Below are 272546 nucleotides of genomic sequence, written 5' to 3'. Positions count from 1 at the left end.
GTATAGAATTTTTTCAATCTTCTGGCTGGAACTAGCCAGGATATCAGAATAATGTGAGTCTTTTTTTTTTTAAACATTTAATTTTTTTTAGCCTTAAAAACCTTTTGAGGTTAAAGAGAGAAGCAGTAGGTTTAAGAAGCAACAGTAGTAGCTGCTGGTCTGGTACAGGGACATCCTGATTAGCGATAAAGGATCCATCTGATGTTCCTCAAACATCACATCACTTTCATCCTTGATACTAACGGCAAAAATAATGATTGAAACCAAAATTAGGCTGGCAAAAAAATAAATGAACCCTGGATATGAATAGTTTATTTAAAAGGACTTTGTGTCAGTTCAAAAATCCTCCAGACTAAGTCTGTCTGAAGTGTACAATATGATACTGCTTCCAAGCTCTTTTACAGGGTCGCGTTTTCATTGTAGCATTACTTAGCTAATCATCGGACATAATTTACAGCCCGAACAACATTATTATACTCATTTGACACTAGTGTTAGTAGCTACACATAACTCAGTATTAATTGTGGAATATTTTAACCAAAGCATACTTTTTACAATATTTAACTTTATATTAATCTTATATTTTGCAATTCTCGTTGCTATTTCTTGTTTTCCAACGCATTAGACACCATTATAAATCAATCTTCTGACTTTATTAAACAGCAGAGAGTAATAAAGAAGGTCACAACTCATAGTGGAGTTCCTCAGAGGTTTGTAACATCATGATTTAAATCTCAGAAAGATTTAATCAAAAGCTGAATTAATCCCCTGGGGGAAAAGATGCTATATGGATTCTATTGATGGGCATGAAGCAGCCTCTTTCTTTTCATGGGTTTTCTGTTAACATGTTGAAGAAAAGGAACCTAGTTTTTCTGTGAGAAAGACAGCAGGATTTTCTTGATAGGGCAAGGAAAATACACAGTGATCTTTGTGTCATGTTTCTACCCTTTCACTCAAAAGGACCCATTTTATTCTTATTGTGGCATTGTCTGTTTCAGTGCATGGTTGAGTTAAATGTCCTCTACCTTCGTTCTCACCTGAATATATTCCATGTGATTCCAGTAATTCTGCAAGGTCCCAAAAGCTCCACTCCACTTGAGCATGTGGAATGTGTGGGTCACATGAGCTGGCTTCCAGGGCTGCTGTTGCAATCAGGTGACTGCCCCGGGGCAAATTCTCAGGGGCACGGGAAACTTGCAGGGAGAAATGATCATAAAGTACAGGTATTTCTAGGACAAGGTTCTACTGAAAAGCCTAGCATTTTCCATGACGAGGATGTAGGACAAGAGGACATCACCTTCCCATATGCCTCTTCTTTTGTTCTTAAACCGTAAGAATGTCACCGTATTTCTTGTAGCTCAAAAACCATTATGGAACATCAGCTGACTTATGGAAGGGGCAAAGTGGAATTAATTAATTGAAAAAAGTGAGAGAACTTTTAGAGGAGAAAACCAAATGATACTATAATATTTTCATGATTAAATTAAATGAGCATAATTATGCATGCACATATGCACACCAAGGCATTATTATAATCAAGAACCTTACAATATTGTATTGTTTCAAATTTATGCATATAGCACTTACAGAAGGCAAGTATCTAGTGTGATATTTGAATTTGCATATTGACCATTTTCATATATTAATTTCCAGTAGGAAGAGGCTGAATTATTAGGAAAAACCCTGGGGTGATTTAGAAAAAAATATTGTGCTTCTGCTCATTTCGGAACATCAGGGGCACTTAGCAACATTATCTTTTTTTTTTTTTTTTTTTTTTCCACATAGTTTTCTGTGATGGATTTTCAACAAGATGACATCCAAGTGAAAGCCGAAATTAAATGGGAAGGAAAGAATGTTAAGTGGTAAAATCCTAAATAGCTTATTAGACTACTTAATTGGAGGGAATTTATTTTTGCTGCCGTTAGGAACTCTATCGTCAAGCTTCTCTTTTAACAATACTAATGGATGAAGAAGGAAAACGCGGCTTCGATGATAAGGTTCCCACACAATACCCTCGGGCCAGTCATTCAAGGGAACTCACAGGCACTTTCCTTTGTTTGACTTTGGTGTTGTTGGAACGGGGACCAGTCTTCATTCAGATCATTGCCTTTTCACTTTGTTTCCCTCCAGGCCTCGGCTCCTCCGTGGGAGCTTCCCAGTGCGCCCCAAATAGGCTGTGCTTGTTCTGGTTTAACCCTTCAGCAGGTTTCCGTCTTGATGGCTTAGCAGGGGTCGTCAAACTTTTTATAAAAACCGCCGACTTTTGCAGTGCTGGTCAACTTGGTCCCTACCACCCACTAGTGGGTGGTCCAGCTTTCATGGTGGGCCAATCGCAGCGCTGTTTGGTTGCACGGTAGGGACCAGGTTGACCAGCACTGCAAAAGTGGGCGGTTTTTATAAAAAGTTTGAAGACCTGAGCGCCCCCTGTAAGCATTTCGCTGTTAGATGGCAAGAATGTGCATACACGATCAAAGAATAATGATTAATTGCTCTGCTGCTCAGAGAAGGGTAAGCTACGGAACAGGTCACACAGCCTGTCACATGGCCGTGTTACTTTCATGTCAGGTATCTTAATGATCAAGTGCAATGCATGGCTTAATCAAGAACTGCAATCTTCCTCCAATTACCTAGCTACACAAAATAAACATTTTGGTACCTATTCCATGAGCTGCCTTTCCTAGGGTCAACGATCTGAATTGCATTGCAGATGGTCCAACAGGAGAACAATAGGAGGAAAAGCAAAACTTGGAGTTCATCACCCAATGTTTGGAGTCCGTGTCTGAGGGTGGAAAGTCCCTGTGTGTTGGGGCCGACATTTTCCCATCTTTCATGGTGGGTATGGTGGCACACAGTGGCATAGTGGCAGTGCCAGAGTGTGTGCCTGATGAAGGAAACAATTCATAAAGAACTCTGAAGAGCTTCTTTGTCACAGGGTGCCCGGGTCTCGCTGCCACACCTGCCATAGCACGCCATGGCAACAGCTAACTCTAGAAAGGTCAGCTGGAGGAAAGGAAGGAACAAATAGAAGGTTAACCAAACACATTGGAACTGCAGGCACAGAGCAAGGTTTGAACAGAGATTTCCCAAGGGTTCTTCCCTGCCTTGTATGCCCACTCGCTCTACGGGATTTTAAAAACAGAAGAGGTGATTGCACAGCTATGGTAGTAGAGATGTGAAGCAGAGAATGTACCTTACAAAGCAGGTGTGTGTGTGTGTGTGTTTCTGTGTCAGCGAGATAACAATTGGCTTTTACCAACCTGGTATTTGCCCAGAGGATTTGGTTTAAACCCATACATTGGGTCTGTGATCACCTAGTGCTCAATTGCTGCAGTTATCTAAGACCTGACTGTAGAAAGACTGGCGAATACATCTGAGAACTTGGGCACTAGACACTCACAGCCCCCTTTTATGGGTGGCCTTTGGGGTAATGTCCTTGTTGGATCTGGCACCATTAGTAGAAAGAAGAGGGCACTGTTTCTAACAGTGAAATACCTGGGCTCCATTCCCAATCCAGGGGGCAAGCTCAACGAGGTCAGATAAAATTATGAAGTGGCAAAGACGGGTAGTTGGTCATGGAACCTTGGTCTTTGGAATTCTGTGAAGCTTAAAGAAATATCCTGGGGCTTTGGGCCACACATGAGAGAAAAATATCCAAGAAATGACTGTTTTAACAACGGCTGCAAAACGGGTATTGCCATGGACTCGTTTAAACATATTTTAAAATTGTGATTAAAAACATTTGAAACAAACACATAAGTGCATAAAATAATGGACCAGGACCCCATCTATACACTTCCTGGATTTCTGAGGTTGTAGCATCTACCCTGTGTGCCTGAGGTCTCTCCTAGTGTCACACACCCATCTCCTCGCCCTCCTCTCCTCCTCGGTCATGACCTGTCCTCTGTGGTTGGCATGTGTTCTTCCCATCTACTGCTCTTTCCTTTCTCTACGTATCCATACATCCAGAAGGAAGATGCAGTGTTGTTTTAAAAATTTACATAATGTTTTCTTACTGTATGTATCCTTTTTGCAATTTGCCAGTGGTGCCTTTTAATGCAAATGCAATTAGAACAATTCAGACTTGGTGTAAGCCAGAAGGAAACCCTACTTCCCAGGTGTCTGGAGTTGCCTGAGCAGCTGCTTAAACTGTCCCGGGTAATCACTCTTCCCTGTGATTCTGACACTCGTTCTGGCTTCCTATTCATCACTTTGGCTCACGGTTAAGTGCATTTATCCAATATCTTTAAACGTTTTCAACCCTTGATCCACCCTCATCTTGCTTAGAGAGTGGTGATCAAGACATTTGAAGGGAACAGGATGTTATAAAATCACAGCCGAGAATGGAAACCCATACCTAGGTAGTTATTATTATGATTTTTTTCAATAAAAGAGTGAATTCTTGTTTTTCTTTTTTGTTAAATCAGAGATTTTTTTGCCAGTCTTCTAACTCTCTCATTCCCACATGCCTGTGACTGGCCATGCCCTCTCTGGAGAGGACATTGGGGAGCCCCAGCCCCGGAGAAATTATTTCTTCTAATAGTAACCGATTAAACTAGTTGCCAGCTGGGGAGCATGTTTCAGCACTTAAGTTAATTGAACTGTTGCAAACTAAATATGATTCCAAATTGTTTCAGTATTCCAAAGCCCTTCACGCGTGCAGATAAAAATGAAAAAAAAAAAATTACCAAATCGGTTTGAAATGTGCAAATCAGGCATACAGCGCTGACATTTAGATCTATGACCTGATACCTCTGCAGCAGGTAGCTTGCAAAACTTGGTGGGCTTTTTTTTCCCTCCCTGGTGCTGAGCTCTCCTTTGCAAGCCCTGAGCCACTACTTTATGTGCTATTCCGCACGCGGAAGTCAGGCTGCAATCAGGAGGGGAACTGTCTGCATCAGGGTTTTTCTACCAATTTTCCCAGAAAATAATCTCTTTGCGATTCATTTCACGGGCCAACTAAGGAAAGAATTGTTGAAAGGAGGTTGAGCTTAACAGAGGAAATGCAGTGTTTTGCTCTAGGAAAATCTGGCTAGAATTTGGTTTGGGAATCTGTTTGGAGGGCATAACTCTCCTTGAGGTGGTGGGTTTTCTGCCTTTAGGACCACTGTACAGCATCGATGAATGTTTCAGTTCAAGAAGGAGGTGGTCCTGACGGAAATCGGAATGGCGGAAGACACTCCTCCCTCATCTGATAGGCCCCTTCTTCTTCTTCTCCGTATCTTCCGCATCATCCCACAACTACATAGGTGACATTCCATTTCCAGAACTTGCCATTGCTGTGAATTTTCCAGTTCTCTCCATAAATTGGGGCGCAGGCTGGGATGGAATGCGCTGTTTGAGAGGTTCAGATGGACTGTGAACCTCTTGGCAGCTACACGAGTCATCACGAGCAGCAAGTTACACAAGGTGGTAGAAATGCCTGCATTCCTCTGATGCTACCCCACACCCTTCCAAAGGGAACCTGAGAATAAAATAAAGTGAAATACTGTATCTGTTTTCCTCATAAACTTCACTTGAGAAGAAAATAAAACTCAAAGAATTGTAAGACGAATGTCGGGATGAGGTTCTTGAGATCACAAACAAGGATACTCAGTGTCACATGGGAAGGGACCATTTCCTTGCTTCAGGGCACAGGTCGGTAGCGTTTGAGTGAGAATACAGATTATCATTGTTGTTGCAGTTGCACCACAAGTTGTCAGGCACCATACGCAATCAGAACACAATTCAGCAATGCCCTGACAAGGACAGACTCATGTAGAACAAACTGAGCCCATAAGGACAACATGGATAATGACTGACCAGTCAGGGATGGCCCAGAAAGGAGACAGAATCAAATTTATTCCCGATTGGGCAGCTGCATCCATTGTATAAGTTGAGAGGCCCATGGCAAAGTCCTTTCTCCAAAATATGTCTTCCATGGCTTATAACCAATACTGGAAATTCAACATTTGGTGACTCACATATTTTTTAAAATAAACTGAAGAGACCCCTGCGAAAGATCATACACTATAGCTAGCAGCTCAAACCCACTGTTTCTTAGGTAATTTCAAGATGAAAGCTAGTGTATTAAGGCAAAAGTGAGAGAGAGAAATCTGGATACTCCCTCCCTCACTTCCTGGAGGAAGGCAGGAAGGCAGTGACACAGGGTGATCAGAAGAGGGACACAGTGAACGTGTCATTGACTTCCCTATTGTGCTGAAGTTTGAGTGGGCGTGTAGAAGTTGTGATACCTGTATTCTCAATGTCTGAGAACTTTCTTTCTCACTCATTTATGCATTCTTTAAACATTTATGGAACATCAACTTTGAACACTGTGCTAGATCTGGAAGGGATAAATCATGGAGTTTCTACCTTTAAAGAAACTTCTAATCCAATTTGAAGGCATATACAGTATTAGACAAACTTCAGAAAAATATCTGCTGTGTCTCAGGCACTGTTTTAGTCACAAAGTGGCAAAAATGAATTAATGAGAGACCGTGTCCTTAAGCAATCTGCAATCTAGTGGATGCATACAATGTAATGAATGTGTAAGTAAGAAAGATCCCAAGGTCTCTGGGGACAAATCCGCTACTCAGAAGGGACAATGGACAGTGAAGGCTCCATTGACTCTTTGTTGCCTCAACTGATCTTTCCTATTTGGAGCTAGGCCATGGGCGAAGCAGTCAACTCTCTTTATCCACAGATCTCTTCTGGAATTGGGAGCATTCAAGATTTCCCTAATCTGCCTGCATCTTTCACTGACTGAATTCAAGTGTTATTTTGTCGACAAAAACTTTCCTGATTTATCTCTCCCCACTTTCCACCCCCAATTTGTAGAACCAATATCTTCAGTTTTGTGTCTCTTGCACATTTATCTATCACAGAAATGCTATTTCCCGATTCATTAATTTACCTTTGTTTTGCCCTTTGAGTATAGTGACTGGCGGGCTGGATGGATAAAAATTGACAGGATTTTTACCTTGAGCTAAACTCATGCCCATATGCCTTGGCTCTGAATTGTCTCTGGAATGTCATTCTTCTCAAGATTATGTACAAGTAGCAAGTTATGATTCATGAGTTAGGAAAGTGACTCCTGAAGCCTCCTTGAGAAACTGGGTGTAAAAAATACTCATGTGGTGGCGTTTTCCCTCTCATGGGTCATGAAAAAATCCACCCCCTGACATAATAGTTTTGCTGTGACAGAAATGTGATGTCTTCATTTGTGAATAGTTATCACGGGCTCGCTCCACCTGGTCCATGCAAAACCTGGGCTCTTTCCCGGAAGCTTGAAACTTCTATCCCCACACGCTAGGCTGGAGGAAGCTGTCTGCTGCTTCTTACTTCTAAACATCTTTTGCTTTTCTTTTCTATGGCATGGTTCTGATTTTGGACTCCTTAGATTATACATCACCCAGAACAACTGTGTTGGTTATATACCCAATTGGAAACTTGGGTCAGGCAATGGGGCAGCTGAGGACTGGGTCACAGAACCAGCTTACCCAGGAGTTGGCCATTATTTTGAACAATCTGGTATAGTTTTATGGGGGTATCTCTGGAGAAAGAGAATTTCTGCTGATCCTCAGGACTTAGGGAAGCTTGATTCTTAGAGCAACAGCCTTACCTGAGCTCAGATGGATGCAGTCAGGGGAGATTTGCACATGCCTTCCAAATACCTGTCCAAAAAAGTCTCATTGCTGCTATTTCTACGTCTAAATGAATTGTCACATCATGTGCATCCCTTATCCAGCAATCTATTTATCAAGAAAGAGAGGCCTGTTGTCTCCCAATTTCTGCTTTCCAGGTGACTGATATTAATTAGTTTGCAGCCAGAACAATTTATCTCTAGCTGAAACCAAAGCAGATGAAAACGCTGCCAAGCAGTGAGATTTCTTTTCTGGAAACGATGAATGGGATGAAGATACTTATCTGGGAGAACAGGTTTCAGGTGGAGCTTCCATCAGCAGTACTTTGAAATGCATTGTTAGACTTTGGCTGATCGGGGTAAGGAATAAAAATAGCATGTCATATTTTGACTACATTAACTCATTTCCAACACGAGAGGCTGAGTCCCCCGCACAGTGATCGACTTGCTTTGAAAGTGGAAAGCGCTGACTTCGTTAATAACTCTGGAGCCAGTTCTCAATTATCGGCATTTCTTGAAAGATATCGCTGCTTTTCCCAAAGCTGTGGTTCGACTTTAGAATTCATCTGAGTTCCCCAGGACGGAGAACAAAGTGTATTATAGCAACCTACTCCCTCTTTGTTATTGACTGCTCCCTTAACACTGTCCTTTCTTAGTAAGATGCATATGAAGTCTGTCCTGAAACCCAGGTTGACAACCTGAGAAACTATTAGGACCACCTGGCAATGAAATAACTGTCTACCCTACACGTGGGATTCTAGGAAACGTGTTTCTTTCCATCTCTTAGCTTTGTTTTTTTTCAATATAAAAAGAAACAAAATAAAGCCCATTTTATGGAGTGGATGGGACATTACCCGGTCTTATCTATGGAGAAGACCTTGGCAAACAAACAGTACTCCCCTTCTCTTCTTCGTGGCTCTGATGGGCAACCGAAATATCTTTGAACAATGGAAGCTATAGTGGAATCTGAGGTCAAAGGCTACATTTTTATTTATATATACTTTTTATAGTTTTGATACACTCTTATAAGCAGTCAACCTAAAGGAATCAAAAACAAACACAGAAACCCTTGACTTAGCCTGGGACTAGGAGCTGAGTTCTAGTTTTGGATTTCATATCGACCAGCTGTCAGTACTTTTCCATATGTTTACCTCTCTGGCTCTACTTTTCACTTCGTTAAAGTGAAGGGGAAGATCACTTCCAGATCTAACATGTGTTGGAAAAAGAGACCACACCTTCATCTCAGAATGGAAATCATAGTCCCCTGGTGTTCTGCTAAAATAATTATATGGTAATAGCACCTGGATAGAAAGGTTCTTCCATCATTGGAACTTTACATAAGGTTTCCCCTGAGCAAGGTCATGAGATTGACTCACGTGCAGAGACCCCCTGAAGGGAGCAGGTAAGAGTCCACCCTCTGATTCTGCCCAGAGGGGTGCAAGTAAGAGTCTGGGAGGGCTGCAAGTTTCTAAGTGTTCAGGTGAGAATAGCTAGCAATGGTCTGGAAGGAAGAGAAAGACTCCTCTACTGTGTTTTCTGGGCCACGGCCTCCAAACCACCTTGTAGGCACGGCAAAAAGCCCGGCTGACCCCGATATGCATCAAAATGAAAAAGTTTGTTGCAAATCAGGGAAGAATTCTTTCAGCACCTACAGGACCGGTGCCAGGGAGTTAACATTTGGAAACCTCAGCTCGGTGCCAGGTCGTTGTTTGAAAAGCAGATCTTGGAGCAAATGCCAGCGAGGTACAGAGGGGAAAAGGTGAGGACAAGGACTCCAGGAATTAGCTATTCAAGTATGTTCAAGAAACCTGATAGCGCTTTTCCTTGTCAAAAGGAAAAAAGAGAGAAAGAGAAAGAGAGAAAAGGACATTCAAAGGAGCATTCACGGAAACAGGCAGCCCAGGGTTTTCAGGGAACTGGGAGGCGGGTGCCACAAGGTTATTGGAGTTAGTGTCAAATGTGAGAACAAAGTGGCTGTGATGTCTGCTAAGGAATGACTAAGCACCCGGCGCTGGGGGAGCGAAGGGATGGGTCCAAATGCCAGGAGAAAGAGTTGTCTCAGCTCTTTTGAATACTTCTGAAGAGGTGATGAAAAAAGTCACAAGAGACATGGGACCTCTTCTCTTCTGGAATATTCCAAGATGAGAAGATGATGTTGCCTTACTTGGTTAAGCTGTGGTTGGGATTGATCTTCCCTCCTCTGTAGTCAATTCCCCTAGAGTTTTAGATGGAGGTTGTAGAGGAACCACTGCCCACAAAGGTTCCACTGGACATGGGCACCTTCACTCTTAAGAATCGCGTATTGGCCGCATGGGGCTTCCTCGGCCCCGTGAAGCTGCCCAGTTCTCAGTTAAAGGGCATGGTTTGGCCCGCAAGCAATTAAGCTTATGGTGTATAGAGAACTTTCTTCCTCCTCCTCTTTATGTGTCTCCTTTTCCATCCGTGTTCCTATACTTTGGGGAGCCTGAAGAATTAAGGTCTAAGGGGTACGGTAGAGTGAAGGGAGGAAAGTTAGAGAAGTCGCTCCCAGGATGCGTGTGCGCAGGGAGAGTCGGGGCGTGAACGTCTGGCACAGAGCAGATGCTTGGTGACCACCCCAGGCCTGGCTTCTCCCTTCCCCATCTCAGGTCCCTCTCTCTCACTCCTCCTCATTTTTGCTTTAGTGGGAAGGATAAATGTTCCTTTGAAAAGAACTATTGGTAACGCCATGGGCTGCCAGTTAACAATTGTCTCTTCTCCACCAGACTCTACATTGGGCATTTCTGTGACCTCAATTATGCCTCATTGCCACACAGAATGGGAGGGACACCTATACGCACTTTACAGATGAGGAAACTGAGGCATATGCAAAGTGAGCTGCTGACCTTGTCCTTGAAAAGAGATGGAGCTGGAAATGTGCAGGTCGTCTAGACTCTAAACCCATGATTTTTTAAGGTGCTTGCTGTGTTTCTGTCCTGAGCCCCACACATGTGGCTTTCTTGAGCAAACTCATGTTAGTCAGACGGCACGGGGTCTGGGCTAGTCACACTGGTGAGGTAGGTAGGAGTGGCCCTCCCTTTGGCAGGCTCCTTTGCCCTCCCTCTGCTCAGACAGCGTCCAATCATGCCACCCACTTGGTTGAACGCTTTTGCTGATTTCCTCACCCCTCTTTGTTCTCTGGGAGCCCAAGGTCTCAATCAGCCAATGAAAAAGAAACTTATCTGGGCTCATAGCTCTTCATTCCAAATCAGTGACCCTTTTTAGGTACTGAAAGAAGAGTCAAAGATGGGGACTTCAGTTGGGAAAAGGCTGCTGGGGGAAGAAAAATGTTCAAGTAGACAAGACGTCGTTGCCTCTCAAATCTCACTGCGTGCAACCGCTCATTCTCCCTACCTGTTGCCAGTTCCTTGCTCACAAAACCTCCCCTGAAAACACCACCATGTCTTGAGATCTGAGCCTTTAATTTTCTAAATAATAAGTGACAGTTAGGAATAACTTTCCCTGGTTTCTAAAAGTATTTATTGAGCACCTTCTCTGTGCTGAGCTCTGTTCTAGGTCGCAGATTATGTGGGGAATAAATCAAGTCCCAGACAGGCTCTATGGTACAGGGCACTCTCTGTCTTCCTGTCCCGGGGTTTTTATAGCCTGTTGAACACGTAGGAAGACACCCTTGGAAACAGATCACGTATCAAATGGCTAGGTAGGAAAAGAATAAGAAGGGGGAAAAAAAAGGATATTCATTTTAAACTGCTCATTTAGAATTACTAGTTTTAGTCAATGACAATTTTAAGATCTTAAATCCATTCTGGAGTAACTTGTCAAAGAGAAAAAGAAAGAAAAGAAAGGGTGCCATTACTGATATCCTCCAAGGTTTCTCTAATAAGATCAGGGTCAGTGATGGAAATAGGCTGGAAGATGAATAAGTTGTCAGAATGCAATTGAGTTCCAAGGAGTTGCCGCAACTTCCCAGGACACGCAGCATGAGCAACTCTGTTCTGAGACCATGATGAAGGAGGTTTTCCTGAAATTTGCCCAGGACCCAGCGGCTGATTTCTCATCGAATGAAGGAGTGTTCGACCCTCCTGGTCCTTAACCTGCTGAAAAGCGTCTCTTGGCATTCTCCTCCTCTGAGTTCAGGGAAAGAGGCAGCCATGGGAACTGTCTCCGCGTTTCTGACTCTGCATTCATTTCTGTTCTGTCAAAAAGCCTGGATAGAGTCTTCCCATAGCCCACCTGGAGCCCGATCTCGGCTCCCTCAGCTACTGAGTAGCTGTGTGCCTTTCGGCAAGCATGTAACCCCTCAAAGCCTCAGCTTCTTTATCTGTGAAATGGGAATCATATTCGTAGTGGCTAATGAGAACAGCAAAGAGATTGTTTCTCTGTTCGTGCACTGCAGGGCCGGAGTTTCACCCCCTCTTTGATGATCACAGTCCCCACAAGTTAAGCGTGATAGCATCCATCGATAGCTACTGTTATCCAGAATCATGGTGCCAGTTTCACATGCCACTAAGGGTGACATTTTTTTTAATAATTTTATTTTTTTAATGGGGTGACATCAATAAATCAGGATACATATATTCAAAGATAACATGTCCAGGTTATCTTGTCGTTCAATTATGTTGCATACTCATCACCCAAAGTCAGATTGTCCTCTGTCACCTTCTATCTAGTTTTCTTTGTGCCCCTCCCTCACCCCCTTTCCTTCTCCCTCTCCTCCCTCCCCCCATAACCACCACACTCTTATCAATGTCTCTTAGTCTCACTTTTATGTCCCACCTACGTATGGAATAATGCAGTTCCTGTTTTTTTCTGATTTACTTATTTCACTTCGTATAATGTTATCAAGATCCCACCATTTTGCTGTAAATGATCCGATGTCATCATTTCTTATGGCTGAGTAGTATTCCATAGTGTATATGTGCCACATCTTCTTTATCCAGTCATCTATTGACGGGCTTTTTGGTTGTTTCTATGTCCTGGCCACTGTGAACAATGCTGCAATGAACATGGGGCTGCATGTGTCTTTACGTATCAATGTTTCTGAGTTTTGGGGGTATATACCCAGTAGAGGGATTGCTGGGTCATAAGGTAGTTCTATTTTCAGTTTTTTGAGGAACCACCATACTTTCTTCCATAATGGTTGTACTACTTTACATTCCCACCAACAGTGGATGAGGGTTCCTTTTTCTCCACAGCCTCTCCAACATTTGCTATTACCTGTCTTGCTAATAATAGCTAATCGAACAGGTGTGAGGTGGTATCTCATTGCAGTTTTGATTTGCATTTCTTTAATAACTAAAGAAGATGAGCATCTTTTCATATATCTGTTGGCCATTTGTATTTCTTCCTGGGAGAAGTGTCTGTTCATGTCCTCTTCCCATTTTTTTATTGGATCGTTTGTTTGCTTGTTGTTGAGTTTTATGAGTTCTTTGGATATTTTGGATATTAGGCCCTTATCTGAGCTGTTGTTTGAAAATATCATTTCCCATTTAGTTGGCTGTCTGTTTATTTTGTTGTCATTTTCTCTTGCTGAGCAAAAACTTCTTAGTCTGATGTAGTCCCATTCATTAATTTTTGCCTTCACTTCTCTTGCCTTTGGAGTCAAATTCATAAAATGCTCTTTAAAACCAAGGTCCATGAGTTTAGTACCTATGTCTTGTCCCCCTGTACTAAAAGTAACTCAAAATGGATCAAAGATCTAAACATAAGACCTGAAACAATAAAGTACATAGAAGATGACATTTTTTTAAAATCATAGTTATCCTTTTATTTTAATTGCAAATGACTGTGCAACTTCTGTGATAACCGTCTCTGCCAGGTGGAGTATTTTGTTCTTTCATAAATGGCGTGCTTTGGAAGGGCTTCTGCTCTCTGGTAGACAGCCCTACCTCCAACTCCCACCAGTCCTTTTAGGACTGCAGGATAGTGAATCATTTAAAGATATGAAAATGTATACTAGCTGGTAAACAAGTGTGTTGATTTCTTTTGTGGGGCAGTGATTTCTTGCTGAACGCAGAGAGAGAGATGATAGAGATACAAAATGATAGAGAGAGACAGAGGAAAGAGAGATTCCCCATGACTCATTCAGCACCCTTGAAAGTAAAGCAAGAAATCAATGTCTCCAGCCATGATCCTGCTTCTGTGACCTGCTCCGTGATTTAGTCTTTAAATTTCCAAACTTGCAGAACCGAGGGTCTCATTTTCTGTAGACGCTGGTCAGGTCTCCTTATCACAGGGCTCTGCTTTCCAGAGGACACATTTTTCCTGAAGAAGGAAGGGAAAATTCCTTCAGTTCTGCCATCTCTTCTCTCCGTTTCTGCCAGTCTCCCATCCTTTGTCCCGCTCTTGCTATGGGATCTGTGAGGAAAGAAAACCAGTTCCCTAGTTAAGATCAGCCAGCGCAGTGTGTTCATAGGTCCCCTAACCACAACCCAATGAATCCAGTTACGTGTTTCCTGGCTGCAATTCAATAAAGCCTCCTAATGGCGTTCATCACGACTTCTTTTCACCCTGGCCCCTCAAAAGCCACCTTTCATAATCACTTTAATTTTTTCCCCATTGATTTGAGAGAGAGAGAGAGAGGAAGGGAGAGAGAGAGAAGTATCAACTTGTTGTTTCACTTGGTTGTGCCATTTAGTTGTGCATTCACTGATTGCTTCTGCACATGCCCTGAGCGGGGATCAAACACATGACCTCAATGCACTGAGCCAACACTTTATCCACTGCACCACCTGGCCAGGGCCTCATGATCACTTTTAAGCCTCCTTAGAGGGAGATAATTTTATCTTTATTTGTCCGGATCATTTGGGGTAGTGAATTAGACTTGGAGGAGGAGGGGGAGGAGCTCAAAAAACAAAGCCCTAGGTTTCCAGCCACATTTAGCTATTCCATTTAGTGTCCGCAGCAAACGATTAGAGTAAGAAAAAGTAGCTCCAGGCGGCAATGACTGGCAAAGGCTTGAGATAGCTACTTCCTGGGCTTCCCCGGGTCCCTGAATCATCAAGTAGGATCTTTTGAACCATTCATTCATTGCCAGAAGGCCAGGGTAAGAAACATTTTACGAGCCTCCACTACATGTAAGGCAACTGAGACTGAATAGTCCCAGCTTTTTGCTCACAGTCTAAGCGGGGAGACAGACAAACAAGCTAGTGAGGTTTTCAGAGTAAAGGAGGTGAGTCAGGGAGTCCTTAATTGCTTTCAAAGGGCAAGAGAAGCCCCTATTCTAGCCATAGGGGTGGGAGCATCCGTGGAAACCAATCTAGGCCTGGTTTCAACATATTGAGTCTGGAAAGTCACAGATGAGTTAATTAGGGAAAGGGAGTGAGGCAGATAGTGTTCTTGGACATCAAACAGATCACACTGAAATTCCATGTCTACCACATATCGGCAGTGTTATCTTAACGCAAATTATCTAACCTTTCAAAATTCAGGTTCCTCAGCTCTAACAATAGATGTAGCCCACTTTGCAGGGGTTTCGTGAAAATTAGCAAAATATATGCAAGCACAAGACTCATGTTTACATGGAGACTGTTTTTGTTATTTCTCTGTGTGATAATTATTTGTTTTATATTATGAACTTATCAAGAATCAACTCAACGATATTTGGATGTGGAGCATGATCCATTGAAACAAAACTGATAAATATTCACTTTGACCGATATTGGCAATCGATATGGAGGAGAGAGGTAGGAAACCTGGCTAGAGGATACATGGGACTAGCCAGGCAGGAGCCAAGCTGTGTAGCCTGCGCTGAGGAGCAGAGATCGCCTTTCTGAATGGGATGGGAGTCATTGAAGGTTTACCACTTTTTAAGAAAGGTTGTGAGGAAACAACAGACATCCTGACGATGGTAGTGATGTGGCCCTTCCTGCTGTCAGCTGTCTGATCCTGGCTTGCAAAGCTCGGGACCGTTTGCCACCTAGCCAGGGGATATAAAAACTCAGTCACTACTTTGCCTCTGAAGAAGTCTCAGCAATTTTTCTGGAAGTAAAACATTCTCTGTGAAATTTTTGAAGATTTCTCTCTGTCGCTCTGAAATGCTCTGAATTTCAAGCAGCTATAATGTTGCTGACTCACTTCTAGTTTCATAAGGATTGGGGTTGAGTTGTCATACGTTATAAATCTCTAGTTTACAGAATCTCTCTACTGCTCAATGGTGCACCTGGAAGTGTGTTAAAGGAATTCAGGCTGGATGAACTGAACAAAAAAGTTGAGCTTAAAAAGTCTCCTGTAATTTTGTTCATTCTTTTTTCAGTACAAGGAGACCTATAGTGTTTTTATAGAGTCATTATTTAATTTTTATCTGAAGGAAGAATTGTCAAGGAATGGACTTCCAAGATGTATGTCTATGTAAGACTGATTCTATTTAACATATATTTCCCAGGGCTTCTTTTAATTCTTTTTGAAATCTCTCTACATCATTCTTGGAAAAATGTATGTCAGATCTCTGACAGGAGGCAAATTTCTCTTTTGAGGATTTTGGCTTGACTTTGTCTATCACCAACAGAGACATCTAGGAACTTTGAGAAATTAGACACCCACGCCTATGTGTTAAACAGAAAATGCAAAGGTTTGGCAATGCACAGGATGAGAAACAGGCTGGGCTGAAGACATGTATGGCTTATGTCACAGCCTCCCCACCCCCCAAGGAATCAACCTACAGAATAAACTGTGGAATTTGAATGTGCCTTTGCAAGCTAATTTATAGCAGGGTTCCTATTTCCTAGTAAAAATAAATTTGTCTTTGTTTTTCATAAACTGATTGCTCCTACTAGAATACATGGATGGATGGATGGATGGATGGATGGATGGATGGATGGATGGATATATGGATGAATGGATGAATGGATGGATGGATGGATGGATGGATGGATGGATCAGCCATTGCCTGAAAACATCACTCCATAACCCATTGTTCTACTTAGTTTTTTTTTAACCTTAGAAAAAGATGTTTTCTCTGAATGCTTTGGCCTTGATTATTGTTACTAACTACTTTGAAATATTTCTATTGCTATGCCTTGCTTTATTCCCTCTCTGCGGGATTAACCCTCCTTGGCCTAAGGCCAAGGTCAAGAAAAGCAACACGCAATAGCTACTTCAGTTTACGCCTCCTGATTAGGAGACTGAACCCCTACCTTTTACCCAGCCATCGCTTCGCAAAGGGAGGGATGCTGACTCATGAAACCAGCGAGGCTATGTGTATATTCAAATATGCAATTTACCTCTTATACTGATTTCATTAGACAACAGGTCTGCGGTATCTGAGAAGTTGTCAAATACTCAAGCTTAATTTATCATAATTATACAGTATAGAATGACATTATCTCTGTTTCCTTATTGCTCTCCCACCTCTCTTTCCCTCACTATAAATGTAAGCTCCACAAGGGCAAAGGTTTTGAGGTTTCTGTTAACTGGCACACACTCGTCAGCTAGAACAGTACCTAGCACTAGTGGAGACTCACTCACTAAATAGTTGAGTGAATGAATGAATGAATGAATGAATGAATAAATACAAAGTCAAAACTTCCTTCTTTGCTTCTTTCCTGTCTTTGCTTCATGGGCATTTGTGTGTGTTCTCTCCCTTGAGAAAGGCTCACGGTGTCACCCACAATGAGAGAACTTCAGTTCTTTTCCAAGACCATGCCATTCTAGCATGGGGTGCTCGAATTTTCGTGCCCATTCTTTCTCACCGACTGTGTCTCATTTAATGTCATCCTTTTTATATGCTTCGCTCACCTTGTACTGCTGCATTGCTTTTGGCAGATGCCTGTTTTTCTTAGATTGTTTTTTCATGTACATATATATACATATGTCTAAAATTTTACTGAGTTTAATTTTATGTGTTATTTTATTCCCCATAAACTGTATTTTCTTTTCACTTTCTTGTTTGCTTTTTTCATATACACTTCTTTCTTTTCAGGTCACCAAATAGAAATTGTCTGAGTTTCCTGATAATGTCCTTCTTTATTTTGGTGTCTTCTAGTGCTCTTTCAAAATAGCCCAGATCAAATCAGTGCACTCCGTGTGCCTGGCAGGAAAGTGTTAAGCATTAACTCCCAGTAGCCCTCCTCTGTTTCATCTGTCCTTTATGTTAAGATGCCAGATAGGTTTGAGGAAGGAAATAGGAGAACACTCAAGCAAGGCTCTCTGTTCCTGTGTAGGAGAGAGGCAGTCTTCCAAAAGGCATATCTAGCAACAAATTTCTTCTATTGACAGCGGTGGTTTGTTTTGTCCAAAAGGGCAGATTAATAACCCTTTGTAATGGAGTCATGAAGGTATCTTTTTATACATAACAATAAGAATTGTTGACCTGACCTGTGGTGGCGCAGTGGGATAAAGCGTCAACCTGGAACACTGAGGTTGCCAGTTCGAGACCTTGGGCTTGCCAGGTCAAGGCACATATGGGAGTTGATGCTTCCTGCTTCCCCCCCCTTCTCTTTCTCTCTCTCTCTCTCTCTCTATCCCCTCTCTCTAAAATCAATAAATTAAATATCTTAAAAAAAAAAGAATTGTTTTGACCAAGTTTCAAATCTTCAGATGAAAAGATAAAGGGACAACTTATGAATATAAAGGGCATGGGTTGTTTACAAGCTATAGTGGTGAGTACAATGTCATAATAATGTACAAGGACATTTGAGATTCTGTGTGTCTTCTTGACTAGGTGGTCATGAAGATGACAAGATCAATTAGGATTTGAAGGAAATAAGATGATAAAAAAACAAAGTTGAAATACTCAGTTAATATCTTGCACTCCCCCCCACAAAAAGATATTGTCAGTTTCTGGTGAACATGGGTTTGTGTTTGGATAACAAACCATACCTACAACTTGTGTGCATGCAACCGTTAAGGAATACAGATAACTTTCACATTCATGTGTCAGCTCCAGTTGCTCGGTAGGGTTTGCCTAGAACTTTTTCTCATGAAGGATTGTCAGATATTAAATGGTATATAAAATGTACTATAATCATTAGTAATGTCTATCACAGGCATAGTGGTGGGAAGTGCTAGCTTAACTTCTAGAAATGTTTCATTGTTAATTCAAGTCTATTCAATTATCTTTAGTTTCCTTCTAAGAATTTGGGGGGGGGGGTTCTAAATTTGTTATTATAAAATTTTATTCTCAAAAGATTCACATATCATAATATCCTCCTGGCCTTTGTATTGTTTGCCCAATTGGGCTTATTGCAAGATTATACACTGACAGATTCCATAATAGAAAACAGATATCCCACGTGGACTATGAGGAAACAGAGACATTGACCTAAGAAAAGATAAAAATGTAAGGCACAAAATTTACCATTGTTTTCACTAAAGTAATGATGTTAGAGACACAATTACATTACAAAGAGCCTTGTTAGGAAGGACAATTTCAGCTGCGAACAACACCAAAGCTAGTCAACAGTGGTGTAAACTAATATCAGTACCTATTTTTCACTTAAGAATCAGGATGTTGATTATTGCTGACATGTGTTCAATAGCAGAATAGTATCATTGCTTATACCACTTTAACTCTCTTATTATTATTATTTTTTATCAAGTGAGAGGCAGGGTGGTGAACAGACATTCCCACAAGCGCCCCAACCGAGATCCATCCGGCAACCCCTGTCTGAGGCTGTTGTTCTGCCTATCGGGGGCTGCTGCTCATTTGCTCAGCAGCTGTGCTATTTTTACACCTGAGGTGGGACCTTGGAGCCACCCTCAGCACCCGGGGCTAACTTGCTAATTTGAACCAGGGCTGTGGGAAGGGAAGAAAGAGAGAGAGGAAAAGAGAGAGAGAGAGAGAGAGAGAGTGAGAGAGAAAGGGGAGGGGTAGGGGTGGAGAAGCAGATGGTTGCTTTTCCTGTGTGCCCTGACTGGGAATTGAACCCAGGACTTCCACATGTCAAGCTGATGCACTCCTGATGAGCCAATAGGCCCGGGCCTTCTCGTGTTTTGTTTGTTTGTTTGTTTTTCATGGTTATCACAGGGGTGCTACTTCACCAAGTTTCATGTCTACATTAAAGTTAGCAAAAATGAGGTAAAGTGTCAGTGACATCTTCTCATTTTATCAGTAAAGTAAAAGCTTTCTCACATTATCTCTAACCTTCATAGCTTTTTGTTTAGAAATGTGTCATATGGCCAACCCTGGTTTAATGGAAGCCTCTATGGTGGGTAGAGCAAGGGAAAAAAAGGTTGTATTAACCAATCACTGGTCCCTGACACAGTCCCCTTAACTCAGTGAGCATCCTTCTTCTTCCTATATACACATTTCACTCGAGTTTATTCATCCCTCTTCCACAGGAAGTAACCCCAAATATCACTCCTTTCAGAATCTAGCAGAAGCACATCATCTCTGAGTGATGTCTATGCCTCACTATCAGATCCAGATACGGATTTTCTGGTCCAGTGGTTATTTGTGAAAAGATGAGTTATCCATTTGCTTCATCTAGTACACAACGCTGGTGAGGCAACAGGGTCACTACAGTAACATCTCCATCTTGGGAACATGAAGAATGGCTATTAGACACTAATTGCTGGACTATGGCACCCCCCAAATAGCAGGGGCTTTGCCTTGGCAACAGAGTTAACTCTTATGTTACATAATCTTCCCATCCTTTTTTTAGGCTCCCAGATATCTCTCATGGTTGTATCAGAAGTAGACTTTGAGGAAGATGTTTGTCCTGAGGAACACATAGCTATTTTAGTTCATTTTTTATTTGTAAAGTTTCAAGGGCTTATAGGGTTAAACAGTCACAAGTTTAAGGTTTCTTGAGAAAATTTTTTCCTTATACAACATTACAACATGGTAACTTGGCTCTGGTTTCCACGCAGGGCAACTAAAACCAAATACAAGTGTAGGCGTAGTCTTTGTGAGAAATCTTGTGTCTTAGTCCCTAAATTTAAAGATTAGTCTAATGGACAATGCCTTGTAGAGATATGAGAAAAACAAGCTTGTGTTGGAATACAGCATCTTAGATAAAAATCTGTGCTGAGGTAGAAATGTAGCAGTTGTTACAATTTGGAATGTTTTCCTACTGCTGGGTAGGTTGCTGCTTCTCCATGACCACATTCTGCACCCCTCAGACCCACCAAAGAATGGCAGCCTCACATGGACGAGACACAGCAGAATACTCCTCCCGTCCTGTGGCCAGCATTCATTTTGATTCCTCATTGCCTCTGCCTTACCATGAGTTAACTATTTTGTACATTACCTCTGGCTTACACACCCAGTTAGGGCAATACAGAAGTATGATCATTGGTGTGGCAGATCGTGGGACCGAGCCAAACATTTTCCAACGAAATTTCACAATAGGAGAATGCTAATCAGAACCTTCCAGAGAACAACATCAAGTTGAAAGGGCAACTTCTAAAGGAAGTAATAAAAATAAGGAGAAGGTTAAAAAAAATTGGTTGGTTTGAGACAAAGTATGAATTGGTTGAAAGTAGATTCAGGAGATAATTATGCTGATATAGATCAACCACTGTGACATTCTTCTCCTGTATGTCTTGGCACTGTGCACTGCCCAGGGGCACATTCTTAAAGACACTGACTTATCCTGGATACAAGCCAAACCAGGAAGGGTCAAGAGCAGAAGCCCAATTAATCAGGTACCACCAGTGTTGGGTGGGCAAGAGATCAACAGGCAGAAGTTCACCTAAGACAGGGGGTACTAAGAAGATGTCACAGATCTCAGAACACAGGATGGGCCAGAGTATAAGAGGTTAGGAATTTGGCAGAAACAGCTCCAGTAATAGGGGTTGAACTTGAGTCTATGGCAAAAAGGACTCCATTGTTTTTATCACTGCCTGCTGAATCTGAATGAATTGGGGTCACCGATGCTGGGCATTTTCAGGAAGTCTCAAAGGCAGGATAGAGATGCCAACAAGAACTCACCTAGATTTTACTGCCAAATTATCTTTTTTACGTTTCATCCGTTCATTCAATTATCACTTTTTTTTTTTTGGAGAACATATCATTATTGCTATTAATAATGGCTGGCATTTTTAGAGGAGTGCTTATAACATGTCAGACACAATTCTAAATGCTCTCTATATAATAAATACCAAATTAAACCTTCACAGCAATAATATGAGGTTAGTATTTTTATCATCTTCACTTTATAGATGGGATACTATTCCCCATCTATTTTCTCTACCCAGAATTCCACAAAGCTCTTCTGCATTCATTCATCCATCCATCCATCCATATTTTCATTCAATAAATGGATATGCAGGTTTCTGTGCTAGGTACTGGGAATAAAATGGTGACCAAGATTAAAAAAAAAAATCTCACTTCTTTGAAAGTTTATAGCTGCATAAGAATCAGGCAGCTAAAACATCATCTGTGATTGAAGTATAGTAGGTAGAACAATAACATTCAAAATATAACAAACTCATAAAAGGGACTTTTTGTATTGTTTATCATACTGGGTAGAGAAGCTTTGATGAATGATATTTAAAGTGAAAACCAGATGGTCACTAAAAGCTCAAAAAATAGGAGTAAAATTATGCTCAAGAATTAGAAAAGTAAACACTTCCTAATTTGAACATAAAATGGGAAGGACAAGAGGATGACAGATTAGGCAAGACCGGAAGGCAGGATGCCAGGGTATAAGGGCATTCTGAAGGGCTTAGACTTTATCTTAATGGCACCGGGAAGCTGTTGATGAGTGTTAAGTAGGGGAGTGACATGACTCATTCATTTTGCATTCTAGAAGTATCACTCCGGCTGGAGTGTGGAGGATGGATTAGATGAGGCAAGACTGTCAGCGGAGTCATTTGGGATGGATTCAGTCATAGTCTCCAGGTGAGACATAGTAGTGGCCTAAACCATGGCGGTAGCCATTGAAAGAGAGAAAAGTGAACAGGATGGAGAGATATCTAAAAAAAGGTGAGTGAGGCAGAACTTGCCTAAGCCTTTCCCATAGGTAAGAGGATGTATATATTAGTATTCATCTGGAGCAAATATGACCGAAAGTTTCATGCTCTATTTTTCACATCTAATTGAGCGACTAGGAGCTTGTGGGAGACCTGCATCAGCAAAATGCACATTTTTGTATATGGTAATGGAGGGGAGGAGAACCTCTCATTTTCTTGAAATAGGTCCAATATTTACGGCACAGACTGAGTTGCATTAGAGCAGTATAGTGATTAGTGTACACTTGAGTCTTTTCCTGCACTTGTGAAGCCAGATGGACGCTCCACTGGGAGACGTCGAAATATGGGGCTCAGTGGGGAAACTTGGGGGAGTTCTTCCCGAAAGGAGTGGAGTAGCTGTTGGTTTTGAAAGAGGAGTCCAGTCGTAAGCATTCTCTCACCACACTGGAATTCTACTCCCCTGTATAAGTTACTTTTTTCTTTAAACGAAGAAGGACTTCAATCAGATTCTAAGGAAATCCATTGACAGCAGCAAGTTGTAAGAACTCAGCCTGGAAGCCTATGCTATGACATAAAGCAAAGAAGCCTCACTTGTTACTCATTTGATAATTAGGAAGCACATACACAGAGGCCCCTTTGGGTTTTATGTTGCTTCTCTGTTGCATTGCACTTCTGTTGTGTCTTACTGCCACTCATCTCAGGAGTGCTCCACAGCCCATCGACAGCAGTTGTTTTTTTTTGTCTGTGGGACATACGTTGATTGATTTTGTGTTTTGTTTTATTTGTCATGCTGTATTCTGTCATCTACCATTGTTTCTGTGGTGTGGCTGTCCAAGGCCTGATCAGCACTATGTCACCATTCCTGAGCTTTAGCCCCTTATACCGCCTCGTGTCGAGCTCTGCATTGCACATTTCAGTTGGCACTCAGATACCAGGGCTCCTGCCTGCCTTCACACCGTCACTTCCTTGTCATTGCCCAGGGAGGGAAGAAAGGTAGTTAGTTTTCATTCAACTTTCAAAGTGACCCATAATCAAAATTTTAAAATTAAAAGATTGAAGGAGAAATGTAATAGTTGTGAATGAATGAACCTCAAGAGGTGATGAAAGAATGAGGTTTTGGGTTACTTTTATTTTAAAGCAATAATTTAAAAAGTACTAATAGATACAATATGTAAAAAAAACTCTCAACACTCAATATTAAGGAAGCCAACAACCCAATTAAAACAAATACACAAAACATGTGAACTGAGAGTTGACTAGAGAAGATAGATGAGAAATAAAAACACAAAAAAGTGTTCAACAGCATTAGCCACAGAGATATGCAAATTAGAACCACAAAGAAATACTATGCATAGTTATCAGCTCATTTTTAATTTATTGATATTTTTAATTTTTTATTTTAAAGTTTTAGTTAGAAAATTAAATTTAATGGGGTGATATTGATTAATAAGAGTACATAGATTTTAGGTAAACCTTTATATAATATTTGTACTGTTGAATATGTTGTGTACTCATCACCCAAAGTCAAATCATTTTCTGTCACTGTATATTTGTCCCTCTTTACTCCCCTCCCCCTTCCCCTTCAACCCTCTCCCTTGGTAACCACTTCACTTTTATCTCTGTACACGAGTCTCATTTTTACATCCCATCTATGTGTGAAATCATGTAGTTCTTAGCTTTTTCGGATTTACTTATTTCACTCAGTATAATGTACTGGAGGTCCATCCATGATGTTATAAATAGCAATATATCATCATTTCTTATGGCTGAGTAGTATTCCAATAGTTAATTTTTTAAAAATGGCAATAACAAATGTCAACAATGATATGGAGAAACTAGAACTCTAATATATTGCTGGTGCACAGCCCTTTATGAAACAGTTTGGTAGTCTCCTGCGGAGTTAAACACTCACTTTCCATCATTCGATGCAGCAAGCCATTCCTTGTATTTATCAAAGGGAAAAGAAAACACATGTTATACAATAACCTACATGGAAATGTTATAGTGGCTTTAAACATAATTTTCAAGACTTTGAAACAATTAAAATATCCACCAGCTAGTGAATGGATAAACAAATTGTGGGGTGTCATTCAGGAACATAGAACTCATCACTAAGAAAAGAAATGAAGTTCTAAAACATGGAACAGGTTGGATAACTTCCCAAAGCACCATGCTAATTGAAAGTAACCAGACTCCAAAGGCTACATGATTGTGTGACTCCTCTTATATCACATCCTAAAAAAGACAAAGCTAAAAAGGACAGATATCAGAGCAGAGGCTGCCAGGGCCTGAGAACCAGGAAAGGGGCTTTTCAACAAAGAGGCACAAGGAAATGTTTGCGGTGATAGAAATATTCTACTTCTTGGGTTTTTTTTGTGTGTTTTTTTTTTCTGAAGCTGGAAACGGGGAAGACAGTCAGACAGACTCCCGCATGCGCCCGACCGGGATCCACCCGGCACGCCCACGCCCACCAGGGGCAACACTCTGCCCACCAGGGGGCGATGCTCTGCCCCTCCGGGGTGTCGCTCTGCCGCGACCAGAGCCACTCTAGCGCCTGGGGCAGAGGCCAAGGAGCCATCCCCAGCGCCTGGGCCATCCTTGCTCCAATGGAGCCTTGGCTGTGGGAGGGGAAGAGAGAGACAGAGAGGAAGGAGGGGGGGGAGATGGAGAAGCAAATGGGTGCTTCTCCTATGTGCCCTGGCCGGGAATCAAACCCGGGTCCCCCGCACGCCAGGCTGACGCTCTACCGCTGAGCCAACTGGCCAGGGCCTCTACGTCTTGGTTTTTATGGGGTTACATGAGTATATAAGCTTATTAAAATGCATAGAAATATATACCTAAAAAGAATGCATTTTATTATATGCAAATTATACCACAATACATGTAAGAAACAATAGAGCTCCACAAAAAAGTGCTCTTGAAGCAGCATGATGGGTCAGTTGTGTAAATGGATTTGGACTGGTCTCCTCAGTGTCAGCTTTTACATGCAGTTTATCTCTTTGGTGCAGTCGCTTCTTCATTACTGATGCGAAGGACAGAAACCTCCAAGGTTTACTTTTTACTAAGAAGGGCTCCGAATGGAGCGTCTCCGTGTGGTAACAGTGGGAGAAAGGATCCTACAGGCAAAAGGGAAATCAAAGGAAACGTTGGGACCTCTCCCTAACCAGTCTTTTTACCAACTTATTTTCTACTAGAACTTTGAGTTGTATTAATAATGGGCTCCAATGTCTTACAGCATTATACTCAAAGGCAAACTTGTGCCCTAGAGAGAAGTAATCAAGTTAGTTCTTACCATTCCTACTGCACCTTAGAGAACAATAGTGGAGATGAATTTATTTGGTATTTCTACACTAATTAAAGCCTGCCTTTCTTAGAATGCATGCAAAGTAGGAGTGTTTTCTTAGAATTAATGTTAGGAGGGTTTTGTTTTATTTTTTCTTGAGGTCCAAGCATAGATGGGGAGCACTATATGAGGCTTTGCACAGTAAGGTCATAGCATAAAAGAGTTAGACGTGGAAGAGGAACCAATGTAAGTAATGAGAAAGAGGAAGTGAAGTTGAGATTGGAAAAGTGCTAAGAATAAAATGATAGCATGTTTCATCATTGAAACTCTCAAATATTATGCACATATAGTAAGTGTTCTATCTTCTATCTATCTATCATCTATCTATCTATTATCTATCATCTATCTATCTATTATCTATCTATATCTATCATCTATCTATCTATCTATTATTTATCATTTATCTATCATCTATCTATTATCTATCTATCTATCTATCTATCTATCTATCTATCTATCTATCTATCTATCATCTATCTATCTATTATCTATCATCTATCTATTATCTATCTATATCTATCATCTATCTATTATTTATCATTTATCTATCTATCTATCATCTATCTATCTATCTATCTATCTATCTAACTATCTATCTATCTATCTATCTATCACCTATCATTTTCAGTTTGAGCTAAATGAATTAAATTGAGTGGCCTCAATCAAGAGGAAAGAGAAGAGTCTGAGCCACGGCCACTGGAAAAGTAGGTTTCAGCTATTAGCAGCCTAAATGTAGGAGACACACAAAGTTGCTACTGTCTCATTGTAAGGGTGATGTTGATTTCTTTATTCTTCTACCAGAAACATAAAACTCTAGCCAGTGACCATCATAGAAAGAAGAAGAAAGAGAAAGAGTAGGGAAGCAAAACATTTAGCTGCTTCAGTCCTGCTTCGGTAGCTGGGCATGGGGCCTAACCTGGCAATCGGCACTGGTCTCCTACTACACACTTCAGGTTCCTCACAACTTCTAGCAGCACCGTGGCGAGACGGCTGATGGCCTGAACCTTCGTTCCCATAATTTAGCATCCTTAGAGACCTTACCTTTTGGGGAGAATGTGGGGAGGAGGTTGATTCGGTTTTCTATCTATTTGTCCTGTTGGTTCAGGAGGTACTAAGAGGTGACCCAGGGGATGCTCCATGCATGGTCCTCCTTATACCCTTTGAGTCAAACAATCTGGTGACCAAGAATGAATCATTCCTGCAGGTACAGTGACCCTTCCCTGCCTGTTGGTGCAGCTGCATAAGGAACATAAAAAGGCTGAGGGGAAGAACCTGCTATTTCAAGAGAATCAAAATTTGTCGCTTGTTTCAGTTGTTTCTCCTTTGGCATTAGGCTCTCCAAATCCAGTAAGCTTTTGTATGTCAGCCCTGTGAACACCACAGTCAGAAGCCCATCGCTGGATTGCCATTGCTTAGAGAGCATTATCTGGTTGGGCGCTGTGGCCTGAGGGGCCCTGTGCCAGTGTGCCAGGGCTTCCATAACGGAGTGCCAAACACCGAGTAGCTTAAACAACAGGGACGGATTGTCTCGCAGTTTCGGGTGCAGGAGTTAAGATCAAGGTGCCAGCAGGGCCATGCCCCTCTGAAGACTCTCAGGTGGGCTCTATTCCAGGCCTGCCTTCTAGCTTCTGGTCGTCTGTTGGCTCGTGAGAGCATAACTCCAGTCTTCACATGAAATTTTCCTCTGTGTGTATCTGTCGCTATGTTCAAATTTCCCTTTTGTGATTAATAAGGATACGGGTTATATTGCACGAAAGGATCTCTTGACTCCAAGGGGGCCTCATTTAACTTATCTAAGTAAATATGAAACAACCCTATACCTGAGTAAGGTTATATTTTAAGGCATTGAAGGTTGAGACTTCAACATATACATTTGGGTAGGGGGGATACAATTTAATCTGTAACAAGGGCCGTGAGAGTTGATGTGCCTATTTATCCTCACAGACAAGAGAGTGTGCCACAGGAAGCTGTGTCCACGGGAGAACCACTGACTTGCAGGACAGTGGCAGGTATGCCTCGTGACTACTCCACGAGGTTAGGGCATTCACACGATCACTCCCACCATCTTCACAGGGCCTTGAATTAAAGAATTCCACTAGGTTCGCATTATATACAAGCACCACAAATGAGTCAGCCACCAGACCAGGTACGTGGCTCCCCACTGAGCACTGCTTTACGAAGTCCTCTTCCGATGGGTGCTCTGGGCTACACATTTCTAGTGAAAGCAGAAAATTTTGCTGAAAGAGTTTTGCATGGATGAAGATAGAGTAAAAAAATACAATCAAAACTTTTCTTTTGAGTAGATTTGGTCTTTCCACGTTGGCACTGGTCTTATTTTTTTTCTTTTGGAAATAATTGTAGAAATAGTTCTTTAAAACTTTATTTTTGTTCTGTTGGTTTTATAATCATATTTGACTTTAAATATTTTTAATACTTGATATAGGCATATGTACACACAGTGGAAAGAGTCATTTGCATGATATATAATCTGAGTGGCAAAGACCCTTTATTTTTGCCTCAGAGTCAATCTTTCTTTAACCCACTTTGAGTTATAGATATGTCACCATTATGTGCCAGGCAAAAACCCTTCCTGTTCCACTATTATACTTGAATGTCCTTTGTTTTAATATATATACAATATATATTTTTTGATTGAAATAAGATATTCTGGTGCAATGAAAATAAAATAACAGGCTTGGAGATAGAAAAATATAGACAATACTTCAAGTCCTTCTCCTCGTTGTCCATGTAGACATGACAAACTGTATCTATTTGGTCTTCTAACATCTCATATGAAAAATAAAAGTGTTGGCCACAATTGGGAATTTTGAAATTTGATTGATCACGTGGAGTGCTTATTAAATGACAGTTTTTCAGACTCTACTCCAAACTAATCACACTGATCTCTCTGGATAGGGACCAGGGAATTCATTAATGCTCTCTCTAATTGAATGCTCCACCTCTTTCTTACGACTGACACTTCAGGAAATGCCATTTCAGGTTATATCTAAAGTCAACTTCTGCTCCAATGGTCTGTTGAAATCAAATAAAACCAATTAACCCATTAGCTCCTGTTCCTTAGTTTTTCATCAATTAGAATAGGGTCTTGAAGAATAAAGATAACTTCTGATGAAGAGAGAGTTTGGGGCAGCAGGAAGCCCAGATGTCAGGTCTACGTGAGGAAATTGGGATAAATTGAGGATAGAATAAAGGATTTGGGGATAAATTTAGGGGTAAGAAAAATATACTGTGAATATCTTGATCAAGAAGAAACAGACTAAGTGTGCAAATCATGAATACATTTATAGAGACGGCTAAAAATGGTAGTGTAGAGCTATATTTACTGAAATAGAAAGATGTACAAGATGGATTTCTAAGTGAAAAACAAATCTCATAGAGGTCTCATGTTTAAAGCAATATAGTTTTGAATTTGAACACTATCCGTTTGAAGTATGGTGAATTTCTCTGAATAGTGAGTACAGTTAATTTCTATGCTCTCTTACTTCCTTTATACATAAGCTGATTTTTTTTTTTTACAATGAGAATTCAGTTTTTTTGCAGTCACCAACAGCAATCAAGCACTTTCTATTCTGACCAAAGAAGAGAGCACATGGGGAAGGTGAGGATGGCGGTTGTTGCTGGACACATGAAGGACCAAACAGCAGGTATGAGGAGGAGTTGGAGGGAGAGTGAGGAACCAGCCCGGGGCTATAGAGGAAAGGGAAATGCAAGAGGGGAGACAGATATGTCTCAGGCAGCTGAAGTCTGCATTCTCTCCGGTCCTTGTATCCCTACGCCTGGCACAGCGGCCCCGGCTGCATCCTTGCACTGCGTTCCTTCCTGGGGCTAGTGAGGAACCCGTGCAGTGCAGCAGGGATAATTGCTGTGCTCAGGCCATATCGGACTGTTTCAGATTTAACTCCTCTGCTGCTGGCTGCCGGCCTGCAAGCTTGCCTGGGGCCACTCGCTCCAAAGACCAATGTATTTGTCTCTGATATGCGACCCAGGGTGGCAGGGTTGACTAGTAAGCATGGAGGGAAAGCAAGGGAAGGGAGGCTATTTATAGCAGAAGGCAACAAAGGTTTCCTTTCTTTCCTTTACCACGAGTTGTATTTCTCTGAAACTCTGCCCATGTTGTGCAGAAATCAAAAGGGCAGGAGAAGGAGTTCTTCAGCGCTGGTTGAAAAGTTCCAGGGCTCTGTTTTAAGAGCAGATCTGCCAGCTTCAGAGGAGGCTGCAGCCACCCTTGGTTTCTAAATCAGCCTGATGACGGTGCAAATAGATGCAAATGAGGGTCAAATCCATTTCCATAATGAACAGCACAAGCAGAGCAGACTCCTCTCCACCTGACTTAAAATTACTAGAAAATCATGGGGGTGAGGGGGTGGCTGGAATAAAGGAAGGAAATGCAAACATTTTAGTGACTTGAAGATTGTCGCCCTTTGGATCTTGGGAATGAAAACTGTGAGAGTTCCAAGAACGATTCCAGACCTTATTCCGGAAGCTTGTCCAAGAATGACAGGCCAAATAAACTTTTCACAGGATTATGGTTGTGATCAAGACTTTTGCTTTTTTTTTTTTTTTTTGCTGTGGTATAAAAGCTTTATTGAAATACAATTCGCTTGACTAAAAATTCACTCCTTTAAATCATATAATTTGGCAGTTTTAGTATATTTGCAATTTGTAGAGCTGTACAACCATCACCGCTATCTAATTTTGGAACATTTTTATCACTCCAGAGAGAAACCCACCCCCATTAGCAGCCACTGCCCATTCCCCCTCTTTGGGCCCCTGACAGCCACTAATCTAGTTTCTGTCTATGGATTTGCCTATTTTGGAGATTTTACATAAAACAGAATCACGTCATAGGGGGCCCTTTGTGAAGGGCTTCTCTCACTTGACATAACGTTACTAGGTTCATCTGTAGTGTGGTGTGTATGGGTACTTCATTCCTTTTTATGGTCGGTTGGCATTTTCAAGCAGAACCAACATGAGGGTTGTAAACCTCTATGTCTCAGAGGACTGCAGTGAGCTCCACTTATTTCATGGAAAACCGCATGAATTTAGAGATAATAGTAACATGACCTAACCTTATTACTTTTCCATTAAGTCTTTGCCCACTGCATTTAGCTTCTCGCTCTCCCTGAATTTCAGAAATTAGCTTTATGTCATTCAACTAATACTGGACTGAGTTGACTTACATTTGTAATTAACAGGTATTTTTATAAGCCCCCATGCAGATACATTCATTTCCAAAGACTGGTACTCCTGACACGGCCTATGTCACTGCCTATGGTTGGCTGGCATCTATGAAAGAGATGAGAATTGCTAGAACTATAATGCATATGGGCCATTGACTGAACCATCTGAAAATGTTTAATTGGAAAATGCAATAATTTATTATTAGGATCCATTACTTTCATACGCTTAAGTACATGGCAGGAACTAAAATGTGTTTTATTTTCTGGAAGGCCCTGAATATCTCTGGAAAACCCCAGATTTTGTCACAAAAAGCTGCACATCCACACAAGCCATTATCTTAAAGACAGGCTTATCAAATACTTCCCTTGTGAATGCCCATACTTTGAAGAAATTGGTGTTCATCAGTAATCATGCACAGCAAACTTTCTGCCTTTCTCAGCCAATAGAACTTCACACGTGATGGGCAAATGCACAGACAGATGGTAAAATCAAAGGCAAGGTTCTTGACGGTGCCGCTGAGGCAGTTCTTAGATCTGTTGGGGGTCACGGGAGTCTAGTTTCACCTTAAGTGGTGTTTGTAGCTGGGTGTTCAGGACATATTTGACAAATGGGTGGAGAGAACATGCCAGAAATTTGTTTCCTGACCAAGTGCTAACAAAAGAGAAATCTCGGCCCTGGCCGGTTGGCTCAGCGGTAGAGTGTCGGCCTGGCGTGCGGGGAACCCGGGTTTGATTCCCGGCCAGGGCACACAGGAGAAGCGCCCATTTGCTTCTCCACCCCCCCCCCTTCCTCTCTGTCTCTCTCTTCCCCTCCCGCAGCCAAGGCTCCATTGGAGCAAAGATGGCCCGGGCGCTGGGGATGGCTCCTTGGCCTCTGCCCCAGACGCTAGAGTGGCTCTGGTCGTGGCAGAGCGACGCCCCGGAGGGGCAGAGCATCGCCCCCTGGTGGGCAGAGCGTTGCCCCTGGTGGGCGTGCCGGGTGGATCCCGGTCGGGCGCATGCGGCAGTCTGTCTGACTGTCTCTCCCCGTTTCCAGCTTCAGAAAAATACAAAAAAAAAAAAAAAAAAAAGAGAGAGAGAGAAATCTCTTGGGAGAAAATTTACTTATTTCAAGGCTGATCTGGGATCCTGATGTAACAGATGAGTCTTGCAGTTGCTGTGGCATTCCAGAGGGTACCCAGAGCCGTGAAATGGATAAAAAGATCTGGAGGAAGTATGCCGTTACTGTGTATTAACATAATACTATGGAGAGGATGCCAAGATCGTATGGTTTCTTTTTCTGAGATAAAGGATGAGGCATCAAAGAAAGTTTGCTTCCTGTCAGGCCATTTCCGGCTCTGTTCCCATACACATAAGGCCTCGGGCTCACTGTGCACAGAAGTCCGGTGGGCAAGTTTGAAGACTGCGCCCTAGAGTGACTTTCTCTTCTCAGAGAAGGAAAAGCAAACCAAACTGCTGTGTCTAACAATCCGACCCTGGTACGGGGGAGGGAATGAGCGTGATTCTAGTAGAAGAACCCTGTCCATCGTTCAGGTCTTACCCCAAACTATAACCTTCACCCCTATTTCCTACATACTAAAACTATAAAATATTGGGACAAAAGACAAAAGCATTTTTGTGCCTATGTCACAAGTATGACACCACTGATGGTGGCAAAGCACGCTTCCCACTTGAGCACAGGGCTCAGTGTTGCCTTGGCTCAGCGAGAGCTATTATGCACTGGACTTGCCCAGGATCCAGTGGCAGGGGACTCTGAGGTGGCAGTGTCTAGTGGCGCTGTGTCCTCTGGGAACGTGGTTAGAGCGTACAAGGGTGCTGGGAGTTCAGAAGGTGAGACAACCGTGTTGTTGGCACCAGTGGGATGAGTAGAGAAGAGTCACGCAGCTTCCTGAGTGGATCTGCTGTAGTCACACCGTTTCTTTACCAAGGGCCCCTGTTTCTCCTCCCGATACTTCCTGCATGGTGAAGGGTGAGATGTTGTGTTCACAGGCACATTGGGGACATTGTCTGCGGAAGCTCAGAATCACCAGCTGAGATTGTCGGGGGCCTGGAAGCCTGCAAGGGCAGGTTTGGGTGAAAGCCAGAAAAATAATAATAATAATGATTGAAACCATAAAATTAAGAGCTATTGAGTATACCGTGTGCTAGGCCCCATGCCAAAGGATTTACATTCTGTTTCCCTTTCAGTCCTAACAATAACTTTTTGAGTTAAATGTGCTTATTATGTCCATAATACAGCTGGAGAAACCGAAACATCATGACTTCGATTTTCTTGTGAGGGTTATTGTTAGAATTTAAGTTCAAGGTTGTTCCTTACTCCTAGCCTAAGCTCTTAACCTCCATATTATACTCTTTCTCAGGTTATTACTGTAATAAGACTAATTCTTTTATCATTTATACATTGCTTGGTATGAGTATTTAGCAACAATAGTATATTTCTTGGGTATGTCATTTAAAACTTGCTCTTTGTACATAAAGATACAACTATACGTATGTACCCTCAAGTGTTATGTTTATATGGATAAATAATTACAAATAAAAATATGTGAGCTCGATAGAACAGTAAGCTACAATGTGAATAAAGACTAGTATAATAAAAGAAGCATCTTTATTAGTGTTTAAAGTAGTTTCACTTAAGAAAACTAGGAAGGAAGAAGTGTTTACTAAAAACATCCTGCTATTTGACAAGTATTATTATAACAATGGATCCTTACATCAACCTTTTAAGGTGGATAACATTATATTCATTCTATAGGTTTAGGAAAGGATGCTCAAAGATACTTAGTAACTCACCTAAAATTTAAGGTAAAAAAATGAGATTCAAGACCGTACATGATTTTTAGCCCATCCATTAGACCACCGAGGCCAATTTCTAGCAGAATGTTAGAAAATGGAAGGACTCATCATTTTCTTAGTTCTCAAACATGGTTGAACCTAGGAGATCTATTTATTCAATTCTATCAGCAAACACCTGTGGAGTACCTATTGTATTCCAGGCACTACACTAGATTCTAAGTGTTGAGTCTTGGCATTGACCTTGGCATGGAGAGGATTCTATTGTCCAATGGAAGAGACAAAATTTACGTGGATAATTAGTTCCATGGGAGGACAGAGAGAAAGATAAATTTGGGACAAATTTAACAGAGGCAACATCCAAGTAGGATCTGGAGTAGGAGTTTGTCAGATGGAAAATTAGGTAAAGGAGAGAGCAAAGAGCATTATCAGTTATAGAAAAGATCAGATTGAGAAGAGAAAGATCATTCTTTTGTGTGGTTAGCAAGTCTGTTTTTTTGATAGGCAGTAGAGAGAGAAAATTCTGATGGTTTGGCCTTTGGGCCTAGTTTTAAAGAGTTTTGTACGCCCATGTAATGAATCTAGACTTTTTTCTACTCTGGGTAAAAAAACAATTAAAGCTTTCACAGAAAATGTGATCAAATTTTGTGCTAGAAAGATAACTATGTGAGATTTGAGATGATATAGTGAAGTATAGAGAAAGGAACATTAGGGAGAAACTTTAAAGGGCTAATTATCTTGCAGGCATTCTTGACTTCCCTTATAACACTCCACGTAGCTGGTCTCCAATTCCTAAGACATTTGCTCTAAATCAGGTGCCTGTTCTCTATCCCGTTGCCATCTTCAGGGCCCTTTAGCTCATATTCTCTTACCTGGGATGTTTCCCCAGTCCCTAGCTCCCTCTTTTAAACCCCAGGTCTCCTACAGCTCCAGCCACTGAGAATCCCAGGCCTAAGAGACCCCTTGGCATAGATTAATCACAATTCTTCAGGTTCTTTCATACGTTACTATCCTTTCCTAAGCAGAAGAAGATTGCTATTTGCATGAAGTTGAACTTTGTAAGAGTGCTGAGTGCTTCCTTATTGGTCTGAAACAAATAGATTACTGTTGGCAGAGATTCTGATGCCTTCACTCTTCAGAATCGTAGAGGATGAGGTGGCTAGGGCTCAGAGCTGGTCACTGGGGAACATAGAAATCATTGTCCACTGACTCTCATTATTCATAAACGTAGTACCATTTTCTGGATATATCATGTGAAAACATAATTGAGAAGAATTAGAAAGGTAGAATTGCTCCAGAGGGGATGAGATTATAGAAAAAAACAAACAAACAGTGAAAAGTTAGAGAAATATTCTTCACTTAACATTTCCCCCAGTAGACTGGAAACAATTCCAAAGATCTGAATTCTGTTCTTGGCTCTCTTCATGGCTTGTTTTATGACCTTGCCCAATACAATTAACCTCTCCATTCCTCAGGTTGACCTACGTAAACTTAGAATAATATATCCCTGCCTGCTTGGCTCCCAGGCATGTTAGGTCGAAAGGGTTAATGGGAGAAAGTTTAGAAAGTTATCCAAAGCACTGTTTATCAAAAAGTCTGCAGTCTGTTGTGATAGGCAATCTATGAATGATTGTGCTAGATAGTAGAGGGTTGGTAAGAAAGATTGTTGGGCACAGTTATCTCTTTTCCTTGGAAGCCCTCAACTTACAGGTCAATGAGCACCTATGTACTGGGTGATATTCAAGGTTAGAGGAGACACATGCCTTACTACTGTACTGTAACAAAGCAGTTAATTACAGGGCAACCTGCTCTGAACAGCCCCTGAAGGCACTGACTGACCTTGTACCAAGGCTATGAAAAGACGCTTTCCTGACAGGGAAATAACAGAGCTCATGAGGGCTTTCTGTGTATTCAGGTATTTACAAGGATAGCTAAATTCAGCAGTTAAAATTTCCTTTGAAAGTCACCAGCCTCCCCTCCCCTCCCCCACTCCACATGATTTCTCAACTTCACCCAGAAAGAATAATAGCAAAAAGCAAATGGGAGTTTGCTTGGGTATTTCAATGACTAGACAAGAGGTAGCCAGTGATGGAACAAGCATGCACCATCTTATCACTGGTTTATATGTGAGGGTGAATCTGGTATAACCTGCAGACAGACTGGGAAAACAGGGAGAGGGCCTGTATTCAATGTCACATTGGAATCACACTGGTAATACATTTTAAAGAGTGGGTAAAGAAATGTCAGTTGGCACAGGCTGACAGCACACGTGGTTTAGAGACTCATTTGTCAGTATCTGTTAAGGTTAAGCTGTGTGTACTCTGTGACTCAGCAAATTTACTTCGTAGCCCTATAGAAGCAATCATACATGTGTAGAGAACCATGAATATAGACAAAATTCTAACACACTTTGTAATTTTTTTTAAAAAAAGGAAGGATGCTTTAAATGTGAGGAATTGACTAAATAAAAAATGGAATATTCATGTTGTGGAATAGAATAGGACAGTTTAAAAGAACGTGGGAGACATATGTCCAATCCACCAGCAAACCATGTTAGTTATACTGTAAATCTGAGCAATTTGCTTCCGTTCTACCATTGGCTCCTTTGTCCAAGGATCCATTCACCGTGGTTCTAGTGAACTAGCACCTAGCAATAACCTTTTTACTGACCTTTCAGCTTCCTCTGTTACCTCCTGCAGTTTATTTTTCACTCAGTTATTGGAGTGCTCCACTTAAAATGCAAACGTGATCATATCACTCCTAAGACTTCTCATCACACTTCGGACAGCGCCGAAGGTTGTCTCCAACAACACCTGTTAGTCTGTAGGGGATCTGAGCCCTGTGACTCCCTCTCAAAATTAATTTCTTACCGTTATCTTTTCCCATAGTGGGTGCTCAACAAAACATTGCTGAGTCAGGGAAAGATGGCGTCTCCACGCACTGAAATGGAAAGAACAGCAAGACCCACCGGTTCTACTGTGGATAAAACACATGGCTATCAACTGACATGCCTGGGTTTGAACCTTACTTTCATCACACAGTTTTCTCATGTGGTTTTGTGCAAGTACTACATAGTATGTATCTTAAACTTCTTCTCTAAAGATGGGATTAATACTGTTATCGATCTCATAGAACTGTTGTGAGTGAGGATTCAGTGACCTGTTCTCATAGAGCTCTTGGAGCCATGCCTTACTCAGAGAAGGTCTCAATTAACATTCTGCAGAACTCTGTGGGACCCCTGTGATGCTTTGATTTTTGTCTCTTTGTATTTTCACCACATCATGTGCCATGAGTGATATTATATATAGTGTGATCAGGAGGGATTTATGGATGAGATCATTTTAGTAGAGATTTGAAGGTGGTGAGGCTGAAGCCATGTAGATCTCTTGGGGAAAGACAATTGAAGCAGAGGGAAAAGTTGGAGGAAATGCCCTGAAGAGGAACATCCCTGAATCTCTCTATAAAACAGTACCAATAACACATGATATGATGAAAAAAATGAAGAGAAAGGAGAAGACAAAGCAAAACACAAAGGCTCCAAATAGTAGTAGTACAGTAGTAATTATGACTTCCTCTGAGTAGGTTGACACTCTAAGTGATATATAAATATGATAGATATCTATCACATATCTATTACATATATATGCTATATAAATACACTTGATATATAATATAATATAATAAATATAATATAATTAATATAATATAATTAATATAATATAATATAATATAATTTTATAAAGTAGAAGCATTCATGAATGTTCCAGGTAGAGCAAGAAGGGCAGAGACAAGGGAATGAAAAGAAAAAAATAAGAGTGAGAAGAGAGTCAGGGGTGTGACAAGGTGGGGTGAGAATGCACAAGATCTTTGGGGGTCATGGTAACAACTTTGGATTATACTATGAGTGAGCTGAGAAGCTTGCATTAGAAAACTAGCATGTAAGAGGGGTCACTGGGAAGAAGTGGAGTTGTGTCACTTAGGAGGATAGTGTCGTGATCTGGATAAGAGATGCTGGTGGCTCACATACAAGCACGGGACTTACATTTTGATGATTGAACTTACAGGCTTTGCTGAAGAACTGAAAGTGGTTAGTGAGAAAAAGAAAGAAGTTAAGATGACACCAAGACTTCTGGTTGAGCAATAATAGACTTGGGCTGCTCTTTATTGCACTTATTAAGTGACTGTGGGAAGGGGTTCAATCAAGAATTTGGTTTTGACATCCAACTGGAAATGTAAAATAGGTAGATAGATATAAAAAGCTCAGGTTCTGGGGGAAAGGTTGGAGCTATTGAAAACTAAGCATTTGAATCTCTAGGACTCAACCTTGTGCAAGACCTATAATGACTTCTTTGTCACCAATATGTGTATGTTGGAGTAGGTATCTTTCTTGTTTCTTATTGTTTTCTAAGTTTCAGTTTCATGATTAATCTGTTTGATTTACTACTTCCCACCCATTCAGGATCAGAAGTTAGTTTCTATTCAAAATGATGCTGCTTTTGGAAAAAAACAAAAAACCAACAGTATATAAATTGGGTGACCACTGAGACAAAGAGCTTCTAAACTGAAGATTAACAATAATTATAGTTACTGGATATGCGGAGGAAACAAGGAATAGTTTATATAGTTTTATAATATGAGATCTCGATGACATGTGCTTAAAACATTCTTGAGTCGAGGATATAAATGGAAATATATATTAGCTAAAATAATCCAAAGAGTATAATCCTAAAATTTCAAAGATACAGTAGTTAAAATAGTAATATCATTCTTAGCTACCATTATTCCCAATAGCTCTTCTTGTAACTTCCATTGTTTCTCGAATACCATGTAGCATGCTGGGAGCTTTTCACAGTGCTTGACAGATATTACTTCATTTGATCCTCAGCCTTTGCTGTGATAGTATTGCTGTTTCTGTAATTCAAAAGAAGAAATTGCAAACATGTAGTTGCTTTAATATGGACAGCCCTGGGCCAAAATTTCTGTTATGTCACAGGATATTAAATACTACAAAATGAAAATGGTGGCTCTCTAGATGATCAAGAAATGTTAGATTAAATAAGTATAAACATACTTTTTAGCAGGACTTTTCATGTTAGTAATATGGTAACACTGTAACTCTCCAAACAGGCTATAACCTCCAACATTTCTCAGTTACTTGAGCACAGAACAAATTTTTTTCTCAAGGTTTCATACTAGGAAGAACATATTTTGGGATGCGTTTCTTTAGGACAACTTAGCCCTGATAAATGATGTATGTGTAGAGATCTATCTTTTGTGGTATTTTTCTCAAAATCTTCTTTCTTGGACTTCCATGTCATATATGTTCCATGTCATATACGCTCTAGGTATTTGATGCTACCTTATATTTCTGATTTCTCCTACATCCTGGATTGACATGCACATTTTGATTGACGCATTGTTGCTGGTCATGTAAACATGCTTTCACTTTGAACATGATTTCAATTTGATGGACGTCCAGAGCGTTTGTCGTATGATGAGGGCCTGGCTATGCAGGGTTTCTCTTTGTCCAGCTGTAGCTGCAAGCCATCGCCCCAATGTCATGGTCATCCCTCAGGTACCAGATGCTTTGGTCTCTGCTGACCTGCCTCTGCTCTCCTTAGTCCCTCACAGTTCGGTCGATAGCTGCCCCACTTAGGGGCTTACCACACTCCCACTGACTTCGTACCAACTCAGACAGAGAGCTTTTGCTACTCCAAATACTTTCTATATCTACCAGGGCTTGGTTGAACCCTTTACTCTGAAAATGAGGACTTGGCACTGCTTGATGAGTGTGAGGACCCTACCTGGCTATGGACTCACAGGTCTTTCTTTGTACTGGATCCAGTCTTAATGAGGTCAAATAACATCTTTTCCCTGGTCCCATTACTGAGTTCCCACACCACCATCCATTCAAAAGCCTAAGTTCTGCTTACAGGACCTCATTGGCTCTTGTCAGTGTCTCTAAAGATTAAATATTTAACTGTTCTCTGGTATGAAGATCAGCTATCCACAGACAGATGCCTCCATGTTTTCCTTAGACTTTTAGGAATCTCTTAATCAAGAGCTTCTCTAGTTTCGCCTTGCCTCTTTTTTTTTTTTTTTTCTGAAGTTGGAAACGGGGAGGCAGACAGACTCCCACATCCCCCGACCGGGATCCACCCAGCACGCCCACCAGGGGGCAATGCTCTGCCCATCTGGGGTGTCGCTCTGTTGCAACCAGAGTCATTCTAGCGCCTGAGGCGGAGGCCATGGAGCAATCCTCAGCGCCCGGGCAAACTTTGCTCCAGTGGAGCCTTGGCTGTGGAGGGGAAGAGAGAGACAGAGATGAAGGAGATGGGGAGGGGTGGAGAAGCAGATGGGCACTTCTCCTGTGTGCCCTGGCTGGGAATCGAACCCGGACTCTTGCACGCCAGGTTGATGCTCTACCACTGAGCCAACTGGCCAGGGCCTTGCCTTGCCTCTTATTGTTACAATAACATGTGGATGCCAACAGCAGTAGCTCCCATTTTATAACTGCTGACTATGTACAGGCTCATGCTACGATTTTTATAGATATTACTTTATTTAACAGCCTATGAGATATGTATAATATCCTTATTTTCAGGCAACAAAACACAATTGCTGATGATGATGTCACTGCCACTAGGTAAGGACAAGACTCAAACCAAGATTTTTATCCTTATACTTGTGCCCCCAAAACAATGCTACCTTCCCATATATATTTAGGACATTCTGTTACTATGTTTTACCTGAATTTTCTTAGGTTGTCTTATTCTGAATTTAGATAGCACTTACTAGAAAAACTAAAAGTTACTTTTTATCAGTCTTAATTAATTCATATATTCATTTCTTAATTAATCAAACATTTACTGAGGGCTAACTGAGAGTCAGAAATTGTTGAATCAGGGCAATAACATATTTTTTTCAAGATGCAATCTCTGGTTTAAAGGAGATAGAATCAAATAAGTATGTAGAGAATATAAGAGCTGCTATTCCAGAAAGTCATGTCTTTAACACTTTATAGGCCTTTAACCCGGTAGAAAAATCAGGGGGACATCACCACCATCATGAACAAGTGCATTAAATCCATAATATCTAAAAAAAATTGTGCACATGCTTATTATAAGTACGTTCTTGTAAATGTACAACTAGGCAAGTTAGTGAAATATCATTTCTCAATGCATATAAGTGATGGTGTCCCCTTTAGTGAGTCATTTAAAATTCTCTAGATGTGTGAAGAAGTGATGATAACCTACAGAAAGAAAAGATCCAGTCTGCCCAAGGAGATCCCAGGCAGCACACCTCCTTGCAATTTACTTAAGCACAAGGCTGGACCCTTGACCATGAAACATGAGCTGAGTGGGAAGGCCTTAGGTGTCTGCAACATTTAAACTAGCAACTGTGGTCCTTTGGTGTATTGACATTTTTCCTTGGAAGGATGTAATAAGTAAGTGGCTCTACATTTGGGTGCTGGAGAGGCAAGGCGGTGTTCTCCGGCAACATGGCCGACAGCCAGTCTGGGAAGGGAGGACCATCGTGACAGCTGTGCCCAACACTTCCAAGAATGCAGTTATGTTACAAATAGGGAATCTGGGGGCGTGGATGTTATTTACCACATTTCCTAGGATTCTAGAATCAGAAAAATACATTTGATAAGATAAACTGTGTGATGAACTCTGTTACCTTCATTGGGTCTAGTTATTTTTGCATAGTGTCTTTTCAAAATGCCAGCCCATTTCAGTTATTCTAAGGGAAAATAGGGAAAGAATTTGTATCCAGGTTTTGGACCGGAGAGACAGAGAAGAGCTTCTCTACTTGGATAGTAATGTAAGAGAGAGAGAGAGAGAAAATTCAATGGGAAAAATACAAATTCATGGTGTGGGAGGGAAGCAGGAGAACAGAGAACACTGTCAATGATTTCAGAACAGCATCTCCTCAAAAATCAAGGGTTCCTCTGAGGGATCATTCTCCAGTAGACAAAGAACAGGAAAACCAATCCCGTTTTGACTGTCCATCAGTCAACCCTACCAATGAGTCTAGAATCCAAAGGTCCTGTACGTATGGGTAATGGTTAAGGGTGATCACTTATTTGCATCTGCCTCATTGGCAAGATTACACTGGCCTTAAAGAAACTCCAGAGTTCTATTGTCTCCGCCCCTCCCACCCTGCCCCTTCCATTCTGACAGTCTTCTTACTGACATCTTAAGAAAATATGTTTAGTTTTCTAATGCGACGCAATAAGATTGCTAGAACTTGGTGGGAGAATAACATCAAGTTTTAGCCAGTAGATTATATGGATATTTACATCAGTTAGTTCATTAAGGATCCCTGTATCCTTGTATCATTCTTATGATTTGCTAAAATAGAAAGGTAACTATGTTTGATTATTTATTCTTTCAAAACTCTTTATAGAGAATGAGTTATGGACAAGCAAGAGGAGCAAGAATATATGTTTAGTATAATAGTCCTATTTTTGATAAGTTTAGTTCCTGGAAGCTCTAGAGGCATAGAGAAGAGAAAGCTTACCCAATACTGGTGGTCAACAGTGGCTAAAAAGGATGATATTAACAAACTATAGAAATGATCCCTGAAACTATAGTCTTAAGGATGATATTAAAACAGAGGCTTAAAGAATGACTCAACATATGTCTCAGGCCTGACTGAGCGCTAGCACTGAACCGGCAAGATTTGCAAGAAACAAAGGTGATCCCTACTGTTAAGTGTCTTCCCTCTCTGTGAGGATATAAGCAGCCCCAGATATTACCCTAACCATGAGACCACACATGTTTATTAGCTGTGGTGTGTGATAGACATTATTAGCTAATAGGAGGTCAGAAGAGTAAAAGATCTCCACAGTTACCAGTGTGGCCAATTTATCAACAACTTAATGTAGACACCCACTCTGATATCTTGCCACATGATTTAAAAAGATTTATTTTCTTTCGTTTTGTAAAAACACCTGATCATGGGGTGGTGCCTGTATTAATGGGTATGTTTTTCTTTTAGGGAAAGCCTCCTGGGCTCCATCTCAAGTCGAGCAGCGAAGTCAGATAACATCAGATGTACATGATGTTTGCCCCTTGGCAATTCTAATCTATCAACAGCTGTCTGAGCAGAGAGCACTTCAGTGCATAGGGCCTTTGGAAGAAGTCGGAGCTAAAGAAACTCAACCGCTCCTTTAGAGACAAAAACTCACAAGGCAAATACTTACTGGTTCAGTCTTTATGGCTGAGCAGGAGACCCACAGTATCATTTCAGACTTTTTCTTGGCTTGTGAAATCTGTTACTCCTGAAACTTCAAAATGTACATATTTTCCCCAAATGAAATGTAACTCAGTTGAGTTAATTATCATACAATTATAGCAATGGAAAAGAAAACCCTAATCAGACGTAAACGGTTTGCCTAACTATTAACCAGGCTATGGTGAACCATTACTTAGCTCTGACTTGCACGATCCATCGTAGATTTTTGGCCCCCTGTGAAAAAAATGCTTAAATGAGTCCACGGTCATTTAAAACTGAGAGGCCTGGATGTCTGTGATCATGTGATTGTCTGTAAATTGTGTAGTCGTTATATTTTACTGGCATAAAGTTATGGTGAACTTCCTCCTCCCTCTCATCTTTTCCAAAAGATAAGAAGGAGTGGGCAGGACATGACAAGAAAGCATAGCTTCCCAGGACTCTAACCTACAAAAGTGGCAACTTGTTTTAAAACATTTCTACTTATATTCTCTTAAGCTACTAAAATAGAAGTAAGATGACTCTAGATAAGTTTCCTGTCTAGGAAGATCCTGAGTCCCAAAGCATTTCATTCACAGTATCTTTTAGTATTAATCCAACTGCATCCATCTTTAATCAATTCAAGATATTACCAATATTCCAGCAGTCAAATACAGAAAGACTCAGATGTGGCATTATACATTTGGGTGGCAGGTAATGAGACTGTGGATTCAGCAGGTCTGTTTATCCCCAGGGACACCGGAAACTAGGCATAGTACCTATTGACAGCCAACTATTCTTTTATCCTGACCTCTATCAGACTGAGCTTTGCTTTGGTATCAGTCACAGCGGGGTCCGAGCCATCTGGAAGGAACTGGCATTTCCTATGCTACTATATGGTGTCAAGTACGCTGTCAACATAAAGGCAGATTGGATGTACAGCAGGTTCATCTGTCTTGAGCTTTGACAGGGTGTAGTGTTTAGAAATGGAGGCAAATAGCTGACTTTCATTCTGCAAACACAGGCTTAACTACAGCAAATGGGATCTTCTAATGACAAAGAGATTCACATAACGTTTTGGTTCTCTGTTGTTTCCTGGTAACTAGGGTCTGAACAAAGAGGGTAGGGAGGTGTGAGAAAAATACAGTGGGGAGGTGAATCCCTGCTGAAGGTGTTGTTGAAGCTGCCATAGCAACCACCACCACCCAAAGGCTCTCTGTGTAAACAAAGAGTGAAAATATCAGTCTCCTAAGGCCAAGATGGGCACTCACCTTGTGCCTCCCTTTTTCCCCCCTCAAGCCTGCTGACAAGAAGAGAAAAGTAGCCATTTTGGGAATAAGAACCCAGTTAGAATGAATATTCCAGGATGCCTTGAATTTCAAGGCTTGTCTTCCAAACTTACCTTGCTTCCTGTACAGGTTTTGAAAACCTGAAAATTAACTTTAGAAGAAATCCCAAGAAGAGGTTTGCAGAAGATTCCAATGCGAGTGTGATGCATATAAAGAAGGGCCCAGGGCAAGGCTAGAAAGAAGTCAAACTAATAAGAAAGTACGAATAGGAAATGTATTAACAATCTGTGGAGGCGTGTGATACCAGAAGAAAAAAAAAAAAAAGACAGGTAGAGGGGAAGGAAGGAGAAGAAAAGCAAAGAAACCCAGGGGAGGTTGAGAAAGTTGTGGCTGAAAGGAGCAGACTCAGCCTGAGGAGAAAGTATACTACTGCTCAAGAATTCCAAGGCCGCAGTCACGGAAAGTCTTCGGCACGGAAGCTCGGGTTGATCCCTCTCAACTTTATATAATTGGACTCTATTGAAGGCGGTGAACCCATTTCCTGTGTGTATGTCAGAAAGCATTTCCCTGGGGAAGATGGGGGTGAGGGGCAGAGATTTCTTCATGGAGAAATAAGTTGGCTTGATAGCACTCCACATAACTACCTTCTGCCCAGGAACTAAAATGACAAGATTGTATGGAGAGTTTTAATGGCCAAAAGGGTCATGTGAGCCTGTATTTCCCCATGTATAAGATGCACCTTTTTTGTAAAAATTTGGGATCTAAAAACTGGGTGCTTCTTATACAGTAGTTGTTGATTTTTTACCTGCATTTCTCACTTTTTTGTGCTTGTTTTTGTGTTCATTGTTGAAGACAGTGATTCACATCAGACACAGATGAGGACAAGCTAATGAATGGGAGTTTTGACAGTGGTGAGGAGTTGTATGAAGGTTAAGATGAATAAAACTTGAGTTCAATAACCTTATGTAATACATTTTTTTTTTTTAATTTTGGGTCCCAAAATTAAGGTGCATCTTATACATGGGAGCATCTTATACATGGGGAAATACAGTATTTCACCTTTAACATGAACTAGGACAAGGAAGGGTGCAGGATTGGCAGGGGCCACTTCTTACTGCCTTGCTTCCACAGCTGTGACTCTGAGGTAACTTGCTTTCTATAACAAAGGGCCACATTCTGCTCATCTAGATTCTGTGCCCTGAAGACGTGGGACAGCAGGAATTCCGGGAGATTCAGGGGACTTCTAAACATTTTTATGACCATTAATGATCATTTTTTTCCAATGAGGCCAATGATCAGACTTGAGACAAGTATGTGGAAGAACAGCTTCTCTAAGAAGGAAGCGAAGCCCCTATAGGCTAGTAGCTGAACAAGGATCATGCAAAGTAGGAGACTCAGATTCTGAAAGAGACAAGAAAGTTATTGGGATAATCCACACTTCCAAAGTCATTTAGGCTGTCTGCTGGCCACTAGATTAACTAGACAATGTTAACTGTCACACATGTCAGTAAAGATTTTGCCCTCTGATATTTTAAATCAATAATAACAGAAAACTCTGCTTAGCGTGGGCAGCTGGGAGCCTCTCCCCTCATTGTCGGAGCACCGTATGGCTCTCAGCAGTAGCAGGGGGTTCCTCTCATATCTCAGGTTTTGAGGAAGTTCCTCCATAACTCTGGGATGAGGTATAACGATTGATTTCAACCTTTTCTTTGTCCTGAGTCCTGAATACACAGGGCTTGTTCATTCTTATTCTGCTCTCCTCTAACAATAAGTTGATATCACACTGCATAAGTCAAATTGCTTCATTGAGATCGTGTAAATTTTTAAGAGGGCTCCGTGTTAAAAAGAGCACTAACAGCTACCATGCAAGGTGTACATACTGTGCCGGGCGAAGTACGTAGCTTTGATATGCCGTCTTGTTCGATCTTCATGGAAACCATGCTAGGTCATTATTTTTGCATCCATTTTAGAGATGTGGAAACCTGGGAATCATGTACATATCTCTGAATTTATGCAGCTAGGAAATGGCAGAGGAGAAATTCCAACACAGAAAGAATCTTCCTCTCGAACCCTCAGGCATAACCCTTAAGGTATATCGCTTCCCTTGGGCAGCTGATAAAAGTCTGTGATCACAGTCACTAAAAAATTCGCAAAGAGTTGAATTGAATTGAAAACCATCTCTCTCTAGTCCTGTTCTCAAGGTAATCTGGTTCTGACAATTTTTGTATATGCCTTTTAGTCTCATAGATGATCCAAGGTATGGATTATAAACTTGTACAAATCTATGTCCCCATCCTAATTCTTCTACCTTTAGCTCTGTGCCTTTGGATGGGGTATTTAACTTGTCTGGACCTCAATTCACTCATTTTAAAATAGAGATAATATCATTTTTATAGAGTTGTCATAAAGATTATGTGATATAAACAATGAATGCTCAGCAGGTTGGCATAGATTAGATCTATGAAACCACTTCCCCTCTTAACAGCCTTAAGGCACGATCCTTTAACCAGCCTGAAAGCCTAGAGAATATCAAATGCTTCACTTTTTGGTCCTTAGATCCACTTATTGCCATTGAAGAACACAGACTCATGATATTTATCTATGTACAGAAGTAGATATTTATCTACTTCTCATACATGATGGTGGAGTCCCCTACTTTTCTCTCTTTTTTATATTGTGATTCATGGTGAGGAACTGTCAACATCTCAATAAAGAACCACTACCTCCTGCAAGTGACAGAAGCTTTTTTTGGAAGTTAACACTTTATATTGATTGCTGTTGCCTCCTTTCCATCAATAGACTCTTGGTAGTGATCAAGGGCAGTAGTGCCAAGTGTGGGGTCATTCCAGATGAGTTTGAATTTCATTGGAATCTGGAGAGCAGGGCTAATGGGATATATGGTCATCCCATAGATAGCACAAAAGCTGCTGAGGTTTACTTAATTTGAAGAGACATTTCATAATTCTGGCTAAATTGGAATCACAAGTCAGATTAGGAGCAAATTATAGCGATCTTGGCCTCGAGAGCCTTTGAAAGGATAAGTTGTTGAAACAGTTTGTAATGGCTGTTTGATGAAGTTTCTTTAGCTCCAGAAGGAAACTACTATTTCAGGAGTTGAGAGTTTGATGGAGCCCAATGACAGTAATGATCCATTCTCCACAAACTAAAAAGGGTGTGATTCAAAAGGAATGTTAGTGTTTAATGAAGCAGTATGATATGAAAGTTATTTTTAGAGATATTTTAGGAGGGCATAACGGGAGGCAGGAAAATGGCACCCAGTGTCAGGGTTCCAATACTGAGTTTAGGAAAGAAAAATTAAAATAAGGTATTGGGTCATTATTCTGTGACAGCAACTGTGTTAAACACATTACACATTTTGTTATGTAATTCTTGCAGATAATAATATCTAAAGTTTCGATCTGTGGTTCAGAAAGATTAAATAACTTGCCTTAGTGCATATAACTAATACATTGGATGACTTGGACTTCATCTCAGGCTTTGTCATAGAAGTGTGCTATATCTTTCTACCTTGTACTTTTGTTGCCTGCCTCACAGCTTGTAGTCTTTCAGTATTAATCACTGCCTATTACCCTCATGCTAGTGAGACTGAGCCTCTCATTCATTGATTCAGGGTGTACATTAGATGATCTTTCTATTATATCAGGGATCAGCATTACTCAAGAAATAGTTAAGAGTAAAATCTGAAGTGGTTATCAAGGGGAAGGGGGAGAAGAGTAAAGAGGGACAAATATATGGTGACAGAAAATGATCTGACTTTGGGTGATGGGCACACAATGCAATGAATTTTTCATATGCTATAGAAATACTTACCCAAAACCTATGTATTCTTATTGATCAATTCAATTTAATTTCTAAATTAAAGAAAAAAAAAAAGAGTAGAATCTGAAATCAGTAGAACATGAGTGGAAGAGCTATTTGAGGGACAAACCTTATTTGGGCAAGCTCACAGGGCTACTTCTGGATCCCCGTGAGAATTGTGCTCTGAACCTTCGTCCAGGAATCTTCCTGTATAGAACAGTGAACTATCCTGATATCCTTTGCTGGGTATCAGCTAAGGCCTGATCTTAGCAACAATCCTAAGGCAATAATAGTGTATTGAACAGCTACTCTTTGTTAGGCTCTGTACTAGATGTTTTAGCTCTGGAACATTTAATGTTTACAACTTTTGTTTCTCAGATAAAGTTAGGAGAGTTTTGAGAGGCACCAGTAGAGAGATTAAGCAAGTTGTGCAGAATCACAGATCAGAAAATGATGGACATGAGATTTAGGTCTGTCCCATTTCAAGGGTTACATTTGTTCTACGTTAATTGACTCATTAGTTAATTATCAGCATTGACCTACTTTGTGGTAGGCCTGGTGCTAGGTATAGAAAATCACGGACAAATGGAGAATAAGTCTTACCCTCAGGATTTTATATATTTCATGTTGTAGTCAATTCTCTTCTAGTAAAAAGAAAGCTTTGTGGCTTCTTCAATGGGACTGAGTCTTGTTTTCTCTTCCTCTGTTTTGCCCTACACAATATTAGGTAAGCAGTAGGCATTCAACAATACCACGTAATTGGCTTATTCATCTCAAGACCTTGCTCATCCTACCATCTCCCACTTAGAGAGGTGAATCAGGGCCATTCTACCTTGAATCATGATCTTTCAATGCTCTGGAGAATTCCAACTTTGTCATTCCCTGGCATTAGCATAATAAACATAATTCTCTTCTATTAACAGAAATGGAAATGAGAGTGGTTAAGGATATAATGCCAACTGGGCATGAAAAGAAGCTGGAACATCAGCAGGAAACAATGTGTCATAATCTCACAGGTCTTTTCCCCCTGGATTTCAGTACTTTTCTCCTCCTGCCAGTTTCCTCTGTGCTTTTGACCAGATAAATGAAGGAAGGCGAAAGAAAGAAACGAAGAGTAAAGTTGAAGGTGATGTCATCTCATCCAGCTTCTCTCCCTTCTCTGGGATACAGGAGGGAGTGGGGATTCACGTGCTGCCAATTCCCTTGCCTGAGCAACCAAAGATCTCAACTCCATCATTTTTTATAATTGAATCTTTTAGGGTGACATTGGTTAATAAAGTTATATAAGTTTCAGGTGTACAATTCTATCATAAATTATTTATTTTTATTTTTTGTATTTTTCCGAAGTGAGAAGTGGGAAGGCAGACAGACTCCCACATGCGCCCGACCAGGATCCACCCGGCATGCCCACTAGGGGTGATGCTCAGCCCATCTGAGGCATTGCCCTGCTGCAACCGGAGCCATTTTAACACCTGAGGTGGAGGCCTTGCAGCCATCCTCAGCACCCAGGCCAACTTTGCTCCAGTGGAGCCTCGGCTGTGGGAGGGGAAGAGAGAGACAGAGAGGAAGGAGAGGGGGAGGGGTGGAGAAGCAGATGGGCGCTTCTCCTGTATGGCCTGGCTGAGAATTGAACCCAGGACTTTCACACGCTGGGCCAATGCTCTACCACTGAGCCAACTGGCCAGGGCAATTCTATAATAAATTATTTGAGTATTGTATTGTGTGTTCTCCAACTGAAATCAAGTCTCCTTCCATCACTATTTATTTATGCTCCAGCCCCTTTATTGCCCCCCTCCCTTTCCTCTGGCAATTGCCACACTGTCTGTTAGCTGTGTCTATGAGTTCTGTTTGTTTTGTTGGTTAATCCCTTCGCCTTTTGCAACCAGCCCTTCATCCCCCTCCCCACTGAGGGCTATCAGTCTGTTCTCTATCTACGAGTCTCTTTCTCTTTTGTTAGTCAACCTCATCTTAAAGCTATTCATCAAAAGAACATTTAGAGTTCTTGAGAGATGTTACATGCTTGGAATAATGTGCTTCATAGAGAAAGGTGAGATTTCTCCAAATATTTTCTTTCAGGGCTTAGAAAAGCACCCAGCATGTTCTTACCCCCACCCCCCCCCCCCACCCCACTTCTCTTTCATATTGCATGGATAACAACATGATTTTAGAGAGTGAGTAAGTAGTGAATGAAGTTGAGGGAGAGGGAAGCTCTGTTCAATGACAACCAGCTCTCCATAAGACTATGTTTTTACTAAATTGAACAATTACTTTGATATATGGATACAAATAAAGTAATATTCTGCTCCATTCATTTGTTACCTATTCAATAAGTAGTAATTTGTTGAGTGACTTTCATGTAAAAGGCATGACTGTAGGCCAAGAAAACAATTTTGGATTAATAGACCCAGTCTCAGCCCTAAAAGACTTGACAATCTAGTGGGGAAAAATAGTCCTAAATAAAAAAAATGGACAAATACATATGCCATATTATTTTATATTGAATTACAAAAGAAAATGGCTAAGGTTCTGGTCTCAATGTAGTAACATATATTTGTCTCCACGAAAGCTTTTATGTGGTTTGATTGCTCCTTTCTTTCCCTCTTCTATTTAAGTACTCTCCGTTTTATTTTGTTTTACTCACAAAACTCCTAGCACATTATCCTATACTTTGTAGGGATAATAAGTACCTATTACCCCAAATGCCAAGTATTGGTTGAGCGCTTGCTACATGTCAGTCACTGTAAAGGCACTCGGCCTGTGTGTCACATTGTGCTATTAGTTTAGATTAAGAGCTAACATTTACTAGGTACTTTGTTTTTTTGTTTGTTTGTTTCTTTTCTTTTCTTTTTTACAGAGACAGAGAGGGTCAGAGAGAGGGATAGACAGGGACAGACAGACAGGAATGGAGAGAGATGAGAAGCATCAATCATCAGTTTTTTGTTGTGACACCTTAGTTGTTCATTGATTGCTTTCTTATATGTGCCGTGACTGGGGAGCTACAGTGACACCTTACTTGAGCCAGCGACCTTGGGTCCAAGCTGGTGAGCTTTGCTCAAACCAGATGAGCCCGTGCTCTAGCTAGTGACCATAGGGTCTCGAACCTGGGTCCTTCCGCATCCCAGTCTGACGCTCTATCCACTGCGCCACCGCCTGATCAGGCTACTAGGTACTTTTTAAGGGGCAGTCATTTTCATGTAAGATTTATTCACTTAATCTTCCCAACATCTTTGTGTTGCCAGGGTTCTCCAGAGAAACAGAAACAACAGCACAGAGATAGGTGATAAAGATAGAGAAAGAGGGGAAGGGGTAGAGAGGGAGAGAGAGAGAGAGAAGAGGAGATTGGTTATAGAAATTGGCTCACACAGTTAAGGAGGCCGGAAGTCCCGCCATCTGCGAGCTGGAGACCCAGGAATGCCAATGGGGTAATTCAGTCCAAGGAAAGGAAGGCCTGAGAATGGCTGGCTTAAGTCCTGCTGTGATTCCAGAGGCTTGAAAACCGGGAACACCGACGTCCAAGGCCAGGAGAGAAATGGAGTTCTTTTTTTCCTCTGGAGGGAGCAAATTTGGCCTTCCTCATTACTCAAGTCTCCAGATTCAAATGCTTGTCTCTCCTGGAGACATCCTCAAAGACACACCCAGAAATGATGTTTTGCCAGTTATTTGAGCATCCCGAAGCCCAGTAAAGGAGACACATAAACTCAACCACCACTATTCCTATGAGGAATTACAATTCTAGGTTCAGAAAGTTTTTTCAAGTTTATACAACTGGCAAGGATCTGGACCCGGATAGGACCCCAGCCCCTCTTCCTCCACAGCCTGTGCCGATGCCACTGTGCCAGCAGCGTCACAGCAACGGAGTCTAAAATACAGTAGGACATATCAGAATGCATTGCCTATCGAAAAGAAGATATTATTGGGAGAAGTTTTTACCAATTATAAATACATATCTATAAGATACATAATAAGTATATGTGCACAGCGTCACAATATAAGATTTATTTCTTAAGAGCACAAGGCTCAAAGAAAGCTTCAGAAAACACTGCTACTAACCCATAGAAACCCCTAACATATTAGTGTATAGAAATCTACTCTACACCCCACAAGGGCTGCTGTTTAAAGTGAGCTTTGGGGAGAAGGCAATGCTCCTGGAAGCTGCAGTGCAGACATCGGAGCCCACATGTCTGGGAGCTCCGCCCTCCGCCCAGGAGCTGCTGGCTGGGCTGTGCAGATGCCTCTTGGGAAAGCCGGGCTCCTGAGAACCATGGTGTGTTCGGTTTGTGATTTTCTTTTTAAATAACTTCTACTTTTTTATCTGTTAAATTTCTCCCACTTTCTCTTGGCTTGTTTGGTTTTTATATTTTAGTCTCGAAAGCTAAATGTTTTGTTCCTCTATATTTGATATAAATATATAATTTTTTTTATTCACTGGGAGGAGGGGAGGCAGAAAGATAGACTCCCCGATGTGCCTGACCTGGATCCACCCAGCAAGCTGCCCACTAGGGGGCGATGCTCTGTCCATCAGCACAGTGGTCCCCAACCCCGGGGACCGGTACCAGTTTGTGGGCCATTTGGTACTGGTCCGCAAAGAAAAAATAAATAACTTACCTTATTTCCGTTTTATTTATATTTAAGTCTGAACGATGTTTTATTTTTAAAAAATGACCAGATTGGCCCTGGCCGGTTGGCTCAGCAGTAGAGCGTCAGCCTGGCGTGCGGGGGAACCCGGTTCGGTTCCTGGCCAGGGCACATAGAAGAAGCACCCATTTGCTTCTCCACCCCCCCCTCCTTTCTCTCTGTCTCTCTCTTCCCCTCCCGCAGCCAAGGCTCCATTGGAGCAAAGATGGCCCGGGCGCTGGGGATGGCTCCTTGGCCTCTGCCCCAGGCGCTAGAGTGGCTCTGGTCGCGACAGAGCGATGCCCCGAAGGGGCAGAGTGTCGCCCCTGGTGGGCGTGCTGGGTGGATCCTGGTCGGGCACATGTGGGAGTCTGTCTGACTGTCTCTCCCCATTTCCAGCTTCAGAAAAATACACACACAAAAAAATACTAAAAAAAAAAAAAAAAAATGACCAGATTCCCTCTGCTTCATCCGTCTAAGACTCACTCTTGACGCTTGTCTCAGTCACGTGATACATTTATCTGTCCCACCCTAAAGGCCAGTCCATGAAAATACTTTCTGACATTAAACCGGTCCGTGGCCCAAAAAAGGTTGGGGACCACTGATCTAGCGCACTGCTCTGTTGCTCAGCAACCTAGCTCTTCTTACCACTTGAGCCTGAGGCCATGTAGCCATCCTTAACTCTTGGGACCAACTCGCTCCAATTGAGCCAATACGGCAGGAAGGGGAGAGAGAGAGAAAGAGAAGTGAGAGGGAGAGGAGTGGAGAAGCAGATGGGTGCTTCTCCTGTGGGCAATGACTGGGAATCGAACCTGGGACATCCACACACCAGACCAATGCTCTACCACTGAGCAAACCAGCCAGGGTCAGATATATTTCAATTTACAATAAAAATCTCTAAAAATAAAATGTAAAAAGCAGTAAAAATGCATGCTTTGGAACTGGGAAGCGGGGAAAATAAGGGGCTGGTTAAAGGGTATCAACTTTCAGTGATAAAAGCAGTAAGTTCTGAGAATCTCATGTTTAACATAGTGGCTATGGTTAATAACACGGTATTGTATAATTGAAATTTACTAAAAGAGTAGAACTTAACTGTTCTCATACTCACAAAAAAGGGTAAATATTGGGTGTACTAGATACGTTAATTACCTCAATGGGAGGAAGCCTCTCACAATGTGTATGTGTATCAATCACATCGCACCACTTTAAATGCATGTAAATAAAGGTGGGAACAAACCTAGATGTATTGTCTGATATTTCTGACATTTTGGAGTAAAAAACAGCTGAGTTCACCGCTGACCTGACCTCCAAACTGTAGCCAAGGATGTTGCACATTCCTGACAAGTCCAATTTTTCCTCATTGAAAATGGAATCAAGCCTGACCTGTGGTGGTGCAGTGGATAAAGCGTCGACCTGGAAATGCTGAGGTTGCCAGTTCGAAACCCTGGGCTTGCCTGGTCAAGGCACATATGGGAGTTGATGCTTCCAGCTCCTCCCCCTTCTCTCTCTCTGTCTCTCCCTCTCCTCTCTAAAATGAATAAATAAAATAAAATAAAATAAAGTGCCAGGATTTTAAAAAAAAAGAAAATGGAATCATCAGGTTTCCTTTGCAGGGTTATTGTGAAGATTAGATGTGATGTCAAATTTCAGTGCTTTCCTTTCCCCCAACATGCCCAACAATTCGTACTCTATAGGCCTTAGACCCTGTCTAAAAATTTTCTTAAAGATTTCATAAGTTGGCTGTGGGACCCTGAGCTATTTGGCACACTTATTATTTCCAACCATTTCCTTAATCTCTGATGCCCGACAAAAAGCAGGTCATCTCTTCTTTTAGGGAGGATGTCCTGGATCGACCACTCAAGGCGGCTGGGAGCCAGGATCCGCGAACATATCCGCCCAGGACTCACCCAAAGAGTAAGGGGATAACTAGGAAGTACCTTGGGTAAAAGCAGAACCAGGCTTCTCCAGGTCTCTGCACACCAGTACTAACGCTTTCAAAGGGGAAGCTGCTATGACAGGTCACATGTTGGAAGGATTCCTGGAGATTCATCGGGTTTAGGCTCTTGAAAATTTGGAGGATCATAGAAACTCCCTCTGAGGTTACATCCCCCTGAGAACTCAGGAACCTGTATCTTTCCAGTTCTGCAAGGACTCTTGCACTGAAAAAAACAAACAAAAAAACAAAAAAACAAAAAACACAGATGCTCCTGGCAGCTGGTTTCACCTATTAGCTCTTTAATCTATCCTAGAAGAGAGCTCTGCTTCGTAATAGCGATGTGTTCAGTCTGGGGAGAAGAGCAAGATGCCGGCCTGGCAGCGTTAGGTTGCGGGGGAGACACCAGACACCACTCCCTGTCTCTCCTGCAGTGACTTTTCTCTCCTCCTTGCCCCTGCTCCAAGCTCCTGCCCCGTGCCCTCAGCCCGCTCCCTGCCACCGACCGTCCCCTTTGTAGTTGAGGACAGGGATGGAGATGTGCTTCCAACTACTTAGTTCCAATCAATCCCCAGCTTTCTTTAGATATTGAAAGCCTCTTTTTATGTTGCTTTTCTTTAGCAACATTTGCTTTTATTGGACTCGCAGTTCCAATAATTGGGAAATGGAATCTTTGCTGAGAAGGTGGAAGTGAATAGAAACGAACAGTTCCAATTCAGCTCGGGCTGCCGGAAACGTATGAGGGTTACAACCCTTGTCAGAGCGAGACACTTGCTTTCATGAAGAGCATATATTTGAAAAATTGCAACTAAATACAGTCGTCCTAACCCCTGCACCCATAAACAATGATTGTAAATGGTAACCTTTAAAAGAAAAAGAGAAAGGAAAGACTCTTAGATGTGGGGTTGACTAGGTTGAATTGCGTGTTTGTACCAGTTTTTCAGCCGTGTGTGTATAAAATTATATATAGACATAATATATTATATATCTATTTGTTAACCTTTCTTTCTAGGTTACTTGAAAAATTTACCATTATTACCCTTTCATCTTAACTCATTTCATTTTCTTCATATCTACTTCCTGCTGTCCCGGTTAAGAAAACAAACATTCACCTTCAGCCATAGGCACCTACAGAAGAAGCCAACACCAATGAAAACAGGACCAAAAGTCAATTGAAGGAGAAACAGAACAGATTGGAATTCCTTGTGGCCCCCCTCCTGGTTTCTTTCAGGCCCCGGGCAAGTGAGCATGTGTTCATTTGCATGGTTGACTAAATGGCATGCTTAGACCCCAAATTTGCATCTCTGCTTGGGTTCAAAAGTGGGTCCCTGAGCCAGTTTCCTGAGCTCCTGTTATTCCCCACTCATAAGTTCAACCCCTTTGGGGATGCGACTCACCAGGGTACAACTTAATGCCGAAAAGCAATAATTGGCTGGGCCCATTCTCCCTCTAATGTGGGGTCTAGCCAGCTGGTGCTGATGTGACGGCCTAAGGAAGGGGAGAGGACGGTAGAAGGAAGAGGATGAGATAATTTCCGAAGCAAGCACACAGGGAGGATTGGAATGACTTACCCCACTGCCCCCCTTCCAAGGGGGGGGCAGAAACTCACTACACTTGAAGGCCTCCTTAGTTTTTCATCATCCATCTAGCCCCCAGCCCCAAATGAGGAGGTGGAGTTAAAAGCAAGCCAAACAGCTTAATGTATACCATACTTTTCTGTGTGCCTCAACTTCCTTACCTGTGAAATGGGAATCAGATCCTTGCCTGGTGTGATACATTGGATTCCAAGGGAGGTTATGGTGATATCTGAGATTATGTAGGGTCCAAGAATAGAAGTTAAATTTTATTTTGTATATTGTGCTGAAGATGTTGAGGCAGAAGAGCCTTAGAAGGAATACCAGAACTGGTACATAACAACTGCTATGGGGGGTGAGGAGGGGGATGGTGACATGTGTACCTCCCTTACCCCTTCTGACCTAGTTTACCCCCTGCCGTTTAATTGATAAGAAAATTAAAACCCAGAGAGTTAAAACAAACAGATTAAGATGAATTGTCAAAGTGTTCTACAAAGGTAAGACCTCCATACTCCATACATTTATGCAAGTAGTGAGGATTTTATTAGGGTGCTATTTCAGTCCTTGCTTCGGAGAAAATTGAACTGAGTAAATAATACTTTGGTGAATGTACTAGTTCAGTTGCAGCTGTCGGAAATCTAACCCTGGCCAACTATTGGCTAGAGCAGTCATTTATCAACTCAGGCAATCATGGCAGATTTGAACAAAACAAGGGCGAGAGGATGGATCTACTTGAGCCTTCAGGGTAACTGGAGACAGGGGTGTGGTGGCTACAGACCCTCCCTCCAGCTTCACAGCTCTGTCTGTCTGCACTGTACCTTCATTGTCTGTTTGTTTGTTTTTGTTTTTCCACCACAGAATCTGTTTCTGGGGAGGCATATTTTTTTAAAATAAATAAATAAATAAATAAATTCACTTTTTTTTTTTTTTTTTTTTTTTTTTACTTTGGCCACAAGAGGGAGACTGTATCACCCTGTCTGTGCTCTGAAATATAAAATATCTCAGGAAAGTGCTAGGATTGGTCCAGACTGGGGAAGAGGATGAGGCTTTGGGACAACATGGCAGCTCCCATCAGAAGCAGAAATGGATGAAGTAGAGCAGGAGTTGGTGACAAAGTCACTTAAAATGCATATCGAATCACATTAGTACGACAGGTCCACTTGAATGCCCCAGTTGTCTCTTTTATTGTCAATTAAGAGAGACGGGGCTGATGTTGCCACCATCAAGCTCTGCTCCCACACTGGGCTGAGCGGCATGTTTTCCATTGGTACACCTTCTCATTTTAACAGACTGCTTCCTCTGGTGCTCAGCTGAAGAACAGAGAAAAAGCTGGGGGCAGGAGGCTTGCTTCTGACGGACTACGCTAAAGATAGTGTGTGATTCTCCCACATGCTGCCTTTCTTTTTTCCCCCTTTTATTCTTCAAGCTATTTGACTTGATACCATCATCACTTAGTGCTCTGACTTGAACCTCCAAGTACAACGGGACTCCTTCGACCTTGCCCAACACAGCAGACTTTACAAAGCTGGGCTGCGGGTTCCTGGAAACACCTTCCTCTTCTTTTTGATTTTTGGGGTGTCACATACAGTGCTGTAGTTTGTCCTGGGGTTGACAAGTTAATTAATCACCTGTATTTTTCGGTACTCCTAGTAATCAAAACAACTAACTAACCAAATGCTAACTGGAAGGATTCTAACCCACCCAAGACTCCTGGGTGGGAACAGTTTAAGTGACAAACAAGAGAAGGCCTGAAGCTTCTCTGAAGGCTGTTCTGACGTGCGGGCTGGGTATTACCATGATTCAAAATACAAGGTATTGTAATCGTAAGGAAAGTATTTTGACTGCCTCGAAAGTACAGCACTTTGTAATTCAGTAAATCATTGTTATGTTCCTAGAGAAAGGAAGCTTTCCAAATAAAATAAAATATCTCAGAACTTAATTGTATTTTTCTACTAATAAATAACCCTTTTTTTTTGGCTTACCGATATGGCTTAATGCAAATGAAGGCAGTGTTTTCATATTCATAACGGGCTTTATGTTTAACTATAAACACTGATGTAACCAGGCCAAGGACTATGGAAGGGGGATAACATTTATCTGTGCTTTTGTCAGGGACCTTGTTTCATTCTTAATCCGAAGAAGAATGATGTACCCATACCACTGAAAGAGAACAGTAGGTTCCCGATGTGTAAGACAAGACGTCCTTTCCTGCAAGGAGACGCAAAAACCTAATGCCTTGTGCATGTGGTGCTCGTGGAGAAGTTAGCACCTGAGATGGCACCTTGCGTGCACTCGACAGGCTATTTACAAAATATTCAGCTCACAAACATTGGAGGATATTTTCTTGCTTTATATTCATTTTGAAATATCCCCTAATTTTGGTCAGCAGTATATTTTTAAAAATTCTCATGCACTCCTCTGAGCTAGATTTTTCTCTCCATGTTAGAAATATGAAAACTGACCTTCTGCAACATTTATTGAACGTATTCGAGGACAAACAGATATTAATCAGAGTGGCCCCTGTCTGTCTGGTCCTTGTCACCTCTGTGTTCCCCGCGGTGTCTCTCCACCCCTGTTTGCATCGGCCCTGCTGATTCAGGACTGAATGACATATGTTCAGCCCTACTAGATGCTATATAGGCCATTCACATTATGTCTTCACGCTTCCAAGAGAGATGACTAGAGTTGGGTTGTTGTTTTTTTTTTTTTTTTTTTTGAAATCCCCTTTCAACTTCACATATTTATGAGTGTGTCAATGGACACTTTAAGAATGTATCTATCAATATCAAATGTGGTTTTTAGCAGAAACCTTGAAAAAAAATTGCAGAATTATCCTCTGAAATATTGCTTCTATTATTTTTTAAAATTGCAAGAAAATGTTCTGCCATTTCAGACCATTTATCTCTGTTAACAAGACACTTTTTTAGTTGGATAGATAATATACACCCATCTGGCCTGCAGTTTCTTCATTTACTCTGGTAATAATAACTGAAGGCATTTCTCCAACGCTTTGGCATTGGCTGGGCCGGTCTTCCGCCTTTCCTGCTGTTGATGTGGGATGCGGAAAACAAGGAGAAATTGGGACCCGATTCTAATACACGGACGCGCCATTTATAATGTCATTTCAGTGTCAGGGGAGGTAACAATGCCCTAAGGGCTAATAACAGCAGAGCCTTATTTTATTTTATTTTATTTTATTTTTTACAGAGACAGAGAGTGAGTCAGAGAGAGGGAGAGACAGGGACAGACAGACAGGAACGGAGAGAGATGAGAAGCATCAATCATTAGTTTTTCATTGTGCATTGCAACACCTTAGTTGTTTATTAATTGCCTTCTCAAATGTGCCTTGACTGCAGGCCTTCAGCAGACCGAGTAACCCCTTGCTGGAGCCAGCGATCTTGGGTTCAAGCTGGTGAGCTTTTGCTCAAACCAGATGAGCCCACGCTCAAGCTGGTGACCTCAGGGTCTCGAACCTGGGTCCTCTGCATCCTAGTCCGATGCTCTATCCACTGCGCCACCGCCTGGTCAGGCAGCAGAGCCTTATTTTAAACATCCCTGGCCATACAGGAAAGAGATAGGAAAAGGCCACCACAAAATATTTTTGTGCTTTTACTAGGCACCACCTGATTCTTTTGTCTTCTAATTCATGAAGTTCTCCAATACATGGTCTACCCATTTGCAAATATCAGTGTAATTCAGATTTTTTTTTTTTTTGCCTGAGTTATGCAGGCAGATAAAGGGAATGTCAAAGAACATGACCAACTTTTCACTTGGCTTTAGTTCTGTTTACCACAAAAATGAGAAGTGAAGTGTTGAGACAATTTTCTGAAAAATTCAAGATAAAGAAAAAAAATGATTGCTTTAATCTTGAGGTTCAGTAAAGACGTTTCTTCGGTATCTGCCTAGTTGCTTCATGTCTCCATTTTCTCACCTGTATTCACAGAGCTGGCATGTTGGTGTAAATTTTGCCTGGGAATTTTAGAAGGGATTTCTTTTTTTCTTACAAAGTATAAGAGCACACGCATTTTGATTCTGAAACTACCAGCTACAACTTCCTCCATTCTTTTTTTTTTTTTCCTTGTATTTTTCTGAAGTGAGAAGCGGGGAGGCAGACAGACAGCCTCCCGCATGCACCCGACTTGGATCCACCGGGCATGCCCACCAGGGAGCGATGCTCTGCCTATCTGGGGTGCTGCTCTGTTGCAACTGGAGCCATTCTAGTGCTTGAGACAGAGGCCATGGAGCCATCCTCAGCACCCAGGCCAACTTTGCTCCAATGGAACCTTGGCCACAGGAGTGGAAGAGAAAGATAGAAAGGAGAAGGGGAAGGGTGGAGAAGCAGATGGGCACTTCTCCCGTGTGCCCTGGCCGGAAATGGAGCCCAGGACTTCCACACGCCAGGCCAGTGCTCTACCCCTCAGCCAATCAGCCAGGGCTCCCCCATTCTTTTCTGTTGTCTTCTTGTGTTTTCTTCGCAGCCTACCGTTCTACTTTCTCTTCATTATCCCTAAAACTGCCTGACCTCCTGTTAATTGGTTTTACTGAATTTATTTTATCAAAATACAGTTGAATTCAGATAAGTTTCTGTTTTGTTTTGGTTTCAGTGTTGCCTCTTTAACAAGTTGTTTTGTTCTGCCCCCCCCCCATACAGCTGAGTAGGGTGCTTACCCTTGGTGGGTAGGTAGAGAGACCTGCCTTCCTTCACTGCCTACAGTCTCTGTACCCGGCAACTCTCCAGGCTGGGAGGGGGTAGGGAGGTGAAGATCGGAACAACTGGTTATTTTTAAAACAGTGCATAGCTGTTTACTGGCTGAATTCAAGTGGTGGTTAAAAAAATGTCGAACAGCGGCCCTGGCCAGTTGGCTCAGCGGTAGAGTGTCGGCCTGGTGTGCGGGGGACCCAGGTTCGATTCCCGGCCAGGGCACATAGGAGAAGTGCCCATTTGCTTCTTCACCCCCCCTTCCTCTCTGTCTCTCTCTTCCCCTCCCGCAGCCAAGGCTCCATTGGAGCAAAGATGGCCCGGGCGCTGGGGATGGCTCCTTGGCCTCTGCCTCAGGCGCTAGAGTGGCTCTGGTCTCACAGAGAGACGCCCCGGAGGGGCAGAGCATCGCCCCCTGGTGGGCAGGGCGTCGCCCCCTGGTGGGCGTGCTGGGTGGATCCCGGTCGGGCGCATGCGGGAGTCTGTCTGACTGTCTCTCCCCGTTTCCAGCTTCAAAAAAAAAAAAAAAATGTCGAACAGGTCAACAGAATTCATCAAGGTGGAGCTTTGTCTCAAAGCAGTCCATTTGCATAGACAAGGCTACTTGGTGCTACACAATAGGAGTGGCTATAGAAGGAAGCTTTTATTTTTCACTTGCCTGAGCAGTAGCTTAAAAGAATAGCCATATGAAAATATGTCAATTCTTTTCTCTTCCTCCAAAATATTATTAATTTCCTTATTTATAGAAAATGAGCTAAAGTAGCATTCATTTTATTTTTTTTAAATCAGAGCTTTAGTAAAGTCAAGTAAACATATACATACAATAGCAACATACATTTAAGGGGTGCAATTTCATGTTTTGACACATTTTATAGTGTCAGTCTTGAAATAAAAAACAAGAAATCCTGGTTCATCCTTATTTAAAATTGGCTATGCTTATTATAATGAAACAAAAAGCTATATTTATTTTTCTAAGCTAAACTTTACAGTGGAACCTACAGTTGGAAGTGAGCAGATTAGAAATGTTGTTACAAGACACTTTCATTTCACAGATGAGGAAACTGAGGATCACAGAAGTGAAGTCTCTTTCTCAAGGTCAAAGATGATCCGTGGTACAGTGCTGGTGGGTTTCCTGAATTTCAGCTCCGTGACAGTTACAGATACAGCCTGTCACTTTCACTCCTGATGGTAGGGGAAAATATATGTATTTTATATTTATAGTTTCACAGTCACTATAGACATGTAAAATGTACAAGAACAAAAACATCTTCTCTCAATTTTATGTTAAAGTCTGATTGGAATGCACATTTTATTTTCCAATTTATGAGGAAGTAAATAAAAGACCTGAGATCTCACTTTGTGTGTGTGTGTGTGTGTGTGTGTGTGTGTGTGAATGTGTGTAAGGATACATTCCAAAAGACAAGGTCATAAGATACCCATAGAGATATTGGCAGGAACATAAAGAAAGATTTATCAAGTAAGACTTTACTTGTTTTTTTTGTTGTTGCTGTTTTGCTATTCAATAAACATGCGCTGACCAAGTTAAACCTACAAAATTCTCTATGAAGCTGACCAACACCCAGTCACATCCTATGGGTCCAGTGTCTCTACTTCAATGTTTCATTCTTGTTCTGAGATGTTACTGATTCTTTGCTGGGTTTTCTCATCCACCCTTACTCTTGGGAGAGGGACCCTGAGTTTGGGGGGTTACCTGAAGCTTTAAAAATCAACACTGGGGCCTGGCCACCTTTAAACTATGAAGTAAGCTCTTAAAAAGAAGCACAAAGGCCCTGGCCGGTTGGCTCACGTCGGCCTGGCATGCGGGGGTCCCGGGTTCGATTCCCAGCCAGGGCGCATGGGAGAAGCACCCATTTGCTTCTCCACCCCCCCTTCCTCTCTGTCTCTCTCTTCCCCTCCCGCAGCCAGGGCTCCATTGGAGCAAAGATGGCCCGGGCGCTGGGGATGGCTCCTTGGCCTCTGCCCCAGGCGCTGGAGTGGCTCTGGTCGCGGCGGAGCGATGCCCCGGAGGGGCAGAGCGTTGCCCCCTGGTGGGCAGAGTGTCGCCCCTGGTGGGCGTGCCTGGTGGATTCCGGTCGGGCACATGTGGGAGTCTGTCTGACTGTCCCCGTTTCCAGCTTCAGAAAAATACAAAAAAATAAATAAATAAATAAAAAATAAAAAAAATTAAATAAAATAAAATAAAAAAGAAGCACAAAAAGATGGAAGTAAAGGTAGGTATGTTCACTGTCCCCTTCCTGGGTCAAGATGAGCTGTAATGTCTGAATGTAGAAAATCTGAACCAGCGAAGAAGCATCATGAGTACCTTTAGATAGAAATGTTTTCTCTCTGAGATCAAAACAGTAGGCATGAAGTCTGAGGATCAGTGTGTTTGAGTGTTGTAAACTAACTTATCTCTATATTGTGTTTTATAGCACACAGAGTAATTTTTTTTTCTGTTTTTAAATTTTTACCCTAAATCTTTATAATATTTGTGGCTAATATCGATATGGTGTCAAAGCCCTACATATTTAGGGAAGCACTGTGATATAGTAAAGCCAGGACATAATGATTCAGAATAGTTTGAAAAAGTATTTGAGGTAAGAAGAAAATATGGCATTACCTCAAACTTCTTTGTTTCTGATGTATTATTTTATGAGTTCCCTGAATGCAAGGACCTTGTTTTTCTTCTTTACTATTGTACCTGTAGCACTTAGAACTTTACCTGAGTTGAGTCCTCAATGCTTTTAAATGGGTGGTCAGATTAAGTACTTTCTAGGCTACTTTTAGCCAGTTAATTATAATTTAATTGGAAGACCCAATCCCTAGAGACAATGATATATTAACTCAGTCCGGTGAGTGTCCTGTCTTCCTACTTGCTTACTACCCAAGTACTGATTGAACATCTTCTGTGGCCATGACCCGTTCCAGATACTGGGCTGCAGCCCTCTAGAAGGCAGACGAAAGCCTTGCCCAGTCTTCGACCTGGCATTCTGTGGATGGAGGGTGATACATTTACAAATAATTCCAGACAGCACTGTATAAAAACTAAAATAAAATAATGAGATGGAGAAACGCACAGGGCTGGTGGGTCAGGAGGATGGCCAGGGAGGGCGTGGCTTTGCAGCAGGTGACATTGGAGCTGACGACTGCATTCTGAGAAGGCAGCCGTGGGCGGGAAGCTCCGCGGAGAGTATACCCAGGCCGAGGGAACAGGGAGTGGACAGACTCGGGGTAGAAACAAGATGGAAGTGTTTACGGAACCAAGTCAAGGTTCCTGTGGCTGGAGTGAAGTAGGGGAGGGGATATTCCTAAGAGAGGAGGCTGGGAGGAGCCAGACTACGGCCGGCCTCCGGACTCGGCTGCCTGATTGCTTTTATTAACCGTAAGTGAGGCTTCTTTTGTTTAAAAGCAGAAATACTAATATATTTTATTTTAAAAACCTGCTTTACAAAGATAGGATTTTAAGTTAAAACACAAACAAGAAAGCTATTATTTTTAATGCTTCTTGTGGAATTAAGAGATTACGAAATGAATTAGAGAAACTTGTTACAATAATGTTCCATGTAACTGAATGGGTACTTAAATCTTCCCACAATGAGAAAGTATTTGATTTAAAATAAGGGTTGGCAACATTTTTTTTTCAAGGGTAAGATGGTACATTATTTTAGAGGCAAAATCTAGAAGATTATGGAGGCTTTTGCATAATGTACGTGTGCACATGTTGTAGTCACAGATAACAGGAAGTTTACCATATTAACCATTTCTCAGTGCACAACTTCTTACGTAACTATAATGTAACCATTTAGAAATGTGAAAATCTTTAGCTTGCGGGCCACGTAAAGATGGCCAGCGGGTCAGAGTCAGTCATGGGCCGTCACCTGCCAGCACCTGGTTTATAGAAACGTGAGACATGCATTTTTCAACAAAATGATTGACATCAACGCAAAACTGTGTAACATGTTTCAAAGGCAAATAACTTGTTGGTTAAGCTGTGATGCAGACAAAGTTAGATGACCCGTTTTTCTCCCCATTGAATGCAGATTCTATTGGCTTTGTATTTGCCAATTTAAGAATTGTTTGATGAAGTTCATGGGATAAGCGTCGACAACCGAGCTGATACGGGTGATGGTTAACTTGCATGTGTCCGCTTGGCTGGGTCGTGATGTCCAGTTGTTTGGTCAAATTCTCATCTGGGTGTTGCTGTGGAGGTATTTAACATCTACAATCAGAGGGAACAGTAAATAATGTAAACGGGCCTCATTTGATCAAGAGCCTTAAAAGTACAAACAGGTTTCCAGGGCAAGAAGGAATTCTGCTTCAAAATGGTAACATGAAAAATCCTGCCTGAAGTTTCTAGCCTGACAGCTTGCTTGCCCCACAGATGCCAGACTTGCCAACATCTATAATTCCATAACGGTGTGAACCAATTCAATTCCTGAAAATAAATCTGTATGTATGAATATCTCTATATCTATCTATCATCTATTTATCTGTCTATCTATCTATCTATCTATCTATCTATCTATCTATCTGTTCTGATTGCCTGTATCTTTGGAGAACCCTGGCTTATGCAATGCCCTTAGTATTTTTTCAACTCTGAGAAGGTTAAAGTTGCAATAATTTTTTGGAATAAGATCCTCCTGTTTGGTTTTTAGTTTCCAAGCTTTAAGTTTCATTATCAAAGGCACCACAGGCTTGGGCTACACGTTGTAAATGTCTCTGAATTTAGGAAGAAGCCAAGAATCAGGAGGGTGACAACCCTGAGATTGTTTTCCAATCCTACCTACCCCTTGCCTGGAAAAAAAGCCCTGCAGTCTATAAATAGAAAGTACAATTGTTCTGTGAACAGATCTGCTCTCTGTGCAAGTCTCGTCGATTTGCATGTTTCCCTCCCTTGGCCTTGTAAATAATCCAAACAAATCCTCCAAGTGTAGTTTACGGGAGTTCCTACTCTCAATTAGTAGGAGAATGCCACAAAGTGGCTGTGTCTGTTACGGAGAGAGGACTCTCCTCTCCTCATTAACTCATCGCTTCAGAGAACTCAGTGCCTAGGGGAACCCTCCTCTTGTATCAGGGTTTCAGGCTGTGTGGTTTTTTGGGTTTTTTTTTTTTTTTTTTTGTTCCCTAAGAATTGAATGATTGTGCTATTGGGGAAATAGCATCATCTGTGACAGATAACTTCTTTATTGGGAAGATGAGTAACAGTGACTGCAGCCCTGATATCATACTCAAGAACTTGAGGGGTGGGGGTGGGGGAGGGAAGGAAGGTGATAGGGGGTATCGCCCAACACCTGTCCATAAAGCTGATGATTCATCACACCCAGACAATTTTGTGAGGATAATACATTCATTGTGTCATGGCTGCCGAATCTTCCCAAGTTTAATAGCCGCTGCAGACCCATGGTGCAGCAGAAGCCTCTGAATTAAGATGATTCAGTAGGTTCCAATTCATCCTAAATAAGTGGCTGTCTAGATAAATGAAGTTCATCAAATTGCAATGAATACCATATAACAACCTTGCTGGGTCCGCATGCCCCTGGGACACGGACCGTGTCTAACTGCGCTTTGCAGCAGCTCCCGCGCTGGCACGTTGCAGTCTGTGCTCGGTAATGACAATATGACCGTGTGTTTGCCCTGAGTCGTTTTATTTTTTAACAGCAAAGTTAATGCTTTAACTACATCAATTAAGTCACTTAAATTCCACCGGTTAATGAAATGCCCTGATGGAAAGCGGCCCTGGAATCGTTCTGTGAAAGCGGCGACAAAACCAAACCGAAAAAAGAAAAGAAAAAATAAATCAGTATAAATTACATCTCATTTAATTTAATTTAAAAAAAAAAGACAATTTAGATTTAGCCTTTGTTTTAATTAACGACCTAGGTTGGTGACGTTGCCTCAGTGATTCAGGGAACTCCTCGCCTGGTAACTTTTTCTCTCTAAGACACATTGGGGGTCCCCAAGCCAATGACACAGTGTGGTGAGAGGGGCTATCTGGACCAGGAGTCGGGACCTATGGCTCATGAGCTAGATGTGGCTCTTCTGATGGCTGCATCTGGCTCACAGACAAATCTTTAATAAAAAAATAATAACGTTAAAAATATAAAACATTCTCATGTATTTCAATCCATTCATTTCCTACCACTCATGTTCATGGTTGAGGGTGGCTGGAGCCAATCACAGCTGTCCTCTGGGCCAATACCAAATTTTTATTGGATATTGCATAACGTACACGGTCGTTGTATGGCTTTCACGGAATTACATTTTAAAATATGTGGCGTTTGCCTGACCTGTGGTGGCGCAGTGGATAAAGCGTCGACCTGGAAATGCTGAGGTTGCCGTTTCAAAACCCTGGGCTTGCCTGGTCAAGGCGCATATGGGAGTTGATGCTTCCTGCTCCTCCCCCTGTTCTCTCTATCTCTTTCCTCTCTCTCTCTCTCTAATAAAAATGGATAAATAAAATCTTTAAAAAATAAATAAATAAATAAATAAAATATGTGGCATTCATGGCTCTCTCAGCCAAAAAAGTTCCCGACCCCTGATCTAGACAGTCACCTGGCTACTCACGTGGACACTGAGCTGATGGGGCAGCTCCTTTTCCAGTGCTTTTCTCAGAGTGAGGGATTGTGCTCGAGTTCATCTTTCATGGGACCTTCCTCTTTCTGGCGGCAGAACAGCAAACGCTCATAGTACTAAGGACTTCAGGGGCAGACGACGCTTATGAACAGCTCGTACCCACATCAAGGCCATCTGGTGTCAGGAAGCTGGGTCATTCTCCACTCACAGCACAGATTTCTCACACTTGCCCGGTGAGGGGCGTGGCCTGGCCCCTCCCTGCAGTGCAGACCCACCCTGCACAAATGGCTGTCTCCTGACCCTGGTCCTTTAGGGGCTGATGGGAGGGTCAGGCAAACCCTCATCTTCCTCTGTCTCGCTGACCCTCAGCTGATGCAAAGTTTCCCCATTATCCAAAAGTGCCTACTCCGTAACCTCTGCGTGCGACATTGCAGAATTCATCATGAACTTCACTGGCAAGATGTGGCTGACTCAGACGGACTCACCTTGAACAACACACAGCCTAAACCGGCCTCTTGAGGGCTCATTTCTAGGAATTGCTTCTGCCCCTAGAGCCCAACAATTGTGTTTCTTTGAGATGAAGTGTTCCCTTGCAGCCCAGCTGAGATGATCTCTTTAGTCTAATGGATTTTCACCTGGCACTGTACTGCTTTGTCACTTAGGGCTAATGATAAAAATGGTCACCATTAGTGTTCCTTCTAAAACTCCCCCTCACCGTGCATTACCACCTTCATGGGGCAGAGCTCTGCTGTGGCACCTTTCTTGATCGGTTTCCCTGCTGCGGTGGGTGGTGCAGCCCTTTCTTCTTGTAGGGATATACATGGGCCCATAACCAAGACTGCATCCTTTTATTTTTATTGGTTAATAACATGACATAAATTTGAGGTCACATTGGTTAATAACATGACATAAATTTCAGGTGTGCAACATTATAATTCGATTCCTGTACACTCTATTATGTGCTCACCACCCAAAGCCTAGTGTCCTTTTGTCACCATATATTTGACCCCTGTTATTCATTTCGTCCTCCCTCCCCCACCCCCTTCCTCTCTGGTAACCATCATTCTGATATCTATGAATTTGTTTATGTTTTGTTTGGCTAGTTTTTCACTTTTTTTTGTTTTATAGTCCACATACGAGTGAAATCATATGGTTTTTGTACTTTTCCGTCTGACTTATTTTGTTAGCATGACATCCTCACAATCCATCCAGGTTGTCAAGAATGACAGTATTTCTTCTTTTTAATGGCTGAGTAGTATTCTATTGTACATATGTACCAAACTTCTTTATCCATTCACCCGTCAGTGGACACATGGGCTGTGTCCACATCTTACCAAGACTGTGTTTTCTGCCTGGACATACCCAACAGGAAAATAGAATTTGGAAAATGGAATGTAACCCATTGAAGACCCAGATCACAAAGCGAAAATATATTCACATTCTACAGATACTTTTGTGGTGTGAGGGAAAAGCAATAGATTTGGAATTTGAGTATGAGATGAGAATCCCCTTCGATTACTCAGCAAGTTCCTCCGTTCGTCTGCCTCTCAGTTTTCAGATCCATGTAGTGTGGAGCTGGAAGTTGAGGGGGTGGGGGTTACTGCCAACTGGATTCTCCCTGGAGGGTTTGTATTAAGGGGCAAGTAAGTCGCTGCATCAAGAGTACCTCGTCCAGTTGCAAAGGGCTGCAGAGGTGGTTGCTAGTGATTGGTCTCCTGGGTAGGATGGAGGAAGGGTACGATCCCCCACTGCAGATACACCAACTGAGGGATAGAAAAGTGAAGGTGCTTGGCCGACGTCTTGTCCCCGGTGAGTGACAGCTGGAACAAGAACCCAGAATTTCCAGCCTCCAGGTTCAAGTCTTCTCTGTACATTTCCTCTTCATTTTACTCAGGGAGACTTAAGATATAGTATGACTCATAATTAGAAGGAAAACCCCCCCAAAACCTAGAAGTACTCAAATCCTCAAGTTCTGAGAATTACTCTTTGACTGGTCATTTCTTTCACAGCAGGTAGCAACCAGACAAGTTCCACTGTTTGCACTTAATCACTTGGTTTTGATGTTATATGAGGTTAGTAGAAACTTATATCTGCTGTACCCAGGGATTTGTGGGTAGAAAGAATTGGGACTCTTTCAATCCTTTTGTTGCATAAGGAGTAGCATACTGTTTATAAACATTTTATACCTGTCTAAGCTTCATAGTTTTCTGTATAGTATCATCTCTTTCTCTCTTATTAGGCATTTTTAAAGACCCTGCCCAGCCTTAAAAGTAGTTGCAGTAGGACAAGAAATTTAGAACCTTGTAGGTGGCTCTATGAAGGGCTTCTGCTTATAGGAATCACTGTCTGAAAGAGGTTGTCCTCAGTGCAGGTGGTGGTTTTTATCTTTACTTCATGACCTTAAGGTAGCCAACTCCTACGCTTTTTCTATACCCATTTAGATCAGGATTTTGATGCCTAGTTTTATCTTTTGCCTGGGACCAGGGTGGGCCCAATATTGCGGATCCACATGGTTGGATCTTTCTGGTTTGTTTTTCCCAGCGCTTGCAGCCCTTCGCATCTTCTGAGCAAGGCCCTGCTCTCAAGCCACAGAGCAGGAAACTCTCTGAGCAAGAACTTGAGCAGGACAAACTTAGCTTGGGCTTGTTGTTTATCTAGCTAAAAGGACCAGGATCAGCTTGTATCTCATCTGTCCCAGCATGCCATATTCATGTAGGAAAAAAAAAAATCATGGACACTACCTGAAAGGTAAGAACATGGAAGATACAGTTCTTACCATACCCAAGGGCTTTTCTCAGGAAATCAAAACCTCTTTCTTCTTTAGGCATAGCTAATAGTATGATTTTAACCTTCTTCTTGTGTTAGACAAATCAGTTGTGGATTTCTTACTGTCTTCCTCTATGAATGTATCCAAGGCAGGATATTAAGTAGATGGCGGTTATCAGCATTGATGCTCAAACACCATCGATTCCTCAGTGCTTCCCCCGCTCCAGGTAGTAATGACGCAAGGTGAGTTGCCTGTAGCTAATCATCGGATCGTTGATTACACAGAGTCAGTGGCATGTGAGGAGACATGAGGGGAAGGTGCTAATATCAATCTTTAGGCCGTGCTTGAGTGGGCATGAAAGAATTATAACCAAGACCAGGTAGGAAAAGGCAGCATTTTGATGATGCAGTGACCTCTAAGTAACACACAGGAAACAGTTATGATAGAAAGAGTGTGTGAGTAGTGGGAAAATCTTTTTAAAGATTATTTGGCACAGTTTTGCTTCTCAAACCAAAGAGGACAAAACCCCCCACTTGTTAGTAGAGCAAAGAAGCATCCAAGATACTCAGGAACTATCACCAGTTATTCACAGGACACTCTGAGCTCGGGTACTTACTGGTTTACCTAGCTTTGTGAAGTAAGATTTCAGGGCAGAGACAGAAAAGGAAGCAGGGAGAGAAGTAAAGATTTACCTGCTGAGCTTTGTGAGTTAGGAACAGAACTTCAAGATATTACTGCCTGAGAGGCTGAAAATCTTTGTACTGTATACATTAGCACAAAACCCAGGAAATAGATTGCCCTTTGGAGACTAGCATGGAACAAACACAGAAGCAAAACATACAGACTAAGGCTAATGGATTAAAATAAGGTTGTGGTAAAATAAATAAACAAATAAATAAATAAATAAGGCAGAGACACCAACATAGAGGTTTCTAGCTACACCAGTACTTACTCTAATTTTGTATTTATTCAGTGTAAATCTATATATGATATTTCCCAAGGAAGGTTATACAGCACAGTAACTAAGAGATTGGTTTATGAGTCAAATTGTCTGGGTTTGTATCTCGATTGGATAGCTTACTAGCTATATCAGTCAGCTATTGCCATAATAATGCTGGGTAACAAATTACTCTCAAATTCAGAAGCATACAAAAACTCAACTCTTTTACTCACTCAGGTATCTGTGAGACAGCTGCTGGAGTTTAGCTGAGGTAGATGGCTCTGCCTTTGCCACTGGATGGTGAATGATGAAAAGTTTACAGAACGAAACCACTGTTACTTTGTGAGTATGGGTAGTCTCAATGTGACGTTTCCTCCCATTTGTTTTGTGGCTTCGTGTTCCTCTCCTTGGCACTCATGCTAATTGTGGGGGCTTTCTATTATACTTTTCCCCATTTTATTTTGATCAAGTTGTTTTTCTTACTAGGCTCAAACAACTAATTTAATACCAGGACTCTGAGTTTCAATTTTAAACTTTTAGCTTTACCTAGTGTGTATCAAGACACACATGTATGTTAGTAAGACTTAATAAGGAACATATTTTAATCATGTGGAACCTATCAGGCCTTACTGAAGAGGTGCCTCAACTGATAGGTATCTAACTAACGCTGTCCAAATATTTCTCATCTGGCCATGTCAGAATTATTTTATGAGTCCAGTTTCTTGCAATTATAGGCGAGCTTGAGTCAGCCCAGCAAGTATTCCTTTTATGCGAGGGCACAACATGCGTGACCCCAGATTGAGTCTTGGATCTGTAACTTATTAGCTGTGTGTCCCTGGAAAAGTTAGCTAACTTTTCTGAGCTTCAGCTTTTGTTTCCCAGGAACATGCCGACTCTTACCTTGCAAGCGTTAGAGAAAATCCCTATTAGCCTTGGGCCACTTTTTTACCTGACCCGTTCTGCTCTGACTAGGCTTTTATTTATTTATTTATTTTCTCCCAATTTCTAGAACAAGACATATTCCTGCCTGTCTCAGGGTCTTTCGTATGCTCTTGACCACTTATGCTTGCCACCAACAACACTCATTATTCATGCATATAAAAGGTGTTTACTGAGTACCTTCTCTGTGCCAAACCTTGCTGTAGGTGCTATGGATTCATCAGTGTACAAGATAATTAATCATGCTTTCCCTTTCCAAGGTTGTGTGCGAGTTAGGAGATATTGTCTCAAGTTAGCCTGTTAGATAGTTATAAAGGCTCAAGAAAAGGCAACCCAGTGAATGAATAGGGAGGATTAGTGTTGGAGATACAATTTAAGTGAGATGGTCTAGTACTGATTACTAGTTCTCTGTGCTCACTGGTATCTGAGATGACTTTTCAGCCTGTTGCTATTCGATGGGGCCATGTAACTGGTTTGGATCAATGAGTTAGTGGTAAAAGTGATGTGGTCACTTCCGTTTAGGAATTTAAGAGGCTGTGCATTCTCTATGGCCACTCTTTCTCTGACACTGAGTTGGTAGGAGCCACATGTTCCAGATAATGCTGATAAAAGAGATAGTGTTCATCAACCTGGCTCCCTCGGTGATTGCGTTGGGCACAGACCACCTGACCAACCCACTCTGGACCCACAAGATAAGCAAGAAAAATTGTTTGTTGTGTTGTCAGTAACCTGGTGTTAATTTGTTACCACCAAATTATCTAGCTCAGCCTGACCAATATAGTGGGTTAGACAAGAACTCACCAAAAATGGCTTTTGAGCCATTATCTACATGAGGGGAGGGAGTAAGCAATTTTTTCATCTTCAGGTGTTAGCTTAAAAATGACTCTTCCTCACTATTTGCTTAATGCAACAGGGTCTGAAAACTCCACAAGTACAAAACCTGCATTTTTTTAAAAATTAAATCAACATTATAAGAATTCAATACATCTTTTTAAATGTGTAAATGACTAAATGGATTACGCAGAAAATTATCAGGGTATAACAAATGACAACTATTTCTATTTAACATTTATTCTTTTTTCCCCTTCTTGTTTCTTTATCTAAGCCTTCGAATAAAAACAGTAGTAAGTATTTACTTAATTAGGCTCTTTTGATTGACAGTGTTTTGGGCCTGGCTACCGATGGAGTCATCATCTGTGACCAAGGGCGCTTAGCCTTATGGTTAAAACAATGTTGTTTAAAGATCCACAGAGTTAAGTGCTAGAATGTAGCTGTTCACTGAGAAGAGGTTATGGGCATGGCGGGAATCCCAATTAACATGTGTACCATGATTGTCTGTGATGAGCCAGGCATCACACTAGACACTTAGGCACATTGGATAATAAAATTACAATGTTTCAAGGTGAGCATGATCATCATTTCCATTCTATGGTGGCAGATAGCGCGTCTCTAAACTTTCCCAGTTGTCCGCAGCTAGAAAATAGCAGATCAGGTATTGCCGCCCTTGGCATTTTTCACTATCCTCCACTGGAAGTTTCCTTTGCACATGTTTATTTTATTTAAAAATCTCTGCTTCCCTTCTACTTGAAATAAACAGAACACTTGAAAGTCACCACTCCTGTCAATGTTAGACACATATCAAATGCTGTCACTTAGCCAGAAAGCTGCTTTGGAGTAACTGTGTAATATTATACAACATGACAAGCTCTCATCCACAGTGGCAACATTAAAGCCAGGGGCATGTGGCTTGTGCAAAACACCAAAGCCATTAGCTGAAATCTCAGGACCGGGGGCTGAAGAGAACCCAATCTGTTCTCAGCCCTGGAGAGCAGAGGCCACTGTACACGAGGAAGTTATTTTCATTCAAAGCGAGCTGTGTGCCCACTTTCAGCTTTCTGTCTGGAGCTCGCTGGGCACGTTATCTTCTCAGTGTGGATTGGATGAGGGAAGTGAGAAGCAAACAGCAAATTCTTGGCAGCCAAAGGCAAGCAGGCAACAAGCTGTCAGGGGATCGTTGAGGAAGGATTTGACTCTTGTGATGTTTCTTCCCTTTTTCTTCAGCCGTCAGTGCGCTGTCTGCAGGCTTGGTATTTCTTAATAAACTGAGGGTGGGAAGGACTTGCGAGAATGAAGAGACTGGGAGAAGTCATCTAATTTTCTACTTTTATCCAGATCATCACTGCCACAGCCACATTCTTAGCAGTTAATATACTTCCAAAATGGGAATGTCCAAGTTACAGAGAAACAAAATAACATAGTTTTCAAAAATAATTTACAATTCTACATAACCCTCAGACCCCCAGGTTAGAGTAGACTTAATTTAAGGTGTGCTCAATTTACTTCTCTATGTTTGTTTTCTGCCGTGTTTGATTACATCGAAGGTGGATTTTCTTTCTGTTTACAATATGGCCACCGAGAGTGTTCAGGCTACACGTTGCCCACTTTTGGAAGAGAGTACCACTGTCAATAGTTCTCCCAGAAGAACGAAGGGAACTCTCTTCCAAAAAAGCCCCAGCCCAGATATTCTCTGGCCTCATTTGCTCCACTTGAGTCACATGCTTTGTCCCAATCTAATTACCATGGCCAAGTGAGTGGGCTTTGCTAATTAGCTTAAGTTAATTAAGAATTATTCTTGGAGCTGAGGATGAAGTCATCTCACTCAAACTTCAGGCCGGAGGTAGGGGGATGGGTAGTTTTCTATAAACCCTGCGTCCTGCCAGGGGAGGAAACGTATTCAGAGCAGCAATACCAGATCCCACACGGCCCTTGTCCAATCTCCGCCGAACCGCTGCCTGTCTCCTCACTGAGCTGCTTGCCTCTCATTTTGTCCCCTATGACTCAAGTTTAATAACGCTCCTGATGACAGCCCAATGAAACTGAAGCAGCTCACATGGCATATAACACCCGCTATGAACTGTTTGTTATTTGCCTTTTAGTTTCTTTCTATCCCCTCTTCACAACGAACTGGGGCAAGTTCTCCAAACCCCACTTGGCGAACAGTGGTTTGTCCTTCTTCAAGGTTCAGCTCACCCACTGCCCTCTGCATGGGTGCCTTCCATGACCTTACCGTCTCCGGCTAGCTTTACCTGCTCTGTGCCGCCATAGCGATCGGAATTCAACCTCTATCACCGACACATCCTACTGTGTTTAACTGCTTGTCTTTTCCTGCCTGCTCAAGAATACGGGTTTCCTAAAAGAAAGGTCCACAGCTTTACATTATTAGACCCTGCAAGTCCACATTAACGTGAGCATCTAGTTACTTAATGAAAGTTGACTGAGTGATTATAATTCGCTAGTAAACTCTGCTAGGTGGTGTGGGCACAGTGTAAGCTGAAAACAAATCCAAGCCCTGGTCCATACTACCTTACAGCCCACTCATTAGAAAACTAAAGGAAGAATAAATAACTCTACTCCGGGAGTTGGGAGGCATCTTCCGGCATGCAGGGAGGTATGTTGTAAGGAGTGTGACACTGGCGTCTCTCTCCCTCTCTAGTCTCTCTCTCTTTCGGAACTGCACTTTCACCACCTACAAAATAAGGAGTTCTTCAATACTGAACCGTTTAAAACAGGTAATTGTATTTCCAGTACATTCGACCCCATCTTGCCTACTCGGATTCTCTACAACCTGGGGAGGAGGACGCTGTTTTCACCCTGGGACACTTGTGCTGTCCGGGGAACACGCGGCCCCTGTGAGCGACCAGCGGCCCCGCCTTTAAGCCGCTGAGTCTTCAGCAGTGGATAGCCTTTCCCAGAGGACTGGTCAGTTTTCTTGGGTGAGAATCAAAAGGCATATTTAATACCAACTACTGATGCCAAGGCTGAAAAAAAAAATGTCTATTATATTAAGTGGGAATTTAGTGAATTTAGTACTAATCTAAATCTCGCCTTGCTCTTCTGCCAAAGCTTTATTTCAACTCACTGCCAAATAAACTTGCACCTACTTTTTAACTAATATTTAATGTTGGAGAGGTCTAGGGACATAATTTTTACTAGTATCAGTGATTCGGTAACCTCATTAATTAAAAACTAGCTCGTAATTAAGAAAACAAATGAACAAAGGACACGATGGTGATGCAGTAACCTCTAGGTATTGTCATTTTTCTCCTTCCTTTGTTTTCTTGCTTGTTAATTCTCAGAATCCAATAATCTGCACTAGGTATCCTGGTCTTCAGTATGAGTTAGTAAGACTCCACTGCAACTCACTGTAATTCAGCAAAGACGGAGTTCTAATCAGGGGAGAAAAGGTGGTGAAGTCAAATTACAGGAAAGATGGGGTCCCTTCGGTAACGAGGCCTCCCTGAGGCTTCCCCATCCTGCTTTCCCTGCTAGCTTACACAAGGCAGAGAGGAAATAAATGAAATCCTTGAAAAAGACCCCCATTAAAACTGTACCTCGGTTTTAATAGACTTAACATTAATGGAGAGTTTGCCTGATTAGGCAAGGACTTCTCATCTACCCAGACAAGTAAGGGTCCTGGTCATAATTGCCTCAGCTGCTCTCATTTCCTTCTCATTTAAATACTTACACCAAATGCAAAATAAAGTCTTGAGGTGTCTGCAAATGGAAACAAAAATAATGGTTTTCACTGATAATTTGATAGGAAGTAATTGGCCACCTGAAGAGCAAAACCCTTATCGTGTAAATAATTCCGAACAATTGGTTACTATAAACTTGGTCTGGATTGGATGCACTCAGTACAGTAAATACTCTTAACTAAAGATGCTTCACAGGAAGGTTGGAGGAATATTAGCAATCATGTACTTCGGAGACAATAAAGCAGTTAATAGACTTGACTAGCTCTGGCCCACAAATTTAATTAATTTGGCCGACAAAATTATTTTGAAATATATTTTACTTAGCGGTCACTACTTAAAGAAGTATTTTACACAAAAATTAGATTTGCAGTTTTTCTTTAACGACAACAAGAAGAGGAGTATCCGACGGCACTGGGCCCTCGGGCCACAGGGGGACTAGACCAGGTACTGAGCCCCCAGAGGCCCAGCTGATGCCCCTCATTCAGCTGGAAGCCAGCCCGGCCCTTCAGGATGTTTGAGTTAGTGGTTCCAGCTCCAATAACGTTTGGTATTTCTGTAAGACGTTTGAGTTTCATAGAAAGCTGAAGTTGCTTAACTTGATCTTTATGACTTTATAGAATAAATACAGTTGATACAAAAATAAACTGAGGCTTTGTTTAACTGGCTCACCCAAGGACAAACGTTAGGAGCTGAAGAAGCCAGGACATGAATCCAAGTCTTTTCACTCATAATCTTTTAACATTTCTACTGAGCCCTCCTCCTTCTTGTCTGACGTCAATCATAACACTCTTCATTGAGGCCCTGGCTTGTTCGCTCAGCACAGAGAGTGGACTCAGCATGTGGAAATCCTGGGTTTGATTCCGGATCACAGCAGACAGGAGAGATGATCATCTGCTTCTCCCCCTGCCCCTTCTCTCTCTCTCTTCCCCTCCCACAGCCATGGCTCGATTAGTTCGAGCACATAGGGCACTGGCCACTGAGGATGACTCTGTGGAGCCTCTGTCTCAAGCTGCTAAAAATAGTTTGGTTGCAAGCTTGGCCCCAGATGGGAGTTGCCGGTGGATCCCAGTGGGGACGTGTGCTGGAGCCTGTCTCTGTATCTCCCCTACTCTCACTTAAAAAAATAATTAATAAAATAAAATAAAATAAAACTATGTTGAAGTAATATATGCACTGAGGTGAAGTAAACGTCTTTTATTTAAACTCTTCTTGGATGAAACAATTTGTCTCATGTGAGAAATAATAAATGGCCAAGCAACAAGCTATGGTGCCACGTTCTGACCCATAAGAAAATTTCTAGAAAGTTTTGTGGGCTCACTGGTTTAATTCGAACAGTAACTAATTTCAAATTTTCATCTTTTAACAGAGCCTATTAGATTTTTCAGGTAAGAAAAAGTACCTGTACCTTTCTTTCACAAGGTATTTGACTTTCTCCAACTTAGGACATTTTACTTCAAGCTATCTTCAGGGTGATGAGAACCTTGAACAAGTTGAGTGGATAATGTTATAAGTGGAATCTCCTGTAACTAAGGGTATGTGAAATATAACATGAATAGTAATTTGAGCCTGACCAGGTGGTGGCGCAGTTGATAGACCGTTGGACTGGGACGCAGAGGACCCAGGTTTGAAACCCCGAAGTCACCATCTTGAGTGTGGGTCCATCTGGCTTGATCGTGGGCTCATCTGGTTTGAGTACAACTCACCAGCTTGAGCCCAAGGTCAATGGCATCAGCAAGGGGTCATTCGATCTGCTGTAACCCCCCAGTCAAGGCACATATTAGAAAGTAATCAATGAACAACTAAGGTGCTGCAATGAAGAATTGATGCTTCTCATCTCTCTCCCTGTCTGTCTGTCCTTATCTGTCCCTCTTTCTGGCTCTCTCTGTCTTTGTCAGACATATTCACACACACACACACACACAGACATACTCACACACACACACACACAAAATAGTAATTTGGAATTGTTACAAACTTTTGGGAATGTTCTCAACAAACATTACTGGATAGAAGGAAGCCTTGTGTTGAGCCATTCACCCATAGGTGGGTCTCTTGGAATCTTCAGCACTGGGTGCTACCACTTTGGCAGTAATTACATGACAATCACCTGTGCCATTACTTAATAAAATTTCTTCCCTTATTCAGCTTCATGATTCATAAAGAACATCTCTCAACAACAATTTCTCCATCCTTTTATTCATTGTACAACCAGGCTGAATGAGTACTTCCATAGCAAAATGAATATGATGAGCAATTTTAAGACAGTATAGGTAAATGGCTACAGGGAAACTGGCTACAGGTAGGCTTGCTCTGTTTTCTCCCGCTGCAATCATTTTGTATAATTAGTGATGTAAGCATGTGGCAAAAAGCCACTTTTCTGTGCATAGCCTATATAAGGCTACGGGTACATTCCTTGTGGGCAACTCCCCCCTCCCTCGTTCACTCCCTGCTGCGGTGAAAAGTGGTTTTCCCCTGCCTGTTCACCTGCCTGCCGCCATGATAATCTAATAAATGGGAGTGATCCAGCCTGACCTGTGGTGGCGCAGTGGATAAAGCGTCGACCTGGAAATGCTGAGGTCGCCGGTTCGAAACCCTGGGCTTGCCTGGTCAAGGCACATATGGGAGTTGATGCTTCCAGCTCCTCCCTTCTTCTCTTTCTGTCTCTCCTCTCTGTCTCTCCCTCTCCTCTCTAAAATGAATAAATAAAAAATAAAAATAAATAAAAATAAAAAAATAAATGGGAGTGATCCAATGCCTTACAGGGGTCGTCAAACTTTTTATAAAAACCGCCCACTTTTGCAGTGCTGGTCAACCTGGTCCCTACCACCCACTAGTGGGAGGTCCAGCTTTCATGGTGGGCCAATCGCAGCGCTGTTTGGTTGCGTGGTAGGGACCAGGTTGACCAGCACTGAAAAAGTGGGCGGTTTTTATAAAAAGTTTGAAGACCCCTGTGCGCAGTGGGCAGGATTCTGTTCAGACCGCCATGGAGCTGCCAGCACTCTTAAAGAGTGAGAGAGAGGAGTGGCCTTTCTCGAGCACGTGGAGCACGTGGTTCCCTGTGGCTACACTGTTGGGGGCTGTGGGGCATGTATTTTTTACAGCCCTGAGAGCAGAAACCGGAAGCTCCCCGTGAGAGGCCCTGAGTCTGAGAGCGCCAGTGTGCGCGGGAGGCTGAGTGCTGCAGGGGCCTGCGCTGGAGGTCGGGGGAGGAGGAGCTGCGTTTGCGCTGTGCAGTGGCTCTGAGTCAGCTGTAGGAGACATTTCCGGCTCCTCCTCCTGCAGGTTCTGACTGCAGCTGCCTGTGGCAGACTCAGAAGCGGGCCAGGGCTCACCCAGAAGCAGAGAGCCTCGGGGGCAGGCACAAGCCCCTCCACAAGTAGTGGAACCCCCTGTGTTCTGGCTCTACACCCAGAGCGAGTTGATAAAGTTAGGGGCCAAATTCAGGCAGAAACCCACGGAGTTTCCCGAAGTTTGGTTGCTGTGGGTGTGGGCCATAGGGGTAGATAGTATCATGCGCTCCAGAGTAGAGAGAGATAAATTAGCCGCCACTCGGAGACGTCAGCTGTGCTCATCTGGGTGGTAGAAATATGGGTGACTTTCTGTTCCTATTTATATTTCCATAATTTCTTTAAACAATGTATAGAACTTTTGTAATTAATGAAAAGTAAATTGAACGTTTTAAAAACTAGCTGAATATTATTGTTTTTGGAAAATTCAATAAGTTCCATTTTTTTTTCATTTTTTTTGTATTTTTCTGAAGTTGGAAACGGTGAGGCAGTCAGACAGACTCCTGCATGAGCCCGACCAGGATCCACCCGGCATGCCCACCAGGGGGCAATGCTCTGCCCATCTGGGGTGTCGCTCTGCTGCAACCAGAGCCATTCTAGCACCTGAGGCAGAGACCACAGAGCCATCCTCAGCGCCCGGGCCAACTTTGCTCCAACTGAGCCTTGGCTGCGGGCGGGGAAGAAAGAGACAGAGATGAAGGAGAGGGGGCGGGGTGGAGAAGCAGATGGGCACTTCTCCTATGTGCTCTGGCCGGGAATCGAACTCGGGACTCCCGCACACCAGGCCAATGCTCTACCACTGAGCCAACTGGCCAGGGCCAATAAGTCCCATTTAAAATGATAAAATCCTAGACTATGTTGATTCCAATGTATCAGGTATTATTTAGATCAGAGCTTCTATTGCATCTTGCTTGGACCACTGAAGTAGATTCCTAATTGCTGATATCATTCCACAGCTTAAGAAATTTTCAGTGGCTTTCCAGTACACTCAGAATAAAGTTCAAATTGCATACACAGTCCTGTTAGACCTGGTCCCTGTCTGACTCATCTCACACATTTTCCTTCCCTCCAATCACAATCACATGTTTCTCCAACAGACTGAAATCTCTCTGCCTTGGGGACATTGCACCTGCTGTTTCTCCTGCTTGGAATGTTCTCCCTTTCTCTCCCTGATGCAGTCCCTGCAGATGACTGGCTCTTTCTCACTTTCTGGGTCTCAGCTCAACTGTCACTTTCTGAATAAGAAGTAGCTATCTCCTGACAAAAACCCTCTGCAGCATCAACCTGTTTTACAGCCTGTAGAGATCCTTCACTCCGTCAGTTTTTCTTGTTCAGTTATTGTTTCACGGTTATCAAATACTGATTACTTCTAGAACAATGGTTTATTTCCCCACAGTGTAAGCAGAGACCTGCTTGGTTTGTCCACTATTAGATTCCCAAATGAAGGAAGGGTGTTTTGTATGGTGAAGGTGCTTAATAAAGACGAGAAGTATTTGCCACCGGGAATGGGAAGTTTTCCATAGAGGTATCCATGCTGAGCCTCAGAAAGATAGAAACTGAAGCACAGCTCCAGATTCAAGGTAAGGACCTTTGGAGAGGAGGTGGGGGATGTCTGCCCTCTGCTTGGGAGGCAGGACGGTCAGTCATTCCTCTGAGCTCACCTCTCTTCTGTCATCTCTTCTCTGTGCAGCTGGAGTTCCTGACCCTTGGCTTGTTCTATATATTTTTCTTTCTTCAGAGTTTCTGCTGACTCATTTCTCATAATTTTGATTTGCATATAATACCTTCCAGTCAGAACTTTTATAAAGCAAAATGACCAATTTTCTGGTAAATATTTCATATAATTTAAAAGTGCCTATATTAACAACAGTAGCAAGTCTAATATTTTAATAAAAAAAGTAAAATATGGCCCTGGCCGGTTGGCTCAGTGGTAGAGCATCGGCCTGGTGTGCAGAAGTCCTGGGTTCGATTTCCGGCCAGGGCACACAGGAGAAGCGCCCATCTGCTTCTCCACCCCTCTCCCTCTCCTTTCTCTCTGTCTCTCTCTTCCCCTCCCGCAGCCGCAGCCTAGGCTCCATTGGAGCAAAGATGGCCCGAGCACTGGGGATGGCTCCTTGGCCTCTGCCCCAGGTGCTAGAGTGGCTCTGGTTGCGACAGAGCGACGCCCCGGAGGGGCAGAGCGTCACCCCCTGGTGGGCGAGCCGGGTGGACCCCGGTCGGGCGCATGCGGGAGTCTGTCTGACTGTCTCTCCCCGTTTCCAACTTCAGAAAAATACAAAAAAAAAAAAAAAAGTAAAATATGATTGCTATCAACTTCTATACCAGGCCAACCCAACATAAATATAATGCAAGGCACATATTCACCACATCAAAAAATAAATAAAAAGAAACAAATGAATTAATATCAGTACTATGTTTAAACAGATAGATTATAAAAAATTCCTTTATTTGCACTAAGTTTTTGAAAGCCAGTGTGTTCTCTATGCTTAGGGCAGATCTTAGTTTGAACTAGGCACATTTTAAACATTCGACAGACACTGATGGATGAAGGTTCCTGCATAATAATGGTTCCACACTTTGTATCAGATTCTATTCCACTTGACAGAAGACTAAGTTTATTCTAGCCTTTTGGTGAGAGTATCCCCAGGGAAGATGATAGGACAGTATGGCCCCTGAAAAGATGTGTTTTAGTGTCTATAGGAAATGGATTTGGTCTTTCATTAAAAATTTTTTTTTTCAAATTTATTGGGGTGATATTGTTTAATAAAATTATATAGATTTCAAGTATTCAATTCTATAATATCATATATCATCTGTATATTGCATTATGCATTCACAACCCCAAGTCAAGTCTCTATCCATCAGCATCTATATATCCCCCCTAGCCTCCTCCACCTCTCCCTACCTCCTGTCTCTCCTGCAATCCCCACACTACTGTCTGTGTCTATAAGGCTTATTGTAATGTGCTTAATCCTTTCTTGTTTTTCACCCAGTGCTCCAACTTCCATCCCCTCTGATAGCTGTCAGTCTGTTCTCTGTAACTATGATTCTGTTTCTGTTTTGTTACTTTACTTTGTTCATTAGATTCTACATGCTGTATTTGTCTTTCTTTGACTGCCTTATTTCACTTAGCATAATAATCTCCAGGTCCACCCATGCTGTAACAAGGGTAAGATTTCTTTCTCTTTATGGCTGAGTAGTATTCTGTTGTGTAAACGTACCACAGCTTTTTATCTACTTATCTACTGATGGACACTTGGGCTGTTTCCAAATCTTGGCTATTGTAAATAACACTGCAATGAACATAAGGGTGTACATATTCTTTCAAATTAGTATTTTGGTTTCCTTTAAATATATAACCAGAAGTGGAATTGCTAGGTCAAAAGTCCATTACATTTTCAAATTTTTGAGTTAACTCCATACTGCTTTCCACAGTGGCTGCACCCCTCTGCATTCCCACCAACAGTGTATGAGGTTTCCCTTTTCTACACACCCCTGCTAACACTGGTCGTCTGTTGATTTATTGATGATAACCATTCTGACAAGTGTGAGGTTATATTTCACTTTCCTTTTTTTTTGTGATAGAGACAGAGAGAGTCAGAAAGACGGACAGACAGACAAGAAGGGAGAGAAATGAGAAGCATCAATTTTTCGTTGTGGCATCTTAGTTATTCATTGATTGCTTTCTCATGTATGCCTTGACGGTGGGGGGCTAAACCAGACTGAGTGACTCTTTGCTCGAGCCAGCAACTTGGGCTCAAACTGGTGGGCCGTGCTCAAACCAAATGAGCCTGAGCTCAAGCTAGCAACTTCATGGTCTCGAACCTGGGTCCTCTGTACCCACTGTGCAACCACCTGTTCAGGAATATTTCACTTTTCTTTTAATTTGCATTTCATATGTCCACTGGCCATCTATACAGCTTCTTTGCAGAAGTATCCAGACATTTGCTAATTTTTTAATGAATTGTTATTTATTTATTTATTTATTTATTTATTTATTTATTTATTTACTGTTTTGGTATTGAGTTTTATAAGTTCCTTCTGAATTTTGAATATTAAGCCCTTAGCAGATGTATCAGTTCATAGCAGTGGATTATCAGTTCTCCCATTCAGTGCATTGTCTTTTCTTTTTGCTGATTGTTTCCTCTGCTGTGCAGAAAACTTTTTAGTTTGACGTAGTTTCACTTGTTAATGTTTTTTATTTGCCTTATTTGAGGTGATATATAAAAAATAAATATTGCTCTGAGAAATGTCTGAGATTTTATGTCTATGTTTTTTTCTGGAATTTTTATGATTTCGAGTCTAACATTTAATTCTTTAATTTAAGTTTATTCCTGTGAATGGTGTAAGAATGTGGTCCAGTTTCTTTCTTTCATTTTTTTCTTTTCTTTTTCTTGCAACCACTTGTCCAATTTTCCTGAGTATCATGATCTCATTATATGTTCTTGTATTACTTGTCAAATATTAAGTCACCATGAAGGTATGGGCTTATTTCTGGATTTCTGGGATTTTAATTCTGTTCCATTGATCTATATGTCTGTTTTTATGCCAGTACCATCCTGTTCTGATTACTATGGACTTGTAATGTAGTTTAATATCAGGTAGTGTTCTACTGATATCAACTTTGTTCTTAATCCCAATTCAATCTATAGATTCATCATAATTCCCATCAAGGACCAGTGGGGTATTTCATAGAACTAAAACAAATATTTCAAAAATGTATATGGAGCCACAAAGGTCCCAAAACAACAACAGCAATCTTGAAAAAAAATAACAAAGTTGGATTTGGTCTTCAGGAGATGAAAGAGCAAGATAAAGAGAAAACTAAACATTAGGAGAAAGGAGATGGTTAGGCTCAGGGGAAATAGCTAGAAAGTGGGGCTGGAAGAGCCTCTTCCTCTCTTTCCTATACTCTTCTATCTCAATCTCTTTGACTCACCCTCCTTCTCTTTTCTTTAAGGCATCTGCTATACTCTAAGTCAACCCTACCAGGGCCTCCAGAAGTAACTATGAACCAAATTAGTTCTGGTGTTTATGAAAATATGAATAAATGTTGTGACAAGATTCACATCTTGGAAAGAATTGAAAACATCAACAAAATACCTGGGATAGATTTTAAACAAAGACAGAATATGGCTACAATAATTTCAGACTAATGCTTTGTTCCATTAATCTCTTTCTGTACATCTAAAGTTTTAAATGATTTAAAGTTTTAAAAATGGTGAAATAATATCATAGAAGAAAAGATCAATGTTTTAGTATGAGAAAGTGTAACGGTACATTCAATGTGGGTTAATAAAACAGATAGTACAATTATAATTGCAACCATCCTGGAGTCTCTCTTGTCTCAATCCTTATTCCCATTGTTTAAGAACATATTATCTCTGCATTTTCTTATTCACCTTCCTTAATAAGAAAATCTTACCTGACCTGTGGTGGCGCAGTGGATAAAGCATTGCCCTGGAATACTAAGGTCGCTGGTTCTAAACCCTGGGCTTGCCTGGTCAAGGCACATATAAGACTCAACTACTATGAGTTGATACTTCCTGCTTCTCTCTCTTCTCTTTCTCTCTGTCTCTCTCTCACAAAAGTAATAAATAAAAAATTTTTTAAAAAGGAAACCTTATTGTCCTGCTTTTGCATTTGGCCAAATTATCAATTGCTGGCCTGTTTCTAGATGGAGAGTTCTGGTAGTTCAACCAGCTGTGGCCAGGAAAGGCCATGCAACACCCCCTGCCATAGACCTGTGGACAGGTAGACATAATAAATGAAATTTTTTTAGCATACTTGTGCACTGGTCAAGGTGGGTGGTCAGCTGGCAAGCTGCTTGGCTTTCTTCAAGGAAATACAGAATAATGGATGTCAGCATGGACTATAGGTCAGATTTCTTGGGTCCAAATATTGATTCCATCAAGAACCACCTTAATGTACTCAGGCAACTTAACCTGTCTGAAAATTCTCATAAATATTATGTAGACACTAAAAGTCTCTACCTCTTGGTTGTTGTGAGGATTAACTGAGATAATTTATACAAGTTATTGGAATGGAGCCTGACATATAGTTAGTGCTATATTGTATTATTTTTTATTTTCTCATTTATGCAGAGCTAATCATACTCTTGGCACACCATGTTTGTCTTGTTAATTTTCACTACAGCTATGAACAATCGGTCGTGTGATCCCCATACCGCCTATGAGGCAATCAGGGCGAAAAGAAGGTTAAGCAACCTGCTTTAAACTATACAGTTAGTAAATGGCAGGGGTGAGACCCAAAATAAAAGCTGATTGATTTCAAAGGCTAATTTCTCTGTTTTACTCCAGTGTAAAAAGACAACAGATAGTAAAAGAGCCGAGTGTTGAGAGCCAACAACTTTGGTGAATTTTATTACAATGATAGATGGTTGATTATTCCATGAAAATCCTCAGAATCTTATTTGGTTTCCATGAGGTTGCCACTCGGGCTCCGTGTTCTACTCATTTATATGCTTAGGCTGCCAAAATGCAAGACCTACCACCGGGCCTGCCTGCTCTGTCCAGTTGGGTCCCATTGCAGTCAAGTCATCACTGATGTGTTGAAAAGGTGTTCCAGTTTGCTTTGCAGAGAATGAGCTGATGCCTCTTTGGGCAAAGATCAAGCACACTGTTCGAATACCATGGCTGTAGAACCCAATCAAAAAGGACCAGGTTATTGCCCAAGGGACCATAGTGATGACACAGCCGGCAGCGTTCCAGCCATTCGCTGTCTAAACTGTAGTTTGAAATGGTTTGCATGACTGTGCAGCTTGACCAGAAGCTTCTTGGATTTGTAAAACATTTCTTGCCGTGCTCTGGATTTAAAAAAAAAAAGTCCAAACTTTGAACTGTTCCCCCAAAGATAGACTTTGCCTTTGGAGCTTGGGGAAAACACACACACACACACACACACACACACACACACACACACACACACACACACACACACACACACCTGTGTAGAAAAGCGTGAATGTATCACATTGAAGGGTAGAGCCTTTATAACTGTTGGTGCTGTTAAATTCTGAAAGTCAGGACTTGGAATGCCTCCTCTGCTGATTGCACGGTAACTGGTGCAGCTATAATAGGCTCCAGACACTACTAGAATAGCAGATATCTGCCTGTGACTACAGAGGAATATATAAGAAAGAAAAAGACAGATGGTGTACTTAGGTGCACTTAAGTCTGATTGCATGAGTTGATAATGAATGTTTAAATATGATGCTCCCATAAAATCAGATACCTGTAGACAATGCTGGAATAACTACAGACTTGCTAGGGGAAGAAAATGAAGGTGTAGATTCTAATTTTTGTTTTTGTCATTATTATGATCGTCTATTTACTTGGATGGGGATTTTCATAACTTTCTCCGAGACTAATCATAAAACAAAAAGCACAATCAGTAGCATAGAAAACAGATTCTTCAAAATGAGAGGAAACTTAAAGAGTATTTCAGAGCTGTGGATAGGGGCCGGGATAGGTCAGATACTCTAAGTGACATATTGAGAATTAAAAGTCATGTCACATATCGCCTTGCTCGGTATCATTCCGCCACAAAGCCCCATGTTATCTCTCCGAGATTATATTAAAACATTATAAATCAAGCAAGAATCATAACTGAAACACAGCTCACATTGTTCAGAGAGGATAATCTTCTACTCCCATAAACAACTTTAGTTTACAGATTTTATTGGCCTCAAACCAGATTAAGTGGGATTTTTTTAAAAACCTTAATAAAAGCTGGGTTTTGTAGTGGCAAATATATGCTCAATTTTCCTAAGTGGCTTCAATTTTTAACACCTTTTCTGTGTCTGCTGTCTAAACAGACCTCCAGTTAGATGATTATACTTCCAAAAAGTTAAAGCTCAAAGATCTGACTTAGATCTGATATCAACAGAGAACTAGGGCACGAGATGGTTGGGGAGATGGTGTACGCTTCACACGTGCATGCGGAGGGTCGGGGAACCGAGGGAAAGAACCCGGGTCTGAAGTGCACGCTCCACGCCGAAAGTAGACATCAATCAGAAACTGTAAATAAATTGGACCTGGCACCTTAAGTGCCTTAAATGTTTGAAGTTAAACCTTAAATTGCATCCTTATTCTTAAAGGAAGCGGTGAGCCTCCCATCAAAGAGACTGGTGGCGTAATCAAGATGAGTAATGCTGCCAGATTCTGAAAGGACTTCACAATCTGAGTAGGAAAGACAGTCCCCGGTGCAGGAAGCCCGAAAAGTCCACATGCCACTTATCATGAGCGGGGAACTGGGTGGTGAAAGATGCACATGCTTTAAAATTAGGCAGTGCTGACACAGGTCAGACACTCTGTATAGTGGTGGAAATGCCTTCCAAACACCATCTCAAAACAAGGGTCCACGTCAGGCTGTTAGAGATTTTGCTAGAACATGGGAGATCTTGAAATGACTCTCCAAAAAAGCAAAAAAGACGACCCCTTCACATGCAAATAAAAATGACTTTATAATTCTTAGTTTCTGCAACATGCAATTGTGTAACTGTAAGATGGCTTATAGTTCCCACATGAATAGATCCATTTAGTGAACTAACATGATACAACTGTCATTTCTCTAGCTTCCAAAGAGTTTCTTTCATTTCAACCTACCAAAATGTCAAGATTATCATTATTGCCAATTTTTGAGAGTGAAGTAAATACTCTAAAACTTGTACACATCACAGGAGACTGCAACTGAAAAAGAAACATCATCAGCAAAATACCACCATTTTTATGACAATTCTGAAAAATGAGAAAATTTTAAAAAATGTGAAAGAAAACCATCCAGTGGCACTTAAAATATATACACCAAAATTACAGATAAAAATTTAGCAAACCTGTATCCAACAATTTATTAAAATAATATTTCATGATTCATATTATATTATCAAAGACTTCTTTTAAAAAAGGAAATGTCCATTAGATGATATTAAGTTATAACCAGTCAATTCTGGTGAGCTGTGTGTTTAGTTGTGAGGACATGAAACACAGTTTATTGTTTTATAATTATTTGTTGTTATATTATTTCCTATATAAACAACTGTAAACTTACTTTTATCCTACCTGTATTATTATTATCTATGTCTGCCATGATGTAAAGATGTATAAGGCACTCTAACTCAAAATGCTTATTATATAACCACATATATAGTATAAGTTTGTTTATGTTTAAAATGTGTTTGGCATGTGAGTGTATATGTATATTTGAAATTATATAAGAAAATATCTAGAAAGATAAGTAGTAGACCCTGGCTGGTTGGGTCAGTGGTAGAGCATTGGCCTGGCATGTGGAAGTCCCAAGTTTGATTCCTGGTCAGGGCAGAGAAGTGACTATCAGCTTCTCTACCCATCTCCCTCCCTCTTATCTCTCTCTTCTTCTCTTTTCCCCTCCTGCAGCCCTGGCTTGAATGATTTGAGCATGTTGGACCCAGGCACTGAGGATGGCTCCATGGCCTCACCTCAGATGCTAAAATAGCTCAGTTGCCAAGCAAAAGAGCAAGCCCCAGATGGGCAGAGCCTCACCCCCATAGAGGGTTTGCTGGGTAGGGGTACTAGGGGGAGTCTGTCTGCCTCTCTGCTTTCCACTTAATAAAAAGAAAAAAAAAGAAAGAAAGGAAGAGAGAAAGAGAGAAAGAGAAAAGAAAGAAAGAAAAGAAAGAGAGAGAAAGAAAGAAAGGAAGAAAAGAAGGAAGGAAGGAAGGAAGGAAGGAAGGAAGGAAGGAAGGAAGGAAGGAAGGAAGGAAGGAAAGAAGGAAGGAAGGAAGGAAGGGAGGAAGAAAGGAAGGAAAGAAGGAAGGAAGGGAAATAGTAGTATAATAACTAAATGGCCACAATGGCGACTCCTGGCCACATGAACGTTCCCATTAGATTTGGACAGATGGTAATGAAACAACAGAGCCAAGAACTGGTGGGCCATTAGCTTTAATCCTAGCTTGCACCTGGTGGGCAAGTAAAAACACACACTAGGCTCCAAAACCCACTCATTCAGTGCTCACAAAGCTACTGACTTATTTAAGTTTCCTAGAATCAAAGGTTTCTAGCTCACCAGCATTAGTCACCTCTGTTTCCCTCTCCTTCTCTCTGTCTGCACAAACTGGCTTCTCCCTCACCACTCTGCCATCTTGGCTGCCTCTCCTCTCCTCCACGTGGCCTTTCTCTGCTCTCCTTTATCTGCTCTCTCCTCTAGTGCTAATCTCAGGAACTGAAAGAGAGCAAGCTCCAGGTCTGCCCCATTTTATAGTGTAGAAATCCAAACCTTTAATCCAATATATAAACAAACAAGGAACTCTCTGATACAAAGTCACTTATCTGAGGCATAATGGGATTCCTCATGAGAGTGCACTACCCCACACCATGCAATCAGTCAAGGGTGTGGGGAAAAGCTTAGTCTTAAAACTAAGCCTTAGGCTATTACGATGCTGCCTGCTTACAGCCTATCCCCCACACCCAATGCAAATTATGAGCGAGCAAACATATACATCATATTTACAAACTTATTTGACCAACAATAACCATGGTTACTCTGAACAAGATCACTCTGTTTTTGTTAAACGTTATATGTCCAGAATAGATCAGTTATTGTTACATAGAAAGTTTCATATTTGTTAAATGAAGGAATTAAATAAATTGAGTTGGGGGTAAATTATAACATTTACTTTTTGCTACAAGTAGCTATTTTGTTTAAATATTTTTAGATGAACATACATGTAATTATATTAAAACTATGTATTAAAACTATAAACACACACACAGGCACATACACATACAGCACATACACACAGGAACATTTAACTATTATTTCCTCAGGGTCCTTTATTAACAAATATTAGTTAAAAAAATATTATGTGTCAGGTACTGCTCTAGATACTTGAAATCAACCAGTGAACAAAACCAATAATATATATGTTGAATCTAATCATTCATTCATTCATGTGTTCATTTAAATTGTGATTATTTAATCATTTATTAATTCATCAAATTGACCACTTAATTTATTTTAGAAACTCTGTTAGAAAAAAATATATTGAATCTTATAAAAATAAAATTCTCTTAACTATATTTTTCTAGATGTATAAGAGAAAAATTCACAGAAATCAGCTAAGAAACTGAGTCTTTATACTCATTGTTCTTATTTCATAGTTGGGCAAAATTCACCAGCAAGTTAAGTGAACTCTATTAGGACCTTCTATGAAAAAACATGAGTCAATTATTGTTGGGCAAATGAGTTTGTAAAATTTGTGATTTTTTAGTTTGCTCACTTTTATTGTTAAAAATGATGCTGGGCAGCCACATGTGTGCTTGCTTGCCCTCAAAGCAGGGCAGTTGGTTGCAAACTGTGGATTACCTTCCTGCTTGGGAAGGGCCATTGTTATGCTAATGTTTTCTGAAGGAGGGGTTTCACTCCAAAAAGTTTTCAAAAATAAAAAGAGAAGAAGAAGGAGAAGAAAGAAGGAAGCCGAGATGGCAGGGTGCTGAAGGAGAAGCCAGTTTGTGCAGAGAGGAGAAGGGAGAAGGTGGGGAACCAGAGGTGACTGAGACTGGGTGAAACTGGTAGGGGCCTTTGATTCTAGGAAAAACCAGAGAATCTTTCAGGATTTTAGATCCCTGTGTGTATTTACTCACCGGTTAGTGCAAGGCTAGAATAAAGGAATGGCCCACCAGTTTGTGGCTCCACTGTTTCTTTACTGTCTGCCCAAATCTAAGGGGAACCTGCATGTGAATGGCAGTGACAGTGGCGGCTATTGGCCATATAATTATAAAAAAAAGAGAGATGATAAATTGTTTATTATTTATATAACTTAGAAAAATGAAAAACTTTCTAACAAATGGGAAATGGATAACAGAACATTGGTTTCATATCGGATTGATCTGATCATCAATGCTGTATTGTATGTGAGTGTAGCTTGAAGTACAAGACTTAATATACTGACAAGGATGCATGAGGCTATGTTAGCATGCTGCTAGGAGGGCTCTTAGAGGCTTGAGAAAGTTATGAGGCACATTAAGTGAAGTAGATGTACTATAACTCTCATAGTACACCATGGAAGAAGTCAAAAGGCTCTAAGAATGGCATGTTAAAGTAAATTAAGCCTGAAAAACCTGTTGGGTGATTACGTTTTACGGGGGAACCTAGAAAACATTTTGTTTACTGAATTATAAAGAGTTTACTCATGAGAAGGGTACTATCATCACTGAGAAACTCAGCGATTGTTTTTTTGCCTACATTTGATATTGAGTAATACTGTTATACAATTGACTTATAACATTACAAATCATAGGGTGTCAAGTAAAAGAGGCCAGGTGGTAGCTGCTTAATTCTCAGAACCCAGGGGGCTGTAATTACCATACCAAACAGCAGGGTTAGAGTGGCAGCCAGGATGGCCCGACCTATAAAAACCATAAAGATCTTACATAGAACAATAGCCAAAGGCATACTGCATGCTCTTTACTAACAAAAGAAATGAAGATTGGATGGTCAGGAGGCTGAGAGAAGCCACCCAATAAAAGTCATGATCTCTTGCCCAGCTTTTAGATTGAAGCCAATTCTTGCATCTGGAGTCCATTGACTGAAAAGAAGCCAAATGTTCAGGAAGAAAACAACATAGACTACCACAGCAAGTATAGAGTAATGTTTCCCCAATAATTCCCAAATTGGTCTTTAATCATTTTCAACAGGGGGAGGAGAATATCCAAGTATTTCAACAACAGAGGGTCTGAGTTAACATTGAAACCCCAGGATGTGCTCCCATGATGAAGTGGAAGCATATGGCAGCCAAGTAATACATGGTATCTTGGCCTAGTTCTGGTTCAGTGTGTCCAAGCTCCAAGGCCCCACCTTGTGGTCATTTCTCAACCCCTGAATGTATGATTGGAATAGAAATGCTCAGTAGCTATGTTCCATATTGGTTCTTTTGCTTGTGGAATTAGAGCTACTGTAGTGAGGAAGGCCAAGTGAAGCCTCTGAAGCAAAATCTCTCTCTTCTGCAAGATAGTTACTGAAAAAAAAAATCACACAACCAAACAAAACAACAAATTGCAGAAATTAGTGCCAACTAAAGGCCTAAAGGTAGTGCATCTTGTCTTATCTCCAATTAATTCACCAGTTTATACCTTATAAAAGTTAGATGAGACACTTGGCCGTTTGGCTCAGTGGTAGAGCATTGTCTCAGCATGTGGATGTCCCAGGTTCGATTCCCGGTTAGGGCACACAAGAGAAGTGCTCATCTGTTTCTCCACATCTCCCCCTCTCACTTCTCTCTCTCTCTCTCTCTCTCTCTTCTCCTGCAGCCATGGCTCAATTGAAGCAAGTTGGCCCTGAATGCTGAGAATGGCTCCATGGCCTCTGCCTCAGGCACTAACAAGAACTTGGTTGCTGAGCAATGGAGCAACATATCAGATGGGCAGAGTATTACCCCTAGTGGACTTGCTGGGTGGGTCCTGGTCAGGGCATATGTGAGAGTTTGTCTCTCTGCCACCCCTCTCCTTCACTGAATTAAAAAAAAAATAGTGAGACAGACTCTGAAAGATAATAGTACGTGAATGCCAACTCGACTGAGCAGTATCACAGTTGCAGATATAATACCAGATGTGGTTTAGTTGCAAAAACAGATAAAAATAGCTTCAAGTACATGGTATTCAGCCATTGATCTGGTGAATGATTTTTTTTTTTATCTTTATCAAAAGGACGGAACAAAAAACAGTTTACATTCACATAAAAGAAATAGTAGTATGTATTTATAATCTTGCCAAGGACTATGTAAGAACTCCCCTACTTTCTTTAAAAATATAGAATGAAGAAAGCTAAACCATCTAGATATGCCTTAGAATATCACACATGTCCATTAGACAATGACATCATGCTGATTGGTATGATGATCAAGAAATGGCAAGTATATTAGAGGCCGCAGGAAGACACGTGACTGAGAAAACAGGAGATACAATGATGAAGATTCAGAAAACTGATTCATCCATGGAAATTTTATGATTCCAGTGGTTTGGGCCATCCTGTAATATACTTTCCAAACTAAAAGAAAGATGATTATATTTCCTACCAGTGATGAAGGAAGGACAGCATCTCACAGGTACCTTCAAGTTCTGGAGACAGCGAATAAATACACACTTGGGAAAATTGCTCCAATCATATCCTGGATGATCCACAAAGCAGACATATCCAAGTGAAACTCAAAAGCAGAAGAGGTCTCTGTAGTTACCTCAAGTTTCATGTAAGCCATCCTGCCACTTAGATCATATGACCTGGTTCAAAATCTTCCAAAAATAGAAGAAGAAATACTCCTTAACACATTTTATGATAACCTTGATACCAAACCTGGCAAAGATAACACACAAAAAAATAAAACTACAGACCAATATCTCTAATGGATACAGATGCAAAATCCTAAACAAAATACTAGCAAATTGAATACAACAACACATTAAAAATATAATACATCATGATCAAGTGGGATTCATTCCAGGAGCACAAGGATGGATGGTCCAACATACAGAAATCGATCAACGTAATACAGCGCATCAACTAAACAAAGAACAAAAATTATATAATCCTATCAATAGAGGCAAAAGTCATTCGATAAAATACAACATCCCTTTATGTTTAAAACACTCAATAAAATAGAAATAGAAGGAAAGTACCTCAACATAATAATAGAGTAATTAGCTGATTGCAAACCATCAGCTAATATCACACTAAATGGTGAAAAAAATGAAGGCTTTTTCTGTAAAATCAGGAATGAGACAAGGTTGCTCATTCTCTCTACTCTTATTCAACATAGTTCTGGAAATTTTAACCAGAGAGATTAGGCAAGAGAAAGAAATAAAAGGCATCCATATAAAGAAAGAAGTAAAAGTATCACTTTTTTCAGATGACATGATCCTGTATATATAAAATCCCAAAGACTCCACCAAAAAACTATTAGAGGCCCTGGCTGGTTGGCTCAGCAGTAGAGTGTTGGCCTGGCATGCAGGAGTCCTGGGTTCGATTCCTGGCCAGGGCACACAGGAAAAGCGCTCATCTGCTTCTCCACCCCTCCCCCTCTCCTTCTTCTCTGTCTCTCTCTTCCCCTCCCGCAGCCGAGGCTCCATTGGAGCAAAGATGGCCCGAGTGCTGAGGATGGCTCTGTGGCCTCTGCCTCAGGCGCTAGAACGGCTCTGGATGCAACGGAGCGACGCCCCAGAGGGGCAGAGCATCGCCCCCTGGTGGGCGTGCCGGGTGAATCCCGGTTGGGTGTATGTGGGGGTCTGTCTGACTGCCTCCCCATTTCCAGCTTCAGAAAAATGAAAAAAAACAAAAAAAACAAACCTATTAGAAACAATAAACCAATACAGTAAAGTCACAGGATACAAAATCAATATACAAAAGTCTATTGCTGTTCTATACACCAATGATGAAATTTTGGAAAATGAACTAAAAAAATTTCATTTTACAATTGCAACAAAAAAATACAATACTTAGGAATAAACTTAACAAAGGATGTAAAGGACCTATATACTGAAAACTACAAAACATTATTGAAAGAAATTGAAAAAGACACAATGAAATAGAAAAATATTCCATGTTCATGAATTGGAAGAATCAACATAGTTAAAATGGCCATATTACCCAAAGCAATATACAAATTTATGCACTCCCCATTAAAATCCCAATGTCATTTTTTAAAGAAATAGAACAAAAAATCACCAGGTTTGTATGGAGTCATAAAACGTCCTGAATAGCCAAAGCAATCCTGAGGAAAAATAATGAAACCAGAGGTATCATACTACTTAACTTCAAATTATAGTCAGCGCTATGGTAATCAAAACAGCCTGGTGTTGGCAGAAAGAAACAGACATACAGACCTATGGAACAGAATCCAGATCCCAAAAATAAAACCACATATATATTGACATATCATCTTCAACAAAGGAGCCAAAAACACACAATGGAGAAAAGAAAACCTTTTCAATAAATGGTGCGAGGAAAATTGGAAAGCCACATGCAAAAGAATGAAACCTGACTACAGTTTGTCCCAATGCACAAAAATTAATTCAAAATAGATCAAAGACAAAAATATAATATCTGAAACAATAAATTACATAGAAGAAAACATAGGTACTACACTCATGGACCTTGGCCATAGAGAATGATTTATGAATTTGACTCCAGGCAAGGGAAGTAAAGGCAAAAATAAATGAATGAGACTATTTCAAACTTAAAAGCTTCTGCACAGCAACAGAAACTGACAACAAAACAAATAGAAAGCCAACTAAATGGGGGATATTTGCAAACAAGCAGCTCCAATAAGGGGTTAATATCCAAAATATATAAAGAACTCACAAAGTCAGCAACAAACAAGCAAACAATCCAATTAAAAAATGGGGAGAGCACCTGAACAGACACTTCTCCCAAGAGGACATACAAATGTCCAACAGATATATGAAAAGATGCTCATCGTCGCTAGCTATTTGAGAAATACAAATCAAAACTACAATGAGGTACCACCTCACACCTGTTAGATTGGATATTATCAACAATACAGGTAATAACAAGTGTTAGAGAGGCTGCGGAGAAAAAGGAACCCTCATCCACTGTTGGTGGGAATGTAAAGTAGTACAACCATTACGGAAGAAAGTATGGTGGTTCCTCAAAAAATTAAGAATAGAATTACCATATAACTCAAAAATCCCTCTACTATGTATCTATCCCTAAGACTCAAAAACATTGGTACATAAAGACACATGCATCCCCATGTTCATCGCAGCATTATTCATATTCACAGTGGCCAAGACATGGAAACAACCAAAATGTCTCTCCATAGAGAATTGGAGAAAGAAGATGTAGTACATATACACAATGGAATACTCCTTAGCTATAAGAAAAGATGGCATATTGTCATTCACTACAACATTAATGGACCTTGAGAACATTATACTGATTGAAATAAGTAAATCAGAAAAAGTTAAAAACTATATGATTTCACACATAGGTGGTATATAAAATTGAGACTCATGGACATAAATAAAAATGAAGTGATTACCAGGGGGAGGGGATAGCGGGGAAGGAGGTGAGGATATGGGTGTAAAGAGGGACAAATATAAGGTGATGGAGAATGATTTAACTTTGGGTGATGGGTATACAACAGAATCAACAGTCAAATGCTATAGAAATGTTTTCTTGAAACCTATGTACTCTTATTGTCAATGTCACCCTGTTAAAGTTAATTTTCTAAAAAAAAAAGAAAAAGTCCTAGGACCTGGCTAACTCTATGGCATGGGTTAGTGTTGGCAAAAGATACATGTGGAATTTATGGCAATGTTCAAGGGTAAGGATTTGGCTCATCTACCTGTAAAGCACCCAGACCAGCCAAAGGTGCAGCCAAAATAAAGAAAACACTAGAACTTGTAATAGAGGGGTAAAAAATGATGTACTTCAGAGCTTTTAAAAATTTGTTTTAATACGTTATAATCTTTTTGAACTTTAGTTTTCTTACCTAGAAAATAATATTAATTTTGAAAGACAGAGTTAGTAGAACGAACACAATTTAAGGTCATAAAGTTCAGACAGAATCTTGCATTCATGAGGATTCCAGTTAACATCTACATCATGTTGTACACTCCTATATATATTATATATCAGAAACTATCACAAATTTTATTTAAGCTTCCACAAGTGACCAGGAAGCTATATGATGATCCCAACTGAGCAAATGTGAATTACAAAGTTTCAGGAAGTTTGGTAGACAAATTAATAGAGTTAATACCATTTGAATTGTTGATTTTTTGTTCATATTCTTGTTCAACTTCTTTTCCTGCTGAGAATCCATTCTTGATGACTAGAGAAAAAAACTGTAGTCATCAACTCCCCATGTTTATATTTGGCTTTGTATATTTCAGGCTCCACTAGTGCTTTCAAAATCACAGAAAAACAATTGCTTTATATTCATCTTTTTATTAGCCAGAACATATAGGCTGTGCTTCCTGATTCATTTGGTTCTTGGTAATTATGTTATAAGGGGTTACTTTCAACATCAATAACAGCTGCAACAACAATAAAAATAAAGCTAAACACGTTGAGCCCATTTTGTATACAGAGAACTGTTCTAAAGAATTTTAATGTATAATTCATTTAATCCTAAAAATTGCTATCAAAAGTAGGTAAAAATACCATCATATTTGGGAAAATTGAAAACAGAGACCTTAAAGAATCCTTATTCAAATTGATTCAGCTAGAGGGTGGTAAGAATGGGTTTAGATGTCACACTATCTGGCAGCTTTGACCATACCCACTACTACATGTCACACTGCAGAAATGACTGCCAACCAGTATAAAACCTAAATCTATGCAGCTCTGAATAAACTCTCAGTTCTCTTCCAGGACTGTATAAGGGCTAGCAACTACGAAAACGCAAGGGTTTAGAATGTTGTAGACAGTGATTGCAAAAGAGCTTTCTATTTGACAATAAAACTAGAACTTATTTTCTATGCTTTTCAAATGGTACTGTTAACTCAGAGTGATGGGATTAGTAATTATGTAGAAAAAAGATCAAGAAATCTGTACATTAATCCCAGGTTTGCCATCAGTAGCTATAGAACCAAAAGCAAGTATTTAACCTTATGGGGCCAAGTATAAATAGCTATCAATATTTACTACTTCCTTGGACTGTTTTAATGATTAGATGGACTAATGTTTATAAAGCACTTAGTTCAGTGTCCCTATCTCTTACAAAAAAACAAATGAGCAAACAAACAAAAAACATGAGTGATTTCTAGGGCTTTTGGGTAATAGACTCTACATCTGTTGGTTGATATCAAACTAACCTTAAATGACCAAGGACATCCTTTGGTATTTGTGTCCTTGATGACATTTTAAACATCTCTGGTGGCAGTTGCACTGTTCAGATATATGTATAAGGATTTAAATGTGTCTGCCTTTTATAGTCCCATGCAGTCTTCCATAGTAGCTCTTTTTCCTTTAATTCTATGGCGAATTAAATACTAAACTTTATTATAATTTTTAAAATTAGTTTCTTCTTCTGGTATCTGCACCATGATTTTCCTTTGGAGAAACACCAATCAGCCCCTGTTAGAACATACGATTTTTTGGAGGGGATGGCTAATCTTGTGCTTAGCTCCCATGACAGAAATCTGACTCTTAAGAGGAAACCCCTGCCTGATGAATCAGGCAATTACATTTCCCTGGGCCTGGTGACTGGTCGAGGGATGGAGATATAATCCAAGCCAGGCCAATCTAAGTCAGCAAGACTCACTTTGAACATTTTAAAAAAAACATTGGGAAAGAAACACACTCTTTCTACTGAGATTGCTGAGAGAATAAATTATAAATCAACCTGGGAGCTGCTGGCCGCTTTTTTGCCGTTATGAGAGAAGACTCTGCCTGACAATGGAACCAGTAGAGAAGAAAGCACAGTTAAGAGATGGATGAGTGCTAAGGAAGCCACCGATTTCCTGTGGATCCATCTACATCTGATCCAGAATATGCCTACAATTTTCAGTTACCAGGGCCAACTAATTATCATTTTCCCCTAAACTAGCAAAACTGGTGCTATAACACTTGCCACTAAACAATACAGAGATCGTTAATCTCTTGACTTCCAAGTTGGAACTGCCAAATGCATTTGAAATGCTCAGCACTGTTGGCAACAAATAATCCAAGCCTTGTAGACTGCTCAGCTATGCTCTCCATGCCTGCCTCAGTTGAGTGCTTATTCTCAAGATCTAACCAGTGAACTGCTTTGCCCACCTTCTGGCCTTGCCATGCTGTCTTTACCTTCAGAATCTGAATACAGGATTTGAGCTCTTTATTACAGAATGGCAAGATTGTTTTGGCGTAAACACGCAAGGCTTCTTCCAACTCATTCCCCAATGAGTCTTTTCCATCAGTGCATAGAGATGCCCATGGCATATGGCTCCAACTACACTATTACATTCACTCCCTACAGAGATTCTCTGGGTCAGCTCCGGGAGACAGTAATTACTCCTTGCATGGAAGTTGCTGTTTATCACTCAGGGGCTTTTGTAATTGATGTTTCTTACACCAGTGTTTTTTTTTCCTTTTAGAGCTATGCCTCAGAGAACTGCAGACTAACTTCTTTAGATAGCATTTGCTTTTTTGTTTGTTTGTTTATTTAATATTTTAAGCAAAGATCATCTTATGAGGAATTTGGTCCATTATTACAAATACCCTGAATTCACATCAGACTCATTGCTTTGATAATGATAGATAACCTCTTGAAAAGAGTCATTGGGTATTTTGGAAAAAGAAACCATATTTAATTATTTACCATTATGATATTATCTCCTGAGAATGCAAAGTAGCTCTTTAATATGAATATTAAAAATTCTGTATTGCAGGCAGTGCACTTACTTTCTTGGAATTTGAAGACTCACCTTTTTTTTTTTTTTTTTTTTTAAATTAGGCAAAGTACTATGTTGTCTCAAAATATTAACACAAAGAAATGTCATTTGTTCTTACCTCTTTAGAATACTGCATTTAACATTCCACAGATTTGAGGCTCATAATAATTATGCATGCTGAAATTATCAGGACAGCTTCTCAGTTGGGCTAATATGAGTGTAGAAGAGGACGTTTTAAGCATGTGCCCATCTGATAGAGGACCTTATTTGAAGAACATTATAGCTAAATTGGAGAGAGCATAGGGCAACAGAAATGATAAATGGAATGGAAGGGATTACTGAACATATGAGAAGAGATTAAGAAAAATGGGGTTGTTTAGTCTTGAAAGAAGATGAGTCTGAGGTGAATTGATTGAGGAATTTGCGCTAGCTAAGGGCCACAATGCAATTAAGTTTGATCCATTTGAAGGTGTACCTTTAAGCAGAAATGTATGAAAGGCAAATTAAAGGCCTCTTATTTTACAGAAAGTGTGGTGATAAGCAAAGAAAGGATTTGTAAGTATGAAGCTAAAATAAAATTGTATTATCATACTTAAGAAAATATTTGTACTGGTTAATTGAAGAAACATAAGCAAAGGAAAAACACAACATGAATAAGTAACCAAGGTCTTGTCATGTATTTTAGAGGCAAAACACTTCCGTTTATTATTTCCTACTTATACAGTATTGGAATCAAAATATTTGAGTTGAATTCTAACTTATTCACATGCTATCTAATTGATTCTGAACCTTGGTTTTCTTACTTATTAAAGAAGTGGAGGAGTTAATATTTGCACTATCTATTAGATACTGACTAAAAGAAACCTGCAACTCTGTTTGAAGTATAAAATATGTGTTATAGATGTATATGTTATATTTACCAAAGCCTTTTTTCCCATGTGAATGTGGCCAAGCAGAGTTTTGGGAAAGAATATATGTTGTAGTAAACAACTTCGTATAAAAATTCAAGTAGTTTACCTGTCTTCTCTATCTTATTCCAAAACAGCCACCTGAGCTAGCAATGAAAAACACATAAAATAAACTAAAATGTTCAAAGTAGGTGTAGTATAAAAAAAGTCAGGAACATAAAATACAGTGAGGGATAAGGCTACATCATATATCATGAAGACTTACAGATTGACCACAAACTTTCTTCTAAGTCTTCTCTCAACCAAATAGGAACACACACACACACACACACACACACACACACACACACACACACACCATTTGAGTCACCCAACACAGTGTATTTAGAATCAAAGCAAACACACCAATATGGCAAAGAACAAGTAAAAGAACTATGTTTTCTTAGTATTGTCCTAAAAAGAACAATACTATTATAATAAACAAAATTTTCAATAATATGTTGAATATGCACCATAATATTTTTTTTGTGTGTTCAATAGTATAAACAGTTGGTAAAAAAAATCTAAACACAACCTCGTAAATGCAGTTCCAATGATTAGGATGTATGATGTAAATTAGTAAAAATACCCAGTTCTTTATTGAACTTAAGAATAATTTCTATTAGTTTATTTATGAAGTCAATCTATAACAGTTCACATTGAGCATCTACCATTTGAGAGTATTAAGTTAAATTTTTAGTACATAAAGAAATAAAGTATATTCCATTAATCAACTTTGCTTTTAGGTTTAATGAAATGTCTGGTATTAGGCTGAATTTCTCCCCAGAATGATAAAAGAAAAAGAAAAAAGGGAACCGTTGTTTAAAGATAAAAATAACCAAGGCAATCAAGATTTGTGAGACAGGGGTAGGAATATCAAGAAGATATTCCAAAAAGACTGAAAAGCTAAATAAAAAAGAAAAAGTAAGCAGTTTTGTAGTGTCTGGATGTCAACAATGGAAATTCAGAGCAATAAAGGAAGAGAAACCCAGGAACAGTCCAAGATATTTTGCAAGCCAGGAAGAGCTATACCTTGGGGGCAGAGGCAAATGATTACAAAGTGACCTTGACTGATTATGGTAATATGATAAAATTCTAGCTACTGGCCAAAATAAAAATAAATTATCTGAAAGATAACATTTTCAGAATTTAAAATATTGTTTATAAGCAATATCAAGCATTCAATTAAATAAATTCAATAAAACAATCAAATGATCAAAAGCAGAAGAAACAGAGAAAATAGAAAAAAGCCCTAAGGTAAAAAAATTTTTAGAGTTATTAAAAAAAACCTTAAATAACTACAATTATTGTGTTCAAACTAGGAAGAAAGATAAGGCCCTGGCTGGTTGGCTCAGTGGATAGAGTATTGTCACAGATGTCTGGGGTTCCATTCCTGGTAAGGGCACACAAGAGAAGTGACCATTTGCTTCTCTCCCCTTTTCTTCCTCTTCTCCTCTTGTAGCCAGTGGCTTGATGGGTTAGAACATTGGCCTCAGGTGCTAAAAATAGCTTAATTGATTTGAACATTGGCCCCAGATGGGGGTTGCCGGGTGTATTCCAGTTGGGGCACATGTGGGAGTCTGTCTCACTATCTCCCTTCCTCTCACTTAAAAAAGAAAGAAAGAGAGAGGGGGAAAGAGAGAGAGAAAGAGAAAAGATAATATTGACATTAATCTTAAATATATCAAAAAAAATAAATGGAAATCCTAGTACTAAAAAAATAGCATATATCAAGAGATCAGGAGATTCTTTAAAAATTATTTATTGATTTTAGAAAGAGAGAGAGAGAAGTATAAACTCCTTGTTCCACTTAGTTGTGTATTCATTGATTGCTTCGCTTATGTGCCCTGACCGGGTATCAAACACATGCCCTCAGTGCACAGAAACAATGCTTTATCCACTGAGCCACCTAGCCAAGGCAAGAGATCAGCAGATATTTTTAAATAAAAGATTAAACACGGTAAGAGACACAATTAGAGAATGGGAAGATAGATTAGTAGGAAATACCAGTTTGTGGTATAGAGAGAAATGCAAAATACCAAAAAAAGCGCATAATAGACATCTAGAATATAATAAAAATGTCTAACAAACTTGTAAAGAGTTTCAGAGTAGGGGAGAGAAAGAGAAAATATAGGGCAAAAAGGTTTGGATAGATACTGATGTTTTTTTAAAAATAATATGAGATACGAAGTAACAGATTTAAAGGGCTTATGAAAAGCAAAACAGTATAAATGTAAAAATAGATATATCTAGTCACATCATCCTAAAATTGTTTTAAAAGAAAACAAAGAAAAATCTAAAAGCTAGAGAACAAAAGACACATCATTTTCCAAAGAAGAGCTATAGAGGTAAATATATACGGCTGACTTTTACACAGAAATGATAAAACCAGAAAATAATGGAATAACTTTTCAACTGCTGAAAGAAAATCATTGCCAACCTGGAATCCAACTGCCACCAAAAACATCCAAACTTGAAAGTGAAGTGAAAGTATTTCAAAGTGTCTTAGTATTCCATGGCTGCCATTACAAATTCCCACCAACCTAGTGGCATAAACAATATAAATTCATAACCTTACAGATGTATAGATCAGAAGTCCAATACCAGTCTTACTGGACTACAACCAAAGTAATTGACAGGGCTTGAGTTTCATTCTGGAGACTTTATGGATTAATTTATTTCCTTGACTTTTCAAGCTTCTCAAGGCCACCTACATTTCTTGGTTTGTGGCTCTTTTTCTTCATCTTCCCAATCAGCAGTGAAGGGCCAAGTCCTGTTCACATTGCCATTCCTTTTGTTCCCTGAGGTTGGAAAGGATTTTTTAATTCTAAAGATGCAAGTGATTAGATTGGACACTCTGGAGAATCTGGGATAATCTTTTCATTTTAAAGTATATAACCTTATTTAAATTGGCAAAGTCCCTTTTGTCATTCAAAGTACCCTATTGTAACATATTCAACAGGTTCTGAGCACTGAGGCTGGAACGTGTTTGGGGACCATTATTCTGCCTACCACAGGAGAAAAACTTCAGAAATTGGTTTCTAGAAGACCTCACTAAAATAAATACTAAAGGGAGCACTGCAAGAAGAGAGGAAATAATTTTAATAATAATCACAATAATGCAGGAACAAAAATCATCCAAAGGTAAATATGTGGAAAGCATAACTGTTTAAAATGATAACAATATCTTGAGAAATTAAAATATAGAATCCGGTGGTGTGCTGGAGTCAACTAACACTGGCTTGCAAAAGTTTACTGATAAATTTTCACTAATTCTGAAAGTTGGTTGTTAAACACATTATTTTAACCCTTATTAAAAATTAAATTATAAAACACTCCAAATAAAATAAATTGTAGTAAAAATAAATGCAATAAATACTTAACATTCATTACTCCCTAATTATTTTGACACATTTTATTCTGTCTATGCTCCTGAGATGATGTCTATTATATATGCAAGATGGAAATACTACATAATGGTATACTAATGCACATTTTTTTCCAACACTCAATCAGTGGTGTCATGTTGTAATTTGGATTTGGTTATCCCGTATTTAAACTATAAAAATTGGCAAATACTACAACTCAAGGCTTGATTTATTGTTTTAGTTGATTGTCTAAAAAGCAACAAAAATGTTAATTATGCAGATTAACTGTTATCCAATTTAGCAAAGAAGTTGCTCATGCCAGTGTGTCAAGCTCTGACATTTATCTTTGTTATCTTTATTTCGTTTTTGTCATGCATGTTAATATAACTGAGATATGAGCCCATTCATGTCATAACTATACTTATTCATCAAACTCAGCCATAGTTTTACTAAGGATAGAAGAGTTTGAGAAAGTTTAATGTAAGCACACTGTGAGAATCAATTGACTATATGGAATTTATAAGAGAATTGTATATTTTATTTTTATTTGTAAACTTAGTACTCCACATTCTCTATCAGGAAAAATTATAACAAACTCATTTACATATATATGCATATATTTTCCCCAGTGCATACTGAAGTATGCCCAAAATATTATAGCAGCCCATAAAGCAGAGTTAAAGTGTTATTACCTACATTGTCTAGAGACATTAAAGGTTATTATGTTAAGGTCAAGAATGTGAGTTGTAATTTCTCGGGTAGGCACTTGAAGAATAGTAAATAACAACTTAATATAATGGAAGGAGATAATCACAATAGACACTCATTCAGAAAAAATAAGATATTTCATCCATTTTCATTTATTATGATTACTTATATATTTGGATTTAAAAAGATAATCTCATTATTTTTATTTAGTCCATCTAATTTTGTTCCATTTTTAAAAAATTTCTCTATGTATGATTAGACTTTTAACAAAATTGTTACAATTTCTATGTACAGATGCATAGCCTAACTTTTCATTATATGTGATATTGCATACCATTAAATATTCTTTGAAAACATCATTTTTTATAACAATATAAAAATTACCTTATATCTACTATTATTTATCTTCTTTCTTATTGGTTGATATTTGCTTTTTTCATGAGCTATTATGAGTAATACTATGAAGAACATCTTTATTACACATTTTTTTGTCAAATCTCTGATTAGTCCCATAAAGTAGATTCCTAGGTACAGAATAAAAAATTATGATTTGTTTTAAGCACATCACATATATTGCTAATTGACTTTCAGAAAGGTTGAGCTAATTTTTACTCCCTCTAGTAATAAAAGAATCTTCTTTTTTTACCATAGTATCTTCAACACTGAATATTATTAATTAAAAATATATTTGACAGTTTTTAAAATCAAAAATACCTATCTCATTGCCATTTTAATTTGCAATTCTTTGATTACTATTAAAGCTAAATAATTTTTCAAGTTTTATTGCAAAGGTATTTACTTATATCTCCTGTGAATTGTTGGTTGGTATCTTTTGCCTTCAGTTTCCAAATGTTTTCTTCCTTTTTAAAACCATTCCTAAACTTTCCACAAGCAATTGATCCATGGAGTTACAAATAACAATATTAATCAATTCATTAAATACATACTGATAATTCTTAGCGTTCAGATTGTGAGAGATATAAAAATATGAAACACAGAGCTCGTAAGGGTAGTGGCTAAATGTCAAGTCATCTGATAACCAATTCCCAGTAGAGTATGTCCCCAAGGAAAAAACTCTATATCATAAAAAGCAAGTATACATTCTAGGAAATATTAATAATTAGCAAGTCTTTTTGATGGAGTTAGGGCATGCTTTGAGCCTTGAAGAAAGAATAATAGTAAATAGATTAGGGAAGGAAGCTGAAACCAAATGAAATGAAGACAGAATACATTATGTATATGTGGGTGAGTAGAAAGAGTGGGTAGTGCAATTAGTAACTGAGTTGATGCTGACATTAACTGAGTTAATTGGTAGCATTCAACATTTAACTTTATCTAGCATGTAGTAGCTTGTCCCTTTCCAATAAAAATGTATTCTAAAATACTCCATTGGAAAGCAATAATAGTAACAAGGTGAACAATGATGACCCCAACAAGAGAAGAGGGCAACGTGCCCACCAGAGGGGGTGCCATCTGCAAATCAGTTCAGTGTCAACCCTAAATAAGAAAGATCGGGGGAGAATGTTCCTGGAACAGGCATCGCACACAGTAAGACACTCTAGAAATGTATAAGTCCAATAAGTGAGTAGATGTACCTACCTCTCTGCACTATAGACAGGAAGGACAAATGAGTCCTTAATTAAGGATTTTTACAGACTTCTTTGGGGATTATAGTTTTTTTAGATTACTGGAGCAATTTAAACATTTTCTTTCCAACATTTCTTGTTCCTTTTAAAAATAGACAGCAAAATATTTATAAGCAGTTTAATCATAAAGACATTTTTTTCAAAAGCAAATCATTTTGGAGCTTCTTTTTAATTGGTACTGGACCTGCCCTCTTGCTGGAAAGAACATGAAAACCAGTTAAAGTGTATGAAGTACTGGGGAATGGGCAGCGTAGGGCAGAGGGGGAGACACACGGGGTAAACTTGAACACGGCCCAAGTTTTCTATGGAGAAGTCCTTTCCCAACTGTAGTGCAGAGAGGTAGCACCTAGCACCCAGCTAGCAGAGCACTAAAGTCTCACCGACTAGAGAAGCAAGCATCAGTGAGCCTGTTAAAATACTATGTCAAAAGATGTCACCTCTCCTCTCCAGACACCCTGGTAGCTTCTCACCTCCAGAAGAAAGCATCTATTAGGTACAAACTGTTTCCCTCCTCACGATTATCTCTCCTCAATTTCCTTCCTCTGGTTCACTCATCCGGAAGTGCTCAGAGCTTCTGAGCCACCAAGCTTATCTTCAAACAAGCCAGGCTCTTTTCCTTATTTTTTTCTTTTCCTGACACTCCTTCCCTAAGACTGCCCCCCCATTCCCTCCCACTTCCCTGCCACCAGACACACATGGACTTTTTTTTTCTTTAGTTCATTCAGGTCTTCACTCAATTATTACCTGTTGCAGACAGGCCCTCAGTGGCCACCATACTTAACATACCTCCCCCAACTCATCATCCTCTGCTCTGCCCCTGCTCTCCTATTGCTGCTAGATGCTAGATCGAGTCAAATGTCTAATGTTGACCTTTCAACTATGCACGGATTAGGGGTGGCCACCCTGGCAGTCAAAAACCTGCGTATAACGTAAAACCTGGCCCTCCACATACTTGAATTCCCAACCATGATTCTGAAGATAGTAATGATCTTCATAGTATTTATCCACCTCAAGATATAATATTCTTTTGTTTATTGAGTATTTTTTTTAGCACTATCTATAAAATTCATGAGTTTAGAAATATGTCAATGTTCTCTACGTCTCCTGTGCCCAAGCCCTGGTACAGGGTAGGTGCTCAGTAATGAATGACTAGAGGGACGTCTGGTCCAGGAGAGCAGGAAATGTCAGCTTGCCACAGGTCATGAAAGAAAGGGTTGTGTTTAGCTAGACATGAGATGCTCAGAAATATCAGCACACACGACAACAACGTGGCGCGAAGCAGGAGGAAATGACATCAGGTGCTTTGGGCGACGGTGTGGGTCTGACGGAGCTTCAGAGCTGAGCCGCGTCAACTGGAGGAGAGCCTTGGGTGCCACCTGAGGAGACTGGTTGGCTTGCTCGTCTGCAAAGCTAACTGGCACTGAGGGCTTTTGAGTGGGGCAGTGATACGTGTCAAGTGGTCAGTCCAGAGGATAAATTGGGCCTCAGAGAGACAGAAGCTGCCTGAAAGCAGGGTAACCCCTGAACTTTGTTGGGGCCCAGACAATTCACAGGGCCCTGGGAACGCCAGCTCACAGTCACAATAATATTGAGATGCAGTGATCACACACACAAAAAGTCACCAAATATAGAACACTTTTTATTTTGACTGTTGCTTGCCAAGCATTCTCTGTGGATTATGAAAGGACTACATAAAACAGTGGGTTGAAAAATATTACTGCCCTTGCAGGACACTATTATTGTGAATGATTGATTTCTCTTCCCCAGTCCCCAGGGACATTGTGAGGTCAATGCAGGGATCTAATAGAAACTTCTACAAGAAATGCTCCAACTCCATTTGGCTGAGTGTCTCAAAGGAGAAAGGTGTAAGTTAGTGACCTTAGTTTTTTATTGGAAGTAATAGCCCTTGACACGCAGATTGTCCCTCATTTCCAACTTAATTCTCGACAATTAGTAATTGCTCTCATTAATTAGTTCTTTTCCAGAGCACTAAGAGAGGCAGGGCCCCAAGAGGCAGGGTCCATTTTACAGATGAGAGAAATGAGGCCCACGAAAGTTAAGCGATTACCCTCGATCTCCACATTAAGTCTGGATTATGCAGTAAAGGGAGCAGAACAATTAAAAAAAAATCTTTTTAGCCCATGAAGACATGTTGGCTTAGTTTTCTTATTAACACAGAAATTTCTGTGTATGCACTTGTGCTACAATATGTACACAAGAATTTCAAAAGGGACACCAACATTTAGTAACATCTAATCATCAATACTCCAAATTTATATTATCTAGGATAATGAGAAGGTGATAAAATGATAACCATTAAATAATAACAAAAGGCAACAATTTGATGCTTAACTTTCCAGATTTTCATATCAATTTCTTTCATATAATACTTACTATATCGTCATGAGTTTAGGAAAGGTAATCATTCTTGTCCTTATTTTATAGGTGGGTTAAAGAGACATAGTTTGTTTACCTGCTTCTCACATGTTTAGAGTCCATATACTATGCCTCCTTCATTTATTCCTAAGACATTTATTTTTTATTATTCACTTAGCAAAGATCTGTATCAACCAAATGCCAAACATTATGATAAGCTCTAGGTATACCTTGATGAATAAACTAAACAATTTTAGGTCCTATCTCACATTTCAGTAGAGGAGATAGAAAATGAACAAAAAAAATGTGTATTTACAAATTGAATGAAGAAGTAAGAGGCAATTGGATGCAATAAAAAAAATGTCTAGGGTCCTTCTTTGTTAAGATAATCAGAAAGTGCCTCTCTGAGACTAGGTTTAAGGTTAAACCCCAAAGTGAAGGGAACAGCCATGCAAAGCACTGGCAAAGGGGTTTTCAGGCAGAGGTGGCACTGTGACGAACATCCTGGGGAAGGAAACGTTTCATGTGCAGAAGAAGCTGAAAAGTGGCAGTGTCTCTGGAGCAGAACAATGACAGCACAAGGGGAGACTGAAGTAGGCAGGGGCCATGTCACTCAGATTCAAGTTAGAAGGTGTTTGACTTTATTCTAAGTAGCATAGGAAGCCATTGGAAGTTTTAAGAGAAGAGTGATATAGTCATAATCACTGCTTAAAAAGAGCATGTTGGCTAGTGTCGGGGACAGACTGAAGGTAGGGTGGGGAGGGAAGAAGAATGAAAGTACAGAAACACCAAGAGGGAAGTGTTTACATTTCTCTAATAGCTAGTGACAATGAGCATCTTCTCATATATCTGTTGGCCATTTGTATGTTTTTTTGGGAGAAGTGTCTGTTCAGGTCCTCTCCCCATTTATTTTTATTTATTTTATTTTATTTTTTAAAGATTTTATTTATTCATTTTGAGAGAGAGAGAGAGAGAGAGAGAGAGAGGGAGAGAGAGAGAGAGAGAAGGGGGAGGAGCAGGAAGCATCAACTCCCATATGTGCCTTGACTGGGAAAGCCCAGGGTTTTGAACCAGTGATCTCAGCATTCCAGGATGACACTTTATCCACTACGCCAGAACATGGCCAGGCCTCTCCCCATTTTTAAATTGGATTGTTTGATTGTTTGTTGCTGAGCTTTGTGAGTTCTTTGTATTTTGGATATTAACCCTTCATCAGAGCTGTTGTTTGTGAATATCATCTCCCATTTGGTTGGCTGCCTTTTTGTTTTGTTGTCAGTTTCTTTTGCTGTACAGAATTTACTTTAATATAGTCCCATTCATTTATTTTTGCCTTTACTTACCTTACCTGGGGTCAAATTCATAAATCGTTCTCTATGGCCAAGGTCCATGAGTTTAGTACCTATGTTTTCTTCTATTTAATTTATTGTTTCAAATCTTATATTTAGATTCATTTTAAATTCATTTTTGTGCAAGGGGACAAACTATAGTCAAGTTTCATTGTTTTGCATATGGCTTTCCAATTTTACCAGTGCCATTTATTGAAGAAGTTTTCTTTTCTCCATTGTATGTTTTTGGCTCCTTTGTCAAAGACAATTTGTTCAAATATATCTGGTTTGATTTCTGGGCTGATTCTATTCAACTGGTCTGTATGTCTGTTTTTCTGCCAATATCCTGCTGTTTTGATGACCGTGGCTCTATAGTATAATTTGAAGTCAGGTAGTATGATACCTCCGGCTTCATTGTTTTTTCTCAGGATTTCTTTTGGTATTTCAGGGTCTTTTATGGTCCCATACAAATCTGGTAATTTTTTATTCTATTTGTGTAAAAATGACATTGGGATTTTAATGGGAAGTGCATTAAATTTGTATATTGTTTTAGGTAATATGGCCATTTTAACTATGTTGATTATTCCAATCCATGAAGATGGACTATTCCAAATGTACCAGCAGATATATCATGCACTTTACATGCATCTATTATATCTTATGCCATACTCACTCAGGAAAATAAATTACTTGTTTTTCTCTCAACCTCAGTTGCAGTAGATAACAAGATCTAGTTTGGGGTTCTGTTTGGAAAACTAGTCACATGCTTGGCACAATCTACTATGTAGAAAGAACAGAAAATCAGCAGTAGGAGATTTTTATTATTTCCTTCACTAAAATACTTATGCAGTACAATTTATACATTTACTTTTTGCAATTTACAATTGAAATTCACAATGTCTACATTTATCTCCCCTAGACTGTGAGCCCTTTAAGGCAAGTATTGGTTTTTATTTGTCTTGAATCCCCAATATTTTGGACATTGCTGGTACGTTTTATGAGCACAAAGTGTTTTATGAAAGTGTTAGTACCTATTTTATGCTGCAAAGGTAGAGAAGTTAAATTCTAGATGTGTGTGTGAGGTGGAAATGGGTCACATAATTATTTTTAAAGCATTTTTTAAAATTCAGCATAACTATCACTATAATTTAAAACTGGATAACCTACTTTTAATTGCATCTTTATTATTATATTTTGGAGAGGTGAGTAATATGTAAGCCAACATGCTAGAAGTATGAAAGATTACATTAAAGAAGATAGCAGAAGTGTAATTTTTCTCTCCTGGATGTAGATTATTCTGGGAAGCGGAGACGATAGTATCTGATACAGCCATGACTGTGAGCAGCAGGGGTGATAAGGGGGTTCAGTGGTTACACTATGTGAGGAGGCAATTCTCTGCTGTAGAGAGGCTCGGCTTTGTAGCTGCCTTGACCTCACTTGAACTCACTTGGATATTCTGTGCTCTCAATGAGAAAAATGACCATGTGAACTGAAGCTGCTCAGCTTTGATAAATACACACCATTGAACTCATTCATTTTGGTGGAGGTTAGGGATGATTTGGGAGACTTGAGTGGGCTAAGGTTTGGAGTAGATCTTAGTGATGAGAAATATCACAGGCCGAGAGTGGAGCTCAAGTGTGAGGTGAGGTTGTCTATTGTTCATACAACTTGGTGATAATAATTATGATAAAACCTTAAGTTTAATAATAAAAGCTTACATAGTATCCTTAAAAATGTTTTTGTGTGTCACTAATATAATTTAGTGAAACTATATACATGTTTGTATACTTTTAAGTTAGAAGTTGATAATTTTCAACATATACTCAAACACTTTCAAAACTGTGATTTCCTGCATAGTGGAAATATTAACACTTAAAAATAAAACTGTTAGATCATGCTTTAAGTTTTTCTAATAAAATGTAAATATCATAATAATAAAAACTTGCCATTATTCATTCAAAAGATATAAATAACGCTAAATAAAACAATATTCTTTTTACTCTTCAAACTGGTATTTTTATTCTATTTTATCCAAAACATTTTATCCTGATTTAATGTATTTTATACTTAGAAAAACTCTATTATCAACTTAACATACTTTTGTACAATAAGTCATGCATATAAATTAAGATATAATTTTTTAAATGTGTCTTGTAACTATAAGACTAAGTGTTAAAATTGTCTTCTACATTAAGTGATTGTAATTGTCATAAGTACACCATTGATCAAAACAACATATTATATTTCACATTTAAGTAATAATTATTAAGTATAAAAGTAATATTTTATTTGAAATTCATCTCTTAATGAGATAAGTGTCTTTTTATTATTTCAGCAGCTCATATATCTACGGATGAAGATTACTTACTGCTGGAATCACATAGTTACTGTATAAGTTCTGCTCCTATTTTTGGTTTTTATAGATGTAAGCACTGAGAAATCATGTTCACATAAATAAGTGGATGGGAATGGAAGGAGCACTGTCACTTAATTCTTTAATCTTCTTCAGACATATATGCCAGAACTCAATCATCCAGCATCATAAATTAATTTTAATCTATTAGCTGACAACTTGATTAGGTCTTCTTCAATTCTGCTGAAAGTGAAGAATTAAAAACCACCTGACATTCAGAAAAGATTGTCACCTCATCATTAGAGGCATTCAGTTTTTCAGCATCTCCAATAGGTGTCCCTTTTGGGGAGGGGTGTCATAGAAGTTTATACACACTGGGACATTCCACCATAGTAGATTATAGGATTAGTGAGAGCTGTGACTCCCTTAAAAAAATTTTTTTTTCTTAAATGAGAAGCAGGGAGACAGAAAGACAGACACTTGCATGTGCCCTGACTGGGGTCCACTAGGCAAGCTTGTCATGGGGCGATGATCTGCCCATCTGGAAGCTCCATTGCTGGAAGCTGTTTTAGCACCTGAGGCAAGCCATAGAGTCATCCTCAGTGCCCAGGACCAACTTGCTTCAACCAAGCCATGGCTACAGGAGAGGAAGAGAGAGATAGAGAGAAGGGAGACAGGGAGGGGGTGGGGAAGCAGATGGTCGCTTCTGTGTGCCCTGACCGGGAATCAAACTTGGGACATCCACACACTGGGCTGATGTTCTACCACTGACCCAACCAGCCAGCCATGGCTTTCCCAAAGTAGAACGAAAAAGGTTTATATTAGAGGAGGTAGAAATAAAAAATTTGCATGATGTCTTTAATATTCTCAAGGAGATTAAATTTAAGAAAGAGCACCTAAGGAACTTGAGAGCTCAGAAACTCTTAGGAAGACTTTATTTTTCAGCAAGGGTGCATGAAACAGAAGTATCACAGATGGAAGGCCCTGACATAGCCTTTTACCATTAGTCTCATGTCATAACTGCCTAGTTAGGACCTCTTCCAGATATTACTGTACACTTTATATAGTCATATATTGGGTGGATATTAATCATCCAAAGGATATAAATATATACAGCACATACATAAAAAATAGATAGTAGGAAATATGCCAAAATAGAACAATATGCTAAAATATAGAAAGAGATTATATTAGACTGTGTGGAATAGGATAAAGAAACTGTAAATGATACATTTGATACAGGTACACATCCAAGAATCTACTTTAATAAAAAGATAAGTTAAATAAAAATAATTTCTTGCCAACCAAACATTTATTGCAATGTTATTTATAATGACTGTAAATTAAAATAAATCTAATTCTACCTATGACATAGTGGTTTAATAAATATGGCACAATTTTTCAAAAAATATTTTCCAGACATTATAATTATGCTTATAGCAACTATGGAATAATTGCTGTAAATCTTGGCTATGTTAGTTAGCAAAGATTTACAACAAAAATAAAAAAAATTAGTTTTTGTATAAAATTCTATGTCAAATACAACATAAACTTTGTGGAAAGTATTTCTATGATGGAACAAAATGCTGGAAGGTAATAAAATTATCTTGTGCTGACACTCATGTTTTTTAACTTAAATATAAGCCCTTATGCTACCTTTAAAAATGAGAAAGTGTCTAGTCAATTATCAAAACAAAAATAACAATTGTGTGGAGACTTAAAGAATAGGTTGACTTTGTCATAAAATATGAGGCCCATATGTAGTGTATATAACAAGATTTTAAATGCAAGAAGAATTTCCATTATAGATGCAAAAATCACCTATGGCAAGCTCCAGGAGAAGGAATGGTTGTTTGGCTAGAGCAGGTATTTTAGCACGTAGGTCTTGAAAGATAGGTTCAACAAAGATTGTTGAGAATACAGAATATAGAGTTTAGTTTTTATTCTATGGGAAATGGGGATCTGTTGAAGTTCTCTGAGCAGAGAACAAAATGGCCATAGCTCTTCAGAAAAAGTAATTTATGTATGGTATAACAGATAAATGATAATTGTATAGAGGGCATATATTTAGGGGGTTACTATAATAGTCTCTGTATTCGTTTTCTATTTTTGCATAGAAATTATGCACAAAAGGGCAGTTTTTGTGGGTCAGGAGTCTGAGCACAGAGGAACATTTTCCTCTGTCCAGGGTCCTGCTAGGGTGCAATCAAGATGTCTGCTGGGGCTGTGGTTTCATAGGAGGTTGGTGCTTCTCTTGTGAGCTCATTCAGGTTCTGGGCAGGACTCATTTTCTTACAGCTGTAGAACTCATGGCAACTTGCTCTTCAAAGCTAGTTGGATAGTTTTTGACCTCAGAGAAAGCTTATGTCATCTTTTCAAGACAAGGGATTTTCACTAAAAAAATCAAGACTATCTAAGATAATATCCCTTTTGATTAAATTCTACAGATTTGGGACCTTACATCTACAGAATTCCTCTACCTTTGTCTCACAAAGTAACCTACTCAAGGAGGTGAGACCTATTATCTCTCTCATACAATGTATCTTAATCACGAGCATAACACCAGAGCCATAGAGATCATTGGGCATTGGACAATCTTTGGAATCTGCTTACCATAGAATCCATAACAATGTTGGGTACTATCAGCATATGACCCTGAGAGAGACAAAAAAAAGGAATCCACAGTATTCTACCTCAGCTGGTATAAAAATAAACACACAATTAAAGATAAGTGATAAGTCCAAATACAGAAGCATGAGTAAGTATCATGGTAGTTCAGAAGAAGGAGTCCCCAATTCTTTCTGAAAAGAGAGAAATCAGAGAGCTGCCTAAAAGAGGTTTTTCTTATTTTTTTTTCTTAATTAATTTTAATGGGGTGCCATTGATAAATCAGGGTACATATGTTCAGAGAAAACATCTCTAGGTTATTTTGACATTTGATTATGCTGCATTCCCATCACCCAAAGTCCAATTGTCTTCCGTCACCTTCTAAGTGGTTTTCTTTGTGCCCCTCCCCTCCCCCAACCCCCTCCCTCTCCTCCCCCCCACAGTGTAACCCCACACTCTTGTCTATGTCTCTGAGTCTCATTTTTATGTCCCACCTATGTATGGAATCATATACTTCTTAGTTTTTTCTGATTTACTTATTTCACTCCATATAATGTTATCAAGGTCCATCCATGTTATTTTAAATGATCCAATGTCATCATTTCTTATGGCTGAGTAGTATTCCATAGTATATATGTACCAAAGCTTTTTAATCCACTTGTCCTCTGACGGACACTTGGGCTGTTTCTAGATCTTCTCTATTGTGAACAATACTGCTATAAACATGAGGGTGCATTTCTCCTTCTGGAACCGTTCTATGGTGTCCTTGGGGTATATTCCTAAAAGTGGGATAGCTGGGTCAAAAGGCAGTTCGATTTTCAATTTTTTGAGGAATCTGCATACTGTTTTCCACAGAGGCTGCACCAGTCTGCATTCCCACCAGCAGTGCAGGAGGGTTCCCTTTTCTCCACATCCTCGCCAGCACTTATTCTGTGTTGTTTTGTTGATGAGCGCCATTCTGACTGGTGTGAGATGATATCTCATTGTGGTTTTAATTTGCATTTCTCTAATGATTAGTAATGTTGAGCATTTTTTCATATGCCTATTGGCCATCTGTATGTCCTCTTTGGAGAAGTGTCTATTCATTTCTTTTGCCCATTTTTTGATTGGACTGTTTGTCTTCTGGTGTTGAGTTTTACAAGTTCTTTATAAATTTTGGTTATTAACCCCTTATCAGACGTACTGTCAAATATGTTCTCCCATTGTGTAGTTTGTCTTTTTATTCTGTTCTTATTGTCTTTGGCTGTGCAAAAGTTTTTTAGTTTGATATAGTCCCATTTGTTTATCCTGTCTTTTATTTCCTTTGCTCGTGGAGATAAATCAGCAAATATATTGCTGCGAGAGATGTTGGAGAGCTTACTGCCTATGTTTTCTTCTAAGATGCTTATGGTTTCACGGCCTACATTTGAGTCTTTTATCCATTTTGTGTTTATTTTTGTGAATGGTATAAGTTGTTGGTCTAGTTTCATTTTTTTGCAGGTTGCTGTCCAATTTTCCCAACACCATTTGATGAAGAGGCTGTCTTTACTCCATTGTATGCCCTTACCTCCTTTGTCAAATATCAGTTGTCCATAGAGCTGTGGGTTTATTTCTGGGTTCTCCGTTCTGTTCCATTGATCTATGTGCCTTACTTATGCCAGTACCATGCTGTTTAGAATACAATGGCCTTGTAGTATAGCTTGATATCAGGAAGTTTGATACCTCCCCCTTTGTTCTTCTTTTTTAAGATTGCTGAGGCTATTTGTGTTCTCTTTTGGTTCCATATAAATTTTTGGAATATGTGATCTATATCTTTGAAGTAAGTCATTGGTATTTTAATTGGTATTGCATTGAATTTATAAATTGCTTTGGGTAATATAGACATTTTAATGATGTTTATTCTTCCTAACCATGAGCACGGTATATGTTTCCACTTGTTTGTATCTTCCTTGATTTCTTTTATCAATGTTTTATATTTTCCGAGTACAAGTCTTTAATCTCCTTGGTTAAATGTACTCCTAGATACTTTATTTTTTTGGTTGTAATAGTGAAGGGGATTGTTTCCTTAATTTCTCTTTCTGACTGTTCATTGTTGGTGTATAAAAATGCCTCTGATTTCTGAGTATTAATTTATATCCTGCCACTTTGCTGAATTCATTTATCAGGTCCAGTAGTTTTTATGACTGGGACTTTAGGGTTTTCTATATACAATATCATATCATCTGCAAATAATGATAGCTTTACTTCTTCTTTTCTATCTTGAATGCCTTTTATTTCTTCTTCTTGTCTGATTGCTGTGGCTAGGACTTCCAGAACTATGTTGAATAAGAGTGGTGAAAGGGGGCACCCCTGCCTGTTTCTGATCTTAAGGGAATTTCTTTTAATTTTTGCCCATTGAGTATGATGTTGGCTGTGGGTTTGTCATAGATGGCTTTTATCATGTTGAAGTATGTTCCCTGTATTCCCACTTTGCTGAGAGTTTTGATCATGAATGGGTGCTGGATTTTATCAAATGCTTTTTCTGCATCTATTGAAATTATCACGTGGTTTTTCTCCTTCCTTTTGTTTATGTGATGAATCACATTGACTGATTTGCTAATATTGTACCAGCCTTGCCTCCCCAGAGTAAATCCCACTTGATCATGGTGTATGATTTTTTCTGTATATTATTGGATCCGGTTTGCTAATATTTTGTTGAGGATTTTAGCATCTATATTCATCAGGGATATAGGCCTATGGTTTTTTTTCTTTGTGTTGTCTTTGCCTGGTTTTGGAATCAGAATTATGCTCGCCTTATAAAAGGAGCTTGGAAGTCTACCTTCCTCGTGAATTTTTGGAAATAGCTTGAGAAGGATAGGAGTTAGTTCTTTGAATATTTGGTAGAATTTACTTGTGAAGCCATCTGGCCCAGGACTTTTCTTTGTTGGGAGTTTTTTGATAACTGTTTTGATCTCATTTGATTTAATCTGTCTGTTTAGGTTTTCTGATTCTTCTAGATTAATTTTTGAAAGATTGTATGTTTCAAGGAATTTGTCCATTTCATCTAGGTTGTCTAGTTTTTTGGCATACAGTTCTTCATAATATTTTCTTACAATATTTTGTATTTGTGTTGTGTCAGTTGTTATTTCTTCCCTCTCATTTTTAATTTTATTTATTTGAATCCTCTCTCTCTTTTTCTTGGTGAGTCTAGTTAAAGGTTCATCAATCTTGTTTACCTTTCCAAAGAACCAGCTCCTAGTTTCATTGATCTTCTGTATTATTTCTTTAGTCTCTATGTCATTTATTTCTGCTCTGCTCTTTATTATTTCCTTCCTTCTACTACATTTGGGCTTTACTTGCTGTTCGTTTTCTAGTTCTTTTAGATACAGGGTTCAGTTGTTTATTTGAGCTTTTTCTAGCTTCTTAAAGTGTGCCTGTAGTGCTATGAACTTCCCTCGCAAGATTGCTTTTGCTGTGTCCCACAAATTTTGAGTTGTTGTATGCTCATTATCATTTGTTTCTAGGAATTTTTTAATTTCTTCTTTGATCTCATTCTTAATCCATTTGTTATTTAACAACCTGCTATTTAGTTTCCATGTTTTTGAGAATTTTTGAGCTTTTCTGTTGTGGTTGATTTCTAGTTTTATGCCATTGTGATTGGAGAAAGTGCTTGATATGATTTCAATCTTCTTAAATTTGTTGAGACCACTTTTGTGCCCTAACATGTGGTATATCCTAGAGAATGTACCATGAGCTCTTGAAAAGAATGTATATTCTGCTGCTTTAGGGTGAAAGGTTCTGAAGATATCTATTAAATCGAGTTGATCTAGTGTGTCCTTTAAGTCTGCTGTTTCTTTGTTAATTTTCTTTCTTGAGGATCTATCTAGTGATGTTAGTGGGGTATTGAAATCCCCTACTATTATAGTGTTGCTGTTGATCTTACTCTTTATATCCATCAAAGTCTGCTTTATATATTTAGGTGCTCCTATATTAGGTGCGTAGATATTTATAATAGTTATATCTTCCTGTTGGATTGCTCCCTTTATCATTATGTAGTGGCCTTCTTTATCTCTTACCATATTCTTTGTTTTAAAGTCCATTTTGTCTGATATAAGTATTGCTACCCCACCTTTTTTTTTATTTCTATTTGCATGAAATATTTTTTTCCATCCTTTTACCTTCAGCCTATGTGCATCTTTTGTTTTAAGGTGTGTCTCTTGTAGACAGCATATGTATGGGTCCTGTTTTCTTATCCTTGCAGCTACCCTATGTCTTTTGATTGGATCATTTAATCCATTTACATTTAAGGTTATTATTGATATGTAGTTGTTTATTGCCATTTTATTCTTTAAAGCAGTATTCCTCTTTTGCTATATTCTTTTCCCACTTTGATCTGTTTACACCATGCCCCTTAACATTTCCTGCAGCGGTTGTAATGAATTCCTTGAGTTTTTTTTTTGTCTGGGAAACTTTTTATTTCTCCTTCAATTTTAAATGATAGGCTTGCTGGATAAAGTAGTCTTAGTTGTAGGTTCTTGTTCTGCATTACTTTGAATATTTCTTGCCATTCCCTTCTGGCCTCCAGTGTTTCTGTTGAGAAGTCTGATGTCATTTTTATGGGGGCTCCTTTGTAGATGATAGCCTTTTTTTCCTCTCACAGCTTTTAATATTTTCTCTTTATCACTTAGCTTTGGTATTTTAATTATGATGTGTCTTGGTGTAGGTTTTTTTGTGTTTCTCTTTAATGGAGTTCTCTGTGCTTCTTGAACTTGTGAGAGTTTCTCTTGCATTAATTTAGGAAGTTTTCAGCTATGATATGATTGAACAAAGTCTCTATCCATTGTTCTTTCTCTTCTTCAGAAACCCCTATAATGTGGATGTTATTTCTCTTTATGTTGTCACAGAGCTCTCTAAGAGTTTCCTCAAACCTTTTGAGTCTCTTTTCTTTTTTCTTCTCTGCTTTCATGCCTTTATTCCAGTTGTCCTCCAACTCGCTGATTCAATCCTCAGCTCTATTCATCCTGTTTTTAATTCCTTCCATTGTGGTCTTCATTTCTGATATTGTATTTGTCATCTCTGACTGATTCTTTTTTTAATATTTTAATATCCTTTTTTATACTTGCTATTTCTTTATTTAGGTGTTCATAATGACCATCCATTGTTGTTCTAAGATCCCTAAGCATCCTTACAATCATTATTTTGAACTCTGCATCCGGAAGTTTGGTTATTTCCATATCACTCAGTTCCATTTCCTGGATGTTTCTCTTGTGGTTTCATTTGGATTGCACTTCTCTTTCTTCTCATTGTATCTATTTGAGTGTTTTGTTTGTAGAGCTGGGTGAGTCTAGGCTTGGTGTTATCTGCCTCCAGTTTTCAGTTGTGTTATTTCTAGGTCTTCTTGGGTTGGCATCAGCTATTATTTTTAATCCACTTTCGAATTGGCCTCTTTCAATTCTTGGTTTGTTTGTTTTCTTTTTTTATTATTATTTTTTTATTTTTCTGAAGCTGGAAGCTGGAAACAAGGAGAGACAGTCAAACAGACTCTCGCATGCGCCCGACCAGGATCCACCCGGCACGCCCACCAGGGGCAATGCTCTGCCCACCAGAGGGCGATGCTCTGCCCCTCCGGGGTGTCGCCTGTTGCGACCAGAGCCACTCTAGCACCTGGGGCAGAAGCCAAGGAGCCATCCCCAGCACGCGGGCCATCTTTGCTCCAATGGTGCCTTGGCTGCAGGAGGGGAAGAGAGAGACAGAGAGGAAGGAGAGGGGGAGGGGTGGAGAAGCAGATGGGTGCTTCTCCTTTGTGCCCTGGCCGGGAATCGAACCTGTGACTCCTGCACGCCAGGCTGACGCTCTACCACTGAGCCAACCGGCCAGGGCTTGTTTGTTTTCTTAACAGGTGATTGTCTTGTTTGCTGATCTCAGCAGGGGGCTTATTTTAAACCATATCCAGGAATGCAGTGGGTGTGACCAGAGGCTCTGAAGTCCTCTTCTGCCAGTTAATCTCTCTGGGGGTGGGTTGCTTTCTCAGCTTCAGTATGGGGAGGTGATCTTAGATCTCCATGGAGACATGAGTTACTGCCCCTCCTCCCCACTTGTTGTTTTCTGCTGTGTCTTGTTGCTCTGATTGGAGCTGGAGACATGTCTGTACCTCTGTGACCTGGAAGTACTTTTGTATTTTGCTTTTTGGAAGGATCAGCCCCTCCCCCAGTTACGGCTGCCTCCAGCACTGAATGAGTCAGCTTTTCAGGTTGTCACCTACATTTTTCTCCCCCTCACCATCGTCTGTCTCTCTCTCCTTTCTTTTTGGAAGACAAGCGGGCCCTTTCAACACACCTTGTTCCCTGGTCGCCAGGCAAGTGGCTGTGAGTAGTATTTACTGCTCTTTTCCTTGGAGTGAGAGCCCAGCCTCACCCTCCACTCCTGTTCCTGTAGTCCAGATTTGGTTTTTCACACTGATTGTTCATAAATTAGTTTATAATCCAGTTTGGTGGTGTGAGCTGGGAGTCTGTGCATCTGCCTACTCCGCTGCCATCTTCAGGTCTCTGAAAGAGGTTTTTCTAGAAGGATGAGCAAGATTCATAAGATGAACAAGCACAGAATGGACAGGCAAAGTAAAAGAAGCAATCACCAGCAGATAAATATCTTTGACATCTATAACAATATTATATATTTTGATAATTTGATATTTTGTTATGGTCTTTTACATTTTTTAAAAATTATTGCAGTAAAACATTACTTATCTTGATTACTCATTTTTTTTGGGGGGGAGCCATCCTCTTAAGTTTTACCTTACTTTCTATACCCTAGTCCTTGTCCTGAGCTATCCAGGGAGTTGCAAATTATTTTGGTTTTGCTGAAACACAAGCAAGAGTAAAACAAAAAAAACCAAAAAAAAAAAAAAAGAAAGAAAAAGATGGCAGGGAAGGAAGCTAGAAAAACTGGCTGGGGTAAGATTATGAAAAGTCATATTGTCTTTTGAAAAATGATCTCCAAAGACCTTACCCTGAGGATCACAAAGAGGAATCATGGTTTTTAAAAACTGGAGAGTGACCAGACGAGACCGCTATTCAGAAAGATTACACTGGCACATGTGTCGAGGCTACTTTGGAAAGGTTTGCTATTCTCCATTCAAGGAGAACAATTAGGAGGCTATTGTAGTGGTCACACGAGGTAAGTAATTATACTTATGTTACCCACAGTATTTGGCTCAGTGAAAAGTATTTTTATGTGGGGATTCACCGGCAGAAACTGAGAATTTCTTTTTGGAGAGCATGTTAGATGGCTTTTTTGACTCACTAAATGGTAAACCTTGTGCTTGATGTGATATTTTTATGGCAATCACATTTGTGGCTGAAGCATTTCTGTAACTCTATGCAGCTTATTTCACCTGAGCAATGTGTTTGCTAAGATACAACGTTCTGATACACGATGCCAGGATTGAGCCTGAGCCTATAGTTTTACTGCATTTATATGCAGTGATGTTAGATTAGGAGTAAGGCAAATGAATTCTCACTGTACAAAATTGAACAACCCAGCTTTATAATTGCTTCAGGAGAGTCAAGTGCCTATTTTGTCTCTGTTCAAAGTACCCAAAGGAAATCTTCCTAGGGCCATTGAAAATACCCTAGTCTGCCAATGGAGATCATTACGATTTAGTATTGGCTGTATATTTAAATATACAACTAGCAAAAACTGATTCAAGGGAGGGAGCCAGGATTACAATTGGATCCTTGATTGGAAGGGCTGATATAACCAAGAGGCCAATTTATAAAAGACCATTTTACATAGTAAAGAAGTGGCATATCACAGATGTATTTACTGCCTTGAAAAATTCTATATATGCACAACATAAAATGCTGATAGAATCATATAGTTCTTTATCTGTCAACATTTAATATTTCTAATACCAGTATCCCTCCCACACCTCCACTTTATGGCATTTTCTTTTTTCCAAACATTTCACGACACCAATCCCAGATAGTTTTTCTTATTGATAAAAATTGAAGACGCCATGGAACTATATTTATTTATTGGGGTACTTATTTTTCAATTAGAGCAGGAATTATATTTTTTAAGAGTTTCTCATCATAGAAGACGACTATCAGTTAACAGGAAATGTCATGAGTAATTCTTAAATTTAAAGATAGATTTCTTAGGGCAGTCATGTGTACTATAAGATGTCTAACATCCTCTCTGGCCTCCACCTTCTAGATGACAGTAGCACCTCCCTAGGAATGAAAACCAAAAATATTTTCAGAAGTTGACAAATCTTCCTGGCATACAAAATCACCCTTGCTTGAGAAATGCCACTGTTGAGGATCTTATTGTATAAACATGTATTCCCTTTTGATAAATATTTAGGTTCTTCTCAGTTTTTAAATCACACACACAAGAATTGCTGCACCGGGTGTGTCAAATTCACCCGTCTCTGAATAAATGTATAAGCCTATAAATTACCTGAAGGATAAATTCCTAGGTGAACTCTCCGGTCAAAGAGGATGTGTAATTTACATCTGTATAGATTTTTACCAAATTGCCCTTCTCTTATACCTGTTTTGCCTTAGAAGCTCTGTCAGAATCTCTTGCTGATCTCTGGGTGGGAAAGAGGACACTGGATAAATGTTTAAATCATGCACTCAAAAGCTTTAAAAATGATGACAGCATCTGTTGTCAATTGCATTGACCAAGGCTCTCTTGGAGGAGATGACATGTCAAGTGTTGAGATTTTTAAGGCAGGAACAGATGGAGAGAGGAGGAAAGTCAGGAAAGGAGGAGGGGAGGGGAAAGCACACATTTATTGCATGTCTCCTATGTCCAGGTGCTGTGATACGCACATTACACATGTCACCTACAGTGTATTAGGAATTATCATTATGGCTCCTGCAGGAATTGGCTTGGGTCTCTGAGCACAAACCCAAACCAGGTGCACAGGCTTACGGACTGAATATTGCCAGCATCAGGGCAGGTGCTGTTTCTCTCGTGCAAAGATAAGAGCCACTTCCTCAATAGCCTGAAGAAAGACTTAGTTTTATAGTGGGTATATTTCATAAAAATAGCCCATTCCTCCAGCCCCTCCAAGGGTTTTTGTGATAGATGCTTATGTCATGTTTTAATTCCAAAGTCACAAACCAGTGGCTAGAAGGTTGGATTGGCCTACAGACATGGTTTGTTTTGACCCTACACTATTGTATAAAATGGAGCCACCATTTAAAACTCAAGGGAAGTTCTACAAAATGAATTCTGGTTTCTCTTTCACAAGGATAAAGACCGCCAACAGTGGGCAGCCATTTCAACTAGCAAAAACTGGCTTAGCTGAATGAGTAGCAGATGCCCGTTAAGACAGGGTATATACTTTTCAACTTACTCAAGTCCCTCCCACTCCCTCTTGCCTCCTCGATATGAAAGTGTAGTACCAGTTTCTATTGGAACAACAGCCCTGAAATTCATCTACAAATAGAAAAATGGGAGAGAATAGAAGCCCAGCTCAGTGGTTCTCAAACCTTTCTACATATGAGAACCAGTTGAAACCTCTTTCAAAAATGGCAAATGCCTGAATCTCACCTCTTCACCTTCCTTGATTTGAGTACAATCCCTGGGATCAGCTTTTAAATGTCCCCAAGCAATACTAATGTAAAGAAAAGATTGCTGATCGCTGGGTGGGAAAGATCTATATTAAGCCTTAATATAGATCACTATTCGTATAACTGGGCACTTATAAGTATTCAAGCTTTGGATTTCCTGTTCTAAGCCAACCACTATAACACTGTGCTTATTCAATTGTCACTGAAGTCTAGTTTACCCCAGTCAAGTATATATTCAAAGCAATACAAAGTGCAGGCCATAGTAGATGCTGCATAAATTTTAGCAGTGTCATACCTTGAGTCCAGGTTACTGTTTCTTTTCCCTTCCACTTTATCGAACTAATCCGGTCTGCCATAATTTCAACTTAACAAATCTATTCTCCTTGACTCTCCTTATTTCTTTCTCTCATTAATGATTCCCATTTTCAAATGAAGAAACTGGATCTCACCAGTGAAGGTCACTCTCCTGATAAGAGGCAGACCCAAATCTTTCTGGTTGCAAAAACTCATGCTCTTCTCACTGTACTAAGTGGTTCCACAATGTTAATACCTCTCCTCTTATTTTTTGACTAAAAATAAAGCACGAGGAGGGAGGGAGCTTGAGGGAGGATGCCTCCGGAGGGGTACAACAATGAAATAAAACCACACTGATGCATAAATAACTAATTACAGACCGTTTCATGAGAACGGATTGACTGGAAGATGACATTGCTTTTGGCTGGTTATGAGAGTTATACACACTCATTGGGAAAAAGCTTGAAAAGTAGATAAAAATAAAAGGAAGACATTTTCTAGAGAATTACTACTTTTGAAATCCACTCTTAATATTTTGATATGCTTTATTCTGTATTTTCTTAAGCCATTTATCTCAAATTGAGATCATATAATAGAGACAATCTTTGTCTCCCAATCCATCACCTAGCATTTTCTGACTCTTTCACCAATTCATCGAAAATGCTTTGAAAATTACCCAGTGGCTTCAAAATATCTCCTTAAAGATACAGTGTCAAAGAACCAGTATAATTTATTTAACCAGTTTTAACGGGGGATGCTAGAGACGAATATTGTACAGTGTGAGGGTATTTTACAAATGGACCAGGAAACACAAGGGCTTGTATGCCTGCTCTATATCAATATTTACTGCTCTGCGTTGCTTCCCAAGAACCACAGCTGTAGCTGCTCTATGTTCATGGTTGACTATTTGATTTGGCTTTGAGCTAAATCTTCGGAGAGTTTAGATTATGTCAGTTTTTCAGGGGAGGAAGATTAAACTTAGAATAGAGAAAATGAAGAGGAAACACAGTCAAAGGGGATTATTAAATTAGAAATGCATCGATGCTTTTACCTTTGAAAACAACAACAAGAGGGCAGTCAGCACTCTTTAACGGGGCACGCGTTGAGAGACAGATGATGAAACTGGCATTTGAACATCTTGCTTCTTGAACCAGCACCATCACTAATTAATTATGGGATTTTAAACTATAATCTTTAAGCATTATTTATTAGATATACATATGGTGCCAAAAAAGACATTAAGTATATAATGATGGGCAAGAGAGACACATGATTCACTTTTAATTTATTTGGGAGATAAAATAGCAATATTTTGTAATTATATTTCTTTATTTATAAAATAATGAAATGTCTATAGCCCCTTTCAGCAATAAAGGATTTTTTTTCCCCTCATGTCATTCACTCATTGAAGAAACACTTATTATATAACTACTATCTTGCATGCACTTTGCTGGTTGTTGCCAACACAAAATTACTTGTTCTTAAAATCACTGTACAATGAGAGTAGGTAATAGAAACATAATTTAAAATAAAATGCAATGGTTTGACATTATGGAAATACAGTCTGGGTGAGTAGGGCCACACTGAGGAAGCATTTGCTTTTCTGAGAGGAAATGGGAAGTCTGGGACAGTGAAGAAGAGAAGACAGTGAGTTGTCACAACACAGAAGCAAAAGATTTGTGCAGGGAACTGGAAAGTGGCATGTAGTGGGTACAACAGCACAGAAGAATGAGAAAACATTGTCTATTCCAAAACATTGACTGGAATACAAACAGCAATAGGAACAGGACAGGTATTCAAAAAGGAGAAAAATCACCCTGGCCGGTTGGCTCAGTAGTAGAGTGTTGGCCCAGCATGTGGAAGTCCCAGGTTCGATTCCCGATCAGGGCACACAAGAGAAGTGACCATCTGCTTCTATTCCCCTCCACCTCCCCCTTCTCTCTCATTTTTTCTCTTTCTCTCCTGCAGCCTTGGCTCGATTGGTTTGAGTGCATTGGTCCCAGGCACTGAGGATGGCTCCATGGAGCCTCCACTTTCAGGTGCTAAAAATTGTTTGGTTGCAGAATGGGCAGAGCATTGGTCCCAGATGGGGATTGCTGGGTGGATCCCTGTCAGGGTGCATGCAGGAGTCTGTCTCTCTATTTCCCCTCCTCTCATTTGAAAAAAGAAGAAAAAAAAGTATACCTATTTTTTTTGTCAGCTTGACAAACAAAATATTTTTTGGTGTGCAGCAGAATTTTAGTAATTAGTTTATCTGTGCCATGACATGAAAAAGGTTAAAAATTGCTATGTGAAACTATAAGGAAGAATGAATTGGCTACTACATTGCCAGCTGAGGAACAAGGGCTTAACCTCAGTAAGATGCTCTTTAACGACAGTGCTGTTAGGTTTGGTGTCTGTAGACACCGCAGGGACCCCTGACCTGGAGATATGATGCCAGACTGTGTGAAAGTAGGTGAGCACTTAGATGCGCTTTCTCTGGACACCCCGCAGCCAAAATTCCAGACTCTGTTGACATCTAAGAAAACCCTTTGATTTAAAGATAGCTTTGTATTTTACAAAGCAATGTTATGTGTGGTGACTTCAGTTAATCTTCATAAAACTCTATAATGGTTATTATTTCTCTTTTTGGTAATATGGACAGAAGCTTAGAAAGATTAAACGCCATATCCTGAGTTTCACACTTAATAAACAAACCAGCTAAACTTAAGAATTTGGTTCCTCTTTTTAGCCTGTCCCCCATTACCCTTCCAAAGCTCACCAACACTCACATAAGTACAAAATGAGAAGTATAATTTTAACTAACAAAGATTCTACTTTTTGCTATTATTATTTTTTAATTATCATATTAAAATCTGAAGATATGATATTTGTTCTCACATGTGTTTAGTGGAATGAAAATCAAATAAAATTTGTATGTATCAGAGTCTGGTAAGTTTTAGATTTCTTTATCTAATAATTCTACTATAAGTAATCTACATTTAGTTAAATTGGAAAAAAGAACTTTATGAACCAAGTCATGTGTTGACATTTAATTTTAATAATAATAGAAGGTAAAAATTTCCCCAAAAGTACAGTGACTTCATGGGAGATAAGCAATGGAATATTATACAACTATTAAACTAATATTTATAAGATACTTTCAGTAATAGGGAGAATTCATGTTATGAAGATAAGAAGAAAAGCCAAGTAGACAAGTATATATATTTAGAAAATATGCATACAAAGGAAACAGAAGAAACTAACTAGAATCTCATTAGTAATTAAACTGATGAAATTATGAATAAGAACATATTCTTGGCCCTGGCTGGTTGGCTCAGTGGTAGAGTATTGGCCTGGTGTGCAGGAGTCCCGGGTTTGATTACCAGCCAGGGCACACAGGAGAAGTGCCCATCTGCTTCTCCACCCCTCCCCCTCTCCTTCCTCTCTGTCTCTCTCTTCCCCTCCCACAGCTGAGGCTCCATTGGAGCAAAGATGGCCCTGGCGCTGAAGATGGCTCTGTGGCCTCTGCCTCAGGCACTAGAATGGCTCTGGTTGCAACAGAGCGACGTCTCAGAGGGGCAGAGCATCGCCCCCTGGTGGGCATGCCGGGTGGATCCTGGTTGGGCGCATGCGGGAATCTGTCTGCCTCCCCATTTCCAGCTTCAGAAAAATGCAAAAACAAAAACAAAAAACAAAACAAAGAACATATTCTTTGTTCTGTTTCTATGCATTCTGAAAGTTTTCCAAAATGACCACATTATTCTTCATAATCAAATTTTAAAAAATATATTTTAAAAAAATCAGGTTAAAATCATTTTTTACACTAATGCAATGTTTTGGCTAGTGCTTTTTCTGGACATCAGAGACACTTGTTGTGTCCAGTTTGTGGATTGTGCTACCTAGTCAATCCCCAAAGATCTTTGCACCCATGTTCTCTGACAGTTGAACCAGAATGTTGATTTACCATCTCTTGGCTAACCACATTCAATTCTGCCTCCCCAGGAGCACCCTGCTTTCCCCTTTGGGGCAATTCCTCATGATGTCTCTTCGGGCTGTGAGTTAGGACTGCTTTTCCTTTCCTTCTCCTCCTCTGTCATCCACTTCAACTACTGCTGAGACTTTCAACCTCGACCGAGGGCTCTGGAACGTCGTGTCAGGTGGAGGTGACTTCATTTCCAGTGCACCAGATACTGCCTGCTATAGAAGGATTGCCATGTTTCCACCTAATACTTCAGAGCTCTTTTTAAGCCAGTTCAGTTGTAATCCTCGTTCTTAAGCTTTCCATCAGTTCTGTGACCTCTTTATCTTTCCAGTAAATTCCTTTCCATTGAATTTATCCAGATTCCGTCCAGAACGCTGACTGACTAACGCGCACGTGCACAACCATTCTACCCCGAGTATAAGCAAGTATTTTTCTTCAGCTCCATAGAGGCGCCTTCAGCACCTGAGGAGAATGAAAAGTAAAGGCTACCTGCTGAAACATAACACTTCTGCCAGAAGGACCTAGTAAAAACACCAATGGCCACAATATAGCAATTTGAAGCTAAAAGTGTTGCAATGTCATAAACACATTTTAGGCTCCAGAATGATCAGAGAATTAACTTTCATAGTAGCCACAAATGGTTAGATTTAGATAAGTGTCATTTTCCAACGAGAAGCAGAAGACTGCAGTACATTGCAGGATCCTCGGTTATGTTATGCTCTTCAATTTTCACAGTTTCTTACACACAGAAACTTTCCTTTTTATTTTTTTGGTTATTACCCTGGCTGTTCTTCAAGACCTTTCGATGGGAAGGACATAGTCTTTGGCCAATTTAAGCTACTCTCCTTGTTCTGAAGATAACCTGCTAATGCCCCAATTCCTTTGTAATTAAAATCTGTCTGAAGTGGTGCAATGGATTTGCAATAACTCTCTCATGACAGGGAAGTCAAGCAGAAGACCCAAGTCATCAGCCTGTTTTCTCCAATCTTTTCTGTAATAATATTCCCCAGGACAGACACTCAGATCTTAAAGCAGCTTTAACTCAATGAGGCAAGTTTTCTCTTATTGGGTCCAGAAACCAAAGCAGCTTTTAAAACAGGAAGCTGACATAATTGGCTTTAAGTTCCGTCCTAAGGAGATATTTTGTCAGCTTTGGCTCTATTTACTTTGCTAGGGGTTAAGCAGGATAACATGTTTGACTTGCAAATATATTTCTTCAAAAGAATACAAACAAAGCCACCATCCCTTCAAAAACCGCAGTGAAGCAGGAGGCTCCTGGTGGTGTGACAGGGAAGGGGGAGCTTGTGTTTGCTTTTCCCTGTACGGACTTTTATCCCATCTTCCTCTCTCCACCCCGCTTCCCTCCCAGTTTACCTGGGGTGAAGATGGCTGGATGCCCCCAGGTCCCCTGCAGAGGTTACAGGAGGAGGATGACACAGCAATTTCAGGAGTCCAGGGAACCAAGAGCCTCTGCTTTCTTTAGAGAGCAAATGCCCCTTCTTAGTGCCACTTGCAATTTTATCTGGTCCCAAGGATAAACCCTCTTTCTTATTTCTTTCCAGCCACATCAATTCTCTCTCCCACAATCTGGACGGTGCCTTCTCGACCCCTTATATCAGGTAAAGACTTTGTTACTGAACCTCAGTGGTCATGGTGCGTCCGGCCTGACTTTCTTCATCTCCCTTGACCCTCAGCTGACTCTGACTGTATCAAGGTCACAGTTCTCTTCCTGCCATGGTTCCCCCACATTCTACCTCAGTGACGCCCCTTTGCTTGGGAATCCCTGCTGGTTCTACTCGCCACTGAAGTAATACCTTTGCCATATCCTTTCTATTTTAGGAACAACTTTGCATCCATCTTTTGTTTTTTTCTGTCTTCACATTGGATCAAGGATGATAAGTACTGTAAGGCAACATTGCTAAAGTAACTCATGGTCCCTGTCCTCAGAGTTTACAGTTTCGCAGCAACACAGAACATTAATTACAGTGCATACAACTTGGGACAGGGGTGAGCATGGGTGCTGTGGGGACAATGGCAGTGGTGCTTAGCCTACATTGCTGGGATCAGGCACATCCTCCTCGAAAAACTAAGAGTTAAATGATTAAGCGGGGCGATTAAGCGGGAAGCCGCGAGATGCAGCAGGTGAGTTCAACAGACCCAGGAGACTGTTTTTCTTCTTAATATTTTTGTCAATTTTATAGTTTTAATTACCATATATTGTGAATTTTTTGAAAAATAGAAAATGATGCAGAATGAAAAAAAAACAAAAAACAATCAAGCTCTATCACCCAAGTATCATTAACCATTAACATTATGACACCTTTACTTCTAATCTTGGGGGCTGGTGGTGAGGAATGAAGAAGTCATGTAGAAATGAACACGATATTGTATGTTTCAAATTATTTACTCTTTATAGTTTTGAATATTGCTTTTTAACTTAAAATTTTACCGCAAGCTTTGTTTCACTCCATTAAACTTACAAAAGCATCACTTTAATGGCTCATTTAGTTTTTCTCCATGAGTCCCTCTTGGCGTCTTTCACTCCTGTGGTCACCTCAGTAATCTCTTGTTCATGCTTCCAAATCAGACTCGCTTTTTTAGCATGCCTTCGAAATTGATGATATTGGTCACATTTGTACTCCCCGTCATTTGTGTGAATTCGAATGGCCCAGTTCCCCCAGTTCGTTAGCTAGAACATGCCTAACTAAGCACAAGGCGTTTCAGCCATTGTCTTTCACTGCCATTGAGACTCCCTTCCATGTATGGTCAGTTAATGTCATTGACTCTATCAACTGATGTTCCTTTAAAACATAAACAAGAACCAAAAGCTAACACACGTTGGCTTCATCTACTCCCAACCTTATTTGACTTTTTCCATTGGGCAACATTTCCATACCCTACACTGTGAGTCATTGACTTTGTCAAGTCATCATTAGCCCTGGAACGTTTCTCTTAACCAGGGTTAGGGCAAGGGTTAGGACACTGTGGGCCAGGTATCGATCAGCTTCCCTTGCTGAGATCCAGGCATGGAAGTTACCGTGAGCGCATCTGTATTCCCTCATGTCATTATTATTATCACTATTGTCAACAGTGTTGTTATTGTTGGGACCATGCCAGTCCTGTGATCAGTGTGCTATTTGTATTATGTCATTGATATTTCAAAAGCCACCTAAGGTTAAGATGTTATTTGTATCTCTGCTTCTAAGAATTTAAGTAGAAAAACAAAAATCAAAAAACAGCTAGTTAATGGGTAGGTTAATGATTGAACCAGATTTATTTGAGATGAACTATAAGAAGTATGTGTGTGTATGAGGGGAGGGGGGAGAGAAAATTGGGAGAATCAAAGATATAAAGACTAGAAAATATATTCATTTAGAAAGATTTGAGAGCACTCACTAGACTTTATGTTTCTTATTTTCAAAAAAGAACATCAGGCAAAATTTTGACCAATGCCTGTGTTGGCACTGGGAACCCAAAGACTTCAGTAGAAAACAGGAAGATGTCTCTAACTTGCAGTCGGGAATTCTATTTCTCCACAACTAGTGATACTATTGGTTTTTCCTCTTCTGTACCAAATACAGGATTTCTGGAGCAAGGTGTGTGTATGTAAGACTGAAGGGGAGAGGCTCTGGCCGGTTGGCTCAGTGGTAGAGCATCGGCCAGGTGTGTGGACGTCCCAGGTTCAATTCCTGGCCAGGGCACACAGAAGAAACACCCCACTGCTTCTCCACCCTTCCCCCTCTCCTTTCTCTTTCTCTCTTTCCCTCACACAGCCAAGGCTGCATTGAAGCAAAGTTGGCCCAGCCACTGAGGATGGCTCTATGACCTCTGCCTCAGGTGCTAAAATGGCTCCAGTTGCAATGGAGCAAAGTCCCAGATGGGCAGAGCATCGCCCCCTGGTGGGCATGCCGGGTGGATCCCAGTTGGGTATATGCAGGAGTCTGTCTCTCTGTCTCCCTGCTTCTCACTTCAGAAAAATACAAAACAAAACAAAACAAAGAAAGACTGAAGGGGAGAAAAACCAGACAGACTAATGCACACACTCACACACCAGGACTCCACAGTCACATTCCAGCATGCTGGCTTTGACCTTGCTTCTCTGAACTAAGCACTGGAATGACATTTATGAGAAAAGTGGGTGGTTCCAGGTGTGAATGGGGTTGGGCTGGGCCTCACCAAGGTCTCTTATTGGTTGTCCGCTGAAACAAGTCAAGGCCCAAACTCGCCCTTTATCTTTAAATTGGGCTGAATTTACAGATAATTCGAGGGTGTCTTGGTAGTTTTCCTTTGATGTGTTCACAGCTGGTGGAAGACAGTGCTCCACACACCCTGGAAGCCAGGAACGAGGAGATCGCATGCTCATTGTCTTTGCCCTTGGGCCTCAGTCCTGAACTGCAGCTAAAGCTCTGCCTCTGGCCACTTGGAAGCTAAATCTCGGGGAAGGCAGCTCTGGCCTGAAAATGCCTCCCAGTGAGTTTTAGAAAAGGTGAGACTACACCTTCCAGGCCACCATTCATGAGATAAATATTAAGTTACGGATAGCATTGCAAGCTAAACAAAGGCAATGAAGTCGAACACAAACAGACACCGTATCGTTCTTCTGAAATGTTTTCAGATGTGGGCTTCATGGAAACCTGTGTTTGTGGGGAAATGTGGCAGGCACTTGATTCAGGCTGATGTATCATCCAGGGCAGTGGTCCCCAACCTTTTTTGGGCCACGGACCAGTTTAATGTCAGAAAATATTTTCACGGACCGGCCTTTAGGGTGGGATGGATAAATGTATCATGTGACCAAGACAAGCGTCAAGAGTGAGTCTTAGACGAATGTAACAGAGGGAATCTGGTCATTTTTTTTTTTTATTTTGTATTTTTCTGAAGCTGGAAATGGGGAGAGACAGTCAGACAGACTCCTGCATGCGCCCAACCGGGATCCACCCGGCACACCCACCAAGGGGCGATGCTCTGCCCACCAGGGGGCGATGCTCTGCCCCCCCAGGGTGTCGCTCTGTTGTGACCAGAGCCACTCCAGCGCCTGGGGCAGAGGCCAAGGAGCCATCCCCAGAGCCCGGGCCATCTTTGCTCCAATGGAGCCTCGCTGCGGGAGGGGAAGAGAGAGACAGAGAGGAAGGAGAGGGGGAGGGGTGGAGAAGCAGATGGGTGCTTCTCCTGTGTGCCCTGGCCAGGAATCGAACCCGGGACTTCTGCACGCCAGGCCGACACTCTACCACTGAGCCAACTGGCCAGGGCCGGAATCTGGTCATTTTTAAAAAATAAAACATCGTTCAGACTTAAATATAAATAAAATGGAAATAATGTAAGTTATTTATTCTTTCTCTGTGGACGGGTACCAAATGGCCCACAGACTGGTACCAGTCCATGGCCCAGGGGTTGGGGACCACTGATCTAGTGTGGACAGATGGATGTGAGGGACGGCAGAGGGGGTGATGAAGGCTGACCTAGAAAAGCAGTCAGAGGCGTGGGGAGCCCTCGCTGAGGGTTGAGAGGAAGAAATAAAAGGTGAAAGTAGATACACAGGTAAGTGTGGATGGTGACCAAGGTACCCGCATCGTTTAGATAGGGAGAATTCAGTTAACCTTCGAGTATTAAAGCATACTGTCTACAAGCTTTGGATAAAAGGGAAATGTGCAAAAGCACTTAAGCCCTGGCTAGACAGGCCGGTTGGCTAGAGGTCCGTTCCTATGTGAGAGGTCGCTGGTTCAATCACTGGTCAGGGCACATACAAGAACAGATTGCCATTTCAGTCTGTCTGTCTGTCTCTCCCTTCCTCTCCCTTTCTGAAATCAACAAATACATTTTTTTAAAACTACTTAAAGAGAGCAGCTCTTAAACCTCACAATATTAGAGTGCTGCCAAATTACTAATACTAACCATTGCGTTTTCATGTTTCTATTGTTACATCTTAAATTCTCCTTCTCTGCCTCTCAACTACTATTAGTTGTCAGATTTCAATTCCTTTCTAAGGACAACTTATTTGAAGAAATAACATTCTGTAACTAGTTACAAAATAAAAAATTCGATTTCAAACATAATGCCTATCTCTTCTCATATTGGAACAGAAAGCAGAATAACAACTAAAGAAAAAACCTGTTTGAACCATGTTTTCATTCTAGTCTGTGTCCTTGTTCTCTCTTTGTTGAAGGTGAAGATCTGATTAACTCTTCACAGCTGTAAGTAATGCCGGGAGGACGAGGAGAAGGAAAGTTATATGCACAAGCACATGCATGAGTCATATCCAATGTCTCTGGCCACTTCCAAACCCCTCTTTCAGCGCTGGGAATTGGAGAGAAGGCCCCAGCATAGAAAATTGACCATTTAGAACCACAGACACCCAGGAATAGCACTTTACAAAATAATTATGTAAAACACTTTACGAATAAAAAATACTAAGCCCACTTCTTGCCCCCCACATCTTTCTCCAGTAATAACAACCACAACACAGGCTGCCCTTACGGGGGAGCCAGGAGAAGCTGGAGGAAGTTATTTTCTAGCTTAAGGAAATGTCTGACAAAAATATAATTCCCTTTCTTATGTAGGGTGACATAAAAGTATATATGAATAAAGATACATTTTATTTGAATTGAATGTTGCAATTCATCAGCATACAGTGCATGTGTTATTACACTGGTAGTTCGCTTATCTACTAAAATACAAAGTTTGCATTATCATTCTAGCATTTGTAGTTCTTTGAAATAAAAAGTTGCAGAATAAAAGTACTTCAGCCCTCGGCGGCGGTCTGCCCAAGTTTAGCAGGGGTAAGGGGTAGAGAATAAAGATTGGTGATTTTCAACTGTGGCTTCATCTGAGAAGACTCTGTGGAGCTATTTAAGTGCCACTGTGGCAAGGATTGGGTCCTGCCCCCAGAGACACTCTGGGTGGGGCTTCCAAATTAGCTTCTTGTCAAAGTTCCCCAGGAGCAGCCAGGTTGACTGAATTCTAGAACAGAAGAACCAAGGAGCTAGAGATGCAACAGATGGCTAGTACTGCTGGGCAAAATGGACAGGGTGTGTGAGTCTAAATCTATTAATAATTTCAATCAGTCACCTTAGGCTTTCTTGCTCTGATTCTATACTAACAGAACATGCATTTGGTTATAAATATGGCTTCTCATGCTGGTTTGACCCTCAGTAAGTGCAAACTGCTCATGTTAACACCAGTTTTGGTTTATGAGAAACATACATGTCTCATGACATAGGGATTAATAAAATGACTTTCTAAATTCTATTTTAGTCTCCTCTGAGCCCAATCACTACAATTCATTTCCAAAAGCCTGTTTAATTCTGAGACCCTAAAAACATCAGATGTTAAGGCTATATAGTTCAGGTCAAACAATAAGAATTCAACTGAAGCATTTCCCTGTGTGTGTGAGGCATTTGGGACTTCTTTCTTTCTTTCTTTCTTTATTTCTTTATTTCTTTCTTTCTTTCTTTCGAGATATCTATTGAAAATGCTTATTAATTCTGTGGGCTAAATGTTTCCTCAGAAGGTCCAACAATTTTGGACAATTCATTTTAGAATCTGACTAATTTTTGTTAATGTTTTAGAAACAACTGCTGAACCAGAGATGATTTCAAACATTTTGAAATGATGCTTTTTGGATTCACGTCATTTTGAATGAGTTACACTGCTCACAAAAATTTAGGGATCAGGGAACTTGCAGATACTTCAGTATTTTCAGTCTTTTGTATTGTGCATTTTCTTCAATGAAATAAAAGTTGGTTTTGTATCTCATTTGTGTACTTAAACAACTTTCTTTGACTTGTCATTTGCTTTTCTGATATTTCTTGTTTAATAAAAAAAAAACCAATGCTTCTTTTTTTATCACTTCATATTCATTTTGAAATATCCCTAATTCTTGTGAGCAGTATAATATCCCAGCTTGCATCACCATTCAGAATGAAGTGCAATGGTCATGGTTCTGGGCAGGTTTTGATGCTCTGTGATCTCATACATATTATTTATTCTCTTTGGGCACCTGTGCTAAATAAGAAGTCTGGGTTATATTATAGTGTCTCTAGATTTCTATTACCTCTAAAATAATGTACCTCTACACAGCTATAGTTTTTTCTAAAAAACATTAGCTTTCCATTTTATAACAGTTTTAGGTTTACAGAAAAATGGGGAAATAGTAAAAAGAGTTCACATGTTAACATCTTGTATTAGGTATGGCAGGCTCGCTATCATTAATGAACACACATGGCTACATTATTATTAACTACGTCAGTATTTTATTCAGATTTCTTTACTTTTTTACCCAATGTCCTTTTTCTGTGCTAGGATCCCATTTAAGACACCATATTACATTTAATAGCCACTTTTTTTTTTTTTAAGGCTCTTCTTAGTTCTGACTCCTTTTCAGATTTTGCTTGTTTAGAAGAATACTAGTTAGATATTTTGTAGATTGTTTATACATTGTGTTCAGTATTTTTCTCATGAATGGGCTAACGAGCTTTGGGTGATGATCACAGGATCAAAGAGACATTTCCAGTACATCCAATCCGGAGTCTGTTCTATCAGCATGGCTTGTCATCGTTGCTGTTGACCTTGACCACCTTGTTAATGTTTGTCAGGTTTCTCCACTGGGAAGTCCATACCGCCTGTTCTCTTTAAAAAGAAGTCACTGTGGGCAGCCTATACATAAGGAGTGGGAGTTAAGCTTCACCTCCTGGAGGGAGAAGTAACTACACAAATTATTTGGAATTTTTCTGCAAGAGAAATTTGTCTCTTCTCTCTCACTTAATTCTATCACTTTGGACTCATGGGTATTTATTTTTTACTTTAAGTTATAATCCTGTATTACTTTATTTTGTTTGTTCTGTTAAGTGCTTTACCCTTGTATACCAGAAGCTCTTTGAATAGGCAAAATGCAAATTCATACCAACATCTCTAACTCTAATCCCTTACAACAGGGGTAGTCAATCTTTTTATACCTACCGCCCACTTTTGTATCTCTGTTAGTAGTAAAATTTTCTAACCGCCCACCGGTTCCACAGTAATGGTGATCTATAAAGTAGGGAAGTCACTTTACTTTATAAAATTTATAAAGCAGAGTTACAGCAAGTTAAAGCATATAATAATAATTACTTACCAAGTACTTTATGTTGGATTTTCGCTAAGTTTGACAGAATAAATCTTTATAAAACAATTTACTATAGTTTAATCTATCTTTTTATTTATACTTTGGTTGCTCTGCTACAGTCCACCATGAAAGCTGGAATGCCCACTAGTGGGCGGTAGGGACCAGGTTGACTACCACTGCCTTACAACATAGATCAGTCTATTTTTTTCTACTACTTGCTTATCTGTAACCTCCCACTCTTATGGGGTGAAACCTGGTTCCCATCCTCGTTCTCTTTGTGCAGAAAAAGATGCTCCACCCTCAACTTTTAAGGAGCCCTCATTCTTTTTTAGGGAGAATAATATTTGGAGGCCAAAATGTGACTAGCTCATTGCTTTTGAGTTGCCATTGGTTTTAGTCTTTTCATTGGATACTGCTATACAATAAATATTTTGGAAAGAAAATATTATAATTATATGTACTATTGATTCTAATTCAGATTTACTGCTATGAGGCATTTCCTTCTTCGGGTATAGTCTCTCATTTCTCCTATGATGGAAAGCTTAGAGTCTAGTAATATAAATTATGTTTTTGCATTATTCTATGATATAATAAAAATGATTTCAAGATCATAGTAGAACATTACCACAATTAGAATACTAAATATACTTTAACATTCACTTTCACTTTTAATTGTCCCTTAAATATTGACTAGTGAAAATGAACAGACAAAATATTGTGCTTTAACTTCACTTTAATTCACATCTCTAGGATTGCATCACCTTGACATACAGGTATGTTCATTTCAATTTGTTCACAAACTTCAGCAATTGCTTTATAAATAAAATTTCATTTGGGGATATGCAACACTTACAAATATATAGGAAATAGAGGGTATGTTTAGAAAACCTAACTTATTCTCCCACAATACCTGACTCCTTTCTGATTTTCATCTCTCCTATGGTAACCATTTTAGTAATTTGTGGCTTATCTTTATTATCTTTCTTTGCATAAACAGCAAAGGCATATTTTTTTCTCCTGTATTACACAAAAGCATTACAATGTACATTATGTTCTATACCTTATTTATTTCACTGAATAAATATTAGGGTGATTATTTTGTATCAGTGTCATTTATTTTCATGGCTGTTAGTGTTTCTTCGTGTGACTATATCATGATTTGTTCCAGCAATCTCTTATTGATAGATATTTGCCATTGTAAAAAATATCTCAGCGAATAACCTTATGCCCAAGTCATTTTGTGCATAAATCATTTTGTATATTTGGGTTACTCTTGGAAATAATTTTTCCTGGTTGAAGGGTAAATGCATATATAATGTGCTAATTATTGCCACAAATTATTCCCATAGAGGTTGAACCATCACCTTCCCACAAGCAATGTAAGAAAATGCCTCTTTTCCCCCAGTATAGTCAACAAAGTATGTTGTTAAACTTTTGAATTTTGTTAGTCTGATAATGGAGAAGTAGTATTGTAGCATTGTTTTATATATTTACATATTTGTAAGTGAGATTAATCTTCTTTTCCTATGTGTAAGATACACTTTCTATATTTTGCTTATTTTCATTTTTTTGTCTTTTATTTCACTCAAACTTTAAGACTTTTTTTTTCGGAGACATTATTCTTTTATGATAAAATTTGAAAATATGTTTTGCAGTTTATCCTTTGTATTTTGACTTTCTTTTGAGTGAAGGACTTTTTCTGGTCACAATGTTCTTAAAAATATTTTTCTATCATGTGTCACTATTGTCTTTAATTATTTGGGTTTTAGTTAAGAAAATGTTTATCACTCTCAGTTATTAAAGGTTTCCATATGTGTTTCATACTAGAACATGTTCTGTTTTTACATTTATATCTCTAATTTATTTAGATTTTATCCTGATATACAACATGAAGTATGGATATGATTTGATCATTCCTTAAATAGCTATTTTCCATAACATCCCCTCCATTGTTAGAAGCTGAATTGTGTCTCCCTAAAAAGAGATGTTGAAGTCATAACCCTTAGTACTTCAGAATGTGACCTTACTTGGAAATATGGTCTTTACAGAGATAATCAAGTTTAAGTGAGGTCCTGGGGTAGGCCCTAATCCAATATGACTGGTGTCTTTAGAAAAAAGAAATTAGAACACAAAGACACACAGAGGAAAGACAATATGAACAGACACAGGGGAAGATGGCCATCTGCAAGTGAAGGAACACCTGAGGCTGCCCGAAAGCAGAGTGAGGCCTGGAGCAGATCCTTGTCTAGAGCCTTCAGAGGAGGCATGGACTTGACGAAAGACGCCTGGATTTCCAGCTTTCAGGTCTGTGAGACAAGACAGTTCTATTATTCTAAACCACTCAGTCAGTGGCCACCCTAAGAAACCAGTATACTCACTGATCTGAGGTAAGCTTTATCATATATTTTCACCTGCAACTTGGGTGTTCATCTGAACTTTCCATTCTGTTTCAGTTGGGTTCTCTGACTATTCATGTATCCATACCATGGCACTTTAATTAAATAGTCTATACTATTTTTTATATTTGCTATAGGTCCCCTCCCCAGCTTGTTTTCTTTGTTGCAATTTTTCACCATACTCTTGCTTTATTTTTTTATAGAAAGATTATTGAAACAAGCAATCAAGCAAGTAAAAATATTGTTCCTCCAGAAAAAAAAAAAAAGAAGTTGGTATTTTTATCAGGATTGCAACATTCTTTATTTTATTCTCATTCAAACCATACTTTTCACCTAGCTGCCCGGTCCCTATCTCCAGAATCAGCGTCTCCCTTCTTCGGTCTTTAGAGTTGCCTAGATTCCCAATATGATTCAGTTGCTAAGAAAACATTTTCTCCACTGACTGTAAACTCCTTGGATACAAAGATCTCTGAAAAGTTCTTTCCTCCCCTCAGCAGAACTCTTCTGGACACATATTTAGTCTCAATAATTATACATCGAATAGATTCAAATTGCATAAATACCAATTTTAAAGTTGTAGAGGAAGACTTGTTGCAAATGAGTTGTTATTGAGACTTCTAAATAACCCAGGCTGTAATTTAGATAATATAGTGCAGAGAAGTGAAGGGTGGATTTGCAATCTTAAAACCTCAGTTATAATAATCTATCTATATTATATATAATTACATCATATATTACATTACTTACATAATAGATATTTATATATTCAATTATATCTGATATAATTTTATATATATACCATAATTATAAATATATATATATTTATGGTAAATACAATTATATCAATTATAAATAATATATGAATATATAATTATATTTTTATAATTTAATATTATAATTATATCCTTATAATATTTATACATATTAGTTACAATTATATATAACTACTTATATATAATTAATATAGTTATATATAACATTATACTATATTATGCATTGAATACATATATACTGTCATATGCAAAGTCCTATGTACTCCGCTAGATAATAACTTTCAGACCAGTTTCTGAGCTTCCCGCATGTTGGAATCTCGGCTCCGAAAGGCTCCCTCACCAGATGATTTGTGAGGGTGAGATGATCCCTAAAGCCTGCTGGGATGTCTAACCATCTCCACGGTCCCTGCTTGTTTCTTTCCATTTCTCCCGTGCTCACTCAGCTTCAACCATGCTGGCCTCTTTGCTTTTCCTTGTGTAGATCAAGGTCAGTCCTGCCTTCTCTCCTGGGAGCTCGCTTGCTGGAACTGTCCTTGTATATTTACTCAACATACTGTGTGATTTCCTTAAGTTGTAGCCTCCTCCGAGGCACTTCGTCATAGTCACCAGCCCTTCCCTGCCGCTTGGTAGCTAAGAGCCTGTCTTCTTAGTTACTCTTAACTTGCTTTACGTTTCTTCCTAGTCCTTATTTATATTTGAAATTCTATTGGATGCTTATTATTTTAATTGTCATCTCTCACCGAGATCTAAGCTCCCTAAGGAGAAAGACACAGTCCGACAGCACTTCAATAGCCTCTGGCTTATTGCAATGTATTTGGGGCTTAACAAGTATTTGTTGAGTAAATAAACAAATCAACTGACACAATGTAGTTTGTGTAAAATCCTTGGCACATAAAAGTTGTTTAATGGATGGTGCCTCCCTTTCCCACTTAAAACAGTGATTTATTGTTGTAGTCACACCGAACACACATGTAAAATATACCTTACTTTCCCCACAGTCCACCTCCTTGACCTCTGGTTGATAAAGACCTAAATAATCTGATTTCATTTGCTGAACTGCATGTTCTCCGCGTTATGCTTCCTTGGCCCAGACCCTTCTGCCGTTGACCAGAAGCCGCAGAATTTTTAAATGTTCCTTCCCTGCCATTAATCACGCTGATTCCTTGGGTTCTGGGTATGCTCATGCGTCCAATTATGTCTGGGCTGCGTGCCTTCCGGATGCCGGCAGAAAAGACATCTCTGTGTTGGCTCTGCACAGTCGCCTCTCCAGCCGGCAACGTGTCCCTCCGGGTGCTGATCATTTCACTGGTCCAGACGTAATGGTGCTTACTCTCCACTGAAATGGAAGATATTCCGGCCAGTTTGACTTCCTCACTCTTCAAACGGAAAGGTCTTGGCATCGCTGATTTTCTTTAAGATTTTGCAGAGCAATCGTCTAAGATTGAAGGAGGGAATCACCTGTCTTAATGGAAGTTTAGAAAAAGTGTGCAGTTTGGGAAAGTTTCTAACCCAGCTTGATATTTCTCTGCATTGTCAGGACCCTGGTACTCAGGAGCAGGGGAGACATGGAATTCAGCCTTTGTGGGGGCCCTTTTGACAGATATGAGGAGAGGGTCTCATCACCAATGGGGGAACAGGGCAAGCACCAAATGACTGAGAAAGAAACTGACACTCACTGGGTTTATACTGTGCACACGCCCCGATGCCGAGAGACGGCTCAGAAGCACGGAAGTATCACTGTGAGTAGAGCGTGCCTAGCGGGTTTATACTGTGTACAGGCCCCGATGCCGAGAGACGGCTCAGAAGCACGGAGGTATCACTGTGAGTAGTGCGTGCCTAGCGGGTTTATACTGTGTACAGGCCCCGATGCCGAGAGACGGCTCAGAAGCACGGAAGTATCACTGTGAGTAGTGCGTGCCTAGCGGGTTTAACACAAGGCTGGTTCAGAAACATCCTAATGCTTTGCCTCTTAGGTCCTGCTGTGGACTGAATCTTTGTGTCCCCCTCCCCTCCAAATCCTAAACTTAACCCTGAAAGTGATGGTATTAAGATGTAGCACTATAGGTGACAATTAGGTCGTAAGAGCAAAACCCTCGGAGAACCAGCCCAAGAAGCCTCGCTCGCCCATCCCACCACGTCAGGTTAGAAATAGGACAGACCTCTGTGAACCAGGAAGCCTGTTTTCACCAGACCGTGAATCTCCCAGAACCCGGATCTCGGATATCCCAACCTTCAGAAGTCTGAGAAATAATTTTTCTTTTCTTTTTTTTTTACTTATAAGCCACTCGGTTTACAGTATTTTCGTTATTGTAGCCCGAATGCACTAAGATAAGCCTTTCTTCTTGACTTTGCTTAGATTAGTGGTGCCCAAACTTCAGACATTCTGGTATATATACTATCCATATGATTGTGGTCATATCTGAATATCACCTTAGTATTATTTATTTTTATGTTTTTCTTCAAATCAACTTTAAAAAATTATATCAATTTATATCAAAGAAAATGTTGCATTGTTCATAAAACTCTTTGTTTTTGTTCATAGAAAGTAGCTATTAATTAAAAATTATTTGTTGTATCACCTAAAATTATATCATCTGTCACCAGTGGCCTGAGATTTTACCTTACTTTGAGAAAGACTGAAGTCAAATCTTTGACCTTAATCCCAGACCATTTGAATGACACCTTTGGGTTCTTATTTCTTGTCTGACTTTGTTAAGATCCTGAATCGCTCATTTGGTCTCAGCCCCAAATCATCTCTTTCCTCTTCTCTTTGTCTTCTATCTCTGCCACTGCAAATGCTAACCCCCCGGGGTCCATCTTCCTCTCTTCCTGCAGGAAGATTTAAGTTCCCAGCCAAAGCGAGGCGTCCCAGGTCTTCACGCCTGGCACACGGAAGTGACGTGAAGCGGGTGGGGGGGAAATGCACTCATTGAAAGAATGTCAACCATGAATCAAATACTGTTCTAGATACTTTGTAAACTGGACGGATTTCACATTTTCAAGACATTTATTGTAATCCCCATTTTCTAAGTAAGTAAAACAACGCTAAAGAGAACGTAGAAATTGTGCTAAGGTGAAGCATGGTAAAGCTGAGATGCAATCGGAGTTCTACCTGACAATAAAGTGTGCGCTCTTCCCAGTGAAAATCCTAAAGGAGAGAGTCCATGGGCATTGAAAGATATGATATGCAGGATTGATAAGCCCTCTTACACTGACAAAAAACTCAATCATTTTTGTGATTCAAATAGCTACAAAATATATGTGTTTCTGATTTAAGTTGCACTTAAGGTATGAAAAGACTGTTTTCACAGAGCCATTTAATGTTTAAGAGCCTTATAAATAGGATCAGGCAACTCAAGGTGGCTAACTGAGAAGATCTATTTCTTGTTTCAGCCTCAAATGTGCTGAAATGATACCTAATTCATAATGCCAGTATTGATATGCCCAGAGGGTAGAATCCTGTGACTACTTAATCTCCTGTTCCCTCAGAGCAGAGGACTGCCTAATCTTTCATTGTGTGAGGGCACCATCATTCATTTGAGCATTTCTCCCTTTTTGGATATTTAGGTTAATTTCATTTCTTTGCTTTTGTGAATAATTGTATTATTATTAGCTTTAAAGTCCTATATCATATATATTTTTAAATGGATTTCTACTCTAGTTTATGAGTTTAAAAGCATGTATGTGTGATAGATATTAATTTCTTTAAAAATTTTTTCTGTTTATATACATTCTGTGTGTCTCTATTTGTATGGTTGTCTTTTCCTCATTGACTTTCACGTTCCATGAAGACAGACATCATTTGTTCTGGGCAACACTGTGTTCTCAGATGACAGAATAGTACCAGCCACAAAAATAGGAAATATTAAACAAGAAAGGTTCTTACGGTTTATGTGGGAATTATATCAATTTTATTAATAAGAATTTTCCTTAGAATGCAAACATTATGCAAGCTAGCACAAAATTTTCATTTCATTGTTTATCAGCCTTTTGGCTAAGATCAACTATAAATTTTGACTTCAAGGACATTTTTTCCTGGTCAGGCAGGTCATCCTGAGTCCAGACGCCATGGTTTCTAGGTGTCACATAGATCTTACTACCTAGCAGATGTGGGTCAGAATATCTACTCTCCCACTATAAACTTTTCACTATAGAAAACACAGATATTCAACACTTCTCCTTGGGCCTTTCACATTTTAAATGATCAAATTCCATGCAGAAACAACAAGTGGGCAAGTGAATAAGTATTTGTTTAAAAATGAGAAGTCTGAAATGTGGAAAGAATTTATGAGTTATGAAGGGGAGACAACTTAATAATGAGAAATTATTATATAGGTCAAGCTTTATAAAAAACAAAAAAGGAAACATAAATGTTTGCATTGTGATAACATGCAAGTTTGAAAGGTTTACTGAATAACCCAATTTCAATTCTTAAAACACGTGAATACAGTGGGGATTTTATACATGCAATACATGTAATAAAACCTGTTTGACCCTCAGAGAGAATCTGCTTAGCTGTGAAGTGGCTTCCTTTCAGCTCTACTATGGGTCGACACTTAGTATTAATTCGCTCCGTTAATCTTTAAAAGTAGTTATTTTTGTTTTCCCATTTGACAGATGTGAAAACTGAGACGCAGGAAGTTGGAATGACCTGTTCCAGGACAGAAGCCTCCTAAGAAGCAGAAGCAGGATGCCAACCCAGACACTGAGATTACAAATTAATTTAGATATGTTTCCCCTTTACGAAATAATAATTTACAACTTTTAGTGGGCACCAATATGTACTGGGCACCAATCTAAGTGATTTGTTACATGCACTAACTCATTTAGACTTTCAAAACACTATTATGATTATTATTATTTTTTGGCAAATGAAGAACTAAAACAAAATGAGGCCAAGTAAGCAGACCTGAGTTATTCATTTGTAAGAGGTGAATCCAGGCTTCAGACTAGGCACAGAGGGGTGAAACTTACCCTCATCCCTTTTGTACCCTCTCCTTTTTCTCTCCCCTTCCCTTTCCTTCTCACTTTGACACGATTCTCCTCCTCCTAGACTTTCCCTCCTCTCCTGCCCATATCTGTCTCCCTTCTTCTTCCTCTTCAGCCAAAGATGATACCCACATATTGTCTTCTACCATTTTTGATTTTGAAATGACCCCAGCAACTAAAAACACATATATTACACTTGGGGGGGGGGGGCAAGGCTTAATATTGTAAAGATGTCAATTTTTCTAAATTAATTTGTAAATCTAAGCAATACTAGCTGAAATCTTAATAGATCATTAACACAAAATTGAGAATCCTGATACAAACTTAACTATATTTTGAAATTTGATGTATGATATTGATATCATTTTATATCACTGAGAAAAATAAAAATTAAAAATTTCAGAGGGAAAACTGCCCAAGTATCTAAAACATCGAATTTGTAAGTAATTTCTTATAATATAGTACATTCTGGAGAGGTCAAATATTTAAATAAAATGTTACCATAACATATTTTTAAAAAAAATTTTTTAAGATTTTATTTATTCATTATAGAGAGGGGACAGAGAAAGAGAGAGAGAGAGAGAGAGAGAGAGAGAGAGAGAAGGGGGGAGGAGCAGGAAGCATCAACTCCCATATGTGCCTTGACCAGGCAAGCCCAGGGTTTTGAACCGGCAACCTCAGCATTTCCAGGTTGACGCTTTATCCACTGCGCCACCACAGGTCAGGCAACCATAACATATTGAGATGAAAACATAGGTATTATGGTTTAGTATTTTGAAGCATAGAAGACATTTCTAAATATGACAAAAAAGCAGAAAGGCCTTTGAAAAATGAAAAATTCCAATTCAAAGTATTTTTAAAATTTCAGTGTAGCAAAACAAAACCGAACGAAAGGAAATACCAGTGTGGAAAGTCTGGGAGGAAATGAACATCCTTTTGCATTTTAGAGCAGCATCAATTGGTACAAAGTTTAAGAGGCGAGTTTGTCCATTATGCCAAGTTCATAATGTCCATTCTTTCCAGAACTTCTACTTAGCTTATGCAACCAATATTTATTAAAGTTCTAACATGTACCTGGCATTGTGATAGGTTCTGTCAAAAATAAGTGAATACAAAAAATATGGTCTCTGCCTTCCTGGATTCAAAATGTTTTCTTAAGGACTGAAGCACATTTTTCATCATGGCAACAAAGCTTAAGGTGTAGAGCCCCTCATTTGCATGACTCCATTCTAAAACCTTAGATAGTTTTGTCCTTGAATTTAAAATTTAGTTTTTAAAGATGGTACTCTTAACCCCCCCAAACCTGATTCTGGCCCTGCTTGGAATATAATTAAACTAACTTACAAAAATGTGCACTTACAGATTTTTCTTCATCATGCTTATGATTTTAGTAGAAAAGAAAATATGATCTAAATATAATATTAATAAAACAATATCAAATACTTATATAGTTATTCATTGATAGGTAATGCATTAAAGAAATCATGGCATAGCAACACAAGGTATCTTATGGAATTGACATGACATAATAAATCTTTGTTAATTGATATGGAAATATGTTTATTACATTGTTAAATGAAAAGTAGGTATCAATATAGCATTGGCTGTATAATTCATTTATGTAGAAAATTCTCTATAGTTATTTATATTTCTATGTATTTCTATATTTACTTTTGGTACAGTAAGTATATAATTTATATTTATATGTTCCTTTTACATAGTGACTTACCTGGCAGAATATTCTTTAAAATGGTAACATTGGTTATTTCTGGGTCAATAAAATTTGGACTAATTAAATTTTTTTTCTTATTCAAAATCTTATGCATTGCATAAATTTTTAATGGTGAGAATATTTTGCTCATTGACAAATATTGTGTTGCTTTTAAAGAAAAACTATATGACACAGATATGGAAAAAGTGTTAACAAAACACTGTGCACATTTTACATGTTTCTATGATCTAATTAATGTTCCTATATAGTCTGAAATTGGATGCAGCATAGAGTTAGTAATGTCTATGTAATAGGGTTGTGATCAACATTAAAAATATTCTTATTCAATCTGCATTTAAAAATGTTTCTTCACTGTGTATGTTATATTCATGTAATAAGTGATAATATTGATTCATAAACAAAAATATCAACCATGTATATTTCATGTATTAAGTAATCATTTTTATCTGCAAACTCATTAAATATATATTTGATATGTTTCTTCAAACATATCTTCAATATTGCTACTGTTGTTGTCTGTGCTTCTCAAAAAGCAACTCTGTACATATCTGACCCCTCTCTCTTTGTTGTTTATCTTTAAATTTTTCTTCATTCTGCATTTCATCTGCAGATTCCAGGGCTTAAACTCATCATTGCTAATTCTGTAGTGTTAATTCTGCTCTCCATTGCTTTTAACGCAGATTTCTATTTTATCATTGCATTTGTAATCTCTTTGGAATCTTCATCATACCGAACTCCTGTTTTTATTTCTAACTGCCTCTCAGCCAACTCCCTTCTTATCTCCACTTATTTTCATATAATCTCATCTTTCATCTCTTTATTCAGAGACTGTAGTTTTTATTTCTATTAAGATTACAAAGCAGACAATTTCTGCAATTTCTGGTGTCTTTAGTGACTTTTAAACTGTTCTTTTTCTGTAGCTTGATTGCTCTTTCCTCCTTTTAATGTGCGCAATATTTTCACTGGGACTGTTTATTTTTCTGTTTTCAGCGTTGTCATCTTTACACAGGGGTATCTATCGATGGTTGATGGAGGACTATATCATTCTCTTCCACTCAGCCCTAGATTATAGGTAAAATCCTCTGCTCAGATCTTTAGCAAAAGGACTGGTTGATACTCGAGGCTCAATGCCACATTTATGGTGTCCAGCAGTGATTTATTTACTGGTGATGTTGGTCTTATGAGGGACTCCCTATTCTTGAGGTATTGTTGACTTGCTGTGAGAAGGCAGTTTACTATAGTAATTAGTATATTAGCTATGCACATTAATGGTACTTTCAAAATTTGGGTTTACTGGCTTGACCTGTGGTGGCACAGTGGATAAAACATCGACCTGGAAATGCTGAGGTCGCCAGTTGGAAACACTGGGTTTGCCCGGTCAAGGCACATATGGGAGTTGATGCTTCCTGCTCCTCCTCCCTTCTCTCTCTCTCTCTCTCTCTCTAAAAAATGAGTAAATAAAAAAAATTTAATCTGGATCTACCAATCATTAAAAACCATTTAACCTCTTCATAACCCACTTTATCTGTAAAATGGACACTATAATAGCACATACCTCACTGTGTCTTACAAGGTTTGATATTGATGTCAGACATATACTGAACTGAACTACTTCAAACATATCAACTCACAGCATCCTCCTACCAATTTTTATTCTCATTATGCAGGTGAATAAATGGAGACAAGAATATGTTAAGTGACTTGCCCAAGTCTCATATCTTTTCAGGTGTAGAACTAGTTGCTAGTGAGTGTTTTGTATTTCACATCTGATAAATGTTTGCTTTCATTATTACCAGCAGGAAAATGTATTTATGGATAACTGAAAGCAGTGAGTAGTTCTTCCTTCTGGGATGACGAAGGCAGAGCGCAGGGTTCAACTTACATGCTTTTCCTTTTTCCATTGTATTCTAAGATGAAAATTTGCTATGGCTTAATTCCTCTCCCTCAAGGTATATGGAAACCCTAAAAATTATAATCATTGAAAATATTTAAAAGAAGTTCAAATTAGGGAATCTGGGGTAGAATGTGTGCGTGTGTGTGTGTATGTGTGTGTGTGTGTGTGTATCATCCTTTGCATCTATATATCTATAGGTACATATACGCCTATACACACAGCTACTTCAGACTGCATGTCCCATGCTCTGTCTGATGGGGCTGTGGCTGCACAGTCTAGCTGTGGTTAGCAGTTGTCACAGTCTCCGCTTTTCTGAGCCAAGGCCCAGGAAAGTGTGTTGATGTGTCTCTGCATTGTCCTTCACGTTGGCAGTTTTGATCTCCTGCAACTGACAAGGTATGTGTTAATGTCACCTGACAATTGTGTTTCTCCTTTCCACTTCATGAATATTATAATTAGAAGAAATTCCTCTAAGATTCTGCCAGTAGATTAGTTGTCAATCATTGTGTCTTGGTTTATTATGCACTCTCATCTCTTTCTGTATTTTCCTAGGTATTTTGTGATAAAAATCACAAACTCTGCAGTGGAGAATGCTCTTCAGTCACTCTGTGAAGCTGCTCTCGCCTCAGTTCCCCTTACTTCTCAACGGCACATGGGTACACAGACACACACCCACACACCGTTGGAGAACTTGAACATGCTTAATGACAATGGCACTATAACAACAAAGAAAGTCATGTTAACATTAAAGAAGAGCAAATGTAGGATAATTTTCTTCTTGCTCTGTGCCCCTTACTCTGTCTGTAATGGCAGGAGGTACTAAGTCAACCCTGATATAGCTGAAGATAGATTAGCAGCTGTGGGGGTTCAAGAATTTCAGCAAGTTTCCCTGAATTGTCAAAATTGTCAGCAAGAAAGCAAGATAGGAGGTCGTTTACACAGAGCGAGAGAGGTAAGAATGGGCCTGAGCTAAGAGAGACCTGGCAAAAATTTGCTAAGGCTACTGTTTCAAATGGAGATGAGGCACTGTTTATTAGGATAAGGACCTGTCTGGTGTGACAGAGACAAAAAGAGTGGCTTAAATAAGAAAGAAGTGTTATTCTCCTTCACGGAACCATCTCAGCATAAGCAACATAGACCTATTTAGCAGCTCCATAGTCTTGGGGAGCATAAACTCTTCTGTTTGGAGGTTCTGAGTTTTGTCCCTACCGACATCATCCAAGATTACTTCCCACCATGCCCACATTCAAGGCAAAAGAAGGAAGGATGAAGGACAGGAGAGCTCATGTACTGCCTTTGAAGCACTCATAGGAAGTGGAACACATCACTTACTTCATATTTCATTGCAGAAAGCTCAGCATGGTCACATCTAGCTGGCTGCAAAGGAAGCTGGGCTCTGTAGTCTTCAGCTGGGCAGCCATATGCAGAAATAAAACTTAGTGATTCCCTTATTAAAATAGGAAGGAAAGTTTGCAAATTGGTGGAAAACAACAGTCTATGCCATAGTCAATAAGGGTTATATATTTACAGGACCAAGTAAGTGGTTAAGTGAGCCAAGTTTACCTTTGGAAGTCTTCTTCTTTCTTTCCATTTGCCCTCATTTCAGTGTTTTCATGATTTTCCTCAAATGCTTAGTGACTTTTACTGCTATGTAGGACAGGGAAATTATATCTACCTCAGCTTACCATTTATGCTGTACTTTCAGGTGGTCAGCTGACCTCTGCTTGGACATTTTCAGAGCAAAACTCATGACTTCTTTGGATTGTTGAATAATTCTGATTTGTAGAATATTCCTTTTTTCCCCCAATTAACTTGATGTTGTTATAAAAATATGGCAGATAAAGTTCATGGCATGTTCAATAGTCTCTTCCACTTTCTTCACTACTAAAAAAGTCCAGTTTATTCATGGAGGACCTGGGGCCTTTTGATGGTTTAGGATTTAAACAATTCCCCAAGAATGCATCATGATTGATGTAATCTAGTCATCATATTCTTGTTGACCAGTCATGTTACCCAGTTCTGGACAGTGAGACAGCAGATGAAATCAGGGAATTGGGGATTGAAGACTTTTCCCACAAATTAAAACACACACACACACACACACACACATATCATACAGGCAATAATGTTTAAATAAATGCAGAATGTCCTTAAAGTCATGGAGAAAGCTGGTTGAATCAGCTACTGGCTTGGGCTGGTTGTATGCCACACACATTGATGTTTTACAGTTAGCGATTTTAATTGACTTAGAACTTAGCTAGAAACAGAAATTGAAGAGTCAATGCCTAAAGACAGGACACACACTGAGCCAGCTGAACTGAAGAGAGGAATTCTGGACCACGGAGTGCAGTGGTCCTGAAGGAAGTGGAGAGGGTTAAGAAGTCCAGGCAGTCAATGCAGAGAAGACAATGGAAGAGACAGGTAGGGAGCCTGACCAAGTGGTGGCGCATTGGATAGAGCATCAGACTGGGATGTGGAGGACCCAGGTTCGAGACCCTGAGGTCGCCAGCTTGAGCGCGGGCTCATCTGGTTTGCGCAAGGTTCACCAGCTTGAGCCCAAGGTCACTCTTGAGCAAGGGGTTGAGCAAGGGGTCACTCGGTCTGCTGTAGCCCTCTGGTCAAGGCACAAATGAGAAATCAATCAATGAACAACTAAGGAGCCGCAATAAAGAATTGGTGTTTCTCATCTCTCTCCCTTCCTGTTTGTCTATCCCTATCTGTCCCTCTCTCTGTCTCTGCCACAACAAAAAAGAAAAAAAAAAAGAGACAGGTAAGGAAATAAGAAGAGCTCATCCAGTAGAAAGGCTGGGCAGGAGGTAGAAAATCCTTGCTAAGTGACTCATAAGGTGACAGAAGAGTTAAGCCATTGGGATTGTGAAATTCAAAAGCTGGATTACAGCCTTTAAGATGTCTTCTAGGCCCATAATTAAATAAATATAGCAAGAGCAACCAGTAAATCTAAAGGGACAGATATACTCTATAGATGGAACCAAGAGAAGAAATGTAGGTAATGAAGAACTATTCTGGGACATAATTTTTGGGACTCAAGTGCTAAGAATGGACATCATGTATTTAAACTAGGGTATCAAGGCAGAACTTTTAGAAGTTCACCTGTCTGTATTATTAAAAATACTGGCCCTGGCTGGTTGGCTCAGTGGTAGAGTGTTGGCCTGGCGTGCAGGAGTCCTGGGTTTGACTCCTGGCCAGGACACACAGGAGAAGCGCCCATCTGCTTCTCCACCCCTCCCCCTCTCCTTCGTCTCTGTCTCTCTCTTCCCCTCCCGCAGCCAAGGTTCCATTGGAGCAAAGTTAGCCCGGGCACTGAAGACGGCTCTGTGGCCTCTGCCTCAGGCGCTAGAGTGGCTCTGGTTGCAACAGAGCAATGCCCCGGATGGCAGAGCATCGCCCCCTGGTGGGCATGCCGGGTGGATCCCGGTCGGGTGCATGCGGGAGTCTGTCTGACTGCCTCCCCGTTTCCAACTTCAGAAAAATACAAAAAAAAAAAAAAAAAAAATTAAAAGAAAATACTGACATGGAAACCTCATCCCCTCACGGCACACCTCCTCTCATTGGTTCCGGTTCCTCCTGTCTCTTGATATTTGACTTTATTTGTCTTCACTGTTGCCTTCTGGGTTCAGGGATTTCACTGGACTCCCAGCTCTCTCTAAGCATGTTGCCTCTAATTGTCTTCAACTCTTTGTTTTGGGTTTTGATTTGTTCACAGCCTGTGATTTAACACCCATCTGGACACAGTTCTGGGTAGCTGGCACCTTGGCTTGGTTTGTCTCGACTCCAGTCTGGGTGGGATCTGATAAAAGGTCAGATTATTCTTATCAAGTGTCCTTGTCCTAGCTTTGTCAGTTTCCTCAGATTGGAAAAGGTATATCAGAAATCAGTTTCCAAGGTAGGAAGACTCTTTCATATAAAAAGAATGAGGCTCCTTGCTTGAATGAAGGGAAATAGTCAGGTAAAGGCTGTTGGCTGACCAGTGTTAGAGCAAATGGCCTCTGACGGACCCTGGTAACATGCTGAAGGGTGCTGGGTGGCTTTGCTGAGATCTCATCCTTGATTGGCCACTTTTATCAACAGAGAGAGTGAAATGATTTCTTTCCTAATTATATTAGTTGAGATACTACCAGAGGTCTGATACAACACTTGACATCTCCTCGTATCATCCTGTCTTGTTCTGCTTGTCAAACAAGTTTGAAACTGTCACCAGCACCCTGACCAATTCACCCTGCCTTGTATTTCTTGACCTCAGACATCTGGAGAGTTGAGGCCCTGCCATCAAATCTCAAATTCTCATTCCTTCTAAGTACTAGCCATGCAGGTCCCTGGTTGAAAGGGAAAGATATTGGATATATGATCATCCTATTTCTGAACTCCCAATTCTCAGTCATGTTTCATTTTCTCCTTCAGAAATGATTAGGTGCTCTGCTAGACATGGCCTTGGCGTTCTGACCTGGACCTTCTACTGTGTTATCGGGTTTAACTCCCTCCTACTCTCTCTGTTTCTCCCTTGACATCAATAAGCTAGCTTTTCCCGTTTTGTTTTGTTTTCACCTCTAGCATTCTGAGTTCCTGTTTTATTCTTCGTATCTAGCATCCTCTGCCCCTCCGTCGTGTGAGATTTCCATTCTGTGAACCTTCTTATAGAGCCTGGATGGCATTTCCCCCCAGTGATGGCAGGGAAGGGACAGATAAGCGATTGCAAGCTTTCTTTCCAGGATACATAATTACATTTCTACAACAAATTATTGATTGCTAAGGTCATAGTGATAAAGTGATCAAAAAGACAGTTTCTGCCCTTAGAAAAACTCAAAGTCTTATGCAAAAAGGAAATAGAAAGAAAACACGCGCAGAGATACAAAAACAAGTAATTACAATATAGTGGGATAAACACTATAGAAGAGATACGCCTAAAACCGTAAGAATATTAATGATGGGGCAGTGTATTCTGTTTGTAAAGTAATAGAGAGCTATACAATCAATTCAATAATTAAATGCTTTTTTTCTCCTTCTATACTCAAAAAACTTAAAGTTTTTCAGAAAATTTTAGAATGCTAGAGATAACAGTATTCCTTGTATTATCTATGAGAGAATAGGTGTCAAAAGGCTCAGTGAATTTCCCCAAATCACTGAGCATATTCATCAATGCTGGAGTCTTGTGTATCAGTCAGAAAAATTAACACTGGCTGCTACAATAGACAGGGGCTCACAATCTCACCAGCTTAATCCAACAAAAGGGGCTCCCTCCTCCTTTATTCAAAACTGGTGTGGGCTCAGTGGTCTTCAGCCATCTGTGGGTATGCCATTTGTGGCACATAGATCCAAAATTGTTCTGGCAGGGGAAGAGAGGGGAGGGGAAGACATGTTAGCCCTTACCATCCTTCCCTGAATATGACAGGTGTCACTTTCTCTCATGATTCATTGGCATACACAAGCCTTATTGCCTTAAAAAAAAAAAAAGAAATGGCCAGACCTGTGGTGGTGCAGTGGATAAAGCATCAACCTGGAATGCTGAGGTCGCCAGTTCGAACCCCTAGGCTTGCCTGGTCAAGGCACATATGGGAGTTGATACTTCCAGCTCCTCCCCCTGTTCTCTCTATCTCTTTCTCTCTCTCTCTCTAGCAAAAATAAATAAATAAAATCTAAAAAAAATTATAAAAACAAAGAAATGCACAAGAATAGAAGAGATTATGGGGTCCAAACTATCTTCGCCCCACCTGACCCCCCTTGGGAATCTTTCTTTACTATCATTGGGTATTCTTCAATGCATGCGGGTGATGGCGGTGAAGCACAGAGTGTATGTCTGAGTTGGAGAAATGGATGGATGGGTGGGTTGGAGGACAGATGGATGAATACATGTGAGATACTTTCTACCTCGTTACCCTCATTATTTTAGCTGATCTTCTTAGCCAGGCTGGTGTTTATTTATTTATTTATTTATTTATTTATTTATTTATTTATTTTTACCCTACCTTTGTAATTCGTTGACCCTGATGCTCTTCAGGGGAAGGGCACAGACATCCTTTTGTCCAATAGAATGCAAGAGAACAATGATCATGCAGCAGAGGCCATCATTGTGTTAATCATTTGGTGACGAGGACTGCAGGATAAAATGCCTGGCGTAGTAAATAAGAACATTAGGGCTGTCATTGAAAGCAAAGGTCAGTATTATACCTGCTTGCTGATAGGCGAGATTAATATACTCTTTGCTATTAATAATAGTAATTGGACTCTATTGCTTTAGCTCTGTAGGTCTCCTTGATAGGAACAGTTTAATGTTCTTCCTGAGCATGACTTGGCATATTTCAGTACGTCGTTGCAAGCATTGAAAATCGGTGCCAGGATCTTCTTATCATTTTATTAGCTTTTTGGCACTTTGATTTTGTGTTTGTATTGGGCTCCCTTGTCTCTTGCTGAAACAGCGGGGATTTTTATATGGAAAGCAAAAGACCATTTCTTAACAACAGCATTTTCTATTTGGGGGGCGTAACCATAGATTTTTTTTTTTTTTGTATATTTTGCACCATTTAGCAAAGTCACTGTTGCAGATTAAGAGGAGAGACATCCTTGTCAGGACAATTAACACTTGCAGTAGAAAACTCTTCTTAGCCTTGGGGGAAAAAAGCTTCAGTTGAGGTTGTCATACTGAGAAACCTTTTTGGTATTGGGAGTAGGGGGTGGGTAGAGGAGCGGGGGGCAGAGGGGAGAAACAGAACACTGGGTGTTTGGTGAGCAGATGATCAGCCTCTTTTCTGTAACAGTTTCTCTATCAAGATCACCTCTGAGGACTCTGCAGAGGGTTTGCAGAGGTATAGAAATGTGCCAGGACAAACAACCATTGTTTAAAGGCTAAACGGGTGGAGGGTGCTTTTAGGAGTGTCCTCATTCGGATGAATCTTCATCTGCCTAGGATTGTCTCTGATTTTTCCAATTGTGGATGAAGGCACGAAAGACCTCTATTAAAATGAACCATGGTTACCTAGCAGGGGTGAAGCACTTACTCTTTATCGTTAATGTCTTACTGTGAATAATTAACATGAGGTTTCTCGCCTTAGCTAAGCCTTAAGAAGTATGTGGTAATGTTTAAAAACTTAAAATGCGTGGCATGTCAAGAGTTTACAATGCCAACTGAGTTATTCACCCATTTTTTCTTATAATAATCTTGTGAGATAAAAAAAAGGCAGAGGGGAGAGCTGGTCTCCAGGAACAGGCGAAGAGTCCAGGCTCTGGCTGGTGAATCAGTTTCCTGTTCAAGGGCATACCACAGGGCTAGATTATAGATTAAGAAGTGAGGGCAGGGGCGGAGGAAATGGAGCCCTCATACGGGAGGGTCAGTTCTTGTTGGCCCAGTGGGGAGCTCACTGAATAACTAAGGTAGGTGTGAGAGTTTGAAAGGGGTTCAGGTTAGAGAGAGAGGCTACTAACAATAGTTGTGTTATTTACCTTATCTTGAGTGTCTCTTACAGGCTAAGTGCCAGACTAGGCTTTTCTATCTACCTTGTTAGCTCGCCCTCTTTATAATCCTGCAAGGTGGGTCATATCCCAAATCTGCAGATGAAAAAAACAGGTGCTTAGAAAAATTTAAAATCTCGCACAAGGACAAGTGGCAAACTCTTTTTCCTCTTTCTCAGCCCCGCAGTGTTCTCTCAGTGTCCCCTGCTGTCCCCTGCAACCATGCAGGAGAGCAAACAGAGGAAAGGTCAGGGCAGGGCCTGGAAAACAAACTCCCCCTTCCTCACCTCCATCTCAGGCTTGGCTTTTCTGCCCTTCGCCTCTCTGTTACCTCTGCAATCTGGCAAAGAACAGAAACCGGTGCACACACTGACCAAAGAGAGGGTTTCCAAATTTCTACCTGGGTTCTCCCTTTCAGCTTCCAGTTTCTCCTTCTCCCTTCAGATCCACTATGTGAAACCGTTCACATGTTTATCTCAGTAACTTTTCTGTTATTGTTAACGTTAACCAATAACTTTTTTACTTTTAATAAACAAGGCAGTTTTTCTCTCCTGTCGAACAGCCTGGTCGCCATTCATCTCCTTACTGTGTCCAGAATCACCCCCAATTACCTGCAGATGCGATGCAACTGAACATATTGGTTTTTGCACCAGATTCCCCCCGCCCCCAACCAGAAGTCATTAAGGGCAAAACGTGGGTGATATAATGGAAGGAAGGCCAAGGCTTTAACTTTCTCTAGGCAGTAGCTACCACAGTTGCTATAATCTGGAATTATTCTCTCCTTGACTGAAAGGTAGCCACCTCTTGGGTAAAAGGTAGCAGCTGGTTTACAGTGTACATTAATACAACATAATCATCAAACAAGCAGCATGTGACGTTGAGCTGATGATGCACTTGATTGACAAGGCTGACGGTGGTTCAGTGGACTCAGAGGTATTTTTTAGCTTTCATCTCCCTGTTGAATGACCTTGACCAGGCAGCTTAATTTCTCCACCACTCAGTCTCCTCATCTGTAAAATGGGGATACTGGCATGTACCTAGAGCACAGAGGCATTGTCCCAATTAATTAACTCAGGCAAAGTCCTCTGAGATGCCCGGATAAATGGTGCCACGCGATTGCAGGTGATTAGTATCCTTATTATTCTGACACTCTCCCGTAAGGCCCATCAATCAAATCCGGTTCTAGCTGAACTGGGCAGAGCGATGGATTCTGCCACTGCATCCAATGGCACTGTGCCCTGAAGATAAAGCCTGTCACACACAATGTCTCCCCAGAGGAAGCTTAAGCTGGTTGCTATATTGATGTAGGTGATCTGCCTGCCAGGAGGCACACAGGCCGTTTAACTAGAGCTAATTATGGCCAGCAATAATGCCAGAGCTGGGAACTCACCTCTGATTAGGAGAGGATGTTCAGAGAAACTCTTTCTGAGCTAGATAAGCAGGCTGAATTTTCTGCACCATCGGTATGGGCAGCATTCGGGAGGATGTCAGGACACCTCCCATTTTAGAGGAAGGACATTGGCGATGTTTTTCTAGAGGGGTACAGAACCAGAGAGAATTGCTACCTCTGCAAATTGCCCCCTTTGTGACATTCATCATGTATTGATTTTGGCCACTTTTTTTTTTTGCTGGTTGCACAAATATTATATGTTTGTTCTTTGAATAGACATGAAGGGCTAGAGCGAGTTGGCAAGCAAGACAGGTAAGATGGAGTCCCCAGTCTCTGTGGAGCTTTTCATCAAAGACAGAGCAAGGTAGATGGAAACAAAGAAAACATATAAAGTGGAGGAAGTTGGAGTTTTGAAAGCCACCTGCCATGATTAGTGTAGGTCTTTTGTGTGGTGTGGTCGATGTTACGAATCATAACATCATAAGCTACAAATATGTGTGATGTATTAATAAAAATGTCCTCATTTCCACGACTACCATCTTAGTGCAAATTACTGTCATTTCTCCACTGGACTACTTTGATAACCTGCTGGCTGGTGTCCCCTGTTTCAACCCTGGCCCCTCTGGAGTCTATTCAACACACACCAGATATCTCTGAGCAAGTTCCTTTTTTTGTATAAGTGTTTTAAGACTTCCTCTCCATTGACTTAGAATCAAATTTAAACTCCTGCCATTGCTTTCTGGGTTTTATTGCTCATCTTTTAACTAAACTAATTCTAAAATCCAGCTGTTCTCCAAGCTCCATCCATGATCGTTTCCTTTCAATGTCCTAAAAGCCAAGCCATTTCCTGCCCCAGGGCTTTTGCATCTGCCCTTCCTGGAATGTTTTTCCCTAAGTGACTTTCATTGGCTAGACCTCAATCCTCAAAATGTCTCAATTTAAATGTCACATATTCAGAAGGTCTTATCTAAATCATCATCTTCCCCACCTTGCCAACATCCTGTGCATTGCTGCTACCCTTCATAGTATGTTTTATTAGCTGTAATTCTTTATTTACTCCTTCATTCATTCACTCATTCATTCATTTACTATCTCCTACAGAAGGCACCTCTAAGATGGAAAGAACTTGCCTTCACCCTTCATTTATCAGTACTTAGTACAATACCTGTACAAACCAATATTAGATTTCTGAATGGCATTGAATAACAACTACCCTTTTGAAACACCTCTGTCTGCTGTGTATTGTACTATATTCTTTAGATACAAAACTCAGTTTTCCATGCAACAACCTTGAGAGGTTGGTGTCACTTAGCTTAAGTTTTCATACAATTGAATTGAGGTTTAGAATACTGAGACTTGTTGAAGATCACACCTCAAATTTAGGGGGAAAATATCTCAATTACAGGACTCCCTAGCACCAGAGTCAGGGCGTTGGTCCCATCGTTCCTTGGTTTAGGGAACTGGATGAGCAATCCAAATGAAAGGATCAATCATAAATCCATTCTCAATGGCATTGAACAAGGATTGGCTTGAAGGGCATTTTTAGGAAATTGAATCTAAGAGAAAGGCCCAAATTGTACGTACCTTTGTGAAGTACTACAATCCAGGTAATGACTTTATAGAGAAGAATTAGTAAAAACCTTGAAATGGATAAGCCAAAACACCCTTTTACTGCCTTCTCCAGAAATCTTCCCATTTATTTTTCAACTACTTCTTGCCTGGGGACATCTTAATTTGTTGGCTCCTGATTACTGCTTCCTAGTAGAAAGTTTCTAAAGTGTGAAAATCTTTTCATTTTAGGTTCACTTTGACTCATTTAAGAATCTAGCACAGTTTAGAATCTTAGCAGATAAAGAGCAAAAAAAAAAAAAGCATAATATGTTTTCTGGCTTTTTTTTTTCTCAAGCTTTGACATTTAACATGTGATATTTTGTCTGTGGGCTGAAGAGCTCTCCTAATTAATACAGACAAACAGACGAGATTTATAAATGAGACATTCAAGTAAAGGGTGGTTCTTTTACTGCCAAAATAAAAAAAATAAAGCGTTTTTAGATGTTCAGGATTTTTAAAATCATAATATGAATATTTTTTCCAGAAAGATAGTTGTTTTTTTTCAGGATTATTTTGCTGAAGGGTTTCCAGTAGGCTATGATGATAGTAAAAAGTTGTTAAGATAAAACCATGTATGTATTTAAGTCATCAAATCTCAACTAGAGCAATCCAAACAAACATCAAGACACACAGAGATGAAATCTCAAATACGGTGGCACAGCGGTAGACCGCTGGGCGACAAAGAACTAAACTAAATTCAGAAGCATTCGTTACAATCAAATAACATGTTTGTCTCCTAGAGCAGTGGTCCCCAACCTTTTTGGGGCTGCGGATGGGTTTAATGTCAGAAAATATTTTCACGGACCGGCCTTTAGTGGGACGGATAAATGTATCAAGTGACCGAAACAAGCATCAAGAGTGAGTCTTAGATGGATGTAACAGAGAGAATCTGGTCATTAAAAAAAAATAGAACATCGTTCAGACTTAAATATAAATAAAACGGAAATAATGTAAGTTATTTATTCTTTCTCTTCTTACCGGTACCAAAGGGCCCACGGACTGGTACCGGTCTATGGCCTGAGGGTTGGGGACCACTGTCCTAGAGACTAGGACATGCTCAATACCAAGAGAGGTCCTGGGTAGTAAAAGGTAAAACAACTCTCTCTTGACCTTTAGGAACTGTTGGTGATGACAGGGACAGCAATTGCTCAACCCTTATAAAGTGATCAGTGTTAGGATAAAGGTAGTCACAGGGTTTTGTGAGAAGACAGAAAGTCAAGCCTTAAATCCAGGATGGCAGAATCGTGGCAGACTTCCTAGAGGAGGTGACACCTGGACTGAATCTTAATGCAATATCTTAATTGTCAGGAACATAAGGGTGAACGAAGGTGAACGGAAGCTTCCTTTTTGTTTATTAGCTCATTCCTTTAGCTGCAACTGGTTTTCTGTTCATCCAGAGAAAAGTATTGCCCCACCCATTTTCCAGACTCACATTTCTTTTTTTTTTTTTTTTTCATTTTTCCAAAGCTGGAAACAGGGAGGCAGTCAGACAGACTCCCACATGTGCCCGACCGGGATCCACCCGGCACGCCCACCAGGGGGCGATGCTCTGCCCATCTTGGGGTGTCGCTCTGTTGCATCCAGAGCCATCCTAGCACCTGAGGCAGAGGCTACAGAGCCATGCTCAGTGCCCGGGCCATCTTTGCTCCAATGGAGCCTCGCTGCGGGAGGGGAAGAGAGAGACAGAGAGGAAGGAGAGGGGGAGGGGTGGAGAAGCAGATGGGCGCTTCTCCTGTGTGCCCTGGCCGGGAATCGAACCTGGGACTCCTGCACGCCAGGCCAACGCTCTACCACTGAGCCAACTGGCCAGGGTCAGACTCACATTTCTTTAGACAGGAAAGGACTATTTTCACCAGCAACCATTTGAAAAATCCAAGTGAAAGATTCAGAGTTTCCTAGATTGAATTTCCTTTTGAACCCTTAGTCCAACCATTTTGGCCAAGGAAGCGTTGTTCTCTGACTGGTCTAGCTCTGACCCATCCAATGGGCCTGGAATAGTTCTCTAAGGTGTCAGCTTTCATCTAAAACCTGTGACTTCATATGTTGACTAGGAAATCCTGAAATGAGAAGGGGAACTGACCAGCTGAAACAGTTGATATTTCTAGGGACTACCTTTCAACCCACCAGTCAAGGCTAGAGTAATTAAGCCACTGTAGATACAATTTAGGTTGCATTTTCCTACTGAGAGACTATCAGACAAGAACAAACAAACATTTGCTCATTTATTTTCTGTGCTAACCCCTTTGCTAATGTGTATTACTTCCACCATCTCATAAAAATTCTTACTTCAACCTTCGAAGATAAGCATTGAGTATGAGAAACTGAGAGGTTGAATAACCCTTAGATCACATGGATGAAGAAGTCACAGAGACTTAATTTGTTTTTAATTAGCAATTCTATGTTCCCTCTACTCCACCACGTGGGATTTTGGGAAAACATTATCGTAGCAGAATGCCGAGTCTTTCAAATGGCCAGAGGTTGTGCAAATAGGAGCATTGTTTTGTTTTCTTTTTTGCTGACTTTATGATAAGATGGTCTTCTTTCTTCATATTTTAATGTGCTGTGTCAGGAGGAAATGCATAATGAGTGCTCTGGACTTTCCGTTTTTTGAGCTGATTCTGTAAGACATATCACATGTCTCTTCCTTAGAGAGAGTAATTAATGAAGTGTATTGTTATTTCCATATGATACCCATCTCTGGAAGTATTTCTCTTCAGGGCGCACAATGTGGTGGGGAGGGAAGGGGAGGAAGAATGCTTATAATTGTCAATTCCTACATTCCTTTTGAACATTCTCCCAATAGGATGGCACAAGAAAACATCAATAATTAATTGGGAAATACCCCTTCATCTTTATAGAGAGCTCTCCCTAATGAAGCTTGGGTGACAATTCTTTTGAAAGGGTCAGAATTACTTGGTCTCCATTTGGGTACTGGCAGACTATGGGGGGAGGGGTGACTTGGCAAACACCAGGTTTGAGTCCCTCATTGGAAAGTCAATAACTGCTCCTTCGGTTGGTTCCTTGTTCACTTCATCAACGCCGCACAGAGTTCCCTGGGAAGTTTTTCTCCCTCTCTCCGGTAAACATAAGGCTTAGTTACAGAAGCAAAAAAGATGTGTAAATACAGAGGGGAAAAAAATGGTGTATCTCATTTTATTACTCTTCTGTGTAATAGTAGTAAAAGTTTTGTAGGGAGTATTGTATACAGTAAAACAATCATTTGTCAAAGGGTAAAACTTACTGAACACCAATGCTCTGTTTTTAAAAGATCCCTTGTGTGTCATGAACTACATAGTGCTCATAAAAAGCTGTACTCTGGGGTTATTCTTTGCTTCCTCAATTACTAGAGATTTCTGAAGTCTCTCCAGGAAGGCGGATTAAACATTTATTGTCAGGACACACCAGGCTGCACTTTGTCCCATGCTTTGACACATTCATTAGGCCAGACACTAAATTTTCAACTACTGAATCTATAAAGTACGACATGCGCGCATGCGTGCGCACGCGCACACACACAAGTTAAAAGTAGTGAAGGAGAAGGAAAAGCAACAGCCACCAGCCCCATGCGCTGCAGTTCTGGAGACTCTGTCCTTGGCCTGTCACGTTAGTCTGACTGTTCACTACACCCAGTGGCCCCTTAATGAATGTTACCTGGACTTACGTTGCAGTCCTAGACTGCTATGGTTATTTACTATTGGGTAGCAGAAGAAAATCAGAAAGTAGCTATTTTTTTCATCCGTAGTCTGTGGTGGAGAGTTGGTATGACTCATGTAGCAGATGAGAAACTTGCCGACGTCCCTCCCAGTGAATTGGCAGGGACAGAAGAATTTTATATAACGATCCCTGCAAGATGAAGACATCTGCAGAGTAAGGTAACAGCCATTTCAAGGATGTGGTCATTCAGGAACTCTGATTTGACAGACTAGCATGAATTATATGTGCAAAATTAAATTACTGCTCTGACATGTAAAACGATTGAATGTTGTCATTTCCAATCTTACAACAAGAAAAAAGCTGAACAACCCCAAAAATCAATGACTCTTTCTTGGACCAATCAGAGAGTTGAGGTCTCAGGGCAAATCATCAGGCTGGAATCGAAAGAGATAGATGCATTAGAGGGATATCACCTGGATCTGCTTATCTGGACAGAAGTCTAGAGCCATAAACTGGTGGTCACACTAAGTGGTAATTTGATGAATTGCTGGAGGCCAAGTGTGGATGAGCATGATGCTGAGAAACATCTGTTGGACGCTGTCTGGGGTGTGTGTGTGTGTGTGTGGGGGGTGCAATTCTCTGGGTTTTACCTCCAGGACCTCAACCAGGTTCTTGTGGTAAAGCTCCCTCCCATGAGATAAGAGTCCCTCATGCCCCTAGCAAACAGAAGGGAGAGTGATCTTTGGGAACTATATCCACAGCCTTCTCCATAACAAGGGCCCCCTGAAAGCTTTGCCAGAGTCTAATGATTACCCAGCTTGAGGACTGGACTTCTTCCCACTCTAACCCCTTTCAGCTTCTGGCCTCACTTAAAGGGCAAAGAACTGTCTTCAGGGTTTAGTGCCTCAAGGAAATCGATTGGGAAAGCAACAACTATGGAAGGGAATAGTGGGCTGGAGGTAGAAATTACGCCGGAGGAAAAAATGGTCCATTATAGGACTGACATTTAATCAGGAGATTACAGAACAGAAATCATTTATGCAGGTCAAAACTAAGAAAATCTATTAGAGAATAAAAATGTATCGTTATTAATTCACTAATTCTGATAAATGTAGCATACCGATGATAGGAAAAATTTGTTGTGGTTTATATGGGAACTCTCTGTACTATCTTCATAAAATTTCTGTAAATCTGAATTTGTTTTAAAATTAAAAAAAAATTAAAAATATATACACACTAAGGGAGACTAATACTTGAGTAAACAATGTAACCATTTTAGGGAAACAGCAGTTGTTTCTCTCTTTTGAGGAAAAAACCTGAACTTATCAGCAATTTCAGTAAAGCCGGGATTTCTCAGGTATAGAACTCGCCCATATCTTCAGGATGTAAGAGTGCTGATTGCCCATCTTGGCAACTAATATTGACTTGTGAAACTCAGACTTAAAATAATTACATGATTTTTACTGTGCTTTTCAGATATAAAAGACTACATATACATATACATATACACATACACATACATATACACATACACATACATATACATATACACATACACGTACATATACACATACACATACACATACACATACATATACATATACACATACACATACACATACACATACATATACATATACATGTACACATACACATACACATACACGTACATGTACATATACATATACACATGCACATACACATACACATACATGTACATATACACATACACATACATATACACGTACATGTACATATACATGTACATGTACATATACATATACACATATACATACACATACACATACACATACATATACATATACATATACATATACATATACATGTGGACTGGATTGCCATTTCTTAAAATGCATACTGAATACCCATTAGTACTCGTTCCGTGCTTGGTGTTGATGGAAAATCCATCTTTACCCATAAAGCAATCGATTTTTGGAAGCGTCTTTTTCATATATTACTGATTTGTATTCTGTAAAGCCCACTGTTACAGGACGGTTTGTTTGAGTGTCATCCTCTCTCTCTCTCTCTCTCTCTCTCTCTCTGTCTGTCTTTGCTTGGGCTCCCTGGTTTATTCAAGTTACCAAAGGGCAGAAATAGCTGCCGCTTTGGCAGAGCTCCCGCTCTTTTCCCGTAGGGGATACTCACCATTTCCCAGTGCACATGTTCAAAGGCAGACGACGCTCCAGTGCAGAGCCGTCCTCCTCCTTCCAGCCACTGCCGAACCACCACCTGCGGGAGCTCCTGTTCAAAGCTGGGCCACTCAGCCCATATGCATCTCCTCCAGTGTTTTATTTGGCAATCTGTTTCGGCTTCGCAAGGGAGCTAGCGAATTATGGATTGCTCATTTTGTCAAAGTCATCATTGATGACAATTCCGGCATCAAGAGGCTCGTTTTGTTCTGCAGATGTTTTTATCAAATAGAAGATAAATCATGATTCCCCATCGAATTTTGTGTTGTTCTTCTGAGAATAATGGAGGGGACAAATAAAAACCCTCTCATTAATAAAGAAAGAAAGGAATAGACTTACGAGGATCACGAGTGCGTGATCTTCAGAGATGCAGGCACACACTGGTGAGAGATTGTATTTAGCACCAGTGTAACAGGCTTGAGGTTGGGGGTGCTGGCACTGGGGTAGGTAATCTTTTTAAGAGATTCATTTTTTCTCATTCCTTTCAGAATAGCAGGGCCAATTTCACTTAGAATTTCCATACAGAGCAATGTTAACCATAGCATCTTCTAGAAAGTGGCAGTGTAAACTATTTCTTAAAAAAAAAAGATGAATCTCACTGGTAAATGCTTGTGAAAGATTGTCTCGATGTGCTCAGGAGAGAGCTAGACTCTCTTTGATTTTTGTCAGAGTCTCTTATTCTGGCTTGCTGAAGTCTCTACTCCAGTTAGAATTGGGGGTGAGAGAGGGAAAAAAGGATGTGAATTTGTCTTCACCATCAGCTACAAGGTGTAGATAGCTGGTGAAAGTAAAGCAAGCCTCTTAAATAAAAAAGCAATACTTAATTTAGGCACATTTTGTGCAAGGGAGTGGTGTTCAGTTAGGACTCCATGTGTGTGATTATTCTGGCCAGACCAGTCTCGCTGTAGTCCCTGTAGTCCCTACGGCAGCACAGAGTTAGATGGGATGGAAATCAGGGATGGGGGTGGCAGTTGTCAGAGGAGAATGAGCCATGTCAAGAGGCTCAGTTGTCTCCAGGATGCAGATGACATTGTGAGAGGCAACCAAGGATGGATATCAGTTTGGAAATTCTCCAGAAGATATTGGTAACAAGAAAAAGAAAATGCTAGAGGAGTTGCTGACCATCGAAAAGAGAGCAGTTAATGCAACTTGACCATTACTTCCACCATCATCATTGCCAACGTTCACCATGAGCCAGGCACAGTACTGTGGGTACTTTATAAATATTATTACTCAGCACCCTCACAACCACGTCTTGAGATCTTTTCTCAGTCCATTTTAGTATAAGAAATGGCAGCTCACAAAAGTTATGCTACTTGTCCCAGACTTCTTAGCGAGTATTTTCTGAATCATTTTGGACAGTGGCTAAGAGCGTCGAGTTTGCTCTCACATGGTCTTGGTAACCCAGTGTTTCTGACCACTGAAACCTCTATTGACCAGTAGTACTGTTAATTGGGTAAGTACTTGGTATCATCACTTTATTTCTTCACAGATTCCTTTACTACCTGTTTGCTGAAGATCTATCTGATAAGTGCTACACTAGGTTCTGGACCACAGGGATAAAATTTACAATCATCTTTTTCAAAAGGATAGTAGGATCAATATGAATTAGTACAGCAATCCCTTATTCTTCTTGGAGCATCCTTGGACAAGTTATTTCTTTTCACATTGGTGCCCCTGTCAGACTCACATCACTGTCTCCAGGAAACCCTTAGATATTTTGGAGCAGCACTGCAGTTTTATATTTAAGGGAAAGATTCTTTCTTATTTCTCAATTGTTATACCATCAAGTCTGAATAAAACATAAGCTGATCAATATAGAAAGTAACCATCACACTAGGCTACTGCCGTGACTATTTGTGGTGATATTTCCCCCTCCCTTTGCTCTTACTTCTGCATGATTTAACATTAAAGTTAAGGCAAGAACAACAACAGAACAGGAAAAGCAAATAAGATTTTAACAAGCTTTCAATAGACTGACAAAAGGAGATGGGAAACTAGAAACATGAAAATAATAAGCAGTAACTCTGCCAAGAAATACAGCCTCCAAATGGATCCTGAATGGGAAATTTACTTATTTATCTGCATCTTTCAGTTCAGTTTTGCGTTCACTATTTTTCTCCCCTCTTGTTTTGAAAACCATTTGGATTTATTGCATCTCCCGTTGTTCTTTTGAATTTTTTTTGTTTGTTTCTCAACGTCCAATCTCCTTATTTTTACATCTCTTTATGTTCAGATTTTTCAGACACCGTTTACTCTTTCTCTTTTTTTCTTACAAATAGTAAAAATCATGAAATGCACAGTTAGAGTTATTGTTAGTGCACAAATAGCTTAAGACAGATCGTAAAGTCCCCAGTGATCAAGGAACTATATAATGCTGACTAGCTCCAGCAGCGACAGCAAAAATTTTCATAAGCCAGATGCTGAGCTCTCAGCTCAGCCCCATCAACTTACCCTCACCATGTGAGGATGCCCCATTACTCTCCCAAAGAGCCTATTGCTTTCCTGACCCTTGGAGAAATTGTTAATTTCTCAGGTGCAGTTGCTAAGGTGTTTTCCCCAGCCTCACTCTTCCTTCAACTGTGTGTGACTCAAAGGGACGAGCACACGCAGCAGAAGGCAAGTGTGCCATTTTGTTGTTGTTGTTGTTGTTGTTTTGTTGTTGTTTTACCAGCCACAGAAAATTCAGATGCAGAATTTAAATCAGGGGATAATGTCCCATTGGGCAAGATGCTGACATTTGTAAGAAAAGGAGGTAAATAAAGCAGTTTTCATTTCCTAAACAGCAAGATTAGGTTGTTTCATAAACTAACATTTTAGATATATCACGATTCAAATGATCATGACTTAGGGTTCCAGAACATGACAGAATGTTAACTAATATTTTCTTCATTTACTGATTTTCTTAACCCACAAAAATTATCATTTAGTGTCAGTGTTTATAACATTAGTCGAGTTGTTAAATTTTCTTTTCTTTTTTTCTTTTTTTAACTTCGTTCATATAGTTCCCAAATTCATTATATGGGAGCATTGCATTTCTTAGAACTTCTCTCTCATAGACATGAGGGCATCACATCTCAGAAAGATTCTATGGTGAGCATATCATCTGCATGAATACGAGTTGGAGAAAGAACTGAGCAGCCAGGAGGATGATAATGTCAGTGACCCTTTCAACTCGTGGTTATAGATAGTGAGCTCAGTGCGAGTCAGGAGGACTCCTGCTTCCAGAGTGAACATGACCCATGGCTTCGGAGACTCTGAGAATCTAAAATACAGAAAGTGATGGTTCTGAACCACTGGGGCCAGCCTGGCCACACTCACACATGTGGTGTATTAGTTTTCTAGGCTGTCAGAACAATCTACTACAAACGAGGTGTCTTACAACAACAGAAATGTTTTCTCTCACAGGTGTAGGGGTGAGAAGAGTCTCCCATCAAGGGCTAGGTTCTCTGGGCAGAGTTTGAAGCAGAGAATCCTTCCTCGCTTCTACCAGCTTCTGTTGGCTGCTGGCACTCACAGGCCCCCTGAGTTTATAGGTGCAACACTACAGTCCCTGCCTCTACTTACCTGACCTTCTCTTCTATGTTTTTATATCTCTGACTGTGTCCAAATTTCCTTCTTATAAGGATGCTAGTTATGTTGCATTTGGGGCCCACCCTACACTATGCCTTTATTTCAACTTGATTACCTGCAAAGACTTGAGGCAGTCAGACAGACTCCCACATGCGCCCAACCGGGATCCACCCAGCACGCCCACCAGGGGGCGATGCACTTCCCATCCGGGGCATTGCTCTGTTGCAACCAGAGCCACTCTAGCACCTGAGGCAGAGGCCACAGAGCTATCCTCAGTGCCGGAGCCAACTTTGCTCCAATGGAGCCTTGGCTGTCGGAGGGGAAGAGAGAGACAGAGAGGAAGGAGAGGGGGAGGTGTGGAGAAGCAAATGGGCACTTCTCCTGTGCGCCCTGGCCGGGAATCAAACCCAGGATTCCTGCACACCAGGCTGATGCTCTACCACTGAGCCAACTGGCCAGGGCTATGCAAAGACTCTTTTTAAGTGAGGTCACATTCAAAGGTTCCAGGTGAACAAAAATTTTTCAGGGAACATTATCCAACCTGGTACACTAAAATTCCAAGTTTCCTTTCTGATGACATATCTAAAAGGCATCTCAAACTGTCCCTTACCCCTTATATATACTAAAATACATGTTCCACACAGTGTGTTTTACGTCTCGCTTTAACAACTGAATGCTTCCAAGTGATCATACCTAAAAACTAAGAATTGTTCCTGTGAACTCTTTTCTTTCATGGCTCATATCCAATTTACTAGAAAGTTCTCTTGTTCAGTTTCAAGTTATATTTAGAATCTGGCCACCTTTTCATAGCACCTACTGTAAATTCCCTTGTATGAGTGGCCGTAATCTCTCACCTTATCATTTCAATAGCCTTCCAGCTGGTCTCCCACTTCTGCCTCTCTTCACCTATAGTCTGATTTTAAGACACCAGATGAAGAGATCTTTTTGAAACAATTGTATGGCTCTTCTGCCAAAAGCCCTCCAGAGGCTCTTTGTTTCATTCAGAATGAAAGCTAAAACCTTAAAAGATGCAGTGGAACTTTGAGCCCCACGCTGTCTGGGCTCATCATTCCACCTCCCTTTCTCTGCCCCATTCACACTGCGCCCTTGAAATTGGTCAGACACACCAGTTATGCTGCCATCTTAGCATCCTGGCATGGCTATGTCCTCTATCCAAAGACAACTGTGAAGTTACCAAAGTCTCTACATTGCTGGAGAAGTCAGGGTAAGTTGGACCAAATCTTGTTCAAAATGATGTAAACTGAATTCATGTGTCATTCTTAGTTCTCTGAACTAAAACAAAGCAAACTCTTACAAATTGCAATAAATACTCCTTTCGATCATTTAAATGATTTTAATAATAACAATATGGTACTTTCAACATACTTTTATACATGTACTAGGCACCATATCAAAGTGACTTTTTTTACATTGTGATGTAATCTATAAACTTTTAGTGAACTTTAAGTCCATTAGGATATTGAAAAGATGACCTTAAGCTATGGCAAGGGAGAAAACAGTGTAATTATGTGAGGAATGGAAAACTCTCTTTCCTGTCCTTCTCCAATACAATCATGTTGAGTGCCTAAACCTGGTTCCATAGGTTCCTCAGTAGCTCACAGGGAAAAAATGGATTTATGGGAAATCCCAAGGCTTCTCCCAAATTTTCCCAATCAATACTCTTGGATCCATTATATGGATTTATTTCCTTAGAAAAAAAGAAATTGAATGAGAAAAGATTTTTTAAAGACTAAAAGGATTATCTAAAGAAATACTAAATAGCTCCAGACAAATAATTAGCCTTAAACTCAAAAGGATAACAGACATTGTTTATCTATGAAAAGAAAGAAACAAACAGATTTCAAACAAAAGACACAAGGATTTAAAGAGAAAATCATACAACAAAAGTCAGAAATGGAAACCAAGCAGGCAGAGCTCAGGAAGCCTATGAAAGAGAACAATGAAAACAGAACAGAGAGAAAGGCACACAAGAAAGAACAATAAGACATGACTTCAACAGAAGATGCTGTCAGGAACCTTGCAAATGGGTTTGAGAAGATTGCACAAAATGAAACAATAATAAAATACCATTCAAGATTGATTACAGAAAATACACTCAGTATGGAAGACAGAAAATGAAAAATTAAGTACACGTTAAAAATGAAGTTCTTGAAGATGAGGATAGAAAATATGGAACATAAGTCTTAGATTTGAAGATAAAAAAATGTACACCTGCCCCTGTCCCCAAATTATTGACATAAAAACATATTGGTGATATGAACCTCAAGAATAAAGAAAGAAATAGTGTTTCTATTTTCAGTAATAGGGTTTGGATCAATACTTTTTCTCTAAAAATAACAAAAATTGTTAGACAATATATATAAAAAAATCTTTTAAGTAGTGGCTTGCTGAAAAGATTGTGAGCAGCGACTAAGACAAAAATGTGTGGACATGTAGGAGTATAAGTGGTGCCCTGCACTGGCATAGAGGGCCAGGTGAGGTAGGGCATTTGTACTGCTGGCAAACATGGGTCTTTCATTTGCAAGCAGGGTCCATTCTATGCTGAACAGAGAACGTCTCCATCTTAGCCTGGGAAAGTGAAAGTGAACAGGAAGTAACCCTGTCCTCAGAGGACACAAGGTTCTTTCGATGCCCAACAGATAAAGGGTGCTAAATAAAGGAGAAGGAAAAACAACTCTGAGGAATTGCGGTTAATTGCTTTGCTGTTGCTTGTGTTTGTAGTTCAGATCATGTTGCTTCATAATTCAAATCGGAAGCCAAAAGGTAATTGTTTCAAGTTGATAAATACCCATTTTGTTCATTTAGCGATTCCTCATTTGAACGGAATGATTTACAGTAATTATCTGATGAGAGTGGGAACGGGAATAAGTCAGTAGAATAAAAAAAGTTCCCATTTTATATCTTTAGCATTTTTAAAATTGTATTTTTTGTCATTTTTGTTATTATTCATAAAACAATTTGAAATGTAATATTAATTTGTGGAAGTGTCTAGCCATCAGTTTTTATATACAGCCTATCTGGGTGCTTTGGTTGGGGAGAAACTTGAACTTCAAAGCACCCGCCTCCAATTCAACATTGGTGATGTTAGGATTACATATATCCATTCTGGAATCAAGCAGACTTTATTTCAAATTCAATTTACCGTATTCCCCATGTATAAGACACACCCTTTTTTGAAAATGTTGGGGTCTAAAAACTGGATGCGTCTTATACAGTGGTTGTAGATTTTTTTTACTTTCATTTACCGCTTCTTTGCACTTGTTTTTGCGCTCACTGTTGAAGACAGTGATTCGTCATCAGACACAGATGAGGACAAGCTAATGGATGGGAGTTTTGAAAGCGATGAGGAGTTATATGAATTTTATGGTGAATAAAACTTGAGTTCAATAACTTTATGTAATACATTTTTTTTTTCAAAATTCGAGCCCCAAAATTAAGATGCATCTTATACACGGGAGCGTCTTATACATGGGGAAATATGGTATATTATTTATACTTATTTGAATAGGTCAACTCAGTATTGTTGTGGGAGTTACATGAGTCTATATGTGTATAAGGCACTTAACGCAGTGACCGGCATGAACATGGACTCACATAAAAGTCCTGGCAATGAGGCACTGGGGTACTTTTACTTTGAAAGCCTCACTCTTGGTCAAGTGCCCATACCTCCTGAGCAGGAACATAAAAACTTCCCCCATGTTTTATTCTATGAAAATATCAACATAATAAAAACAATGTAGAGGCTTTTGAATTTTATTACAAGGAGTTATGATCCATGAAATAATTTTTTACAGTTAAGCTATTTTCCTTAAAGCTCACAAATACTAAAATTTAGATTTTCCTTTAATGACAACACTATGCCCGTCCTTTCTTCATTCCAATTTCTTTCTAGTGACATTTCTGTAACCCATAGGATGGAGTGAGAGAATGCTTAGGTTGACAGAAGAACCTTGAGTTAGAGATAGTGGGCTATGTTTTGAGATCCAGCCATGTTCATAAAGAGACAGAAATCTTGTGACAAGTCGCCCATCCTTCCCAGGCTTTACGATTTAGTATTGAATCCTGGCTTACACTCTACTCATGAATGAGTTCATCGAAGGTTTACAGTATGAGGGAAAGAAAGATACAAATGTATCTTGTATCATTTCCATAACCGCGGGGTTAAAACAACTGGGACTTTTGTGTGAGTTACTTCTTTTTTACTGACCACATTTCGTGTATACTGATCATCTTTTTGTGTGTATGTATGGATGCTTTCTGTTAATATTAGTTAAGATGGTAAAATAATAGTTTTTCCTTATTCTTGTTGAACACATAGTAGATGTTTAATAAAAATGATGTTGATTGGTTAATTAAAGACGAAACTCTGGGGTTGGTAAAGGGAAGAGCAACTATAATAGATGCTGTTTTTTTTCTCTCCCTTTGCAGGCTAGGAAAAGGAGACAAGCAGACTAGAGGAAGGTTTGGTTTATAAAGAATCTTCTCTCGGTTCCCTAGCGAGCTCTGACAAGGTCATTGTTTAGGTATGTGTAGTGATGCATTTAAAATAAAGCCTTTACAAAAGTGTCTCTTAGGGGAACCGTTAACAGGTTAAAATGTTGGAACTCTCCTCTGGCATGCAGATCTTTTATGATTTGACCACTGTCTCCAGTAGCTCATCTCCCAGAACTAGATGCTCCAGAAATATGTAAACATTTTTTAATTCTCCCAATAGTCTCCCAAAGACAGTTAATGCCTCTTGTCTTTGTGTTTGATGTAGACTGTTCCAATTCAAATGCACTTACTCTATATAAAAAAAAAAAGTCCATTTATCTATGGAAACCTAGCTCAGTGTTCACCTCCCCCAAGAATCTTTCCTTCACACTGATGACCCTCCTGACACTCGGCCTCATCCTGAAACCTTCCAACCCTATGTCCTGAATCTGTTCCTTTTGCTGCACTCCGCCCTGCTCAGTGTGTGGGCATGCCGAGCTTGTGTATGCATGTTTGCACCCGTCTCTCTTCCTACACTAGAATAGAGGTTAGGGACAGATTTATAGTCATTGGTATAATTCCAACACTAACCCAACTATTTGCTAAACAATACACTTAACAAACTAGTGAATGAAATGAGTAGGCTCCAACTATAATCGATTTGATAGTTTTATTGGTATAACTTTAATAGTTAGCTCAGTAATTTTGTTTGCTGTTTAATAGCTTTACAGTGATCTTATTTATATAATATATCAGAACATTTACCCATTAAAACTGAACAAGTCACTGATTTTCAACATGTCTTTGTAGGTTTGCACTTCCCACTATTTTGCCAGAGGACAGTTTTTCTGGACATCTTGCACGGACCAACTAAATAGCTTTAACTGAAAAATAAATAACAAATAGAGAGAGACAAGAAGAAGGGACTAGGGAGGAAGGGACTACGATATATGATAATTATTTTAATGTCTTCTACAATCATACTAGTTAAAGTGAAATATATGACATTAATCACTAGTTAAGGGAAGATACGCTTTTAAGTCTGATTTGTTATATATCTCATCTAGGAACGATTAAGTTAATTCTCTTTATACTTTTTTTTTTTTTACTAGTTTCATTATAGCTCTTTTTAAAGTCTGCCTGATATATCATGTTTTGTGTATATCTGTGTGAAAGAGCAAGAACCATAAATTATATTTCTATATGGTTCTTCAGGACTTGTACTATTTTGTGCATAGTAGAGCAAAATAAAAAATATGGCATGTCAAACTGAGAAACAACAGAGGGAAGTGGAAGAAATGATAGATCACAGAAAATACATGACGGAAATTAAGATCACAGCCCTGTTTGGACTCTAAAACTTGGACTCTGTAAAGAACTGGTTTGTAAATCTCTCTAATTTCATTCTTCCACTTCAAATTACTGGAGGAGATTTGTCCTTAGCAACTTCTAACTCCAGAAGAACAAGGTATGAGATAGTAGCCCTCTACTTAGAAAAATCAATTCACCTCTCATTTCTGGATGAGAGGTTGCCAGGCTTTAACTATTCCAAGCAATCTCCCATTGCAGTTTATGTAGGAATCTAAAGAGAGTAAAGTACTCAGTTAAAATCCCAAAGATATTTCAAGAAATAATTATCCTTAAATGGAGGCAGTAAAAAGGCATCAAAAAAAGTGAGCCCCAGCCCTGGCCGGTTGGCTCAGCGGTAGAGCATCGGCCTGGTGTGCGGGGCACCCGGGTTCGATTCCTGGCCAGGGCAAACAGGAGAGGCACCCATCTGCTTCTCCACCCCCCCCCTCCTTCCTCTCTGTCTCTCTCTTCCCCTCCCGCAGCCAAGGCTCCATTGGAGCAAAGGTGGCCGGGGCGCTGGGGATGGCTCCTTGGCCTCTGCCCCAGGCGCTAGAGTGGCTCTGGTCGCGGCAGAGCGATGCCCCGGAGGGGCAGAGCATCGCCCTCTGGTGGGCAGAGCGTCGCCCCTGGTGGGCGTGCCGGGTGGATCCCGGTGGGGTGCATGCGGGAGTCTGTCTGACTGTCTCTCCCCGTTTCCAGCTTCAGAAAAATACAAAAAATAAATAAATAAATAAATAAAATAAAAAAAAAAAGAAAAAAAAAGTGAGTCTTCCCCCCCCCCCCACAATCCGCTCCGCTGGCCACCTGAACCCAAGAAAAAATACTGCATAAGAAAGGTAGCACGTTTGCGTCATTATGTGAATCCTGTGAAACGAGCGCGACGGCCTTGGAGTTCAAAGTTCAGTCTAACTTCTTCATTAGTTGAACGCATATTACATTAGATCTCGTTGAATTGTGGGAGTTGTCCATCAATGAGTAATAGCTTCTTAACTGTATATAAATGTCTATGTCCCTTAATCTGGTGAATTTTTACTTCTCACTCTTTTCATTTAATGTTTACACTTCCATATTCCAAATTCTTGACACTTTTTTTAAATTAAGTGTCCACTTATAGGTAGGCAAGTTCTATGTCACAAGCATATTAAAGTATTTTTATTGCACCACTAACTGCAAATCCATTGTATTATTCATCTCTTGCCACCATTGCCAGATATATTTGATTGACTGCAAGGCCATATACCTTCCAACAGCCTTGAAATGATCCTTTGTGAAAAGTCTTGTTCTAGAGCAAAGCCATCATCCTTATGAAACGGCAAGTAAGTAGGGGGCTGCATCATGTCTCCTTAAAGCAAGAACTGGCTGCTTTGCAACTTTTTGGCCTGATGCGTCTTAATTTGTAATGCACAGGGCTCTGTTCAAAAGAATAACATATTTCATTTCAGTTCACAGAACTAATGCTTGATGCAAAGAGAGATAGAAAATAAGATCGGTCCTTTATTGGTGATAATTATACCAACAATACCGAGCAAGATATGGAAGGGTTAGATAAAAGCAAATGAACTCACTGTTTAAATTGAGTTTACTAGATGGAATCATATATCGAAGTACAAATCTTTTGACTGTTCAATTAAAACCACCTTATTTTCCCCAACAACTTAGGGGTTCGTTTCTGTATTATTTTGCATAAGTATTTCAACCAATTTCCATAAATTTGCATTTCTGTTCCAAAAGCCTAATGCCAATTATGTTTAATAAATATAATTAATTATTGCATTCCACAGCAACTGCATTCAAATCTAGTTTGCAGTCAGAGACCTCAGAATAGCTAAGTATTGGAAACTGTGGGCTAGTAAATAAGCAGAAGTCCAGGCCACAGTTCCCACAGCCACCGAAAACTAAGGTTGGGACTGCTTCTCAAAGAGATGAAAATATATATATTGGATATGGGCTGCCTCAGAAGCTTTGTGTCAGCAAACCTAAGTCAATGCTTAAACATCAGTAAAGAGCAAAGGACCTGCTGGTGCCTACATGAACATCCGCAAGTAACCAGCGCTTTTGCATGTAATCCTCAGGCTGACTTGGCCACCTGACGTGTAAGTGTAATTTGCCCTTTCTAGCATATCCCTCCCAGAGGAGAGGTTGGAAGAAGAGGGCTGGGCCTGAGTAACTCATGCCTGATATAAAACTCTGTTGTCCCATTCTGCCTTATTGGGCAAATAAGTTGGTAAAATATGATTTTTATGCTCACTTTGTTAAAAATGGTGCTGCCAGGTGAAACTGCTAATTACCTTTCTGCTTGGGAAGGGCCACTGATATGCTAATGTGTGCTGGAGAAGGGGTTTCCACGCCAAAAGGTTATAAGAAGCAGGAGGCCAGGTTTTTGCAGAGTTTGTGTAGAGAGAAGGAAATGAGGAACTGGAGGTGATTTCAACTGGTGGGGGGGCATTTGATTCTAGGAAATACTGGAAAAGATTCTCCTGGTTGTGGAACCAGAGAATGTGTGAGTGGGTTTTGGAGCCCTCTGTGTGTTTGTGTTTACTCGCCAGCCAGTTGCAAGGCTAGAATAAAGGAATGGCTCACCAGTTTTTGGCTCCACTGTTTCTTTACTGTCTGTCTGAATCTAATGGGAGCCTGCACCTGCCTGGCGGCGACCTTGACGACGGCCACTACTGGCCGTACAGGCGTTCATTCAGAAAGCAACAGAAAAGCATGCCATTGTTTTTTAAAGCACATTGAAGGGTATGGGTACATACTATATATTGTGAATTCATGCTTTCCTAGAAAGTTCAAGCCACCCAGGTATGTTGTGTTGCATGTTTGCTGTTATGGAGCAGAAACAAACAAAAAGCTAAAAAATAAAAATAAATAAATAAAATAAATAAAAAAATTAAAGCAAACAAACAGAAAAACTAGAGTGAAATAGGTTTAGCATGGGTTTAAAAAATGTTTGCGACTCGTCAGCTTGGGAGTGACCCTCTCCCTCTTTTAATCATCAGAATCTCTGATGGAATTAGGAAACTAGAATAACTGGCCACACTGGATGTGCGCACTGGGTGGCTTCAAGTTCAAGTCTACATAGAACCTTTAACGCAGGGGGGATCGGGCAAGAAGTAAGTGACTGGCCTTCTCCTCTAACTTGAGATGCATCTGAGACATATCTCAGTTATTTTTTGAATTGATTCTTGCCTGAATGCTCCTTTGGGATTTTATTTTATTTTTTTTGTATTTTTCTGAAGTTGGAAACGGAGAGGCAGTCAGACAGACTCCCGCATGCGCCCGACCGGGATCCACCCGACATGCCCACCAGGGGGCGATGCTCTGCCCATCTGGGGCGTTGCTCTGTTGCAACCAGACTAGCGCCTGAGGCAGAGGCCACAGAGCCATCCTCAGCGCCTGGGCCAACTTTGCTCCAATGGAGCCTTGGCTGCGGGAGGGGAAGAAGGAAACAAAGAGGAAGGAGAGGGGGAGGTGTGGAGAAGCAGATGGGCACTTCTTCTGTGTGTCCTGGCCGGGAATCAAACCCAGGATTCCTGCACACCAGGCTGACGCTCTACCACTGGGCCAACCGGCCAGGGCTTAAAAAAATATATTTTATATATTGTAATTTAATAAGTATTCAGGAGGGCAATTCATCCTTCCTTCCAAGACGTGGGGAATCCTGGCTTGTTTGAACTTTAAGTCACACTACTGGAGCCACATTTTTGTCTGAGGTTGACATTCAAGGAGTGCTGATGACACCAGTGGGGGACCTGGTGGCCCTGAGCTGGTAGGTGACACAGTGGGAAGAAAGCAGCCAGGACTGTTCTCACATGACCTCCCGGGATCCTGTTCTGACAGTCTTGTTTAGACAGATGACAGATGTGTGCAAAGCCACAAGATTTAAATATACGAAGGCGGAGTTGTCTCCTGCATTCCTCGGACCTGCTATGTGGGACAAAGTTGAGCCTGTCTGGTTGGGGCAGAGTATGTAGAAAATATACCCTGGCCTACTTAGGAGTGCCTTATGGTAGGCTCTGTATAGAATTAGGTTTAACCAAAGCTGCTTGTTTTATTCCCCAAAGGGGGGCCAGAGTTTATCATGGTTATCATTTCTTATAAAGTGACTGGGTCTCAGAATTTTTATCTTAGAGATTTCAAAATGGCTCCTTTTTCACCTTCTTATGTGAGTGAAGCTACGAGGTACATTTTGTATATTTTCAATAAAATAATACATATTAACCTGCATTAAGCCCACTTTGGGTGTAATTGATTCTTTAAGAGGTGATTACTAATATACTCATCCCATGACATGGCAATATAATGAACTGTGACCAAAGCCCATGTGTCCAGTAGCTGCAGAAGCGTTTATGCCTGCCATCAACTTCAGTGGCTGGGAAGCCACAAAGCTTTCATCCTGTACTTAATATTTCATGAGATCTGACATCACTCAGAAATCCAGAAATTTCTAAGAGTAAAAAGGGAGTCTTGCTGCCCCAGAGTTATCCCAACATTGTAAGTACAGTGGATCTTCAACTGGATTTTTTTTTTTTTTTTTGGTTACAGAGACAGAGTGAGAGACAGAATGAGGGACAGATAAGGACAGATAGACAGACAGGAAGGGAGAGAGATGAGAAGCATCAGTTCTTCATTGCAGTACCTTAGTTGTTTAATGATTGCTTCCTCATATGTGCCTTGACCAGGGGGCTACAGCAGACTGAGTGACTCCTTGCTCAAGCCAGTGACCTTGGGTTCAAGCTGGTGAGCCATGCTCAAACCAGATGAGCCCGCGCTCAAGCCAGCTACCTTGGGGTTTCGAACCTGGGTCCTCTGCGTCCCAGTCTGAAGCTCTATCTACTGTGCTACCACCTGGTCAGGCTCCAACTGAATTTTGAGTGCTTCTTTTGTGCTGAGGTTTGGTTGGTTTTGGGAAAACTCCAAAACATTCGTATTTAGAAGGCGAGTCTTTAAAAAGATTATTTTTCACTACAATTAACTCTTAGGAAAGGGGCTACTGGAGAGCAGGTATTCTGAAACTAAAGTGTGTGTGAGTGTGTGTGTGTGTGTGTGTGTGTGTGTGAGAGAGAGAGAGAGAGAGAGAGAGAGAGAGAGAGAGAGAGAGAATTCTTTGCAGAATCTTTGCTGTAATGGAGTATTTTCAGTATTTAATGTGTTTGCCTCCCTGACCCTGAGCTCAGTCTTCTATACCCAGTTCCACTAAACATACAGGGAAAGATGACCATGGGCAAGAGTATTGCAGTATAGCCTAGTGTGACCCAAGCAGACACTTCTAAATAAGAATATCAGCAGGACTATCAAAGCACCCAACTTTACAAGGCAAAGATCATTTGCCTTGGAACTTTGGGCGATGACAACTTAGATGCCCCTCTTGTCATTTACTCACCTTCACTTGGGTTTCTAAGCAATAATTCATGTAACAGATGACATCGTGGAATAAGATAACTTAAGGTGATCTTGTCAAACCACCACCTAGATGTCATTTTATTTTTTTACATATCTATAATGTGGAATATTTTACAAAACACATAGTTTATCTTCACAACAGACTCTTGAAGGAAATAGGTCTGGGTGGGGTTGGAAAAATGAAACTCAAGAAGAGTTATGAGACTTGCATTGACCCAGGTTACGTGCAGATTTTAGGTTCAGTCTGAGATCCAGATCAAATATCATCATCTTCTCCAAAAACCTTTATTCATACTCTATTAATGTCTGTTAAGGGTGATGGATCTTGTTACCAGAATATCTTCAGTTAGTTAAGAAAGGTGATGGGTGGGTTAAAGCAAATTTGGAGGAATAATTATTTCTGCAGATAAGAAAAAAGGGCTGTGGATGAGAGGAACAAAAATATCAAGGAAGACAACTGTTGGTAAGACAGGGAAAAGGACAAACACTGTCTTGGGAAAAGACAAAAAAAAAAAGGAGACTCAAAACAGCAGACATGTAGAAAACACCTAAGTGAGGCTGCTGCTTGGGTTATGCTCTCTATGCAACCCCCATATTCCTCCCTAACTTACCTATGGGACAATCTATATTGGTGACAAACACAAGGGCGTGAGGATGTTCCTCCTCGGTTATGAGATGTGGTAGGTCAAAGGTGACATGAAGGGGAAATAGCGGATCATGCTGAAATACACTACAGCTAATTCACAGTATTTCCAAGTGTTTTGAAATCATCTGTTTATGTTTGTTTCGTAGGCTGGATTATAAACTGGTCAAAACTGTTTTCTTCATTGTTTCAACTTTCGTCTTTATTTCTATGTGGAATGTGACCTACAGTAAGTAGATGCTTACTACATCTTATTTGAAATTTTCTTACTGTCTAAAACTTTCTTTCTGGCAGCCCTAAAAAGTAATGCCTGGAATTAATAACAGCCCTAGCACCTAAAGAAATATATTATGCTAAAGTTTGTTTTAAAACTTAACAAGTTTTAATGTTTATATATCCTGCCTAGTCCTAGGGAGAGTAGATGATTGATATATCCTTTAGGGGGTTTTATTTTATTTTACTTTATTTATTTATTTATTTATCTATCTATTTTTGCTTTGTTGTTATTGTTGCTACAAATTATAAAAATCTATAAAGGGTAATTTGAGCAAATGTAAATTTACTGGAAAGACATTGGGTAGCTCACAAAATTGATATATACAATAGAAAACCAGTCCACACACACATAGTTTCAAAGAGAACAAGAACAGTAAGGGGTAGAAAAATTATTCAGCCAGGATATCAGGTGATAGAGTTAGGATAAATAAATATCATCCATGTTTTCAGATCTGGAAACCTTGTTGCTGAGATACAGAGCTCCAGGAGAAAGAATCTGATTGGTTAAGCTTCAGTCTTATGCTCACCCACCCATTAGCTGTGCCAAGTTGGAGGGAAATGACCTGGTCATAGGAGTCTACAGAGTCTCCAAAGATCCGTTCGGCTCCTGTGGTGGAGGGAATGAATGATTTATAGTCCCGTCCAGATTGCAATCAATGGAGGAGTGGGAATTCATAAAAGAAAATAATGAGGGCTTTTTGAAATTACCCATGGATGCTAACCAGCCAAAAGAGTGAATAGTCACAGCATTGGGGCACCCTCTGCAATGGTGCTTCCCATGTTCAGAGAAAAACAACAGTGGAAGCAGCTCAAAATGACACCATGAATAAGAGGCAAAATGAGAAATCAACCCTCTACCCCCTCTCTACACACCACACACACACACACACACACACACACACACACACACTATGAAGCCACACACACACACACACTATGAAGCCACCAAAAGTCATGGAGCACTCAGAAAAGTGAACAGCACCACTTCAGCAAAGGAGAGAATTTTAGAAATGAAATCAACAGAGGAAGACTTCTGGATGGGTTCATGTTTTCTTTTGTGTTTGAATTGTCTTCCTCGGGTGCCTTAAAGCTAAACTTTCTTTCATTTGTCAAAGAAATTGTATTTCCCATGAAATGGCAATTTACTCTCCCAATTTCCAACAGCTGTCTATCTTAGAGGCGTTCTCTCAGAGTATCTATTTAAGAGCACCTAAAAGAATCTGGAGTCTTGATCATGAATGGTTTAGGAGAAACCAAGCCTGGTCTCGTTCAGTAGTCCATCATTTCTATCTGTCACTGACAAGTCACCAGGCCACTGAAATTGCAAATCATTAGTCATGTCTTCTTGAAGCACAGACGCAAAGCAATACAAAAGCAGCAGCACTGAAGTGTTTCTGGAAGATAGATTCTTTCTTTTCCATGCACTGATCATATTCGAATGACCTTACAGATTTAAAAAGATTACACATGCAAGCACTACCAGACTAGATTCATGCCAGCCTATTTTAAGTATGCAGCAAAGCTGCAAATTTTGCTGATTCAGGATTCTATAGTAGGAAAAGGAATTCTGATAATCCTGTTGTGAGAATATGATTCACAAGATTACCAAGAAAGATGACACTCGGTACTCTTTTGTAGAAAAGATTAGAAGGTCACTAATGAAAGTTTTCTAAATCTTGAAGAGATAAAAATATAATATGCCAAAGTATCAAATTGAAGCAAAACTGAATTTGTTAAATACACCTGTTTTGCAAAACCAAACCATTGCTGGTTATGCCACCTTCCATGAATTGCCTGCAAACAGATTTTAAAAGGTGCAGAACATTTTACAGATCACTGAAAACCTAAATACCAAAGAGCCCATTGAGGTGAGATATATTTAGCTATCCACTGTGCCTATGTCTGCATTCACCATTTTTACCTGCTGCTATGTCAAGGACTTTTAATGCATCATTTTAAGAAATGCTCCTTTTGCAGGTAAAAAAAAAAAAAAAAAAAAAGATCTTGATGCAAATCTGCATTGGAGGATGCAAACTTTTTTCCCTAAAAATGTGCATTTATGCCTTGGGGTTAACCTCAGGCTCTGTCAAGAATACATTCGAAATGAGGAAGAAGTAGTTTGTAGGACTAGGAAATTTGGAACAGTGCCTAGTAAAAAAATCTTTCTCCTCCCCTTCCCCATTAAATTATGTAATTTTGCTTATAATGCACAATTCCTATTAAAAATATATTCATCAGATTAACTTTATTTGAATATGAAAGTCAATTTGTGTCTAAGAAAGATAGCCAAAGCAACTCTCAGAAGGGTGACCTTGGATCGTTCCAGAAACATGATAGTTCATATATTGGTTCTGGTCCAGATGTCATTGAGAAGGAGGAGGGGAAAAGTCTTTGGCAAGATCCCACTTATTTTGATATCAGATATGTCTGTTCCCTCGAACTAGATGTAGTTTCTCCACATTAGTCATATTTCAATATTGGGTAGACAGATGAACTGGTACCATTGAAGTTCTAATACTGATTCCCTCTTGCAAAACTGAAACTTTGAGTTGCCTTGGCACTAAAAGTGCTATACATATGCAAAATTAAAGACAGAGAATTAACTGGTACTCCAATCAAACATCTTAAAAATGGATTCAATAGAGGGCCACATTCCATTATGTTTCTCCTCTAAATGCTATGGGATAACCTCTGTCCATGCACGAATATTCTTTCCAGATTAATGACTGGTGTTCCCAATAGAGAGAGTGGAAATATCCTCTAAATATTATCGTATATAGCTATTATTTCTACTGCATTAAATCAAAATTTTGTGTTGATCCAAAGGGCGTAACTTTTTTTTTTGAGAACCCTGTCAATTTTTCAGACTGGCTTATGAATGTAATATTAAAAAGATACAAGGAACCATAATATAAGTGACCACATTTCCTGATAAAATACATTAATGACTGTATCCAACAAAGAATGAGACACTTTATATTTGCATACTAATTTGTAAAATTAGCATAATAATGTTTAGAGACATATTTTTAATATGTAAACATTAGCATGAAAAATGCTTTTGAAAACCTTTGAAAAATGGATGGATTTTTTATGGAGCTAGTTTAATAAGTGCTTTTATATGAGACATGTGTACTAATGGTTGTTATAATGTTCACTGGTAACCTTGAACTATGTAGAAAGGACATACTTTAGTGGGAGTGTTAAAGGTGTCCCTTGATGAAACAGAGGAGAGAAAAAGTGAGATCGTGGGAGGTTTGTTGACCTCTGAGCCTTTTCCACACCTGCATGCGGAGGTTTATTATAGAAAGCTATGCCTGTTTCACATAATACAAGTCAAAAATACCTCTTTCTACTATGTTTGGTCTATGTGCATTGGTATTATGCACATGGTCTTCACCTAGTTTAGATATGAGAACTTGTCAATTCTTAATGATAGAAACCTGGCCAACCAAGAAATTTAAGGAGAGGCAGGGCCAGCTAATCTTCTACAAGCATGCTGCCTTGTAACTGTAAGTTTTGGATCAATATCTGTCACATAAATGACTGGGTTTGTTTATATATATATATATTTATTTATTTGAAAGCAGGTTTCAAAAGTCCACATAATCAGTCCAATAGTGAATTCCAGCTCTTCATTCTGTTTGCTACTTTGACCATCACCTTGCATGACATGTTCACTCAAGGTAAATGTAACATCAGGCCAGCGGAGGGGAATGATGCCCTTTATGGTCTATATCAGGCAAACAGAAGCTTCCTAACCAATGAACCTGCACCCTGGTAATGCAAGGATTAAAATTTAACAGATTTTTTCTAAGCCACATATTTGAAGTTTTTGCCAATGAGAACTAATTTCCAATATTAATCATGGTATTTAAAAGGATACTCGTTTTGGCAACCTTTTTTCCTGACAGTCACCAAGCTACTTAGTAAAGCATTGTTATTAATGTACATATGGAGAACAGGAGCCAATTCTAGAATAAGAGTTTTTTAATTAGGAGAAGAGCTAGACACCTCTGGGTGTAAATTCCTGAGTAGAGCAGCCATCGGCACGTGTTACCCAGTTAACAAACCCATGACAGGAGAATATTGAGGACTATGTTGGAATATTTTAAAGCAAATTTTATGCATTTCACCAACACCACATTGCTCTTGCCACTCTGGCTCCATACATAATGGAACACCAGATACATTTTGTACTCTTGGTTCCATAGAATGCCTAGTGTCCAGACATCACAGTAAATCATCAACCTTACCAATTTTTTAGTCCCTATACACAGTATGGAGTGCCAACGCTGCACAAGGCAATGCTCAAGCAGGATACTGGATGTAAATGTGCATAAATACTCCAGCCTACAAATTGTTGCAGTTAAAGGCATAGATGCAACTTTTATTTTATTGTACATACTACTACTGAATCCTAACCAATAATAGTAAGTCCTCTGAAGGTGTGTATCATTATTTTATTCATCTTTGAATGAGCAAAAAACAATGTCTTATATACATCAAGATGTACAGGCTATAGCACCTAATCAGTAGATATTTGTATGGAGGTTGAACCATGATCTTAACTCAGTGACTTGTTTTTTAGAGTGGTATTTCTGTGAATGAAGAAAATGGAAATCCTAGTATGCTTAGAGGCAAAGTCAGAGACTAGGTTTAATAGTTCTGTGTCCTGGACAAGACTTGTACTTCCTTTGAACCTCCATTTCTCACCTGCAAAGAAGAATGGGAACCTTCTGCCACTCAGTGATTGTAAAGATTAAGTAAAAACACATATAACAGTTAAAATGGCATGCTTCATTCATAAAATTCATTCAATATTATGAACAAAATAATCATCTAACAAATGATAACTTGCTTTACAATTTTTTTCTCCCTGGAAATTTAGTATAATAAACATTATTGTACTTCTGGATTGGAGTACAGAATTGACTCATGAATATAAACCGATTATATTAGATTAGTCTTGCATATATACAATTTTGTGTCAAGGTCACCATTTTGCCCCAAAGAATATCAAAATAACTTAAATTATTGCTCATTTTTGATGGGATTTTAACATATTTTATTTAGATTAATTTTGTAAATCCTAATACTCAAAAGCATTATCCTGTGTCTTCAAATACATGATTAAGATAATGAGTCACTATCTGTACTAATCAATAGAGTCAACTTACAGTACCAGAGTCAACCAATGAATGCATATACGTGAAACAACAAATTAATGTTTCACTCTCTCTCTCTTCCTTGCTCTCTAAAATAAATAAATTTTAAAAGAAAATGTTGAACAAATGTGTTCCTTCAAATATTATGTATATCTATTGGGTTCTAGACTCTGTGTTAAAAGACTGTGATCTCATTTAAGTATAACTACATCCATTTTGTAGATGAGAAACTGAATATTATAGGTATCTGTATCCTCATTTCACATATATTAGATCTCAGTGTAATCAGATTTCTATTGTCATCTGTCTATTGAAAGTTCACCAACAAATGTCTGTCTTGAACATATTCTTCTGGTGCTTATGAAATGACTAGCATATTGAGGATGGTAAACACCATTTTCCTACATGTATAAATGAATCATGAACTTACAGTATAGAAATAAAGTGAGTGGCAGTCTCCATGACCCCACCATCAGTTTCCAAGGACATGGTGCCAAACCCTTCCCCATCCAATGTGATCACCTTTTACCTTTTCACTTCTTTGACTAATGTGTGATAAAAAACCATGTTTTCTAGAATCGAACTCAGCTTCTGGGTTAGAAAACCATCTTAACAAGTTTATTCACTCATCCAGCACAATGAAAGACATGAGGCGAGATATTGGTGATTGCTAAGTCTCAACAGTCTGTAAATATTGGGCAACTACCACATTTTAAAGGGACTTATACAGCATCATTTCTCAAATTTGTCTAATAGAATTCAGAGGGCTTGTTAAAACATTTAGATTCACAGCAACCCTCTCCTTTCTCAGGCATGTTTCCTGTGTTTATGGAGCTTCTTTTTCAGTGCAGGGGAGAGGAACTAAACCATAATGGTAAGCACTCTGAAAGAAAGAAAATGCTCTATGAGATGCAGCTCTGCACCTAGATGCTCTATGAATTCAGGGAGTCTTACTTCAAACAGTTGGAGAAAACCAGACTGTGGAGGTGATATTTAAACTGAAGGATGTAAAAAGATAGCAGCATGTGAAGAACTGTTTGGAAAATGTTGAAGGTAGAGAAAATGTCAGGGTCAAAATGTCTGAGCTAAGAGAGCTACATGTGTGCAAGGCATCAGAGCCAACCAGTGTGTCTGGAGCATCCCAAGCAAGGCAAGGAGTAACCTGACATGGGGATAGAAAAGAAAGTAGAGTCCAGATTATCCACATCACACCAGGTACAGATGAAAAATGATCAAAAAAAGCTTTGGGGCATTTCGGGACATTTTATTTATTGAATCATCCATTTGGGGCATGGATTTTTGTGCCAATGTTTCAATACTGGAACAGTGCACATTCTCACATCCATTAAGATGTTATATTTGTACTAGGAAAAGAGACCTTGTTGTTTAATATTTCTTAGGTCATATTTTTTGTGTGTGGGGTTGTATGCGGCATGTGTTAACACTCAATTTGTGACTCTGATAAAAATATATATACCAACAATGGGATTTAAGAAGTGTCATAAGGAGATATTCTTAGTTCATATATTATTTGAAATATCTTATATAAGATTATGTTATTAAATTAGGGTTTATTATTTTATGAAATCATCCAATGCAGAAAATCATTGACTACCAAGATCAATAAATTACAAGAAAAGCAATAATGACGTAAAATGAGAGCTAGTCCTTAAAAATAGAGATTCTCAAATCATAAGAATGTAATTTTATAAGCACATGGTTAAGAATCTACCAAAAGAGAAATTTTCTTTACATTAAAAACGTTTGAACCTGACCAGGCAGTGGCACAATGGATAGAGCGTCGGACTGGGATGCGGAGGATCCAGGTTCGAGACCCCAAGGTCGCCAGCTTGAGTGCAGGCTCATATGGTTTGAGCAAGGCTCACTAGCTTGAGCCCAAAGTCACTGGTCTGAGTAAGGGGTCACTCAGTCTGCTGTAGCCCCCTGGTCAAGGCACATATGAGAAATCAATCAATGAACAACTAAGGAACCGCAATGAAGAATTGATGCTTCTCATCTCTGCCTTCCTGTCTGTATGTCCTTATCTATTCCTCTCTCTAACTCTCTCTGTCTCTGCCACACACACACACACACAAAAGTTTGACAACAATATTTGATCAGAAATGGATAAAAAGTCTCGTCATGAATGGTCATAATTTTTTAGTAATAGGAAGGATTTCAACTTCTGTGAGCATGCCTTTATAATCTGTGTAAGAGAACAATTTCATGGTCACAGGCAGAGACAGAGTAAAGCAAGATATGACATTAATGTGAAACTATCCAGAAATCACATTTTGTATTAAGAAAAACTATTTGTAACAAATATACTTTAAAATACAATATACACAATCTGTCTCAGGAGGTTAAATTTTCAAAGGTAAATTTTATACCAAGGATACTAAACAATTTTTTTTTTATCATTTACAAATGTTGTAATATAATGCAATTCATTTGAGACTGACAGGACAATGTCATTTGTAGATACTGACTGTCTACAGCCAACTGTTTTCAGACAGCTCAATGGGGAAAAGAGTCACTCAGTACAGAGACCTTTGTTTTAACACCTATAACATTCTATTGACTATGACAGCTCCCTGAAAAGGAGAAGAAAATTTCAAAAAATTAAAGTCTCCTGTTTAGTTTAAAAGAACAAACATAGGACTCTGTATATTAAATACTTGTTTTAGAATCAGTTTTTCACTAGACCTCCAATATTGAAGAAGAAGAAGGAATTAATCAACAAGGATTTTTATAGTACTTATGGAGCGCTCCGCGTCGGGCTGCATGTTATGGAAAAAAGAGGATGAGTAAAGGGTGAATCACTGCCTTCAAGGAAATTACAGTTTAATTAGGGGATTGCATTAGCTTAATGGAAATAATTTTGAAATAATGCATTGAAGAGTGGAGATGACTGAAAAAAGTTTTATAAAGCAGCTAGGAAAGGTTGGTCTTGATGCACAAGTAAGATTTGAAAGGCTAGAGTATAAGAAAAAAAATTAACATATTTTGAGCCCTCCTGGGTGCTAAATACGTTGTGGAATTCATCTTCTACATTTTCTTTTTGTACTTTTAATTCTCATAGTGGCCCTGTGGGTTAGGTAATTACCTTTTTGAAGTTGAAGAAACTGAAGCTTACAGAAGTGAACAAAGTTGCCCACAGTCTACAGCTTGTACATGGGCCACTGGTTTAAATACGAGCCACTCTCGCTGCAGAGTCTATAATTCCAATCACAATGTTCCGGAGGTGAGGGACACTAGTGTGAAGACAGTGACAAGGAAAGGCATCATGTGAGAGGGAAGAGGGAACAATACCCAGGAGCACCTACTCAGATGGGACATTTCCCCCACTACTACTTGTGTTCTTGGGCTGTTTTACCTCATTAGTGGAATAATTTTCATAAACCTGTCTCCTCTAACTTAGAAAACAGCATTTCTCTGCATCCAGTCACCCAAATCATTCCTGGGTTCTTTCGTATCTTCACTGTTACCTAATTCATTAGCAAATTCTGTCCTATCCATTGCTAACATATCTATTCCGTGCTTGTGTCTGTATATCTGGCCCATACTTATTTCTATGTTGCTAGCCATCTTTCTTTGTATTTAAACATATCTCTCTATATCTTAACTTCAAAGCTACATCTGGTTCTCTATCAATTCTTATGTGCATATCTTTGTCTCTAAATCCATAATGTCATTCTATTTCTATATGCAAAGTATGTATGTAAATCTCTATCTCTATTTAAGTCTAAATCTATAGAGGTCTATCTCTAAATCTCTCTCTACACCTATATATATATATATATATATATATATCTGTGCCAACACTTGCACCTATCCCTAAACTTACACCCTAACTTGTGTCTACACTCATCTCAAATTCATCTTCACTGGATTCAAGCTAGTCTACGTCACCTTCATCTCATACTTGGATTACTGTGATAGTCTCCAAACTGTTCTTCCAAATGCTGTTCTCGAACCTTTATAATATTTTAAAGATATAAATTACCTCTTGCTTATTTCAAAGGTTTACCATGCCTTCCCTCACACTGGTAATAGTATCCAGATTTCTACCCATGGCCGACTGCCTCTACTTTTCCTGTCTCACCTCCTTAGAATGTCTGCCTTTGTCTTCAAGCTCCAGCTACTCTTGTCCTTCATGCTTTTATCAAACATATCAATCATTTATGCCTCAGGGCTTTGTGCAGCTATTTCCTCTGCCTAGTTCGGCATGCTTTCTGAAGTTAACATTTTAGATTTTTCTTGTCATTCAGGACGCAGTTCAGATGCTGCCTCCTGAGGAAAGCTAGCCTTGATCCTTCAACAACATGACAGGGACTCTGGTTGATGAGAGGTGGCCGGGTATGCTTTGGCCCTTCTCCCATTGAGAGGTGGGGTCCATGTAGCTCCTTGAGTCTGGGTGGGTCTGTGGTTGCTCAGATAAAGAGGAGATGGCAGAAGTGATACTCTAGGCTCTGACCTTTAGCCACCGGCAATTTTCACTCATACTGAGAAGCAAGTTGCCAGGTAATTAGTATAACTGCCTCTGGCCACCATACTGTAAGAAGCCCCAACCCCATGGAGAGACTATGGAGAATGAAATGCTCTATGGAAAGAGAATAGGAAGAGAGGAGGAGAGGGGGGAGGGAGCAGGAGGAGAGAGACGCAGGCACTGAGGGGCTAGACATATTTTTGCGAGTGGATCCTCATGTCCCAGCTGCTGCTATGTGGATCACAGACAAACCACCCAGCTGAATCTTTCTAGAATTTTCAACTAACAAAGATAATGAACAAAATACAATCTTGTTTTAAGTCACTAAGTTTCAAGTAGTGTGTTACATAGCCCCGGTTAACCAGACACATGACAAGTATGATTTATCACATTACCCTTTCAATTTTCCTACTAGTTACTGCTGGAAATATCTCTCTTCCCTCCTTCATGCCTTCACTCCCTCTCCCTCCCTCCACATCCCCTTCTTCATTTTTACTATTTTCCTCTCTCCTTCCCTTACTTTTTTCTTTCTTTTTCTTTGTTACCTGGTTACTATCTAAACTCTTTGGATCATGACCAACATGAACAACAATTTGTGTTTCTCTTTCCCTACTGACCTCTGCTTTGTAGAGGTGTGCCTCACAGATGTTTGAAATCAGCAAATATTAATTAAATAAATAAAATAAGATTTGCTTTTAATTATCCCACCTACACGGGGTTGACAGTTACTGTATCAAAATTATGACATCCATTCTTTACATAAATAAAAATTCCTGCCCAAATCTTTTCAAATGTGAATATGACGTGATATAGGGTATTCTGTAGTTTTACAACAGGTGGGCTTTTGCAAAACAGGATGCTTGAAGTGGCTGGCAAATTATACCTCTCTACTGCTCTTTGGTATTAGGCTTCCGTGAGATTACTAAACGGCTAGCTCAGTGTTGTAATGAGCTTCAAAGGAGCAAATGACATCCACAGATTTTGAAGCAGCTTAAAACACAGCCTTTGGCTCCTCAGCACTAGGTCTTATAGCTGGCAGAGATCCAACCCTCTTTTCATCAGCATCGTGACGACCTGGACCAGGCCGTGTGGATCCTGACTGCCCAGCCCCTTCTGATCTGAGGAGCTGACATGGAAATAACTTCCATTGCTCACAGAAGAGCAATGGCCCTCACCAGGGCAGAGTTAGCGCTGCTCTCTACAAATACCAACTCAGGGCCATCTGAAAACTCCTGCTGCGGAGAAGATGAGGTTTTCAAGATATAAGAAGAGCGCCTTTCACATCGCCGCCCTGTGTGTTTAGTACAAAGACAGAAAAGGCAGTAGAGCATTAGAAAGAAGTTCCTGTCACCCTCAATGTAACTCCGCCGAGCTAGCCACTTCAGAGGTGCCGCCGAAGATGCCCACCCGCCCCGTAACCTCTGTTCTGCCTCTCAGAAATGCTTTCCTGCCTGACCTGTGGTAGCGCAGTGGATAAAGCATCAACCTGGAAACACTGAGGTTGCCGGTTCAAAACCCTGGGCTTGCCTAGTCAAGGCACATATGGGAGTTGATGCTTCCTGCTCCTCCCCCTTCTCTCTCTCTCTCTCTCTATCTCCCTCCTCTCTAAAATGAATAAATAAATTAAAAAAGAAAAAAAAAAAGAAATGCTTTCCTGCTTCTAGAGTCAGAGGTGAGCTGCTGCCCTGTCCAGACTTCAGTCACCCCCGTCTCCTCTTAGCTTTCTTGGCGAGCTGTGTAACTTCCAGGCTTGGGGCTTCTGCACAGGCTATTTACTCTAACTGGAACTTTTTAAACACCTTCCTCACCTCTTTCAAAATCAAAGCCTCCACTTCAATGTCGCTTCTTTTGGGAAGGCTTTACTATTGCCTTAGGCAAGACTGCGTACCTCTGTTATACATTTTTATTACATCCTTTGCAGCAAGAGACCTCCTTGTATTTGAACAGCCAGTTCAGGGATGCCTGTGTTCTCTGTGACTTATCAATCAATCCATTGTGTTAGGTGTTCTTAGTATTAATTTGTCAGTAAATCCAATCAAGGCAGAAATTGGGTCTCTTTTGTTCTTTTCTGTATATGGAGGACTTAGCATAATAACAGGCATAGAGCAGACATTCAGTAACTAGCAGCTGAATGAATAAATAAATCATTGGTGAATAGATGGATTGCCGAAATGTTAGATTAGTAAACATTTGGTCCTGCCTAAAACACTCATGGAGACATTTGGTCCATGCTAAACGGTCCTTAAAATTTGGTCCCATTCAAAATGTCCATGGAGACATTTGGTCAACATGGAGTCATTTATCTAACTCCATGTGCCATTGTCAGCTAAGGTACTGAGGCAAGAAGAGTTATTATTAGCAATATAGCCACAACACAATTATTGGACCAAGAAGATGCAATAGTACAGTATTTAAAAAAAAAAATGTATTAATTCTATAAACCAAAAAGTATAAATACATGTTGCAAGCTATTTGAACCTAGGGGTGTTTTCTAAGTGTGGACATTTTGGACAGGACCAAATATTGAGGATCATTTTCTGTAGACCTAATATGCTCATGAACATTTTGAAGAGAATCAAACATCGAGGACCTTTTGGTGTGAGCCACATGTCTCTATGGACATTTTAGATAGGACCAAATGTCCTGCAAGGAAGATGTTACCTTTTATTGATTTTCTTCCTTTAGATTTGGAACAATGTGCCTGTCCCTAGTGAAGGTGAGAGTCTTTCTCCCTAAATTCTTTATTTCTGATCCCCATAGGTCACTGATAAGTTCAATTGCATCCTTAGTTGTACTCTTTGTTGTAGACCAATCTTGACTTTAGGCAGAAAGTACATAAGAATTTGCATTCTCTTACTCTGACTTTCTTAAGAAGTTGTCCTCTCTAACAAGGTCTCTCAAGCTTTTGGTTCTGAATGCTGGGATTCTAAGTAAATCCTCTTAGGATGCACCATTGTGAATTTTAAAAAAAAGGAACCCAGCACATTTTGTTTAAGCTTAAGCCTCCATTTCATATTTATTGAAACTTGTTTCAGTATCTGGCTCAGCTCTTGGCACATTGTGGGCATTTAATAATTGGTAGTCAGTATTATCATTGTGAGTATTGACTATATGTCAATGGTCAGATCATCTGAGCAGTGCTGCTCTTCCCCTGTGAGTTTTGTGTTCACTCCTTACATTTCAATTTTACTATAAACTAGTCCAAAATCTCCACCTTGCCCCTAACCCATGAACTTAGGCTTTCCTGTCCCAGACTATTTTTTAACTTTCCTATTTGTTTCTCTTTTAGCAACTACTGATCAGAGGATTTCATTTACTGGGGCTTACACCATATCTGTTGGAACCCCTGGCTACTTTTTGAATTACTATTTTAACAGATGATTTTGAATAAGAACATAGATTATTGTGATTCTTGGCTACCAATGCTATGTTTCCCAGATTGGGAACACTAATCTTAGAGTCACTTTATCTGAATTTCTCTAATCTTTAATAATTAAGAGCTTAAATTCTAGAGTCAGACTAATAAGTCTTAGAGAATAGATCTTCTACTTATTAGTAGTGAAGACCTGAAAAACTTATTGAATCTCTAAGTTTCTTTTTCCTTTTTTGTAAAACGGAAATCAATAATTGTTCCTACCCCCCAAGGGTGGCAAAATGACAAGACAGTAAAAGACTACCAGTAAATCTGTTTTCCCAGGTCGGTCTGCCTACCTGTGAGTATGATTGCTTGGTTGGTCCTACATCTGCCCCAAGGTTTTCTGAATCGGTCTAGTTCAAGTATTGTCCCTGTATGTTACCTAGAGGCACATATACATTATTGGTTTTTCTGGCTCTTTGGACTCTGGAGGTTGCATAGATGCCAATATTTTAAGTACTTTCTGAATCTATTTGCTTGGATAGTCTGAACACAGTAACAAATATTCTCTCTGTAAGTCTATCACTTCCCGGGCAATCTCTCAAATAACCTGGATTGTGCGCTTTTCATTAAAAAATGCTATAAAAGAAATTATTATTTTTTAAAGCTTTTTTAACGAGACTTCTGCTTCTTGCAGATAGAGTAGACATACTTATTTCATCATCCCACTTAGTTCAACTAAGAATACTGGATATAATATATAGAACAAATATAAGAAGACAGAAATATGGAGAGAAGGAGGTAGAGTCACAAGAAAACTTAGAATCTAAGGAATAACATGGTGGTTAGCTACATGGGTTTTCTTTTTGCCTTTTATATCCTGACTTGGCGCTAATGAAGTCAGCAATCTGGAAACAGCAGCCGGTACAGACAAAAATAGCCCCAGCAAAAGCCTGCTCTCTCTAGCCAAAGGACTAGGAAAAGGGACAGCCGAGCAAGACAGAACACTTTTAGATAATAACTGCTCTCTTCCAGTTAAACAACACAGAAGAAACTTTAGTTCTACCTTACCTATGCCAGTAAAAACTGAGTAGGGACACACATATGGATGTAACAAGGAACTCCATTACTCCCCTTGGCAAGAGTTGAAGAGGATAAGTAGAGAAAGCAGAATTTCCTTTCTTGCTGCCCAGTAATAAGGTCGCACTGACAGTGTCAGTGCTGAGTACATGGAAGCCTGGACTTCTACTCTGCTTGGTAGTAATGTTCCCACCCCACACTCAGGTGGTATCAGAGCAGCCCCAGTGGGGAATGGGACCTTTACTCATCACCCAGTGATAACAAGGTCACCCCCACTAGTGTCAGTGGAGGCCACACAGGGAGTCACAACTCACACCCCACTGAGCAGTAATGAAGAGCCTTGCTAACCTTTGGTGTCAATGAGGCTGGAATTCTATCTTCATGTGGCGAAAAATGTGTGGGGTTTTTCCTCCACCAGAGTTATGACCTCCAAAGCCAGGTAATAAAAAGTTTAATAATATTAAGAAGTGCTTAACATAATAAAAATATGTACAGGGTTTAATAAAAAAAATTACTGTCATATCAAGAACCAGAGAGATATCAAACTGAATGAAAAAAAAAGACTGTCATGAGATACAAATACTGTTATGACAGTTAAAATGATCTGACAGAGATGTTAAAATTATCTGAAAAGGGTTTTAAAACAGCCACAATAAAATGCCTGAATGAGAAATTATAAACATACTGGTAATAAATGAAAAAATAGAAAGCCTCAACAAAGAAATATGTTATAAAAAATAAGTAAATGAAAATTTTAGAAATGAAAAATACATTTATTAAAATAAGAAGCTTTGTGAATTACAAAATGGAGAGGACAGAGAAAATCATCAATGAATGGATCATAGAGCAATAGAAATTACCCAATCTGAATAGCAATGTGAAAATAAACTAGAAAAAGTAATAGAATCTTATGGATCTGTGGGACTATAATAACAGAACTAATATTTATGCCATTGGAGCAGACGTCCCCAAACTACGGCCCGTGGGCCGCATGCAGCCCCCTGAGGCCATTTATCTGGCCCCCCACCGCACTTCTGGAAGGGCCCCATCTTTCATTGGTGGTCAGTGAGAGGAGCACTGTATGTGGCAGCCCTCCAACGGTCTGAGGGACAGTGAACTGGCCCTCTGTGTAAAAAGTTTGGGGATCCCTGCATTGGAGTTAAAGAAAAAGAGAAGAAAGAGAACAGGGCTGAAAAATTTGCAATAGAAATCATGACCAAAACTTCCTTTTGCCAAAAAAATAAATAAATAAATCTATAGATTTAAGAGTTGAGTGAGCCCCAAACAGAATAAACCCAAAGAAATCCATGAAAAGACACATCATAAATAACATTTGAAAACTGAAAACAAGTCTTGAAAGTAGCCAGAGGTAAAATGATACCTTACCTGTAGGAAAAAAAATTAAAATTATTGCTGGTTTCTCATCAGAAATGATGGAGACCAAAATGAAAAAGCACAATATTTTTAAGTTGTGGGGGAAAAAAAGCTGTCAACCTAAAAACCTATACCCAGCAAAAATAATATTCAGTGATAAAATAAAAATATTCTTAGATCAAGAAAAACTAAGAAAGAGACTGGCTTATTTTCAAACATTTCTTAAAAAATTACTATAAGAATTTCTATAAACATAATGGAAATTATAAAATAAGCAACCTTAAAACATCAGCAAAGAAAAAACAATAAGATAAGAAAATATGAAAAAATATAATAAGCTTTCCTTCTCTTCAGTTTTCTAATATATACTTTTTTGACGATTGAAGCTAAAATTTTTAACATTGTGTGAAGTAGTTTTCAATATATGCTGAGGACATATTAAGACAATTATATTATAAATAAAGGAGTCAAAGAAAATTAAGGGAGAGAAAGTTATAATACTTTATTTTAACTTGTAAAAGAATTACACAAGTAGACAGTTATATATATCTATATATCTAAAATAACCATTAAAAAAGTTACTCAAAGAGACATACTCAAAAATAAGTCAAAATAAAATTAAAAAAAAAATTTAACCCACAAGAAGGCAACAAAAAGGAAACATAAAAACAGAGTATAAACAGTAAATAAATATTAAATGGCAAGCTTAAACTCCAATATTTTAATAATTACATTAAATTTAAATGATGTAGATATGTAAATCAAAAGAAATATTGGTAGAGTAGATTATAACATGACTCAATTATTTAAAAAAATATATATGATTCAAACACTTTTATAACAAAAATTATTATATCAAACATATCAAAAAAAGCAAACATGTATTTCTTTTGTTTATTTATTTATTTATTTATTTATTTTTTATTTTTTTTATTTTTCCGAAGTTGGAAACGGGGAGGCAGTCAGACAGACTCCCGCATGCGCCGACTGGGATCCACCCGGCATGCCTACCAGGGGACGATGCTGTGCCGCAACCAGAGCCATTCTAGTGCCTGAGGCAGAGGCCACAGAGCCATCCTCCCCAGCGCCCCGGCAAACTTTGCTCTAATGGAGCCTTGGCTGCGGGAGGGGAAGAGAGAGACAGAGAGGAAGGAGAGGGGGAGGGGTGGAGAAGCAGATGGGCACTTCTCCTGTGTGCTCTGGCCGGGAATCGAACCTGGGACTCCTACATGCCAGGCCGACGCTCTACCACTGAGCCAACCGGCCAGGGCCTTTTTTTTAATTTTTATCTCTTAATATTCAATAGACTTCAGAGCAAAAAGTAATTACCAGAAACAATAACTTTATGTAATGATAAAGAGTATAGTAACAAAAAGACAGAAATTTAAAATATGTATGTACCAAACAAAAGACCTGAAAAATGTGTGAGGCAGAAACTGGTAGCATTGAAATAAAAAAATAGGTATTCACTATTATACTTGTATAATACCCCTCAATACTCCTCTCTCAACAATTTGTAAAAAAGAAAAGAAAAGAAATAAAGAAAACACACAGAAAATCATCAAAGAAATAGAATAAGTCAACAATAGCATTAACCAATAGTGTCTACTCAATATTTTTAGTAGAGCACACATTATTTTCAAGTGTTCATCAATCATATCCTAAGGAAGAAATCCATAAAATAAACTTAAAAAACTTAACTAACTGAAATTATGCAGTCTTTTCTCTAAACAAAATGGAATAAAACTAGAAATCAATAAGAGAATGATTACAGATAAATCTCCAATATTTGGAAACTAAGCAATGTACTTTTAAGGAATCCATGGTACAAAAGGGAGTTTCAAAAGAAATTTTAAAAGTGTATATGTAACCAAATGAAAATAAACATATAAATTATCAAAATTTATTGCACACAGCTAAAACTGCTAAGTGTGAATTCTTAAAACTAAATTCACATATTAGAAAAAAAATGCCTCAAATAAATAATCAACCTTCCATCTCAATAATCTTGAAAAATAAGAAGAAAATGAAACCAAAGCATAAAGAAGGAAGGAAATAATAAACATAAGAGCAACAATCGATGAACTTATAAGTAGAAACTCAATAGAGAAAATCAATGAAACCAAGAGCTGATTCTTTGAAAAGATCAATAAAGTTGGCAAACATCTAGTGAGACTGAGAAAGAAAAAAAAGTAAAAATACAAATTACTAATATTTTAAATGAAGCAGAGGATACCAGTATAGACCTTGCTGACATCTCGAAAGATAGTATGAAAATCCTATGAGCAAGTCTACACATATAAATTTAACAACTTAGTAATAAATGGAGTCCTTTCTTAAAAAACAAACTACCTCTATTCACACCATTTGAAAGAGAGGACTGTAATAACCTTATAACTGTTGAGGAATTTGAATTCAACTATTAAGGAGTTGAGTCAAAGTCCTTATAAAAACAGTTAATACTGTTTTGTCATACAGATTTGAGATAAGAATGTTAGAAAACTCTTACCAGGTATCATTTTATGTACTTTAGTAATTTTATGTTCTGTTTTCTCCCCTTATAAGTTTTTTTTATTTATTGATTTTAGAGAAGAAAGGGGTAAAAAGAGAACAAGAAAAACATCAAAACATTGATTTGTTGTTCCACTTATTTATGCATTCATTGGTTGATTTTTTTTTTTTTTTTTGTGACTGAGACAGAGAGACAGAAAGAGGGACAGATAGGGTCAGACAGACAGACAGGAAGGGAGAGAGATGAGAAGCATCAATTCTTTGTTGCTGCACCTTAGTTGTTCAGTGATTGCTTCCTCATATGTGCCTTGACTGGGGGGCTCCAGCAGTGTGAGTGACCCTTTGTTCAAGCCAGTTTCTTTGGGTTCAAGCTGGTGAGCTGTGCTCAAACCAGATGAGCCCGCGCTCAAGCCAGAGACCTCGGGGTTTGAAACCTGGGTTCTTTGTGTCCCAGTCCAATGCTCTATCCACTGCACCACTGCCTGGTCAGGCCATTGGTTGATTCTTATATGTGTCCTGACTGGGGATTGAACCTACAACCTTAGCACACGGGGACAATGTGTTAATCAAGTGAGCTAGAGCCCAAGTCCTCTTACAAGTTCTATAGCTTTATATTTACATTCAAATTTATGGTACATTTTATGTTAATTTTCATACAGATGTGACAGATTTATATTCTATTTTTGGTCAGTAATTTAAGAAGGTATCCCTACCAGCTTAAAAATTTAAAAAATAAAACTAAATATTTAAGAACAGATAATAGTTGATTTTTAGTTCAATAGAACTTGAGATTCAGCTTTTATCATTTTAACTACACCATGGCTATAATGTATAAAACAGGAGCACAATACAGTGAATCATGCTCTGTGATTTAGTTAAGAGGATTTAGAATAGGGACTTCTACACTAATTTTGATATATTTATATCTAATTATCTGTTCTACCTTAGTCAATCACTTAAATTCCTTGAGTTGGTAATTGGAAAAAGTTGCATGAGATTATTTTCTAGTCTTTTCCTTTTAGCTATAACATTTCTGATTCAAATCCAGTGAGTTTCATCAGAACTAGATTAAGGAGCAGGGCAGCCAAGATATCTTTGGAAAATTGGATTTTCCAATGATGGTCACACCAGTATTAATCCCATCCGACTCGGTCTTCTTGCAAAGTGATGTTGACAATCCTCTGTTGAAAGATGAGGTCTCTGGTGCACCCCTTCAACCTGGGCATACCTTTGTAACTGCTTCAACTATGAGAGCATGGCAAAATTGACATGTGACTGATTTCTAAAGCTGGGTTATAAAAGTCATTATAACTTCCCTTGGATCTCTCTCTTTCTCTCTCGACTTGTGCGTTTGGACATCTGACCTGCCATGTATGTAGTTCTGAAGCTGCCATGTTGGAGATCACAAAAGAGAGCACATAGAGTTACAGAAGTATACACAAGGAACCTCTGCTGCTCTCAGAGGTCCAAGTCTTCCCAACTGGGTGACTTCCCACCTGAGTGAAGATACCCTCGTGACAGTAATTCCAGTCACCAATCACATGGCAACTTCATGAAAGACCCTAAACCAGAACCACAAGCTGAGTTGCTGTTAAATTCTTGACCTGTTTAAAGTATGAGGGATAATAAATTATTGCTTTTGGTTAAGCCACTAAGATTTGGGGTTGTTTATTACACAGACACAGTTACTAGAATAATGTCCACCTAAGCGTTTCTAGAATATCACTGGCAAAGCAGTAAGATGTAGAACACTGTATTTACTGGAATGCCTTAGAGTGTATCAGTGCGTGAATAGATCAAGTGAGTCTAGGTCTCACTGACGGCCATGTCATCTTAACGAATCAATGTTTTGTTACCGAACTAAGGGCTTTATTTGGCTGTGCAAATCAAAGCCCAATCAAATGTAAACAGGAGTTTGCAGCCAAGAGAGTAAAGGTTTGTTTTTAAGGAAATGGTGCCAAACCCAGAGTCACAGGTGCATGGTTGCTCTAAGATTTGGCTTCTCAATGGCTTCTTAAGGGATGGGTTATATAGGAGAAAAATAATTATGATGACTAAGGGAGTTGGGGGTCATGATCTCTATAGATTAGTCTGAACTAACGTAGGGGGTAGTTGATAATTACATCTGGTTCTGATGTCTGGTTTCACAAGGGTGTTATCACTGGGGTCCTTCTGCTTTTCTGGACCTGGAGTTGAAACACAATGAGGCCTAGATGTTATCTCTAATTTTGAGTGAACTCTGTCTCTGTGGTCAAAGACTGGAGGCTTTGTTCCTGAGGTTATTTGATGCTAAACTGCACCTCATTGTCTTGAGGGTTTAATGATTAAGGAAATGGATGTGCAAGGAAGAGAAGAGTGGGTGACTCAGGGTGCTCCTAGTCTGGACAAGGCCAGTTCTAATAAAAAATAAAAAAAAGAAGGAGAAAAGGTTAGATAAAAGAAACAAAGTTTCTCAGTGGTTACACTGTGAGGTGTACATATTTTGGATATTTGTAAAACCTAGAGTCAGAGGAATATTGTAACACAGTCAAAATATTTGCTAATCGTATCTAAGACCAACACATCAAGGTTAGTTTATTTTCATATAGCCTACTGAGCAAATCTGAAAAGCAACATCCTTGAAGGAGCATATCTTAGAAAGGGAGCCTCCCAACAGAATGTAAGAATGCTGAGTTTTCATAGATCAAGGGCATTTGTTACCATTGCAAGGGTACATGGTCTTTCTCTGCTAAATCTTAAATGATCTCATTAGAGACTCTAGAACAACAATGAAAGAATGGATATCGTATTCAAGTCATAGTGGTGGCCTAAGAGAGCCATCTAATCTGACACAAGTCTTTGTCATGTAACTTAGAGTGTCCCTGTGTAGGTTGCAAATATATTCTTGTCACCATTGGTAGACTTGTATAATGTCATCTGAGTGAGCATGATGGATTCCATGTTGGAGCAGAAGCTTTAAATCTGATTGCATGGTTCAGCTTAGTCTCTTGTTTCCGCTTTCTGTTCAGAGAAAGGCATATTCCAGAGAGGTTCTTAAGGGATGGGTTATATAGGAGAAAAATAATTATGTCACCATAAACTCCATTAAATCTGGAGTTTAATGGAGAAGACAGATGGAGCAGAGCCACTGTGGGAACAGACCTCTACTGGTCCATAGGTTACATGGAGCGTAAGCAAGAAATAAACTGTTTTGTTAAAGGACACTGAGATGCTGAAATCTGTTATTTCAGCAAAGTCATCAAATACAGCCATCTACAGACACTAATGGATGTGACCCTGCCTTGAAATGTGGAATACTGTGGCTTTTTACCCTTACTCTAAAGAACATGTTTCTTGCCTGGCCTGTGGTGGCAACAGTCGATAAAGCATAGACTTGGAATGCTGAGGTCACCGGTTCAAACCCCAGGACTTCCTGGTCAAAGCAAATATGGGAGTTGATGCTTCCTGCTCCTCCCTCCCTCCTCTCTCTCTCTCTAAAATGAATAAATTTTTAAAAATTGTGGTTAGGTTAATTTTTTTTTTTTATTTTTTTTATTTTATTGACAGAGACAGAGTCAGAGAGAGGGACAGATAGGGACAGACAGAAAAAAAGGGAGAGAGATGAAAAGTATCAATTCTTCGTTGCGGCTCCTTAGTTATTCATTGATTGCTTTCTTGTATGTGCTTTGACCAGGGGCTACAGCAGACAGAGTGAACCCTTGCTTAAGCCAGTGACCTTGGGCTTTAAGCTAGCAACCTTTGGGTTCAAGCCAGCGACCATGGGACCATGGGGTTATATCTATGATCCCATGCACTAGCTAGCAACCCCACGCTCAAGTTGGTGAGCCCACGCTCAAGCTGGAAACCTCAGGATTTCGAACCTGGATCCTCTGTGTCCCAGTCCAATGCTCTATCCAATGTGCCACTGTCTGGTCAGGCAGGTTAAAAAATTTTTGAAAAAAAAAAAATAAAGAATATGTTTCTGTGTATGTATGTGTGTGTGTACAAATATAATACTTACAGAGGGAGGTTTTGTCTTGGTAAATCAGGCATTTTATATTGGATAATTTAGTTACTTATATTATCTAATATCTGTTACAACTCCATAATAGATACAAGTAATTTGGAAAGGCTACCTTTGGTTGGTTTAAGCTTGTTATATAAAAGCCAGTGGAATAAATTTTATGCAGTAGTCTAGATTTGACAATGCCTTTTCAGAATAGTACTATAAACTGGACAATATTCTCTGCTTTGAGTTGATAAGGATTGTATTAATAAAGCCTGATTTTAAGTACAGAAACAGAAATCATAAGAGTTTGAGGGAAATAATAATAAAAATGCCTATTTATAAATAAAATATTTCCGTGTGTGCATATATGCACATGGTTTGTGTACCTATGCGTGTGTGCTCGTATGTATTGTAGGGGCACATTAATTGGCTTGTATAATGGAATATATAGTTTTAAGGCTGAATTCAAGATCTCAAACAACATCTTCAGTGTTTTCTGTCTGTCTTTCTTCCTCCTTTCCTTTGTCTTTATCTTTTTCTTTTGTTTACCTTGCTCTGGTTCATCTCTCTCTCTCTCTCTCTCTCTCTCTCTCTCTCTCTCTCTCTCCCTTTGTGTTGGCTCTGTTCTTGGAACTGAGGATGTGAGTCCTTTCAGATGCCACAAAGACTAAGAATATGGGATGAAATTGTGTAAAGGAAAACTCCTTCTTCTGCTATTGCCAGAAGAAGAAATAGATGCGAGGCAGGCAAAATTTAAAATTAAAAAAACCGATTATTGGGAAAAATCCCCAAAGAGCATATTCATGATAACACAACTATCTGCTAATTCCTTTTTATGAAGAATGGGAAGAGTTAAATGCAGGTTTTTCTGAGTTTTGCTGAGTGGACTAAGCCAATTTGTGAATAGAACTGAATTTTTCAGAAGCATAAAGAAGAGAGAGGAAGGCCAATTTGCCCCAAGCATCATAAACAAGCTCTCCATAAAGAAACATTAAACAACTATTGAAAAATATCAATTTGAAACAGGACCATGCAAGCTAATTATATTAGTGGGGGAAACTTAGAACTTGCTTTAGCACTATCTCTAGAACCTTGGATTCTAATACCACATTGTAGGGTTTTGGTATGAAAAAGAGAAGTGGAAAGAATTTGAGAATTCTAGAAAGTGGTATCAGTATGTTAGGAAACTTCTCTCACTTTAATTCTTTTGATAGTATTTCTTGTGCATAATTCAGTGCCTTTGTCTTTATTAAAATAAAATTGAAATATGTAAAAAGCTTTTTAAATAAAGTTTCCCAGGTGTCTGTTGCAGCCTCCAGCCTCCTTTCTTCCTTTTATTTTTTTGTTCTCTTAATTGTTCCTTCACAACAATTAGTTAGGTATTCATATGCAAATACATGCAAATCAAAATGGGCTTAATATATGAGTTTTTACTACTAGTTAATTTCTACTTTTGGGTCTACTGATAAGATCTGCAAAACTGTTTTTTGTTGTTGTTTTTTTCACCCTTGCTCCTTGGGGCATAAAAGAGAAAGGACGGCATGAACGGCACCTAAATATCTCAAATGCTCTGCCATTGTTAAGATCCCTCTTCAACTTTGAAAGTGTTTTTTAATTGTTTCTTCCATTGTCTGCCGCACTCTCTCTCACAGAGAATAGTGTGTTGAAGCTTTCATTATTTATTACCGACTCTCAGAATGGCATGTGCCGTATTACATTCAATATGGGAATTGGGCTTGTAAAGGAAAGGAATAATCATCAGAAAAATAAATAGAATTTGATTAATAGATTGAAACCTATTGTTTCAACACAGCACAATATATTTATTCAATATCATGAGTAGAAGGAGATTTGAGGGAAACATGAAAATATTTTTCAAGTTTCTGGGAAACAGAAAATTTGTGGAGTGAAGGAGGAGGTAGTTAAAATCTAATGATTACTCTTTTACTTGATTTCATAGATTAAAGATGCCTGCAAAGTCTTTGTTGTTCTATTCTATGTTCATCCCCTTGAGACTGAGCTTGCCTTATAGGTGATTTGCCATGAATACAGCAAAAATGGCCTTCTGGGGCTTTCTGAGGTTAGTCCAAAAGGAGTCTTGCAGGTTGCACTGAGCTGAAGGAACACCAGCACCAACTTGCTGGTCATTGAGTGAGCTTTCTCGGAAGTGGGCCATCCAGGACCAGTCAAGCCACTCCAGTTAGGATCACAAGGAACAGCAAGGAGACGCCCCCCAAAACACTCCAAATTCCTCCTCCACAGGATCGTGATCCAGATAAATTGTTGTTTTAAGCCACTAAGTTTGGGGGGGTAGTTTGTTATATCAACAGGTATCAGGAACATTAGATGTGAATTGAGAAGAACAAACAAACAAATGCCAGCAGGTTCTGTGAGAGCAGTCCTAGTCCATGTACAGTGTCCTTTGCAAAGCTGGAAAGTAATTAAATCTAGTTTAGAAAGGCTAAAAACAGCTTTTGATGGGTAAGGTTTCCTTCCTCACATTTAACCTTGGCTTTTTCAGGCTCTATTCACCAGCGGATGCCCCGGCGGAGAAGGAGGGAGCGTTGGTGAGGATAAATGTGCTGGCCAAGATTCCAGTGTCCTCTGTACAACCTACAGATGCCTCAGTGACTAATCTTCATCTGCAGATAATTCAGAAACAGGGCAGATCCCTTGGATTTGAAAATGGGAACTAAAACTCATCCATCTTCCCCTGATGGCTAAACAGGCTATTATTAGCAGGCCAGATGATTTAATAGGCCGAGGATGGAAAGGCACATGTTGATAATTAAACACTCCAGAGTTCCATTCCAAAGCAAGTGTCCTTTAATAACATGACTAAGGTTTGTTTGCTTTTCAAACCCTTCTCTGGCACTTTCAAGACTCTGGAATATGGTCAGGCATCACCATAAACATTTTTGATGGATAGAAATGATGCGTGTCAAACCCAATGCTCAGGTGTTTGGGTGACACATTATAGTATGGAATTACCTGCCCTGAGTCAGCTCTGTAAATTCATCCATATGTGAATTCCCAATTGAACCACTCCTTCAGGAAATATGAATTGAAGTCTCATAGATTGTGTAGAGTGATCAAAAACTGTGTTTTCTGCTGCCACTGCCTCATGGTTATTTGACCTTGAAAAAGTTAGAGCATCTTTGGTGCCTTAATTTGATCACCTGAAAGAAAACTTGATTCAAGGTTTCCTTCAAACACTAACATTTGTTTATTTTACAAAATTTGTTGTCAAATTGAATCCTCCCCTTAATTATAAATTGGTTTATGGTATGGTTGAGTTAATAGGAAGCAGATTATTTTTTGCTTTAAGCATATGCACCTATTACCATATTACTAGTATTGCCAAGAAGACATACAAATGGCCAACAGATTTTTGAGAAAATGTTCATCTTCACTAGCTATCAGAGAAGTACAAATAAAAACTACAGTGAGATACCACCTCACACCTCTTTGATTGTCTATTATCAACCAGACAGGTAATAACAGGTGTTGAAGGGGCTGTGGAGAAAAAGGAACCCTCATTCACTGTTGGTGGAGATGTAAACTAGTACAACCATTATGGAAGAAAGTATGGTGGTTCCTCATAAAATTAAGAATAGAAATACCATGTGACCCAGCAATCCCTTTACTGGGTATCTACTCAAACAATTCAAAGTCATTGGTACATAAGGACACATGCAGCCCCATGTGCATCACAGTATTATTCATAGTGTCTAAGACAGGGAAACAACCAAAGTGACCTTTGATAGATGATTGGATAAAAAAGATGTGGTACATACATACAATAGAATACTACTTAGCCATAAGAAAGGATGACATATTGCCTTTTATGACAATGTGGATAGACTTTGAGAATATTACACTGAGTGAAATAAGTAAACCAGAAAAAGCTAAGAACTATATGATTTCACATGATGGTGGGATATAAAACTGAGACTTGTGGACATAGATAAAAGTAAAATGGTTACCAGGGGGAGGGAGATATGGGGTAGTGTGGGAAGAATAGGAATAAAGAGGGACAAATATAAGGTGATGGAAAATGATTTGATTTTGGGCGATGGGTATTCAACATAATCAACCGTTCAAATGCTATAGAAATGTTTACCTGAAATCTACATACTCTTATTGACCAATGTCACCTTATTAAATTTAATTTTCTAAGTAAAATTAAAAAGAAAAATTAATAAGAAAATATTGCTATTTTTTCTTTTTATAAATTTATTATGATATTAATTTTAATGGGGTGACATTGATAAATCAGGGTGCATATATTCAGAGAAAACATCTCCAGATTATTTTGACATTTGATTATGTTGCATACCCCTCACCCAAAGTCAAATTGTCTTCCGTCACCTTCTATCTGGTTTTTCTGTGCCCTCCCTTCCCCCAAATACTGCTATTTTTATAACAGTAAATATTTATTTTACTCATAACTATATGCGAAGCCACTGTGATAAAAGTTTTAAAAATGTAATCAGATATATTCCTTAAGACAACTCATTGAGGTAAAAAATATAATTAGTCTTATTTGCAAATGGGTGAGCCGGGTCTCTGTACGGTTTACATTGCACACAAGGGTGGTGACGCTAAGGCTCAGATCCTGATCTCGGTGATGCCAGTGACCGTATTTTAAAGTATCTGTCTCATAACAGTTTATTTTAACATCTGTAGTCAACCTAAAGATCATCAGAGATTTTTAAAGCAAAAAAATTATCTATCTACCAATATATTTCTCTCTCTATAGATACCTATAGATACATAGATATAGTAACAAAAACAAAAAACAAAAAAACCACAGTGTAAAAATTGAAGACTGCAAAGTCATCAGTCAGAAAGCTTGAAGAATCCTGCTCTTCTGCATGGGATTGTGTTTGCTTCCATTACGTGGGTGACTTTTTCATCCTCAGCCTGGAATAAGCTTCAGGGAAGAATGACACTGTAGTAATCCAGGGGGAAAAAATACAATACTTTCCCAGAAAAAGATCCTCCCTGCTCTTCTGAAGTAAGGTGCTTTGATGGTAATTTTGGTGCAACATGGTACTTCCAGGGAAGAATCTTTGTTGTTGTTTTTTTAAGCTGGAAATTGTCATCTAGATGTTGTTGTCTAGTTTGCTTTGCGAGTTGTAAACTCAGATGCTTCTTTGGCAATAGACTTCTACTGTTCTGAGAGTTACCTCTATGACCTTTCAGTTAAATAAACGTAGAACAAATCCATACCTATTTTTCAGAAGGAAGGGCATCTGAAGACTGTCTTTTTCATTAAATTAGAACTCAGCTCAGGCTGAATAAGGCTTTAGTGCTCCTCCATGCACTCAGCCACAAAGATTTGAGAGATCAGGAAAAATTTGCATAAATAAAAGAGTCTCCTAGACCAGTTTAGGAGTTTTCAAACATTTAGAACATATTTGACGTATTGACATTATGCTGATGGAGACCAGCATCAGGAAAGACCAGGAACGGAGAAAAGGAGGCCCACTGCAGCAGATAGTATTGTCCATACTTCAACCATATCCTGTTATAAACTGAATATGTGAATATGTGTGCCACTAACTGCAATTCCTTTTTTAAAGCCTTGTGCCCATTGTAATGATGTTTGGAGATAGAGCCTTTGGGAGGTAATGAGATTAGATCATGAGCATGGGACTCTCAGGATGAAATCAGTGCCTTTTTAAGAAGAAGAAGAAAAGCTCTCTCTCTTCCTTTTCCTATGTGCATGTGCACTGAGAAAAGGCCATGTGAGGACATAGTGAGAAATCAGTCATCTTCAACCCAAAGAGAAAGACATCACTGGGAACAAAATTGGACAGCACTTTGATCTTGGTCTTCTCAACTTCCAGAATCATGAGAATATGAGTTTCTGTTGTTTAAATCACCTAGTCTCTTTGTTATGGCAATCTGAGCAGACGAAGACAGATCCTTTTACCATTTCCTTGTATTCCTGAGTTTCAGTGTGTTTTGGCCTCTAATGGCTATCAGCCAGCTGTCTTCTTGAAAGACAACCAACCCTTGGAAGCTCTCCTGGCTCCATTCAGATCAAGACAACCCAAAGATGTCATTGAAACTCCAGCACTTTCCTCTTGCATCAGAATTAGGCAAGCACTCTATTTTGGCTTCTCTTTCCAAAATCTTCCTCCATGTCTTGACAGTTTGTTCTAGGAGCACTTCTTTAACAAGTCATTTGCACATGAATCTTATCCTAGGATCTGCTTCTGGAGAACCTGGCCTCAGATGTTTTCTATAAAAAAAAGAGGATGCCTGCATTGTTGACCTAGCTAACACCATCTGTAGAGCTTGGACTCAAGAGATGCATGAAGTTTATGGGGAAGCCCTATCACATTCCTACCTTTGTGCTTAGTACAAGCGTGAAATCGCTGGCAGCGAGAGGTTTTTTTTTTTTTTTTTTTATCTCTAAAAGGAGTTGAGTTGCCTGACAGGTGGTGGCGCAGTGGATAGAGCATCAGACTGGGATGCGAAGGACCCAGGTTCGAGACCCCAAGGTCACCAACTTAAGCATGGGCTCATCTGGTTTGAGCAAAGGGGTTACTCGGTCTTCTGTAGCCCCATGGTCAAGGCACTGAGAAAGTAATCAATGAACAACTAAGGTGTTGCAACGAAAAACTAATAATTGATGCTTATCATCTCTCTCCATTCCTGTCTGTCTGTCCCTATCTATCCCTCTCTCTGACTCTCTCTCTCTCTGTCTCTGTAAAAAATAAAATAAAATGAAAAAGAAAATAGAAAGAGTTAAGTCATTTAACAGATACCTCTTAGAGTGCCCGCCCACTCTGTAATCTATAGATCCCTCTCTATGAAAGTGTCGCTGACTTCTAAGATGGTAGACAGGAGCTGCCATTACCAACATACCACAAATTGGGTGGCTCAAAGGACAGAATAAAATATTGTCTCACAACTCTATAGGCTAGAGTCTGAAGTCAAGGTGTCGGGAGGGTTAGTTCTTTCTGAAGGCTGTGAAGGAGACTTTCTGCCATGTTTCTCTCCCGGCTTCCAGTGGTTTGCTAGTAATCTTTGGTGTTACTTGGTTTGGGCCAAAGTAACTCCAATCTTCCCATGCTGTTCTACCTGTCTGTGTGTCCAAATTTTCCTTTCATATAGGATATGACTCATATTAAGCTAAGGCTCACTCTAATGATCTCATTTTAACTTTATTAGCTCTGTAATGATCCTGTCTTTAAATAAGATCACCTCTTGAGGTTAGGACTTCGACCTATTCTGTTTGGGTGGAACACAATTCAATCTACAATGTAATTCCATTTCCTCCCAAGCCCCAGTGATATATATTTTCTTTCAAGAGGCAATGGTGACTACAGCTGAATATTTGGAAGGCAGAGAGACAGTGAGGAAAAAAACTGAAAGAATATCCCGTTGTGATCTTGAAAAATAGTTTAAATAGAGGCAGAAAGATTGGAAACTCAGTTCATCACAAGCTCTGAGACTCATTATATTAGTCTGATTAGGCTGCTCTAACAAAATACTATAGAATGACTGGCTTAAAGAACAGAAACTTATTTCCCCACAGTTCTAGAGGTTGGAAGTTTGTGCTGATCATTACCAACATGGTCAAGTTCTGGTAAGAGCTCTCCAGTTGAATTAGAGACAGACTCCTTCTACTGTGAACTCACAGGACCCCTTCCTTGTGGGAGAGCAGAGAGTCGAGAGCAAGCTCTCTTCTTATAAGAACACTGGATCCCTTCATGAGGACACCACCCTCATGACCTCATTTAACCCTAATGATCTCCAAAGGCCCCATTTCCAAATATCACATGTACAAGTAGGGCTTCCAGCTATGAATTTGGGGGTATACAAACATTCGTCCCTAACATTTACCCAGAGAGATTCTGATTCACTTCACCTAGAGTGGAGTCAGTCCATCTGAATTGTTAGAACTTCATAGGTCACTGTGATACACAGCTAGTTGTTCCAACCTTTGTCCCGGCCCTTTATTTCAATGAAAAATTCCAGTATCTTTGTACTGCTAGTTAACACAGAAGAGGAAACGAAACCAGTCAAAGCTGTAGCCTGTTGTGTCACCTTTCTGATTGTATACGTCTGCGTGCACCCGAACGAAAGTCACCCGTTTCCGATCGCCCTCCTCCAAATCCCCACAGAGGTGGTTACTTATTAAGTTCTTAACAAATACAAGCTGATTGATCAAATAAAATATTGGATTCTTTACTTCAACCCCTTTGCTTCAACAACTATACAAATAAAAAATCAATACACATACATTATTAATTCTCTTCTGTGATAGAGGAATACAAGGAACACCTGTTGGGAATTTTCCTTTGTCTGGCCAGGCAATAGAGACATTGAAAGGCAAACTCAGCCTCTGTTTAAGTATTTAGTTTCTCTAGTCTCTATCTCTGTTCTGTACACTGGCTGCTTAGTAGAACAACTCTGATGTAACAGGCCACATGGCTTATCTAAAGGTTGCTGTGAGATATGTTGGGATTGCAAAAGGACTCCAAAGGGATTTTTTGCCTACCTAGCAAAATTATAGATGGAAAGTTAGGGAAGGCATTCTCAAACCCCTGTCCTGCTGAGCCCCTCTACTTTATCTATTCCCCCCACCCTGCCGCCTTTCCCTCAGGTATTTAGAAAGTCAACTCCTGAGCAAATACATTGTAAAAATAATTATCTGAACGTCACAGTTTTTCCTCCTCAATTCTCTGCTACCAAATCAGAGCAAAAGCACTTCCATGCTAAGTTCTGAAAAATAACAGTTTCCCATCTGTCCACCTATTATAGGGTTTTTCTATTAAGCCCAGACACCCTGATTTGTTTGGAGAGATAAATTCCACCCCCAGCATTTCTTTAATAATCCTTTTATACTTTCTTCTTATCTCTCCTCTTGCTGCTATTGTTTGATAGTGCCACTTAAACAGGTCTTTCCACAAGGTTACTCAAATTAAACCTTAGCCAGCTCAGGAAGCAGCTACAGAAAACTACTGACAGTGTCTCATAAGATAAACATCCCTATACCAAACTTTGGGATTTCTTTATTCCTACCTGGATTGTCTCAAGGAAATGTTGATCAAGACCACCGGTCTTGTTTTCTTTTGTGTTTTTAGATCCTGGGCTTTCTGGTGCAAAATGGACCATGGGGCATGGAAAATTGTCTAGATTTCACTGCATTTGGAAGAGAGTAAATTTAATGTTTTCATCATCTGTGCTTGGGTTCAAGAGACTGACACTTTACATTTAAAGATTTTTTTCCTTTCAATTAAACAATAACAACTATTAAAGAATCAATGTATCACCCTGGCCAGATAGCTCTGTTGGTTAGAACATCATTCTGATACTCAAAGATTGTGGGTTCAATCCCCAGTCAGGGCACATACAGGAGCAGATTGCTGTTTCTGTTCTCTGTCTCTTTCTCTACTCCCTCCTCCCCTCTCTTTAAAATCAATAAATGTATGTTTAAAAAGAAAAACAAAGAATCAATGTATTATTTATTAACGGGTCTGTAAGTAAGGCAAAAAGTTAAACAAAAAACACTTTCTTAGGTAACACCTAAGTGAGAATTAACTTATTAGAGATGGTACTCTTGTGGGAGCCCCAGGTAAGCTGTGGGTGGTTGGGCACTCCAAAAGGAAGAGAAGTCCTAGAATAGGAATGTTACATGTGAGAGAGGCATCACAGGTAACCTCGGGCTGCTTTACATTTAATCAAGAGCAAGCCCTGGGTAGCTCAGCTTGGCGGCCGGAATCCGCTCTTCTCGTCCAATAGCAAACTGAGTACAAACTTTAGGTTCAGAAGTTCTTCTGGGGAAGTCTGCTCTCCCCATGGCTATTGCGAAGTTGGGGTGATACTGAATCTCATGAAGCCCAGGCTCACCATCTGAAAAAAGGTTAACATACACCTAACAGTCTAGTTTGGAAGATAAAATGAAATGAGGCTTATAGTATCTGGCTTGTACACAGACTGAATAACAGTAGCCCACATCTAGCCCAGCCCTTGAACTCACACACAATTTAATTTTTTGTCTTTTCTCCTGCACCAGTAACCCATGAAGAAAGGGCTGAATCATGTCCGCAGAGCACAATAAAAACTGAGTAAGAGTCACGTGATACCTGGTAGCTCCATGGTTGGCTCTGCTTATCTTCTCTCCCTAAGTTCCGTCCAGAACCCCCAAAGAACATAAAAAGTGCTTGGTTTGGGTGCTGAATACGGCGGGACCGACAATTTTCAAATAAAACACTTTAACAGAGAAGACTTACTGGGAATTTTACACCTTATTTTCCTATAATGTACATATATAGCTAACCAAAGATTTCTAGAAGACTCATCAGAAGAAAAACAGGTGCTCCTAGCTTTTACTATGTTATAGAATACAGAATAATAATCATTATTATTATTATAGTAAATGACATGCTAGTATATTACATAGTCTAGTTTATAATATATAATTTATTATAGTATAATACTATGTTAATACTACATTATTATTTAGTATTTCACTATTATATAGTAAATATCTATTACTCTATATTTACTATCTATTTCTCTGGCACACATGGGGAGGTGCTTTCCACAATAGTAGCAGGAACCAGAGGAAGAAAAGCAAAATCATAGTAGCAGCCTATTCATGGGAACTTGGTGTTCAAGAAGTGTGGAATTCAGGAAGAAATAAAGAAATGTTGTGCATTGGTGTGTGTGCGTGCGTATGAAAATAAGAACATGTAGGGAAAAGAGGACAGTGGAAGAGAGCAAACTCTGAAGCCTTCCGGTTGCTGAGGATCAATGCCCATGCCTCCTGAAGCCCTCCAGGGTGACCGTCTAGGTGAAAGCGGTGAATATTTTCTTTTTATCTTTCAATCACTGCCTTTGTAGGTATAAAATAAGAATATCGATCCCTGGAAGGTGATAATGGTTTCTCAGTCAAAATGTTATTTGCTGTTGGAATTCATTTCCCTGTTACTTGATTTTTATGTCACTCTCCTCAGGTCTTCAATCTTCTTTAGATGTGGCCAATGTCCTGGCAGGTCCCAGATAGACGCGACAGTGAGACATTCTTGGAAGAGACCCAGCCAGGCCAGGGAGATATCTCTCCAGGACTCACACCTCAATTCCCAGCCTTCTCCTGCTTTCTATGCTTGATATAAAGGCACAGTCTTGATCTTTACTTCCTGAAAAGATTGCCAATTAGTATACTGTATTATGATTCCTTCCCCTGAGGCACTCCCTGGTGATACCACACCAAAGAAAAAGATGCGTTTCAATACACAAATCTAAAAATGTGAACAATAATCGCAGTGAGATAGAAAGTTGTTGTAACTGATGAAAGGAACAAAAAGCGGACCAGGTTGGGGAAGAGCCATGTAATCCACACACAAGAAATGAAAAGTATAAATTAAGGTAAAAAATTTAATACCAAGAATGATAAAAAAATATATATCCATCCTAAGGAAAGTGCTAGAATATTGAGTTAGGGATGTTACCACAGACAATAAAAAGGAATAGAGAGGTGAAAAAAAAAATGTGTTGAAGAATATAGAGAATAAAATTAGCAGTTTTCACTTATTTATGTGATTTCTTAAAGGTAAGGAAGATCATAAATGAAGGGTAAACATATTGTTTTTAAGAGAACGGCTGAGAATTTACGAGAGTTAATGGATAAAAAAATTACGTCAATTTGAAAGGAATTGTAGATGCCAAAAGATAAGAGAAGCCCAGTTGTAGACAACTTATGAGTCTCAAGAATAAAAAGTCACAAATACACTAAAATTTATGGATGAATAAATCAAATCATTGAACATTAAGCTTTTCATCAGCAACACAAGGAAAAGTAATGGGGCAATATTAATATTTTCAAAGTATTGAGAAAAAGAACACCAAACTTAAATTTTTTTAATATGCTAAGAAATTATTTAACTATGCATAAAACATAAGCTATTTTCACTTCTTAGAAGGTTTTCCCCACAAAACCCTATTCTTATTTGAGAATGTTTTGGGAGAAAGTATTCAAACAAGAAGAGAAAACCGAGAAGATGTAATATATATGTACAATGTTTATATATATACAAGAAACATTGGACATGGGTAGTCTTCAACAAATAAAATCATTAATAAAAATCAACTTTAACGTCTAAAGAAACAAAGACTGTGTGGGGGAGACATAGTTATTGATAACATTGGGGAACAAAATTTTTGTTGCATCCACAGAAACACTTGTTCTTACCTAATTCACATGTGCTGATCTCAAATCTGACATTATTCTCTCTGTAAGCTACAGGGTTTTTTTTGCAATTCAAGATTTTAGGTTTTCATCTTAATTGTAAAATTTTCAACATTTAGTTTAACATAATGAAGTAGAATGTCTTCTTGGGCATCATCTTTGTGAAAATATAAAAATGTATATAATGCAGTAAATATACTAATACACTAAAAGATATATGATTGTATCAGAATTTGTCTACAATTTTGAAGTAGAACATATTAAAACACTTATTTTAATCATAAAATTTGTGCAAAACTTATTTAAATTCTACTCAGGCAAAAATCTGTGTTTGTAGCTCTTGCGTTTGTGTATGTGTTGAGGACAATCTCTTTTGATGCTCCAGCAGTAGTCTGCTCATCACTAACAGCTCCAAGATTTTTGGGAAATTTATCAAGGTGACTGTTCAGGAAGTGAATCTTAATGCTCATGTTACATTCAATGTCACGGAAAGCCAACAGCATTCTTTGAACCAGTTCATAGTTTTCTGCTTTTTTGTTGCCAAGGAAGTTCTTTGTAACTGCCACAAATGACTGCCATGCTGCTTTCTCTCCCTTATTGATCTTCCTGGCAAATTCTTCATTACGTATGAGGGCTTGAATTTGAGGTCCATCGAATACACCTGATTTTATCTTCTCATAAGACAAGGCAGGAAAAACAGAAATAATATGTTGAAAGCATTCACTTTCTCTATTCAAAGCCTGAACAAACTGCTTCATTAAGCTAAGTTTGATGTGAAGTAGGGGAAAATGATCCTGTCTCAATGAACTACAGGTTCATTCACAATATTTTGCATCCCTACTTCCAGAGCTTCATGTTTTGGCCACTCCTTCTGTGTCCAGAGTTTCTCCCGAGCTCGGCTATCCCACAAACACAGAAAGCAAGGATACTTGTGAAACCTCTCTGTTGTCCTAGCCGGAAATTTGCCATTTTAAGATCCACACAAATGATCCAGTTATGCTCCTCATACTTCAGAAAGTCAAGGACAATTTTTATGTCATTATAATCTTCTCACAGATGAGTGGAATAACCAATTGGAACTGCTGCATAAACATTACTGTTGTGTAGAGGAACACATTTGAGATTCCATTTAGAGCTGTCAAAAAATAGCCACCATTCTGTTGGACTGTAAGTGGTAACACCTAGCTGGCTGAGAAGACTACTGATATCATGACAGTAAACAAAGTGTTTGTCTTCAGAAAAAAAGGTCCACAAAAATTTGTTCACGCTTCCTGAAATGGGATACTTCAGCTGACCCATGAAGTACATTCTTTTCTTGAAGTCTGGAGGCTAATAACTCAGCTGCTTTCTTTGATAGGCCCAAATCTCTTACCAAGTCATTCAATTCGGGTTGGCTAAACTGCTGAGGGGCTAATGACTGCTTGGCATCAGAAGAAGACCCTTCAGATTCTACAACCATTTCCTCATGCATCTTATCAAAATACACTTGATCACCATGTTCACTTTCTTCATCCTTAGAAGAAATAAAACCATTGAAAAGTGGAACTGGGAGTGTCTCAGAGTGTGGGATAGGTCATATTGCTGAAGGAATATTAAGATATGCGATCATATGCCATTTTTTCTTGCCGATCCCCTTTGTATGGATCAGGCAGAAATAACAGTCACTGCTGTGGTCCTTAGGTTCACACCAAACCATGGGAATACCAAAAGGCATTCCTTTGCGTTTTTCTTTTGTCCAGTCATGAAGCATTTCCTTACAATTATGACACACAATATGAGGAGCCCAATTCTTGTCTTGATCGCCAAGGGGAACTTGAAAATAGGCAATATATGCACATGTCACAAATGATGAAATATTGCACCTTTGACGTTGAAGTATGTAACAGCCACATATATAACAGAAGGTGTCAGGACTATTCTTATATTTATGCCTACTCGAAGAAGCCATGATCCAATCTTAAAACAAAATAAGAGGGTGTTTTTATCAGATAATAATTTTTTACATTTAAAAACAATTACAATTATGTAAAAGTGATGTTTGTAAAACATTAATTGCCTTGTGGTTATGTCCAATCCAGGAGTTGTTGCCCTTTAACTCCAATTTAAAAACCAATGCATGCCATTAACTGTAACAAAAAGAAATTAAAATTGCATAAAAACTAGAGCATGCACCTAAAAACAGATTTCAGATTTGGAATCAGTGATGCAGAAGTATATAGAAACAGTTCTAAAACCTCATGCAACAGAAAGTGAAAAAAAAAATTGTTCCCCGTGAGTGGATAAATAAGGCATAATTAACTACAGACTAAAAAACAATGTAAATGTGAAGAAATTATGAAGGAAATGAAATCATACTATCCTCAGCATTTGATGATTATTTAAATGTCTTATTAAGAGGGAAATTAATAAGATCCAATGTAAAAAGTTGAATAAAACAAAAGAAGAGAAAGAAGAAAACAAGTGAAGAAAGAGGAGAGTTCATCATGAGCTGAGCTCAATGCCGAGCAAAGCCTGGGTGGGGTCCCTCCTCCTGGGTGGGGTCCCTCCTTCCCCATGAAGGTTGACTTTTCAGTCTCCTGCACTCATCACCACTATCAGAGTGCCTAGAACATTGCCCAGCACATCTTAGCACTTCATAAATACTCAATAAATGAACGAATGAATAAACCTCTATGACAGAAAGAGAATATTATCCAAAATGTGTGTGTGTGTGTGTGTGTGTGTGTGTGTGTGTGTGTAATAAAAGGACTGTGTACACTAAAGAAATCTCTGTCAAGAATGACTTAGGAGCCTGACCTGTGGTGGCGCAGTGGATAAAGCGTCGACCTGGAAATGCTGAGGTCGCCGGTTCGAAACCCTGGGCTTGCCTGGTCAAGGCACATATGGGAGTTGATGCTTCCAGCTCCTCCCCCCCATTTCTCTCTCTGTCTCTCCTCTCTCTCTCTCTCTCTCTCTCTCTCTCTCTCTCTCTGTCTCTCCCTCTCCTCTCTAAAGTGAATAAATAATAATAAAAAAATAATGACTTAGGAGAAAGAGATAAAAAAGAACACACCAATCAACATTATACAAAATAAAAATATATATATACAAAAGGTTTAGAAATAACAATTTATTGTAATAGCTAGATACTGATATATTTGAAAACCTCAGAAGAAGAGAGAAATTTGTATGAAATATAAAAGCCAGAATTAGAGCAAAAAGAATGAAAACTTGAACAGACCCAAACAATTACAGAAACTGAAGAGGTAACTTCAAGCTCTCCTCCAAAGGTGCCCGGGGTCTGAATAGCTCTACAGCGACTTCTTTCATATTTTCAAAGGATATATTGTTCCAATCTCATAAAAGACTTTTCAGAAAACTAAAGAAAAAGAGAAGAAACCAAAGTTTTTTATTGGACTAGTTTATTGATTTCTAAATTGGATCGGTAGAATATAAAATAAGGTATTTATAGATCCATTTTATCTTTCATCACATAAAGAACTAATCATACAACTATTTTAATGGGTAGAAAAAATCATTTACTAAATTTCAATATCTATTTTTGACATAGACTCAGAAAATCACTTGTAGAACAAAAAGTTCATAGCTTAAGAAGGCCATAGAGTTAAAACCTACAACTTTTTAATGGAAAAACTTAAGCCACATGTCTTCAGGTTTAAAATAAGATAATAATGCCTCTTCCAATGCCTGTTGTTTAACATAGACCTGGAGTTCCTGATTAATGTTATAGAAAAACATAAGAAATGTAAAGTTTAAAGAGTACAAATACAATTTAAGATTTAGGTAAGATAACCTGTATAGGAAATTCAACATATTCCTGAGATAAAATATTAGACTTACCAGGGTAGTCTGTTAATTTACCTGATACATGATCAATTTGTAAAACTCAATCATGCCCCTTTTTAACCAAGAATATTTATCTAGAAAATAGTATAAAACATATAACATTCAGGTAATAATAAAACCATGTACAAAGTATCCAGAAAATAATCTGACAAGAAATTCAAAATAATTTACAAAGAAACACTTTAAATTCTATTAACTTAAAAAAAATCTAGAAGAAACAGAAATATTGCAATATGCTCCTGGATGATTTAATTTAATTAATAAAGAGGCAAACAGTGTTTAAGTTTTATTAATTAACTTGATATAATTTAAAAAATTTAAATTGGCCCTGGCTGGTTGGCTCACTGGAGAGCATCAGCCCAGTGTGTGGAAGTCCTGGGTTTGATTCCTGGCCAGGGTACACAGGAGAAGTGCCCATCTGCTTCTCTACCCTTCCCCCTCTCCTTTCTCTCTCTCTCTCTTTCCCTCTTGCAGCCAGGTCTCCATTGGAGCAAAGTTGGCCTGGGTCCTGAGGATGGCTCCATGGCCTCTGCCTTAGGTAGTGGAATGGCTCTGGTTGCAATGGAGCAATGCCCCAGATGGGCAGAGCATCTCTCCCTAGTGGGCATACTGGGTGGATCCCAGTCAGGTGCATGCAGGAAGGTCTCTCTCTCTCTGCCTCCCCGCTTCTCACTTAAGAAAAAAAAAAATTCAATTTAATATTTTGATAAAATTGAAATATTTCAAAATTTTTAAAAAGAAAAAAATGTAAAGTGTTTTTAAAAAGAACAACAGAAAGAATGCCTTCTAGAAAAACATTGCAAAGCCATAGTAAAAAAAATAAATTAATAAATAGAAAAGAAAAATAGATGTAAACAACTTGATAGAAATATAAGAAGATAAAAATAGTTAAAGAACATTTTTAAAAGCTTAAAATTAATTCCATTTATAGATTGTAATTCTATTAAAGTACTGAGTAAGGAAAACAAGCTTAATTTATAGAAATACAAAATACTTTGATCTCTCTTGTACATCATATAGCATCTCTACCTTAACCCACAAATAGGACAAGCATGTAAATGTGACAGATAAATCTATAATGCTTTTAGATAAAAAAAAAAAAAAGGAGAAATCATCATCCCTAATAATGACGAGGAACTTCTTAAGTGAGATGACAAAACAAATTATAAGGAGAAAAATGGGTAATTATGACTCCTTAAAAATTAAGAATATCTGCTTAATGAAAGAAACCACTGATAAATTTGTTGACAGAAAATAGAGAAAAGGTACATAAAACATCAAAAGTCAATATAAGATTAATATTAAATATAAAAAAAACTTCTGCAAGTCAAGGAGAAAAGATAGCAAAAACCAACAGATTTAAAAAATAGGTAATGGGTACAAGGAATTAATAGAAATGAAAATTAATATGTCACTCTTATTAATACTAGTATTAAAATCTTTGCTACTCTTATTAAGATTTCTAGCCTGAAGAAGCAGAAGACCTCAGCGGTGGTAGCATAACTTTAAAAGTGGAACAGAATTGTAGATTGAAGGGAAAGAACTGTTCTCAGAGCTGTGCAGACTTTTTTCAGCTTCTGTGCATTTGAAGTCTCAGACACCTCTCCTTGGAGCTAGAACTGCATAATAGGAAAACGACAAATAATAGTTAATAACCAAGAGGTTGGTCCTTATGGCCATCTATGAGGCATTTTTGGGGACTTTTCAGTAAACATCAGTGAAAGATTTGGAAGGGATCTTCAAAAAAATGTTTAGAGGCATTGCAATAACCTATGGGGGAATCACCAAATAAATATAATTTAGGGCTGTTATAAACCAACGTTTTTACACATCCGGTTTAGCCTGGGAAATCTGAGGTCTGCTAGTGCTAAGTGTAAGATACTAGGTGCTAGTTCTACAAAGGGCAATAGAGCATGGTCTCTGTTCTCTTGGGAGTGGAAACTTTTCTTGTCTCTCTAATAGAAACACATGTATTATTATTCTTTCAAGGTAGCTAGAGTTAGAATAATAGACCAACAACTATAAACTCAATAGCTATAAATATTAATGTTTGATGGTGATAATAATAATGAACCATAAGCAAATAAGAAGATGAAGATGAAGCTTGATGTTAGCAAAAAGGTAAAGGAAATTACTACCTTAAGGGTTAATTAAGTTAATTTTTTTGCCACCTGTGTTAATAGATAATATATTTTCATTCAACGTGGTCAGTGTTCAGAACCCTGGTATCCCAATCTTCTCAACTTCCACCCGTTAATAATTCTTTTAATTATTTTAAATGATTATTTTCATAATATAAAATATAAATCATATTTCATAGTATAAAATATAAATCACCGAAATTTTAGCTGTTTCTTTTTACATGTTTACAAGCTCACGTGATTTGGTCATTTAATATATTTTCTATCCTGTCCAGTTAATGCCAGTCACAAATGTGATATATACATATCATTTAAATCTTTGCCCCAGTAATTAACAAATAGTGTAAGCCAGAACAGAGACATTATTATCTTTCCTCTAGGCTGGTATTAATGGCTGTTCTGTGCCCTTGTTCATTCCATGAGGTAACACCATTTATTTACTCATCTATGAGTGCCTATTATAAGGCAGGCATATATTGGATGGTGAGTATAAAAGGATGTTTGATGCTTGATTTCTGCCCTCAAAGAGAAGACAGCCTATGATGTGAGCCATACAAATAAAAGATGAGTCCTAGAAGAGTTGTATGTGTTAGGATGCATTGGTTGTGATCAACAGAAATCAACTCTAGCTCATTTGATTCAAAAAGGAACTTGTTTGAATGCTATGGAGTTGCTCACAGCAGTGAAGGGAAACCTGAGTAAAAAAAGTTTCCAACACACCGGAGCCAGGGGGTTCCATGACAAAAGCCAGGGACCCCTCAGTAGGTTTATAGGGCTGCCAGGGCTGCCAGCAATACGTATCAACAATTATCCATCCAGTGTCTCTCAATTTCCAAGGGAGTAAATTCAGTTGGCCTCGCTTCATCTCAACTTACAGTTATCAAAGGGGAAAACAGGGCACCCTAGATCGCAAAGCACCCATGAATGTACACGGGGGTGGGGGAGAGAAAATCAGGTAGAGAAGGCATGGATTCTGAGCCAACAACAACAAAACAGTCAAGACCTCTAGACTGGTCTATATCAGGAGAACTCAGAGTTACTTAGTGTTACCACTAGAGTAACCCTGAGGGATTTAGGAAGTCTCCTGGTTGGAAGTGATGCTTTATCTGAATATGAAAATAAATGGTCTCTGCGAAGTCTACCGTAGGGAGTCGGGCTGGGAAGCCAAGAGGCATTTTGGACAGATGGAGCCATATGAGTCAAGGAATACAGGTTTGAAAAACCATGATTCATCGAAGGGATGAAAAATCATTTAGTCACGGCAAATCAAAGGGTCACTTTTGGAGAGGAGATCAGAATATGGCAAAGGCAGTGGGTGCCAGGCAGATGACCAACGCCATTCATGCCTTGTGGAAATGCAGCTTGAACTTTATTTTGGAATTCAGGAGAGTCTACTGAGGATCCTTGAGCAGGTGGAGTGATCTGGTCAGATCTGCAATTTCGAATTTCCAGCTATTGTGTATAGAGTGATTCGAGGGCTGGGAAAGGCAAAGGCAGGCAGACGAGTGAAGTGGTTACTTCAAGGGTCCAGTTGATACTTACAGAGAAGATGATGCAGAGAGTAGCAGTGAGAATGCAGAGAAGAGCTCTACATGGGAGCCGGGACAGCATAATGGATGAAACACTATTTCCCCCAAAGGCAAGATAGGACACTCTCAGTGTGATGCCAACAGGCTTACGACTTTGGAGAGCGCCCTCTGTCCCGGCTGCGTGGGCAATGTGGTATAACGTTGGGTCCCTGCCAGCATGGTGATGTTCAAACTGGCCCTCAACGGAACGGTCTGCTCTTGCAGTATGAGCTCACTGATCCAGGAATGCAATTTTAACTCTTTAATCAATCCAACCTGATGACCTTCCATCAAGCAGAACTACCATCTGCATGAAGGCCAGACTTCACATGAACCCACAGTGGAAGGTGAAGATTTCGGTGTTTCTCAAAAGATCCATTGAAGCAGTCCTTAAAGCAGGGGTCCCCAAACTACGGCCCACGGGCCGCATGCAGCCCCCTGAGGCCATTTATCCGGCCCCTGCCGCACTTCCGGAAGGGACACCTCTTTCATTGGTGGTCAGTGAGAGGAGCATAGTCCCCATTGAAATACTGGTCAGTTTGTTGATTTAAATTTACTTGTTCTTTATTTTAAGTATTGTATTTGTTCCTGTTTTATTTTTTTACTTTAAAATAAGATACATGCAGTGTGCATAGGGATTTGTTCATAGTTTTTTTTATAGTCCGGCCCTCCAACGGTCTGAGAGACAGTGAACTGGCCCCCTGTGTAAAAAGTTTGGGGACCCCTGCCTTAAAGGTTCCGTTGTTGCGAGTGTTACATAGCAAGCAAGGCTTTCTGAGGGTAATATAACATTCTTCCCTCTACACTTTTACGTCACTTTCTTCTGCTTCTGGACTCATTAGAAGCAAGGGAATCTGCTTCTTGTGACTCACATGCTTCTTCATATATTATACTTGAGAACTATTATTAATTCCTTATTCAGGCTTCCTTTCTCTAGGCTAAATAAACTCGGCTCCTTTAGCCTTTCCTCAGAGGGAATATTAGTCAAACCTTTAATCATTTTAGTTGCTGTCTTCTGGACCGCCTCCAAATATTCCACAGCGGATTTTATCCGGGTGAGCTGAACTGAAGGGCAGTAGGGTACAAAAGAAAAAAAAAATCTCATTAATCCAGACTCTGACAATTTGAAATTTGTGATAATTCAGATAAGGATTTGCTTAACTAACCTTTCCTTCGTTGATTGTTCCAGTTTAAGGCAAACCAAATCGGGAGGACAGGGAGCCATAGCAAGCATTCTAAACCCTCGTGGGAGCTAACTTTTCTCCAAGTGCATCACTGGTGCACTTCCCCACGGAGCCACGGGTAGGCCAAGTGGTACCTGGGCATTTCAGTAATGTCCCTAAAGAGCTATGTGAAGCAAGGCTCAATTGAGTTGTGACTGTGACCATATATTCTCTGCTATGACTGTGGTTTGGGGCCAAAAGCCTTAACAGTATCAGTCTGCTACTGTTCCAAAATTCTAGACTGTACATCACCATAATTTCTGTATGTAATCTAAAATTACACAACTATATTTCAAGTTGGTGTTAGGTTTTTAGCCAATTCAGAAATCTTTATGGTATGTTTTTTTCCCCCTGTGTGCAAAGATTGCACTAACCAACATTTAATTTCAAAATATGTTCATCTTGCAAGTCCAAGTTATTCCCTGAATGAATATCTATTTCTTGGCTAGTTTGTGTCAGCCATAACTAGGCTAGAAATTATTGAAGAATTAGACATGGCCCCTATTCAAAGGTCCTTCAACCTGGGGATGGATATTATAATATAGGTATCAGTAAGTTTCATCAAGAAGACAAAAGAGCATGCAGTGGTCCCTGAGAGGCTGGGGACAGCTTCATGACAAAGAAGCCTTCAGGAGAGGTAACCTTACCTCAAAAGGGAGCAGGACTTTTCTAGAAGGACAAGCTAGACTAAAGAGATTGTACAATATCACAGAACTCTGGGGTCCTTGTTCTATGGTAATAATTTAATTACATTTCTCTTACAGCTGTTAGAGTGACTGAATAATTTTGTTATGAAAATCCTGAAAATGCTTGGTATATAAGTAAGGCTAGAAATTCCTAGGCCTCACAGAACAGAGGTAGGTCTATTTCTCTAGATTTATTTGAAAGAGGTCAGATTCCCTTGATGTGGTGAGGACCCAAGAGAACCCAGGAGCAGTTAAGCCATATTGGTCCAAGTTTTGTATCCCAGATTCACTTAGGCAACTTAGAGGGACTGAGGGGTCAAAAAGTGTTTCTCTAGTGAGTGTCCTTTTAAAAAGAATCATGGGGACAGGGGAATAAAGGTTCCAACTGGATTCACAACCTGCCCCCTTTTCCATAAATCTGGTTATGAGGGTCTATAAAACCAACACAGGTCCTGGATCTAATCAAGGGCATTGTCACTCTGCTCATCTGAGAATCAGGGGGGAGAGCCCTCGGAATACAGGATCAGGAGACAAATTGGTGAAATTCAGATGCTAATTCTGTTCCTTATTAATCAAGTGCCCTTGAACAGTGACTTAAACTCCCTTAGTAAAATGTGCATAATAATAGTACCTATTTCATAGGGTTGTTGTGAGGCTTAAATGCATCAAGAATATAACTTGCTTAAATCAGGGTTGGCACTCAATGGGTGCAAGAAAATGCCCATTGCCTAATGCCTAACTCCTAAAAACTAAATGACACAGTAACTTCCATTTAATCTGTCATCCATTCAAAATTAAGAAGCAACGTACACCATGTACTATGTACAGGAGATTTGACAAGTGCTTCTCAAAACTTGATATGTATATAGGTCCCTGGTCATTTTGCTCTAAACCAGTTCCCACTCAGTGATGGAGCTCCACGATGTTTTAGTTTTTGAAGTTCCTAGCTGATGCCCATAACGCTGATAGGTAGACCATACTTTGTGCAGCATGAGCATTGATACTTGTACTATGGAGTTATAAATCCATTTGGGTAGGCCTACAGAAACAGGCTTAAGTGCCTCTCTCTCAGGTACAGACATCTGGGTTTGGCTACCGTGACATATTTCTTCATTTGTCTAAGTGCTCTCTCAATTATAATCTGTGTAATGCATGCGTGCCCCACCGCTTCTGATTTACAACCTACAGTCTTCTCATTACCTTCTCCCGTAATTCTTACCCTAACTCCTTAATTAAGATAGAGCCAGAAAACATCCTTTGACCACTTCACAGCTCTAACAAAACTGGGTGCATAGGGAGAGGGAAAGTCAATAAGGACTTTGTTCTAGTATTAGTTCTCAGACTTTAGCAGGCACTAGAATCACATGGAAGATTTCTTTAATCACAGGCTGCAGGACCTCACCAAAGAGCTTCTGATTCCGTAGAAGACTTAGTATTTCTAATAAGAATCGAGGCAATGCGAATGCTGCTGGTTTGAGAACCAGACACACGCACACATGTTGAGAACCATTGCTTTATAACCAGCAAGGTCTGGGTACCTGTGAAGAGGAACTGACTCTATTTGGACAAGAGTGACCAATCATATTTGATACTATCAAGTGCGGGACTAGCACAAATGCAATACACATGTAACCAAAGATTAAGGGTGTATAGAAAAGGATAAATTCTATTTCATCAAAATCCACAGCCACCAAAACCAGCTCACAGCCTCCAAAGCCCTTATTTACTGTCAGCTGAGAGAGCTGTGTGAAATTGAGGAAAATGATCACGTGTAAAGGCCAAAGCTGCTCTGTCTGTATTTCAAGCCAAGTAATAAAAAGGCCCAGAAAATTTGCACATATTTTATTGGAAAGTGCCATAAAAGGATCCTAGTTTAGGTATCATTGTGTGTCATATTTAAACATCCTCTCCACTTCCCCCTGGAAGCTTTTTCCTAGAGCTTGATGCAGAAATCAACATCCCTCTACTGAGTTTTGTAGTATCCATACCACTTAGGTAGTAGTTACACTTTCGTGTTACCTGTTTACATGTCTCTAGACTTAAAACTCATAGAAAAGAATGATAATCCTTTTATCCCTATGTTTTCAAGGTCTACTACAGTGCATATATATATATATATATATATATATATATATATATACACACACACACACACATATATATATATATACTGCTCACAAAAAATAGGAGATATTTCAAAATTAATATGAAGTGACAAAATATCCCTTAATTTTTGTGAGCAGTATATATATAATATAGATCAGTGGTCCCCAACCTACTTTGGGCCACGGACCAGTTTAATGTCAGAAAATATTTTCATGGACTGGCTTTTAGGGTGGGACAGATAAATGTATCACGTGACTGAGACAAGCGTCAAGAGTGAGTCTTAGACAGATGTAACAGAGGGAATCTGGTCATTTTTTAAAAATAAAATATTGTTCAGACTTAAATATAAATAAAACGGAAATAATGTAAGTTATTTATTCTTTCTCTGTGGACCGGTACCAAATGGCCCACGGACTGGTACCGGTCCACGGCCCGGGGGTTAGGGATCACTGATATATTGATAGATAGCATATTATATGTGTCTTTGAAAATTGTAATAAAAATTGCTCTACATCCAATATACCTCTGTTTTTGTTACAAAGTTGAGTGCTAACTATGTATAAGGAGGGAATAAACCATTAGCACGTAAGAACTGGCATTATATCATGTAAACACGGGACACTATATTTACATGAAAATAGCATTTCTCCCCTGCGCAGTCATTTCAGTAGTGTGACCAATTCATGCATGACAAACATTATTATTATTTTTTAATTTCCAAGCGAAGATCTTAAATGTTCATTAACAGAAGAGTGACTTTCAAGAAGGGGGTCTATTTACACAATGGGATATTATACAGCGGTAAAAATGAATGCAATAGAATTGCAGCCAATCCTCATTATTTTATGATTCAGTAGTTGCAGATGTCCACTCTCTAAAATTTATCTGCAGCCCCAGAACAAATATACCTGGCACATTTGTGTTCACCTGGGGACACAGGCAGAGAGGTGAGAAATCCGAGTCGCCTGACGCACCAGACAGTCTGCCTTTCGTTTCAGCTCTCACCCTCCAAACAAGCACCCTTCTCACTGTCTGTTTAATGCCACACTCTTCTTACTTTTTGAGGCTTTTTTTGATGTTTTTACTGTTTAAAATGCCCCTGTAGTACAGTGATGTCATGTCAGCAGGTGTCCCTAACTGCAAAAAGGCTGTGATGTGACTTACAGTAAAAAATATGTGGGTTAGATAAGCTTCAGCCAGACATGGGGTATGGTGCTGTTGGTTATGAGGTCAATATTAAAAAAATCAACAATATGTATAAAATAAGGTGTCTTTAAATAGAAACACACATAAAACAAGGTTATGTATTGGTCAGTTTGCAAAAAGGTTGTGACCCAGAGGCTCAGAAGAACCCAACCCTGCATTTTCCCCTAAAAGCAATAGTTCACTATTGTCTGTTCACAGTGTCTATTCACAACACAGTCTGAAGTTCACGGTGTTTGCATAGGACATAACCAATGTGAATAACGAAAGTCAACTGTGTATGCAACTAGATAAAAATACCTTAGTAACATAATTCTGAGAAGAAAAAAAAAAGCACATCCCCAGAAGACTCCATGATATGCTTTTAACAGAGTTCAAAAAAACAACTAAAAGTAAAGGGTACTTCTTGAAAGAAGTATGTAAATAAAGCAAGGGAATATAAAATTCCTTGTCATCATTACCTTGTAGGGAATGAGTTGGAGTAGAAGCACATTAATTGGTAGACGTAAGGAACTGGGTGATGGGTTCATAAGTGTTAGTTTTCTTAATATCCAGATAACATAAGTAAATAAATAAATTGAAAGGCTCATCAGTGAAAGACGGCAAGTGCCATAGATTAAGGATTAGAATTAAATCATTTCTCGGCACTGTCCATCAAAACACATCTATACGTTTCCATAGCCACAAATACATGTGGTGTATGAGTGAATAGATAAATTTTACTCCCCACAGATAAGTAAGTTGTGCCCCTAAATCCAAGGGTTTTGAAAGAGACTGTGAGATGGGGTTGCCCATGAAGAATTGAAAAGCACACTGCCACGGAGAGAAATGACGAGCTCTCCAACCCGAGACCGGCACCTGGATGCCTCCTGCTATTCCCAACAGTGCAGCCACTTAGCATACGGACGCGGCATGCCAGAGGGCACAGCAGCAGCCGACACCCGTGTGGACCTCAGGTGCATCCCTGACCCAAGTAGTCAAACCTCAAGTCTGAAATAATATGAGACAATCATTCAAATTCAGAGAGAGAGCACACACAAGGAAAGATCAGACGTAGTATGATTTAGCGCTGGGCTTTAGAACTAAAGCCAGCCTACAACTCAGCATCCCACGGAACTGGGCGGTTCAGAGGTTCAGAAGTGTCTATGGTTCTGGTACACACACAGAAAACGTGGGTGTTTTTAACTAAGAGAATAATACTGCCAGTCTACCATGATGGCAAGGTTCTCAAAAAACCTGAAGGGAAGCGGTTATGACTGCATTTGGGGAAGGGCGAGTACGTAAGGCAACGAACACAGTGTCCCCTTCTTAAATAAGAAATCAAGGCGTGTCCTCACTGGAGGTTTGCCTTCGATATACGGACAGTATATGCCAGCAACCAAGTCCCCGGCAGTGGCTGATAATTTAGGGTGATTGGTATAATGCGCCTTTGCGCCTTGCCGAAGCCTGCAAATGACACAACCTCCTCCTCCCTCCCGCCTGGGCTGCGATGGAGTCAGGCTGGTGGCACCGAGACGAATGCCTGATGTGCCAGCGGCGTTTAATCACACATTTGGTTTGATTTACTAATGCTATTGTCTTTCCATTTTCTGTTAAGAAATTATTAGCAGGAAGTAACTGGGCCCGAACGCCACAAGATGTTGGATCAATTTAAGGGACAACATAGATCACTGGGATTTCTTTTGTCAAATGGAACCATTAGACTTGCATATTAAAAAAAAAAAAAAAAAAAAAAAAGTATGTTTCTGTTTCAAGTGTGTAAGTGATGCATGGCTCACCATTATGCAAAAGGCCACCAAGAAGGCAAGACGAGGGATCTGAACGGATGGCAGGAGCCGGCGACAAATACGTTGTTGCATACGCAGCTTCTATGCGGCCATGTGTGTCTTGTTTTGTTGAAGGCAAGGGACATTTTCTTCTTTTCCCTAAAAGGTAGCTTAGCACATTCTCAAGGTTGTCATCTATGAACTCAGAGAGAGAGAGAGAGAGAGAGAGCTCACTTTCTACTCATTCACACAAACATGGGATGGCTAAAATATATTCCAACTCTGTTTAGCTATTTATCTGCCTGCTCTTTAGACCAGGGCTTTTATAAACACTCTGCTTGAAAATCCAACTCAAGACTCCTTCCTTCTCCCTGTGTCATCATCGTCTGATGCCTTTTCCCACTGAGGCCTGGTTGTCTGTGTCCCATCAGGTCTGTTTTTCAGTGTCCCACTGTCTTTTGCTATCCAGCGCGTGGACAGAACAGCTGAGTAATTATGTCAGTGTGACGGCAATTTTACCTTCGGGGCCCCTTGCTCCGCCGGCACACAGGTGACAGAACCGGGAATGGTGACATTCCCTGCCTGTCAGGGATTGGCCATGTGACTCGATCAACTGGCAGTACAGCCGGCAGCTGAGTCACACCAGCTAACCTTACAGCTTGGCAGTGTGAGTCTGAAAAAGGCAGGTGAAACGGGACCCCAGGCACTCTGTCCCCAAAGAGTTTGGCTCCAGATTGCAAGGGAACAAACGAGATCTAAAGAGACAGGGTGAATCTGGGCAAGAAGGCTTCCCAGAGCTCTCAGCTGAGCCCCGGCTAACCTTTAAGCATCCGTTCTCTGATGTTTAAACCAGTGTTTCTGTTCTTCCTCCCGCATACATGTATTGTGAAGACCGGTAGCAATAATAGCAACAATTTCTAGTGGCTTTCGGATGCCCTTGGTGAGGAGGAGAAAAAAAAAAAAAAGAAAGCACAAAAGCACCGAGGCTGAGTGCATTTAGAACAAAAGCAATTTGTACAAAAGCAAGTTGGGCAACAACAAATTGATGCAAAATTAAATATTTTCTGCCAATGGGTTTTCCAACGTTAGCAAGTGTGACTCCATCACAATGTCGGCTCGTAAGCTTTTCTGTGCTTTTAAGTATTTTTCCACATTACAGATTTTGTGGTTGTTGTTTGCCTGTGTTTTATTGTCCTCACATTTCTAATTTACTTCCAGCTGAGTTTTTTCTTCTCTTTGCTGTTTTTAGTCATGGAAAGATGCTCACTGCATTGGCATTTGAGAGTTTACTGTCCTGCTGGACATTTTGTTTGTTCTGATGAATCTCTGGTTATCGGTATTGAGGCTGTGGTAATTTATGTGCTTATTCAAAACTTAGAATGCCTACTTTGGGGTAGTGGACCAGGACTTGTCAAAATAAGAAAGAAAATATATCATGGAGTCTGAAAGGCCCCTGTGCTGTTGCACTTGCAGAAATACTGAGCATCTACTGTGTGCCAGACAATGAACTTGGCACCGAGAAAATGGTAGTCACCCTGACAGGCAGGATCCTTGACTTCACGAGGTTTACAATCTAGTAGCAAGAGGTAGACTGTAAAAATGTGAACACAGAAGATCAAGTGTAAATTCCATATAGGCTATCAAGCAACTTGTTATGTTAGAAGGTAGCTCTGTGTGTAACAAACTATAGCTGGAAGAAGGAGAATGGGATCCCATCCAGGGGCAAAGTATTCCAAAGACATTTCTAACAGTCTATTTGGAATAGGGATTTTTATAGGAAAAAATATGACATAATATTAGAAAGATTATTTGGGAGAAATTCCTTGGGAGCTGTGACTGTCACAGTGAGTCGGTGTTACGGGTTATATGGTGTCCCACCAAAGATGTTAAAATGCTAACCCCCAGTACCTATGAATATGATCTTATTTGGAAATGAGGTCATTTTAGATGATCCGGGTCATCATGATGGGCTCTCAACCAATACGACTGTGTCTAGAGAAGAAGGGGAAATTTGGACACAGAAATGGACACGCGCAGGAAGAAAGCCATGTGAACAGGAAGACTCAGGTCAGGGTGTGCAGGGTGTACAAGCCAACGAACCCCAAAGATGGCCAGCAACTAGTCAAAAGTCAAAGAAGAAGCACGGGACAGACTCTTCCTCCCGGCTCTCAGGAGGAACCGTCCCTACCCACACCTTGGTGGCCGATGTGCAGCCTCCAGCACTGACGCAATCCATCTCTCTTGTTTCAGCCCCACTGTTTGTGGTACTTGGTTATGGCAGCCCCAGCGAACGGATACGGGCAGTGACTCCACCCAGATCGGACAGTGTTGGGGCCTGCTCTGTCCCTGCACCTCAGGGTGTGGTCTCAGCACCCTTCTTACACAACTCCCCTCCCCAGCAGCCACTACTAGTCATCTGTACCGGACTTGGCAAAGTAGGCAAAACCCACTGGGTTCGCACTCTTGACATTTTGTTCTGTGGTGCTTTGGGGTAGGCAGTAGGAAACCTTTTGAAAAGTTGAAGAGATAAGTAGGATGAACCAACGTAAGTTTCCCCCTCATTTTCCAGGTTCAGGGTTGCTTATAGACCCACGCCATTCCCCTCTGTACCCTGTGGATGAGTTCCCAGTGTCCTGAGTGCTGGTTTCTCTCACTCTCCCCTGCTGTTAACTGGAAACCATCTGAGGCCAGGAATCATAATCATCAAGTCTGGGTACCCAGCCCTTCCCCCACCCCAGGGCTGGTGTCTAGCAGGTGCTCATTAATTAATTGTTTGGTGGTAAATTTCATAATTTTCTCACATTTTACTCTGATATAGTTTCATAACTTTCAGAAAAGTTTTTAAAATATTACTAAGAGCTCTCATCTTTCCTTCTCCCTAATTCACAAATTATTAACCTTCTTACTACATTGGCCTAATCATTTCCTTCCTCTCTATATAAACATACTGGTTGTTGTTTTTTTCTTTCCTGAGCCACTTGAAAGCAAATTTCTCTCATCACACCTCTACACCTGAAAGCTTTATGGTATATATTTCTTCTAAACAAAAGCATTATCTTATGTAATCATAGTAAACTTATTTACATCAGGAAGTTAAATATTAGTAAATACTTCTATTTACAGACAATATTCAAATTTTTCCAGTCATCTCTTTATAAAGTATTTTTTTCCAATGCAGGATTCAATGCAAAATTATTCTTTTAAACTACTTGTCATTTCTCTTTAGTGCCTTTAATTGAGAATTATTTCCTACCTTTTCGTTGTCTTTCATCATATTAGCATTTTTGAAGAATACCCACCAGTTAAATTGTAGAATATTCTTTAACTTGGTATGTCTAATACTTTCCAATGATTAGATTTAAGGTAAGCATTTTTTTTTTTTTTTTACAGGGACAGAGAGAGAGTCAGAGAGAGGGATAGATAGGGGCAGACAGACAGTAATGGAAAGAGATGAGAAGCATCAATCATTAGTTTTTCGTTGCGACACCTTAGTTGTTCATTGATTGCTTTCTCACATGTGCCTTGACCGGGGGGCTACAGCAGACCGAGTAACCCCATGCTCAAGCCAGCCACCTTGGGTCCAAGCTAGTGAGCCTTGCTCAAACCAGATGAGCCCACATTCAAGCTGGTGACCTTGGGGTCTGGAGCCTGGGTCCTCCACCTCCCAGTCTGACATTCTATCCACTGCGCCACTGCCTGGTCAGGCTAAGGTAAGCATTTTTAAGCAGAAACGCCACAGACATAATTACATGTACTCTTCAGTGCATTGCATTACGAGGCACAGAATGTCAGTTGATTGTCCCATTTTGAGCAATTTTAACTTTGATTTATTGGTTAAGGTAACAACTGTCATGTTTCTCCACTTGGTTACTGCCTTTCCTGTAGTTAATAAATAACTTGTGGGAAGATACTTTAAAATCTTATAAATATTATGTTCCTTGTGAAATTTCCACAGGCTGGACTTAGCACCCATTGCTGATTTCTGTGACTCTGTTATTATTATGGTGAATGTGCAGTGGTGATGCCCAGACAACACTCTTCTGAGGTGTCTGTGATGGTGTCTCTGGATGACAGGAGCGTTGGGATTGGTGGGCCAAGTAAAGCAGGTTGCCTTCCACAATGGGAGTGGGCGTCACCCATTGCACTGAGGGCTGGGGTGGAACAAGAAGTGGAGGAAAGAGGAATTCACCCCTTTTTCCCAACCTCACTACTTGATCCGGGACATCTCATCCCATCTGCTGCTGCCCTCAGACTGGGATCTATCTATTCCTTGGTTCCCCTGGTTCTCAAGTTATCTATCTCAGACTACAGTACGCCACTTGATTTCCTGGTCTCCAGTTTGCAGATGGCAGATGATGAAATTTCTCAGACTCCAGAATCACATGAGCCAATTTTTTCAAAATATCTTTATCTATCTATCTATCTATCTATCTATCTATCTATCTATCTATCTATCATCTATCTATCACCTATTTGTATATATAAATATATGTACTTACACAAACATATATATGTATGTTTGTCTATATATGAATGTAATCCTAAAAAGTTATGGATTCTATTTCTCTGAAGAAGCCTGACTATAAAGATGGTGGCTCTGAAAGTGTGTCCTATCCAATAGACAAACCCTCTGTACCTCCTCAGTTTGCCCCAGGCCACGCTGTCAAGCTTCTTGATATCGAAGTTCTTTCAGTACTGGGAGCCTCGGGTTGGACTACTTAATTCCTTTTCTTCACTTTTCCGTTAAACTCCTTAAATAGCCTTAGTTCCATTTTAATCAGAATAATCAGATCACTGCCACAGAGGAGTACCATGAGGCCTAGTTCGGGCCTGTAGAGAATTCCGTGATTGTATAAGGAATGGAGTGCCCAGCCCTACTCAGCTCGAGAAGCAGAAGTGGGTGAAGAGATTGCTCAATTTAGCGAGAGCCACGGTCATCCAACACACTGACAGAAATGTGAGTCTCTCCATGGGGGTGCTCGCCACAGTCAGGATTTTATAAAGTCAATATTTCCCCACTGGAACAGAACCTTTTCACGTCAGCAATCTGAGAGGCAGCCTGCAGCTCCAGAAAGGAAAGATCCATAGGAACTGGGTTCTAGTCCAAGTCAACCCGCCTACCCAGCAGGGCAAAAAGTCATTGTTCCCATCACAGCGTTGCATGCAGTTTAGTCAGCTGTAAATTGAGTGGCTTGAAGCAAATGATTTCTAAAGCTATTTTCGCCTCCTCCAGCATATCGATGGCTGAAGTTCTTAGAGATCCATTAGGTAAATGACTTCACTCAACATCCACCGAGTCAGTTTTGTGTGGCGGGCCTTGTGGTAGTTCTAGGCAAGGTGTGCCGCTTTGCACAACTTTAAAGGGACCATCTACATAGAAGACAGCATGAAACATCGCCCATTAGTAGCATGCGACATTGTGGCCCTGGAGACTCAATTAATGAAGTCTCAGTTCCCACTGAACAAGGAATAGAGAGATGAGCTCAGCTGTGTTGCTGCAGAGTAAACTAGCGCTTTTCAATGAGTGGTGTCTGCACTGGATTTTGAAATATAAATAAAAGTTTTCTGAGAAACACAGTAGGTAAGGGAGGGGCTCAAGGAAAGCATTCTGGTGAGTAGAAAAGAAAAGAAGTCGCAAAAGCATGAAATATAGGTTAAGATTTGCTAGAATTGTTACTTCCGGGGGCACAGAGGTGATGATCCAATACCCTCTTATAAGAGGATGGCTCTCACAAAATAAATGTGATTTCTAAAAATCCAAGCTCGCAAAAAACTGTTCTTGTTTCTTATTTGCAGTCAAAATTTGTTCAAAATCGCTGTACCACAAGATCCAAAGTAGGTGACTGATGCCAAATAGAATTAAGGACACACCACGCAAGCTAAAGCTTGCTTTGCATTTTCTGACCTGTATACATAAGAAACAGAATGCAGGGCTCCCATGAAGGCACATGACCTCAGCACTGCGAGTTCACGGCATAGGGGGATTCACTGTGTTTATGCCTGACGTCTTCCAAAACTTGTCAGACAAGTGCAAATAAGGCAGCCAAAGTAGCCAGCCAAGTCCCCGCTAAAATTATCCCTGTCATCAGAAACAATTAATACTATGTGTTGCACAGTATTGTTCTAGGAATAAGGGCCAAAGGAGTTTAGGGAGATTTGCAGATCATATAATTTTGTAGCTGGAGTTTATAGTTGGCACACTGATTGGAGTGTCAAAGCTTAATTGGTGGATTTGAGGGAGTCCAAATGAAGTTATCCAAGGGGTCCAAACATTACTAGAGGAAGGAGATACTTTATATGTTTATAACAGTGTTGGGAAATTCGTATCTTTTATTTTCATTTTGAGCTCATCTAGTTGATCTGATTCCATGGAACTCTACTGTGTGTGTGTGTGTATGTGTGTGTGTGTGTGTGTGTGAGAGAGAGAGAGAGAGAGAGAGAGAGTTTGTGCATGCATGTGCTTGTGTGTGCATGCGTGCCTGTGAATGTACATGAATTTTTCCCATTCTGCCCAACATTCTATGGGTACTGAGTAAATGTCAAAGCATCATACCCAGGCAACCTTTTCAGGTTGAACTAATGGAACCTCAAATAAATTTACTTATACTGCTTTGCTCTTAGAAATCTCGAGTTCAGTCACACCTGACATTCTTTATATATTTTAACAAAAGCAAAGTCACATTGCTAGCAGAGACAGAAAAAAGATAAAACCTAAAAATAAAATATAATAATCTTGTAGGATAAACTATACTTTTAAAACTAATATTAGGTTATTGTTCACCTGTCTAGCACATTCTTTGTGAGACTGAGCAAGTAGGCAGTTCCAATTTCTACATTTCTGGTCCTCAATTTAAATGAGACATCATAAAGCATTTCTCAAAGTAATTGGAGTGTTTTCTTTATAAATTGGGGATAAACATGCTTCATTCTGGCTTTCACTGTTGAAAAATAACAGCTCCATTTTATTTTTGTTTCATTTTTACATTTGAGCAAAGGCAGAGTTTTGAAAGGAAATCTAATTCATTAATAAATCTATCTCCTGGATCCTAAGAGGGCTGTTTCTCCAGCACACAGAAAAAGAGCAGAGAATCCTTGTTTGTATCTGTTGGTAGCCTTTAAGTCGTAAAGCTTCCACACCACAGGTTAATTTTGAGGTCTGTGCAACTCAGGGAACTAAGAGAGAATTTCCCAAATGATCAGAAGGTAGAAAACCCAGACACAGAGAAGGAAATATTTTCCAAGCAGAATTTAGGGTTTCAGCCGCCTATGCGCTTACCTAGTTAGCCCAGCTCACCCAGTGGAAATTCTGGGTAAACTACACAAAAAATACACAGCTCATGTTTGTCGAGGACACGAGGAGGAAAGGAAACAGTCTTGTTTTCTGAAGAAAAGGACAAACGAATAGCATCCCACTGTCCCCCAGCCCGTCCCCCCCCCCCACCGTCAACTATCCCACACTCTTCCCTGATGGTCGAAAGAGGATGTGTAAATCTACTCTGAAAGACAGACTGAACCTGAGCACTGACAACAGGATTTGCAGGGAGGAAAGGGTGCCACCTACTGAATCACCGCCTCTCAGTTGTTTCTGTCAGCACTTTGATTTTCCTTGGAGTTCAACCAACCCTGGAGCATGACCTTGCTTAGAAATGAAACCTGACCTCATTACAATGCAAGCTTAGCTATCTGCGGGCACGTGACAAAACCAGCCAGAACCCCTCATCTGCAACGCCCCCCCCCCAAACAGCGCCACACTAAGGGAGAGCCACGAGAGAGACAAGTCGAGGGGCCCGAGAACCAGAACAGTGCAAACAGCTGCGGAAGGGGATGCAGCATCTGTGTAATGATATGTTTAGTCACTAAACACAACTATTTTATCTGAAGATACACTCAGAATTCACTACACATGCTTATGGAAAGTCTTCTTAGTCTCAGTCTGAAAAAAGCGCCTGACTAACTGTTTTGTTGGATTGATCTTAATTGTTGACATCTGGAAATGGTTAACGTTAATATTATTAACAAAGCGTTTGGCTAAATAATATGATATGGGACAAAGGTCTATTCTAAACATTTATTGTGTCATGTGAACATAGGTAACACTTTGATGGAAAACCTGCTAAATTTATTTTAAAAATTGATAGATATTAATGATTGTGACCAATATTAATTTTTAACTTAGCTTAATCGTAAATATTAAATCAATGCTTTCTGAGTTGCATATGCAGGAAGACCTAGCTATTTAAAAATCCATTTTGAAAAAATCCTAATATGCATACCTGGGTTTATCTCCTAAGCATATTTACATATTATGAACCATAAGAACACAAGAAAGGATAAAAATGTAAAAATAGTGACTATGTGTGCTTTTATCATCTGATTCACTTTAGATTTCCCATAATCCACTGTAACACATCCCTTATGTGTGCCTCATATTACATTGGCCTGTGAATGGCTAAATGGAAACAATTTAAGCACCATAGTTTCCCTAAAGAAGGGCACAACTAAGTGGAACAATTTTAAGTCAAAAGATAGCTATGATTATTGATGTCAGGGAGGATGTGTTGAGATACATGTGCTTGTTTTGTGGCAGGTACCACTGGCCTCCTTCAAGGAGCAAAGGACTTCCGTAGACTGGCCTTGGGAAATTCAGAGACATCAGCTAGCCTTGAGCTAGACTGAAGAGGAACACTTTAACAGAGCATCTTAACCCAATTAAATGGCTATCCCCAGGCATCTTGCTGGAATAAGTAACTGAATCCAATGACAAATGTTCTGTTTTCATAAAGGGCATAGTGTTAGAAAAACCAAAACATTTTTCAGTTGTTCTTACCTTTTTTTTTTTTATTCTTTGAAAGTAAAATATTTGAAAACACTGGAAAGGAAGTGGTAAAAAGTATCCAATATGAGGACATGTGACATGAATATAAAAGGCTATCTAATGGCAACCAAGAGTCAAGACTAGATCAGTGAAAAATAAAATAAATGATATTAGATTAGAACCCAAAGTATAAAATCAATATACATGTATCTATAGTAATACAAATAAATAATTGAGCAAATAAAAAAGTAGAGAACAACAGACACATTTTCTTTGCAGAATGTTGATACTCTACCACTTTTGAGTACAGATTGAACTTAGTGACTCACTTCCAATGAACAGAGTATAAAAAGAGAAACAGCAATTTTGTAGGGAAGAATCTTGGCAAGCACTACCTGTGCTCAAAATCAATAGTATCAGTGATGTCATATGAATGTCATCTACCTCCTGATGTGATATTTTGAGAAGGGCATTCACCTCTGTGGTGTTCCATCCAAAAACCCATAACCTCATTCTAGTTATGAGAAATATCAGACAAACCACATTTGAGATAAAGACTACCAAATGTCTCACTGCTATAGCTCAAAACTCTTAAGGTCATGAAAAATTAGGGGAGACTGAGGAAATACCACAGACCAGAGAAGATCAGAAGACATGACAACTAAATGCAACGTGGATTTCTGGATTTGGTCTTAAAACAGAAAATAAGAGAATAGTGTTAAAATTGGTGAAATACAAATAATGTTGGAAGTTCAATTAAAAAGTAACATACCAAGGTTGGTTTCTTAGTTTTGACAAATGTAAGATGATGATATAAAGTGACAACATTAGAAGAAACTGAACCTGAAAAAGTAAACAAAAAGTAGCATCCAAACTGCCTTTGCAACTTTTCTCTAAATCTAAAGTTATTCTGAAATAAAACATTTATTCAAAATGTTTAAAGAAAACGTTTTTGATTCTTCTGTTATATATCTGATGGCATATAATGCTTATGACCGCTCTGCACTTTAAAATTATGTGTTGTATTTCATTTCTATATATGCTACTTGTTAAAATGAAGGTATTTGCAATTTTTTTTTGTTTAAAGAAATTACAAAAAGCATCATGACATTGTAGGCAAATAACATCAAGACTTTAAGTAGATATCTGGATAAGAGCTGATGCTGATTGCAGAGAAAGTGGTGGAAAATGAGTAGTTTCTGGATGAATTTTGAAAATAAAATTGGCCAATTTCTTTTAAGTATTAAAGAGTACAAGAGAAAGTGCTGACTCCAAGATTTCTCCATGTTTTTGAGCCTCAGAAACCGGAAGGGCGGGGTTACCATTAGCTGAGACAAGAGAGACTTCAGGGCCAGCAGGTTTCTGAGAAGGGAAAGGAAATCCTAATTCAGAATCGGATATATTACTGTAATATATTATGCTTAAGAGACCTATTTGAGCAATACATTGACCATTTTAGATGTGTAGCTTAGAGGAGATATCCAAGCTAGAGATTTCACTGGGGAGCTATTAGGCTATAGAGAACAAACGGTAACAGCAAGGAAGTAACTGTACAAATAAAATGTCCCTGGGGTCCTCCAATATTAAGAAAGAAGTAGATGAGGAGAATTTGAAATGATAAATGAGGTAGGAGAAAAAAAAAACCAAAACAAGGTAAAACTTTCCAGGCCACGGCCCAGGCACGGGGGAACCCAGGCAGCCTCCATGGACAACCTGAGTTACTCGGCTGGAACTGAGGGGACAAGGATACCAGAATGGCAAGAAACCACCTGGCTGAGTGAAAACGAGGAACTGCCCAGGAAGACTAGCTGCACGCACAAGGCCCTTCTCAAGCATTCAACAGAGCGAAAATCAGGTTGTACCCACAGGAAACTAACAAAGACTAGACAAAGAAGCCATCTGAAATGAGAGGGAGGAGTGCTTGGTGGTCACAGGAGGCTGGGAACAGTGCTTATTACTAACAGATGTAAAAACAACCACAACACAAACTAAGCCTCAATGCACCAGGCACTGGGTGAAGAACTGGAAGAGCTTGTCTCAGAAGAAAACTCATCATTCCTAGACATCCCCATGCAGCTCTGGGCCTGCTGCACCAGACTTGAAAGAAAGACTTGAAAATATTAAACTGCTTCAAAGTAAAGAAATTGTGTTCTAACCCAGAACGCAAAGATATTTATAAAAATACACAAAAAGTATTCAACACCCATCAAGATGAAATTCTTAATGCCTGGCACCCAATCAAAAATTAAGAGGCTTGCAAAGAAGCAGGAAAACATGACTTAGAATAAGGTGGAAAAAGAAAAAAAAAAAAAAACAATTGCTTGAAACTGGCACAGATGTGACAAAGACGTTAGAATTAGTAGACAAAGATATTAAAACAATTATAACTGTACTCCATATGTTCACAAAGATAAAAATAAGACTTGAATATGTTAAGTAGAGACATAGAATATACATTTAAAAAGATCCAAACCAAACTCTAGTCATAATAATTTACAATGTGTGAGATTAAAAATATACTTTTTTGGGATTAATGAAAAATTAGACCCCCACAGAAGAAAGAAATAATAATGAACTTGAATATGTAGCAATAAATACTATGCAAGAGGAAACTTGAGAGAAGAAAAGAATTGCATAAATGGACACCAATCAGCCTAGGAGTCTCTCATTGGAGAGGACTCTCATTTTATACATCCCTGAGAGAGAGAAAGGGGCCTAAAAATCATTGGTGGCAATAAGGGCCACACATTTTCCAAATATTAGAATAATTCTAAAGCAACTTAGTGCTCGCTTCAGCAGCACATATAATAAAGCAATTTATCTACAAAGCTCCACAAACCCTAAGAAAAAAAGAAGTAAAATAAAAACTTGAAAAATAAATATAAGGTCTACCGGAAAGTTCTGTTTGTTTTTGGAATAAAACAAAATACAAATTTTTCTTACCGTCAATAAACTTTATTAAATAATATAATTGCCATTATTATTAATGATTTCTTGCCAGTGTGAGGGCAATTTGTATATCCCATTTTTGAAAAATGTTTTATCTTTTGATGCGAAAAATTGAACCAGTGCTTGTTTGATATCTTCTTCATTTTTGAATTTTTTGCCCTTCAAAAAATTTTGTAAGGACAAAAACAAGTGATAGTCGGTATTATTCCTTCACCAAACACTTTAAATAAATTTCTACATGCTTCTGTAGCATTTCTTCCTTGTTGAAATTCGTAAAAATTACAGTGGCGTAAATGAACTTTATCAGTAGCCATGGGTACACTATAGCTTCACACATAAGACTAATGTGAATCAACTTTGTTTTAGTTAATTTGCTATGTCAGTATGTATACATCAAGTGATAAAAATAGAGAGGCACACATGTGCCAAATAAACATGTGCTTACGTGTCGAAACTTATTGTGATAGAAACAAACAAAACTTTCTGGTAGACCTTATATATGAGGTATTATTATTATATTTTCTTTTCAAATTAAACTTATTGGGGTGACCTTGGTTAATAGTATCATATAGGTTTCAAGTGTACATTTCAATGATTTGTATAGTGCAGTGTGTGCCCACCACCCAAAGTCAAATCATCTTTTGTCACCATATATTTGGTCATCATTACCCCCGATCTTCCACCCCTTTCCCTCTGGTAACCACCATACTGTTGTCGGTAACTGCAAGTTTCAGTTTTGTATCCCACATATGAGTGAAATTCTATAGTTCTTAGCTTGTTCTTGTTGTCACAAATGAAAAAATTTTATCTTTTTTGTGGTTGAGTAATATTTCATTGTGTATATGTACCACATCTTTTTTTTTTTTTTTTTTTTTTTTTTACCAATCCTCTATTGAAGGATACTTTGGTTGTCTCAAGATATTAGAATAATTAACTGTTAAAATGTAATCAATCCTGGTGTAAAAATACAGTGTGTATAAAGCCAAATTTATACAACCAAAAGCTGGTTATTTGAGATGATCAACATTGACTAACATCTCAACATACTAATAAGTAAAAAAGAATGGAAACACAAAATTACTATATAATAAGAAAGACGATATTACTACAGATTCAACATATTAAAATGATAATGAACTATTTGAAAATTACATTCCAGTAAATTCATTCACTTAGGCATAATAGGCAAATTATTTAAGAGACTCTGATCTCAGAAAGAAAAAAAAACTCTCAATAACTCAAAGAGAATAATTACTTAAATTATAAATTTGTAGTTATAAATCAAAATTCTTATCCAGATGGATTTATTGGTGAATTCTTCTAAGCATTAAAGAAAAAACATCAGTTCTTCATAATTTTTTTAAAAATTAAAGACAAAAAATTACTTTGTGTGTGTGTGTGAGTGACAGAGACAGAGAGAGACAGAGAGAGAGACAGATAGGGACAGACAGGAAGGGAGAGAGATGAGAAGCATCAATTCTTCGTTGCAGCTCCTTAGTTGTTCATTGATTGCTTTTTCAGATGTGCCTTGACCAGGGTGCTACAGCAGAGTGAGTGACCCCTTGCTCAAGCCAGCGATCTTGGGCTCAAGCTGGTGACCTCAGGGTTTCGAACCTGGGTCTTCTGCGTCCCAGTTCAAGGCTTTATCCACTGCACCACTACCTGTCCAGGCGACAAGAAATTACTTTCTGACTCATTCTACGAAGTCAGTATTATCTTGTTTAAAAGTGGGAAAAACTTTCTAGGAGAATAAAACTATAGACCAACATATACAATAAATATTGATGTAAAAATTATTTTAAAAATTTTAGAAAATAGAATTCAATAAAACATCAAAAGAATAAAATAGCATGACCAAGTGGGGTTTATCCCAGAAATGCAAAGATGAGGTCATCACTTGAAAATCAATGAAAATCACCATTTTACCAAAGTAAGAATGAAAAACCATACAACCATCTCAATACATTAAAAAAGTCATTTGACAGGTTTCAACATCCATTACTGATGATGAAAATAAACTCAAAGCAATGAAGGGAACTTTTTAAATCTGATAAGGGGCAGTTAAGAAAAATATCTAGGTAACATCACAATTAATTTCGCAAAACTAGATGTTTTACCTCTAAAATTAGGAACAGAGCTGGTGTCTACATTCTACTCAATCTACTACTGTGGGTCTGGTCCAGTATAAGATTAGAGAAAAAGCAGGAGATATCCACAGTGGGAAGGACGAGCAAATTCCTTTATTCACAAATGATATGATCATCTATATAGAGAATATTATTGAATCTACTAAAAAAAACTTTCTAGAACTAATAAGAGAGTTTAACAAAGTGCATTTTATGCAATCAAAAAACAGCAATCATTGTATTTGTATATGTAAGCAACAAGCAGGCTATGTTGTAGAAATAGACAAGTTAATTCTAAAATGTTAATGTAATGTAAAGAACCTGGAAGAGCCAAAACAACTTTGAAAGGAAAAGTGACAAGACTTATAAAGGTATAGAAAATGAGACAGTGTAGTATTGTATAATGATAAATAAATTAATGGAACAAAATAGAGTTCAGAAATACACCACATATGGGGATAACTGATTCCCACACCAAAAAAAAAAAAAAAAAAAAAAAGGTACAAAGGCAGTACCAGAAGAAAAGTATAGTCTTTTAAAAAACTGGGCAAGGAATACTTATGTGCCCCCAAAATGAACTTCAATCCATGCTTTACACCATATACAGAAATTAACTAAAAATGGATCATGGGACTATTTATAAAACCTAAACCTATGAAACTTCTAAGAAAAAATATGAGAAAAATCTTTGTGATCTTTGCATAGGCAAAGATGTTTTATATACAATATCAAAGATACAATTCTTATAAAGATAATTAATATATTGGACTTCATCAACATTAAACAAGTTCTATTCTTTGAAGGACACTGTTTAGAAGATGAAAAGAGAAATCACAGATTAGGAGAACTTTTTGCCAATTATATGCATACTGATAAAAGACTGTGTCTAGATTATACGAATAACTCTTCAAACTCAATAACAATAAAAGAAACAACTCACTTACAAGTGGGGAAAAGATCTGAACAACTACTTTACTAAGGAAGAAAACAGTGCTGGCAAATAAGAACATAAAAAGATGCTTAATATTTTTATTCATTAGGTACATTCAAAAGAAAACCACAATCAGAGACAACTGCACATATACTAGAAGGCCTAAATTTAAGAATGACCATATGAAATGTTAAAAGATGCAGAATGAATAAAATTCCATACACTGCCAATTGAGACTGTCAATGTTAAAAGCAGTTTGGACAAAAAAAAAAAAAGATGCACTTTTTTAAAAATTAAATATTTATCCACTCTGGTCATCTTACTGGTAGTCATTTACCTAAGAGAATTAAAAGTATAAATTTATTTTTTCATTAAAATATTTTATTTATTTATTTTTAGAGAGAGAGGATTGAGAGAGAGAGAGAGAAAGAAGGGAGAGGAGCAGGAAGCATCAACTCCCATATGTGCCTTGACCAGGCAAGCCCAAGGTTTTGAACCAGCAACCTCAGTGTTCCAGGTCGACGCTTTATCCCACTGTGCCACCACAGGTCAGGCCTAAATTTATTTTTAAAATCTTGTACTTGAATGTTCATAGCACTATTTATTATAGTTAGAGAACAGAAGTAACCCAAATGTCCATCACGGGTGAACAGATAAATAAATGTGGTTTATCCACACATTGGAGCTATGCAATGACAAAAAGGACTGAGATACTAACACACACACAAAAAGTGGATGAATGCACAAGAAAATTATGCTGAATGAAAGAAAAGAGATGAAAAAAAAAAAGACTAAATACTGTACAGTTCCATTCATGTAAATTCCAAGAGAATGTAACTAATCTTTATTGAAAGACAGCAGATCTGTAGTTGCCTGGTGATGAAGGTTGGGATAAGGTGACATGTTTATAAGGAGACTTTTGGGGGTGATGGATCTGCTTAGCATCTTTTTGTAGCATTGGTTTCACAGGGATAACATATGACAAAATTGATCAAATTGTACATCTTTAAATATATATGTAGTTGTTTATTGTCTATCATATCAATCAACAAAGCTGTTAAAAGACAGTGCCTAGCACATGGTAAATACACAGTAAATATTTGTTGGCTAAGTGAATAAATGAATGATTAAATTAATTACTGATGGAGTATCAATACTATACAACAGTTAGAGCATGTGAAAAAATAACCAGATCACAAAATGCAATGATTCTTGGGAAATCATCAAATATCCCCCCCCCTTTTTTTTTTCAAAAAAAGCTAATAAGCTATCTAAAGAAGGGGAAAAGACATTTTTTTTCTTCATAATAGTATGAATGTTGATTCTCAGATAAAAGAGAAGAAATATTTTCCTTGTTATTTTAGTTTTAAGGTAAAATAGTTTAATTTTAAACAAACAAATAATCTACGTATAGTGTTCACAATAACTTTCACTAGTAAGTATATGCACTGTTGATAGTTAAAAAAATGAACTATTTTCAAACTATTTTAAAAATATAGTTTCCTCCCTGAACATCTACAAAACAATAACGAGGGAGGATCATTTTTATTACAGAGAGATTGTTCACTTTACAAGAAAATTCAGAGGAATTATTGAAATATCAGAGCTTATCAGTGCATTCAACTGTTAGTTATCAGATCATTAACTACTTTATAGAATGAGGTTAAGCTGGAGAGAAAATGAAGTTAATACACAAAAATGGAGTATTGGAACTACTTTGAATTGGCTATACACCAGAAATACGAGTTTAAGATCTTGGGAAAAAAATGTCAGTAGAAAAGTATGCATATTTAACAAAACTCAGTTATTTTTGTCACATTTTAAGATGATATCTGTAGTAGGCTATAGTATTATAGGGGTAGATGTGTTGAGGATGCTTGGAACAAAGACATAAGTAAATTGACTAAGGTTTGGCAAATTCAATACATATCCTATATAGGGTTGACAGTATTCAGATAAGACCCACCTATACATCTCATATCAATAAAGGCGATATATGAGGAAATTTGAGAGCAGCGTCTCAAAACTAACAATGCATTTTCCGGACCTCTGTAGGCCACCTTACTTTGGCAAGTATGGGTCTAAGGAACCACAGGAAACTAGAGTTGATGAGTCAGTGACATTGCTTTCATTGTCATTCACTTCTGTGGTCTGATCAAAGTGATTATAAAACTATGCTGGGTAGGGGCCTGTGACCTCAGGAATCAGCAAAACTGTGATAGGTGAGTATGGTTCTCTATCACCATGCAAGTCAGAGAACCAGACCAGCACAGGTCGTTTATTTCATTCGGTAAAAAAGTGAGACACAGCTATGTAGCAACCATTTTGCTGGATCTTACAGACCCTGCATTCTACTATAACGATACCTCTATTTATTACTAAGAAGTGCCAAGGGGAATCACATTTATGTTCACAGATAAATCTTTTTAGAAACTACAAATTAAAAACAAACAAGCAAGCTAACAAAAAGTACCTTTTCTCTTCATCTGTCTTTCCTTTTTGGGAAACCCATATGTTTATCGGTCAGTTGGGCACTGCTGACACATCCACTGGTTATTTCACTCAACGTACATTGATAGTGAGACATCAGTTGCTCACGGTGGTGGTGGGCTTGCACACTACCAACTCTCAGCAGACACTGTCATACACCGTGTCTTACACTGTTTTCCCTATCCGGCACCGCTGTCTTTTACATCTTCTGCTGATGTGTCATGGGTTGGCACCTTCCAAGCAGTGTTGTGGTCTGCTCTTCCAGCCAATCAACATTTAGAGAGTCTTCTACTAGTTCACGAGGAGACAATGGTTCTTATGAGGCTTTCCATAGAGGAGCGTCACATGGCGATAGAGAGGTAGGAACTGGACTACGCACAGCTCTACCCTAAAAGCAATAGGAAGTCATTGAAGTACAATGGGAAATACAGGGTCATATTTTGCTTTAGAGATCTGCCTGGTTGCAGTGAGGAACAAATGAGTTAAGGCGGAGAAAGCAGTTATAAGTCTCCTGTCTTCGCCCACATGGGGTAAAGAGAAATGCATCAATCTGAGAGCGTTTCAGAGGGAAAATTCCACAAGACTGGTGATGGATTGAATATGGGTAACAAAGGACTGAAGGATGTTAGGGATGGCTCCCAGGTTTCTCACTTCTTCAGACAAAGGAAGGGAGAAACTCTCTTTGGTGTCACAATTCTTATAGGACCCCAAAGCAGTGCTCTCTGCCCATCAATATATAAATGTAAAAAAAAAAAAAAAAAAAAAGAGAAGTTACAATTTATTGATTTCTTTCTATGTGACAACACAGTATAAAATTTCTCGACACACAGTAATGCATTAATGCATTTAATTCCTTAAAAAATTCTGTGAGCTGGGTGCTTGTACTTCTCAATTTAATAACAGCAAGAGTGAGGCATGGAATGTGTCCGAGGCTATTCAGCTAGAATGGGACAGAGCTGAGTTTGTAGCTTGGGAAATTTCAGAAACCACCTTCTTAAAGTGCTAGGCTAACCTTTAAATCATGCTTGCTCAGTTTGTATTTATTCTCTCTTATAAAATGCAGAGATACATTTATAAAAGGGGTGAGAGAGTATGTGTGTATATTTCCTTCCTGCATGGGATTATTTGTAGATACACATATGTTTGTGTGCCTCATGTGTTACTGTGTATCTATCTATAAGTGTGTGTTCTTATGTGCTGGTATACATCTTTTATTATTTGTGTATATGGCGAGTGTATGGTATATGGGTGTATCTGCAAATGCTGAGCTAAGAGATCAACCATTTTCCCCTGACAGGAAAGCTTTTACTTCCAAGTCAGTCCTGTTATGTCCTGATCCTTTATTCATTAGCAGTCTTTTTCCATCCGGAGTAATGTGCAAATTATTTTAAAGGATATAATCTCTTAGGTCTCTGGCATAATACTAAGTTATTTTTATTATCCTGTTTCTTAAATATTTACACTTTTAAAGATTTTATATAATGTAAAGCAACAATAAGTTTATAAATTAAATGCAAACAGAAGAAAATACTAAAAGTAACAGAATCAATGTACTACGATGGATGATGTTGTTTTACTTGAACTAAATTTCTCTAATGTGACTATGGCATATGACAAAGTTTCTTTTGTCTTTTGCTTTTTTTTTAAAAAAACAGCATGTATAAAATCCCTTCACCATTTTCGACTCTTCTAATGCAATTATGAACTTGTTTCACATCGGATGCGCCTTGATGTAATTTGCCCTCCACTTTGTGTTAAAATGACATTTATGTATTAAATCATTTTTCCCTTTATTTTTCTTCTCATTAGCATGCAGTGGTTAAAATAGCATTGTATAAAAGCCAACACTGGCACTGAACATTCCTGTATTACCAAGTTATAAGTTTGAATATTCTTGCATTATATTATATTATATTTATTTATATGATTCCAGTGAAATATAAACCTAAAAAATTCTTAAAATTCTTGAAGCCCTCTTTGAGAAACACTGCTTCTGGACTTGGTGGCCCCACCCCATAGAGGCTGGTTAGTGCCTCACATAGTATGTTTCTCTTTGACAGTCCCACCACTCAGTTAAACTCAGGTCCAGTAGGGTCGCAGGAAGGAACCTGAATTGTCCTTTAGTGGCCCCTGCCCCATCACCTTTATCATTGATTTCAAGCAAGTCCTCCTCTATACAGATGTAATAGCTGTAATCATTGCCTATATAGCATTCAGTTGAATGCAACACTTTCATTCACTCATTGCTTTCACAAACATGCACCTGAGAATATTTGTTTGGCATTGGGGATACAGAGATGGATGGGATGCAGTTTCTGCTTCAGGGTGCTTAGACTATCATCAGGTGTAAGAGATACAAACATCCCATCTTGTCTCAGGCTCCAGGAAGAGTATCCTGGAAGACATGACCGGCGAGCTAAGTCCTGAAGGATAAGCAACCGCACCTTAGAGAGAGAGGGCGGGGCCGCTCCTGTAGCAGAAGCAGTGAGTGTGAAGGGAACTACAAGGACTCGACTTTGTATGGCTCAGAAGGGCTGTGTCATAAAGAGCCATGACGGCCAAGTTCAGGAGTTAAGACCCCTGTCTGGAAAGCCATAGCATGTCTGTTCTGGGTATCTAACAGATCAGAGGCATGCATAAAAGTATTTTGAAAGTTCAGTGAATAAAAGGTAAGAAAGATGAGTGGGGATAGGAGGTGTATAGCATGGCCAGGGTTATGGGGACCAGTTATTAGGATGAAATAGAAATACGACAGTGGTCTCAACTAGGTAGTGATAATATTAGAATAAAATTTATAAATTTATGGGACTAATTTTTTTTAAACAATGCAGTTATTTTTGAACTTGCTGAAGAAATAGAAAACTTTTTTTTTTATATATAATCAAAGATGAGGCCCTGGTTTTTGGCTGGGCTATCCATGGGGGTGGAGAATAATAAACCTTGAGCATATAATATAATATATGCCAGATGCAAGCATGAGTGTTTTACATTTATTCTTTCACTTAATCTTCTCTACCTTCTTTTAAGGCCAATGCTGTTTTGTTGTTGTTAAGTTGCAGATCCCAACAACTTGCAAATTCTGAAACTCATTCACTGAGCTAGAAAACACAAGAGAAGCTATAGTCATTTGAGGTATGGTGACAAGTTTGATTTTGAAGAAGTTGACTTCAAGTTGTACACTAAGAAAGACAGAGACTTGCACAATACCAGGGAACATATAGATCATGGCCACTGCACTCTGAGTCCTGTCATGTCCTATACCTGCAAGTAAATAAATTTAGTGTGCACTGTATATGCATGTCTGGATATCAATGTAAGGCATTAAGCTGCAGATTTATATTTGGAATATCAGTTTATGGTCTCTGGAAGACAAAATGCACTCAATAAATATTTATTAGGTACATGTCAACTTGATGATAATTGAAGTCTTAAGTATGAGTGAGATAATTCCAGAAGAATGTATAGAGAAGAGGGTAGTATGACATACATACTTCAGGACTGTGCAACAGAAGGAAAGGCTATGAAGAAGAGCATGAAAAATTAGCCAGAGCTGTAGAATAAAAACCAGGAGGGTTGTGTCTCGGACATCAAAGGAAGGGAGAGTTTCATGAGGAGACCCTGGTCACCAGGGTCAAATGCAGCCAAACACAAGGAAGATGAGCTCAGGAAGTGACCTGGGATTTAGAGCAAGTAGTTGACAATAGGTTTGATGCATGAAGAGGGGTCTGCACTAAAGAGAGTTTGGTTGAATCTAGACATTGGGGTCTTCTTAGAATTTATCATTTTTCACTTATTTCAGATCATATGTGAATCTAGGAAGATTTACCACTTGAAACCCTCTGCCATATCAAGGCCTCTGGTGTTCTATTATTGCAGAAATATTCCAGAGACAATCTCAATCTTGGAAATCGAACTTGGTTTATAATTGTATTTCTTCAGACTCTACAATGGTCACATACTTGAATAAAAGGGGTAACAGAATCGTGGCACATAAAAATCTCAATCCAAGTCATCTGACTCCATGGTCTTCATAGGAAACTGAAGCTCAAAGAGTCTCACCCCACACACTGAGGCCAGACGGGGATCATTTTCCCATAACACCACGTTGTCTTGCTAGGTTCAAATGTCTGTTGTGTTTAAATATTTTTCAACAAAACAACACAGAATAAGTGCTGGCGAGGATGTGAAGAAAAGGGAACCCTCCTGCACTGCTGGTGGGAATGCAGACTGGTGCAGCCACTGTGAAAAACAGTATGGAGATTCCTCAAAAAATTAAAAATCGAACTTTCCTTTGACCTAACTATCCCACTTTTAGAAATATACCCTAAGAACACCATAGCACTGTTCCAAAAGGAGAAATGCACCCCCATGTTTATGGCAGCATTGTTCACAATAGCGAAGATCTGGAAACAGCCCAAGTGTCTGTCAGTGGACGAGTGGATTAAAAAGCTTTGGTATATATATACTATGGAATACTACTCAGCCATAAGAAATGATGACATTGGACCATTTATAATAACATGGATGGACCTTGATAACATTATACTGAGTGAAATAAGTAAATCAGAAAAAACTAAGAACTATATGATTCCATACATAGCTGGGACATAAAAATGAGACTCAGAGACATAGACAAGAGTGTGATGGTAACTGGGGGAGGGGAGGCGAGGGAGGGGTGGGGGGAGGGAGGGGCACAAAGAAAACCAGATAGAAGGTGACGGAAGACAATTTGATTTTGGGTGAGGGGTATGCAACATAATCAAATGTCAAAATAATCTGAAATTGTTTTCTTTGAACATATGTACCCTGATTTATCAATGTCACCCCATTAAAATTAATAAAAAAAATAATTTAAAAACCCAACAAAATACCTAGCGTGCGGAGGACCCGGGTTCGATTCCCGGCCAGGGCACACAGGAGAAGCGCCCATTTGCTTCTCCACCCCTCCGCTGCGCTTTCCTCTCTGTCTCTCTCTTCCCCTCCCGCAGCCAAGGCTCCATTGGAGCAAAGATGGCCCAGGCGCTGGGGATGGCTCTGTGGTCTCTGCCTCAGGTGCTAGAGTGGCTCTGGTCGCAACATGGTGACGCCCAGGATGGGCAGAGCATCGCCCCCTGGTGGGCAGAGCGTCGCCCCATGGTGGGCATGCCGGGTGGATCCCGGTCGGGTGCATGCGGGAGTCTGTCTGACTGTCTCTCCCTGTTTCCAGCTTCAGAAAAATGAAAAAAAAAAAAAAAAAAACCAACAAAATAAATAAATAAATAAACATTTTTCAATGCAACCTCTATTTTTTAGAAATAATCCCAGGATATATTACTTTAAAAAAAGTAATAATCATACTCAGAAACTCAAATGAAGGGAAGACCCTGATTTTTTAAAACCCTACACTACACGACAGTGCGTTCAAGCCACGTAGACTGTAAGGATTATAGCTGTAGCTGCAGCTTGGTTTTCACTAAACACTTGCTCAGGTATATTTTCTCTTCCCAGGTTGGTTTTTGGCAAAAATTGGAGCTTTAAAGTCTTGTGTTTATACAGATAATCAAGAGTTCACTTTCAAAATAAAAAAAAAAAAAAAAACACTTTAAATTGACAAAAAAAGATACAAGTGGTTGTTGTATTGCTTTACTATGTAATTACTTATGCAGTAGTCAGACACAGATATGACCCAGCTCTCAACCCGGAAGTTGTAGTCTGACCTTCGAACTCAACTATGTCTTGGTCTCTGGCTTTCTACCAGCTCCATTCTTAATGAATCCAGGAACTCAAGGCAGCTAAAAACAAACTAACTCTTCTAATTAGACTTGTACAGAATAGTGACTATAGCTTCCTTCCTACGTTTCACTAATAATGATAATACTGGCAGCTATGTGGAACTTCTAAATATTTATCCCCTTTCCTTCCATTATCTCATCTCCTTAACTCAGTGATAAGAATAAAAGATATATTATTTTTCTCTGAAATAGATGTGAAGACAAGATGAGAAAGATTAACAGACGTGTTCCAAGTCACAGTTATTAAGAGGCAGAAACAAGTTTATAACTCATCTCGCCTAACCCTTTGAAGTTGATTGGGCAGGAACCCATTGGAAGGAAGCATGGCTAAAGAAAGCAGAATTCTTGGTGATGATTTTCAGATTTCTAGATAATTAAGGCAGAAACAGTTTTCTTCTTATGGGGAAGATAACAGATGGATATAGATTCTTTGTAACTCCTGTTATTGAGAGGCAAAGTCTACCATCTTTCTCTTCATAGTGAATCTGGGATGCCCTTATTAACTTGCTTAAATAATTTAATCTGATGAGAGTGATGTTTTGTGCTTCTGAGGCTAGGCTATAAGAACCCATGCAGGTTCTGTCTATTATTCTTGAAATACTCACCCTGGGAGAAGTCAGTTGCCATGTAAGGAAAACAGAGAACATTATTGTTTAGGTAAACTCAAGATAGGCATGTGGAGAGGCTGCATGCATGGAGAAAGAGGGCTGGCTGGCCAGTACCATTTAGCTCTGCCATCCCAGCCCAGGGACCAGAGTTTGAATTATGAAGCCATCTTGGACTTTCTAGTCGCAGGAGACACAATGTGGAAAAGAACTGGAAAACAAAGCTGGTAAAACAGCTCCTTAACATCTGGTCCCTGTTGAGCTGTCTCAGTTCATGCCAGCCCCATGAGCCACCCCTACTGGGTCCCAGTTATCAGGGAGGAGGGATAAGATATTCTTGCTGTACCCTGTTTGAGTAGGGAGCACAATAAAATGGATGGCTACACCACTACATTTTGAGGGTTTATTTTTTTATGTAGAAATAGATAAACAGAACATCTTAAATAAAGCTTTTTATATGAATTCATGATTGAGTGCCCTTCAAAATCAGAATTGTTAGTCATGGAAACAACACAGTAAAACTTAGTTATCCGCAACTCTTGGGGAATAAGTCATTTTGGATGATGGAATGATGCAACTTCAAAAGATGGAAGTGATCAATCTTTCAAGTGCTGGCGACATTGTATTTTAATTGTTTAATATGAACAGTTATGTATACCGTTATTTACACATTGAAAATATATATCTTAAACACACAGTAGGTGCCAGGCTCTATGCTAAGCACTTGGTAAGAGTCTTGTATTAGACAGACGCAGCCCTTGCTTCTCACAGATTTCCAGATTAGCAAGGAAGGCAGAAATACTAAGTAATTTTCCCAGAATTTCAAGGAAGATATGTTACAGAGCCAGCTGTTCAGCCCAGGTCTGCCTGACTCCAAAGTTCAGGGGACAATATTTCACAAGATGGTACAGCGGAGGCCAATGGCCCACTCTTAGGCTTTTGACTTTATCTCTTCTTTTATCATCATTTCAAGTATCATTCCTCTGAGAAATACTTGCATTAAAATTTATATATATCTGTCTACAACCTTCTGAATAAGACAAGTTGAGCTACACTGCAGGAATGAATTTTGCTGGTGTCTGTGCATGGTCATAGCTAAGATTTAATCATCAAATCCAAATGCAGCGAATTGTTTGCAGTCATTTAAATGGCATCAGTGATAATAATAAATGGTTTCTTATACTTTTCTGGTGCCTGACATCTAAGGATTGTAAAAGGCTTTACAAACATTAATTAAGCCTTATAAGAGTCTGATGAGGTTAGGAAGCAGTTCAATTACTGTAGTATACGGGAACTTTAAATAAAGCAAAAGAAACTTCAGATTTACATTCTGAAGCATCCTCCTTTGTTCTGTGTGGCGTGGACCCAAGAGTTTGTGAGTTACTTTTCTATTCCTTCATTTGTTTCTCAAGTTTTTAATAAATTATGACACCGTAATGTGTCACTTTTTCATATTGGAAGACACAGGAAAGTGACACAGTATATGTCATGGGAATTAATTGATTAACCAACATACATTTTACAACTTCGTAAGTGCCAGGCACTGCTATTCACTCAAGAGAACAGAGAATATAATACCAGCCCTCAAAGGGCTCCCAGATCAGTAGGAAGATACACAAATAAAATACAATGTGATTAGAGCTGTGCTGGAGCTATGCACAAAGTGTTATTCAAGCAAGTGAAATTGTATCTAACCTGAAAAATAATAGCTAATATTATCATACAGAGCTTATTATGTTCCTCCCTTCCAAGGCTTCACAGATATTAACATATAGTAATTGTTTCATTTTCACACACACACACACACACACAAACAAAAACAAAAAACCTAACATGTAGACACTTTTTTCCTAATTTTACAAAGAAGGCCAGTAAGGCCTAAGAAGCTTGGATAACTTGCCCAAGCTCACCTACCTAGATATGGCACAGGTGGGATTTGACCTTAGGCATTGTCTGCAAGGTCCATACTCTTAACCACTATGCTGAGTGTAGACATGAGCAGAAAGCAAAAGATAAATGTCCTATGCCTACAAATAGCTCTTATCAACTAGGTTTTGATAATAGCAGATTCTATGGGGGGAAAAAAGTCAGGAAAATCACTTCTAATGTATTTCTGGTCAGCATTAACTTCTAGGCTAAATCATCAAAGAAAATACAATCTCTACTGTTGTTTTAAGTACCTTCTCAGCACCTCTCAATGATAGGATCAGCTCACAACTTCCTGAGTTAGTTGTGACTAACATTCATCCCAATTCTGTAGCCCTGAAGCTCTGACCAAGACACAACGAAGACTTACACAGGAGCCATGGTCAGCTATGAGCTTTAAAGTTAACATACACTTTCCCCAGCTCCTGTGGTCCTGCCTTTGCTGCAATTTATACTTCAGTTCTCTAATAATTGGAAAAATAACTCTGTCCACATGGCCAAACCTTGGACTTGTGCCATTCTTGTCTATCCCTTCTCTTCTTTTCCTCTAGTCATAAACTCTGGTTATCTGTTCCTCCTTTCACTTTCTGGAGTCCTACCCCAGCCTCAACTGAATACCTAAAACTAACATCTACCTAGGACTTCCATTTCTGTAGCTCATGGGACCCACACACTCAGGTTTTTGTGGATAATGTTGATGATCTGAATTGAGTTCCTTTGAGCAAGCTGTACTCATCACTCTAGTCTAAAGTCAATACCTTCCTGATTTATTCAGTTGATCATCAGTTCCATGTGGCAAAGTATTGACTGATGGTACATGATCTAGCTGTACAAATAATGTGGGGCATCATTTTACACACTAAGAAGCAATGTGCATTATTTCTTTACATTTTTCAGGATTCTATATGATGACCTAAATCTGTATTTCAATATGGCGTGCTTGAGTTGCATATTACAAATTAATCACAAATGGCGGTAATGTGTGAGAAGAATATAAAGACACATTCAGTCAGCGATAATCTGTTGAGTGACCGCTATATACAGACACTGGACTAGTTGTGGAACATTTCAAGGAGCATATTATTTAGTGCAAGAAACCAATAGCTAACTAGGAAATGAGAGCACAGGTGATATGTACTAAGAAATGAGGCTATGAAAACCTTAATAGGACCAATTCCCCAGGTCTTACTAGGTGAACAAATGATTCTGGAGAAAAGTAATTTTTTAGCTAAAGCCTACTTGACCAGTAGGACCTAGGCATGTAGTGTGTGTGTGTGTGTGTGTGTGTGTATACACATGAACATATTGGAGTAAAAAAGGTAAAAATGTATTCCAGGCCAGAGGAAATAATATATGGAAAACCCCAAAGTTAAGAAAGATCTTTAATCCTGGCTCCACCATCTGTTGGCTGTGCAGCCCTGGGCAAATTATCTCTGTTTACCTTGCTTTTTTCATCTTTGGAATGTTATTCCATAATGGTGAGAGTTTATTTATGTATCAACTTGGCTGGGCCAAATTTGGTCAAATATTATTCCGGCAATTTTTGTGAGGATATTTTTGGATGAGATTAACACTTAAATTAGAGGACTTTGAGTAAAGCCGATTCTGTGTGTTGGTGGGCCTCATCTAATCAGCTGAAGGCCTGTGTGGAAAAAAAGTGACTGACTTCCCATGAGTGAAAGAGATTCCTGCAGCAGGCCACATCATGGGTTTGAATTGCAGTAGCACCTGTTCTTGAATCTCTAGCTTCTGGCCAACTCTCCAGATGTTGGACTTGCCAGTCTCCATAATTGTGTGAGCCAATTCATAGAGAATCCTGACTACTTCATAATAATAGTATTCAACCCACAGAGTTAGTATGAAAATTAAATAGGATAATATATGTAAAAGTTTCAGAACAGTACCTGGTATGTTGTGAGTACTAAAATGTTAGATATTGGTGTGTCTTAGGAGCATTAATTTCTTGGTGTCCAACATATTTTTGCATACAATAGTATGTATTTGCAGTTCATGGGTGCTGTGTGGGCTGGACATAAAGATTTGGTGTTATTAGCACATAGATGATAAATGATGCAATTAGAGTAGATTGGATTATCCAAAGAGAGAAAATGCTATGTGAGAAATGCTCAGAGCAAAATCTTAAAACAGCTAATGCTTAAGAGATGAACAAGAAGACTTTAAATGAGAAACCGGAGAACAGAAAAACTGGGAAGCCTTGCAAAATATACCTACTATTGGTGAGATTAAATTCAGCACATGACATTGATCTAGTAACTATAATTAGACTTTGAGTTTACTTTGACTGGACCTGGTTTCCACCTATTGTCCAAACCTAGTTAGTAAATAACTTTGACGGTTACCTAAGATTCATCATGTGATTTGAGATGACTCTATCAAATTAAAAGCATGGAGATTTTCTCACACCCTCCCACTGTACATAAACAAGGACCAATGCAACGCAGAACACTGCTGACAACTATTGTGCTATCAAGAAGGAACTGAGCCTGAAGGTAAAATAATGCTGAGCATGACAGGACAGAGAGATGGAACATAGCTGTTCTTTGATAACACCTTTAAGCCCATGTTAATAGAACAAAGAAGTAGACTTCTGGATATAAGATATGGAATGATATACTTCTTTATTCTTTAAGGCATTTTGAATGGGAGTATTATGTATCTTGAAACCTAAACTAGCTTCAACAATGCAGAGAGGGCCATTGTGAGTGAAAGAACCACTCACTAAGTAGGACCATCTTTACTGTAATACCATTTAAAATTAACCTTCTTTTTCACCAATGACTTCTAAGGAAGGAGAACTCTCCTTCACAGAACAACTAGATGACTTTACTATAACGGACATAAGCAGGCAAAGGTGGAAAAAATGAGACAGAGTGAGTGCACATGCTCTGGCAATATAAATAGTCATGGGAGGCGTGCAATTCAGAAGGAGAACAAGGAATCTGGGTGACACACAAGGGGAAGACAGCAAAGCAGTTCCCAGTGGGGACAAGCATTGTTTGAGAATTCATTCTACATATTTGATAAGGGAAATAAATTTCCATCTCTGCCCCCTCTTATAAAATCTTTAATCTAGTCTATATTCATGATTGATGATTTTGGAAGAAGTAGGCACTTTGGGGAAATGCAAATAAAAGCCAGTTTTCAATCACAATTGGTGCAGAGTAGAGGCAGAGACTACATGCATCTGGAGTATATAATAAAGATGGTGAGTCTCTATTAAAATTCCTAGATAATACATCAAACACCAAGTCTATTAAGTTTAGGGATTTACCTGAGGTCATGGAACCAGTAGCTGGTATACCTGGGATTAGAACCCACAAGGCTGGTTTGCTAGTTCATTCTTTAATCACATCTGAGGAGAAGATGCTGCCACTGGCCCTCTTCAGAATGGATTTGAGTCAGAAAGAGAACAGATTCAAAAAAAAAAAATTTAAGGTTTTAACTTTAAAACAAATGTTTTTTTTTAAAATGTAAACAACTTCATAGGTTATAGATCAGATTATGTCTTACAGTAGAAGGACATTCTGCATGATGCCACAGGTGATAGCCAAGGAACATCACTACTAAGTGAAGTTATTATTACCTCTATTTATAATGATATCAGAAATATTGTAGCCTACTGTTCATAGTATCTCATATCAAAAGCACAGTCAGGTTGGCCACTATGGGACACATTTAAGATACTACCAGAGTGATTAAATACAATCCCTTTACTATTAATCTCAGAGGTTTTCTTGGTGATACAATAGAAAGAACATGGCTTAGAAATGGACTTGTTCAAACTCCATTTTTCGCTCATACTAGCATGTTCAACAAATTAACTAAACTTCAGTCCTTTTATTTGGAAAATAATATAGAATCATTTTCTATAAATCAGTAATGTCCTTGTGGAGAGGGGTGAAAGTGAGAATAAATAAAGACAATAAAAATTTAAGAAACCGATAAAATATCAACAGAGATAAGGTGGGCTAACTAGCATAACGCAGAATACAAAGGGAGGTATATTTCTGCTTTAGGAGGGAGATCAGGGAAGAGCCACCTGAGAAGTGATTACATTTAGAATACATTTTTGAATAAGAGCCAAGAGGCTTGGACATGAAGTATGGAGAAAAGAGGAGAGAAGATAGGACTTACAGGGTTTTGGACTGAGCAACTAGGTTAATGGCGATATCATTCAGTAAGATATGAAAATGTCCATAAACCAGTAGATTTTTGGAGGGAAGTAGTTCTATTTTGGCTGTGTGAGGTTTGAGATGCCTTTTAAACACCTAAGGGAGATGATGAGCAAGAAGTAGGATGTATGGATCTGGCTCCTTGAAGAACATCTGGTGATAGACATATCGTTACAAGTTCTGTCACATTTAAAGTCTTGAGACTCATGAAAGCACCTGTGGAAAGACTCTTGGCAGAAATCACAGAGCCAAGGACAGAGCTATGAACAGGGCTACCCCGATGTTTAGAGGAGTCAACAAAGGTTATGAGAAGGAGAGAAAAACAGTTGCCATTGCTTCCCAGAGTTGAAAGGTATCTAGGAAGAAGGGACTGACCGCCTGTGTTTGGGCTTCATCACAGCATGGTGGCTTGAAGACAGCCAGGTGGCTAATGTGTTTCCTCAGGGCTACAAAGATGAGCATCCCAAGAAAACCAAACAGGACCCATGATGCTCTTATGGCCTAGCCTCAGAGTCATGTAGCATCGTTTTTTGGTCAGAATCACATGCCCACCCACATTCAAGGAGAAGGAACTGGGACCCTGCCCCTCAATGGGAGTGGCATCCAAACTACACTAAAAGGCCTGACCTGTGGTGGCGTGGTGGATAAGGCGTCTACCTGGAATACTTAAGTCACCGGTTCAAATCCCTGGGCTTGCTTGGTCAAAGCACATACAGGAAGCCACTATTACAAGTAGATGCTTCCCACTTCTCCCCCCTTTTTCTCCCTCTCTTTCTCTTTCTCTCTCTCCTCTCTCCAAAAATCAATAAATAAAATTTTTAAAAAATCACTCCAAAAGAACATTTGTGTCATTAGATATTGTTGGAAAATGCAGTCTACCATAAGTAGGAACCCAAAACAGATTGAACAGTTTAGGCAGCCTGGTGATATCATATAGTCCTCCTACGGATTGCTTCCTACCCTCCTCCCTGCCCTCTGAGTGAAGGCAGACAGTAGGCACCAGAAAGAAGTCTTGGAGCAACTCACTGCCTGATATTTTTTTTTCAAACATTTCACAGAAGTGAAATTGCAAATAAAGTAAAAACAGTTCCAACAAATGAATAACTTTTTTCATCATTATGAATCAGAAGAATATTACTCTTATAGGACTATGTTTGCATATATCAATCACAAAAGAAATCGTTTTGCTTTTGTTTTTTTGGGTTGTTTTTTTTTTTTTTATTTTGAGAAAAAGATGGAGGACCTATCTGTTATTGGCACAGGATATTTTATGATTCAAAGGATATTTATTGCTCATAAGTTATTTGCTAAGCGCTATTCTTGGCGATGAGAATCAGTAATAAACAAAACATAGCAAAAAAAAACAAAAAAAAATCCCGGTCACCATAGAGGTTACCTGAACGTATTATTCACTTGGGGAAGGAAGACTGCCTGGTAAATGCATATGTATTTAATGTCTCCCAGCCACTATGACATGAGCTTCCCAGGGCAGGAGCTAGGTCATTATCACTACTCCAGTCCCAGGGCCTAGCACAGGGCATGGGGTGGGGGTGGAGGGGCAGCTTTCAGTAAGTATCTCTTGAACTAATGTGTAAGTATCTCTTGAACTAATGCACAGCCATGAAGGGATTCGGACCAGTTGCTTAAAGGAAAGGAGTTTCCTGTGAAAGGTGTCACCGTGCCCCCTTCTTAAAGGCCTGGCAGCACACTCGCTGCAGGAGACGGCTGCACTCCATCCATCCTTAGCAACAAAGGCCGAATAAAATGCGGCGGAGGACAGGAACTGCTTCCTGCTATGTTCTCAGTGCGAGAAGAATCAAGAATGCTGTACAATTTCCTCAACATCGCAATTCCCTTGTGTTTGTTATTCTTGCTTTTTCTCTCTTTCCCCGTGGTGATTAGTAGTCATTTTTATTTTAAATGTCGTGTGTGCTTGTCTTCGGGGACTGGAAGGAGGAGGCAGCTGGGGGGAGTGTTCCTCTCTGCAAGTGAGCTCCAGGGGAGGGCATCCTCCAGGGACAGAGCTGGCGTAGTGGGAAGCAGGGACAGTCCCTGGGGCTGCTCAGAGGAACAGCAGGGAGCAGCCAGCCGGGCTGCACGGGGTCCTGGGGCTGCGGAGGGCCCAGGCCTCCGTGATCCCTGACCAATCCTTGCCCACTTCCTCCTCTGTTAGCGTTAAAAACAAGGTGGGTGCCCTTCCGGGGCTTTCACCTTTGTGTTCTCAGTGTCAGTTAAATGTGTCATCCGTGCAGCCCCGCCCTGCCCCCTTGTCCTGTGTTCACGGTCACTCGGTCACTCGCCTCGTCCTGTGGGGTCTGCCTGGGTGTCTGTCCACCCTCACAGGCTCTGCCTGTGCTCAGGCCGGGCCACCAGGGCTGCCCCTCACTGGTCTCCGCAGGAGAACCCTCATCCTCTTTATACTACCATTTTTAAAGCAAGTTTGATTATGTTCTCTTCTGTGCAACTCTACTGTGAAGGCCTGCTCCCCGCAAGACAAAGCCCCCAAACTTCGTCTACGGGGCCTCTGATCCCCAGCTGACCTGCGGTCTCATTGTTCCTGCCTCTTCCCCCAAACATTCTTGACTCCACTCACCCAGGCTTGCTCCCTAAAGCCAGAGCAGGGCAAACTCTCTCAAATGATCGACTCCCGTAAGCGTTTGCCCGGCCTGCTCACTTTGCCTAGAATGTGCTTCCTTTGATTCCTAATAGGGAGATTCTTTCTCACCTTCCAAGACCTGGATGAAACATCACTTCCACTCAGAGAAACCTTTGCTTGTTGTTTGATTGTTTTCTCAAGCACCATGGGCTTACATAGTGTATGTACAGGACCCTTGTTTTGGATGGTGCTCCTCTCTGACTGTGACTTCCCGGAGAGGAAGGATTTTGTGTTCATCCGCACAAGCACAACGCACATGCGGAACTGCGAATAGGAGGCGAGTGAAGGAGTGTGATAAGGGATGGGTTGTTTCGGTCCTCGATAATGTGACGTTAGAAAAAGAGATGGAAGTACAAGTCTAGGTAGATATGGAAGTGGCCTCCTGATTACATGCCGCTGATTGTATCTGGAAATCAGCCTTTTTATTGCCTGGAGGTATAAAGAAATTAAACCAGGCAGTGCCAGTAGAGCTGTTTAGTCTCTGGACAACTAGAACACCCTCACCTGTAAGGGATATGTACACCTGTTCTCGGACGAAGAAAAACATACCAGCTTTGATTTGAACAAAGTGAGCTTGTGGGATCACACACACAGCTGCTCCTGAAGGGCTGGCTTCATTTGTTTTGTGGCAAAAGTGCCAATGTCCAGGTACCCTGTGTATGGCCAGCTCATCACATCAGGAAGTAATGACTTGAGCCAGGCAAAACATTCCCAAGAGATGACTGCTTCTTTTTGCATACTAGTGCACGAACAGCGATTTATTAAATGATCTTAATAGCCAATAACTTTGTCTGCTTAGGCTGCTATATAAGAAAATGGCATAAACGGGGTGGCTTAGACAACAGAAATTTATTTCCTGCAGTGCTGGAGGCTAAGAAGTCCAAGATCCACATCTTCAGTGTCTGGTGAGAGCCTGCTTTATAGTTTCCCACAGCTGCCTTTTCTCAATGCCGGCTGATGGAAGGGCAGAGGCCTCTTGCATCTCTTCCACTTCTTCTAAGGGCATGAGTCCCTCCATGATGTCATCTGTAAGGCCAGTAGTCACAGCCATGGTGGCCATGCACATGCAGGTTCTCATTGTATTCGGGAAGACGGTAAAGAAACAGCAGAGCCAAAAAATGGTAGGCCATTCTTTTATTAAAGTCTCGCACTGGCCAATGAGCAAACACACAGAGAAAACACTTACCTCTTCATTCAGAGTTCACAGAGCCCTGACACGTTATCTGGTTCCACAACCAGGAGAATCTTCTCCAGGTCCTCCTAGAATCAAAGACCTCACCAGTCTCAGTAGGGCTCCCAAAGCCCCTCACCTCTGGTTCCCCATCTGCACACCTTCTCTTTCCCTGCCAACATGGCTTCTTCCTCAGCACCCTGCAAACATGGCTTCTTCCTCCTTCTTCTCTTTCTGCACTCCCTTCTCAAACCTTTCCAACTGGAAAACCTCTCCTCCAGCAAACATTAGCAAAAACAATGGCCCTTCCCAAGCAGGGAAGTAATTTGTAATTTCACAGACCACATACCTGGTGCTGCCCAGCCCCCAATGCAAACTATAAGCAAGCAAACATAAAAACCATATTTTACAAACTTACTTGACCAACAGCATCACACTCATAACCTCACAGAAACGTAATTACCTCCCAGAGGCCCGTCCTCCAAATCCCATCATATTGGAGGTTAGGGATTCAACATCTGAGTTGGGGGGCGGGGATCACAAACATTGTGACCAAATAGGAATGACCCCCAAATACAACAGTAAATACAAATAAATATTAGTAACTGAGGTGTCTTGAATGCTTGCTAGGGGACAGTCAAAAATTTAGGCGTTCTTATAAATATTAGCTATTTTAATCCTCCTATTGACCTCATGAGGTAGGTGCTATTATTATCCTCATTTGCAGATGACGAGGTTGAAGGGCAGGAAGCTTCAGTAGCTGGCCAAAAGTCACTTAAGTAATACTTAGCAGAGCTGGAAATCAAACTTAGTAGTCCAGCTCCAAAGCCTATACTTTTAACCACATCATGAATTTGGAGTAAGACACACTCATGGAGATTTTCTCATTTAGTGATCTTAAACATTCTTGTAGCCATTGATACTTTTATCCCATATATATTCTTTTTAAAAATACAAGTATATAAAATAGCTAAAAGCTAAACATCTATTCCTAGATTATGGTGGCCCAAGAACACCAAATTCATTTCTTTAAAAAAAAAAAGTGGAAAAATATCTTTAAATATTTCAATGTGTATTTTGGCACTTAATAAAATAGAAGGTCTCAAAGGATAGAATAAAAGTGGAATAAGAAATATAGTATAAAAAGTTAAAGGTTGTCTTAAAGGTACTTGTAGATTCCCAGTAATCTACAGCTTTTTTTTTTAATTTTTTTAAATTCATTTTAGAGAAGAGAAAGAAAGGGAGAGAGAGAGACAGAGAAGGAGAGAGACAGAGAGAGAGGAGAGAGAGACAGAGAGAGAAGGTGGGGAGGAGCTGGAAGCATCAACTCCCATATGTGCCTTGACCAGGCAAGCCCAGGGTTTCGAACCGGCGACCTCAGCATTTCCAGGTCGACGCTTTATCCACTGCGCCACCACAGGTCAGGCTACAGCTTTTCTTTTAATGGTTGTCTGGAGAAGAGGAGAAAAGATCCTGGGCTCATAAAAGCTGCAGAATCACAGGAGTCACACTAAACGCTCCCAGAAAAAGGGAAAATTGAGGGGAAAATGTCATATGAAGGAAGAAAGCAAATAAACTTATTTATTTCATCCTAAAGTCTTTGGTGAGATAAAATTTTAAAAGCTGGCCCTGAAAGTTCTTAACTGCATACTGCACATGCCACAAATGGAGAATTAGAATGTATAGTACCTAAACCTGTGTGTGTATATGTATGTATATATACGTATAGGTACATATATATGTATGTATATGTGTGTGTGTTCTGTGTGATCCCCTCACCTTCTTTCATGAGCACACCCTAAAATCTTAAAATGTTTCTTTATAATATCTACTCTTGAAAAGCTATGCACATGGGCATCAATAGAGATATATAAGAATTTTTATAGCTGTAGTCGGACGAGGTCCAAATATCAATCAATAGAGAATGAAAATGTACACTTTGGTCTTTATTGATATAAGAATAATGAACAGGAACCAGTCACATAAGAACATATATTATGAAACTATACATTTTAACAATGCATAAAACTAAGAGTATATATTTAAAGATACAAATATTTTATCTATTTTAAAAATATAATATTTTATGAAATGGAAGGTGATCTTCTATACATTATTCATTTATCCCACAGAATAAGAAATCAATTATTCTATTCAATTTAGAAGGTGGTATTTTTAGACCTTTACCATGGCATCAGAAGATTTTTTTCTTTTCTTTTTTTTTTTATTTTAATGATTTCACTTACATGTACAATTTAATGAACAAAATAGACTGACAGCTGTCAGAAAGGAAGGGCATTGGTGGATGGGTGAAAAAAGTGAAGGGATGAAACAAAGAAAGGAAAAGCCCAGAGATACAGACAACAGTGTGATTACTACAGGAGGGCAGGAGGGTGGGAGAGGGAAAGAGGTAAAAGAGGGATCAATAGTGAGGGAGGAGACTCACCGTGGGGAGGTGAATGCGCAGTGCAGTGTGCAGACGATGTATTACAGAACGAAACACCTGAAACCTATATCATTTTATTAACCAGGATACAAATAATTTAAACTATAAGAGAATAATACATGGTCATTTAGGATTGACTATGCTCATGTCTGCTACTCCTCTAAGGGAGAGAAAGGGTTTTTGAAAGAGTTTGCTATTGGTTTGTTCATGTTCTATTATAGGAGTGTTTCATATATATTATTTTATATACCCAAGGAACAGTTTAAAGGTACTTGTCTTGATCAATGCTGTCTATTCGCTATTGAAGATACTGAGGACCAAAGATGTAAGAGACACACACTGCCATGCAGCTTACGGCTAACAACGATGAGTCCAGGCAACCTGACTTGTTCACACCACTGTCTACCTAGCCAAGGAACTCACAGAATATGGGCTGCGGTAAAAATATGGCTTGGCACCTTCGACCCATCATGGTATACTCATAAGGTAGGATAAAGTAGGAAGGGGCCAGGAAGGTAGCAGGTTGGATCAAGAACTTAAGTGGAAGAAATGTACTACCCTCCCCCTAGACATACAACAGAGCATTTTCTTACAGCATCTTTATTAGACAAAACCCAGCCAGCAGGAAGCAGTGCAGTGGAAACTTCTAGGGTCTCAATCCAGACATGGGGATATTATTGGAATTCTCTGCAATATGTCTAAGTAACATGGGGGAAGGATTATAATGAGCCACTAGGGAAATCTGGAATATTGCAGTTTGCCTTTTTTTCATAATGCCCAATGGCTAAGAATTTTTAAACAGCTTTTTGTCAGCCTATTAGGCTCAATAGTAGAAATATGTTTCTAGTTTTCCTGCTGTGTATTCAGGCTAAGAGAAATGTGATGCCAGTAAAGGCTGGCCAGCCTTCAGTACTCTAAATTATTTTACAGAGTTCAATATTTATGTTGGAACTTAACACATAAGACATTAGGATTTATGAAGAGAGTAAAGGGAAATAGATGAGACACTCGAAGAAGATATTTGGAAGAGGAAAGATTGATTAAGGTGGAGTGTTCTCATACCTTTGTAGGGGGACAGTGAAAGGACTTTCTAGGACTTTTCTTGTCCAAAGGTAGAGAAGGATGATATTAAATCTTTCCCATTAAAAGATAAAGGGTACTTTTATACAGTAATGGGCTATATCAGAATATCTTTATTTTAAAAAATGCAGATTCAGGAAAACTCCCAGAGAGTATCATTTATTTAGGCTGAAGGTGGGGCTCAGGAATTTAAATTACTAAAAAAAAAAAAAAAATTCTAAGATGATTTTGATGGGAAGTTAACTCTGAGAGCCTCTTTTTGGTCATTTGGAATCATGAAAACAGTCAATCACCAGTGACGGAGTGAGGCTGTGGTGCCTTAATTTCCCGGTATAAGAATGAGATTGCTCCCCCCCAACAAGAAGTAGAAAAGTGACCCTGTACACCCTCAGAGTCTTATAATCAAGAATACAAGAATGCGGGAGAGTGAGTGACATAAAGGACATTGTCCTTTGTATCTCCCTGCTCCCACCCCCGATGGTACGGTACTGTTAACTTCAACGTGGAGACAAAATCCGTAGAGTGCTGGTCAATATCAGAGTTTGGAAGGAAACAAAAATCACAATTCATGAAGCCAGCTGGTATTTTTCGGGGCTTCTAATGATAGGTCATATTTCTGCCGACGTGAAGGATTTAGTGCACATATGGTGCACCTGGTGCATTCCAGATGAGCCGGCTTTGTGGGCTCGGGAGCAAGCTGGAAGATGCGCTGCATTGGATTTTATTGATTTCCCTTTTTTGCTTGTATAGTTTTATGATGTTCCATTTCCTCCTTTTCTTGGTTTGGAAGTTGCGGTCTCCGTTACTTATTGCCTGCCTTTGTTTTACCTTTAAAATGTGTATGGGACACTGCGTTAATTTTCGTGATCACAGGTGAGAGGGCTGGGCGAGTTCTCTGGCCAAGAAAAGATGGCCTCGTGATAGAGGGGTTCTGTCTGTTCCTTCTTAGGGATCCCCCCCTCCAGTTCTCTTCCATTTTCCTTTTCTCACATTTTTAGAATGGATTTATAATTTGCTTTCTTCATCTCATCACTTTCTGAATTTTGTTACTGTGATCTCACTTTCAGAGATTATAAATGAATAGCTCTGAATTTTTTTTTTTTTCCATTTGTATTCTGTACTGGACTCATGGGTTGTGAAAAATTTCCCCTACAACTTTTTCATGTAACCCATCCAGCAATAAGACTAAACAGCTGAATTAGGACAGAAATAAGACCTCTGTGCATGGAAGCTTGGTAACTGATGAGAATCAACTTTGCTCACAAATTTGTGTTTCCTTTGGTCTTTGCTCGGTTTACACTGTGATTTTAATTAGTGTTATTATAAAGTATCGGTCTCTCAATAATCTCCTAGTTTTAGGTATGCCAGCCAATTCTCTACTGAAGTCATGCTCGGGTTCATGGCCCACGGCATATAGTTCAACCTCTAGTTTCACTAGTTCTTTTCACTATCTGGTGAATTAATATGCTAGATTAGAGAATGACAGTATATGGGTCATTGCTGGCTTCAAGGCTAGAATCAAAGAGCATCATTCTCCTTATTAAAAATGATTTAAACACATAAAGGAAAGGCCAAGAGGTTCTTTTGTCAACTGTTAATGATATGAGCTCCTGTCAAAGGTACCCATTATTATATAGGTATTCCCAGATTCAGGTAGTCCCATAATATCATCATAAATTTTTTTTTTACCATATATTACCTATAGCATTATAATGAGTTTGAACTGCATAATAGTGCCATTTTCTGTAGGTCAATAATGGGTGGATATTGAAAATTTTATATAATTCAACCTAAAACTTGATATTGTCTATTGATTCACCTTTTTTTTTTTTTTTTAACTAACATACTATCTTCAAAAGAAAAAAATATATATAGCTTCCACAGAAGGAAAACTTGTACCACTTGTGATAAACAGAATGCAACATCACAAACAAATGCAATAACAAACAAAAGAACAGAAAAGGGCAATGTTATTAAATTCTAGCTCGCTCCTGCAGGCTGCCAAACGCTCAGAGCTGGAAGTCGGTACATTCTTTGTTAAGTGGAGAGATTAGCAAATGGAAAGATGCCTTAAAACTAAAAGAAATCAATCCAAGATTTTCTCTTGAGACAATCAGTAATAAAAGAAAATTTTAAAGGGAGTCACTCTTTCTCAGTCTGTGATTTAGTCTTACTTGATTCCATCCACTGCAGCCACATGTCCTCCGTTCCATATTGGTTCATTTATTTCGCCCGGTTTCCCCTTTTATGTTCAGAGGGCACTTCGAAGCAGGCAGGAAATGGCACAGTTATTCATGTGTCAACATCTAGGGCTGAATTAACTTCATAAATTATGTCAAATGAAGCAGATGATATCTTGCAGAGAGGTCCACAACTCACGTAACATCATTCATCTTTAATATATTTTTAATTTGTATTCTGTTTCTCTCTTCTAGCCTCTGTGAATTCAGGATTTTCTCTCCTCCCTGGGTCAGTGCTAAGAATAAATAAATACGTAGGAGTAGACATTTGAGTCAATAAGTAAAACAAAATATTTGAAAAAATGGTAATATTTAAAAAGGAAAAATTTAGTCTCCTCCATAATCATTTTTATAATACTCAGCTTTTGAAGATAAAATTGGTATGCAACAGATTGAGGTAAATGCATTCATTTCTCACTTAACCATGTAGCAACTTCTAGAAATGAGATATTTTGGTTTCTGGAGGTATATTTTGCTGTGCCAATGAGAATGCACAGGGTTAAATGGAAGCATTTTTATAGATGTTGAGATTATATATAAGAATATATATACCTGACCAGGTGGCGGTTCAGTGTGGATAGAGCATCTGACTCAGCTTCAAAACTCTGAGATAGCCAGCTTGATCACGGGCTCATCTGGTTTGAGCAGGGCTCCCAAGGTCAATGGCTTCAGCAAGGGGTCACTCAGTCTGCTGTAGACCCCGGTCAAGGCGCATATGACAAAGCAATCAATGAACAACTAAGGTGCTGCATGAAGAACTGATGCGCCTCGTCTCTCTCCCTTCCAGTCTGCCCATCCCTATCTGTCCCTCTCTCTGTCTCTCTCTGTTTCTGTCACAAAACAACAACAACCTCTAGTTTCACTAGTTCTTTTCACTATCTGGTGAATTAATATGCTAGATTAGAGAATGACAGTATATGGGTCATTACATACATACACATACATACGCATGAACATTATTTGCAAACAGAGAAAAATGAATAAATTTAAAAATAAAAGTGAACCATATGATTTCAGTTATATGTAGAATCTAACAAACACAATAAAGTGAGAAACAAAATAGGAACAGAGTCAGGGTCACAGGGAACAGAAGGACAGCTGTCAGAGAGATGGGGGAAGAGGGCATGGGGCCAAATAAGGTGAAGGGGTTAGCCAAAATCACATATACATAATGCAGAGATACAGACAACAGGACAGCAATGGTCGGGGGGAAGGGGGAGGCAAGTGAGGGGGAGGACAAAGGTGGGAAATGGGGTGAAAAGATACTTTGTATGGGGAATGGGGGGCCTGAAGCAGGGTGTAGAAGGTGTTGTATTGAGTGAGACACTTGAAACCATATCAACACAATAAATTAAAACTAAAATTTTTGAAAAATTTTGAAAAAAAATTACAAGTGAGACTTCACAAAAAAAAGTTTTAAGTACAGTATTCTCCTTCCACAAATGAGGGGATATTTTATTTTTTTAATTTAATTTTATATTTTTAACTTATTGGGTTGACATGGTTCATCAAACTCTAGCTTATTTTCAAATGTGCAACTCAATATACTAGCATTTACACCTACCCCGAGCAAAGCCTTTGCCTGCCCTGGCTCCCCCCTTCGCCCCTCACCCCCCCCCCCGCCTCGACCCCCTTCCCCTTTGGCTATCGCCACTCTGTTGTCCATATCTATGTGTTATATGTATGTGTTTGTTGGCTAATCTCTTCATCTGCTTCGGTCCAATCCACTCTTTCCCTTTCCAACTCTGAGAGCTGACCATCTGTTGCCTGTGTCCATGCCTCTGCTTCTATTGTCTTCCTCAGTTTACTGTGTTCATTAGATTCCACATATAAGTGAGAACATATGGTATTTGTCTTTCTCTGCCTGACTTATTTCACTTAGCATAATAATCTCCAGGAATATTTTATTGTTCTGTAACAACTCTCTTAATTAAAAAATATAAAACTGAACACAATATGTATATATAAAAATTGACTTTAATAGTATTAGC

At 39.4% G+C, this 272546-nt stretch overlaps 2 long non-coding RNA genes across 4 annotated transcripts; both read left to right on the top strand.

The window, feature by feature from the left end:
* Positions 1 to 61996: 61996 nt before the first annotated feature.
* On the top strand, positions 61997 to 148807 carry LOC136405661 (uncharacterized). 2 transcript variants are annotated; one of them, XR_010751551.1, is made up of 3 exons: positions 61997 to 62128; positions 146379 to 147246; positions 147476 to 148807. It is a non-coding gene; the product is annotated as an uncharacterized lncRNA (long non-coding RNA). The 2 variants fall into 2 exon arrangements; XR_010751552.1 differs by lacking the exons at positions 146379 to 147246; positions 147476 to 148807 and adding exons at positions 71458 to 71562; positions 93286 to 93947.
* Positions 148808 to 157639: 8832 nt separating this feature from the next.
* On the top strand, positions 157640 to 213802 carry LOC136406683 (uncharacterized). 2 transcript variants are annotated; one of them, XR_010751680.1, is made up of 3 exons: positions 157640 to 157759; positions 182312 to 182391; positions 213511 to 213802. It is a non-coding gene; the product is annotated as an uncharacterized lncRNA (long non-coding RNA). The 2 variants fall into 2 exon arrangements; XR_010751679.1 differs by lacking the exon at positions 213511 to 213802 and adding an exon at positions 182889 to 183283.
* The last annotated feature ends 58744 nt before the right edge of the window (positions 213803 to 272546 follow it).

Source organism: Saccopteryx leptura, chromosome 5 (genome assembly GCF_036850995.1).
Source record: "Saccopteryx leptura isolate mSacLep1 chromosome 5, mSacLep1_pri_phased_curated, whole genome shotgun sequence".
NCBI classification, from domain to species: Eukaryota; Metazoa; Chordata; class Mammalia; order Chiroptera; family Emballonuridae; genus Saccopteryx; species Saccopteryx leptura.
This window is presented reverse-complemented; position numbering and strand designations above follow the sequence as displayed.